We start from the raw sequence: 217993 nt of genomic DNA on the forward strand, positions 1-217993 counted from the left end.
TTTTTTCAAGATTAAAGATTCGTATTTATCCATTTCCACAGAAAATAATACAAGATAATTTCAATAGCATAACTAAAAAAATGAATAAAATTGTACAGAGCTTAAATTATTATTTCATTTGTCGACAAAACAATTAGATTGTTGTGGCAACCTTGTAAAGGTGCGTCTGCGCAGTTAAGTCGATCATTTTTGTGTCCAGTCTCGTGTGGGAAGAATACAGAGGGCTGTGTACCTTCAAAGTAAGACAGTGAAAGTCAGAACATGAAAATGACTGGAAAAATGAAGTAGTAAAGCTACATTATTAACTGATATAAAAACAAAAGAATATGTTAATCTATAAAGTTAATATTCATGCTATCACATGTACAAATGAAGGGACTGAAGTATGAAGGATGGTAATTAAGAAATGAAAATTGAATATTATCTAGAAATCTACGTTTCCTCCCAAAGTCATCCATCTAGAGATCATCGTAATATTCTAAACGCTCTTCTGTTGGGTTTAACCCATAAAGAAAGAAAATTATATAATCTTTTCACTGAAAATCAATTCTTATTATGCTGAAATGACAATCCTTTTACTTTTAAAACTGGTACTCACGTGTTTACTCTTTAAGAAATTGCATCGATACTAATTATCATTCAACTTATTAGATGGAGATAAATGTTTGTTTTCGAAAGATATAATTGATCGAGGAGGGGTAAATCTAAGTTTTTACACCGTCGATAATATTGAAAGGGGATTGGTGGTGTATACCATGTATACTGGTTGTTTTATGAGTTTCGACAAGGCTATATCATGTATATTATATTCTTTGGCTCGACCTAACCATGATAACTCTGACGTGAGGGGAGAAACGGAAATTAAAACCAAGTGTCGTCTCGATGTTATCCTCTCTGTTCATTTCTCCTCCTTCTTCTTCCTCTTGACATTAGTTTTACTTTTTTGACAAAATTTCTCAAAAGTCGCGAGCGAGTAACGCGAGCAAGCGTTTTTTTTTCGTTGTGAACAAAAATACAATCTTGTTTGACATAATATTCAGAAATGTTATGCTTTGAACCGGGCACTGATCATTAAAAAAAAAACTTGGTTTAAGATCCGTCGGAATCAAATATCATCGTCAATACGAAGTGACGAAACTTTGATTCTTGATATTTTTTATAAATCATGCATGGTATTACTAATATGGGTATTCATATTCCAGGATAATGTCATGTTCAGGGTCCATTGCCACTGAAGCAGTTAAACGAGCAGAAATGTTTTTCCAGTGAGAGCGGGCTCCATAATATAGTGTAGAAACTATACCTTAAGGTGATGAATAATGATTTGACTAAAGGTGACTCGATTGTGTCAAGGGGGTGATCAAAACACCGGCTTTCAAAAAATACGTGAAAATGGGGGTGATTTGGCAAAAATGATTCAGAATCATATTTTATGTAGTTATATTCATCCTATATGTCATAGATGCGGGTGTCCTGAATGTCATGAACAGGCCAGACTGCACGTTTCCAATATAATGTAAGAGGCACATTTGATAGTTTTAAGAATAAAGTTAGATTGCCATCAAAAAGCAAATGATAATATAAACAAAAATTTTCGACTATTACGTAATATGGATTCGAAACATTTTTGACTACATTAGAATATAGAATGAGAACATTTCTTTTTTTAACAGAAATTCGAAGCATATTTTATTTTCACATTGTCAGTGTGACAGCGGGTAATAACTAAGCTAGTTTCTGCTTCTTTCGAACTATTAATTCGCACAACGAAATTATTTAGTATTGAAATAAAATCTTAATACACCATAGGGTATAGACATATTTCTACTTTGCAACTTCTACGGCTTCTACTGTTCTACTGATGTGGTATTTCGCACTTAAACTACAAATTTTAGGATAACTGTATATGGATACATGGTCTATACTCTCTTCAAACTGTATGCTTTCTTGTATAAAAAAAAACGACTGTCGTAATGAGCCAGAATTTTGTAGGGACTATAAAATATGGCGCATCGTGAAAACTTTATTAACAGTTGCGAGCAAGCAAATATTTTGACATTTTTGGTTAATTTTGTCATAGGTTTTGACGTAATATTCAGATCTAATATTATATTTCACCCTTTTCGCTATTTTTCATGTTCGTGAATTTTTCTAATTTCGTTTATATTCTCTTTTTATTTATTTATTTTTTGGGGCGTGGGGCCCCGAACCCCCAATCTGTACGCCACTGATAAAAACTATTGGTCGCATTTCAAATCTCGGGTCATATAGGCCTATTTATTGGACTTGCTTTCCATTTTGCCCTCTCGCAATTTTCCAGTTGTCCTTGTCCCCTTTCCTCAATAATCGATGTTTTATTGGGTGATAGTTTAACGTCCACCTTGACGTTTCGGGTTTAATGTGACGTATGACACATAATCTGCGCAGTGACCTTGCGCATAACGACAGCCAAAGACCTTGCCAACTCATCAGGACGCAGGTTCACTACACGAGTTCACTTCCCTTTGACCTGCCCCTCCGATCATACTCTTATGAACTGAAACTTGAAGATTGTTTGATCTAAAATCGGACTTTCAAATGTCATTAGTGTCAAGTTTTATGACATGGTCACCTCCTATATCTTAACCTAACACAGTTGCCTCTCTATTATTGTTATATTTTTGTCACGGAGACTGTCTGACCTTCTTCAAACCTAGATTAATTAATCAAATTTTTTATTCATTAATTTATTTAGTCATTCATTAATTTATTCATTTATTTATTCATCTATTTATTTATTTATCTATTTTGGTATTCATTCATCTATTCAAAAATATGTTTATTAACTCATTCAGTCATTGATTCTTCTCATTATTTATTCATCCATTTTTTTTAATGATTAGATATTAAGCTAACCATATATTGATTTATATTTCAATTTATGACATTTACATATCTTTCTATTCAGCCTACAATAAAGCAAATGGTAAATACAGGATGGTTTCGGAAAGTAATCGAAATTTAGCAAGTTTGGTGATCAAATGTATACATGATATGGGCATACATCCGTATCGCGTATTTTGATCATGAAATAACATAAGTACCCCCGAAAAGGGGGCATTTCCTCGCTCGATCGCATTATTCAAAGCATGGTGATTTGGACTCAGACACCGGTATGCAATATGAAGCGAAATAGGGTAACATTCGGCAATAAATACCATTTTTATCCACCTGATAACCGATTGCTACTTGCTTTTTAAGTCCCCCCCCCCCCACCCTGCTCTCCACCACCTTAAATTTCTGCTCTATAACCGCGAAATATGAAACCTTATGGGTATATAAACAAAATGAAAATAATCCTGTATTTGGAAGAAAACTCCCCCCCCTATATACCCTCCTGGCTGTTTATGATACCTCTTCCATTATCAGTTAGGCATACTGCTTTCATACTAAAGCCTTCTCTCATAGACAGACAATAAAAGGGAAATTAGCCGAAACGAAGTTGTTTTGGGTGTTTTCACAAAATAAAAGGCAATTGTTATAAGGGGGGATTTTAGTATACCCTCCCTTAAAATCCAACCCCTTGAACGGTATAGAGTATAGTGGTACCAGCCCCTCTCGAGATTTCCGCCCGGATCACCGGGGAATCAAGAGCGCCGAGATGCGGCCAATTTCCGGACTCATCCCCGCGAGGGGGTTTTCGAAGGGATGGTAAACCTTATAGAGCATGTATAGAGAGGATGTTATAGAGGGGCCTTTGCACGGATTTTCCACACTCGATGGGCGCCAACAGTTCCTTGAGCTTTTACACTAATACCAGTGGAGGATGAAAGCAAAGAGGAGAGGAGGAGGATGGGGGAGGGATTAGATGCTTCTTCCGAGTTCAAGTTCGTCGTCAAATTAGCGGCGCTTCGAGGCCTGAGAGAGAGTGAGCATCTTCTCCTCGTCATGTATTTCCTCCATGAAATATCGAGGGAATCTCGCCACGATCGCGAGAAAACGAGCAAATGGAGTGAGCTTTAGAGGAGAGATATACTTGTTTTGTTTTTCTTGAGGGATTGTTTTCGAATATTTGATTTCTTTAAACTTGGTTCCGATTCTTGAGGCTCTCGGTCCCATATAGACGGAGGACCGACAGTTAGCCAGTGATCATGTCTGGTATTAATATCATCAAAATGAGTCACGCGTGATGCACAACAAAGGGAGTTTGTTGGAATCACGGGGATTATTATATTTTCATTTACAATCCCAACGAAATTATGTCTTTGAATCATCAGAGAGAGAGAGGGGGGGGGGGGCGGGTGGGTAAGAATGAATGGAATGGAAAGGTAAGGTATAATACAGAGAGGGGAAACAGTGGGATAAGATTTTTTTATCATTACTGACTGGGGACGGAGGAGGCCAAAACGAGACGAAAAATATAAACATGATAAACATAAAGATTATTTTTTTAACAGGATAAAAATGAATTCAAAAGACAAATTTTAATTTTGGTAGAGGGAATAATTGAAATGTGCTTCATTGTTTCCCTTCATAATGACTTTCCATGCATTCTCACTGTACTGGCTTTAAAATATTTGTCGTCCTGCACAATTTTCTTACTACCTGTTAAAACAATCAGAAAGAAAAAAGTCTCCCTTTTAATCAATAAACTCATGGATGGTTACGAATTTGCCCGTAGGTATTAGCCATTCCCGAAGTCCCACTTCGGGAGTTGTGAGAGGAAAAAGTTGTCCCGCGGGACAAGTCGAAGTGCATGGGTATATTCAACGACATTGCTTGGCCGTAAGCATGGTAAGTACGTCCATGGGGCGATTCGTTTGAAAATGGAAATGCTATTTTAGCATTGATTTTTTTTATAAGTTGATTAATTACTTTGGCGGCGTAGCTAGTGAATTGTGTGGAACAAAATGGATTACTTTCGGAATTGATTTGAAGGTATTTGAAGACGCAAGAAAAAATCTGAGAGTGAATGAAGTGACGTAGGCTACCCCCCAAAAAAAAAAAAAATAAATAATGATAATTGAAACTGCATTCGCTTTATAAATCGTTTGACTACACTGCTTATTCAAATACAATGTTTTATCGAAATCCTTTTGATTATTAGTTGTTTATTACCATGTAAAACTCATGATGACAGAATACTTCTGTCGATTTTTCTTTTCGCTCGCTCCGCAATATGTTTAGGAATATGACATCCTCTCCAAAGTCAGCCGCCTCAATTTTTGTCTGCTTGAAATTAGAATTAGCATATATTATATAGACAATAACCAGAGGGTTCGATTTTTTTCACAAGTTGCGCAGTTTTTAATCAGTTAAATGACATATATTTTGAAATATTATACTTTCTATAATATGTCATGAGAGTTAAAGGTATTGTTTAACTTTGTGAGCAGCCGATTTAAAAAATTCTCAAACCAAGATGAAACATGTGTAAAAGTGCATGTATTAGAACTAATAAACCCTGAAAACAACCATTATTGAGAATGAAAAGCTAAAACTACAAGGCAAACCCCGATTTTGTAAATAGGCGTCTTATAGACGCCTAAATAGTACACATAAGTGTATGGGATGAAATTAAGATGGTGTTTCCGGTCACTTTCTATTTCAATTTTTGATGCACTAAATAATTATTTTCGAACGCATTTTTTCTGGGCTACATTTTTGTAACATATCACAGACACAGGTGACAAGTGTGACCTTCTAGCCGGCTTCTAGCTCAGATTTTTTAAAAGTCAAACCAATGTTAATCGAAAAAATCAAACCACATATTAAAAAGCCCATTTTACGATATTCAACAAAGAAGGTAACGTTCGCACTTTATTAATATCGATTTATTTTCAAGAGGGTATGTTAAAATCAGTTAAACCGATTTCCGTTTATATCACGAGTCTAAATTTTAAAAGAAAGACTTCTTAATTTGTATAATGTGAGCTAAATCTAATCTGATTTGTATTTTGTACCCTAAGGTAGAAAAATATGAACCTTCAATTATTTTTTTTTTATTTTGAATTTTGCTATCCATTCAATATAAAACTGGATTTGTGGGGAACCGTCATTTCATGCGAAATCCGCATTTCACCTTTAATGAATAATTTTTTATGAAGAAGTTTAGCCATCAATAAATGACAATAGTGTTATTCAGATGTAATCTCGCACTTTCAAAACTTCACAGGAGTATCAAACAAAAACCTTGAACAAAGCAATGGAATTTAACAAGGTTTCAAGAATCGCCCGACCCAATGGGGGAGTTAAGATTTGGACACTTTCATTACATCGAAAGATGGCGTACTTTCTATATTCAGATCATGAGACTCCCAAGATTCGTGAAGAACACACACACAAATTTTTTTTTGTTCTAATACCACGATATTGTAGTACAAAGCAATAAAGATTCAATAATGAAGCAGCATTATATTTCTTCTTAACATCATTGAAAATGAATCGTTCGTATGTAAGTCATCCAGACGATCTTCATAAGATGTAAAACACCCAGAACATTTTAATTCAGGACATCTTTTAATCGGAATTGTTGTTCCAAGTTTTATGGCTCTGTAAAGTCTTGAACGCATATTTAATTTTTCTTTTATTTCCAAATGAAGAGCAATGTTAAACAGTATTCAATGAATAGGAAGCAAACAAATATTAAAAGCGCCGATCCTAACACATGGGGGCAGAAATCTAGAGAGAGATTTATGTTAACTTCACTTTGATTCGTATTCGTTTTCAATCGAACGCTCTTTCTGCGATCGTTACTGAGATAATTATTTCTAATTCACAGCACGGGGGCTCCATTTTACAACCCAAAGTGACGGTGGAAAAACAGGCCTGTGTGTTTAAGAAAAGCAAACTGTTTCACCTCTTTGGCAGCTGGCAAGCTTCCGCCATTTTCCATTTTACCATGCAGCACCCATTACGCGTCGCCGAACCGCCAAAATAATCTCCACCGTCACTCTCGAGCTTACTCAGTGCGATTGCCCAACAAGAAGGGCGAATAAACCCTGTTTGACAATTACCCCTCTCCCCCATCCCCACACATACTAACAGAATTTGATCGAACCCCCTACGGATTTCGTTAACATATCCCGTCGATGGCTGTTGACATCAAATTGATCCTAAATTCATTTCAGCGAGTGAATTAAAACTATAAGCTTTTACCCGTTTCTTTTCCCTTATCTTATGCGTGCGCGCAGGCCCGGTAGGAATTCTGCTTTTCTTTCCGTCACTAACAAAAAAGAAAAAAAAAGAGGGAAGAAAAGATAAATAGACGAGCTCCTCCCTCCGCGGTTTGGTCGAAGAATCCCCATAGTCCGCCTAATGGATTAAGTTTCCCCTCCTAAGAAAATACAAGACACAGACGAATAAATAAAGCGTAAGGCAGAATATTGGGTAGAAATAACGCCAAATTTTCGCTAATTTCTCCGCGATCGAATCCCTCGCGCCCTTCCATCACACTTTTCTCCCACCATCGATAATGATTTTAACCACGTAATCTTGTCAAAATCTTTTCTTTCTATTTTATCTAACAATTGATCCCCTCTCTCTCTCCCTCTCCCCCAAAACTCTCTCTTGACGTTGTCGACATTTCAATCTTGAATTGTCCTGCGCTTACCTTTTAGGTGTTATGTTTTCCTGTTGTTAGTACTTGTGTAATTTTGATGGGAGTGATATAGTGATGGTTATAGCATGATAGGTTGACGTGAATACACTTACAAATTGAGAGCTTCACTCAAGATTTAGAGGTGCTGGCTGGCTGCAGATGTGTTTAGGTCTCTTGGTATTAGGCAACAAACGTGTTTTTCTTTACAGCCCTTAGCTGTTAACATGCTCATATATAGATCTAGCTTCTCTTTTGGTTGTTACCCCCCCCCCACACACACACACACACATATTATTTTCATTTATTTATGTATATATATTTTTTCATTTCTAATTGAATATATTTCTAGTGATATTTAAATAAGGTGAAAAATACAGAGAGAAAAAGATAAGGACATAAGGCTGGATAAAAGATAAGGAAAAGAGTGACAGATCGAGAGAGACCGGCAAGAAGAATGAATATATAGATGAATTCTATTTTAACACGGTAACAAAAATCTAGACGGATTCATAGTCTTATTGTCATTGTAGCTGCAGTCATGAACAGAAGAAGTAAAAGGGCGCCTGGCATACATAAATCTCTAGTCTTCGGAATTATAATTGTACAAAGTAGCAAGTAACAGTGGATCGAATTTATGTAGAACAATCAAAACCATAAAATCTTATTCAAATTTTGAAATCATCCTTAGTAAATTATTTTTAAGAGGGATAAACATTTATTTTTTAAAATTTTGTTTATCTATGATTGTTGAGATGCATTGTCATATGCTTGAAGAAGTTCCTTTTATCGGAAAATGGTAAATCTCCCATTATCATGTGGAATGAATAAGTAAATAAAAACAAACTTCGATAGAAAAAAATGAATTACTGAATAGTTAGGATATTTTCATGAGTTGGTGAAACCTTATATTCATTTTGCTATCTACGGTAGACGAAAAAAAAGAAAGACATGCATATTTATAAGTATAAGATTTAGTAAAAATATGAATACATCTGGATTCTCATTTCAGTGGATTCAGCCATGACTTGTTTTAAATAATCAAATGAATATAACCAAGCAGGTCTTCCTAAATGGATTATAGTAAGAAGAACTGAAATACTTATTAAGAAATGATGTGGAAAGCACTCATGGTAAAAGGGAAAAATGATTACATTTCATTGGAACCCTTTATTTTATCATGGTTATCATTACAAGATTAATGGAGATTATATGGAATAACAAATAATGTTATACAATAGCCTGCGTTTACTGACTATATCCTAACGGGTTTAGTGGAAAGATTTTGGGGGCGTTTTCTGGGTCGCCTTTACGCCACCCGTGTCGTGTACAACACATACTTCAGTGGTGGGGAGGGATGAGGATGATGTGTAAGAAAAAGAAGAAAGAGAGAGAGGGAGAGAGAAAAGAGCATCGAAGCGGGTCCCTTAGCGACCCCACTTCACTCTCTCCGATGTGCATCGATATGAGAAGTGATGAGCAGATTGTCTTTCACGCTCGCTGCCATCTCGAGTAGTGAGCAGCCCTTTTACCCTGCAATGCCCAAAGGAGGCTGGTTACGCCCGCTAAAGCATCGCACTTCCTCGTGCAATATACTCCCTCTTCTCTTATCATATCCTTCGTTCTCTTCCCCTCTCTCCATCTCTCACTCCCTCTCCTCCATCCCCTTCTCTCCCCTACCTTCTTTCTCATAGAAAATCTCCAAGAGATCTCATCTATATTCTCCTAGTTTTACACAGTTTTACATGTATTCTGCCCCTCTCTACCCCTTTCTCTCTCCCTCTCTCTCTTTTCTCTCTCTCTGGCTATCTGTTTCTCCCACTACATCCAATCTTCTTATCCAAGTTTACACAAGCATCCATTCCTCTCCAATAACCCCTTCCAAGTACCTTTGTATTACCCTAAAACACTCCCTGGATTGCCCCCCTCACATTCTTACTGGCCTTGATCAATAAAGGACCTTCCTTTCCCTCGAGTACTTCACCCACTATCATCTCCATCATTTCCATCTCCACCACTATTCCATTCATCATCAGAAAAAAAAACTTCAAAATGACGTCATCATTATATTGCTGTTTTATTGTCTGAGGAGCGTTGTGGTCGTGTAGTCCCCGGACATGCCGGACATTAAACAACAGAGGGTCTAGGGTTCGAATCCCGTGCAGCCACGGCGTCATGTCCTTCAGCAAGAAACTGATCCCTTTTCCCTCTCGTTTCGTACTGTCAGGGATGCCCACTCGAATAAAGTCTCATCCTCAATGCATTACTTTAATCTCATTATAGGCCTATAATACTTGGTGTCCGGAGCTGCAATTTTTTTTCTTTTTCTTATCTTTATTACTATTTTTTCTTTACTTATAATGATATTGAATTAGTTATAGACATGAAATTGAAACAAAATAAGCAACTTCACCTAGTGCCGTAATCATAAGCAGCTATTTTGTGAGATTTTTCTCTCTTTTTTAATTTATTTGGTCTAGTTAGAGGGGGATGGGGGCTAGACGGAAGTTCTCCCATAGGCTTACGTACGGTATCTTAAATCAACTAACGTGTTCAGTGCATCTTTCATTTTAAGAAGGACGGATCAGTTTTATGTGTTAACGAGCTCCTTTGCTTTCTTTAAAGTACCCATTCTCATTTCAGATAGTTGCCCTACTATACTTTGCTCTCTTCATGCTTCATTTCGCTTTTCTTTATTTAGCATTCTGTTGCCTTCCGGGCCGCAGCCCATCTTTTATTTGAATAATCCCTTTCAAAAATGTGTTTATTGCCCCCATTTTAATACAGTTGTAGTAAAATTCCTTTTCTGCATTCTGCCCCCCCCCCCTCGCCTCCGATCAAGTTCCCCATTTGAATATACCTTTATTTACTTTTGATAGAATTTATATAATGATATTAACTTTAGATAAACTCTAAATACATTGTAAAAACTTCTGAAAATTGGATTTTTCTCCCAATAGGAAAACCCCTGCCAATAGCACACAGTAGGTTACTACATGTATGATTTATAATTATTACTTCTTGTTTGTTTATTTCCCCTATATCAGCCCATTGTTTCTTTTTCTCTCTTTTTTCAAAATTGTATTTCAATATTATTTGTTGTTCACTCTTTATGGATGTCTTATATTTATTTGTATTTAATTGTATCATGGTGGTGCCTCACCCACAAGTTATTTAAATGAAAACCCCCAGGGGCTCCCAATCCCATGTTTGCATCTAATTTGTATATACCTGTATTTTTATGATTGATTGATTGAAATCAATTTTGAATTGAATTGAATTGATAGATGTCCCTTTCCTTTTCCACAAACAGTTTTGTTCTCAAATTTTCAATTTGTTAATGTAAGGCAATTGCAGCAAGTGCCATTTCTTTTCTGCAGGGCCGTCGGAGCTGGGGGAAGGGGGCACCCCTCCCCCAATTTCCATTAGAAATATCTGCATTTTTCAAAATGAAATATGCCCTTTGTGGGTAACGTTTTTTTTTCATCTGCGCATTCTGAACTGCCGAAGTTGAATGGCTTTTATGTGTTATGTATTTCGTATTGTGAAACATTTCCATTCCTTTTTTTCCATTTATTTTAATCTTTTTTTGCTACTGAAGGGGCATTACACATATTGGGGGATTCTATTCAAGAGAAAAGCTCTTAAGCGTTTAATGGAAATTTTAAAACGTATGCGTTTTGTTTCTTATATAGTGTCGTGTATGACATGTGTGCTACTTTTTGTTATTTTCTGTTTTAAGAGAGTGCCCTTTCCCGGGCCCCTTTCAATAAAAGAAATGCCCCCTTTCCATTGCACCCCCACTTCTAACTTCGATCTTCCTTCCCTATATTTCATTTAGGTCTATTTAACACCAATGCCCTTTCTTTTAGGCCCATCACATACGCCGACGATGCAAAATTGCGAATCCTGAATTAATAAATGTTAATCACAAGTTCAGTGCAAATAAACCTTCAATATTTCATTGTTTCCATGGCCGTAGGGAGAAATTTTATCCTGGATGGGGGAGGGGACAAGATGCATGAAAATTTTGTAGAAACTCAAAAGCGAGGTATCAAGGCGACCAAGCATGTCTTAAGGGTACATTTGCATTTTCTAGAGTGAAATTGATTTTTTGGGGGTGTGTTTTCAAAATTGGGAGGAGGCAACTTCCCACTGTCCCCTATGGTGAGCATAGGCGGATCCAGAAGGGGGTCGAGGGGCCCGCCACCCCCCTATTGGTGGAGCAAAAAAAATAAAAATAAAGGAAAGAAAGAAAAAAGGAGGGAAAAGAGAGGAGAAAAAAGAAAAGGAGGAAGACGAGTGAATAAAATAAGATAAGGGGAATAAGACTTGGAAAATATAAAGAATCTTTCATGTCACTGCATAAAATTTTCGCTCGCGCTTCGCGCTCGCATTGACTGTTAGGTGATTTACATATCTTGTTCAATATGGAGCTTAATGTATCAATTTTGAAAGTCAATATACAAAGCATATTTCACCTCGGAAATCGAACTTTCATTATTTTGTTTGATTTACAAATTGATTTTTAAAAGTACTCTGTAAAAATGTCAGTTTCATGGTCTGAATATTAATTTTCTGCTCGGCGCGCTGTGCGCTTGCAAATTTATCAGGTACCTATTATTTTATTTTATTCCATAAATTTTTCTAAATATCCTTTTTCAGGTCTGATTGTCAAACTTATCGGCTATAGCGCTGTAAGCTCGCATTTTGATTGGCGATGTCTAAATGGTGATTATACAACAAAAAACTTAAAATCCCCATCGCATGACAGTTTATCAAAAATTTTGGCTCGCGATTTGCGCTCGCATTAATTGTTAAACACATGATAACTCATGCATCCTATTCATAATTACAAAAGGGATTGAAATATCCAAATTTCAGGCCATTATAATCAAATTTCGCGCCCTTATTAGGCATATTAGATTAATAAATAAGATATTATTTCAAAAATCAAACTGTCCCTTTTGTTTCATCTTGCGCTTACCAAGAGGAATATGAAGAAAGTCATCATTTTCATGTGATGACATGTCCTAAGGATGTGCCGGTCCTATATGTCAAAACTACGAAAAACATCAGCTCTTTATAAGTGCGATCCATATCCACCTCACAATTGTCCTACAAAGTGCATGAAATATAGAGCTGAAATTGACCCTTTTTTCCAGATCGGAATATAAAATATTTAAGCTCGCGCTTCGTGCTCGCTTTATTGATTTTCATGATAAAAGGTGTATTTAGAATGCTTAGATTCTAGATCTAAATCTGAAACACGCGCGCACATTTTTATTCAGATATGCAACTTGTTCTCTATTTATATCATTATCCAGTTTCAGATCACAATATCAAAAATTTTCTGCTCGTGCTTTGTGCTCGCATTATTAATGTAGGAAGATCCCCTATTGCTCATCCTCTTCATGATTTACAAAACATGAATAGAGTGTCCCGTTTTTAGATCTAAATCTCGATTTTTTTCCGGTCGCGCTTCGCACTTGCATCAATCCTGTTCATGATTAAAAAATTGATCAAAATTTTTCATTTTTTATGAAGAAAAGTATAAAAAAAAAAATCAACTCGCGCTTCGCTCGCATTATTTGATTGTTGAAATATGTAACTTTTTATGGCTAAGTGCAAGAAGTCCTCCTTCTGAAGTACCTTTTTGATCAGTTCAAAACGTGTATAAAAAAATTCGGCTCGCGCTTCGTGTTCGTAGTAATTATTTAGTTGCATATACACATCTTTTTCACGATAACAAATATCGCCGAGAATGTTCAAATTTTAGGACAAATTTCATAAAATAAAATAATTAGCTCGCGCTTCGCGCTCGCATTATATAAATAAGGATTATATTATATTTTTATGTTGATTTATAAGAATAAAGCTAAGAAGTGACTATTAGGACTACCCCTTCAATCTAACAAACAAAATTTATCTTCGAGCGGCCGATCGGGAAAAAATCCGGGTCCCCCTATTGGCGAAGGCAGGATCCGCCCCTGGGTTAGTACGTTCATGATTATTTCGTTTTATTAAAAATACAATATTTTGAAACTCCACAAAGCAGTGTTGATTTTTATCACGTAGAGGTTAAGATAAATAAGTTATTCCTAGATTTCAAACACAGGGTCTTTTTGTGTTAGACATTGACAGATTTGCATAGCCTAAACGAATTGGAGGAAAAGGAAATATTTTATGTTTTAACAGCCTTATTAGGTTTAATCGCAAATGCAAGATATTCTATTAAAATACCTTTTTTCTTAACATGGTGAAAGTCAATTGGATATAGGCCTACTGAGGCAAATGAAAAAAAGAAAGATAGACCTATGACATATATGGGTTGCTGCATTTCTGGGGGTAGCGTGTGTGTGTGGTTTTTTTTTTCTTCTTCTTCTTCTGAGGCATTGATAGGTGTTTTAGTAGAAAAAATATTCTCTGGGGGTTTGGGAAGATTATTTAAAGGAAAAGGGATTATAGAAAATCAGAGATGGTTTAAAGTAAGAAATGTGATGTCTAAGAGAAAAGAAAGGGGGAAAGTGAAAATCTCGGCCCTCTTCAAATCACGCTCACGAGAAATTGGTCCATTTCCTGCCCGGTTGTAAGAGCAGCACCGGTCTTCCGCTCCCTCGCTCCCCGCAGAGGTTGGGTATCGCATTGCAAACGCCGCCGCCTCGCCCAAGTGGTCCGAGTAAAGACCCCCGGTTGGGCCCCCATAGCTGGTGGGGAAAGCGATCGCCTCGGCTGCGGCGTCAATTTTCTCGCTTCTTATGAGCTTCCTCAATTTACGAGGGGACACTCTCTGGAATCCTACCCAAATAACGCTTCTCTCTTCCACCACCCCTCGAAATTGCTTGTCCACAAAAGTCTGAAAACAAAATGCGAGGACGGGAGATTATCTCAATGACATTCGACGTAATACTGTGGTAATCTTGGGTTTTCGGCGAAGTACTTGCTTCCGAGATTCCTTGCTTGCGAGCACTCATGTTTCGAGAAGTCGCCATCATGCTCGCTTGCGAATTCGTGTTGGGTGACATGATTAGATAGAGTCACACACAAAGCTATCAAATGCCCTCGTCTTGTATGTAAGCATTTAAAGATGTAGGTAAATGCGTTATTCGGAACATGTAAGGTTTTAATAAATAAATGGTCCGAGATTGAAAAAGTGGGGTTCAATGAACTTTGAAAAGTTTTCCAGACCACAGGCCCATAAAGTTCATAGGGTTTGTCTACATCTTAAGTAGATAGCTACCACCTTGGTAACAGAAAACTCTATTCCAGTCGGGATTCCAATGAGAGATGAAGGTGGTTAGATAGAAAGATTGGTTTTAGAAGTAATAGTGGTGGTGATGGTAGGCATTATAGTTGTGACGTATGGTATATAGCTTTGATGATGGTGGCGGCGATGATTGTGGGGTGACGACGATGGGGAGGAGGATCGTGATAATGACGATGAGTAAAATAGGGGGAGAAAGATTATGATGAGGAGGACGAGGATTTGATAATGATAGTGATGATGATGATACTGGTGATGGTGGTGGTGGTGATGATGAAGATGATGATGGTAATGATGAGGAGGGGAACAAGAGGATAATGATGATGATGACGATGGTGGTGATGATGATGACGATGGTGATGACGATGATGATGGTGGTGATGGTGCTGGTGATGATGAGGATGATGAAGATGATGATGATGATGATGGTGATGACGATGATGATGGTGGTAGTGATAGCGATGATGGTGGTGGTGATGATGATGATGATGGTGGTGATAACCTGGCGCGTATACTTTATTCTTTAAAAGCACTGAGCGAGCGAAGCCATGGAGAATTCTTTGGTGACGAATAAGTGGTAGTCCTTATTTTTTGTTATAGGGATGATGAATGGTGGCAGAAGTGTTAGTGGTGATGGTGACATATTGAGGAGAAGGGGATGAAGACGATGATAATGATGACAACGACGATGATGACGATGATGATGATGATGAAGTGGATGTCTCTTCAATATGGATGCTAATGATGGTGGTAGTGGTGATGGTACTGTAGATGAGGATAAAGATGATGATAACGATCATCATCTTCATCATGGTGATGATGGTGGCGGTGGTGATAGAAGTAGTGGTGATTGTGACATAGAACGAGGAAGATAAAGATTATAATGGACGTGGTAGTCGCTGTGATAAAGCTATTTGGTGGTGGTGATTGTAGGGATATTTTGATAGTTGTAGTGTTTTCTTTTCTTTTTGCTGGTCCTATAATGTTGATGGTGGTTGTGTTGTGGCATACAATTTCTGGTTGATTGTTACGAGTGATGCGATGAAAGCCTATATAATTATATTGACTATTAACGATTACTGTAGTATGAGGTATAGTAGAAGTGGTAGTGGTCATGATAGTGGTGGTGTGCTAGATATGTGTTTTGAGAAACGTTACTAGTCGCAAGATATTTAGCACTCTGCTTTACTTAAGAAGATGCCTATAAAGGAAAATATTTAGAAGTGTGCATGTTTTCATTACAACTAAGTTCAGTGTAAATGTTTTGTAAATAATAACTTTTTTTGTAAAAATTGTAAATATATTCGCCAACATAATCAATGATTCACTAGCAAAATGGATACAAGCAAAATTGATACTTAACATCAATGTTGATTAAGTGTGAGTCTACTAAATCTACATGATTTTACTAGGGACTAACCAGGGCCCTGGAAACGTATTTTTCAAGGGGGCGCTGGTTTCATTTTTTTTAAGATTTCACTACAAAATGAAGGTCATTTTGGTCACGGGAAGTTTAGAAGTTTGACAAACAAAAAAGAAAAGAAAAAAAAGGTTTTTAATACCTATTTATTTATTTTGTTTTATTCACCCAGGGTAGTCTCTTCAGTACAAAACTGCTTTACAAGAGAGCCCTGTTAAAATACAATCATATTACAATAATATACAATGTAAAAAAAGAATAAATCATTACATACAACATACAGAGAAAGCAACTATAAAACCAGAAAACAACAACAAACAACACCATCATAATAAACAGAAATACTTGAAAATAGAGTAATATAATAAAATCAGTGGCGGATGAAGACAAATACCAGCAGCTGCCAAGTAACGTCATTAAACAATACAAAAGTGAAAGTCATTTTGGCTAAATTTCCGCTATTTAGCATACCTACCAGTTTTCAAGGGGTGCTACATGTGGTGAATAAAACACGCAGCAACCCTTCCCCGGTAAATCTTGGGGATGCTTCAGCACCCGAGCTTCCCAAGACCATGGACCTATATAGGTCCATGCCAGGACCAAGGGCCAAAGTCGCTCAGCGTGTCACTATTTTCAATATTTTGTTGGTTGAAATAACCAAATACTAAACATAATGCTAAAATGATACCATGTCTCTGAAATTTCTAACAAAACTTATTTTCACTTCAATTCAATATTATCGTGGTAGACATGCTGGTATACACGTGGTATATCGGCGATGAGAATTTCTAGTTTGAGGGGCCGCCTGGCGGTTTGGGAAAAAAAATCGAGGGGGTGACTATAATGCAAAACAAATCACAAGCAGACGATCATGTTCGATAGCTTATTGTCTAGGATTCAATTTTGATTTATTCGTTAAGTAGAAAATTACATAATGCACATAAAAATATATCAAGTACTTTAATTACCAACATGATTCCTAAGTACAAGCAGAGTTTCTCAATGAAATATAGGAACCAAACAAAATTAGCAGGTACATTACTATATTTTCATTGCAATATATATATTTTAAAAATCCAAGCACACAAATCATTGTCAGATTGTGACATCGTATTATTTTCTTTTTTTCTATTTGTAATTGGGCTGGATAATAATCTGTTCTTTTTATTCCAGAGAAGAAAGATATCACAAAATGAATAATTTTTAGTCAGGTGATATTATAATTAACCTTCTAACCTTTATGGATGATTCGATTGTAGTCATAAAAATCTTGTCTATTTGTATCAATTGCATTTTAACTCTTGTTTATTGAATAATTATAATTATATACAGTTCTTGTATAACGCATTCCACAATTATGAATAATGTCTCTATGCGCTTCCAAAGGACTTAAAGGGGAAGTTCACCCTGAAGAAAACTTTGTTGTAAAAATAGCAGAAAAAATAGTAAAAAATATTGGTGAAGGTTTGAGGAAAATCCGTTAAAGAGTAAGAAAGTTATTAGAGTTCAAAATTTTGGATTTGTGACGTCATAAACGAGCAGCTGCCTCATGTGTTATGTAATATAAAATGTATGAATTTCAAATTTGGTATGGTTCCTGATGACTTAATTTTGTTTTCTTTTCATGATCGGGTGTGAAACGATTTGTCTATTGATATACAAAAGATACAGTGAAAACCATTTTCAATTTTCTGAGAAAATGACATTTCATTGATTTTTTACCATTCGCTATGTAGGGATGCTGCTCACATATGACGTCACAAATCAAATAATTGAAATAATAATAACTTTTTAATTATTTGATGATTTTTTCTCAAACCTTCGGCAATATTTTTTATTATTTTTTCTGCTATTTTTACAATAAATTTTTGTCAGGGTGAACTTCCCCTTTTTATATTATTACACCAGCTGTAGCTTGGCAGCCGTAATACTAAGATTACACTGCAAACAAATTTCAAGGCATAAGTTCCTGCCAGGTACATCACCTCGCCTGGGTTGAGTGCAGCACAATGTGGATAAATTTCTTGCCAAAGGAAATTACGCCATGGCTGGGGTTCGAACCAACGATCCTCTGTTTCAAAGTCCGGAGACTAATCCACTGGACGAGAACACCCCACTATCTACTTTGAGAAAATGTCCGATTGTTATATATGGCTTAGACATTTTTTCATTAATGTAGGCGCTGTGAATTGTGAAAACAGCTTGAATCATAATTGCAATGGCGCTTAAAAATGACTGCATGCTTACCGTCAGAAAGTGGAGGGCATACATTATTAGTGGGATATAATTGAGCACAAGGGACTACCAAGAACAAAGAAAATTTCAAAATTATGAAAAAGTTGAGGGGAAAGTATAATCATAAATACGCAATTGTGACGCACAGCTGCACGTGCATAAATCATGATGTTACTATAGCCAAAGCTCTCTATCGTCATAATCAGTTTTAAGAAGAAAAAAAAATATTCAGTAAATGATGTAAACGTTTGACAAAGACTCTGCACGCTTTATGATTATCATTTTTTATTCCTCAAAATGTTTAACTGGAATTCTGATCATTTTAGCAAAATGTAATTACCAGAGTACGGGGAGAATTCATTAACCAGTAAATTTACATAATATCTACAAAATGCACGCCTCGTCTAGTCTTTTTTTTTGACAAGCTTTATGTATTATGTAACATATGTTACCCAACCTCGCTTGACTCCGAGTGGCTCGAGGAAGTCAAGTCTGAACTTTTGGGGAGAACAGGAAAGCGAGAGAGCGTTATGAAATTTTCATCATCCGATAAACATGTTATCAATCCGCCCAAATCAAATAACGACGCACTCGACATTCATAAAGCGTGCCAATGCATCTCGAGGTGGAAGCGTTAAAAAGCTTTCCGGGGGTTTTGCAGATAGAGAAGCGAGTCTGTCTGATTTTTATATCACTCGTGTCTTCGCGCTTTTTTTTCATTTCTCCTCTTTCTTTCCGCTAAAACGCACGATGTCTAACGGTTTCCGAGCGGGATTGGCGCCCGGGCAGTCCCGCTTAATCCCTAGGTGCAAGGGTGAGGGCTGGGGAAATAGATAGAGGAATTAGAGAGGTAGGAAAACGGAAAAGAAGCCCGGGGCTAGGATTGACTTCTATTTGCATTCGTTTGCTCTCTTTTCTTTTAAAACACTTAATTAAGCCTATATAGTTTGAAATCAGCCACGAGTGTAAACTATATGCACAGACCGGTTTCAAACACTTATACATGTAGAACTATTTAAAAAAAATCTTTGGACATATACAGTGGCCACGGAAGCGGAGGAGGGGGGGGGGGTGAGGTGACGGGCTTTAGCCCCCCTTTTATAAATAAACGTAAGCCTATAAAACGAATTAAAATGACAATCATTTGTGTTTTTGAATGGTTAGCCCCCCACCCTTCAAAACCGCTCTGACACCCCTGAATTTAATACTTATCTGCCTTTTACTGCCACATGAACTGAAAGCGTAATAAAGGTGGTCGTATAGGGAGATGGGGGGGGGCATTGAATTTTCTCGACCCAACATCTTTTTCGCTATTTCATTGTAATTTATTCCTCTCCATTTCATAGAAAGGATAAAACCCAATAAGCCCATACACTGATTTTTTTTGTATATAAATATAGTATGTGTCAGTAGCCCCCCCCCCCCATAGCCCTCTAAAATTTCCCAGGGCTTTTTTTTCGTTTGAATTACAAAGATGACGGCGTTCGAAGTTCATATGTCAACATCTGACTGTATAGCGGATTAACATGTAATTGCACTTTTTGGCGATAGGCACACAGGCATGATAATATGGGGGGATCGGATTAAAGGCATTTTCACGTTGGCGAATAGAGATTAATTTCATTACTTCCTTGTCGAGCTATATAGGCTGTTTACTCTCGGCAGCTACAGCCCCCGGTTTCTGCTCAATACCATTCACCATCATTCTCATCTTCCACGAGAAACGGGGCAGTCTTTCAATCTAGCAAGCAGTATGCTTCAATCTCAAACATGTACTGTGCTAGAAATAAGGCACTGGAAAATTTTACACCCTAATTGTCAGAACAGAAGTATAGTTTCTGGACAGTGTCTTGTGCGATTCTAAGAGGAATAATCTAACAAACCAAAGCAACCATGAATTTTATTAAATTGGCATTTAATTTTTCATTCCTTTACTTCCAAATAATATAGAGGCAGGGAAATTCATCGGAAAATATTACTTTTCCCCTTTTTTGCTTTTCTCCCTTTTTTCTCTCTTGCTCGTCGGGCACCCCCCCCCCCCCACCTCTTTATATGTCACTGGAGATTCCTATATAAAAGCATGGGCCAATGAGGGAACTCGGAAAAGAAAAATGAAAGTCGCCAGTGGGTGTAGATTTGTAAAAAAATGTATATATGAAAGATCTGTCAACATTTTCCTCTTAGAATATCTGACAACTAAAAATCATCAGTTTTAGAGACATCTCCCTGGATGTGTAAGGTGCCCAGTAATATCCAATCGAGATACTGGATCGTTTTAACAAGCATGTAAAAAAATATATATACTTCTACAGGAAATCCACCATTCCAACTGCCTAAACGGATGGATTTTATGGAACAAGGTTCCAATTATTTCGTAGCCTGTAGTGATTGCTCGTCTATTATCATCAGTAGCGTAAGCAGAATTTAAAAAGGGGGGGTATAGGGTTCGAGTTAAATGAAAATCTGACAAGCCAAAAAGGGTGGGGGGGTAACACCAAGAGATAAAATCGATATTTACAATCGATTGCAACTTTTTATACAAGGTTTACCATAGGCCTACAGTTACAACATTGCATGGAATATGAATTGAATATAAAATTTCATGTAACTGGGGTCCGTTTCATAAAGGACTGGTGATCTTTTCTTGTGGGAAATTATATTCACCATTAAATCTTCATTGGTGATTATTTTGTGCGCAAGAAAGGTTCACCAATCGTTCTTACCTTACGAGCAGCATTATGAAACACCCACCAGGTTCCAGCAATTTCCCATCACACTGAATTCCTACAGAACAGTCACACATACTGAGTTTTCACAACACTCCCTTCATCTAATAAGGTGTTACAAGAAACTTGTGATTGATCTCAAGTCAACTTCAGCTTCCAAAGTCAATTGAAAGTCCTGCCTTTCATCACAAATTTGCAATTGATTGATGGCCTGCTTCTTGCATCAACAAATCTAAACTGATTTTGCTTTAGTTGAAATTGATCTTTCAATAATTTGCATCATTGACTGTACAATTGATTGCAAATATTTTCTTGCAACTCCCCTAAGACATACGACAAAACGAGGGGAAAAAAATGAAAGCTTAGATCACCAATGGAGGTTTACAGTGAAATTTACTACATCAACAAAAAAAGAAAACATACACACACACGTTGAACAATGAAAGAAAAAAAGAAAAGCAAAAGGAACATAAAATACAGTATTTACAATTTCACAATAACACTGTAAAACCATCAGACAAAATCATGACATATTTTTGTTTATTTACAGGGGTTTGGGGGTATTGAATCGTACTCCTTTTTTGTATTGTGGTGCACAGTCAAGTCAACAGACATGTACTGTGGTTCTTGCCGACAGTTATCCTTGTATACACGTAGAAAAAAGTGTCCCTCTTTGCACCTGGAAATGCAAGTTAGCACCCTAAAAGATGCAAAAACTTCTTTGGATGCAAAGTTGCACCAAAGAATGAGCTCCCATTGTTGCATTTAAAGGGTGCAAATTGATTTTCCCCCCTAAAATGTGTATACATTAAATAACAAAAAAGTAAGATATATGCAAACAAAACCTTAATAATTAATTAAACACTTTAAAATGCAACATCTTAAAAAGGGCATTGACTTTCACACAAAACTTGATAAGAAAATCCCATATTAACATCTAAAATTTGGTCCCCAAGTGAATCTTGCCGAGTTTAAGCATCTAAAATTTGGTCCTAAATTCCTCCATCACACAAAATGAGCTAGATACAGAATTTCAGTACAAAATGCATACATGTTAAAGAGTTCAGACTTTTTAACATGAAAGCATATATACAAACTATAAAATCCATTTACACACCACTACAACACATTTACCATGCCCTCACCACGCAGACTAAATCATTTTTATACAACAATCTACAGTCTGTACATACGTATGTATTTTCCCCTTCAATATCGGTACATTGCAAAAGCGCACAAACCCGAAACTCTGCATGTTCACCATACCTTTTAAGACCAAAACATCTGTCTTAATGCCACAACATTCAAATGTAGTAATGAAAACTCCAAGAGAGTAAATCAAGCTAGTGTATGGGGAGGTGTATAAGATACAAGAATGCATATTGTTCAGGTAATTCATTATGTACAAAATTGAACTCACAGTGATTTTCTACTTCATTAAAATATATCCAACACACTCCTTTCTGAGATATTCCAAAAAAACTTTGAGCTCTATCTAAATCCTGACATGTCTCCTAAAATCAGAAACAAAATGCTAAGAGCATTGTTTTTTTATCTTAAAATCCTAAACATTTCAAACTTGATTCCGTAAAATAAGAACATATTACAGAATACAGATCATTGCTTTTTTTCTTCAGAACAATATAGTTTGCAGGTTTTCCCTATTTTTTTTTTTAAAGTGAAAAAGTGCCTGAAAATTATGAAAAGGCCTGGAATGTTCATGGGGTGTTAATGTCTTCTTTCATCTATGTACATGTCACATATTGCCAGCACCCAATTGTCATAAAGACGAGGCACAATCATGGAATACAGAGAAAAGACTATATACATCACTCAGAATTCAAACAGCCATTGCATATATGTACAAAGATTATTTGCCTTTAGACGTAAAAAAGACGCCGTCAAATACCTTAAAATTCAACATCCGAGCTAGTCTGTAATAAATGCATTATGATGAATTCAATGAAATCATAAATTAAGCAAATATTTTTCGAAGGATAATCATGACTTTCAATTTTTATGCTTTTCAAAATTAAATCTTAAATTCTGATAAATGCTGAAATGGGAAAGTGCCATGAATGGAAGTCACTTTTTTAAGGATCAAATCCACTGTATTTATATTTTCTATGTAAATCATGGTTGCTTGTAGTTTATTATACTAAGAGCTAAACAATTAAATTGAACTGAAACTACATATAAATTGACACCAATATTCCATCAAATTCATTATTAACACCCTCTTCCACATTCTTGATTGTAAAGTAGATAAAAATATATCAGTCTTATGAAATAGACCGACAGTCAGCCAGGCTTCATCCATAATAATCATTAAATTTCGGCAAGTTGATTCACTGTTATGGTTCATTAAAAACACATCTGTACATGTATCAAAATATTAGTTACTTATGCCAGCAAACTATTCTATAAAAGCAGTTTTATGTACATTATATAATTTTGTTAAAATGCATGGTGAATGTCGTGCATATTATAACTCTCATGAGGTAGATATCGCACAAAGCCCACTTGTTATTGTTGGGGCATGAAGACCATTTTGTTGACTGCCATCCTGAATAAAGAACATTGTAACAAAAGTCCTTGTTTTGCAATGTGATTAATTCAATGTACATGGGGTTGACTCTTTATTACATGAGGCTGAGCAGTGTTTGAATAAAAATTAAAAATTCACTTTCACAGAAAGTTTTCAAAAATTCAAAACTTTTGTTTGTCTAAATTGTTACCATGAACTTGCTCATATACACTGATCCTTTGCCAACATTGGTTTCCAGATAAAATTCTACATATTATACAAGATATTTACAGATGAGAACAGATGAAAAATGGTACTGTCGTATTCTCTATTATATATTTCACTTCCTTCTTGAACGGGTGGATCGGGTTGGAGCTGGTGATGCTTTCGCTGCCTTTGCTGGGGCCTTTCCCCTTCCTCTTGTCACCTTTGGCGATGGCTTTACAGGCTCTGGAGTCTTTACCACATTCTTCTTTCCCCGTGTGGCCTTTGGAGTGGGTGCTGCAGCCTTTGTTGCTTTCTTGGTAACCTTGGGTGTTGCTGCTTTGGCAGCTACCTTGCCTCTCCGTGTTACTTTTGGGGATGGCTTTGGGGTTGTTGCTTTAGAAGGTTCTTTGGCTGCTTTCTTGGTAACCTTAGGTGTTGCAGCTTTGGTTGCTACCTTACCTCTCCGTGTTACCTTTGGTGATGGCTTAGGGGTTGCAGGTTTAGGCGAATCCTTAGGGGCTGCTTTGGAACGCCCTGCTTTGCTCCTCTTGGGAGCTGGAGATGCTACTGGTTCTGGGTCTGGAGCAGCCCTCTTTGCCCCCCGTTTGGGAGCTGCAGCAGGTGCTTCCTTCTTTGCAGATTTGATAGGGGATACTCCCTTCCTTCCTCTGGTTGCCCTCTTTGCTGGTGTTTTCACAGGAGTGGCTTCAACTGGTTCTGGTTCAACAGCTTTTGCTGCTTTCTTTCCTACTTTAGCAGGCTTCTTGACAGGTGATTTTTTTGCTGGTGATGCAGCCTTCCTTCCTCTAGTAGTTCTCTTGGCTGGGGTCTTTACAGGTGTAGGGACTGATGCCTCTGAGGCAACCTCAACAGACTTGGCCACTGCCTTTCCACCCCTGGTTGCCTTCTTTACTGGTGATTTCTTGGGTGTAGCCACCTTCTTTGCTGGGGATTTCTTTGGTGTAACTGCCTTTCGACCTCGAGTAGTCCTTTTTGCTGGAGTTTTTACAGGACTGGCTTCCACAACAACAGCTTTAGCTCCTCTCCTTCCCTTTTTGGCTGGTGCCTTTTCTGGGGTAGGTTTGGGGGATTCAACAACAGGTTTCACAGGAGAAACCGCTTTCCTACCTCTTGTTGTTTTCTTTACCGGTGATTTGATGGGGGATGCCGGTGCTGCCTTCTTTCCCCGTGTGGACTTCTTAACTGTTGCCTTTACAGGACTGGGCTCAACAGCTTCTGGTTGAGGTTCTGAAGTGGTCTTGGCTTTTCCCCTTCTTGTTGTCTTTTTCACTGGTGACTTGACAGGTGATGCTACGACCTTCTTCTTTCCTCTGGTTGTTTTCTTGACTGGAGTTTTCTCAGGACTTGCTTCAATTGCAGCTGGCTCAGGTTTAGCTGGAGAAGAGGCCTTTGTAAATCTGCCTCTCCTTGATTGCTTTGCTGGAGATTTGGCTGGAGTAGCTGCCTTAGTACTCTTTGCAGACCTCTTCGGTTTCACCTCCTTTACAGGAGTCTTCTTGGCTACAACGGCAGGTGATTTGATTTTAGTCTCACTTGCTGCAGCAGGAGCCTTAGCAGGAGTTGCCTTGGGGGTGGCAGGAGTCTTTGTGGGTGTCTTCTTTACAGCAGCAGGTGATTTTGCTGGGGTCTTCTTTGTGGCAGCAGGGGATTTAGCAGGTGTCTTCTTTACAGCAGCAGGTGATTTTGCTGGGGTCTTCTTTGCTGCTGCAGGGGATTTTGCAAGTGTCTTCTTAGCTGCAGCAGGAGATTTAGCAGGAGTGGTCTTCGGTGTAACTACTGAGGATTTTGCTGGAGTCTTTGCAGACTTAGCTGGTGTCTTGGCAGGTGTCTTCTGAACCCTCTGCCTCTTGGCTGGCTTGGCAGCTGGTGTCTCAGTCCTCTTCCTCTTCATAGACGGTTTAACTGGTGTCTTCTCTACTTTCATGGCAGCTGGAGATGCAAAGAGATCTGGAACACCTTCAAAATCTGTGTATGGATCATCTTGCTTCGGAGTTTTCATCAACTCTTTGATACCTGTGAACTTAGGTGATGGTTGGGACTTTGGCGTTTTCATCATCTTAGATAGACCAGCCATTCTGGGTGTTTTGGGAGATTTAGATGTCTTTTCCTTCTCATTGAAGAGCCTTGTCAATCCCATTACTTCAGGTGTCTTAGCTTCTGCTTTCTGCTTTGGTGACTTAAACAATGCAGACAGAACTCCAACATCAATTGATTGCCTGCCCTTTTGCTTGGGAGTTTTCATCAGGCGTGCTACACCTGTCAAACCCTCTGACTTCCTACCAGGCTTGGTGACCTTTCCTGTTGACGTTCTCTTGGTTGCTGATTTTTTTGGAGAAGTGGTAAGGGGTGATACAAACATCTCTCCTGGTCCTTCCGGAGTCTTGAGGTCAGGGGTGTTGACTGGGGTTGATTTGCTGCGTTTAGTTGGTGGCGGGGTTTGGAAAAGCTCCTGTACTCCTGAAAAGCTGAGGTCTGCAACAGAATCAGTCTTCTTCGTTTGAGGTTTCTTGTATGGTGTCTTTCTTCCCTTCTTTGTCTTCACTGGGGTCTTTGCCTTCAAAGTCTTCTTCAATACAATGGTGGCAGGAGAATCGACATGACCAGTGCTACCAACTCCAAGCCTGGCAACCTTCTGCAAGTATTCAAAGAGAAAAAGATGAGAAGAGAAACATCTAAATTATTACAACTGTGAAAGTTTACATGCATCAAGAAAACAGAATGCAGAATGTTTTTACCCTGCCTATTGTTCTCAAGGGCTGGCCAGACGTTTATTATTATGTTTTGTTTTTGAAGTTGGGTACCCATCCCAATTTCAGGTAGGAACTCAAGTTCACAAAAAATAAACAAGAGTTTATGTGCAAATGCATCAAGATTTTTTTTTAGCAGGAAAAGATTTGATTTTTGTTAAAGGATAAATTCTACAAACGTCTATGATGCAGACATTTTTCTAATACTTATTGCATACTTACAAACATTTCAGAATATTATTTAGCCATAATCATGCAAGATATTCATGTCCACTATCTATTTCCCATTCCACAATTCAGAATTTGCTGTAATCATTCCAAGTTAATGTCAGATATTATTCATTTCCATTAATTTGTAGCCAAAGATAATCTTCACGACTCGAATCTTGACACATACATGTATGAGCTTCATGCACACAGACTTTGTGCTTTTTGGTTGGATAGATTTCAATATAAAAAATGATGTAATGCAGGATCTATTCTGAAGTATGACGATTATAAGCCGCAGCATTTATATTGCGCCATATTTCTGTTCAAAAACATCCGGAGGTGCTGGCTCATCCAATTAATTTAATCACTACACACATCTCCTGAGATATGTGAGATTTGAGGGGACGATTGGAGTATTTTAACACTTCTTACATTCTTCCAATCATTGCACAACATTGGCTTGCAGCAATCATGCTAGGAAAGTCATGTTTGGCATCTTTTCCTATTAATTTCATTTCGATCCACATCCCTTTAATATCATATCAAATTCATTGAACATCTCAACCTGCTGGCATGAATACCTACTAGAGGAAATCCCTACCAAAACATGCTCATCTTTGGGGAGCAAGATGACTAAGTGCACAACAAAGTAAGCAAATAAAGCTCTATCAGATGCAACACGGGACAAATACCAGGCAGTTCCCTCATGACATTTTTGTCTAGGAATTAATACCCAGTTTTGCAATTCAAATTTCTTAAATTGTCTTTTTTTTTTTTACCTTTGGTGTCTTGGCCTTTAGCTTTCGCACCTTCTGCACCTTCTTGGTGATAGCCTTGGCCTTAGCCTTGCCAGCCCACTTGACAGTCCAGCTTGGCTTGGAAGACTTGACAGCAGCGCCCCTCTTAGCAATGTCAGCCCAGGTAGGTTTCCCTGCTGGCTTACGGGCAGACTTTGGCCTGGCAGGAGTCTTTTTGATGGCACTCCTGGCAGGCGTCTTCTTCAAGGCAGAGCGGGCTGGGGTCTTCTTTACAGCTGATCTCGCTGGTGTCTTCTTGGTAGCAGATTTGGCTGGGGTCTTCTTGGCCACTTTCTTTGCTGGGGTCTTCTTTGCCGATGCAGGTGCCTTCTTGGGGGTGGCAGCCTTAGCAGGTGTCTCCTTTGCAGGAGTTTTGGCTTTCGGAGTAGCTGCCTTAGGAGTGGCTGCCTTAGGTGTAGCTGCCTTAGGTGTAGCCATTTTAGCTGCTTTAGGTGTAGCAGCCTTAGGTGTAACCGCTTTAGGTGTAGTAGCCTTAGGTGTAGCAGCCTTCGGTGTAGCAGCCTTGGATGTAGTCGCCTTGGGTGTAGCCGCCTTAGGTGTAGCCGCCTTGGGTGTAGCCGCCTTAGGTGTAGCCGCCTTAGGTGTAGCTGCCTTAGGTGTAGCCACTTTAGGTGTAGCAGCCTTAGGTGTAACAACCTTAGGTGTCGCAGCCTTTGGTGTCACAGCTTTAGGAGTAGCAGCCTTTGGAGTAGCAGCCTTTGGAGTAGCTGCTTTAGGTGTAGCAGGCTTCACAGGTGTCTTCTCCTCAGATGGCTTTTTGGCTGATGCAGGAGTAATTGGCCTTGGACTTGCTCCTTTCTTCGGAGTTGGTGTCTTAGCAGGTGTTGTGGGCTTTGGAGACGATTTCTTCAGCTGCACACCCTGCAATATCAAAAAAAAAAATTATTATAAAAAATAGAATAAATTTTCTTCATACACAAACTTAACTCTTTTTCTTCAAAACTTTGACTCAATACCGTAAAAATATATTACAATTCAGTGTTTTATAATACGTTCTCAACCCAAAATTGATTGGAATAGAGAAACCAAACAAGCAAGATTTTGAAATAGACTGTGGAATGGACAAGGAAAATGTCTTCTAGTTTTTCATTTCCGTGGGGCGGCAAATACAACCACGGTTCTTGGACATGATAATATGTAAAATATTATGAGTGAATACATGCACAATGTTGCCATCGGTAAATTCTGCTCCTGACCTCAAAATTAAAATAATAATATGGAAAATCGTACCATTGATTCGACTGGAAATTCCGCCATTCACCCCGTGTGTTAAGGACTTCCGTGAACGCGCGCAAGCGTGCACAATGCATGTAACCTCGTTCGCGTTTTATTTTTTTTTATTCGCTGTACATGATATACGTTATAATACAGAATGTACGATGGCGGATAAGATGTCGTCGTCTTCGTCGTGTTTTGACAGCGAAAATGACGATTTATCACTAGCAAATATATGCTACATGCACGTCTTACCCAAGGAAAGAGGGCCAGTAAATTCCTTTCAAGTAAAGAGCTAGAACAAATTTAAGCCTATGCTGCATTTGTTGATGTAGACTACCTGGGACTTCAGAATAAAAATAGCTATTCGTGCAGCAGAGAAGTTTGCGATTGACTTGCATGCAACCCGGCCCATCCCAGGGAGCAGTGGCTTAACAGTGCAGGGGGGGAGCAAGCTATCCCCCCTGGAGGAGTTCACCGGGAACTTAAAGGGGAAAAAGAAAAGGAGGAGAATGAAAGGGGAAAAAAGAAAAAGGGGAGAATGAAAGGGAAAGGGGAAAAAGAGGAACTGGAAAAGGAAAGAAAGAAGAACAGATAGATTGTCATGAAAAGGTGATTTTATTTTTTTTTAAATAAGCATGCAAAATCATAAACAAAATCTTGTTTACCGTGGCGTACAGACCAAGAAAAAAAAAGGAAAAGGAAAGAGAGAAGGGTGAAAAATATGTTATCTTCTTTAACATTATGTCAAAATCTGAAATTGGATTTTTGTAATAAAAATGTATAATTTTTTGCTCACTCGCATTGTTTTTTTTTACCCGATACACCATATCGCCCCTCAAAATGTTGCCTCATGACGCCATTGCCTGCCCCCCCCCCCCTTTTGAGAAGCAAAATACTAAAATTTGTAATGTAAATATGCCATTAAAACAAAGGTGTGCCCCCTCTTTTGAAATTGAAGACCCTTTTTCGTGTACGAAATATACTTCATTTGTGGGTGAAAACCTTTATTTTTATTTTTTTTTGCTTGTCAATTGGTTGAAAAACTTTTTTTTTTTTTGGGGGGGGGGGCTGGTCGAAACTTTCCTCTGAAAAATTAGCCCCCTTTTGGAAAATTATGGATCTGCCCCTGATAAGACCGGAGATTTTTTTTGCTCTTGCCCCTCCTTGCCCCACCGACCCGTTACGCTCCTGCCCAGCCCGACCAGCATTGCAGCAAGATCCGAATGGATCAAACTAACGTTATAGATGTAACGCGTCACATCTTGCTCAGAGCTAGGTCAAACATCGTTCGTATCACCAGCATTCCAGCAATCAAGCTATCGAAGGTGAAAAAGATACAGCGGATGATTTTGAGATGGTGATCCTTGTTATAGCGATCTTTGTCCATGCCAAAATTGTTTCACTTTGTGCTTTTGCATTTCATTCTCTGCAAAAGTGAAGCAGTACAAGCTTTGATGATTTTTGTATAGGTCTAGATTTCTTAATTGAATCGATACATAATGTGACTCATGTCATGACTTACTTCACCGCCACATTTACAAGCCTATGAATAGAAGACGAAGTAATTCATGAGTCACATTATTCATCGACTCAATTAAGAAATCTAGATGTAGACCTATACAAAAATCATCAAAGTTTGCACCGCTTCACTTTTGCAGAGAGTGAAATGCAAGAGCACAAAGTGAAAACAAATTACCTTCGATCGCTTGATTGCTCAATGCTGGTGATATACGAACGATGTTTGACCTGGCTCTGGGCAAGATGTAAACGCTGTAGGCCTACATCGAACATCTATATTTATTTTGATCCATTCGGATCTTGCTGAAATGCTGGTCGGACGTCGGGCTGGTCTCCCGGGGCCGGGCTGCATGCAAGTCAATCGCAAACTTCTCTGCTGCACGAATAGCTATTTTTATTCTGAAGTCCCAGGTAGTCTACATCAACGAATGCAGCAAAGGCTTAAATTTGTTCTAGCTCTTTACTTGAAAGGAATTTACTGGCCCTCTTTCCTTGGGTAAGACGTGCATGTAGCATATTTGCTAGTGATAAATCGTCATTTTCGCTGTCAAAACACGACGAAGACGACGACATCTTATCCGCCATCGTACATTCTGTATTATGAAGTATATCATGTAAGCTAGCTAATAAAAAAAAATAAAACACGAACGAGGTTACATGCATTGTGCACGCTTGCGCGCGTTCACGGAATTCCTTAACCAAGGCTCGACATTAGCGGTGGCCCGGGGCCACCAAAAATTCATCTCGGGCAACCATTATTGAAAAAATGTTAAGTTTTGGTGGCCCGAATCGGGCAACCAATAATTTTCAAAGTAGCGCAATTTTTCTCCCGATTTTGCATGCATTTATCAACCTTCTACAGTTAAAATTGCAAGCCAATTCGTCATGCGCCTTTTTTGTTAATCTACACACAAATACACACAAAGAGTGCATAGTCATGACAGTATGTAGGCCTACCGCTAGCATACAGTACCTATTATTCAGCCGGCCGCGCCGGCTGTCTGGCTGAGCTTTGCATGCATGAAACCAATGCAGCTAGCTGTGCACGAGCAGACTATTCAGACCCAGGGAGCTGCGATACGAAATGTTACTGCTAAGAAATCTTCCCTAGAACTTTGGAAATCTACGTCAAAGTCACATTTTACACCAATGAAATGCCCTTCTACAGTCCATATTACTGAAACCTGATTAATTGCAAGCATTAAAAGGAGGAATTATGACCTCTCTTTTGACTCAAAAAGACCGATTTCCAAATGCATTAATACACATAGGTGAGTACATCACAGTCCCATATGTGCATTTGTATGTATGTTGATATTTGGTTTATTTCGAAGCTGTGTCTCTTTGAGCCAAAAATAAATAGGCCGCTCTTTCTTGTTTACAAATGACTTCTTAAACCACTCTTAAGGAAGTAAATACTTTGGGAAGGCATTTCATTGATATGACATGTGATTTTTTTTCCATCATTTTGTCAAATATAGGGAAGGAATTGTCTCACTGTTTTTTCCAGATAACTTTTGCCATTTTATTTTTTTCTTTCATTTTTTTCAGTGATTAAACCATTTATATTGAAAATACCTGATTAAAGAACATGTTTCTACTGAATAATAATAATTTTCCTCATTTTTTGATAATTTTGTTTTATTTATTTTTCTTAAATTTTCTTTTGTTTTTCTCAAATTTTTTTTATGACCTGTTCTTTGTTTTTTTCTTTCTTCATTTTTTTGTTTTATGCAAAGTAAAATAACAGCAAGCACAATTTATATACAAGATGTACAAAGAATAGTGGTACGTGTTAGTGATTGCAGAATATTTCAGTTTGTTTTATTCATTTTTAATTAATGTTTTTCTTTATATTTTTCGGGCCACCAAACTTTATTAGTGGGCCACCAAAAAAAATTATTTGAAGGTTTTGGTGGCCCGAACGGGCCACCACCAAAAAAAGTTAATGTGGAGCCTTGCCTTAACACACGGGGTGAATGGTGGAATTTCCAGTCGAATCAATGGTACGATTTTGCATATTATTATTTTAATTTTGAGGTCAGGAGCAAAATTTACTGATGGCAACATTGTGCATGTATTCACTCATAATATTTTACATATTATCATGTCCAAGAACCGTGGTTGTATTTGCCGCCCCACGGAAAGTCACAATTTCAGCGACCATCCCACAGTCTAAAAGCAATGTCTTTTGCAAGGTTTAGGAGAGGTGAGGATTATCAGATTCAGCAGGAGCTTATTCCTTGATAAGCAAAAGGTACTTATTTGCAGCTAATTCAAAGCTCGGGTAATAATTGTGGAGCTCCAGCATTGCCACGTCTGACAGTCCACATCTTCATCTTAACATTGACATTAATATTTCCAGTAGCTGCCTAAAAATATTGTGCATTTGGAATTTGGAAAGTATAAGTCAATACCGGTAACACTGCCTAGTTCGAATCCCTTGGGACCAGAAAAAACTGATTGACTTAAGCAAAATTCAACTTAGAACAATAGAAGAGGTACAATATATATGCTCTGAATCATCTGTGATTATTGTGGTGATTATCAAGGTGATTATTTGAAGTACTTTTTATTGTTCTTTGAATATTACTCTTCTACTTAGTTTGTTTCTAAAAAATAATGAAATGAAAATGACTCAGGCAAAGTTACCTGTATTAGAAACTCATATTTGTCTCCTACACAGCCAAGTTGAATCCCTTACAAAATGAGAATGAAATCATATTGTGGTGTTTAGTGAATGTTAAGGTATATTTTCTACAAAAGACAATGTATAATACCTTCTTGATGGCAGTTCTCAACGGGGTGCTCAAAGCCTTCTTAGGCGATGGTCGTCTTTTCTGTCTCAAGGCTGCTTCGGCAACAATCTCAGCCTTCATGTGTTGTGGAATAGCCTTGGGCAGGCTTCGTCTCTTAGACTCGGCAGCTTTCTTGATCTCCTCCTTCATAGGTGTAGCAATCTTCCTCACCACTGAGGCAGATTGCGGGGTAACCTTGGAGACTTTTCCCTGGCTGACGCGACTCACTTTCTGAGGGGATGGTGTCTTGAAGAGCTCCGGAATGCCAGTGAAACTTTCATCTGATAATGATGCTGGTCGCTTTGGTGAACGTTTAGGGGAGTCCCTTCCTTTGGGGGTAGCAGCTTTAGGTGTAGCTGCCTTTGGTGAAGCCTTAGGAGTAGCAGTCTTAGGAGTGGCTGCTTTGGGTGAAACCTTTGGTGTTGTCTTAGGGGTGGCTGCTTTAGGTGAAGCCTTGGGTGTAGCTGCCTTGGGAGACGCCTTTGGAGTTGCTGATTTTGGCAAGGCTTTGGGAGTAACAGCCTTGGGAGTAGCTGCCTTGGGTGAAGCCTTGGGAGTAGCTGCCTTGGGCGAAGCCTTGGGAGTAGCTGCCTTGGGCGAAGCCTTGGGAGTAGCTACCTTGGGCGAAGCCTTGGGAGTAGCTGCCTTGGGCGAAGCCTTGGGAGTAGCTGCCTTGGGTGAAGCCTTGGGAGTAGCTGCCTTAGGTGAAGCTTTTGGCTTTGTGGCAGGAGATTTCTTAGGAGTTGGTTCTTCCTCAATGGCTGGATGGGTGACAATTGCAGCTATAGAAGCACGTTTCTTGTAGGATCTTCCCTTAGGAGTGATAGATGCGCTACCGAGAGACCTCCTTGCAGGAGACTGTCCTCGTTTTACTGGAGTTAGTGGAGGAAGGTACTTATCAAACTGCTCTGGGCTCAGGGAAGGACCGAATGAGACACGCTTCCTCTTGGCACTGGGTGCTACATCGCTGTTGCTGCTCTTGCGTTTTTTACCGGACTCTGATGCTGGTGTTTTCTTGGCAGATTTGCCTGTGAAGATAAAAATAAAGATATTCAATTGGAATAATTCTTCTTTTGTGCTTGTGGTTAATATGTTTGTACATCAATATCTAAAATTTCATGAATATTACAGATCATATCACAAAGAAAAATAGATGTCTCAGACTGTGTCAGACCATTTAAAACACACCAGCTAGTCAATACTTTCAAATTTCCGAGTTCACGGGTCCAATCAACACTTTAACTTGGACTCGTCTCACAGCCAAAAAATTCTACACCTGGAATTGCTACAAAAAACAACAGAATTTGACAGAATTAACAAAATCCACTACATCCACAGAAATAGTTTTGATTTTGTGACAAATTTGACATAAAATGAAAGATTCTATTCTTACACATAAGTAGGAGTTTCAATATTTCAAAATATAATGAGCAAATTCTCAAGTCAGTCTAGGAAGAAAAAAATCATCTGCATTCTTTTATGACAGTTCCTTTCAATAATAGCATTATACTACTCTATAATGTTTGTTCAATTCATCTATATTAACAGAAATATCTGTGGTTCGGATTTCATATATGTAAAAGTTCGAAAATCAGGTAGGATACCATGATCAGGGTGGTATTCTGAGATCCATTTTATCTCAGATGAAATAAAACATTTCATCTCCATTAAAATCAGTGAAATAAAGAACCCTTATAATCTCTCCGCATTGGTATTTTCAGAAAAATTTTATCGTCATTTTATCTCTGTAAAACACCCTTTTTTTTCAAAGCAATATGTGGTTTTATAGCTCTCTCATCTCGTTCAACCAATGAAAAACAATTCCGTCAGGAGGTGTGGCAAAGGAATGATATTGCATCAATTTACAGACTTGCACTATACATTGTACGCTAGCACATCTTTACAGAGATTCCTTTTTTATAAAAACAACGATACTCTCATCTTTTTGTTTCTGTATAATTTCTGAAGTGTATGCATACTTTTGACTTCAACTGTTTAATGAGTAATCATTTTTTTTTATGTGTGCAATGAATGGGTTTTATCTTTAGACATGCGGATAACTCATGATTTTAACACAAGTCACATGTAGGAGAGACTTGTTTCCAACACTGTATACAATCTCTCACATCACCTTATTTCCGTCCTCATAATTGTTATCTTTCCACAGAAAAATCTGACAATAAAATGAATATAATTCAGCTTGAAAACTATGGTAGAAATTAGATTCACCTGACTGGATAAACCCCGCAAAAATATTGGTTGCTTGAACCTAATAATGTTCTGTACAGTAGTCTGTTGTCCAGGATGGCGTTTTATCAAGTTTTTCGGAAGTTTATTTTACATCAAACTTTAAGAATGAATAATATTGTATCAAGTCAACTCATCAATTACATATTCAAATCAGCAGAAATTTAAATTTAATCTCTGAACTTTGGAAGATTGAAATTCTCATTGGTAAGAAGCATTTGAATGAAACTTCTTTTAGTTTAAAAAGATTTGATGAGAATTACACAATGGCCCTTAGGTACATATCATTTAGCACATGAAAGGATCACCAATCCCGAAAGTCCTTCATAACTTAAACACAGCTTCCATAAAAGCGGACTTCAGGAATTTTAAGCGTATTAGAGTAAGTAAAAGAATACTAACTGCTGTTGAATAATTCTAGAAAGTCTTACCTGCAGATTTAGGAGTTGGAGCCTTGGGAGACTTCTTGGGCGTCGCTTTCTTGGGTGTGGCCTTCTTCGCCGGGGACACACCTTCTTCCTCTTCCTTGACGGGTGCAGATCGACGTCTAAGCTGACTGATGGAGTTCTTCAGAGGGGTGGTCTGGGGTACACGTGGACTACCGAACGGTGTCATCTGAATCAAAAGGAAGAGTAACAAGTGGAAGGTTGAACTGTGAGTTACGCCACGAGACAATTTCAAAAATATACTTTGTCACTTGTGCTTGGGCACTGTTATGTGCGAAAAATATATACTGTTCTTGCTGGCATTGAATCTTTAAAGAGATTCAAAAGATTGAACAAGATCATAATGAGCTAAAAAGTCTCCAACTTTGTATATATTCAAAATGTCTTTCTCTATTGAAAAATGAATAACCCCCATCCGGATGAACATAAGACTGCTCCTGAATTGCCTTCTATTTTCTGTATGCACCTTCCAGCTAAGAGCACTTAGAGACAAGTTAGTCTATATACACCAAATTTTGTATTCAATGAGTTTTCATATGTGGAATCTAGTTTGCAAAATTGTAGTGACACTATGACAGGCAAAACTTTACAAGTCTAACGTCAGACTTAGGTTCAAAAGACCTTCATCTGCACATATTCAAGACTGCATTAACAAACTGGCTTATTATCACATTGGAAAAAGACCAAGATATACAGAAAAGTAAATAAATAGTAATGTTACCTTTCCGCCACTCTTGCTGAGTGATCCACTGCGTCTCTTAGTTGCTGGTGTCTTGGGACTAGCCTTCTTTGCAGAAGCTGGAGAGGCCTTCTTAGCAGAAGCCGGAGAGGCCTTCTTAGCAGAGCCTGGAGAAGTCTTCGGTGTTTGTGATTTGGGAGAGGCCTTCACTGGAGTCTTCTTCACTGGCGTCTTGCCTTCAGAACAAAACAAACAAAAAATGGGAAAAAATAATAAATTTGCTCCAATTACCAATTCTGATGAAAGAATTGTTCTAGTGTTGAATGCAGACAAGACTAAAATGTCCTGCAAGCCTTGAGAATTAAACTTTATTTAATGTAATATTTTATCACCTGACTTCACAATTAAATATCTGAAACATCCAGAATTCTAAGTATTTTCTGGTGGGGTTTACTTACAAAATTTTGAGCACCACTGAATATAATACAATTATTTTAATAATCTGTGAGGAATTTTCTATCAAACCTGAGTACAACTGGCAACAAGAACAAGTTGTACATAGCTCCCACCAAGAGAACACTATTAATATTATTAATATAAATATAATATTCTGCTTTTACATACCGCTTAATACATCAGAACGTGTCTAAGCGCTTTACAGATATATTATTACCCCAGTCATCGGATTAAAACAGTCATTCCAGCACACAATGTATGTACATCCTACACTCCCTGGGGAGTATTCCAGTCAGTCGTTGGTGAGGCACACACAGTACTGGACAAGCTACAATGACTTTCACATCCTCATTCCTGCCAGATACCCATCTAGCAAGCAAGAGGTAATCCAATGACCACTTTATGGTAATTGTTTATTCAATTATGCTTTGAGTTTCATGTCTTTCACTGTGTTTCGATTTTGTTTTGGACTAGAAAAAAAAACATTCCAATAAATCCTGTGAATACTTTATTGAAAATTTAGTTTTTCAGGAAAGCTAATAATTCATATACAACATAACTCTCAAGAAGATATATGTTCATTAGTAATTGTATCCCTCTTTTTTCCCTGATTCAGACTTATGTGGCCCCAAGAGCTTCAACTTAGTCTTGTCAGAGTTAGCTTTATCTACAAATATATCATTAGCTTACTCTTAGTAGTCGATGCCTTTGGCGATTCCTTCTTGGCCGACTTGGGAGTCTTTGGGGCAGCAGGTTCTTCGGGCGTTGCAGGCTTGGGGGCTTCTCTCTTCACAGACTTTGGAGTTTTAGGTGTGGCAGGTGAGCTGGGCTTAGGAGTAACAGCCTTGGGAGACTCCTTCTTGGCAGACTTAGGTGTCTTCGGAGCAGCAGGTGACTTGGCCTTGGGTGTTGGTGCAGCAGCTGTAGCTTCTTTCTTAGCAGACTTGGGCGTCTTAGGAGCTGCGGGTGACTTTGCCTTGGGTGTTGGTGCAGAATCTTTTGGAGATTCCTTCTTGGCAGACTTGGGTGTCTTGGGGGTGGCTGCCTTGGGTGTGGCAGGTGCTTTGGGGGTGGCTTTAGCAGGAGTAGCAGCCTTCTTCTGGGCAGGTGTTGCAGCTTTCTCTGGCGCCTTCTTTGCAGATTTTGGTGTGTCACCACCAGCACTGGGCGTCTTCGCCGTGGTGGATGATATTACTGGGCTCTGGACCTCTGGTTTGATGGAAGTCCTTCGGGAAGAGCCTGGAGGGTATTCGAACCTGTCACACAATAACATCATACATTAACTTTGTACCACAAAGCCTGAGGAGAAAATACTTCCCTTGATGCCCTCTAAATAGAACTTTCCTTACTTGACCATGCAGTCCATTTTTCATGAAATCTATAAATCAATACAGTTTGTAAGACTACAAGAATTTTGATACTATACAAGAATACAGAACAAAAATGCATATAAGAAAATATCCCTGACAAATATTGTTAATAAAGCAGTACTTTGAAATTAATAATGAATCAAGTACATCGCAGAGAAAGTGGTGTGAAATCATAACCAAGGTCAATTGTTGAACAAAATAAACTAAAGTCAGGGTCAAATCATCTACTTTTAAGAGATCATCAAGCACTTGCAGTAAATTTCATGCCATATCTGAAAATCAGAGAAATTCTACAACTTTGACTTTGGACAACCACACAGGTACTGAGATTTCAATCATTTCATGCTGTAAAAAGTTGGGATTTTTTTTACAGCCATGCAAGCACTAAAAACGATTTAGTTATAACAATGCAATACACATACCTGAAAGACCTATCAACGATGGTGAAGACATCCTTGTGCTGTACGGTTTCCCTCTCCAAGACAGCCTTGCTATTCAAGAGAGTGGGATTCACCTGGCTTAAATTCACCAAGTGTATCTGAAGGAGAACACACAACAGATGTTAAACTTATCATTGTATAGAGCACGATTGACTGACGAGGAATAGTAAAATGGAAGTCACTACTGATACATATTTTTTTTTGGGGGGGAGGGGGTAAGGAGATACAGGACTGATTATCACATGGGTCATAAAACTGTATTCCTCATATCACAGCAAGGAGCCTTTTCTGATAGTTATCACAAGCAGCGTTCTCGCCAGAAAAAATTCACCCATGTCGGGGACTTGTGCTGCCACTCCTGGGGGGTGGGTGCGGGAGCGCGGAAGCGACTGCCTTTTCATCAAATAGAGATGCTAAGGAAGCCCCATTGTGGCGTATTTTTAAGCCCACACAAATGCACGTAAATGCACAGATACTTGTCGTTCAGTCCAAAGAAAGAGAAGTGCAGCTTTCCAGCTTATGAATTGTAAATATTTTCGAGAAAAGGGAAATCACGAAATGCATTCAACTTCGGAACAAAACAGCGTTCATGATTGATGGTCATGTGATATGTAATGGAGTTGGTCAATAGAGTCGAGACGCGTCATCCAACTTAATTCGCTGAGCTAGCTGAGCGCATGCGTGTGGCTTTCGTGCACATACACAAATGCAAAATATATCACGGACACTTCCTAGTGATTTACGACTGTGTGTTCCAACACCAAACAACGTAATGGCGTGTAGATCGACATGTAAATTTTGTGTGAGTCTGTGATCTGACGTTTCACCATGGAGCATAGCCGGTGCCGTCATATGCCCGCAATAGCAGCCGTGAGCTAGCTGGGCGTCTTGCCACTTTCCTAGCCGTAGTAGGCCTGTAACTCTGTAAGTGGTCTTAAGTTGGTGGGACTTCAGCGCAACCCGATAAATGAAGTTGATATCACTAAGATGAGTTCATGCAGTGTATTTTTTTTTTCTGAATATTTCCATTTAATTTTTCCACGCATGTTGCTGAAATTTTACGCATGGTTCCACTCGGTCTCCATTTCCGCACGCATGGTGTTTGAACCATGCGTATTATACACTGGCGAGAACGCTGATCACAAGACCATGGACCCATTTTAACAAGTTTCAACTTACAACTATGGTAACTTTGCTATTATGGCAACTACCATGGTAACAAGGGCTCAGCAGCCAATCACAATCAAGTTTTCCATGGTAGCTACATAATGACAAAGTTATGGTTGTAAAGACTTTATGAAACATGCCCCCAAATTGGTTCTCCATGTCAAGATCACCCACAAGCTTTATGGAAAATCTGTGTACATTAAACAATTGTCTTACAGAACAACAATGACTTTAGCTCAATAAGCAAAGTGAATCCCCAAATTTATCAATCTTTGTTGTTAAATTCATTTTGGAAATTTATAGTTTTTTTTAAATAAATAAGCCTTACCTCTCCATTTTTTTGTACATCAATCCTACAATGCTCGCGGGAAACATTGGGCAACTGAATGCGGATATCACACTCATTAGTTCTGTTAACAGAGAGAGGGAGAGAAAGAAAAAGGTTACTTCGCATTTCAATACAAAAGATTACAAACATGTGTTACCTCTGTGAAGTCTATTGCAGTCTCAACATGTCCTATCCAAGACAGCTCAAATCCTTCTGTTTGGAGGAGTTTTGAAACATTTGGTTTCTCCTCATACACAGACGGCTAGCCATATCACCCACACTGTGAGGGACCTAATATGCCCATATGCAGAACGAGGGGTTGATTTTGAATGATCCTTATATTCTTATAAATTCACAAAGGTGGTGTTGATTACTTGATTCTGTTTATTTTCAAAATCTTAATCATTCATAGACCAATATTTTGATGATTTTTGGAGGTATCAATCGTTAAAAATCTAAATTAATATTTTGGGTACAGGGTTCATGTAAAGAGTGTAAAAATGACTTCCGTCTATCGGATATGTGGTGAAACAAGACATAGTCTAGTCTTGCCAAACCAACAAAACAGAGACTGAAGAATTTGGTCTTGTATTATTTCTGAGTAAAGGATCATCTAGAATCATGTAAATGACATTCAAAGTTATTAAGTATGTTGGCAGTAACCAAGCATGTCATATACAAATAATAAAAAAAATTGATGACAAATTTCTGATTGTTAAATTCTTCAATTAGCCAAATATTCTCTTATTTCTTCACTATTTTCCATTAACTGTGATTCCCTGTTAAATTTGCATTCATATCCAACCATTTCTTCAACCGGCTCATGAAATACACCATACATTTTTACCTTCCAAACAAACACTGCTCTGCCGTCAAGGGGAAATGGGCACCATCAGCACCGTTTCTCTTGATCACTACAATTTTTCCGTGCAGCGTCATTTTGACCTATTACTTCATGTGGAGCGTGACTGAAAGAAAATCCTAACCTGTTGAGATGAAAGAAAATAATTATTACAAAAAATATTGCAAAACTAAAAACGAAAAATCATTACCTCCTGTACATGTAGCCATTAACTAGTTAAAGGTGAAAGGTATATTCCCAAATCATAACATAAACCACAAGAATGAAATAAAATGTAAATTCCCAGGTGCCTGGAAAAGCACCCCCCCCCCATGAGATTTTTTTTGTTTTAGTTGAGTTTCTTCTTGGTTATTATCTGTATGGATCTGTATGGACCCCCCCCCCTAGAGAGGCCAATAAAGTAGAACGTCAGGACTCTTTTCAACAATTTTGTAGTGAATACTTTTTAGTGAAACTGATTAACATGAAGACCCTTTTTTCTTTTTCTATGCTTATCAAATTTTTTTCCTTCACAAACGACCTAGATTTTTTAGTGAAGAATCTCGAAGACAAAGGCCCGAATTCACAAAGGTGGTTTTGAAAACCCACGGTTGAGTCCACGGTTTATACAGATTTCCTGTATGAATTACGCTTAATTTAGCGTGTATCGGGCACGTTTTTGAAAAATGTCCTATCCTGATGCGTGCTTTTGTCAGTGCGCCAAATTGACGCCTGTTGCCGTGGTTATCAACGCTATTTCATTCATGAGTCCATTGTTTTTATTCATGAGTCCACTCATGAACAAAATAGCGTATCTAACCATGGTAACAGGCGTCAATTTTGCACACTGTCACAAAAGCGCGCATCAGCATTGGACATGTTTTATACGCGCCCGATACGTGCTAAATTAAGCGTAATTTATACAGGAAATCTGCATAAACCATGGACTCAACCATGGGTTTTCAAAACCACCTTTGTGAATTCGGGCCAAAATGCCCCTCCCCGGAAAATCCTGGATCTGCCACTGGCTATAATGATTTTATTGCACTATTTACGCAAAATTCCAAATTTAGCCTTATTTAAAATTGTCCATCAAGTAAAACATTTGTAAACAAAATGTAACTTAAAATCTAACTAAAGTATTATTCAAGCATTTTCATTTAGATTTCGGTCCCCCATCTACAAAAAGTCAAAGCCAGCAGTGGCCCATTATCAATGACCTTAATTTCAAGACTAGGTCTACTGTGAGAAGAGTTCTTCAGTTAAAGTATTCTTTTATATAAATACCCAAATAAAATAGTGAGTAATTGTGTTTACACATTAGAAAATAATTCAAATCCCAATAACAAAACACTTTGCAACATCCCTCCAAAGCCAAGGGAATTTTGATAGAAAGATGACAAAGCCTTTTTCTCAAAAGCAACAAAATATTCTCAAAATAGCTTACCCAGCCCAGGACTCGTCCGTTCTGATACTACTAATTATTTCTAATCATGTATTAAATTTTAGTATTTGCGACATAATAATTTCTATCTATAAATTGTTCTTCAAAACGGCATTGCTAATCGGATGTACGTCATAACGAAACGGTTCAAGGGTCGGGTCTTTTGTATTTGCTTTGTTGACAAACGGATCGAGAGATCTACAGGAGATCGGTCTGGTATTAAGAAACATCTCATTTTTACCATTTATAGTGAAACAATTTTTATCCCTTTACACGCATTAGGCGCATGAAGGTTCATAGATAAATAAAATTCACGGCACCCCTACAAACCGATTTCACCCTCTAACTACATGTAGGGCCTATGGATTTCCTAGGGAAATCCATCCAGGTGTGTAGGTCTCGCTGCAGCTTCTATGGAAAGAGTGTCAAGCCAAGGCTCCATTTCTGAAGAAGTAGGATGGGGGTCGGGTGTCCAGACACTTCATATTATTGAAGCCTTCTTTTTGTCTTTGGATCACACTAAAAATATGAATTCAATAGTTGTTTTCATCTTCTACTTTGTTTTCTATAATATTTTCTAACATTTACTAAAAATTGCAAATTTTTCTAAATGACTTTCTGAATTTGATCGTTCGGACATACAACCTGTCCAAACACACACCAACTGGGTATATAGGATGGGGGGTCGCGTGTCCGGACACTATATTTTTGAAGCCTTCTTTTTTGTCTTTGGATTACACTAAAAATATGATTGAATTCAATAGTTGCAATCATCTCCTATTTTGTTCTCTATAATATTTCCTAACACTTTGTACTAAAATTTGATGAAACTTTGCTTGTAAAATTTTCCAAATGACTTTCTAAATTTGATCGTCCGGACACACAACCCATCCGGACACACAACAGGGTATGATGGTGGGCCCCAAGTATGATGGTGGGCCCCAACAATTTGAGTTAAGATTTAACATGAATTTCTTCTTTCACAAAATCTTTCAATCAATAATGTTCCCTAGTAAGTGTACCAAATTTCTCATTAAAAAATGAAAGAAAATATAGGATTTTCTTGAAAAAACCTCGGGCATTCATTTTCAGATTGAAAAAAAATGGTACCCCAGCCCAAGTCTGCGCACTCATTCACTTTGCATACGATTAGGCCTAGGGGATTTTGATGAGAAAGGCTGCATTTTGAGGCGTCACACGAAATGCCCTAAATTCATTATTTTTCCAACAAATTTGAGTCTGATTTTTTCATGAATACCTGCCTATGTATTGCATAATGTAAAGTTTGTGCTCATTGCGCATCTTCTTTTACTAGAATCGTGCAGATACGCGTGTGCGCAGACAAGGTCAAGGGGGACCGCGCAGTCTGGCCTTTGGGGGAACTTAAATACCGTACCGGTATGTCAAAATATTTAAAATATCAGACATGGAGTCCTCAAGGCTAGGAGGAGCAAACGCAGTACAGACAGCAGAACAACTAATATACCGAAGCCGAAGCTTTTTGGTCTACTCAATCCATAGCCAGCTTTCAATCAAGGCGTCGCCTGGCCGCCCGGCGTCGCGTCCCCTTCGACGGGAAGGCCCACTCATGCGTTCTTTCATTCATTCATTGTCATTGCTCTCGCTCCCACTCGCTTTCAGTTTCACTGGGGACACAAGTTCAACCCTAAATTTGACAGGTATGACTAACCCCTTAATTAAAGCATCCAGATTTTTCGAAAATATCACTCTAAATGACACATTTATCAATGGCATTTGCTAAAATATCACTCTTATATAAGGAAAAAATATGTATATTCACATACCTTTCAGTCTGTCGGGGGACGCTGTATATGTACGGACGTGAAATTACTAAACTGAAAATACGCATTATTCACCGCCCGTGTTTACATATTACTACATAAAAACAAAGTAAATCCCGTGGGAATCGAGAGCAAATTTAGCAGTCGTGAATAAATTTATCAAAATTAGTTATTAATTGCAACCTATATGTAACAACGTGCATCACTTGCACGTTAAAATTGATTTTATATGTAGAATATAACTTTATTAAATCCAGCTTCACTGGCGGAGTAATATCGTAAGTACTTGCACGTTTTGCTTAATGCACGTTTGAATTTCAGCGCGACGCTTTTCGATTGGTCCATTGTCCTAAATTCTCACACAGTATTGCGTAATGGATCCCTGAACAGCTGGACCGGGGGAGTTGGGGGACATTCTCTCCGTCATGTTCGTGTGTGAAGGCAAAACCAGCCTCATGATTTAGTTCAAAGCCACATCTGTCGTAAATTGCAAGAATTGAATAGACAAAACATACATTTTTCATTGTTAGGCTATTTTAATAGGCCCGGTCATGCATGGCAGACTTCAACCCTGGGTTATTGGCAGGCAGACCGGAGACCAAGGCCCCGTTAACATAGGCGGCGGAAGCGGGGGGGGGGGGGGGAATTTGAGGTGGGGGACGGTCCTCCCCCCCCCCCTGTTAATTTTTAGTTGATACCTTTTTTAACTTATCAATTTGTTTCCTGCGCCCTCCCCCCCCTAAGTTCTGGTGAACCCCCTTAAATGTCTGGTCCAGCAGATACCCGGCCCCTAAAATTTAAGTTGTCCATCAAAATTTCAGGTAGACCCCCCCCCCGAATTATTTGGCTTCCGCCGCCAATGCCCGTTAATTCCATAATGTACAAGTTACCAGTAACTTTGTCATCCAATGGTAATGGAATCCTTGATTCTAATTGGGTGATTATCGTTATACCAATCCGATGGTACATGGTAGTTAGATGGCAAAGTTACCATAATAGTAACTTATTATGCAACTGGACCGGGCCCTAATTGGTAAACCCATGCAGTATAGAGATGGGAGGTCCCTATCCATACTTGGCAATATTTTTTTAACAAAAAGGCCGTAGTGGGTTTGGGGGGGTTTCATAGGGTAGCATAGGCGGATCCAGGGGCCCGCCCCCCTCCTAATGGCGGAGCAAAACAAAAAGAAAAAAGGGGGAAAGAAATAAAAAGAAGGGGAACGTATAAGAGGAGGGAGACGAGTGAATAAAATAAGATGAGGGGAAGATCTGGGGAGTGTTTCATCAACATTTTCGTCCGACAAGTTGTCAGATCTGACATCTTTCCTTGATTTTGATTGGCTGATAAGCAATGTTACTATGGTAAATGTCGGATAAAATGGGACTTGTCGGATAAAACGTCTGACAAGTCCTTTCATGAAACGCTCCCCTGGTAAATTATTTTTAAAATATTTCATGTCACTATGCAGTAGGCCTATAAAAATTTTCTCTCGCGCTGTGCGTTTATATACCAAATTTTGAAATCAATATACAAAAAACATTTCAACTCGGAAATCGAACTTCTTTATTTTGTTTGACTTAAAAATTGATTTTTAAAAAGTGCTCTGTGAATGTTTTATCTTCTGAAAAATATTTGATTTGTCGGGTACCTATTATTTTCCTGTATTCCATAAAATTTTCCTACAAAGTGCTTGAAATACAGAGCTTAAATTGACCCTTTTTTTCAGATCGGAATTTCAAATATTTTAAAGGTCAGGTCCACCACAGAAAATGTCTATATGAATTAATGGAGAAAAATCAAACTATTATATAACGCTGAAAATTTCATCAAAATCGGATGTAAAATAAGAAAGTTGTGGCAATTTAAAGTTTCGCTTATGATATGCACACCTCAGTGACATGAGTCAGTCGATGATGTCCATCACTCACTTTTTTTTGGTTTTACTGTTTGAATTATATGATTTTTCCTTTTTTTTTACAGATTTGACAAAAAAGACCAACTTGACTGAACCATATGGTATTAAACAATTCTAATTCCACGTGTTTAAGAAGAATTAATCGTTGTTTTACTTGACAATGAGGAGAAAATTAAAATATCAATAAAATACAAAAGAAATAGTAAAGGGTTGACGATTGTCATCAGTCTCCTCATTTGCATACCCACCATGATGTGCATACTGTGAAATTAAGCGAAACTTTAAAACGTCATAACTTTCTTATTTTACATCCGATTTTGATGAAATTTTCAGTGTTATACTTGTTGGATTTTTCTATTTCTATTTAAATTAATTTTTTGTTGGGGTGGACTTGTCCTTTAAGCTTTCATGATGAAAAAATGTATTTTATGTACAGGTGTTTAAATTATCAAATTCCAGTAAATTTTCGTAATTTCTTTACGCATGTATTAAATATACATCATTTGGATACCCGAATAAATAACCAAATATATATTCCTAAACATATAAGTATATCTTTCAACACAAAATCCGTTATTCTGCATGGCCCGAAAATATGGAATGATCTTCCGGACTACATAAAAAAAGTCATTGTCAGCAACTAGCTTAAAATTTAAGATAAAAAATGATTTTATCATTGAATATCCTCATACCTTATATTCCCTTTGATCTTAAACATTTCATATTTTAAACAATTAAAAACAAAAGAAATAGTGAGTGAATGACATCATCGACTCTCTCGTTTGGATGTAGCTGGCTCGTTCATACAACTGTTTTTGTGAAATGAAGCGAAACTTTGAAATGTCATAACTTTCTTACTTTACATCCGATTTTGATGAAATTTTCAGTGTTATGCTTGTTGAATTTTTCTCTTCTTATTCAAATCAAGTTTTTGTTGGGGTGGACTTGTCCTTTAAGTTAACAGGATAAGATGTGGCATGAATACGTGCCACATCTCTCTTATAGTATTGAGGTGTATACATACAAGAGCAGCCTGAATTTCATATAATATATTCCCCCCAAAATGGCAGTGCGAGCAATTACCTTTAGTCACTGGCAAGCTCATTCTCACCCTTTATATAATGATTAAAAAATTCTTAATGTTTATGATTTGCATAATCTATCATGATATATACATTCATGTATGATCTGCGTAATAATAACCTACCTCACTCCTTAGCAGATTATTGTAACATAATTGAGCACAATTATCCTACTAGACATAAGAAAGGCCAACAAGTAAATCTTCCAAAACTAAAAACAACTCAAGGCCAATTTTCACTTCCTTTTCTAGGTAGCAATTTCTGGAGTAAATTACCAGTCGAAATCAAATTGAAGAAATCAAGAAAAAGTTTTAGAAATCTCTAAAAAGTTATTTGTCTTCATAAATTCACACCATCAACGTGTAAGTCTACAGTAGATAATCAATACAACTAAGATACTTTTAAAAATGTTGATGATAACCCTTTACAAGGAATATACTGTAGTTAAAACTTTTGTTTTGTTTTTCCTTCTTAAAAAGTGGGGCCAAGCTAGATTAGCACTTGTGCTATTTTCTAGTTCCATTTACCATCGTATTTTTATACATGTGTAACTGTTATGTAATTTGTTTTAAAACATGTAAAAATGTGAATATTGTTGGTAAATAGATTAAAATAAAAAAATAATAATAATAATAATGTGCAACTGTTGCTGCGACATTATTTTTTTTTTCATTTTTTCCTCTCTCTTCTCCATCATACATTGTTGTACGCTCTATTTGCTCGGTACTCGGTAACTCATGTCCGCCTTCCTGCTCACTTCTCCCTCTCTCGTTTTCTTCCCTAAGTTCTCTTCTCTTTTCCTAGCCTTTCTTATCTTTGTATTGTATTTTGTGTATTGTATATATTTATATGTCCACAGGCTTATCCCGCCACAAGCATGTGCTTCTTGGGACCTACGCCTTCTTCTGTACACATAAGTTGTATATATTTTATTCTTTATGGAAATTGATTTCATATGAATTCTTGTTAACAAAAATAAAGAAATTTTGTAAAATGGAGGAAAATAAATGTTTATTTGAAATGGAAATATAAAAAAATTAGAATGCCCAGATTCTAGGTCGAAATCTGAAGCACGCACACGCATGTTTATTCAGATGCACAGCTTGTTCTCTATCTAAATAATTATGAGCCTATATATATCCAGTTTCAGATCAGAATATCAAAAAAATTCTGCTCATTTTTTGCGCTCGGTACCAAATTGTACCAAAATTTTTTCATCATTTACAAAACATGATGAGTGTCCCGTTTTCATAGGTTTGAAATCTCAATTTTTTTCCGCTCATGATTCGCGCTCGCATCAATTGTTTGGTTCATGATTACAAAAAGTGCACAGAACGTTAATTTAAAAAAAAATTTCCGCTCGCGCTTCGCGCTCGCAGTAACTATCTAGTTACATACGCATCTTGTTCAGGCTCACAAACATTGCCCAGAATGTTCAATTTTCAGGACAAAATACATGACATTTTAAAAATGTTTAGCTCGCACTTCGCGCTCACACTATTTAAATAGGGCTTATGGAATCCATTTATGTTGTTTATAAGAATAAAGCTAAGAAATTACTGTTAGGACATGGGCGTTTTTCACCCCCCCCCAAAAAAAAGAATAATAAATCACGATCAAAAAAAAAGAGAAAAGGAAAGGGATAAGGGTGAAATATAACATCATTTTCCAAATACTATGTCAAAATCTATCACGAACTGTGGATTCTTGTAATAAAAATGTCAAAATTTTTGCTCGCCCACTTCGCTCGCTCGTAATTTTTAATTTTGATTTCACGCAATACGCCATATCGAGCCCCCTCAAAATTTTTGGCTCATTACGCCACTGGGACAACCCCTTCAAAGAAACAAACAAAAATCAACTTTGAGTGGCCGATCGGGGAAAATACGGGTAAAAAAATTCGCCCCCCCCCTATTGGCGGAGGCTGGATCCGCCCCTGGGGTAGGCTGGGAGTGCACTGCACGTGCACCCTCCCGCTGAGGCAAAATTCCGACACTGGCACGCAAAGTTGTGCTTTCAAAAGCTGAATTTCTAAACTTTAGTTCCACTTCCCCAAGATTTGCACCCCACCCATTCCACTCCGGAGTGGAATGGGTGTGGATCCACCTCCCAGGATGTATGTGCACCTGACCCCCGGGACCTGAACTCCCTACGTGCTCAAACCAGCCTATACGCCCTTGAGTGAGATGCGGCTCTAGGCGGAGCTTTGGGGACTGCAGTCACCCCCCCCCCCCCCGGTGATCTAAAATTCTAGAATTAAAGATTTTACTATTCAGATTCGAACATTTTACTCGCTCTGTATCTCGGCTATATATGGTCCCTTGCAAAATTTTGCGGGGGATTGTTTTATTTAGTTTTATTTTGTTTTTGTTATTTTATATCTGCTTTTATTCCTTGAATTGCATATTTGTTTTGTATTATTTTGTACTCTTGTTTTGAACAAAATATTGGCGAATGCCAGTGACGTTTAATTCATATAAATGCAAAATACAATACTGTATAGCAAATCAATGATCCCCGCAATCATACAATAGAGGCACGAAAACTAATTCCGTAAAAAAGTTGTCAAAATTATGGAGGAGCAAGTCGATGTTTGTCCCGGCCCCAAGTGGGGCCCAATTGTTCATGGGACGATCCCTCCTCCCTCCCAAGGATACAAGGCATCGATCCCAGGGTCATGTTCTTTTGCAGTCTATCTTCATGTTGAATATCACATTCAGGAATTTAAAGATATCCGTAGTTTTAGACTTAAAATAATAAAATATCGCTCTTGAAAGTGTAATTTTTCACTCGTTCTCTTGACTAACTTAATGAATGAAACTGGAAAAAGTATAAACGTTCGATCCTTCTTAATTCTTGTCCCCCTCATTTATATCGTGAAGTGAAATCACATCTACATTTTTTTCTTTTCAAATTGCTCGTGTAGTGAAAATCCTCTCTCTCTCTCTCTTTTTGGCGTTTCAAATTTATCTGGATCAATTTGTTCTCCGTTTTGTTGTGAAAACCTTTTTTTTCGCTTTGCTTTCAATTTACATCAGCACCCCCAGTCAAAAAAGTACCCATAACAGGAACCTGATGCATACACGACTCGGGGCCTGATATGCATACCTGCTGATGGGTATCGATTAATGGTGATTATGAAAAACATTCTCAAGCATTTTGATAATGTGATTTTTTTTTGTTAAAGGGCTATATGCTATACCCACGTAATACAATTTCCATTAACTGTAAAACCAACGTCTAAAGTTGGCAAGGCCCCAGAAGCCCCCTCATTTTTTTTTGTCTAGAACCGCGCCTGATGCGCTTCATTATGAACATCACATAAAAGAACATAAAAGAATATTTGCTTCTAATTCAACATAAAACTCGACCCGACTCGCTTTCAAAGTGTGGCATAATTGTGAGATTAAATAAGACATTTATTGATAGAATATAGACCTATATAAAAAAAATCATATAAGCACATTTAATGTTACGATGGAATGTCTTTACGGGGGGTGGCCTGCCTTATGCCAGACAATGCGAGGACGAGGCGCCAGCTGAAGCCAGCGGAGATTCCAGAAGCTCACCCTCCCGTAAAATTTGCTTTAATTAAAGCAGATTAAAAAAAAAGAAACTATAACTTCTATTGCTCATGTGACCTGAAACTCAAGCAGGGTGTTCACTAATACTTGATTAACCTTATGCCCAAGTTTTTTCATGAACTAGGTCCATATACTTTCTAAGTTATGATGTCATTTCAAAAACTTAACCTTAGGCTAAGTTTTGATGTTGACGCCGCGCGCCGCCGCTGTCGGAAAAGCGGCGCCTATAGTCTCGCTCTGCTATGCAAGCGAGACAAAAATTGTATGCATTAATAAAATATCGTAAAACACCACCTACTATGATTATTTTGAACTTATTTTCATTTATTTATTTATTCATTTTACAACATATGGAAATTTGATTCACAGATGAACCAAATGGAATAAGTGGCGTTAGAACAATTGGATATTAGACGGAATTGGTATAACACTCATTTAAAGACACGCTCATTTAAAGACACGCTCATCAGTTCGTTTACCCATTCATTCCTTTACTAAACCACTCACTAATTCACTCTGTACTCATCTATTAACTCATTTAAAGACTCGCTCATCAGTTTCTATATGCCCATTCACTGATTGACTAACTCGCTCATCAGTTCATTTGTCTATTCATTCCTTTACTAACCCACTCACTAATTCGCTCTGCACTCATCTATTCACTCATTTAAAGACTCGCTCATCAGTTTCTATGCCCATTGATTGATTGACTAACTCACTCATTCATCCAATCACTCATTTAAAGACTCGCTCATCAGATTCTATGCCCATTCATTGAATAACTAACTCACTCATTCATCCAATCACTCATTTGCTACTTTCTTCATTCACTCATTCATTCAATAATTTACTCACTCTTCCATTTAGTAACTCATTCACTATATGAATGGGAATGACTGATTGAATCCGATGACAGGGGTAATAACATATCTTTAAAGCGCTTAGAAACATTGTTCCGATGGATTAAGCGCTATATAAAAGCGGATTATTGTTATTATTATTATAATGTACCTGCTCACTCAATTATATACTCACTGACTCACACACTCAATCAATCATACACTGACTAACTACACAAATAAATAAATCAGTAATAAGCCTACATTTCTTTTTTTTATAAAACGATTTATATCACTCTATGCAAAAACATTACTCACGTCCATTACATTGAAAAATAAATAGTGCAATATTTGTTTTAAACTTCATATATTACACTGACAGTATAAATATTTATAAACATTTATCACATTAAAGTACAATATAATACAGATTCATTAAAGGACGGATAAAACTTTAATAGCTTTGTGACATTTAATTTTTTTTTAAAGGCATCTTCATAAATCAAACTTAAAACAATTAGGTACATGATAATCATTGTTGATAATTCAAAACAATTCAGATCTATTTACATCTTGCTTGCAAATCTGTTAAACCACATCAAACACTAACTAGGTTCATTATTGCGGATTGAAATAATCGCTAGAGGGTATTCATTTGTCTCGCAATCTACTATGGTCAACAAGGAAATTTGTGATCACTCTCGCAAAAAGTGTTCACTGGCTTTCTAGGAAATTCGTGATCACTCTCGCAAAAAGTGTTCACGAGCTTTCGAGTGCCGCTGCAACTCTTTATCAAGTGACGAAAATTATCTGATATCGTACTCTATTTATACTAATCACTTTTAGCGAGAGTGATCATGAATTTCCTTGTTGACCATAGTAGATTGCGAGACAAATCACATCAAACACGATACCACATTTTTTTCCTGAGCAATCAGGTAAGGCAACTTGTCAAATGTAGTGCTGGTCGATATTTGATTTCAATGTTAACCGATTATTGGCAGAAAAATATGGCCGATAATGTGATATATTCATTATTTGTGTTCACTATCGGCTGCAATGAGAGAAGGGATGGGGGAAATGATGAAAGGCATCCATTGGTGCTTGTTTAGGAAAAGCAGGCATTTATGGTACCAACTTTATAAGAAGTTCTGAGTTGGTCTAAAGCACTACAAAGCAAGAATTTGCTCAATAAATAACTTTTTATAATTGACAATATATCAATCATATTGTGTTACATGGTATATCATCGTAAAACAATTGTCTAACATTCAACTTTTAACAAAATATTATGGCATAATTTTGATAATATTGAAATATTGCTCATCACCAGTCAAATTATGTACTGTGTCTTTAAACAGGAACCTTGCTATTTGGTCCTCTGTGTTTTTTTTTTAGAGCAGCTCTCCTGCTTTACACGTTGTTTTGTCTAGTATCAAGAAAATTGGTTATGAAAAGCCACTTGAGAGATTCCTACAAGAAAGACACATCTTTAACTTTTGACAAGGTACTCAATTGCAACTATATTTGTCAACACTGTCAATATGAAGGGAATTACTGCAGGAACGGGACTTGAACCCACAACCCTCCATTTCAAAGTCTGAACCACTGGGCCGATATGCTCCATCCTGGGTTCTGTTGCACAAAACACAAAAGATACTGTAATGCTCACTTTGCCATCCAATGGTACCTACCAAGGTAATAACAATGCTCAACAGAATCAAGGGTTTCATGTAAGCTACCATTGGATGGCAAAGTTAACATAATGTTTGCATTTATACAACAAGATTCCAGGTCCTCAACTAATTTTCACTTAAATCCAGAGAAACCCATTTCAGAGCTATCTATTGACATCAAGTTCAGGCAATATTAGTGCTATTCCCACCATTTTCTCTTTCGTCCAAGTATTGTCATTAACAGGGGGGTATTTCAACAACATTTTTGTCAGTCAAGCCGTCAGACCTGCCAACTTTCCCTGATTTGATTGGTTGGGAAGCACTACTACTATGGTAACTGTCAGATAAAACAGGACCTGTCGGATAAATCGTCTGCCAAGTCCTTTCATGAAACACTCCCCAGGATAACAAAGTCCACAAAAAAGTAGCTTGCTTGCCAATTAAATCAAAGCTCATATCCTTTTTTGAGATGAAACAATTAACATCCTGTTCAGTCTTCCCTGACCAAGGGCGTGGGCATAGAGGATTATGAGTGTGTGTGTGGATGTTTGTGGGAGAGGGAGAAGTTACACAATACCCATTCTAAATTACCAACAATAGATGATCTTCTAGAATGATCAGTGATCAATACACTGAGAGGTCTTTCATTAAAGGAGAATGAAAACTTTGGAACAAGATAGCTTGTGTGAAAACAGAAAAATCAAAGAAACAGATCAACAAAAGTTTGAGAAAAATCAGACAAATAATGAGAAAGCTATGAGCATTTGAATATAGCGATCACTAATGCTATGGAGATCCTCACACTGGAAATGCAACAAAGATGAGTGATGTCACTTGTGAACAACTCTCCCAATAATTTTAGTGTATATTTCACTTAAACTGCCTCTTTTATCACATCTATCAGTAGATCAGGTGTTCTTTCTATAGGAGGGCATGTAATACAGATTTTTAAAGAATACATGGATAAAGAGTTTGTATCACCATAAGAAAAATAAAAAAGAGACGTTTGGGGAGTATTTTATAGTCCATCAAAGGGAAAATTGTTCACATGTGACATCACACATCCTTGTCTCACTACCAATGGGAGGATCTCCATAGCATTAGTGATTGCAATATTAAAATGCTCATAACTTTCTCATTATTTGTCTGATTTTTCTCAAACTTTCTTTGTTCTTATTCTTTGATTTTTCTGTTTTGACACAAGCCTGCTTGTTCCAAAAGTTTCATTTTCCTTTAAAATTTGAGCTAATTGACTAGGACAGATAAAATGAAAATAAAAAGCTTTGAATGTTTGCATGGTGGTTCAGACTGGACTGGGATCTACCAAGTAAGTAGTCCTTATTAAAAGGACTTTTAAGTGTTCTTTTTCTTTGTTCAAGTTCTGAGAAGAACTGTTGGATCTCGACCTATCGTGTAGTATTCCTCACTCTCTGTCAGGAATCTGCTTCTCAGATCCAAAAAGAATATGCAACAGTCCCTTATAAAAGGGGAAGTTCTCACAGATGATAAATTGGTTTCAATAAAAGCAGAAACGTTAGAGACACATATTGGTGAAGGTTTGATGAAAATCAATCACAGAATAAATAGAATAAAGAATTTTCAAAGTTTTATTTTGTGATGTCAAAGATGAGCAGTTCCTCCATACATGAATGCAGAGAAATAGAAATTCCCTGAAATTCCATTTTCTCAAGAAAGTTAAAGTGATTTTACTTCATACCCCCTTCTATAAGAAAAATAAGTTTATACATTATATAATTGCTCACACAAGGCATCACATATGAAAATCTTAAAAAAGTCATAAACTCTCTTATGATGAATTTTCATCAAAAGTTCACTAACACTTATTGTCTGGAAAACCTCTTCACCCAATGCAGGTCTGATGTTTTGTAATCTTTGTGAGCTTGAAAATAAGCATGCTCTACTTAGTTTGTGAGGATGGTGGAAAGAATAAAAACAATAAACTTCATATTGGGGTTTGGCCCTCCACTTATTGAAAAAAACTAATATCAACTGCAAAACTATCAGTGGTTGCCCAAATCAATCATATTTATAGCAATTAATTACGAACCTGTAATTGATTACTGATTTGGTTCTTGCAAAAAGGAGTGTAAGAAAACAGTTATATTGTAGGTGATTGTAAAATATTTCCTTGCAACATGCTTTCGGACTGGGCTCGGTAGAATTCAGAATTTGGGTTACAATCGGAATCGACAGAGGATTCTGTATTTGATGACAGCAAGCATCAAACAACCAACTGATATGCCATTTTAAATACCTTCCTCTAGTCCGGTCCAATCACCATTAGTCCGCTGTTACTAAACTCTGCCAATTCGTCTATGGCGTCACCACCACTGACCATATCATCAATGTCCATCCGAGGGTTAGCTTGGATTTGACGCGTGCCGCGGTTCTGAGTTCGTCTAAACAGAAACAAAGAGTAAAGCACTGTCACAGAGAGCACAAAGAATTAGAGGTCATGGCCCGTATTCTGAAGTCGGGTTTAACTTAAACTCAACTTTAAAGTTGTGGCTTAAGTATGGATAGCCAGTTGTTACATAAATCACAAACAGCAGAGATACATTTTACCTCATGTGGCTCTCAAATCACGCATTATTGTGTAGGAAGTATAAATAGATTATTGTCTGCACCATCGACGAATCAGGAAGGAGCACAGTAAACATCAGAAACATACAATTTAATAATAATTTTGACACTTTTTGCTTTCCATAGTTTTAGCACAGAGTTAGACCATGGTTTAAGTTAAACCCGACTTCAAAATAGGGGCCCATGAATATAGGTATATATTGGGACTTGAGTCAATTTGATATCATTCTTTGTTGTCAGAAGAGCAATCTGTCTGAGACAATGTTGGACTACAGAATGTTTGACACAGCCCCCAGTTACACTGCTGGCATGCCCATATTGCGGGACTCAATCCGGTCTCGTATCTGCATTTTTATGCATTTACATGCCACTCTGAGGCAGTCATACTCTAGTGTTGCTAATTTGAAGAGCAAAACCTGACAAACTAAGGCTTAATATATCTTTAGGTTTTCCTTCAGCAAGAAATTTACCCACATTGTGGTGCACTCGACCCAGGTGAGGTAAATGGGTACCCAGCAGGATTAATTCCTTGAATGCACCAAGCGGTGGAAGGCAGCTCTAGCTGAAACCGGGCATTGATGATAATAACAAAGCACCTCGGAATAGATTACTCAGAGATTGATGACGCAACATAAATGCATAATTTTATTATCATTATTGAATAATGCATTGTCCCAAAAGAGATAATTGTGCTTGGGGGACAACTAATAGCTTTTATTTCATACCTTTCAACATTTTTGGCCAGGTTCTTCAGCTGGGAGGCAGTGATGATCTTGGGCTCTTCATCTTTCTGCTGATTTCCACTCGCAGTTGCCATAGCAATTGGTCTCTCATTCCTATGCCCTGTATGTCATAAACATGCATGATCATGATCAGCAAGCAGTACAATTAACACAATGCATTTACATCTTGGAGTGTTGTTTTCGTTCATAACCATACGTGATCAGAAGGAGAAAATAGACATTTGTATATCTTTTTCACTATCATACTAAAAATCACATTTAATCTTAAATATTTGGAGGATGAGATTAATAAATATCTACATTAAATTAAACAGTTTGATATATGAGATATTTTTTTCATTGTAAAAGAATGAAATTAAAATCACTGCGCTACAAACCCAATTTCACTGATAAAACATCGGTATCGCTGCAGTAGGCCTACACCTTAATGATCAGGGCATTAGTAATGCCCTGATAAGTAATCAGGGCATTGTGTAGCACTCATACATTAAAGTCAGGACAGAATCTGAACTACAGACACATAGAATTGTTGAAATTCCCTGGTTTGTTGAATCTTCCTACAGAATTCTGATTCTGAAGACTAGATCTAGAAGAGAGGAATGAAAATTTTATCAAGCTGCCTCAACCTAGAGCTGACACGGCACTTTAGATCTTGAGTTATGCATCACTCAAGACCCACTTTTGAATTAAAGTGTCGCATAAGGTCTGTGCCCGCAGACCGACTTGACCTCACCTTAAACATACGCAACAATAGACTATCCTCACACATTGGCGGCGGAAGCCAAAAATTTTAGAGGGGGACGCAGGAAACAAAATTAACAAGCCCCCCCAAAAAAGAGTTTATCAACAAGAAATTTAGGGGGGATCGTCCCCCCACCTCAAATTTAGGGGGGAAGGTCCCCCCGTCCCTCCACTTCCGCCGCCTATGTCCTCACATAATTAATTACCTGTTCTAGATAGATTAGTTCCCCTGGACTGCATGCCTGCTCTGGACTGAGTCTCCGCTGAATTCAGCCTAAATTCTTGCATGGTCTCTGTGATCTTCTCCCTCAGGAGGGGAGCCATTCCGTACAGGAGTAAGTAGCTAACAATGTCTGAGTAAACAGGAACGGTCAAGGATAAAAACTCTACTTCACTATGAAAATATAACATTATGTTTACTTTCTGACTACAAACCCTTGGTGGTCAGGTAGCCAGGTAGCAATGTCTTGCCTACATGAAAGCCTTTATATGCACAAAACTAATGCTGAATACTGAAAAACAAAACTTTTAGGGAGAGTTTTTCAATTTTTTTATTTAATTTCAGCTTTCTCACAATATTGATAGTCAAATCTAAAGCTTACATCAATGATATTCTTATCATGATAGTGAGATTTGCATGTTGCATTACTTCTTTTCATTTTACATTTCTTCTTTTCATTTCACATTTCTTCTTTTCATGTTATATTTCTTCTTTATCAATTACAGGTTTGTCAGAGTCTCTGACATTTTTCACAAACAGAAGGAACCGTAATTTTTTTTAATGCCACAACAGTTGAACGTGCTATCAATGCAGCCAATTGTTATCTTGAAGCAACTGGCATGTTCGAGATTGCACAGCATCCTATATGGGGACAAATAATGCACGATATGATGGCCTCGTTTACTGAAGGAAACAAACACATTGCCAATTTTGGAAGGGAAATAGACAATGGAAACATTTGTTGGGGCTCTATAGTTCAGGGCCGCTATTCTATTAAATACTTCTGCCTAAATAAAATACTTTTTGTAAAATTGTAAAATAGCCACCTATGTGCAGTCATACATACGGCGTACAGGTGGATTAATAAGATGGCGCATCATTTGGCTTAGACTTCATATGACGTCACAATGGATATTAGTATTATGCATAAGTATTTTGCTAAATTTGGCTTGATAAAGTAAAATACTCTAAGAGATCTGAATAAAAGTGTCAGCATTTTGCTAAGCGAAGTATAATGCTTTGTCAAATAGTATCAATTGAATACCGGCCAAGAAGTATAATTTTGAGAGATAAGTGAAACAAAATCAAGGAAATTTGTCATGTCTGATATTTTGTCAGACGACAAATGCTAATGAAATGATCCCCTCAGCACTCTGCAAGGTGGATAAAGTTCATTGCTATCATTTAAGAAAGGATACGTGTCAGACGACTAATAGCCACACGGCCATCTTTACTAAAATGTTCCAGTGATTCGGTGAAAAGCCTGTGTCTCATTCCTTCGTTGGCGAGAGGAGCTAATGCGTCGGCGGCTTCGTTGAACTCTCTCTCGCTCATCACACCAAACTCACGGCCAGGTCTCTGGGCCATCTTCATCTCGACCTAAACAAGTACAAGAAATCATGGACATGCTTATGGATGTCAGATAAACATTTTTCAAAGCACTAGGACCTTGCACAAATACAGTGCCAGAGACTTTAAAAGATAAATAATAGTACTGTCTTCTACAGTTTTCATCCGTTATAAAGACGTATTGGATATTTGATACTCTATCACTCTACGCTTTGTTTGGATTTGACACTTTGATAATTATCTGAAGCTTTCAGAATTAAATAACGGCACATAATTGTCTTGATTTTCAAATGCAAAGAAGGTATTTCAAGAATAAAGCAAAATAACAATTAAAGAATAAAGGAAAGATATCAATAATACACCCTACTTTGACAAAAAAGGTATAATTCTTATAACACATGAATCCCATGGCATTTTTTTATTCAATCCAATGTACACTACAGATATAATTTATTTCAATGAGTGGACATCCAGTAAGGCAACATGATTATCATGATAAATTTACATCTTTACATTTATACATCCAGTAATACAACATTTTTAAGCACTGCCTACTATCCCCCCAACTGTAGTAGTGGTAAAGTTGGCTAGAGCATAATTAAGGAGTTCTTCCAACCACCCAGTTACCCATTTATTACACCTGGATGGAGAGTGGAAAATGTAAATAAATGCCTTGCGAAAAGACGCAAGTGCTGTGGTGGGATTCCAATCCCGGACCTCATAGTTCAAAGTCTGGAGAATTATCCACTGAATCACAACTCATCTATTTTTCTCTTTACTCTTCACATGTCCCATCTTAAATAGTGATGACTACACATATTTCAGTACAAATATGAAGAAAGCAGTAGTCCATTTTCTTTTCTCTTCTTCTTTTCCCATCTTTATTTTACTAAAGAAAATATTCAATCTTTATCTAATCTGTATGCATGAGTTAAATTTATTTATGATATACATGTACTTTGTTACATATATGTCTATATTTAAATTTGTTTGTAGTACTAAGTTATTTTTACCTCATTATTGACAATTTGTTTGAAATGTAAACTCTTGCAATTTGGCTTTTGCTGCAAAGAAAGTATTTTTAATAAACCACTTTGAATCGAATTGAAAAAAAAGAAATATAAAACAATAAACTCACATCTTGGAAGCGAGGCTCTCTATATTTCAGTATGATATACATGAAGTATTCAAAGATGAGCGTCTTCGTGACCTTGTTCTCACTGAAGGAAGTATAGCCAAGGTGAAGTTGATCTAATTCATCCTCCTGCAAAGAAAAAAAAAGATTATTACATCAATGGTATCACTAAAAATTGTGTATGTCTGAGCAACATCATGCTATGTAGTATGCGCATCTTTGATGAAAAACTCTGGCAATGGTAACAACACAAAATAAATCAATAATAATAATGTTCATTACTTTTATAGTGCATAACACATAGCTAGCATGTCACTATGCACTTGTTCAAAGATTGAACAAAGTTACAGTACCATAAAAAAAAATCATGAATGATATTTGCCATACAGCAAAAGGAAATCAGAAAAACTACTGAACTAGCACATCAATGATGTGGAGCTCATCTGGCATCTCGCAACAAATTTTAACACAATTTTAAATTAAGCCCAGTGATCTATGTGATCTATGAATAAATTTCATATAAATTAAGCATAAATAATTTTCTAGTAAAAATTTCTTAACTCTGTGTAGAACCTTGGTGAGCCTCATGTAGCTCTCAGATGGAACAAAAATAATCAAAATCAATCAACAAATAAATAAGTAATTTTTGTGAGTTTTGAAAATATATGAATAAATTAGCATATTTAATGAATATCAAAATTTTGTGTTGAAATTTTGTATCACCACCTTGAACTATCATGCAAACAATATTGAAATTGATCAACAAATGAAGAAAAACATTTTTTGTGATTTATGAACACATTTCGCATATATTAGCATACATAATTTTCTACTGAAAATTTCAAAATTCTGTGTAGAAGTAGGGTGAACCTCATGAAATTCTACCAGATGGAAGAAAAAAAATTAAAATCGGTCAACAATTAAAGAAGAAAAAGCATTTTATGTGAATTTCTAAAAATATGAATGAATTAATTTTGCATAAATTAGCATAAAAAATGTTCTAGGCAAAATTTCAAAATTCTGTGTAGAAGTTTGGTGAACCTCATAAAGCTCTACCAGATAGAAAAAAAATCAAAATCGGTCAACAAATAAAGAAAAAGAAGCATTTTATGTGAATTTTCAAAAATTTGCATAAATTAATTTTGCATAAATTAGCACAAAATTTGTTCTGGTCAAAATTTCAAATTCTGTGTAGAAGATTGGTGAACCTCACGAAGCTCTACCAGATGGAAGCAAAAAAAAATTCAAAATCGGTCAACAAATAAAGAAGAAGAAGCATATTTAATGAATATCAAAATTCTGTGTAGAAGTTTTGAATCCCCCACCTAGTGCTATCATATAAAGCAAACAGAATTGAACTAGGACTTGAAATGGTGAAGAAGTAGCATTTTGAAATTGTGGACGGATGACAGACGCCGGACGCCACGCCACGGCATAAGCTCATTTGGCCCTTTGGGCCGGATGAGCTAAAAATGTCTGTCCATTTATAGTGAATTTATTCCTACCGGGAGGCTCGCAAATAACTGGAATTCCAATTCCACTATTTGGGACTTCAATGATTAGCATTTTACAGGTTGGGATATTCATATCAAATGCTATTACGTTTTTTCGAATTGATTGAAAACAGTTCGGGCAAGTGTGCACCAGGCTTAAACTCACATTAAGGAAGGGATAGACAGCCATGATGAAGTACTTGAAGTCCTCAATGTGATGCCAGTTGACTCTGTCTACTAGATCGGTCAAGATGAGAAGATATCTGAAGACAGTCGCATCCAGGTTACCAACCATCACATGAGCAAAGATCTGGATGAACTATAGTATAAGAAGCGAAGAGAAAATAATGAATGGAGCGGTAACAAAAAATTAACCCTGACAGTCTTTGAATGTCACTGACTGCCACGCTGCCGATACTACCCCATCTAGAGCGAGTCAGCGATAGTCTGAAGAAGACTGCAGAAATGAGTAGGCGAGAGCTCACAAGGTAATGAATAAAATTGATTGTGAAAAGATGAAAATTTGTTTGATTTGAATTACAGGAGTCTGAATGTTCTAGCGCATTCAATTTATCCACCACAATATTATTAAAGATATGGATGAATTATATTAGGAGATATTAGATAACGAAAGGGAAGGGATTTTTAAGAGAAAAAAAGTTTTACTATTAAAGTCTGAGCCCTTTGTTTTTTGAATTTTCATTAGTTTTCATTAACAGATAAAAATACATAAAACATACAATCTATATCAAGGTACATCAAATAAATTGAAGAAAGTGAATAAGATAATGGTTAAAAAGGAAGAAAATCTTGTATGAAGCCAACTCATAACAAAAACAACACAAAAAATACTTAAACGTAATAAAAAATACAAATCAAAAATTACCCCCGAACCATGTATATTGAAATATTTTAAGGAATTGAAAAAACAAGTTTTTGCTGGGCTGAAAAGCAAGTATTTTCAACTTATCTGCTACAGGAAATGGAAAAAGAATCAAGGATGATTCTCATAGACAATATCCTCCATTTCAAAGTCTTTCAAAGACTTGCCTTGTGTTGAGGGGCGTACTCAATGACACCCTGGATGAAATCATGCATGCACAGATGGGCCACTTCTCTGATCAGGTAGCGCTCCTCAAGATGTGTGTATAGGGCTTCCTGGTAAGGGTCAAACAAAGGAATGCAATCAACAATGTGTTCATATAGATATTCAACAGTTAATCAAAGGAATCAATCAACAATGTCTTCATACAATGTATTCATACAGATAGTCAAAAGTTAATTAAAGGAATGCAATCAACAATGTGTTCATACAATGTATTCATACAGATACTCAAGTTAATCAAAAGAATCAATCAACAATGTGTTCATACAATGTATTCATACAGATACTCAAAAGTTAATCAAAGGAATGCAATCAACAATGTGTTCATACAATGTATTCATACAGATACTCAAGTTAATCAAAGAGATCAATCAACAATGTGTTCATACAATGTATTCATACAGATACTCAACAGTTTATCAAAGGAGTGCAATCAACAATGTGTTCCTACAGATATTCAAAAAATTTCCCTCTTCCTTTTTCTCCCTCCCTCTTTTTTTCTTTTTCACCTTTTTATTCTTCTTCTACATCTGGGGAAAACAATTCATTTTAAGACTAGGTTATCATTCATCAATTTGTCTCCACTTTCACAAAAAATCCCAAGCGACAAATTTTCGGATAGACGTGTTAAAGTTCTTCATAATTATTTTACTGCTCAATCTCTTTATAAGTTACTATTCTCAAGGATCTTATGACAAACAATTTGGGTTTCATCAAGCTCTTCATAAGTTGCTAATTCATATTCTCATTCTTAATAAGTACCTAAATGGAAAATTTAATAATTTGGTTATCTCAATAGGTTTATAGGTAATAAATTCTCATGATGTTAAGACAGAGGATAAATGGGAAATCTCACTTAGCACAAGATCCTTAGTCATACATTAATTTGTACACTTCATTTCTTTCTCAATGAAAATAATAATCATCATCTTATACCCCCTTCACGTGACCACAGATAATTCCAACCAATGTCACAAAATCAGGCAAAATGCAATGAATCCAGACATCTGGCATTGCAAGCCAAGAATTGTACCCTGAGCCGCAAATGGTACAAATACACACAGTGATAAACCTTTATGAAATTTCATAAATAATTGAGAATACTTTCATCTCAACCGAAGACAGGGATTCCTTAATATTAATCATTCAATCACATTTCCTATCTGTTGTATTTAATACTGATGACGGATATAAATCAAACATATATGCTACCGCCTTCAGAGGATTGGTGAAACTATAGTCCACTCAGTGACGCAATTGCAATCATTTTCCTTCAGGTTGCATTCCGGCATCACTCCGGGGAACAATGTTCTAACCACCTCCTCTGGCAGCCGAATATATTTCGTCAATATCCCAAATCATTTAACTTACAAGAATAGAAACTGCTGGGGTGCCTGCTGTTTCATCTTGAAGGAGAACGTAAGAATAGAACTGGGAGATCATCGACATCACTCGCCGCTATAACATGAAAGCAGGAAGATAAAACAAAGTACATGAAAGGATGAATTACTAAACTTCATAGGAAGTTGAAAACTTTGCATCTGACATAGTTAGACATATACTGTATCTTTTCCTGGTTTGCAATCAACAATTCCAGAATTTGTAGATGAAATAGAAGACATGAAAGTGATAATAATACCAACATGCTTTAATATATAGTGCATATCATTGCCAAATACGTCCCTATGTGCTTTATATGAATAAGTGACAAATAATTGAGGTTTGCAGTATATCAACCCTGAGAGAATCCAGCAGGCAGACTGCATACTGGCAAAGAATAGTGATATACAACAAATGAAGATCATACCACAAATTTTCTGTCATGATGTTGGTTCCGTATCGTGACAACATAGACATCTTGCCCAATAACTGACCACTGAATTAATAAAGCTTATTGATTCCTATCTGATCTACATTAAAAATGGAAAAACATGATAGTTGGAACTCACCAATTCCAGTGGTCGAGGAACATGTCTCGTCTGACCGGTTCTTTCTTTGTAGTCATCCCAAAGCACGGTGAATGGTTTCTCCTATTAAGACAGACCAGAAAATTATGTTTCCATGTTAATCACATTCTTTTTCATATAATCATATACAATCATATAATACAAATTATACTTTATGCTGGTTGATTGCCCTGGATTTAGCTGATTTAAATTGATTAAAATGGATTGATTGAAAACTTAAGCAATCAAGTAATACATCACATTACAAATAAGACCTAAATGTAAGATACTTCAATAAATGAATTCTTACTTTTAAGGAAAAACAAAGATAAAGGATAGATAATGAAAAAAGGTTTATCAAGAATATCATAATAATGAAGAAAAATATTTTCAAAGTCTAAAACTTGATTTCTTAAGGTAATGCCAGCTCAAAAGGCAATGCATATTAATTATTATTCATTCATTCAAACAAGACCCAATGTATGATACTTCAACAAATGAATTCTTACTTTAAAAGTGAAATAAAGATAAATAAATAAAAAAAAAAATTAGGTAATGCATATTATTTATTCATTTATTATCTCAAGCATATTTTGAGTTTCAGCATTCAATTCTATACTCCTTTCCTTTCTTAACAGTGAAGATTTTAAAAAAAATCATAGACTAATTCAATGTGAATTAATTTCAGTTATAATTTAAACCTGATGACGGTTCATAAAATCTCCACTGCAAACAGAATCTGCACAATATAAACAATATAAGGGCTCTCTTTTCACCGGGTTTGTGTCATTAACTAAAACAAGTGGAATGCCTCTGGCCGTCTCACCTGCATCACGCGGTTCAATATAGCAGCAGTGCTGACTTTGAATACTACTCTAACTCGCACAAGATGTTCAGTGATACATGGTTACTCTTATGTCCACTTTTTATGAACTAGACCAATAAACTTACAGAGATATGATGGTTATTCACCAAAAAACCCCAACATGGCCAAAGTTCATTGACCTTACATGACCTTTGACCATGATCATGTGACCTGAAACTCAAACAGGATATTCAGTGATACTTGATTACTCTTATGTACAAGTTTCATGAATCAGATCCATAAACTTTCAAAGTTATGATGGTAATTCAACAGATACACCCAATTCGGCCAAAGTTCATTGACCTTTGACCTTGGTCATGTGACCTGAAATGTGCACAGGATGTTCAGTGATACTTGATTACTCTAATGTCCAAGTTTAATGAACTAGCCCAATAAACTTCCAAAGTTATGATGGTAATTCAACAGATACCCCCGATTCGGCCAAAGTTCATTGACCCTAATGACCTTTGACCTTAATCATGAGACCTGAAACTTGCACATAATTTTCAGTGATGCTTGATTACTATTATGTCCAAGTTTCATGAATCAGATCCATAAATTTTCAAAGTTATGATGGGAATTCAACAGATATCTCCAATTCGGCCAAAGTTCATTGACCCTAAATGACCTTTGACCTTGGTCATGTGACGTGAAACTCATGCAGGATGTTCAGTGATACTTGATTAACCTTATGTCCAAGTTTCATGAACTAGGTCCATATATTTTCTAAGTTATGATGACATTTCAAAAACTTAACCACAGGTTAAGATTTCGATGTTGATTCCTCCAACATGGTCTAAGTTCATTGACCCTAAATGACCTTTGACCTTGGTCATGTGACATGAAACTCTAATAGGATGTTCAGTAATACTTGATTAACCTTATGGCCAAGTTTCATGAACTAGGTCCATATACTTTCTAAGTTATGATGTCATTTCAAAAACTTAACCTCAGGTTAAGATTTGATGTTGACGCCGCCGCCGCCGCCGCCGTCGCCGCCGCCGTCGGAAAAGCGGCGCCTATAGTCTCACTTTGCTTCGCAGGTGAGACAAAAAAGCCAATTAGGTATTGATGAAACATTGCTAAAAAGTGAGCTGTATTTCCAATTTTGTTTTTAATTGAAAATTTTCCTGGAGCTGCTTTGTGGCTGCCGGGCTCATGATCAATTGGGCAAAATTAATTTTTTGAGGGATTGAAAATCTTTAATTCTATTTCAAACAACAAAATATGGATTTTCATTTTCTAGTATAATATACCTGCTGTTCTTGTGCAGCGGCTTTCTCTTTCTCTTCTCCTTCCTCCTCTTCTTCCTCCTCCTCCTCTTCCTTCTCTCCATCCTCCTCCTTCTCCTTCTCTCCTCCATCTTCTTCTCCTGTTGCTCCTCCATTCGTCTGGTCATCGGCAGGAAGTCTTATCGTGACCTCTGGCCTCTCCATCTCTTGGGGCTCCTCCCCCTCCTGGGTACCCACCTCCTGGCTGGCCATACGTTTGCTCTTCCGCACCCCGCTGGCGTCGGTGGTGCCTGATGGGGGTGCGCCTTTCTTGCCCTTTGGTGGGTGGGGCTTGCGGTATCTGAAGACAACATTAGTAATATTGATTAATTATTAACTACATATCTGAGCAATATGTCAGATGGATATTGATCTGGGTCCCATAACACAAAGGTTAGCGATTAATCGTACGCTTGATTTTCATGATAGATTGTACATTGAAGTCAATGAAATCAATCGTAGAAATATGTTCTACGATCAGTGCTTAGCTTTGCGTTATGGGCGAAAGGACAATGAAGCATTCATGTATTACATGCGCTAGATGAATGTTCATTAATATTGATATCATCATAATCTTTAGCATTATATTGATGTCTTTATTATAATAAGGACAATAAACTATCAGGTTGGACAGGTAGAAAGACTTTATTTATAGGATTCAAGGCTGTCCATGGTTTAGCTCCAGGTTATGTAACTTTTCTAATAGAACGTAGTCTCCGTCTAGGCTTGCGCTTATCAGGTACTGTCGTTACTCTTCATGTATCCATCACACACCTAAAGGGATATGGAGACCATGCCTTTTCATTTATTGCTCCATGCCTCTAAAACCCTCTTTTTTCTTCACTCCATCACCATTACCATCATCATCACCATCATCATCATTATCATCATCGATATCATCATCATCATCAAAATCCTCCTCTTCCTCAACATAATCATCACCACCACCATCATCATATCTAGCTTCAGTCTCTCTTTGCATACTCACTCTTTGTCCTTGCGTTCAGCTTGTATCCTAACCTTTGGTCTCGATAGCTTGATGTGGGAGCAGTTATGAGGCAGTATAATTATCTTCTCATTGCTAACTTTATGGGGGCAGATCACAGTCTGAAAATGAAGCAACACAAAACAGAGATTTGATAATCCATGCATTTAGTCGCCCCATCATTATCCTGAGAGGCTTGTGGGTCAAGCATTGCCAGACTCGGACAAGGATAAGCTGAAGTTAAGAAGATGTTCTGTCAAGAAAATGGATTACCAACGGCTGCTCCCATTTTTTGTTACCATATCAAGATTCAACCCACGGTAACAGTCTTCTTGTTCCAAAAAGCAACATTTTTTAGCTGTCTGGGGGGCGTTTCATGAAAGGACTAGTCGGACGTTTTATCCGACAAGTCCCATTTTATCAGACAGTTACCATAGTAACAGTACCTCTCGGCCAATCAACATCAGAGAAAGATGTCAGATCTGACAACTTGTCGGATGAAAATGTTGATGAAACACTCCCCTGAGCAGCACTACCAAGTGTTTCCAATAGGTTGAGAGGGGGCGGGGGGAAGCTGATGGAGAAGTGTATGTAGCATCGTTACAGAGAGATAGAGGGACTCAAGATTTGGACAGGACATCACCTGAGCCCCGTCTTACAAAGAGCTGCAATTGATCCAATCAACCACAACTTTGGAAAGCCAGCAATGTCAACATCTAACAAGTGGAATGCCTCTGGCCGTCTCACCTGCATCACGCGATTCAACATAGCAGCAGTGCTGACATTGAATACTACTATAACTCGCACAAGATGTTCAGTAATACATGGTTACTCTTATGTCCACTTTTTATGAACTAGACCAATAAACTTACAGAGATATGTGGTTATTCAACAAAAAACCCCAACATGGCCAAAGTTCATTGACCTTACATGACCTTTGACCTTGATCATGTGACCTGAAACTCGCACAGGATGTTCAGTGATACTTGATTACTCTTATGTCCAAGTTTCATGAATCAGATCCATAAACTTTCAAAGTTATGATGGTAATTCAACAGATACACCCAATTCGGCCAAAGTTCATTGACCTTTGACCTTGGTCATGTGACTTGAAACGCGCACAGGATGTTCAGAGATACTTGATTACTCTAATGTCCAAGTTTAATGAACTAGACCAATAAACTTTCAAAGTTATGATGGTAATTCAACAGATACCCCCGATTCGGCCAAAGTTCATTGACCCTAAATGACATTTGACCTTAATCATGAGACCTGAAACTTGCACAAAATGTTCAGTGATGCTTGATTACTATTATGTCTAAGTTTCATGAATCAGATCCATAAACTTTCAAAGTTATGATGGGAATTCAACAGATATCCCCAATTCGGCCAAAGTTCATTGACCCTAAATGACCTTTGACCTTGGTCATGTGACGTGAAACTCGTGCAGGATGTTCAGTGATACTTGATTAACCTTATGTCCAAGTTTCATGAACTAGGTCCATATATTTTCTAAGTTATGATGACATTTACAAAACTTAACCTCAGGTTAAGATTTCGATGTTGATCCCTCCAACATGGTCTAAGTTCATTGACCCTAAATGACCTTTGACCTTGGTCATGTGACATGAAACTCTAATAGGATGTTCAGTAATACTTGATTAACCTTATGGCCAAGTTTTATTAACTAGGTCCATATACTTTCTAAGTTATGACGTCATTTCAAAAACTTAACCTCAGGTTAAGATTTGATGTTGACGCCGCCGCCGTCGGAAAAGCAGCGCCTATAGTCTCACTCTGCTTCGCAGGTGAGACAAAAATGCATGTTTGTTAAAATTATTTTCTAGATATGATGTCAATTCATGTATTCAATGTTTTCTTGAAATTTCAGTGTGCTTATCTTTATTCACAAAGTGCATTGAGCAAATTTTCTGTAGAAACAATTATGACATTGAAATAATAATAGGCATGTATATAGCGCCATCTATCTAGAAATATTCTATTCCGAGGCACATTGTTATTATTATTACCCCGGCTTTAGCTCGAGCTGCCTTTCAGCGCTCATGCATTCAAGGAATTAATCCTGGATGTCCATATAGTTGATTGGATCAATTGTGAATCTTTGTAAGAAGGGATTCTGATAAATTATCTGGTGGTTTAAACATGATAAACATTTTCCCCAAAAGTTTGAGCTAGAAAATCTTGTCATCACATCCCCCCAGTGATTACCTTTTCTCCGCAGCTCGCACAGAACTTGGCATCCTTGAGTTCATGGAATGTCTTCTTCTGGTTGGTGGAGGTATAGACCATAATGGAGTACTTGCTGAGGATGGCCTCCTGGGGGATGAACGGATCCATCTCGGCACCCATCAGGTCCATATTCTCAAAGCTGTCTCCGCCACCTACAACCGACATGGTGGATTCTGGAGATCGGAGAAGAAAGAGGGAAAGGAAAGAAAAATTATAATATCATAATCATACAAAAAACACTTACATGTAATTAAAAATCTTTCAAAGTGCTTCTTCTTCTCCTTCTCCACCTTCTTTTTCTTCTTCTTCTTTTCCGAAAAATTATTTTACCAAGTAGCAAAACAGGAACCTTTCCTCTCAAAATCATTTTAGTTTTCTATACACAAATGAAATTATAGGCTAATTTCTCCTCTGTGTTACTAATAGTTAAATCTTAAAAGTATATTTATAAGACTAGCCTTTTATAACACACAATCAATGAGAGAAAACACATTATATTGCTATGTTCACCCCCCCCCCTTTAATATCATTTAATATCATAAGCAGTTAAGGAGTTCCTTAGCATTGCATACCCATCCACTTCACTAGGTTAAATCCATGAGCTATTCTTTGCTAGATACTATCAGGTCCAACTTACCTTTTCCACTCAACCTTGACTGCTTGCCATACTGTCCTGCAGAGTGATTGCTTCTCGCCCCTGCGCTATTGAGGTTGGTGCCCGTCGACCGGAACATGACTCGACTGGGAGGTTTGGCTCGTATCTGTTTGTCAAGTTCATCCAGCTGGGTCTCTACGTAGTCCTTGTGGAGTCGGATCATCTCAAGTTCATTGTTGAGGGCTTCGATGGTCTGCTGGAATCGCTCCTGCATGCTACCGAGCTGGTATCATGAATGAAAGAGATACAGGTAACATTGCCCTAGTAAAATCTCTTGGAACCATAAAACTCTGTTAGACGTAGGAGATATTTAACTTAAAAGCGATACACATACAACACATGTTTTGCAAAACATGGTCTAGAAAATTGATTTGACTTGGGACATTGTTCAATTTATAAATTTAATAGTATGTAATCATCAATGAGTTCATTCTACTTACATAATGATTAACAAACTGGTCATCATTTGCAGAGAGATTTAAACATTTCTATGCAGGCTGATGTTTAAAAACATGGATGAATGAAGATTGAATTGCTTCATGGCACCACATAATTTAATCTACTGTTAAATATAATTGTAAAAAAATCAATAAACAAGGCAAAAGCGATTTTGTGTCTCGCCCACGTATGAAAATAACCAGAAATATAGTGATTCGCAAGGGCATGCAACAGAATTGTATCGAAACTCCACTGTAATATGACTGGGATGGAATAACACTGAGCCTTGCACGTAAATTTTAATGTTGACCTGAAAATGACCTTTGACCTTATCTTGTGACCTCCGACTGCAGCATAACATGCAGGTCCCCCAAGTCAATCTACCATCCAAGTTTGGTTGAAAAGCACCTTACGGTTGCGGAGTTAGGTAAGGTTGACCTGAAAATGACCTTTGACCTTATTGTGTGACCTCCGACTACAGCATAACATGCAGGTCCCCTAAGTCCATCTACCATCCAAGTTTGGTTGAAAAGCACCTTACAGTTGCGGAGTTAGGTAAGGTTGACCTGAAAATGACCTTTGACCTTACCATGTGACCTCCGACCACAGCATAACACGCAGGTCCCCCAAGTCCATCTACCATCCAAGTTTGGTTGATAAGTGACTTACGGTTGCAGAGTTAGGAGTCATAAGAGAGTCTTGCATGTAAACTTTAACGTTGACCTGAAAATGACCTTTGACCTTACCATGTGACCTCCGACTGCAGCATAACACGCAGGTCCCCCAAGTCCATCTACCATCCAAGTCTGGTTGAAAAGTGACTTACGGTTGTGGAGTTGTGTGTCATAAGAGAGTCTTGCATGTAAACTTTAACATTGACTTGAAAATGACCTTTGACCTTACCATGTGACCTTTGACTGCAGCATAACATGCAGGCCCCCCAAGTCCATCTACCATCCAAGTTTGGTTGAAAAGCGACTTACAGTTGCAGAGTTAGGAGTCATAAGAGTCTTGCATGTAAACTTTAACGTTGACTTGAAAATGACCTTTGACCTTACCATGTGACCTCCGACTGTAGCATAACACGCAGGTCCCCCAAGTCCATCTACCATCCAAGTCTGGTTGAAAAGTGACTTACGGTTGTGGAGTTGTGTGTCATAAGAGTCTTGCATGTAAACTTTAACGTTGACTTGAAAATGACCTTTGACCTTACCATGTGACCTTTGACTGCAGCATAACATGCAGGTCCCCCAAGTCCATCTACCATCCAAGTTTGGTTGAAAAGCGACTTACGGTTGCAGAGTTAGGAGTCATAAGAGAGTCTTGCATGTAAACTTCAACGTTGACTTGAAAATGACCTTTGACCTTACCATGTGACCTTTGACTGCAGCATAACATGCAGGTCCCCCAAGTCCATCTACCATCCAAGTTTGGTTGAAAAGCGACTTACGGTTGCAGAGTTAGGAGTCATAAGAGAGTCTTGCATGTAAACTTTAACGTTGACTTGAAAATGACCTTTGACCTTACCATGTGACCTCCGACTGTAGCATAACACGCAGGCCCCCCAAGTCCATCTACCATCCAAGTTTGGTTGAAAAGTGACTTACGGTTGCAGAGTTAGGAGTCATAAGAGAGTCTTGCATGTAAACTTTAACGTTGACCTGAAATGACCTTTGACCTCACCATGTGACCTCTGACTGCAGCATAACATGCAGGTCCCCCAGGTCCATCTACTAAGCAAGTTTGATTGAAAAGTGACTTACGGTTGCGGAGTTAGGAGTCATAAGAGAGTCTTGCATGTAAACTTTAACGTTGACTTGCATGTAAACTTTAACGTTGACCTGAAAATGACCTTTGACCTTACCATGTGACCTCCGACTATAGCATAACACGCAGATCCCCCAAGTCCATCTACCATCCAAGTTTGGTTGAAAAGTGACTTACGGTTGTGGAGTTATGTGTCATAAGGTTTGTGACGGACGGACGACATTTGGATCCCTAAGTCTCGCCTTCACCTCTGGTGGGCGAGACAATAAAAGTAGTTGGATTGATATAGCACTTTTTCTAGAGAATAATATGTGCAATTACAATTACCCAGGGTTTAGCTTGAGCTGATGCTTTATCAGCAGGGCTCAGTGCATTCAAAGAATTGATCCAACCAGCCCGATACCCATTCACTTTAGCTGGGTCATGCAGTACAATCTGGATACATTTCTTGCAGAAGGAAAACATGTCACGGCTGAGATTGGAACCCACATCCCTCTGTTTGAAAGACAACTGTCAGAACCAATGTACCACAATGTGCCCACCACCAACCTATGTTTTAAGCTAACCAATTCCTTAAATCTACCATACAAGTTTCTCAAAGATAACCAATTAAAAAAAATAAGCTAGAACCTACTTCCATATCCAGTTTCTCAATAATAAGCTCCTCCTGGTCATAGATGTGATCCGGTAAGATGGCATCCTCCGCTGGTTTCTCCTTAAAGACCCGATCCTTCAGTTCCATCACGTGACTCTCAAAGAACGCATCAAACTCCTCGATAGTTTGGTTCCTCACCAACAGTAACTGCTTCTCTATCTTCTTGGCGGCCTCGTAGTCGGTCAAGAGATGGTTCTGCAAAGGAGATCACAAAATTCTTCTTATAGACTTCCAAGCACTTTGGCCGAAATTCATAAAGGTGGTTTTGAACACTGTTTGTTGAACCCAAGGTTTAAGTAGATTTCATGTATAAATTACGCTTATTTAATGTGTATAGTGAGAAATGTCCAATGCTGATGCGTGCTTTTGTCAAAGTGCGCCAAACTAACGACTGCTGCCATGGTTCAGCATGCTATTTTTATTCATGAGTCCACTGTTTTGAATGAATGAATCCACTATGCAAAACAGTGGACTCATGAATAATAAAATAGTGTTCTTAACCACGGCAACGGCATCAATTTGGTGCACTGTGCAGGCATCAGCATTGGACATTTAAAAAAAAATTATCCACATTGTGCTGCACTCGACCCAGGTGAGGTGAATGGGTACCCGGAAGGATTTTTCCTTGAATGCTTTAGTGCCTATTAATATGGCGGCTCAGCTACAGCCGGGGTAATAATATGATACCAAGTATCAAAGCGCAGTTGAGTATATGCACATAGTAACTGCGTATATAAATGGACATATTATTATTATTATTATTTTCGGGACTTCAACTTTGGGACCAATCTGACCCATAAAATACCTTTTGCCAATCGGTATTCAATGGGACCTCCAATGGGGAGCAAATTGGATTTTCATCTTAGGTATGGAGTCCTCAAAAAGTTCTCACCTTTCTTGTTGCAATGGCAGACTTTCTGGACTTCTTTGGAGCATGGGTGAACTTGTCTTCGCCTGGTCTGAATATGAAAGCTATGAAAATTAAAAAAAAAACATGAGAGAAATCACAAACCAATTAGGTGTATATCTTTTCATGCAGTTCACTGCAATACTCTGACATGACTAGGTAATTACCCTAAGATTGTTCCTCTTAATATCCTGTCTAAAGCTTTTCTTAAGGATAAACAATCTAAACCATACTTAAGTTTCATCAATCATTCTAATTTCACAAATGTTATGATCTCACACGATTGTCTGCCCTCCCAAAATAACTTTGTTTCATGTCCACAATAAGATTTGACATTCTTATTTGTGATTCAAGTAAGGAATCTGCTTGAATGCAACCTAAGTCTAAAGAAGAAAGATGCAACCACATCTCTCCCTTTACCTCTCACCTTCTTCTAAAGCATCATAGCCATTCTTGTAATTACTCGGTTATTCCACCTCACTCTTTAGTTAATCTACCTCCTCCTCTAACAGATGCTTCTCCAAATCAAGTTGTGTCTTCTCTTTAAAAGCTTCCCCCTTTGGAGTTAATGTATGATCTCAGGAAATTGAACACTGTCCCAAAACACTTTGTTGCATGTCGACAATAAGAATTTGCATTCTCACTTGTGATTTTAACCTAAGAACTGTGACTGAACACAACCTAAGTCTATAAACAAAGAACATGTGACCACATCTCTCCCTTTCCCTCTCACCTTCTTCTAAAGCATCATAGCCATTCTTGTAATGACTCAGGTATTCCACCTCACTCTTCAGTTTGGCCACCTCTTCCTCTAACTGGTGCTTCTCCAGCTCAAGTTGTGTCTTCTCCTTAAAAGCATCCTCCTTCAGAGTTATGATTTCATCATCTTTGCTGTGTAAGGACACCAATCACAAGAGATTAATCCTTTTAAATACTGGAATCTGTATTTATGTATGCTTTCTGCTGGGACTATGTAGTTCCAGGAGGTCATGGGTAAAGTACGAGGGTGTTAAGAAAGAATAACCCATCCGCAGTGAGAATTTTTTCTTTTATTATGTTTAAAGGCTTTTCAGTCTATATCAGACTATTTAAGCCTAAATGAGAATGAGTTAGTTTGCGATTATAATAATTATACAATTTTATATAGCGCTTACTACATCGGAACGTCTCTAAGCGCTTTACAGATATATTAATATCCCGGTCATCGGATCCTGGCATGCCCGCATACAATGTATGCATCTTCTCAACTCCCTTGGGAGCATTCCAACAAGACTTACAAGACTCAATTTCTGGGCATATTATGCTATTCTATGTAGGCTTTTGCATCCCATTAGGTACCCATTGAACACCTGGATGGAGAGTGGCGAATTGCGGATTGACGCCTAGCCAAAGGACGCTAGGCTTCGAACACACGACCCTCTGATTACAAGCAGAGTGCCAGAACTGCTACACCACGACACTTCCACATAATCATTTGGGCAATTCCACAGGTTGGTGGACATGAGCTTAAAAATTCAAATTCAATATTTTCTTGAATTTTTTAATACTTTTAGTCCTTCATACATGATAGTTTCAGGAACAAGAAATAAAAAGTTTATTTTCATATGTATACTTTGGAAAAAAGGGTCAAAAGTTGTGTCTTCCATTTTGTACCAAAATACAAGAAAAATAGTGAAAAATGAAATATGCCTTATTACCATATTGTTATTGCAACAACATACCACTTTATATATTTCTGAAGTTTAGAAGATTCAAATTACTTAAAATACACAACAGCTTTTCAAGTAAATTGGAAGTACTCATTCAAAACTGAATATTGCACTCTGCTCAGGTGATGTAACGTGAGTAACCGAAAAAACTGACTTTGTTTTCTGAGAGAAAAATTCTTCACAGTTAATTGGTGGGATTTTAAATTCTCTTCCTTCAAACAATCTTTGACACAGTGATGACTATCAAAATCATTAAAAAGTACAATTTTTTATAAAAATGATGAAGAAAAACTGTAACGTGAGTAACTTTGTAACGTGAGTAACCATCATGTAATGTGAGTAACCAGTAAAAATTATTCAGTTAGGTAACATTTTCTGTGGGATGTCAAGTTTTAAGTCTCATGGTGAGTTGTGAAGTTATTTTTGATTAATTAAAAGCAAAATGAGGGTACACCTCTTTGATGTGACTCTTTGTTCATCAAAATATGAGTGGTCATATACAATCACACAAAAATTGAATATTAGTAGAAGTATTCACAATGCAAGAGTGCATTAGTAAGACTTGGTTTTGATTTACCAAACTTTAAAAAGTGTTCGAACAACACATTGAATGCCCTTTATACCTGTAACCCTATCTAGACCGGGGTATTTTGGGAGTTGATATGGCCCGGGGGGGGGGGGGTGGTAGGGGCCTCCCAGGCCCCCCTTGAGATCTCGGCCATTGGCCGCACGATCACGCCGAAAATTTGCGTGCAGGTTGTCTTGGACATAATCTACAATACTATACAGTAATTTATTTCATGCAAATTGGTATTAAGCGATTATGCTAATTTATGCATAATTAGTAAGCGAAATCAAACCTTTCCCTCCTACTCCCTAATAAAGCTCCAATTGTTCCAATTTTTGGTATAAAATCTCTTTTTGATGTTCCTAGCAATGAATTTTACACACATCATTGAATTTTTATTTTTTAATGACATGTGTGTTGTTAACCATACATGGACAAAATGTAACGTGAGTAACCGTAATGTGAGTAACCACATTATCTGCACCCCTAGTAAAAACCATGTGTTCTTTATTTTTTTAATTATATACAAAGTTCGTCTCCCTAATATACTTCTTTGAAATGGATATAATCAACTTTCATAAAAGCCTTGTATGAGGAGACTTTTCACTTATGTCGACTTTTCATTTTATGCATGTCCAAATCATGTAACGTGAGTAACCGACACATTCCAAAGATTTGCCAGGAGCATAATAAAATTTCCCAAGTTTTGTTTTTATACAAAGGATAGTCAGACTGTGTACTTTGTTGTGATAAGGAGATGTTTAGTTCCTATCAATAATAATGGAGTTACAGCTCCAAGTATGAGTCAAGGTGTCTCCAAATGTAACGTGAGTAACCGTGGAATAGCCCATTTATAATAATTTTTATCACCCATTCTACAGATTCTCTCTACTCTCATTCAAACATGGTCAAACAAGAATTGTGATACCACGTCAGAAGAATCATTTATTAGGGTTCTCAATTCATAATTCTTGAGGCAAAGCTAAGAATTTTACATTACGGTCATGACAAGATTGACCCACCTTGCAATTGTCTCATCTCTACTGATGATCATCTCTTCTTTCTCTTCGACAGTGGCTTGAAGTTCCGAGATCTCTTCCCGCAGGACACCGATGGTTGTCACTGCCTGGTTGAACTGCATGGTCTTGTCGGAGAGCCGCTTCTGAAGGACCTTGATCTCCTCCTTCAGTTCTTCGGCTTCTTCATGCCTACGTGAGCAAAAAGGAGACCAAACTGATCGGGTGAAACAACATTTGCTCCTGTGACGTTGCTCCGATCTTAATATCTCATAGGACATAGGTTTAGAGTTAGGATTTGGTTCAGGATAATGTAAAGATAAGGATTAGGGTTTATTTAGTTTGGAGGTTAGATTTCATGTTTGGTTTAACGTGCAGATTCTCCATTGGAGCAATTGTCGCCGTAGCAAATGTCATGGATCCACTGATAAATAATACAGTACCGTACTCTAAATTCCTGATAGGTCTACACCCACTTGGTCTACTTTCCATTTGGTCATATCCCACATGGTCTATAATCCTTGATCATAGAGGAGCTCGCAGTATATTAAAGGATGTACTTTTTGCACCAATAAAATAGTCAACACTCCGTGTTTAGAGTGCGATTTGCGTGAGATGGGGCTGTACTAAAGCCAATGAGGTAAAACCGACGACCAAAGTCTATGTAACAATTGAAATATCAAAATATTGTGTGAAATGTGACACACTATTTACCTCAATATCAGTTTCAACATCAAAACTGATACCCAGTCTGATGACAGGCAGATGATTCCCCCCCCGCCAACAAAGATTTATGGTTAACATTAATTACAGCAAAGGGGGGGTGAAGGTTAAAATCAATCTCATACCCCACACCCCCTCCCCTCACTGTAGAAAATAAAATTAATTACCTGGAATCATAGACTCTCTGCACAAGAGAAAAATATGGTATTCTCTCGATGTAGACCTTGTTTTCTACTCCTCTAGCCGTCACTATGTTGGTAGCAGGGTTGTAGTCCGTATGCTGAGACTGTGAACCAGTATACTGGTGACTGTATACAGCCTCTGTACATATGATAAAGGAAACATCTACATGAATAGGATTTTCCGTATATTCCATATACGGGCCAATCACGTAAAACATGGCAAATGTATTAAAGGGGAAGTTCACCCTGAAGAAAACTTCGTCATAAAAATAGTAAAAAATATTGGTGAAGGTTTGAGGAAAATCCGTTAAAAAGTAAAAAAGTTAAGTTCAGTTCAAAGTTTTGGATTTGTGACGTCATAAACGAGCAGCTGCCCCATGTGTTATGTAATATAAAATGCATGAATTTCAAATTTTGTATGGTTCCTGATGACTTAATTTGGTTTTCTATTCATGATCGGAAGTGAAATGATTTGTCTATTGATAAAGAAAAGGTACAGAGAAAACCATTTTCAATTTTCTGAGAAAATGAAATTTTATTGAATTTTTACCATTCGCTATGTAGGAATGCTGCTAGCATATGATGTCACAAATCAAATAATTTAAATTCTAATAACTTTTTAATTATTGATGAATTTTCTCAAACCTTCAGCAATATTGTTTATTATTTTTTCTGCTTTTTTACAATACACTTTTTGTAGTGTGAACTTCCTTTTTAATCAATTAAAAAATGAATACTTGTAAATTTTATGTTCAGAACAGAGAAAAGCAAATATTTGGCATACTATTTTCCAAAATAGTTGGAATCAGATTAAGATTAATCTTACTGGTCCTTGAGGAATGTTGCGAATAAAGTTTAAGCATAAAGAAACAAAACTGAAATGAAATTAAATAAAAAGTAACGTTATTTTCATAATATATTTCCTCCTATTCCTGTCCACAGAGAAAATTTGTACAACTTAAACTATGTTTGTTTTCAATAAAGTTACAGGACAGCTTTTCAGAGAACCGGTTTGTTAATATGCGTTTACATAGGCAGTGTTTACAAGCGTTGGGTTACAAAAACCGAATATCATTGCAATGAAAACAATTGGGTCATTGAAAAAAAATCTCTTTTTTTTTTGCTTTTATTGATAAATCATCAACATACAAATCATTTACATCAAATTCCACTATAAAAGTTACATAAAAAATATCAAAGATAAAACAAAATATATACAAAAGATTGGAGTAATCAGGAAAATAAAGGAAAGAGAAAGAAAAAAAGCAACAAGGAGAAAGCGGAGTACAAAATCTTACATTGCAGTAATGTGTGGAACTAATTTGAATGTCAACAGAATTTTTAAAAGCATTTCCTTTACCAAACATCTCATCTCGAACCATCTTCAGGACCTTCTGGAAGATACCCAGCTGGGGCAAGACCTCGTCGAACACCTCAAAGATAGACATTGCCCTCTCTGAAGACGGGCACTTTGTGCTTCTCTGTTGTACCTCATTCAGTCGCACTTCAAAGCTGGTGGCTGGATAACAATAGAAGAATGGATGGTAAAAAGTTTCAATTCAAAGTTATCAATCTGAACATGGTTCTGAAATTTACAGCAATACGAGTCAAATTCTTGACTTACAGAAAGTAAAACACAAACAGAACTCAACAATGAGTGTGCTATAGCTTTAGTTTGCTTGAATAGGCTTCTGCTTTGCTTTAAACCCCGTTTTGCTTTTGGCTCGTAATAAATTCTGTAGAGACTACAGGCTGCAATAAACCCAAGATCCTGATTCTGAACAAGGGTAGCACAGGAATTAAATGGGTGTAAATTTTAAGTTTGATATTGAGAAGCCATGCAAACGCAAGTTCAAACTAATTATCTTTACATAATTGTGTTTTAGTTGAAAGAGTTTAAGTTAAACCCGACTTCAGAATACGGGCCATAATGTAAGACCCTCTTACATGTATCTAGTCTCTACTCTACAAGCTGGCAAATTGCTACGATCATTTGTGATCTATTCAGTTTCAAAGTAATCCAGACTGCTAATTCGTCATCATGATCATGGCAATATCAATGCCAATTTAGTTTACAATCAATGTTGCAGCAGAAATGAAGTAACGTTAGAGTAACCTGCCCACTATTCCACATGTTAAGCTTTTCTGCAATATTTTTTTGTTCTAAAATGTCTTTTTACAAAATGAAAGTTTGCATCAATGTTTGTTTAATAGTTTTGTCTATTTTTAATTGCAAGCGTTCTAGCGCGATCTGTGTCAGGGGACTCAATGACAGTGACCATATGTTTTATTAAGTTCGGATAAAAAAGGGAAGTGAAGTTGCACGACAGCCGAAGTAAGTCACTGTTTTTTCCCCTTTTAAGTTAATTTTTCCCCATTTTGGTGCATTTCAGGCCCAAACAGAATAATCATATTTAATAAAAATTAATCTTTATTTTTGGTAGATCTTTCTATATTTTTATGAAATAAAGAAAAAAATTGATGAAACCCGTCGGAGGTATTTTGCATTGTAATGTAACTCCCCTAATGGCGGCGGCATGTTAGCGAGCCGTCTGTGTACGAGGAGAAATTAAAGAAATAATTTTTTTTAACTCCTCGAAACAGACGGCTGCCAGCTGTCTATGCCTGCGCCTACAGCTGGCCTGGCCCTGCCGCTGGGCCGCCGCAGCGCTGCGTTAGTTCAGGAACCCCAGCCGGCATGGCCGGCAGCCCCCAGTCGTCTTCTTACGAAGCGATTCTTACCAGGTGAATAACTCTCCAACACACCATCTTGCTTCTCTTTTCCATCCATGACACTGCTAAGATGATGACGAAGGAATGAAATTTAGGTGTATGACATTCGTTAAGTTGGACACTAACATGAAAAAGAATAAAACTTGGTCCATAACAACAAAGTTTAGCGTGTGGTTGTCGTTGCTAGTTAGCAGCGGCGTACGGTACAGTATCTTTGAAAAGGAAAATTTACAAAGAAATGGAAGATAGCCCGAGGTATCAGTGCAGCCATGCCCATTGGTATGTGCAAGGAAAATAAGAGAGAGAGAGGAGTAGAAGAAAGGAGAAGGTGAATGAGGAGGTGAAGGAAAATGGGGAATGTGAAGAATAGGGTGCATGGGTGTCTCTAGAAGGGGAGTGGTTTGTGAACCCGAGCCCATTGGGCGATTTCCCCTCAGGAAAGAAGGGTATATGAAAAGGTTAAGATCTGAGCAAGCTCCATATAAACCTATGATTCAATTGAAAAAAATATAGGTGCGACGGTCCGATTCCCCCCCCCCCCCCGAGAAAGAGAAAAAGATAGAGAGAGAGAATATAACGTAGGCCTATATATAAAAGAGGGAAACTTGAGGTCAAAAGCTATAGTGAAAGAGAAAATGAAAGATTAAGGAGGAAAGAAAAAATAAAAAAGTACATGAAGAAATTAAGAGGCAGAAATACAAAAGAAAGAAAGAAAGAAAGGGAAGAATGGAAGAAAATCATTGGATGAAAAAAAAAAATGATAGGAAAAATACAAGCTTGTGGATAAAGAGCATAACTTGGTTGCTTATACACACAAAAATAGATAGGTTTTAAAGGGAATAACATCTTTAGGCAGATCCAGAGGGCCAAAGTGGGCTCAATCCCCTATTGCTCCAACCAGGCGCGTAGCCAGGGGGGGGGGGCGGTGGGGCGGTCGCCCCCCCAAAAAAAACGTCCCCAAAAAGAAAAAAAAAGAAGGGAAAAAAGAGAGAAAAGGAAAAGGGAATGGAGGAAAGGGAAGAAAGGTAGCTATGTGTTTTTTCTTTTTATTCTTTTTTTTTCTCAAAAGAGAAACTCTTTCACTCTTCTTGCTCTAAATTCATATATGAATTTTGCTTCCGCGCTGCGCGCGGTTAAATGACAATATTGAAGTTCTCCATTGTTTCCCCCACCTTTTCTCTAACCCTGTTTTTCCACCTCAGCTATGTGCTTCTTGCCAGTTAAAGTTAAAATTTATACATTAGGGCATGAATTTGAGTAAGGTTAGGCCGAAGTAAATATATGAAGTTACCTTTTTTTTTCAATTGATCGCGCAACTTCTGGTCTGGTCGGCTCCGAGCGGGTAAAATCTTTATATCAGTTTCTGCCGTCACCTCCATAAAGTCAACTTCTCCCGCTTTTCAGCTCATTACTAAACAATCATAATTTGGGGGCAAACAGGTTCCTAATCTAAAAAGAGGAAGGTTATGGAATTCGTGTCTTATAAGATAAAAAAGTACAATATTTTTTATCAAATTGTATTAAACTTCATGTCATTTCCCTGTATACATTCATCTCCTGTCCTGTTTTGCGCCCTCAGTTTGAAATTTTTAATGACACTTAAGTTTCTTTATATTCAAAATGAAGCGCTTCAGGATAAGTCAAAAAAATTAGGCATCCTTTTTTATATAGATAAATAATTTCAATAAATCACAGAAGTTTCAACTTTTTGCGCACTATTTCCCTTGAAATGAAGTTCAATAGTCTTAGAAAATCAATTGAATTAGAGCCGATTGGGTATTAGAGATATCTACATTTGATGAAACGTCCGCCCTTTGAAATTTCAGAGTTTCATTGCTCTGCGCGGGGAGGAATATCTTTCTCTACCAATCTTCTCCTCTTGTTTGCGAGTTAAAAATATGCACTGATGCTAAATTGTTTGTAATCAAATCTAATCTTTCCAAAGAAAGTTTCAATATATCTTTGAGAATACCCTTTTCTCGGGACCCTTTTTATGGCAAGAAAAATTGATAAAACACTTTAGCTTCCGCGCTTCGCGCGGAGTTATTATCATTTTAATTTCCTCCATTATAACCTCTTTTGTGCGTTCACAATCACTTTTGAAAACAAGGTTCAAAATCGCAATATAGTCAACCGAATTGGAGGTACTAGAGACAAGAGAAACGGCTCCTTTTCATTTGAATTTATGAAACACTGAAAGCTGTTTCATAAATTCAAACTCCCCCTCCCTGCACCCACCCCCTAGGGAGCGCGCTTCGCGCGCTCTGTAAGTGTTGGCACGCTTCGCGTGCATTTACCGCCCCCTCCAAAATGAAATCCTGGCTACGCGGTTGGCTCCAACCCCCCCCCAAAAAAGAATCTCATGGGGAAGAAAGGAGAATAGGAAAAAGAAAAGAAACAAAGGGATACAGAAAATGAGAGGAAGAAAAGTTTTTTTAAAGACATGGGAGAATAGGGGAGTTCACAAATAGCATACTTTCAGGTAGGCCTATCTTGAATTGCCTGATTATTAGACATATTCCAAATTTCTCGCGCAGTCGATTGCCTGCATCATAAGAGCATGGTTATAATACTTCCATTAGTTACCAAATTTAAATGTGGTTAATTTTGCTCATAAACCAATAAAAACAATCTTCGAATAAACTGGCGTGATTGTGTCAGCCGACAATCTAGTGGGGGATAATAAATTTTGCACAAAAATATAGCCATACGATGAGTTAATGGTGACATTGACTAAATCAATGCCGTTCATGAAACGTCGAGGCATATAGACTTTTACGAAAATCGTAAATTTACAGGATAAACAGACGACACAATGAATTAACAAACCAAATGTATTTATGCAGCGATAATTACGAAATGCAGAATTACAAGCTAAATGTATAGAATAAAGTGAAATATAATAATCTGTCGTAAAAATACCAACAAACTATTTTGTTTCTACGTTGTTTCTACGTTGATTGCAGTGCATCTATAGTACGAATACTTTAGTGTTCATATTTGTGAATTAACAGCGATTTTCATGTCAAATGAATGTTGATTTTTTTCGGTAATCCATTTTTTACAGCCCATCCTAATTTACAAGTTCATACTGTTTGTGAGTCCCAGCTGACAGAAATAATTGAATCAATTACTGTAAAAAAAAACACCAGATGTGTTTTTTTTTACCGTTTTATTTTCAACAATTTTTGTAAGAGCAGCAATATTTTCATCCGCTTATCATAATATAGGAAACTTTAAATCACATTTATTCCATAACAATCTAATAAATATGTCATATAGGATTTTTTTTTTAAATTGTGAATGTTGCTTCATCCCCCCCCCCCCCCCCCCCCCCTCCCTCCTCCTCCCCCCCCTCCCTCCTCCTCAGGACTCCTCTCGATCCGCCGCTCTCGAAGGTGTATTCATGTTCGGATATCGGATCGGATGATAGTATTTGACCGGTCATGGATCAGTAGTCACGTGATCAACAAAAAAACGTAAATACACGTCAGGCTAATCAACACGGAAAGTTCCACATCATTCAACTTTTCAGATTGAAAGGTATTGTAGGAGTGGTGACTCATTGTTCTCGAATCTAATTTTGACCACTCCCGATTGAAGCAGCAAATGTTTGATGGATGCTGCTAACAATAGAGCAAATCTAACGAGGATTTGCTCTCTTTTGGCTTGCATCATCATCTTCACGAACATTTCGCAAGCCGAATCGGCCGAGCCCGAGGGGAACCCCGGGACTTCAGGCGAGAATAACAACAGTGAGCGTTTGAGTGGCAGCTCCAGGCTTCAGAATGCTGTTCATCGTTCGTCACCAGAAAGTTGTTCAGCCTCTCACTCACAGGGTGTTAATAGGTGATTACTGAATTTAAAATGGGTACTCGACTTGAAAAGAAGTTGGTTTAAATTAAAAAGAATAGAGAATTTAATTCTAAGTTCTCTTACTATTAGTATTGTAAGTTATTTCAAGTAGACTCTACCTTTGGTTAAACAGGTAAATGTGAAAAGTTTGTGGTAAAAATAGCAGGAAAAATATTAAAAGTTGTACAACGCCTACCTACTACCTAGCTTGTACGCGATCAAATGGGAGGCTGAATGTCACACATTCGTACCATAGCACACAAGACGTACCATCCAAAATGTACCATTTCACGGCTTTAGGAATAGGAGGTGACGTCACAATGCGATTTCATTGAATAAGGTGACAATGCACGTACAGCAGGCTGTCTAAATGTAATGCTGTCCAAGATCATGTGCGCCTGTTGGATTTTGCTTTTCGCTTTCAATATTTTTTGCTCCCTTTTCATAGATTACTGGAGGGAAAAAACTTTCTTTTTTTTTCTTCATACTTTCACTAGATTCTGAGGCGTTGTACAACACAAATAGCGAATATTCTTATTCGTGCAATGGTGCGAGATTTCGCATGAGGTGAAAGAAACGCTCTATTCAACGAGGCGTTTGCCTCGTTGAATAGAGCATCTTTCTTTCACCTCATGCGAAATCTCGCACTCATGCCTATTCGCTATTTGTATAATATTTATTGGTGAGGAAAATCCATTAAGTTAGATCTGACTTGTTAGAATTTAAAGTTTTGGACTTGTGATGTCATAATGATCTTGCACACCAGCATGCCTGAAAATCTGCAAGAATCTTCAATCCTGAAGGAGGCAGATTTAACCCGAAGAAGAAGAAGATGCCATACCTAGCGATTTCGCTTACAGTATGAATGATTTGAAAGCTGTGGTAGGTCCAGTATGTGGGGAGGGGCACTTGTTCACTGCAACCATCCTGCCTGTGGGGAATCTACAGGTAGGACTATGGTATGCCATTGCTGTACATATCACACACTTTAAAAAAATCATTAAAATATCCCTTTTACGACCAAAATTACTAATTTCCCCCGGAGGGGCCACTTACATTGACGAGTGGATACCATGCGCGACCAAAAAAACACGTAAAAAGGATGTCTTTTTCACGATGGAGCACGTTACGTACGTAACGTGATAAGGGTGTCAAACACACAAAAATAATGAAAAAAGGGTATCTATTTCGCTAGGAAAAATACGTGTTTAGGGTCGAATTTGCGGGGATGATAAAACAAAATTCAAATGTTTTATAAAGGATGTCCTTTTTGCCCCAACACTTCGTGTTTAGAGTCCGATTTGCGCGAGGTGTAGAAGAAGGGGTCGTACTAAACCAAATAAGGTAAAGCCGACGACCGAAGGACCCGTATAACAATAAAACATTCCTGTACTTGTTTAGGGGTTCGTTTCGGGGAATATTTGCCAAGAGTATAATGTTTTGTTTCCAATACTTGTTAAGGGTAGGGTTTCACATGCCAATACTTGTTATGGGGTGCATTTTCAGAATATGGAAATTACGTGTTTAGGGTGCTTTTCGAGACCCCATGGTCGCGCATGGTATCCCCTTCTGAATGGAAGTGGCCCCCCCGGGTAATTTCCATAGAGTTGTAATTTTGTTTTCATTAGTAACCTAGGAATAATTTTTGTATTCACCAGAGCGCTCAAAAACTTGAATTTTGGGCATACTTTTTTTGTACGCCCTCTAATGGTGGAAAGTAATATGGCAAGAAAATTTTCATTTTTCAATCTCTATTTTTGATTAAGGAAAAATTGAAATTGAAACTTTATTTACCACAATCTTCATAAAAAACATACAAATCAAGGAGTATAAATATTTCAATAAAATACATTATAACAAAAGTGAGTATATAATTTAAAGAATTAAATTTACTTAAGAGCCAAGTTATATGATGAATAGCTGTAATGAAAACTGACAGTGTAAGAAAATCAAGCATTTGTCCCATGGAAAAAGAGAAAATTAAGCCAAACATTGCCACCCTTATTTTGCCACACATGGATATGTAACTGAGAACAAGGTTATGATATAACCTTGTTCTCATGAGTGGGGAGGGGGGGGGGGCATTTTTTGTGCAGTTGCTCCTCAGGTGATGACCTTTTATTGATAAAAAAAACCCTAAAAGGTGGAAACTGGATCATATAAGCTGGAATCTGAATATTTCTCAGTAAAAATGATCATTTTTTACTTATGATTAGTTATGAAAAAAATGTATGTAACACTCACTAAAGCCAAAGGTGCTGTTTAAATTCATTTCTGGAGAATATGAAAATGAGAAAATAGATTGTATATTCAGTATTGAACAAGATTTTATTTGAGTATGATGCATATTTTCTATAGAACTTAGTCCAAGATATCTTGGGCATGTGGCTCATTAGCTCAAACATATGGTATGCTTTTGTTTATTTTGCTTTTATTACAGTTTAATCATATATATATATATATGTACCTTTGTTTTCTATGCCAGGCCTCTGATGATCCTGAGCACGGTGGATGGGAAGGTTCTTGCCTTGGACATCCAGAATGCTGGCCAAGAGCAGTGGAGTATGGATGCTGGAATTGGACCTCTACTCTCATCATCCATCAGTCAATTTGAGGTAGAGAAAATTCTCCTTTTTGTTACTAATGAAAAAGTTTCACTAACTGAAAATGAATTAATCGTACTCTTGCAATCAAATAAGGTGTTTTTTCAATGTGAAAATGTTGCTTTGAGAGGGATAAGCTGCATACATTTGTTTCAGCATATTTTTAAAAAGTGTTTTGGTCAATGAAAAAATGTTATTGTTATGATACAATAAAAAGAAGCTTTATTTTATTTTTTACAGTACAAATATTAATTTGATTAGTGTAATGAAACTTAAAATGATAAAGTACCTTGTAAAACTTGTGACATTGACGAAAACCACTTTTGATAAGTATACTTTCCAAACACAAATTTCAGTCATTAAGGCGGCAGAGGAGTTGCAGCATTGTTGAAGAAATTCTGGTGAAGACAGAAGAGGATGATTTCATTAGAAATAGAACACCACCAATCTCTTAATGTTATTTCCATCTGAATGATTGATTTCCATCAATTGTCAGTAACAAATATACCGCATAACAAAAGTGAAATTATGATTTAAAGATAGAGGAGATAGTAAGGAAAGCATAAGAGCTTTATTATGCTCCTTGATATTCTTTCAGATCATGGGCCCTGAAGGAGTATACAAGGTGATACCATCATTGAACGGGGGTCTGTTCAAATGGGATGGGGAGACTCTTGAAGCAGTTCCGTTCACAGCAGAATCCCTCCTCAGTACCTCCTTCAGGCTCAATGAAGAGACGATGATGGTCGGTGGCAAGGAGATCAATACGTTTGGCATCAATGCTAGAACTGGAAAGGTATGTTGGGTTGATAACAAGAATCTTTTCAAATCTTCTTTGTAATCAGATATAAGATTCTTTAAAAAAGAATTTATAGATATTTCTCTGGTTCAATTGTTTTTTAAATGAAATAAGGGTCATTAAATCGTTCCTCTTTTTTTTTCTTTTTTTTTTACATAATTTATGTTTTCATGATATTAGATCAGAAACAATTACAAGTAATCAAGTTGATTTTGAAAATAAAAGTAAATATTTTCAGAAGGTCAACTTTGCAATAGAAAACACAACTACATAGATCAAATCAAGGATGGTACCTGGTATTACATTATCATATTTGAATATGTTTAAAAAGTGCATTATTAATGGAAATATCTGCAGTATTTTGGGGATTAGTATAGAATGTAGCTCAAATTGTGAAATTTTTCATTAAGTTTTTGAGTGATTTTTTTGTTAATTTTTTTTTCAGACGATACATTTTGTGAAAAGTTTATTTGGAAGACAATAAAGATGGAGAAGTGCTAGTCCGTTATTAAAATTAGAATTTAATTGCTTTTTAACTTTTCTCTATCCTAATCCTCACAGTTGCACTATATTTGTGGTACTGGTGGATGCCAACTGTATGGAGACGAAGCTGCCGATGACCAAGACATCATTGTCATTCAGCACACCAGGCAAACAGTGAGGGCAGTAGACCAAAGGAATGGCTTAGAAAAGTAAGTTCAAAGATTCAATCAAATGAACACTTGTCAAAAAATGGTGTTGATATGCAAAGTGCGGTTGCATGTAACTTGCTGTTGGGAAAACAAAAAAACTTATATGAATGAAACAATTTATTTTTATTATTTATTGTATATCTCACAATATCAAATCTTTTTTTTTCATGATAAGCTTGAAACTTATGAAAATAATTACAATGATTGATGATGATACTATTAAACATTGAAAATCAATCATAAATCACTAATATAAAGAAAGTATTTACCGGTATGCACTTTTACAAAGAAGATGTAAATTAGTGAAGTAAATATAGATATCTTGTATACAAAAAAGTACAATTTCTATGGAACAAAATTCATCATCAATGTATTGAGTTTTCTGCCCAATATTGGACTGTTTTAGATTCATAGTGCAGATTTAATTAGCATAAGTGTTGTGATTTGTCTCACCATATCTGAACACTGCGAAATGTTGCCTAGTTAAGTTAGAAGAGACAAAATTTTTTTTATTAATCTCTTCTCTTTTATAACATTTAGGATGATTATTTTAATGCCCATGTAAAAAGATGGGTCTGCATGATTGATGATATTAATGTGGGTTCTTGTTATTTGATAAACTATCTGAATCTCAAACAACAACCGGTCAATAGTAATAACCATACGTACCAATCTAAGCAAATTTTCTGGTTAACTGAAATAAATGACTGGTCATGTGACATATTTCAGCCAATCATTAGATGAGGATCCCTATCAGCATTTTATAAATCTTTAAGTGTAACTATGATATCCTCAGATGGAATTTCAGTGTCGGTCAGCATGATGTTACCTTCCTGAAAGGAAAGCACCCTACTAACGATGATCTCGAGGACGATGATGATGAAGTGGTATGCGAGGTGGAGAATGATGACGTAGACATCCCATCGGTGAAGGTTGACATGGCAACCAAAACGGTCTTTGCTCTCGGTGGGCCTAGTGGGAGACAGCTTCTTTGGTCTCACAAGGTAGGGAATTTATTAAAGCAACTATGCAACATGCGCCATTAAACGGCGCCATCTCGAGATCTTAACTACCTTGCTTCCAAATCCAGGATGCAACAATTCCTTCTGATCTTGAAAACATCCATACTAGAATATTTGCTAAGAAATGGAATGTTTTTAGTAGGATTCCAGGCTTTACTATTGTCTAATAGAGATCAAATATACATGTTTCTTATTTATTTATTTTTTTACCAAAATTCACTTTGTTTCATATCATTTGATGAAAGCAGACCATATACATCGGTGTTATTCTAATGAATATAGCCCTATGACAGAAGTTCCATTGTGATCTGAGTACAATGACCCATGTAGATCTCTACAAGATTTAGTGTTTCCTTTGGATAGATTTTTCTGCCTTTGGGATTAACAAAACATATGCATCAGGTTCTCAGTCTTCTTCCTATCCAGAAATCTCACCCCGCGCATCTCTCTCTGTCCTAAAAATCCCTGTCTCATTTTGGCTAAGTCACCATGTCTCACTTCCATACAGTATCACTGATCTCGCCCAAGTCTCTACAAACCATTGTAGTTTTTACCTCATGTAATAATAGCAGGGCCTGCTGGGAGAACAGTTTTTAGAACTGAAGTGGCTTCCCTGGGTAAATATACCTATATTGTTATTGTTATTACATGTAGTATTATTATTATATCTCTTTGTCTTCTGTACTAGTTGGAGAGTTGCATAGCCAGTGCTTGGACAATCCAGGATGGAGTAGTGAGTGAGGTTGACCTCTTTCAGCCTGTGACCCTTGGCCTTGCTGGGGGTGCTGACCCCCAGATGACCCCTTTCTTCTCGGATTATTCACAGCCCATGCTGTTTGTAGGTGAGTAGGACATATGGGCCTAAATTCACTGGCACTACCAACCAGATGAATATCTCTGATTTTGATAAGCTTTTTTGATTCATTGGATTGCATAATAAATGCGAAAGACAGAGGAAAAAAAAAGGGTTTTGAAAACCATCAGTTGAACAAATGGTTTTTATGCAGATTTCCTGTATGAATTACGTTTTTTTATCGCGTTTATAAAAAAATGACCAATGCTGATGCGCAGCTTTTTTCACAGTGCGCCAAATTAAAGCCTGTTGCCATGGTTGAGTAAGCTATATTCATATTTATGAGACCACTGTTTTTAAATGAGACCACTCTCCACTTAGTGATTTTGGGTCATTCCTATCCTATCTTATCAGTTACAAGTATTACATTCACTTAAACTTGACTGATCTAAGCATTTTAATTGATTTGTTTTAAAGAAATCTTTTTTTTGTAAGGCTATACCCATTTTGTTTTATATCCACTTGTGCTAAAACCATCTACAGTTGGTTACATTCTTTGATGAACTGGTTATGAATCAAATTTTGGATTGACAATGTGCAAAATAATGAGTAAATGAGGCGCAAATTGGACCACGCTGATACCGGACTAAATGAAAATTAGACTCCGTGGGAATTAGACCAAGAGCAGTGTGGACAAGGTGGCAATAATGATAATAATAATTGGCTTTTATATAGCATGATATCAATCTACGACTGCTCAAGGTGCTTCACAATTATGATTACCCTGTCACTGGTTTCATAGCTTATTTTAGCAGCCTGTAAGGCACACACTTGCTAATCCAACCACAATGATGGTTGTTTCCTACTGGTTCCCAATTTGCACCTGGGTGAGAGTGGCAAAGTATGGATTGACGCCTTGTCAAAGGACACTAGGCCATGTTGGGATTCGAACACCTGACCCTCTGATTACAAGGTGAGAGTCGGAACTGCTAAAGCACGGCGCTTCCACCAAATTAGACCAAAGTGATAGTAGACCAAATGGGTTCGACCCATGTGGTATTAGACTGATAAGTAGACCACCTGCATAGACCAATAGAATAATTGACTCATTCATACTTTACATCCCTCCCCACAGGCAACCACATGAATCAGCTCTACGTCCAGCCGTCGTCCAACACCAACTCTGAAATATCCCAGGCTGCTTGGGCAGCCCATAGAGGGCGGGCTAACCCTGAGGATGGGAGTCTCGTAGCTCCGAGGGTACGCTGGAGACCTTACGCATACACCTCAGTGTCCAGGACACCCCTGATGGTGGCAGCTAAGAACGAGGAGAACCTGCAAGCCAGCAACAAGGAGAAGGGAGAGTCTAACAAGGATGTCACTGTCTGGAACCAGTACCCTTTCGGTAAGAATCCTTTTGAATATAAAAATCGTTGGTTAATTAAAAGGAGATATTGTAAAGGATTCAGTATTGTTTTAAATTGTATTTCATGTGTAATATGTAGGCAATTCCCATAGACTCCAGCTATATAGCAAGGGTTGTATAAGTGTATTGTATTTGTTAGCAGAAATCAAATATTTAGCATGATCTTGATAAATACAGATTTGCTTGATGTAATAGTATCATGTTTAATATCAGAAAGGGAAATTTTATTATCTTGATATGGATATTAGTAATAAACAAAGTTTACATTACATAGTGACTAATACATGTATCATGGTGACCATTTAAAGCTTGGTTGTAAAGAGGCAAATGTAGATAAATGTCTCACACTAGGACTCGGACTCAAACCTAGGTCCTGTAACATAAACGTTAGCGATTGATCGTATACTTGATTTTTACGATTGATTATACATTGTGGTCAATGCAATCAATTGTAATGGTATTCTTCTGCGATGATTGCTACGCTTTGTGTTACGGGCCCCCGGTCTACAATGTGTGAAGTGTTTACTAGACAACAGCAAGTTTCTGCCATTCATTTACATACAACTGTTGTAAAAGGAGAGACTGCAGTTTGTTATAGCCTACCCTTTTTTACTTCCGGTATTCCTTACTTTGAGTGTGTTTATACATGAACCTCTCGAATCAGCCAACATGAGTGTGAATTTGTGTTTGTGTTTATACAGAGAATTTAAAGGTAAATACCAGTTGTGGTAACGCTTCCAAAGTGAGTTTGAACAGAATCCAATGAAATTACCCCATATTGTTTGTATGTATGAATAAAATATATGGGCAATTCCATGGAAAATGATCACTTTAGAGAAAAAATGAAGTTTAAGATTTCACTTCAGCAGTCAAATTTTCTTAAAAAGTAATCTATAAAGTCTCAATTTCCAATAGAAAAATCGCAATATTGATAAAATTTTGTAGTTTTTTCCATCATAAAAAAAATAGAATAGTAAATTGCAAAATGTAAAAAATGTGGCTATTTTTAAAAAATTCATCTTTCCTGTCTTTACTAAAAGCAAACAAGGTCCCAGAGGTCTCTTTTAACTTTTGAATAGTTGATTAATGTTTAAATCAACAGAAAATAATCGTTAAATTTTATGCCATTCATCAATTTTAGAGAAATCTGTCTTCAGATTTGTGTGATTTCTTTACCATTATCAATGTCATGTCCGTTACGTTTTTCACTTAAAGTTTTCACAGCTTACAGGAAATTTGTCTAAAGGTACTGCAGATTCAGATTCTATGTTAGAATTAAACCCCCTACCATGTGTAGCAATCATTTTCCCTTACCACTTCTCATTTTCATAAAAATGGCGTAACGGACATGACAATTCGCGTAACGGACATGACGCCTTATATATGGCAAAAGGCAGCATTCACAAAAACAAAATATTAGGCTCAGTGTCACAGACTGAGGTCAGCCTCAATTGTTTGAGGATAGCTGAATGTAATATTTCCTAGAATCTGCATGTCTTTCAAGCTATTTTTAGAAGTTGGTGAATGATGAAAGTTCAGCTCTTGTTCTGGTAGATTTTTCTGAGAATTAACGGTATGCCACATAATATTAGGATAAGATGCAGCTATATCTGGCAACATACTCAGATCACAATCTGCATCATTTGTGTTTGAACAAACATTTGATTATCTTAGGTTTTTGCACTGACAGTTTGGAGCATTATAAAACTCCAACTTGTGAATTCATGATCATTGATGATATTACTTCAAAGTATCTGACTTTCACCAACCTCTACATACTTCTTCAGTGATGGCATGGGCTCACATTTAAAAGCAAGTTTGTATTCGGATATCTGTGTTACATGATGTAGCTCTATGAATCCATGAATCTACAGTGGCACTTCTTTGCAGTATCACAAAGCAAAGGGGCCGTGGAAAGAATGTGGCGCGATCAATAAATTATGTCATCATAGTAGTATTTTGGTCAGCCATAATCAAGATTTGAATGATGTATCTTCAATTGTACACAAGCAGCGCGGACAATACAACAAAATTAGATACAGCCACATTTGTCAGCAAGCAAGATCGTACGATTAAGAACATCCAAGATTTGATGAAAGGATGATTATACTCAGGATGATAGTTATTTTGAATGAAAAAAAAATCTCAGAAGCTATTTACAAACATTCTGATTACCTTTCAACTCATACATAATCGATAATGAAAAACCGGTTTCCAGGTACTGCTATTAAATTTTTTATTAAAATACCTTTTAATACCATTTTTTGTAATCTTAAAACTGACATTAACACTAGTACATGTTCTTTATCATACAATACATTCCATAATATCATCTTGGATTTATACAGGTCTGGTATATTTTGTTTTCTTCTCACAAAAAATGAGATTTGGTCTGCTCAGTGTGCAGTAGTGGTATGATAAACATTGTATTCAATATAAAATTATCACTTAGGCTATAGCTATTAAATTAATGATACCTGCTAATAATATCTACATATTTTTCTTTAGAGTGTTAGTAAAGGTACTTTGCTGTTACATAATTACTTTCATTATTCATATTTCTTTCATTTTCAAACTAAGAAGTGCTGATGAAGTTCACTTCATAAGGGTGTCATGTCCGTTACGCTAGTATACTATCAATTATTAAGGCATGAATAAAAAATAATCTTTTCTACCAACTTTTTCTCCTTTAATTAGGTGTGGTGGATGGTAGTAACTTGAAAATACTCATTAACTGTTGTTAACCGGTGTAAAATTAATTTTTCTAAATATTTTTTTGTTTTATAAATATTATACAAAAAGACCCCCTCTCAAATTGCAAAATAATAGGAGATATTACAGATTACCAGTTATGATATGTCTCTCTAACCTCTAGCCTTAACATGTAAACAATTAGACTTGTACCATATCTTGTAACAAAATAATTATATTCGCTTACAAAAAGTGGACGAAACTGTCATGTCCGTTACGCTTCGTGTGTCATGTCCGTTACGCTACATTTTGAGCTAGGAATACAGAATGCACTTAACAACAGTTGTTAAACACCATTTTATGGATAGAGCATGATCTTAAGATTAAATTAACACCAACGTCAGGTGCATGCAATCTAAGAATTCACAGGAATTTTGATAAGCAATAGGAGGTAAAAATGCTTCGTCCATTTCGTGTCATGTCCGTTACGCTCACGGAGAGTGCAATTTCTCCGCAACTGTTCAACGAAACGATTTGAAATTTTATGTGTATGTAACAGATACTTAAATGTGTCTGATAAGCTTAGTAACAATTATCAAAAGACTGCTAATTCTACTGTATAACTCTTTGAATTACAAAAATTTGTCTGAACGTCATGTCCGTTACGCTGGAATTGACCATAGTGGTAGCTGTACTAAAAAGCTCTTGCAGAAAAATGCGTAATTGCTGAGAAATAAGCAAAATAAGCAGGGAATTCCATCAATGTTGGGTATTTTTTGAAGCAATAGTAATGCACTGTCCCACGTATTCTTTTCTGTGTTAGTGATCATCAGAATTATTGATTTTGAGCTAAGATTTCATGATCTTAAAAAGAAAAGTTTACATTAATGTACCCGATCTAGATGTATGAAAATATTTGTACAATTAACCTTGAATTAAAGGACTTTCAAAAGAAACAATTGATTGCTGCAACTACTGTCTTAAAATTCAAGCTTGTGCTGGCTGATTTGCACACTCTACCACAAAAGATGGCGGAAGGAAACACCAGTGAATATGTGGCTAAATACTCTGTTTATACACAGGCAAAACGCTAGGGGCTCCATCGCATCTTCTCGAATCAGCTGGAATGATCTGAAATCTATATTCTCTGCATAAACACGAAGATTTATATTTTGTTCATACAGACAATGGCTACTACCTATTACATCAGCTGACCCCGGTACACATGATGCCTCAGAATAGACAGCTGGAGGGTAATGAAAGCCAAGATGGCGGTTTGGAGATACTCTTCAGTGTATCTGTGTGGACATGGTGGTAAGTTTTTACCTACTTACATTGGATATTGTGTCCAGCCACCCCTAAACCACCAATGAGTCCCCCAAAATGAATTATGAGATTTTTATTGAGATTGATAGAGTACTTCATGGGCCTGTTGCATAAAACATTGCCAGAGTCTTTCAATGTGTTATCGTCAATAATTTCATTTGCCAGAGTTTTTTTATGAAAAATGATATATAACTTATCAAACTTGGTTAACATAATAACCCACTGAAGTACTCGGTCAAAATACCCCAGCATGTGCTTCAAAAAATAAGGAGAAAACAGGGTTTGAATTTCAGGGTTCACTTCACAGAAGCATGAGATTTGCACACTGTGCCATCTCAGTGAAAATTCCAAGCAGTCCGGAAAGAAAACGCTGTCCATGAAACTCTTGTATCTTGTCTTTTATTCAGCTTTACAACATCAAATTTTGACAGAATGAAGAAGAATATTTCTCTTTCTGGGGCCCGTTGCAGAAAGAGTTACGTTTAAACGCAAGCCAAAAAATCAATCGCAAGTCCCAAATGCGCGCTTTTAATTGGTTGAAAATCAAGTTGCGTATGATTTTCAGAGTTGCGTTTGATTGCAACTCTTTCTGCAACGGGCCCCAGATTTTCTAATTTCTATTTTTTCGTTTTTTAATACCTAATAACAATTTTAGTTATTTATAGAGAACCTTCCCTCCCGATTTATTTCCGGGTTTGGATGGCTGGATGCAATTGTTATGTAGACTGGTTGATGGCATATGTGTACAGTCGTATTCACTACAATAATGATCTTCATTGACCTTTGCCATTTTGTGATTGATTGTTAAGCTTTGTGTCACTATACCCAGCTGTTGTGCAATCCTATGATTCTGTACAATAAATTGTATATTAATATTAGAAATTTGGATACTCATTAGCTGCGCAAATTTTTCAGACATCATAAACTATGAATGTATGAAGTGAATGATTGAAGGTATATCATGTCATTATTGATATATTCATCTGCTGTATCTTCTCATTTTATGTTATTTTCATATTATCCAGAATATGATAATGATAATAATAATAATAGCGGCATATTTACCCAGGGTAGCCACTTCAGTTCCGAAACTGTTATCCCAGTGGGCCCTGCTATTATTACCCCGGCTTTAGCACGGCTACCTTGATCGGGCGCTCGAGCATTCGAGGAATTTCTTCCTACCGGGAACCCATTCACCTCACCTGGGTCGAGTGCAGCACAATGTGGATAAGTTTCTTGCTGAAGGAAATTACGCCATGGCTGGGATTCGAACCCACGACCCTGTTTCAATGTCCGATGACTAATCCACTGGGCCACAATGCTCCACATATATAAACTTGATGGTCACAGTTCTCTGGATTAGAAGTTCCCTTTGGATAATTTCTATTTACATAAATGTTTTAAATGATTCTGGAATTGAGGCTTCTTTGTTTGACGGAGTTCATTGACTGCAAGCAAAAAAGGAGAAGAATTCAATATTCCCTGTTATAATTTGCAGGAGAGAAATCTTTGGAACCAGTATGTTGCTTGCTATTGGGATGCAATTGTTCTTCCATTATGTCTTGAAACCGAGAAGAAAGAGGAGAGCAGCGGAGAAAGAAGTCCAGGATGAAGGAGAAGGGACGGAGATGGAGGAGGAGAAACCGACCAGTCCTGAAATCAAAATCACAAGCGAGCCATCAGCTCAGGAGTTCAAGTCAAGGTAAAATACTGATAAAGTTTAGTTTCAATTGATTTCAATTTGTTTATTCATTCAGATATGTATGTTTAAAAAAAAATAGTATACATTGCAATAAATCAGGAATGCATAAAAAGATAAATCTCAATATGAAATTTTAAATAAAGAAAATGTTGGCTGCATTGAAGGCTCTGTCACATTGCTCCATGTTAATCCTTGCAGATGATTTGGGGGTGACTATTTATCAATGCTACCTACAGGTTTGCCTGCATTGACTGTATCTCACACTTATCTTGCACACCAATGCACATAATGATGTGACAGGGCCTGTAGTATCATATTATTATTGAGAGAACCTGTGTGCATATTCTTCACTCCCTGGGGAGTATTCCAGCAAGTTATGGGGGGGGGGGAGGTGGGCTATAGAATCAATCAGTAGGCAATCTTCATTTACTCTTTCTGTGATCTTAATGTACAGTTAACAAGTTTGAGCATATCAAGTATTTTGGTAAAGGAGGGTTTGGAATTGTCTTGTATGCATATTCTCCACTCCTGGGGAATATCCAGGCCAGTTGCCAAGCATGAGACAATCACCATTTTGTCTTCTTTGTGTTTGTATTATACAGGTACCTAACAGACTTTGAGCACACCGAGTGCCTCGGTAAAGGAGGGTTTGGAATCGTCTTCAGAGCAAAGAACAAGGTGGATGAAAACAGTTATGCTGTCAAAAGGATCACCCTCCCAAATAGGTACAAAATATACTTTTCACACTACAGAAATTTTCCTTAATCCCCGGAAATAGGTGGGGCTAAGGGGAGACCTTATCCCCACCAATTTCCTGGGTTAAGCTTAGCCCATTTTGGTTTCACACTACGTTCTACCAAAGTCTGCTAGCACGGTTTATAGTATGGTACAATCTGGCCCTGCTAAAAAGCAGGGTTAGCCAGCTTATTGCGGTGCAAAGAACTGCAGTGTGAAACCAGTGTGAAACTCCTACCTAACTACAGACTTACTGTATATTATGATCAGTCAATTTTCCTCCTATTAGGGGGAAAGCAAGAATAAATGTTGCAATATTTATTGAAATATGATTTGAAATTACTTGGCTGGCCGCATGTGACTACAACTCTGACACATATCATCACCAATGGATATATTCCCTGAAACTAATCTAAATTTTGTATTATGGAGGTTTGTGGAAATTTGTAACATGTTGATTTAATATTTGTCAAAGTCCGAGTGTTTTTGAAACTGTTATCATACAATATTTCGTCTAATTTCAGGAGATAATATGGCATTGAGATATATTTTTTCATTTGTTTAATGTCTACATTTTGTGATCAAATAAATTAGAAATATCTATTTTCAACACAAATCACTTTCCAGTTTTCCAATGACACTGGCGGCATCACAGGTTCCCACCAACGGCTACAGTGCATCTTTGTATTCTTGCGTACTTCTTTAGAAATCAGAAGCTACATAAATTAATTTGCATTTCTTGTCACTCCATCCTTATTACTTCCATGTTATCAGAGAGGAAGCGAGAGACAAAGTCCTGAGAGAAGCCCGAACCCTGGCTATCCTGGACCACTCGGGCATTGTAAGGTATTTCAACTCCTGGCTTGAAGAACCGCCTCTAGGCTGGCAGGACATTCAAGATAAGGACTTCGTTGGTGAAAGGTAAGTGGATCTTATCTGAAAAGATTGGTTTATATTTGGGGGTGGGGGAGGGGACAAAGATTTAAGTCTAGACTATAATCACTCATGAATTGAAATTAGAGAATGCGTTTAGTTAAAATTGAATCTAGCTGTTGAAGGAAATCAAAATGAATTTTAACAGAATCTAAAAAATGACCCGCTCGAGCGTTTGTACGTAGAAATTAACAAAATAATTGCAAACCACTCTGGTAGAAAATCCATAGTTGCTGGGAAATTATCAACATTAACATGGCTTTTTCATCAATTTAATGGTCTTTTCCAAAGCAATAGTAATTCATGTTCCGATATGTGCCTGTCTGGCAATCTCCAGTGTGGTCGCTTTTCAGCTTCAATTTCATGATTTGATGAAGTTAGGTTTTTGTGAAGGTACTAAATCTAGATCTATGATGAAACAGTGTCGCTTTCATATCATTTTCTTTGCCAATGGGGATTTTTTGCATTGAGTAGTGCAAAATTCTGACTAGCGATGACTTCCATTGTTACTATGGTATCAGAATTTGTTTTTGTTGATCCTTTTGCTCTAGTCTTGCTGGTAATGAGGGGCTCACTTCTATGGACACTCCTGCACTCTTCAACAAAAACAGTGAGCTGATCCGAAACCATGACCAGCTGATGCAGCAGACCGGAGGCAAATCAAGCATTGATGTCAGTTTTAGTCGACTAGGAAAAACAAGGGAGAGTCCTGTCCTTAGATTTGACTTGTCCAGTGAAAGCAGTATCAGCAGTGAGGGCAGGGTCAACCAAAAAGGTGACAACAAGATGATGGGAGTGGAGTCGGAAATCCTCTTTCCTGGAGCCGTTGAGGATTTAACGGGAGGATTCGAAGTTGGAAGTGAGTTCGAAGAGAGCGGGTCTTTTAGTATTGTATTTCAAGGCATTGAAGGGGATAAAAGCCAAAGCATGAGTGTTGGTTCAGACTCCGGAGAAGAGACTCCACAGAATCTAGGAAACTTGGATGGAAGCACTTCAAACAGAAGTACCGACACATCCCTCAATAATACAATGGACGTACCCTTCAAGCAGTATGCCAGTGAGGCGAATTGTGTGAAAGACCTTGATAGAAGCGAATCATTTCAGATATTCTTTGAGGATTCAGGATGCACAGATCAGCCTCAGTATTCAGACTCGGAGTCCACTCAATCGGAAACCTCCAAGTCCTCCAGGAACAGTTCCACATCGAGCAACGCTCCGTGCGTCAAAGGAGGGCATTGGAAAGAAATATCCACTCACCATGCGCGGACACTGAGCCACACCCCCACGACATCGTCAGCGGCGGTGAAAGTCCCGAAGATATACTTGTATATCCAGATGCAGCTGTGCCGCAAGGAAACCCTCAAGGATTGGCTAAGTACTAACACGCTGTCCAGGGATAGGAATAAAGTACTTCATATCTTCCATCAGATCCTGGAAGCAGTCAATTACATCCATGGCTGTGGGATGATCCATAGAGATCTCAAGGTGAGGTGTCTTAAAGGGGAAGTTCACCCTGACAAAAATTTGATGCAAAAAATAGCAGAAAAATTTATTTTAACATATTGATGAAGGTTTTAGTAAATATATTTTTATTTGAAATGTGACAGCTTCTCCATATACTGTGTAGCAAAAAATAAAATCAATGAAATGTCATTTTCTCAAGGAAATTGAAAATATTTTTTCTTGTACAGTACCATCAGTATATCAACAAATTATTTTTGTTTTTAAATCCTCTTAAAATATGAAATTATGCCAAAATGTAAAAAAAAAGTCATTACTTGAACGATTGGAGAGACTCCTTTGCCTTAAGGGTGCTTTAAACCAAATGCTTGCACATGGATTAACTGTCCAAAATGATCAACAGTTAATGAGTTATCTTCTTTGTTTTTTGGGCCATCTGTTAGCCCTCAAATATATTCTTCTCAGTGGATGGTAAGGTGAAGGTAGGAGACTTTGGTCTGGTGACGGCCATCGATACAGGCATGGAAGGGGATGAAGACGCTGTAGACGGCGCACCAGGACACCTCCATACCGGCAAAGTGGGAACACAGCTGTACATGTGCCCAGAACAGGTAAAGTACTGAGACAATAGCTTCTTTTTTTAGCTTATTTTATCCTAAATTTACTATATAATATCATGGGGTTTAGCGTTAATGTAGAAACAATTGCCTGTGTTCAGAAAGTAGGTTTTAATAGTACCATGGTACGTAACCATGGACTATGCAGGGTTTTTTGTAGAGAATAATGCTTCTTGCATCATGTGCATAAGAAAAGTCTAATTGAATGCATGGTTTTGGCTAAGTGCACTATTTTGTGCTTGAATTAAATGCGATAAAACAATAAATCTGCATACTCTATGGTTTTGTACCGATGTCAAGAACCCTCTGCACTGTTCGTTTGAGAGTAGGGGGTAACCCCGGTGTAGTGGTCCACCTGCATCCACCCTAATCTGCTAGAGAGACCCGCTTTTTGCCTCCTAGACACAGGTGACGCCAAAAAATGATAATAATGTACATTTGAAACTCATTTTTGGGCGAAGGGTGTGCTATTTGCATGTGTAGCTTATTCTTGCAACTTCCATGTGATATGGAATAAAATCAAAGTGTGGATATATTTTTGTACTTTTACTTTGTAAAATGATTGGTAATGATTCAGCGATATTATTTGATGGAATGTTCCCTTTATGAGTTGTCATTATCAGTGTGCAGTATATAAGTCATGTGATGCATTCTTTTCTTTCTCTTTTGTTTTGGTGTTAGGTTTCTGGTCAGAATTATGATCACAAAGTTGATATTTTCTCTCTCGGACTCATCTTCTTTGAGCTGTTCCATCCCTTCTCAACACAAATGGAACGCATCATGGTGAGATATACACTTTAAGTTAAAGAAATGATAAGTGTTACCCCTGCTAATTCCTGTCATTTTCCCCTTGCTTTATATACTTGAAATGGTTGTTGTCTCACCTGCGAAGCAAAGTGAGACTATAGGCGCCGCTTTTCCGGCGGCGGCGGCGTCAACATCAAATCTTAACCTGAGGTTAAGTTTTTGAAATGACGTCATAACTTAGAAAGTATATGGTCCTAGTTAATAAAACTTGGCCATAAGGTTAATCAAGTATTACTGAACATCCTAATAGAGTTTCATGTCACATGACCAAGGTCAAAGGTCATTTAGGGTCAATGAACTTAGACCATGTTGGAGGATTCAACATCGAAATCTTAACCTGAGGTTAAGTTTTTGAAATGTCATCATAACTTAGAAAATACATGGACCTAGTTCATGAAACTTGGACATAAGGTTAATCAAGTATCACTGAACATCCTGCATGAGTTTCACGTCACATGACCAAGGTCAAAGGTCATTTAGGGTCAATGAACTTTGGCCGAATTGGGGATATCTGTTGAATTCCCATCATAACTTTGAAAGTTTATGGATCTGATTCATGAAACTTGGACATAATAGTAATCAAGCATCACTGAAAATTTTGTGCAAGTTTCAGGTCTCATGATTAAGGTCAAAGGTCATTTAGGGTAAATGAACTTTGGCCGAATCGGGGGTATCTGTTGAATTACCATCATAACTTTGAAAGTTTATTGGTCTAGTTCATTAAACTTGGACATTAGAGTAATCAAGTATCACTGAACATCCTGTTTGAGTTTCAGGTCACATGACCAAGGTCAAAGGTCAATGAACTTTGGCCGAATTGGGTGTATCTGTTGAATTACCATCATAACTTTGAAAGTTTATGGATCTGATTCATGAAACTTGTACATAAGAGTAATCAAGTATCACTGAACATCCTGTTCGAGTTTCAGGTGACATGATTAAGGTCAAAGGTCATGTAAGGTCAATGAACTTTGGCCATGTTGGGGTTTTTTGTTGAATAACCATCATATCTCTGTAAGTTTATTGGTCTAGTTCATAAAAAGTGGACATAAGAGTAACCATGTATCACTGAACATCTTGTGCGAGTTAGAGTAGTATTCAAAGTCAGCACTGCTGCTATATTGAACCGCGTGATGCAGGTGAGACGGCCAGAGGCATTCCACTTGTTATCTTATTGAAGTGTAAATTGCCATGCATAAAAATATACAGGTAGGTCTGCGTAACACATTCTTCCAGTGAGTCCACAAACAAGACAATTTTACTGGAAGTTTGATACATAAAATTATTTGAAACATCTATATAGGTACATGTATATCGGTGAAGGGAGAGATCTCTTCATGCGTCCGTATTTTTAATATCCTTCTATTTGTTTTCAAGTAACCTTAAATAAGTTTCAAATGACTTGTATTTATATGTTTCTTCATACTTTTCAGGTCATGTGCCGAGCCAAGAGACAGGACTTCCCCAGGAGATTTACGAAAGAACTGCCTTTAGAGGTGAGTGAAACCATTTTAGATGTGAAAAGGTTATTCTCCTTTACAATGGATGAGTTCAGGTTTGGTAATGGTGTTAAGCATAATTCAGAAGGTCCTCTAGCTCCGATACACAATGTAAGTTTATAAAAACAATCAAAATCACATTGTTGATTGCTAAACACCAAGTAAGTAGAAAATACAGAAAGATCTTAAATTCTGCAGATGTCAACGGGTCATCAGCAGCACACCAGGGATCACAAGTGTTTCGGCCATTTGAGTGCTGTACACCTCCCCCTGGCTGGCCAGTGCTATGCTGGAATACCCTGGACAGCACCCCCATTGACACCTAAGTAATCTTGTCCAGAAAGCACTACACTGCCTTCTGAATAACCCAAGCCGAGCCCGTCTCGGCTGCCCCACACATTCTCCTCACCCACTTCTCCCCTTCCCTACCACTGAACCCCATTGCTCGGATCCACCTCCTTGCAGAGACACCCGCAAACCCCCTGCACCCAACCTCGACTGTATGTACCTCTGCTCCCCATCCATTCTGCTCACACTCCTGCTTCAGACTAGCATACTTATCCATTTTCCTCTCCCTCGCCTCTTCTATCCTCGTCTCCCACGGCACCGTCAACTCAACCATCACAACCTTACGTGCCGACCTAGCCACAAGAACCATATCTGGCCGCAGGGCTGTGACCACCACCTCTTCCGGCATAGTCCTATTCCCCTCGTCCACACGTACCTCCCAGTCGTCTGCAACGGCTAACAACCCACCCACACCTTGTCTTTGCCTAGTCTTCCTACACCTAGCCCCCTTCTTGACAAACTCGATGCCCCTCACCCTTGGGGGTCCATTCTTCTTCCTCGCCTCTATCGCTGCCCTTGCCAAAGCTCCCATCTCCTTCAAGACCTGGTTATGCCTCCATGTATAAGTTTGCAATAACCCTCCACAAGCTGACAGGACATGCTCCAATGACCCTCTTGCCTTCCTGCAAACCTTGCAGATGTCGTCCTCCGCACAACCCCACCTCTTTAAATTCACCGGCGTTGGCAGGACATCAAAGGTGGAACTGATCATGAAGCGCACGGCCCCAGACGCCATCGTCCTGAGTTGATCCCAGGAGACCTTCTTCTGCTCCACCTCTTCCCAACGGGTCCATGCACCCTGCACACCCTGCTGTGCAGCTTTTGCCATCCGACATTCCTCCTCCTTCTCCTTGACTGCCTCAACTACCAAATCCCTCCTACCCTTCCTGCCTTGCTTGCTATACCATCTCATGCCAGGACGATACCCTATCCCGCTCCTACCCACTTGGACAGCACCACGCATCTCCTTCCACTTGGCCATTGCCACAGCTTCATCCGTAGCCTCTTCTGCCTTCCACTTCCTCCCTGTACGGATCGGTGGCCGAGACTCCGCTATTGTCTGATCCTTTGACTCCCTCATCATCATGACCAACCTAACCTTCCCAGCCTTGTACTCTTCTACCACTGATGCCATAGGAAGCCTTAGCTTTCCAGTTCTACAATACAATGCTACATCTGTCAACATCCGTGGGACACCTAACCACTTCCGGTAGAACGAGTTCATCTTCTGCTGCATCTTCTCAACTCTGGAAACTGCCACCTCATACACCTGCAGTTGCCACATGATCCGTGGCAGCAGCCCATATTGGCAGCACCACACCTTTGCATTCCCTGGGATCAACGTCCTATCCACCTTCTTCAACCACTCTACAACTTTGTCATAGATCTGCATCCCTCGATGCCTGTCATTCAACTTGTCCTCATACCAACGTCCCAAACTCTTCACCCCTTTCTCAGAAACCTGAGGTATATCCTCGTTTCCAATACGAAACCTCTTCTCAACCACCTTGCCCTTCCTCAACGACACTGACCGACTCTTCTTAGCCTTGAACCTCATCTTAGTCCAACCTACCATCTCCTCAAGTCTATGGAGGCCTTTGTCAACCTGGGACTCATTACTCGACACAATCGTCAGGTCATCCATGAATGCCCTGACAGAGGGAACAACAACCTCTCCAGCCAGCGTCAATCCCTCAATCTCCGAGGACACGCGGCGAGTCAACACCTCCATGCCAAGGACGAACAGCAGCGGCGAGACTGGACATCCCATCGGGATACCAACTTCCAATGCCTGCCACTCCGTCGTGTAAGTCCGGGTCGTGAATCTCATCTTGAACTGACTGTAATAGCTCTGCACCAACTCCTGGATCACTTTCGGCACCCAGAAAATGTCCAGAGCAAAGCTAAGGTACCTGTGCGGTACTGACCCATAAGCATTTGCCAAATCCAACCATATGACATCCACATCCTTCTTTTCCCGTTTGCACCTCTGGATCGACTCCCATATCATCTGGACATGTTCCAAACACCCAGGGAAACCGGGAACCCCAGCTTTCTGGACAGATGTGTCCACAAACCTGTTCTTCATGACAAAGTCTGTCAAACGCCTGGCCAACACGCTAAAGAGTATTTTACCATCCACATTCAAGAGCGAGATGGGCCTGAATTGACCAATACCCTTGGCATCCTTCTCCTTTGGGATGTAAACCCCTTCTGCCAAACACCAGCTGCCTGGGACAATCCGCTTCCGCCAGAGTACCCTAAGGATTTGCCAGAGTACTCTCCGGACACGAGGGCAATACTTGAACAACTTGTAGGACAAGCCATTCTGCCCAGCAGCACTACCAGCTCTAGCCTTCTTCACCACTCCATCAACCTCCCAAAGCCTCAACTCACCCAAGTCGAAACAGATCTCAGGCTCTTGAGGCCTAACCAGTCCTGGCAGCTCGACAAACGGCTCCTCTCGTCTCTCATCACAATATGTCTCCCTCAAATGTCTCTCTAATTCCTCCTTGGGCACCTCCAAATTACCTGAGGCCCCTTCCCCAAACAATCTCTTGGCAAACTTGTATGGATTCCTATAGAAATCCTTCCTCTGCTTTTCCCTCCTCTTTCGCTTCTTGTTCAGGTATTCAGCTCTTCTCACATCCGTGTACCTCTTCTTCAAATCCTCATACAACTCCTTCAAGCTAGCTCTCTCCACCTCATCAGCCTGCCGCCATCTTCGTCGCAGACTCTTCTTCTCTGCCCTCAACTGAGCCATCAAACGCTGCCTCCTTGTCTCTGGTTTACTATTGGTGTCCTCCCCCCGCCTTTCACCACTGTCCCCACAGGTCTTATTCCAAACTCCTCAGCACACAACTCATAGCATAACCCCTCAAACATCCGCATCTTCTTCTCTACATCCCCCAACAACTCAACCTCTAAAACACGTCCGAGCTTACTATCTAACAGTTTCCACTTGTCACTGTTTGCTGGCGGCCACGCAATTGGCTCCTTCCGCTCCAACCCCGCATGCAAAGCACGCTGAGGGTCACTGGCACTGTGGTCTAAAACCTGACCAGGACCTCCCACTGTCTCACCCAGTTCAGCACTGGTGCAGTCGCGCTCTACTGCCATCACGCCACACCTCATTCTTCTCCTGTGAACCGCCACACCTCTTCTCCCTTTGAACAACTTCCCGCACCCTTCACACACACCTTCTTGGTTTCTGTTTGCAAGTCAAACTTTCCGCTCTTTCAAAACCCAATCTGGATTCCTATTCAGCGCGACTCAACGCGAAAAAGCGGATGCGGCGGGTGAGTAGCCTTTTAAATCAAGTGGGCACACACTCACCACTAGGGGTAAAAACCCCTCCCACTGACACCCCTCAGCCCTGGCGCACAACCCTACGCCGCAAATGGGTTACACTTAGAACCGGTAACTCTGAGGGGCCGGTTTTTTGCTCGCTTTTCGCCATCAGGGGAGCCTTCCCTGACGTCCCGTCTCTCCGGGGAGTCACCAGACTATCCTGGTCGTCACTACTCTATTCGCAGTCGTCACCTGGCCTTTCCCAGGCGTCATAAGGACAGTAGAAAATACAGAAAGATCTTAAATTCTGCAGATGTCAACGGGTCATCAGCAGCACACCAGGGATCACAAGTGTTTCGGCCATTTGAGTGCTGTACACCTCCCCCTGGCTGGCCAGTGCTATGCTGGAATACCCTGGACAGCACCCCCATTGACACCTAAGTAATCTTGTCCAGAAAGCACTACACTGCCTTCTGAATAACCCAAGCCGAGCCCGTCTCGGCTGCCCCACACATTCTCCTCACCCACTTCTCCCCTTCCCTACCACTGAACCCCATTGCTCGGATCCACCTCCTTGCAGAGACACCCGCAAACCCCCTGCACCCAACCTCGACTGTATGTACCTCTGCTCCCCATCCATTCTGCTCACACTCCTGCTTCAGACTAGCATACTTATCCATTTTCCTCTCCCTCGCCTCTTCTATCCTCGTCTCCCACGGCACCGTCAACTCAACCATCACAACCTTACGTGCCGACCTAGCCACAAGAACCATATCTGGCCGCAGGGCTGTGACCACCACCTCTTCCGGCATAGTCCTATTCCCCTCGTCCACACGTACCTCCCAGTCGTCTGCAACGGCTAACAACCCACCCACACCTTGTCTTTGCCTAGTCTTCCTACACCTAGCCCCCTTCTTGACAAACTCGATGCCCCTCACCCTTGGGGGTCCATTCTTCTTCCTCGCCTCTATCGCTGCCCTTGCCAAAGCTCCCATCTCCTTCAAGACCTGGTTATGCCTCCATGTATAAGTTTGCAATAACCCTCCACAAGCTGACAGGACATGCTCCAATGACCCTCTTGCCTTCCTGCAAACCTTGCAGATGTCGTCCTCCGCACAACCCCACCTCTTTAAATTCACCGGCGTTGGCAGGACATCAAAGGTGGAACTGATCATGAAGCGCACGGCCCCAGACGCCATCGTCCTGAATTGATCCCAGGAGACCTTCTTCTGCTCCACCTCTTCCCAACGGGTCCATGCACCCTGCACACCCTGCTGTGCAGCTTTTGCCATCCGACATTCCTCCTCCTTCTCCTTGACTGCCTCAACTACCAAATCCCTCCTACCCTTCCTGCCTTGCTTGCTATACCATCTCATGCCAGGACGATACCCTATCCCGCTCCTACCCACTTGGACAGCACCACGCATCTCCTTCCACTTGGCCATTGCCACAGCTTCATCCGTAGCCTCTTCTGCCTTCCACTTCCTCCCTGTACGGATCGGTGGCCGAGAATCCGCTATTGTCTGATCCTTTGACTCCCTCATCATCATGACCAACCTAACCTTCCCAGCCTTGTACTCTTCTACCACTGATGCCATAGGAAGCCTTAGCTTTCCAGTTCTACAATACAATTGATTTGTCCCGGGATCAACTTCATTTTGAGTACTGTACAAGCTCTCATTTTATGCGTAGAGAATGACAGGGGTTCTGCCGTTTTCGCATTTTTGATTTCACGAATCGGGACACACCAAGCTCTTCCTCGGCATTTCAGAGCAGTACCTTCGTTACAACTCTTTTGTTTGTTCAAAGCTAGTCAACACATAGTCTTGTTACGAGGATTCACATTCATGCCTTACTTTTACCCTAATTTAGACAAGGATATAGGGGGGGGGGTCAATTTGACCCCCTCTTCAGATCTCGGCCACTGACTGCAGTAAGGGTTAAGTTCTGGATGAAGAGGGAACTTTCCAGTGAAAGGGACTGTGTTGATCTTGACTCATAGTGATAATGACGATGATGATAATGGAATTAATACAAAATCATAATACATATTTAGTGAGCAGGTATGTTTCATATGATAACATAAATGAAGTAAATTAAAAATGAATAAGAGAAATCCAGAACACTTGATAATTTACTTGATAACTTAGGATAGAAAGAGATGGTTTTCGGGTGACAGTTGAAGGATTTAAGAGAGGTGGCCTGCCGTTTTATTTTTATTTCATTTATTCATTTTCCAACACATGGGCTGGATAGCCCTCTTCAGCCTAACGGCTGTTCTTGTGAGGGGTCCAGAGAAAATATTTTAGAAAATATTCCAGAGTGGGAAAAATATAAAGGGGAACCAGCTGAACAGAGTATAATATCTTGGCTCTTGTTCTACTTATCGGGATATATGTATTAACTATTGTGTATTATGTTATTGTTTTCCTGTTTTGTGTGGAGAGATCTGGGGAGCATTTCATCAACACTTTCATCCTTGATTTTGATTGGCTGAGAAGCACTGTTACTATGGTAACTATCGGATAAAACGTCCAACAAGTCCTTTCATGAAATGCCTCCCTGATTTAAATGAATGTATCACTGAATTGAAAAATTAGTTTACCCACCTAAGAAATAACTTCTCTTTGTTTTCTGTTTCTGCCATCTATCTCCAGGCAAAGTTTGCAACGTGGCTGCTCTCCCACGACCCCGACCTTCGACCCGATAGTGATGAAATCAGTGAAAGTGAAATATGTAGACAATTATACGAGGACTATGTTCCACCTTCGAACCACAACGTAAGAAACAGAGGATTTTCTAATTCGTCAAGATAATGGTAGTCTTCCAAATCAGACTTTATCAAGCAATATCGTGTTACTCCGGAAAACCAGCTATTGGGATGATTTCTTAAAATCAATGTGGACATAGAATCTGTGACTTGTCCACAGAATGGAGAAGATCCCACTGTTAATGATGGGCTCAATATTTTCCGGTTGAGTCTACTATGTGCTTTGATCCACGTCCATGAAGATCTAGGATGCACCCTTGTTCTTTTAGAAGTAACAGCCAATCAGCATGCTCTGAGCAGGTATGATGTCATATGTCCGACCACAATGGAGTTGGAAAAATGGTCTGTTAGCTGTAACGCATTAGCCTCTCCATCACCTCTGAGTTGCCAAATGCTCAATACATCGCTGAGCGAAAGCATGCTTTTAACATGTACCCCATTGCTTACTGGAACCAAGTGGTTCTTATGCAAAGACTTGGGAGGATTCCAGAATTCATTATCGGATGGGTTAAGAAGAAGCACATTTGCAATTAGGAAAGAACCCTCTGAAGTGTCTGTCTACTTTAGAAGTGGATTGTTGTTTATAAGTAATGGAGCTGGCAAGAGGTATTTTTCAACACTTGTCGATGTATATCATCAGAGAAATTAACAGATGTAAATTTGCCATTTCCAAAAATTATGTCCTTGCAAATTAGGTGGTCACAATTTTTAATTCTGTATTTCCGTCGTTTCCGCATCGTGAGGTATTATTTGATGAACTTTGATATGATTAGTTTCCATTGTAGGCCTTAAATCTTACTATTTTTAGAGCTATGGCACATTTCTGTATCACAGTGCAATTGGAACAAAAATATTAAAATGGCATAACAAATCTCCATGGCTAAGCAATGAGGGGTTTGGGGCCGATGAAAAGGGTATCCTTGGCCTTTGATGGGGGCTTTGATTAATTCACACCCTGCCATTTGGGCTCTGCAACTTTGTGATTGTTCGTAAGTCTAATTTTGTAATTGATTCCATTGATCATCATATGTAGTCAATTTAGAAAATCAATTTTATGTTCAATTACAAAGCCATGCATAGTTACTAGTGATCAACACCTGGTGATGAGTAGCGTAGTAGGTTTCACGGTGTACCATGTATCTTTCTTGTGCAAATGTTGGTCCTGAAAATGGCGATGAAGTTATAGGGCGATAGCGAGAAATGCCTTGAATAAATTCTGCAATAATATCTTACATGTAATGTCATATTGAGGACCAACATGGATGGTCTGGTCTCGTCAGAATGATGGATCAGTGGCGGATACAGGTAGGGGCTTATCCGGCCCATGTCCCCCCCCCCCTCTTCATTGAGAGGCACAATTTTTTTTGTTAGGGAAATATGTCATGTCATGTCTTTTTTGCTTGTCAAATTTTTCCTGGAACAAAATCATCAAAATGACCTCCATTTTGTAGTAAACACCTTTTTTCTTTTTGGCTTGTCAAATTTTATCTGTATAAAAAAGGCCCCCCCCCCTTGGAAAATCCTGGATCTGCCCCTGTGATGGATTGAACTCTTTTAACAAGGGCTTTGCTTTATTTTCTTAGAAAGGTTTGAAAGATATGATAGGGGGCTTTGGCCAAAGGCAGTGAAAGTTTGACCAAATTCTATATTACAATTTTGTATTTTTATAATTGATGTTGATAATATATTTCACTGGTAGGAAATTGACAGGTAGTGCCAGTGTAGCCAATGCCTTGATATGGATATCATCATACATTGTATGCCAAGTGTATTGATTAATTCATTAATAAATCATTTAGTATCCTTATAAAATATTTCAGATCGAAATGTATTCTGTTTAATATAATGATCACAATCATTGTTACTGGTCCTAATGAAATAAGTACCGGTAAATGTAATTCTTCTTTAATATCATGAATTAATGTACCGGAATGGCTCTGGTACATACATGAACTTGCATTGCATCAATGCACCATTTCTGCATTCCTGAGTGTCATAAATGGACCATAGGAGTCTTTCACAAAGCATCATATTGATTTTCGCCAACAATTTTGCTCTGAGCCAATCAGATGCAAGGATTTCTGAAAGCTTACATGAACTTTTTGTTTCGTGATATGCCCCCTCTGTCTATTTGTTTAAAATATTAACAGTGTTTCATAAGTTTTATGTGCAATTATTTTTTAGTTTTATATAAAGTATTATTGTTGGTGATTGTTCTTCAGATTCTTTCACTTACTCTTTTTTTAATGACACTCAGTTACATGTAGGTTTACACTTATTATATTCAATTGTTAATATAATATTTGCTTTACTGGTATTCATGTTGTTTTGTTTTTTCATAATAGTTAAGCTATACCATAGTAAATTTACAATGAAACACTTCATTTGTTTACTCCTTTTTAATCTCCTATTTCAATTTTGGTTTGAGCATGCCATGCAAATATGAAATATTTTCATTGGATCAGTTTGAATCATGAGATCAAAAGGTCACAGGATTATCGCTCAAACCCTCATATATGTAGGCAGAGGAATATATAATAATACCAATGATAATGATCTTCTAACTTTATAATGAAGGAGAGTGTGCTCACATGTTCTCTGTGGAGGGGCATGTAAAAGGCTAATTTATGTGCTGTTAACTAGTCTGAAATGAAATTTCACCATTTTGCTATACTTTGTGTAAATATCTTGTCATAATAGATTTCTGATACAACCAAGACACATTGAATTACTTCCCACTTACATGACTTTCGTCACAACATGAAAAGACATATGCTGTGACATTTTAATTTTGTCTTGTACTTTTCAGTTGTATTTCTTCTTGCTACTATAACATTCCATGGGATTGAAAAAAAAAACTGTTGTCCCTCTCATAGACATGATTTATTACACCGTACTGCAAATTTGGATAAGAAAATTTTACTCTTACTCTTAGTGACTATCCATTTATTCATTTGTAGAGGATATATACATGTATATATATATGCCTGTTATGATGTCTTCCATTCACTCTAAGCTTGAGTACCACATAATGTCTTCAGAAATGAATTGGTTTTAAAAATTGAGAGAATAAAGTATATTTTACTGTTGCAAGTGTTATTTGGAGTAATCGTCTGTTTCTTTTAAACTTTGTTTTTGAAATATGTGCTGTCTAAAATATCTATTTTCTTAAAATATATATTTGTTCTGATGCTGCAAACACAATGGTATCTGGAGTGTATATGCTTGTTTTAAGGGCAAGTCGACCCCAACCAAAAGTAGAGAAAAATAAAAGAAGTGCAATATTGAAAACTTAAAATTTCATGTAAAATGAGAAAGTTACGACCTTTTTTAACTTTTGCATATTTTCACACATACAAAATGGGAGGTATGCAGATGAGACAGTTGATGATGTCACACACTTCGGCATGTATTTGTTTTGTACTTTATCACATGAAATATTTCTTGCCGATTTGAAAATAAGGAGCACCTCGATTCACAATATATTGCAACAATGGAAATCTGACATACTGCATTCAGCAGATATCAAACATCGTTTTGCATTATTAGGCTCCCTCCAGCCCCCCCCCTCCCGGATATTTTATATAATAAGATAAAAAAAAGAAAAACTGAGTGAGTGACATCGTCATTTCCCTCGTCTGCACATATAGAAACATAACTGTTTCGTGAAATTATGTAAAAGTAAAGATGTCATAACTTTATCATCTAACATCCGATTTCGGTAATTTTCAGCACTATTTTACAGTGCAGTTTAATTTTCTTTATCATTCAAATAAACATTTTATCGGGGTGGAGTCACCCTTAAATGTATTTGTGATGCAGTATGTATGTCAGGAACATTTTATAAAAATGTAACGCTTATCTACATGTAGATCAACAATTGTAATATAAATGAATCTGTGACAAAATAATTTAATGTGTGCTGTGATTATTTTTTGGTCATCACATATTTGTATTGGATAACAGGCTGCAAGGGAGTCGCAAATGTGAAATACATTCTGATAAAAAAAATCCCTGTGAATTGTGAGTGGGCAATTAAACTTTTTTTTTTTGGGGGGGGGGAGGTGACAAACTGTTCTCTGAAACTAGGGAAGGCAATCTGCATAGCCAAACTTGTAATGAAGCTGTTCTTGGGACAAATTTTATTTGGTGTTGAAATAGCCATCGATGGTATGATTTTAAACATTTTTGTAAACTCAGAGTATTTCATCAAGATTTTGTCCGATAAGTTGCCGGATCTAACAACTTTTCTTGATTTTGAATAGCTGACAAGCACTGTTTCAGTACCTGGCAGGAAAAAAGAAATGCTCACCAGGGGCCTATGAATGAAAATTTAATAGCAATCATCGTATACGAATATCTTACGATTGATTGCATTGCCCGCAATGTACAATCAATCATGAAAATCTAGCTTAAAATCAATCCCTAACCTTTGTGTTATGTGACACAGGTGTAGGAGCTACATGTAGGGTAGGCACATTGCTTCAAATACCATGCACCATCACTGAACTTGAAATCACCCAGTGGAAGCTTCCATGTGATAGAGTTTTGAAAACAGAAAAAAAAACGCACATGAGCATTGTAAATACAATAAGAATGATTTAATTTTAAATGAAATGCAATCAAGGTGGTGAAATATACACCAATTTTGTCTGCTATAATTTCTATCTTCACTCCTGCTATAGACGATTTAAAAGTACATTGTATGTACAAATTTCATTTTAGTTAGAAAAGTAGAATAAATACACATATCTGTTTTAAAAGAACAAACATCACTAAATTGGCAATGTGCAGAAAACAACAAAATCCCTTTAAAATTCAAATTGGCAATTATTTTGTTATAGCCAAAAATTTTACTGTTACCTATATTCAATGAATAGGGAATTATCTGAGATTACTGCCAATTTGAGGAACAAGAGAACAGTACCGTAATCTCATTTGTACCAAAGCTGTATGCCTCTATGGGTCAAGATTCAAGGGCAAGGTCTTTTTTTATTCTTTCAGCAGGAAACAAAATCAGTGGCCTGTATTCTGAAGTCGAGTTTAATTTAAATTCAGATTTAAAGTTGTGGTTGAAGTATGGATAGCCAATTGTGTCATAAATCACTAATACATGTAGTAGAGATATAATATTTCAGCTCATTTGACGCTCAAATCTCAATTGTCTAGGAAGTACAAATAAGATAATTGTCTTCAACATTGAAGGATCAGGATAGAGCACAGTTAACATAAGAAACATTCAATAACGTAATCAAACTTTTGACACTTTTGGCTTCCCATAATTTTAGCATGGAGTTGAACCACGGTCCAAGTTAAACCAGACTTCAGAATAGGGGTCAGTATCTTTACTCTCCTAATCTTGCACATAATTACCAAATAAATTATACATGTACATGTGTACAAAACAAAGGGGGCATCATTAATACTTTAAATGCTTGAATAAAGACCCTGATCATGGTATTTTAGTTTCTGCTTATGTACAACATAAACACTTTTGTATTGGCAAAGGCAAATACATGAAAAGCATTATGAAAAGCATTCTGAAAGCATGCATAAAGGGGGGGGGGAAGGAAAAAATACAATTGTGTTGGAGGTACACAAAAAATCAAAGAAGACTAACACACTAAAATAACACGGTATTAGTCAATACTTTTTTTTTTTGCTGCATGAAAATTATAACCTGAACTCTGCTTCACACACCATAACTTGAATTGTATAAAAATGAATAATTTATGTAAATGTATATACATATATTAACAGAATATACTAAGGTACAATACATACACCTGTTTTTGAAGTACACTTGAATTATGTGACACAATTTTATCAACATTGATTGTAAGTTTGATATCGATCCTTTGGTGTTGGTGTTAAGGTCAATACTGAGATCCAGCACAGCACCCAAACTGAAATTGGAGCTGGCCATTCGACATATTTCACTATATGTGGAGCTAAAAACAATATGACTTGAATCGTTTTCATAAACTCACAGGACATATGGCAAATTGAATTCTGCTTCCAACATCAAGGCGAGCATCAACAACAAATTTGAAATCACCCACTTTGTAATCAACATTTTCCTTTCATTGATTTACGTCTGCTTCAAACGAGTCATCAAGGGTACTCTCGCATTTCTCACAGGAGAGTTTGGTGGATCTCAGCTGCTGGACTAGTCCTGGGTTGAACTGGGTAGCCAGGTCCACTTGCAAGAGTTGGCAACGCACTACAAGATGATTAAACATGGATGAAAGGTAAAGACACTACCGTATTGTAAGCAATTGAGCATGCAATTCTAAAAATTCAAGTTAAGATGATATACATGTATATGTGCATATTAAATACCGGTATCTACTCAAAGGCCCTGCAACCTACAGAGACCCCAATTTTGCATGTTTTCTTCTTATCAAAACTCTTTCCCACAACTTACTAAGTAATTCCTTTGACTTGTAACCCTAAATATAAACATGTTGATTCATTGCTAGACTTAATTTATGAAGAGCAAGAAATTAATCTAATGAAGATAACAACTACTGGAGGAAAATCAGGAATACTACCTATTTCATTAAATGATTTGAGGGAAAATACTTAAGTGGTTGATAAAAAACAGACAATTTTACACTCCAAAATTAAACATATTGTCTCAAGTCTACACTAACTTTCTCCATGAAATAATATATTATCAATATCAATCTAATGAAAATATGAACCACTAGAGGAAAGTTGGATAACAGGAATATTACCCATTTTCATTGATGAATTGGAGAGAATATACTTAGTGGTTGATATAAAAATGACAAATATTATTCAATCCCGCAAATTAAACATCTATTGATTCAAGTCTTGACTCCCTTTTCTTCATGAAACACAATAAATTATTAATCTAATGAAGATATGAGCCGCTTGAGTAAATTAGGATATCAGGAAAACTACCCATTTTCATTGATGGATTGGAGAGAAAATACTCGGTGGTGGATATGAATTTGACAATATTATTCAAACCCCAATATTAAACAACTATTGATCCAAGTCTAGACTCCCTTTTCTTCATTAAACACAATAAATTATCAATCTAATGAATATATGAACCACCAGAGTTAACTAGGATATCAGGAATACTACCCATTTTCATTGATGGATTGGAGAGAATATACTTAGTGGTTGATATAAAAATGACAAATATTATTCAATCCCGCAAATTAAACATCTATTGATTCAAGTCTTGACTCCCTTTTCTTCATGAAACAATAAATTATAAATCTCATGAAGATATGAACTGCTAGAGTAAACTAGGATATCAGGAATACTACCCATTTTCATTGATGGATTGGAGAGAAAATGCTCGGTGGTTGATATGAATTTGACAATATTATTTAAACCCAATATTAAACATCTATTAATTCAAGTCTAGACTCCCTTTTCTTCATGAAACACAATAAATTATCAATCTAATGAAGATATGAACCACCAGAGTAAACTAGGATATCAGGAATACTACCCATTTTCATCGATGGATTGGAGAGAATATACTTAGTGGTTGATATAAAAATGACAAATATTATTTAAACCCCAATATTAAACATCTATTGATTCAAGTCTAGACTCCCTTTTCTTCATGAAACACAATAAATTATCAATCTAATGAAGATATGAACCACCAGAGTAAACTAGGATATCAGGAATACTACCCATTTTCATCGATGGATTGGAGAGAATATACTTAGTGGTTGATATAAAAATGACAAATATTATTCAATCCCGCAAATTAAACATCTATTGATTCAAGTCTTGACTCCCTTTTCTTCATGAAACACAATAAATTATCAATCTAATGAAGATATGAACCACCAGAGTAAACTAGGATATCAGGAATACTACCCATTTTCATTGATGGATTAGAGAGAAAATACTCAGTGGTTGATATAAAACTGACAAATATCATTCAATCCCCTAAATTAAACATCTATTGATTCAAGTCTAGACTCCCTTTTCTTCATGAAACACAATAAATTATCAATCTAATGAAGATATATATGAACCGCTAGAGTAAACTATGATATCAGGAATACTACCCATTTTCATTGATGGATTGGAGAGAAAATACTCAGTGGTTGATATAAAACTGACAAATATCATTCAATCCCCTAAATCAAACATCTATTGATTCAAGTCTAGACTCCCTTTTCTTCATGAAACACAATAAATTATCAATCTAATGAAGATATATATGAACCGCTAGAGTAAACTATGATATCAGGAATACTACCCATTTTCATTGATGGATTGGAGAGAAAATACTCAGTGGTTGATATAAAACTGACAAATATCATTCAATCCCCTAAATCAAACATCTATTGATTCAAGTCTAGACTCCCTTTTCTTCATGAAACACAATAAATTATCAATCTAATGAAGATATATATGAACCGCTAGAGTAAACTATGATATCAGGAATACTACCCATTTTCATTGATGGATTGGAGAGAATGTACTTAGTGGTTGATATAAAAATGACAAATATTATTCAATCCCGCAAATTAAACATCTATTGATTCAAGTCTTGACTCCCTTTTCTTCATGAAACACAATAAATTATCAATCTAATGAAGATATGAACCACCAACATCTATTGATTCAAGTCTTGACTCCCTTTTCTTCATGAAACACAATAAATTATCAATCTAATGAAGATATGAACCACCAGAGTAAACTAGGATATCAGGAATACTACCCATTTTCATTGATGGATTGGAGAGAATGTACTTAGTGGTTGATATAAAAATGACAAATATTATTCAATCCCGCAAATTAAACATCTATTGATTCAAGTCTTGACTCCCTTTTCTTCATGAAACACAATAAATTATCAATCTAATGAAGATATGAACCACCAGAGTAAACTAGGATATCAGGAATACTACCCATTTTCATTGATGGATTAGAGAGAAAATACTCAGTGGTTGATATAAAACTGACAAATATCATTCAATCCCCTAAATCAAACATCTATTGATTCAAGTCTAGACTCCCTTTTCTTCATGAAACACAATAAATTATCAATCTAATGAAGATATATATGAACCGCTAGAGTAAACTATGATATCAGGAATACTACCCATTTTCATTGATGGATTGGAGAGAATGTACTTAGTGGTTGATATAAAAATGACAAATATCATTCAATCCCGCAAATTAAACATCTATTGATTCAAGTCTTGACTCCCTTTTCTTCATGAAACACAATAAATTATCAATCTAATGAAGATATGAACCACCAGAGTAAACTAGGATATCAGGAATACTACCCATTTTCATTGATGGATTAGAGAGAAAATACTCAGTGGTTGATATAAAACTGACAAATATCATTCAATCCCCTAAATCAAACATCTATTGATTCAAGTCTAGACTCCCTTTTCTTCATGAAACACAATAAATTATCAATCTAATGAAGATATATATGAACCGCTAGAGTAAACTATGATATCAGGAATACTACCCATTTTCATTGATGGATTGGAGAGAAAATACTCAGTGGTTGATATAAAACTGACAAATATCATTCAATCCCCTAAATCAAACATCTATTGATTCAAGTCTAGACTCCCTTTTCTTCATGAAACACAATAAATTATCAATCTAATGAAGATATATATGAACCGCTAGAGTAAACTATGATATCAGGAATACTACCCATTTTCATTGATGGATTGGAGAGAAAATACTCAGTGGTTGATATAAAACTGACAAATATCATTCAATCCCCTAAATCAAACATCTATTGATTCAAGTCTAGACTCCCTTTTCTTCATGAAACACAATAAATTATCAATCTAATGAAGATATATATGAACCGCTAGAGTAAACTATGATATCAGGAATACTACCCATTTTCATTGATGGATTGGAGAGAATGTACTTAGTGGTTGATATAAAAATGACAAATATTATTCAATCCCGCAAATTAAACATCTATTGATTCAAGTCTTGACTCCCTTTTCTTCATGAAACACAATAAATTGTCAATCTAATGAAGATATGAACCACCAGAGTAAACTAGGATATCAGGAATACTACCCATTTTCATTGATGGATTAGAGAGAAAATACTCAGTGGTTGATATAAAACTGACAAATATCATTCAATCCCCTAAATCAAACATCTATTGATTCAAGTCTAGACTCCCTTTTCTTCATGAAACACAATAAATTATCAATCTAATGAAGATATATATGAACCGCTAGAGTAAACTATGATATCAGGAATACTACCCATTTTCATTGATGGATTGGAGAGAAAATACTCAGTGGTTGATATAAAACTGACAAATATCATTCAATCCCCTAAATCAAACATCTATTGATTCAAGTCTAGACTCCCTTTTCTTCATGAAACACAATAAATTATCAATCTAATGAAGATATATATGAACCGCTAGAGTAAACTATGATATCAGGAATACTACCCATTTTCATTGATGGATTGGAGAGAATGTACTTAGTGGTTGATATAAAAATGACAAATATTATTCAATCCCGCAAATTAAACATCTATTGATTCAAGTCTTGACTCCCTTTTCTTCATGAAACACAATAAATTATCAATCTAATGAAGATATGAACCACCAACATCTATTGATTCAAGTCTTGACTCCCTTTTCTTCATGAAACACAATAAATTATCAATCTAATGAAGATATGAACCACCAGAGTAAACTAGGATATCAGGAATACTACCCATTTTCATTGATGGATTGGAGAGAATGTACTTAGTGGTTGATATAAAAATGACAAATATTATTCAATCCCGCAAATTAAACATCTATTGATTCAAGTCTTGACTCCCTTTTCTTCATGAAACACAATAAATTATCAATCTAATGAAGATATGAACCACCAGAGTAAACTAGGATATCAGGAATACTACCCATTTTCATTGATGGATTAGAGAGAAAATACTCAGTGGTTGATATAAAACTGACAAATATCATTCAATCCCCTAAATCAAACATCTATTGATTCAAGTCTAGACTCCCTTTTCTTCATGAAACACAATAAATTATCAATCTAATGAAGATATATATGAACCGCTAGAGTAAACTAGGATATCAGGAATACTACCCATTTTCATTGATGGATTGGAGAGAATGTACTTAGTGGTTGATATAAAAATGACAAATATCATTCAATCCCGCAAATTAAACATCTATTGATTCAAGTCTTGACTCCCTTTTCTTCATGAAACACAATAAATTATCAATCTAATGAAGATATGAACCACCAGAGTAAACTAGGATATCAGGAATACTACCCATTTTCATTGATGGATTAGAGAGAAAATACTCAGTGGTTGATATAAAACTGACAAATATCATTCAATCCCCTAAATCAAACATCTATTGATTCAAGTCTAGACTCCCTTTTCTTCATGAAACACAATAAATTATCAATCTAATGAAGATATATATGAACCGCTAGAGTAAACTATGATATCAGGAATACTACCCATTTTCATTGATGGATTGGAGAGAAAATACTCAGTGGTTGATATAAAACTGACAAATATCATTCAATCCCCTAAATCAAACATCTATTGATTCAAGTCTAGACTCCCTTTTCTTCATGAAACACAATAAATTATCAATCTAATGAAGATATATATGAACCGCTAGAGTAAACTATGATATCAGGAATACTACCCATTTTCATTGATGGATTGGAGAGAAAATACTCAGTGGTTGATATAAAACTGACAAATATCATTCAATCCCCTAAATCAAACATCTATTGATTCAAGTCTAGACTCCCTTTTCTTCATGAAACACAATAAATTATCAATCTAATGAAGATATATATGAACCGCTAGAGTAAACTATGATATCAGGAATACTACCCATTTTCATTGATGGATTGGAGAGAATGTACTTAGTGGTTGATATAAAAATGACAAATATTATTCAATCCCGCAAATTAAACATCTATTGATTCAAGTCTTGACTCCCTTTTCTTCATGAAACACAATAAATTGTCAATCTAATGAAGATATGAACCACCAGAGTAAACTAGGATATCAGGAATACTACCCATTTTCATTGATGGATTAGAGAGAAAATACTCAGTGGTTGATATAAAACTGACAAATATCATTCAATCCCCTAAATCAAACATCTATTGATTCAAGTCTAGACTCCCTTTTCTTCATGAAACACAATAAATTATCAATCTAATGAAGATATATATGAACCGCTAGAGTAAACTATGATATCAGGAATACTACCCATTTTCATTGATGGATTGGAGAGAAAATACTCAGTGGTTGATATAAAACTGACAAATATCATTCAATCCCCTAAATCAAACATCTATTGATTCAAGTCTAGACTCCCTTTTCTTCATGAAACACAATAAATTATCAATCTAATGAAGATATATATGAACCGCTAGAGTAAACTATGATATCAGGAATACTACCCATTTTCATTGATGGATTGGAGAGAATGTACTTAGTGGTTGATATAAAAATGACAAATATTATTCAATCCCGCAAATTAAACATCTATTGATTCAAGTCTTGACTCCCTTTTCTTCATGAAACACAATAAATTATCAATCTAATGAAGATATGAACCACCAACATCTATTGATTCAAGTCTTGACTCCCTTTTCTTCATGAAACACAATAAATTATCAATCTAATGAAGATATGAACCACCAGAGTAAACTAGGATATCAGGAATACTACCCATTTTCATTGATGGGTTGGAGAGAATGTACTTATTGGTTGATATAAAAATGACAAATATTATTCAATCCCGCAAATTAAACATCTATTGATTCAAGTCTTGACTCCCTTTTCTTCATGAAACACAATAAATTATCAATCTAATGAAGATATGAACCACCAGAGTAAACTAGGATATCAGGAATACTACCCATTTTCATTGATGGATTAGAGAGAAAATACTCAGTGGTTGATATAAAACTGACAAATATCATTCAATCCCCTAAATTAAACATCTATTGATTCAAGTCTAGACTCCCTTTTCTTCATGAAACACAATAAATTATCAATCTAATGAAGATATATATGAACCGCTAGAGTAAACTAGGATATCAGGAATACTACCCATTTTCATTGATGGATTGGAGAGAATGTACTTAGTGGTTGATATAAAAATGACAAATATCATTCAATCCCGCAAATTAAACATCTATTGATTCAAGTCTAGGCTCCCTTTTCTTCATTAGACAATAAATTATCAATCTAAGAAGATATAAAACTGCTACAGAGAACTTGGATATCTGGGAGATGTTTCACAAGAGTTCAGTATAACTTAGTGTCAAACTTTAAAAGCCATCACCGCATTGGTCAAATCATGAAAAACAGGCCCATGCTACTCTGTATTGATCAATCAAATTGTGCTTTACATATAGTGTGCATGTCAGAATACATGTTGTGAAACACCCACAGGAATAATGCCAATTTGACTGATCTTTGGAGAGAAAATTCAGAATGGCTATTAAACTAAAAACTGACAATCTGATCCCCCTTAATTAAACTTATTAATTCTTTACTACACTCACTTGTCCCCAAGGAAAGCAAAATATCATCAAACTAACGATTACACCAAAAGCTTCAGTCTCTGTATTTTGGTTGTTCCACTGAACTGCGTTGGCTCTATGGGGATGATAGTAAAATGTCAGAAATTGTTGAATTCCCAGAAACGACGGTTATTCCTGTCTAATGAACGATTAGACGACTATATCAGGAATTCTACCAAATGTGGTTGATTGATTAAAAAATATCCATATGAAATACCAAATTATCCCAATATAATTTCAAGTATAGTATTTTGGTAAGTTGCCATTGGTGAATGGGATGGATAGTCCTACTACCTGACCAGTTACTTTAAGAGCTGTTATTCTGAAACAGTGAAAGTATATTGAAATTAAAAGTGAACCGAGACACAAGGGAAAATATTATGAGTGGTTTGATGATGGTTGCATGACTTGCATGAAATGAAAATATTTTGTGGGACAGTATACAACATTGTGGATTATGATATTAAATTTACTCTCAAACGTTGCGCTCTTTTAGACTACTCTGCATGCGCGGTCTGCAAAGGACAATTATGGGAAAGCATAATGGATTTGTGTTGGAATATTCAAATTGTAAAATTTATTTCAGAAACTATTTCTTTAAATCAAACTTCCTTAAAAAAGGCAAATCACATAGATAGAAAAAAGTGGGACAACTTGTTGGTTAAATCATGTAGGTCTATATACTCACAGATGTCAGCCATAACTTGTTGTCTGACAGAGTCCAGCTCAGCTGAAAGCTTTTCTAAGCCCTGCATTTCTTTTTGGTAATCAAATTCACCTTCATTGCTCTTTCCCTCTCCCATCCCATAGCTTGTAGCTGGCATATCCTGAGGGAACCTGCATAAGAAAACATAAAGAGTTCTTTTTTTAGTCTGATTTATTTTTCCCTTCGAGGGGGGGGGGGGATAGGGGTGGTAAAGTTACATGGACAATGTACTTTGTAGAAATTGGTCTACAATTTTTAATAATAATCTTGAGCTAACAAATAAGAGTTTATAATGAGAAATGATTGAAATGGGCAGATGCATTTTCTAAATCAGAAGAACAGGTTTATCATTGAGTACATTTTATGTGTAAAAGCTCAACAATAATCAATAAAGTTTTTTTATTTAGATCTGTTCCATAAAAACTTATTCTATTTAAAAGATTAGTAAGAAAATTTTCAAAAAAAAATCAGACAGTAACTATGTTATTTTTACGAATGGTGATTTCATAGTGCCCATTTCTGTGTAGTGAAAGGGGACTATTCTTCATTGTTTCTTTTTGGGGGATGTTGATCAGGAAAAGTGCATAAACTGTCTGATTAAATATTTTTCAATATTTTTAAATTACTTACATTTCTTAAAAATGAATTTACATTCATCATAATGAAATTCATGATTGAGCCACTAATTGACTAAATATGGATTTTGTTTGCCAGTACTATGCAATCTAAATACTCTGGTCTAAGTGATACATAGCCATCTATTCTGTTAAATTTCCAGGGGGGGGCTAAGAACTAACCAATCCAATATGAGTCCACCTTGTGTGCAAAAGCACTGGTGGTCTGTCGCATATCAAAATGGTACGCATGGAGAGTAAGCATGGACACAGTATCCATGCACAGGAATGATAAGAATAAAGTTAGGTCTATATGAGACCGAGAAAAGAAAAAAAACTTTTTTAACCATTGGCATACATGTACATGTAGATAGACTGTATAGATCTATCTAGACAAGTTACTAGTAAATTCATCAAATTGTATTGAAGGACATTCCCCATTTATGTTTGTGCGCATCCCTATCTACGCATATTTCACGCCTCGCGCGTTGACTTCCCAAAAAGTTAAAAGCTAGACTAGTAGTACCGTAGTATGGTAGTGTGACCTTAATTCGCGCGTTACTCAGTTTTGCGCACGGACAAATATCTCAATATGTAATTAATATCTTGAAAAAACTGATATCACCAATAGAAAGAGCGACTTCAAATTACTATAAGTATGGTATTTTCTTGAGTGTAAGGTGTTTTTGTGAAATTTTGGCAAAACATTGGCAAATTCTGTTACACTTTACATCCAATCCGAGAAAACACGATCTTCTAGATAAGCATCAAGAAATCGCCAGTTTGCAAGCAGAGGTCTAAAATTAAGTAAAATGTGGTGCCAACCATATTTACAGTTTTAACCTCCATCTGATATACCGGTAATTATCTTACCTTTTTGCTTGATTTCTTCTCTAAAGCCTTGCAAAACGATCGTGCACAATTTAAGATCACACTTTTTTATGACACTTTTTCAGCCGAGCGCGCACTAGTCGATCGCCATGGAATCTTGAGATCGCGATACCAGCAAAACCCTTGACCTACTTTATAATTCCATCAAGTGAATTTGACTTTGGATCTTGCCTTCCGTTTGGTATTAATACTGGTTTTGATTAATTTTGTGTGAGCTGTGAGAAGTTTTTGATTGAAAATCAACTTCATGATTATTTTAAAAATGTGCGCAAATTATGGTCACATCAGTAGTAACGTTAGATCTACACTAACGTTAGGCCTAGTACAGTATCAGCTGATTTTCCAATTCCAAGCATCTGCACTATCTTTGATAAAACAATAGTCAAACATTAAAAAGTTAGGCCTATAATATAGACTTCGGTACGGTACTACTACCGTATGGGCACTATAGTAGTATTCAACCCGGCATAATTCAAAGATTTTGACATATTCCCCAAAATATTTAGAAATAGGGAATTTATCTTGATTTTATACTTTTGTTATTTCCAGGGTAATCTGTTGTCGGTATTTTCTTTATCAATCTGTCGACTGTATGCACGGAGGATCGAATTATGCGGCGATGGCCTTTTGCACTGAAAGGCACTAGTAATCCTAGTCAGGATAGCAAATCTCAAAAGGGTTCAGATTGCTAAATTAGATCTAGATCTAGGGCCTAGGCCTATGTAAGTCTGACTATGGCTTTGATTAATTCCTTGTTTGGTCTCATCTCAAATGGTCTAGTCCATAGTCGGATGGGACAAGGGCAGGTTGAGAGACAGGGCCATCTTTCATTGCTAGGTTGAATACTAGGCCCTAGTGCCAACGGATTGAATACGGTACTAGTGCCAAAAACCGTTGCCATATAATTCGATCACCCGCGCACAGTCGACTGATTGAAGAAAAAAATAATGGAAAAATAACCAGCATTGCTCTTGGAAATAAGACGGGTCTGAAATTCAGGTAAATTCTACATTTCTATATATTTGAGGAAACTCATCAAACGGGTTGAAAACTAGTGCCCTTACGCCTTTTTACGGAATACGGTACTAGTCACTACTAGTTTTTTCTAGGCTACTACTACTACGGCCTGGCCCTAGGCCTAGACTAGTACTACTAGGCCTACCGGATGAATTAATCTCACTCTCTCAGTCTCTGATCTAAGGTAGATGTGAAATTGTGATTGAAGTAACTTGCAAACAAGGACTTAGATATCTAAGTCTTAAGAGAAAGACAACCCTCATATCACTGCCGCAGGCGCTCTTCTGGACATGCAGCAGTGCCAGTGGGTGCCTAGTCTTGCGGGTGCCTCACAATCTCATCATCGCATTCGCAGCCCCGACCGGGTACGGTACGGCGCGCAAGCAGGGCAAACAAACGGAGCAAATCAAAAGTCAAGAAACTCACTTTTTCTTTTCAGCGGTATCATGCTTCTCGTGACCTAAATCTCCACATGGCCACACTGCTTCTGAAATACTGCCTCGTGAGCATGTATTTTGAAATGAATCCCTGGCACTGTTGCTTTTGTCCGTCATAATTTCGACAAGTTTCGAGTGCTTTGTGTGAAGTACGGTATTTGCATTGAAATTTTCTCGCATACGTATGGTGCGCGCGCATATATGCATACGCGCCGGGCCGGCGCCTGGCCGGCCGGTCATGTCGATATAAATTCCTAGCCTAGCTCTATGAGAAAAAAAAATCATAGAGAAATAATCTCTGCTGGGCTCTCCGTTGTACTTACTTCCTTATCGACTTTCAACTCTCTCCTTCCGCTCCCACTTTATCACGCATTAATTAATTAAGGGGGGAGAGGCATTGCTATTTCAAGATGGAAATTGTATTCATACACAATTATTCTTATTTGAGGCAATATATTTGGTGTGGGGAAATAACGCAAAAAAAAATACATATTTAGGGTACTCCAAGTTAAAAGGATTACTTGTTTCAGGTCTGTTTATTGACATCCAGACTACAAGCATGATGTCCACCTACTAAAGACAGTGGTGCCCCCCCCCCCTTTCTCTAGTATTTCTCTTTCTCTTCATATTCCCCTCTCTTTCTCTTTTCCTCATCAATTTGACACTGCTCCCCATTCCTCTTTCAATATCTTAGAAACTAATCATGTGTGTGTGTGTGTATTTGAGTTTTGTCAGACGTGTATCAATCAGATATGATTATTTACGTCTGGGACCGACCTTTAACGTCACCATCCGAAAGACGTGACCAGGGCTCGAACCTCGACCCTCTGCATCAATTTGTAACTTCCCCCACAGCTTGGATTACAGGCGCACGCCACAACGCCCAGTTGGAACATTATAATATTCTTATCACAAGCCACTGAATGATATTTATTATCACGGATTTTGCTAAATTCAATTTGAAAATATTTACAATGAAAAGTGATTCATTTACAAATATTCCATGGCTTTCAACCCTACATTCCAGTGTTTGATCGTTCAGATTCATTTGAACCAACTAGAGTCACATGCATGCATGCATTTCTAATATCCACAGAATTTTAGTAAGGTGCATAGTTACTTCCATTATAATTGCAATAATATCAATAAACATTTCTTGCATAGCACATACCACATTAAAACAATATATGTACTTCCAAAGGACAGCACACAAGCATTTCAAGGAATTAATTCCTGCCATGTACCCATTGAACTTGCATGGGTACAGTTCAAGTATTCAAGACAATATGGATCAATTTCTTGCTGAAGGAAACTACAACATGCCTGGGGTTTGAACAACCAATCTTCTGTTTCAAAGTCTGTAGGCAAATCCATGGGGCCACAATGAGAACTGTTGAGAATCCAGACAGCAGGAAATTAAACAGAGTCGAATAAGAACTTTTTCCTCGAGCATTTAAACTATGAAACATGATAATAAGACAGTCAAATATTAAAGGCCTATGCAAGTTGGATCAAGTGCACATTTGTACAATTAAACTCAACAGCAGTAATGATGAGTTTATTCCTTTATCTTTGTACCTGCATAGTGTTAAGCCCCCATCACACTTATTCGGAATCAGCAGGAATCAAGCAGAAGCTGGAACGAAAAAAATATTCAAAAAATCTTGTAGTTTTTGGGAGGAACTTATTTATTCACCAAACTGGAGTTGAAATTCCGTAAATTGACAAGGTGGATCATCATACAATAGTCAAAATGAACTGTTTTGGACATTCTAGGCGCATTCTCAATATTCTGACTGCATTCGAAATACTTTTGTCATTTCTTCTGGCCGTCCCGAAGGTTTTGGTCATGTTCAAAACATTCAAGGTGTATTTTCGAACGGTGTTCGAAGTAGATTTAAATGACCAACTGGTGGTCGAACAATAGTCCTTAGTCCTTTCATTCCGGCCAATTCTGTTTGATTCGGAATAAGTGTGATTGGGGCTTAAACGTCAAGTCTACCTCAGAAAAATGTTGATTTGAATCAATGGAGAAAAATCAGACAAGCATAATGCTGAAAATTTCATCAAAATCGGATGTAAAATAAGAAAGTTATGACATTTCAAAGTTTCGCTTATTTTCAAGAAAATAGTTATATGAACGAGCCAGTTACATCCAAATGAGAGAGTCGATGATGTCACTCACTATTTCTTTTGTTTTTTATTGTTTGAATTATACAATATTTCAATTTTTACGAATTTGACGATCAGGACCTCCTTGCCTGAAGCACAAAATGTTAAAATAATGGAATTCCATGTGTTCAGGGAGAAATGAAACTTCATTTCACATGACAATGAGAAAATAAAAATATTTCATATTTCATATTATACAGATATTGACTAATGGGGTGTGTAATATAAACATTCTTTGGACCGCCAGATTTGTATTTTCCCGAGGGGTTATATTTTCCCGAAGCGCGCAGCGCTGAGGGAAAATATGATCACGAGGGAAAATACTAATCCTTTAGGTGGTCCAAAGAACGTTTTTTTACACATCCCATCAGTCAATATTTGTTATATTAGATAGCCTCTAATGATGAAGATAAAGTTAGGCCTAACGATGCGTGCAGCATGTTTATGATATTCACAGTGATTGATTGAACTGGTATAGATCTAACGTTAGATCTTGATCTATAAATATCTAAGTAACGTTAGTCTAACGAAGTGAATGACCCTTTTTTATTCAAATCAGCCCAGACCAGGTCCAGGACCCAAGGCATGCCGATAATGCATAGTAACATCTAATTCACAAGAGGGCGCCATACACCTAGAAAAATATATTCATGGACAGGTTGGTCAATATATTCATCGAAGGTGGACCAGCTGGGAAAATACATTGATTTTGATCATATCACGTGACGCGTTATGGTCCAATCGCGCTCGGCTATCTGTCTTGGCTATCTAATATAATAAAATACAAAAGAAATAGTGAGTGAGTGATGTCATCAACTCTCTCATTTGGATGTAACTGGCTCGTTCATATAACTATTTTGTTGAAAATAAGCGAAACTTCAAAATGCCATAACTTTCTTATTTTACATCCGATTTTGATGAAATTTTCAGTGTTATGCTTGTTGAATTCTTCTCTTTTTATTCAAATCAAGTTTTTGTTGGGGTGGACTTGTCCTTGAAGTTACAATTCTTTAATACATTCTACAAAATAACTGTCCCTATCATTGGTGCAATGAGGAAAGCAAAATACAACAGAAATATTGGAACAAAAAAAAACATTAGTCAATATTTTCCCTTCTGAGTTGATCCAGCATGCAAAGAGTTTACTTGGCAAAATAGAATAGTGTGAGAATACACGATCATGAAACTGCAAGCATCGTAGGAAGCAGTTTATCAAACAGAGGGCAGTAATTAGAATAAATAATTGCATATTTCAAAAGGGCTGAAAATGGAAATAGCAAAAACTGATATTTTCTGCATCCATATTCAACCATTATGAAATGTGAAAAGTATACAGCCAAATATAATGTCCAAATAATGGTAAATTCATTAAATTAATCGCTAAAAAAATCATCTGAGAATCATTGTAGAAAGACTCTCATTTCAACGCAACTGACAAAAAAGTCCAGCTTTATTTTATGTGTCTCTGATTGGTTGCAAGACAAGTTGGGAGTGATTTCTTGAGTTGCATTCAATTGCACCTCTTTCTGCAACCAGCCCCTCGACTGAAAACTCATCACTTAGTGACAATTTATGCATCAGGGTCCTGTTTCACAAACTTGTTAAATAAAAATCCATTACAAATTTGTTCTTGGCTACTGAAGTTGCAGAATTTCAGTAGCTTATAACAGAAGCTTGTAACTTACCATTCATTAAAATAGATTTCAGAAACAGGGTAAAAGACATTGTCTTGTAAAGAATGTGACTGAATCTAATTCTTAACCATTGTTCAATTGCAGAAAATGGAGAGGGGCCTGAATCATAAAAATATTAAAAGTGGGTTCTTATTGTGTCTGTCAGATACAACACTTCTAACACTCCACAATTGCCAAATAATACATTTCACAATTCATTTCTATTTTTTTCTCAAAATCTTTCATACTTTTATGAGAAAACATTATTCTCTAGTAGGGACAGAGGAGCTAAGTTCAGACTAAAATTCATACAAAAAAAATCATTTCAAATCATTGCAACAGTTGACCTTAAACCTGATCAGATTATAATCACCATGTGAATATTAAAGTCAGCCATGTTGGAAGATGATTTGTTAAACAGTTCTTGAGATGAGACACAAAAAAGTTATTGCAAGAACGAAAACAACACAGACAAACAGATGATCCAATAACAACATTTCTGTAAACCACCTTCGGTGGATGGAGGAAACGGACATATGATTTTAAAGTCAACAACCATGTTTCTGCACCATATTCTCTGGTTAATGTCCTTAATTGAAAGCATAATGAATGATAACTCCCAATCCCTTTCTATAACATCATGTTGATGGCGGTTTATATCTCTCCCAGTGCCTGTGGTTAAGATGGCTGAAATCATCGAGGGGTGCAATATCACGGAGGTACTTGGCCAGTTTCATGAGTTCCTTGTCGTGGTACCGGTTTTTATGGGCCTCCCGGAAAGGACGGATCTGAAAACAAGATTTGTAGGCAAATGAAAAAAAATTAAGGTTAGATATGAGAGTTATTTGAATTAAGTTAATAACCACCTGTACATGTTGAAAAGAACTTATGCTTGACTCTATATTCAATATTTACTATATCTGAATTTGGGGGCAATATCATAATTTTTTAATGAGTAGGTCCCTTAAAAAAATACACATAACATAGATTGTCTGTTACTGCTTTAGGATGTTAGCAATGAGTCTAGGGAAATCATGTGTTACTAGTAATTAAAAGTAGTTGTTACATATACTATCTTAATATTTGTTTGTTTATATTTTTGTAAAATTCTATTCCTTGAGAAAACCAGCCCCCCCCAAAAAAAAAAAGAGACGAGGAAACAAAAGAATGTGGTGGTAAAATGGAGAATATGGTGAAAAGGGATGATGATGACTGTGAAGATGGTAAATATGTGATTTTATAATACAAATCATAGTGATGATGGTGATGATGAGGAGGATGATGATGGTGGTATTAATGATGTTGCTGCTGATGATGACCAGATTAATGATAATGATGAGGATGATAACAATGATATGATCGACGGTAATGATGAAGGTGAAGATGATGACAATGATGATTGGGTTGGTGTTGATGATGGTGTTGATGATATTTAATTATTTATCATTATGATGATGATGGAGAAGATTGGTAATGGTAATGCTGAATGAAGAAAAAACATGAAATCACAGATTACTAAAAACAAAATAATTTTGAAATATTAATATGGCTACCGATAAAGAGATGTTTCTTTCAAGTATTAATGTATTCAAATAAACTTGGGAACCAGTTTTCTACATCACTTGTTGCTGCATCAGGTAAGCCTCTGTAAAGCTTTAATTAAATATGTATGTTTATAGTGAGCACATACTTCTACTCTTACCTTTAATCCATTTTGAGGATTCATCAAGAAGTTTCTTCGCAGATCGTCAAACATGATGGTGTTCTTGGGGTTGTATTGCTCATATTTACCCCAAATCACACCCAGGGGTTTTGTCTGCAAATTAACAGTTGAAAATTAATTAATTAATAATAAAAAAATATTCAAGACAATACATAAAAAACGCACAAGCAGTGTAGAATATCAATAAAAAAATTCACTTGTAATTTTACCTCAAGTCATCTGTCTCAGTGAAAAAAAAATGCACTTATGATGATATACTGAGCATATGATCAAATATTGTACACTCAAATAGTGCATTACTGTACTTTCTATCATACATGAACATTAAACATGTACACTCAAACCCATATATTACAGGCTCCGAAGCGAGACAGAAAAAATACCATAGAGGGGTTTAGTCTGCAAATAAAAGTTTGAAAAAGAATTAAAAAAAAAAACTCAAGAAAACCTGGTAGAAACCTTTTTATTAATTGAATGATTGTTAAAGTTTTTAAGACATCACCAACACAAGTGTGCCATATAAGTGTTATATGATTGTTCTAAAACATAGGTAGAAATGGCAATATTGTTTGCTCATGAGGATGGTGGTGGAATTTTGAGGTGTTTTGCACGTCTGTGCCCCGTCTTACAAAGAGCTGCGATTGATCCAATCAACCAAAAATATGGAAAGCCAGCAACATCAACACCTAAAATACATGTTTGTTTAAAATATTTTCTAGATATGATTCATATATTCATATTTCTTTTTAAAATTCAGTGTGCTTCTCTTTGTTTACCGAGGACATTTTGCAAATTTCCTGAAGAAAAAAATTCTGACGTTAATGGATTTCCATATACTTGGATCAATCATTACCCTTTGTGAGACAGGGCCCAGCCTTTCTCTGAATGTGCTGATAAGCCATGTACAAAGAAAGAAACAGAGAGAGAGAGAGAGAGAGGGTGGGGAATATAATACAAATAAAGCGATTTCAGGAAAGTGTTTTATGAAGTATCTTGTTGGTGATTTTCACTGACTAATTCATTCTCAGCCAATCAGATACAAGGATTTCAGTAGCTTATAACAGTTGCAAGTGAAAATCACACAACATGCTTTATAAAATACTCTCATGATATGGGGCTTGTTTTCACCTGTCAACTCTTACAATGCCACCCCAACAAAAAATAATAATAAATAAATAAATATAAATAATAAATGAAACTTAACAAAAAAAAAGAAAATGAAAATAAATAAACTAAATAAAAGAGATATGTACAAAAAAACACCAAAATGAAAAAATGAAGAATAACAATAAATAGAACAAAGTAAATAAAAAAAATCTTAATATCTTAGAGAAATTTTACCTAAAGTAAAACTAAAAGATTTAGTAATAATATTGTAGATCTCATACCTCGATAATACCATATTTCTGGGTATGTACAGTGATGCAAGCTCGGCTGTCTACCATGAATGCTATCTTGTAGTTTGGATTCTCAGCAACTCCCAGTTCTCTCATCTTGACCTCAATCCATTTCATATTGGTGGCAGCTATTCCAATGGGGAAAGCAAATATTACAGTTTCATTATCATGTGTACCAGCAATTACATCAATGTTAAATCTAATCACTGAATAATAATATGATCTTGAAACTTAAATCTTAATCTCTGGTTGTAACAGCATAAACTCATGAGAAATTCTTCAAAATCAAACTCATATATTGTCATCGTATCATCGTAGATTTAGATTTAGTATGTTTACGAGAAATCATGAAAACCAAGTTGAACATCAAGGACAAATATTCACAAACAAGTTTTTAGTTTCCCACAATAGATTTTGATGGAAAGGGTTTTTTTTAATATTGTACTCTGAAATAATGCATGCATTTTTGTGCTAGGTTTCATAACCATTATTTAATATTCATGACAAAGATAACTTAAATATAAAAAAAGATATTGCACTATTTAAAAGAAGTCATTGAAATATCCTTCTCTTCACATTTCATTGCCAGAATCAAAACTTTGTAAAGCCTTTCACTGCATGATGAAAATAAAGTGTAATTGGTGAATGAGTTGACATCTGGCACTCCATTCATATACTGTGGTATATTTTAATCTAGAGTTAACTTAAGCTATGAGAATGCGAATAGCGACACAGCATCCGAAGAATCATTTTGAACTTAATTTAGAATGAAAAATAAATTTTCAATTGCACTATGACAAAGTGGCCTATTTAAGAAGTATTTTAGGTATTTCTTTTCTCTCAACTTACACCAGATAGCAATGTCGTAGTTTTCATAGGCAGAAGTAAGGAATTCATGGAGGTTAGGTCTCATCAGTTCCAAGGCATTCTCAGCAACGGACCTGTGATCTTCATTGAAAATAAGAAATCAATGATACATGCATGCAGGTAACATGAGTATAAAAAGGTGATCTGTATACAACAATTATATTGATAAAAAGTATTCAACTTTATTTGTAATGTGGTCTTAAATGAACATTGAATGGCAGTGTTACACCAAGATGATAAAAAAAAAATGTTGCAAAAACAAAATAATTTTATCTATAAATAAATAATTCAAAATCAAGTTATCCTATCATGTCTACTTGAGGAAATATTTGACTGCAGGTGTTATATCAATACAGGTATGATAAGTAAAAATGATTATTTTGTGGTGATAATTTAACTTCACCCATTTATACTTTTCTCAATCATTCATACAATTGCTTGTATACTAACTTGTAAAGCTATACATTGCAAAAAAAATAAATGGTTTTACATTACTATTAAATCTTGTTGAGATTCATAAAGGACAGAGTGTAATATTCATGACCATGCATTATGAATTTTTTTAAAATTAATATTGGTTTTCAGGTATACATCTCTAAGTCTTTAACAAATATTGTGTAAGGAAACTTACCAAAGAATGTGTAATCGACGTCTAGTACAAGGAGTTTCTTCCCCGGCCTGGACTCATTCACAACTTTAATCTCATATTCCCTGACCCGACGCTCCACTTTCTGCAAATATTCTTCCCTGATTAGAAAGAATCAATGCACACATGTAGGTTCATAAGACTTCAATAAAAGACTTCAATTTCAAAAGTATTTAAAATCCTTTCTGTTTTCTTCTTTTGTTAAATATGTTAAAGGGATGGTCCTGGCTGAAAATGTTTATATCTTAATACATAGAGTAGAATTCACTGAGCAAAATGCCGAAAATTGCATCAAAATCGGATAACAAATAATAAAGTAATTTGAAGTTTAAAGTTTAGCAATATTTTGTAAAAACAGTCATCATGAATATTCATTAGGTGGGCTGATTATGTCACATCCCCACTTTCCACTTTCCTATGTTATTATATAAAATCATGTTTTTTTTTCCAATTTTTCATACTTGTGTATATAATACGTCCCCCTTATAATAAAATAAGTTGCAGCAATAAATATCTAATGCACTAAATCAGTTTTCTATCCAATTTTTCTAGTGCTTGGAGAAAAAATTTGAATTAACCTAATTTCATATAATAAAAAACAAAAGAACAAGTGGGGATGTGACACCATCAGCCTACCTAATGAATATTTATGGTGACTGTTTTCACAAAATATTGCTAAATTTTAAGATTCAATAACTTTGTTATTTTTTATCCGATTTTGATGAAATTTTTGGCATTTTGCTCAGTGAATTCTACCCTATTTATTAAATTGTAAATACTTTCAGCCCGGACCATCCCTTTAATGTATTTTTTTTCCAGTAACCCCTTCATCCATCGGCACCTTGGAATGGTTTACTAGATAGATGGCGCATAATAAATGCTGTGTATTATTAATACCAGAATGCAAGTTTAGAAAATATGATAAGTGGATATAAGTAAAAATTCATAAGAACATCAGTATATACCTACAAATGTTATAATTATTATCATACATCATTTGCATAAAAGGTGTCACTGACCTATTTTCAGTAGCCACTTCTTCATCCTCAATGTCAAAGTCATCCACCACTTCACCAATATCAGTGGGCTTGGCATTGGCTGCGATGATAGTCTCCTCCCGAGTCCCCATCATCATTATCTTTGTGTTGGGCTTGATGTTGAGAGCACATAATTGGATATCGTCTCCTGGTGGTTTGCCTTCAAATTGAAAGAAAATTGTTTCACACTTTTAATAGGATTGACAGTCTATTAATAAATTACTACATTCTACATAAATGTAGGCTAAAGTGAAGGATCCCTGTGGGGCCTGTACTTGCTGTACTCCTGTAGTTATAAGTATGACTTTTGGATAAGAATTCAAATTTTCACTTTCTCCATGACTCCATCCATTACAAATTAAAACATAGTCTGGATCCAAAGATGAATCTGTGGATATGTAAAATATGTAAAATAGTCAATATATATAGTAACAGTAGGCTAGCGTACGCAGGATTTTTGAAAGGGGGAGGGTTTTCAAGCTGATTGTACGCGCTATGGCACTTTTTGTTTTTAACGCCTCTAAATACCCATTATTAATATTATTATTAGCTGAATGAAATGCTGACAATCCCCCATCACAAATTTTAGTTCGTTTTCTACCACCCCCCCCCCCAAAAAAAAGTCTTCATCACAAAGTTTTATTCGTCAAAGAGTAGGGTGTTCATCCAGTGTACTGCATCTGCCGGTCCCAGCAAAATTCAGGTCAAGTCAATCTTGATGTTCATATGACATAATAATCAATATAATGATTGTGGGCATTAACGGAAAGATAAGATAAGGAAATTGGTCTCCCAAACTGGAGAGCGTCTCTAAAACTGGATACCCGATTTCTTTACAAAAGTCTTTAGGGAGACAGTCTCCCATATCGGCTGTGCACCTCTACTGGTGTTTAATCCCACACCCAGTCATGCCTGTACAGGTCTGATCAACACATTGAGACCGACCGGGTGGGCCTCCAGGCCCGGGTAGGTGGCCAGGAGGCTCCTATCCTAGAGAGTAAAAATTATTCACTAACATCTGCTTGGTCTGTGCGTGTACCGCAAAAAAAAAAACCCTGAAATTTTCACCCTCGAGATTTCTACTTTCCTTCTACAAGATCTAACCCTAAATCATGTTATTGTTAATGGGATATAACTTCATTTCCGACATTTATATGATATTGATTTCATTTTTAACAAGAATTCATTAAAAAAACAAGAAAAATAGTATGAAAAGACGGAGAAAACTTGTTTACTCTTCGCCAAGCTACAAGAGTACAGAGCATTATTATCACTGGATATGCATCTTGACTGTAGCTTGGCAAAGAACAAAAAGAACAAGATGGTTACGTAAACATCGCGGCAAGTTTTAGGTTTATTTAGGGCTACATGTAGGTCTTTTAGAAGCAAAGGAATAGAAAAATAGAAATCTCGGGGGCAAAAATTTATTTTTTTTCGCGGTAGATCTACATGCACAAGAATGGGACGCAATCCCTGGCTCTGTGGAGAGTAAGCACACGTTAGTGAATGATCTCTAGCCAGGAGCCTCCTGGCTACGGGTCGGGCCAGGGGCTTGTGCTATGCCATGGCCGAGCCGCACATCATGCCACAGCCACCCGGTCTGCGCCCTGCTCTTGCCTGGCAGGGAGTGGCAGCAGACATTCAAGAGTGAGCCTCCAACTCTGAGAGAGAGTCAGAGTCCACTCATTCTATGAACAAAGTTATAATATGACCTTGTTCTCTGTTACTACTCCCTGTGTGGTGACATAAGGTTGGCAATGTTTGCCTTATTTTCTATTTTTCTTTGGGACGAATGCTTGTCTTTTTGACATTGTCAGTTTCCATTACAGCTATTCATCATATAACTTGGCTCTTAAGTAAATTTTTGATTCTTTGAATTATTTTTTTTTCTTAATTAAAAATACAGATTGAAAAATGACAATTGCCTTGCCATATTGTTGTTGTTTGATCGTTGGCAGTAGAGGCGCTGGTCCAAAAATTGGGATTGTCCCAGAAAACAAGGATATCCTCATAAACCAAGACAAATCAGGTCTTGATGAATTGAGACTGTCCTTGTTTAAGCGAACGTTTTTCTTTTACTTCCCCCTGCGGGACAAAGACAGCAATTACGGAAATTAGGAGCGCCAAAAATAGATTCAGTGACCTTAATTCCCCCCCCCCCGAACTTTCCTTGATTTCTTGTGTGGAGAAATCTTTGAAAATTGAGACAGTCCCTGTAAACTCGGACAATCCCAATTTTCTGACCAGCGCCTCTACTGGTTGTGGGTCGTTTCCACACCCAAATGATCTCCTTGGTATACTCTCAGTGTATATTGCCCCATTACTTTCCACCAGGCAATTAAATTAGAGGGAGTACCCAAAACTATGCCAAAAATTCAAGTTTTCAAGCGCTCTGGTGAATACAAAAATTACACCCAAGTTACTAATGAAAAATAAATTGCAACTTGATGGATATTAATATTTTTGGTCACAAAACTTATGACTTACTAAATTGTGTGCTGAGTACAGCATTGGCATATCATAGTCTCCTACCTGTAGATTCCCCACACTCACAGGCAGGATGGTAACTCAGGTCAGGGAGCTCCGGGCCGGAGCTCCCTGGGTAGGCAGGATGGTAGAGTCAGACTTAGACCAAAAGCTTCGGTCTCTGTTATGTTGGTTGAACTGAACTCCGTTGGCTTCACTCACCAAATACAGAGACCGAAGTTCTAGTGCAATCTGTACAGGGGACTCAATGGCCATATGTTTATGTACCGGGGGGGCCACTTCCATTCAAGAGTGCATACCATGCGCGACCATGGGGTCTCGAAAAGCACCCTAAACACGTAATTTCCATTTTCTGAAAATGCACCCCTTAACAAGTATTGGCGTTTGAAACCCTACCCTTTACAAGTATTGGAAACAAAACGATACTCTTGGCAAATGTTCCCTGAAATGAACCCCTAAACAAGTAAAGGAATGTTTTATTGTTACGGGTCCTTCGGTCGTCGGCTTGACCTTATTTGGTTTAGAACGACCCCACCTTCGATCTACACCTCGCGCAAATCGGACCCTAAACACGAAGTGTTGGGGCAAAAAAGACATCCTTTATAAAACATTCTATCTTTGTTTTATCATCCCCGCAAATTCGACCCTAAACACGTAATTTTCCTTGCGAAATAGATACCCTTTTTTCATTATTTTTGTGTTTTTGACACCCTTATCACGTTACGTACGTAACGTGCCCTATCGTGAAAAAGACATCCTTTTTACGTGTTTTTTTGGTCGCGCATGGTATCCACTCGTCAATGTAAGTGGCCCCCCCGGGGTTTATGTACTAAATTCGGATAAAACTGGGATGGGAAATGAAGTTGCGCGACAGGTAAGTCACTGTTTTTGTTCCTTTTAACTTCATTTTTTCCCTGTTTTTTTGGCAATTAATGCCAAGAGGGAATATTAATTTGCATTTCGGTCGCATTAATTTTCAAAAGTTTGATACATTAAGACAAAAAGTGAAGTGCCCCGACGGGGGGATTTTGCATTGTAAGTCCCCTAATGGTGGCTGCACGATAGCGAGCCGTCTGTGTACGAGGAGGAAAAAAAAAAAAACTCCTCGAAATAGACGGCTGCCAGCTAAGTCAGATTCAGTTAACCCAGGGAGCTCCTGCCCGCGTAACCCAGCCCCAGGGAGCCCAGGGGCTTACTGTGTATTTGGCCATAGACACAGGACTACTAGGGTAACTTATGGTCAAAATATTTATCAAACTGAATTGTGAAAACAGAAATTATGCACTTAACAAGATTATATGGATGAAGGTCTAACGTGTGGCAATATCCTGACATCGAGGCACAGACTGGAACCTCAAAAAACCCCGAAAAGTTCTCTCCTTCTACCCCAGTCTCAATCGGCCATTTTGTTATGAATTTTGAAAGAATAATAAGGAGCACTTGTTCACTGCAACCATCCTGCCCGTGGGAATCTACAGGTAGGACTATGGTATGCCAATGCTGTACAGATCTCACACTTTAAAAAATCATTAAAATATCACTTTTGTGACCAAAATTGCTAATTTCCATACAGTTGCAATTTATTTTTCATTAGTAACTTGGGAATATATTTTGTATTCACCAGAGCACTCAAAAACTTGAATTTTGGGAATATTTTTATGTATGCCCTCTATTGATAGATAGTTAATATGGCAAGAAAATTCTCATTTTTCAATCTCTATTTTTAATTAAGAAAAAATAATTTAAAGAATTAAATTACATAAGATTAAAAGCCAAATTATATGATAAATAGCTGTAATGAAAACTTACAGTGTAAGAAAATCAAGCATTTGTCCCACAGAAAAAGATAAAATAAGCCAGACATTGCCACCCTTATTTTGCCACACCAACCGCGTAGCCAGGATTTCAATTTGGAGGGGGGCGGTAAATGCACGCGTAGCATGCCAACACTTACAGAACGCGCGAAGCGCTCCCTAGGGGGTGGGTGCAGGGAGGGGGGTTTCCCCCTCCCGCGCGAAGCGCAAAGCTTTTAGTGTTTCATAAATTAAAATGAAAAGGAGCCGTTTTTCTTGTCTCTAGTACCTCAAATTCGGTTGACTATATTGCGATTTTGAACCTTGTTTTCAAAAGTGATTGTGAACGCACAAAAGAGGTATACAATGGAGGAAATTAAAATGATAGTAACTCTGTGCGAAGCGAGGAAGCTAAAGCATTTTATCAATTTTTCTTGCCATAAAAAGGGTCCCGAGAAAAGGGTATTCTCAAAGATATATTGAATACTTTCTTTGGAAAGATCAGATTTGATTACAAACAATTTAGCAACAGTGCATATTTTTAACTCGCAAAACAGAGGAGTAGAGGAAGATATTCCTCCCCGCGCAGAGCAATGAAACTCTGAAATTTCAATAGGCGGATGTTTCATCAAATGTAGATATCTCTAATACCCAATCGGCTCTAATTCAATTGATTTTCTAAGATTATTGAACTTCATTACAAGGAAAATAGTGCGCAAAAATTTGAAACTTCTGTGATTTATTGAAATTATCTATCTATATAAAAAAAGAATGCTTAATTTTTTTTACTTATCCTGAAGCGCTTCATTTTGAATATAAAGAAACTTAAGTGTCATTCTAAATTTCAAACTGAGGGCACAAAACAGGACTGGAGATGAATGTATACAGGGAAATGACTAGGCAGCTGGCAGCCGTGTGTTTCAAGGAGTTTTTTAACATTTTAGTTTTTTTTTCTCCTCGTACACAGACGGCTCACCATCGTGCAGCCACCATTAGGGGACTTGCAATGCAAAATCCCCCTGTCGGGGCTCTTCAATTTTTGTCTTTAATGAATAAAAATTTTGAAAGTTAACACAACCAAAATGCAAATTAATATTCCCTCTTGGCATTAATTGCTAAAAAACAGAGAAAAATCAAGTTAAAAGGAACAAAAACAGTGACTTACCTCGGCTGTCGCGCAAATTCACTTCCCCGTTTTATCCGATCTTAAGTACATAAAAATATGGCCATTGAGTCCCCTGTACAGATCGCGCTAGAACTTCGGTCTCTGTATTTGGTAAGTGAAGCCAACGGAGTTCAGCTGAACAACCAACATAACAGTGACCGAAGCTTTTGGTCAAGGAAATGACATGAAGTTTAATACAATTTGATAAAAAATATTGTACTTTTTTATTTAATACGACACGAATTTCATACCTCTTTTTAAATTAGGAACCTGTTTGCCCCAAAATTATGGTTGTTTAGTAAAGAGCTGAAAAGCGGGTAAAGTTGACTTTATGGAGGTGACGGCAGAAACTGATATAAAGATTTTACCCGCTGGGTGCCGACCAGACCAGAAGTTGCGCGATCAATTGAAAAAAAAGATAATTCATATATTTACTTCGGCCTAACCTTACTCAAAGTCTCAAATTCATGCCCTAATGTATACAATTTTAACTTTAACTGGCAAGAAGCATATAGCTGAGGTGGAAAAACAGGGTTAGAGAAAAGGTGGGGGAAACAATGGAGAACTTCAATATTATCATTTAACCGCGCACAGCGCGGAACCAAAATTCATATACAAATTTAGAGTGAAGAAGAGTGAAGGAGTTTCTCTTTTGTTTCTTCCCTTTCCTCCCTTCCCTTTTCTCCTCTCTTTTTTCCCTTCTTTTTTTTTCTTTTTGGGGACGTTTACGGGGGGGGGGGGCAACCGCCCCCACCGCCCCCCTGGCTACGCGCCTGTGCCACACATCTGCACATGGAGATGTAACTGAGAACAAGGTTATATCATAACCTTGTTCATTGAATGAGTGAATAAGGAGAGGTATTGCGACAGATCTTTTCGTTTTTTTTGAGGTTCCAGTCTGTGCCTCGATGTCAAGATACTGCCACAGCCCACATGTTAGACCGTCATCCAATTAAGTGAATAATCTGTTTTCACAATTCATTTTGAAACTTTGATAAATATTTTGACCATAAATTACCCTAGTCATGCTAGTCCCATGTCTATGGCCAAATACACGGTAAGCCCCTGGGAGGCTGGGCTCCCTGGCCTGAGTGAGAGGCTGAGTTACGGCCCGCAGAGCTCCCTGTCCCTGGGCGCTATGCTATGGGCCTGGGTTAAACAGAGTGACAGAGTCACAGAGAGACGAGTTGACCTGATCAAAAATAAGGTAATTCGTTTACCTTTAAACTTCAATCCAAGAATTTTCTGCCGCTGCGGTAATACCCCGGTTTTCTCATGAATTGCTTCTTTCAAATCTTTCACTGTATCATTACCAGAAACTTCGGTAAATTCATATTCTTGACCACTCCACTTAACAACAAGCTTCATGGGCGCTGCCATCTTGGAATATGAACAAGAAATCTATTTGAATAGTTTACTAAACAGTTCTATATTATAAATTTATTTCCTTTTTAAATTTGCATGTTATTTTTGATCTATTTTATTGATATTTTTGTTAAACCTAAGTTTCAAATATTGGAGAACACAACCTTGTTTGCCTCTTTAATGTAAATCAGTATTGCTGGGATCTAATCCTTCAACTCGGTCACATTAACTCCATCCAAGGGTGTGTACATTTTGTCGGCAGCAGCAAGCTCTAGCTGCGAAAAGAATAAAACCAATTTAGAACTACAGAGTACGGTAGCAAGTTAGAGCGAAAAACAATGGAAACTCCAATTCAGCAACAACAACCCACAAGTGGAAGGGGCCAAGGCGGCCAAGCAGTAATGTTAGATTCAAAAAAGGATGTGGTGAGTAGCAAACTATTCACTGCCACAGTACGGTACCCGGTACTGGAGAGCTGCAGAGTGCAGTGAGTGATGCAGATGCAGGCTGCATCTGCATCACTCACTAGTCACTGCACTCTGTAGCTCTGCCTCTGTGCAATGCAGAATTCAAATTCAGTTTCCAAGTTCAACTCAGTTTGACTTTGAGTTGGGCCTTTTGCTTAGTTTGGGGGAAAGTGGGGGGGGGGGGGGAGGAGTTGGGTGGTCAGTGTAAAGTTTGAAATGTCATAACTAAACTGAACCTAGACAGCTGGCAGCCGTCTGTTTCGAGGAGTTTTTTAACATTTAATTTTTTTTTAAATTTCTCCTCGTACACAGATGGCTCGCGATCGTGCAGCCACCATTAGGGGCTTAACAATGCAAAAGCCCCCCTGATATGCACCAAAAGGCAAAACAGGAAAAAATAATAAAAGGACAAACAGTGATTACTTCGGTTGTCATGCAACTTCATTCACTTCCCTGTTTTATCTGAACTTAATACAGAAACATATGGCCATTGAGTCACTGTACAGATCGAGTTGGAACTTCGGTCTCTGTAATTGGTGAGTGGAGCCAATGGAGTTCAGCGGAACATTAATATAACAGAGACCGAAGCTTTTGGTGTAAACTGAACCATAACTATCAAACAATACTATGTATGAGTAATAGTATTGTTTGATAGTTATGGTTCAGCTTAGTAATAGTATTACTAACGTTAGGCCTAATCCCACATCATCAAAGAGGAATTAATCGTTGTTTCACTTGAAAATGAGGAGAAAATTAGAATATTTCATATAGAGTAAATTATACAATACAAGAGAAGTACCGGTAGTGAGTGGATGACATCACTTGTTCACTGCTACCATCCTGCCTGTGGAGAATCTACAGGTAGGAATCTACAGGTATGCCAATGCTGTATTGAGCACACACTTTAAAAAAATCATTAAAATATCACTTTTGTGACCATAATTATCAATTTCTATACAGTTGCAATTCAATTTTCATTAGTAGCTTAGAATATTTTTTTATTGACCAGAGCGCTCAAAAACTTGAATTTTTGGCATATTTTTGTGTACGCCCTCTTTTGGTGAAAAGTAATATGGCAAGAAAATTTTCATTTTTCAAGCTCTGTTTTAAATACAGAAAAAATTGTTTGAAGAATCAAATTTACTTTAGAGCCAAGTTAATGAAAAGCTGTAATGGAAACTGACAGTGTACAAAAATCAAGCATTTGTCCAGAAGAAAAAATAATCCAAACATTGTCAACCTTATTTTGCCACACACAGAGATGCAACTAAGAACAAGGTATATCATAACCTTGTTCATTGAATGAGTGGATGACATCAGTCTCCTCATTTGCATACCATCCAGGATGTGCATATACAACTGTTTTGTGAAATTAAAAGTGAAACTGTCAATTATGTCAACTTATTTTACATCCAATTTGATGAAATTTTCAGTGTTATGCTTGTTGGATTTTTCTCTTTTTATTCAAATCCACTTGATGTCACTTGCTCACTGCAACCATCCTGCCTGTTGGGAATCTAGTACAGGTAGGACTATGGTATGTCAATGCTGTACATATAGCACACACTTTTAAAAAATCATTGAAATATCACTTTTGTGACCAAAATTACTAATTTCCATACAATCGCAATTTATTTTTCAAAAGTAAATTGGGAATAATTTTCACCAGAGTGCTCAAAAACTTTAATTTTGGGCATATTTTTGTGTACGCCCTCTATTGGTGGAAAGTAAATATGGCAAGAAAATTTTAATATTTCAATCTCTATATCTAATGAAGAAAAAAAATTTTGTGAAGGACAAGTCCACCCCAACAAACACTTGATTTGAATAAAAAGAGAAAAATTCAACAAGCATAACACTGAAAATTTCATCAAAATCGGATGTAAAATAGGCCCGTTTTGAAAGTCCATTTTTGATGCACGTGTACACGGCGTGTTTTTCGGTCGTGTACACGTTGTAAACACTGTGAGAGCGAGTTCTGTTTTCATGTCGACACGGACCCGCATCAATATGTCATAAAAAGGGGTCTATATAGCCTAAGTCACGGTTTTAAAGCTTACCTGAGAAGTTTGAAGTATCAATCCAAAAAAATTGGTGCAAATTAAAAGTTTACTCGGCTTAGCAGCGCATTAAATTAATAAAGAATGCAAAAGAAAATCAGTGCAGGGCCCTAGCTATCGCCGACGCTCGGTGGATGCGCATTTTGTATACTGTACCGTACATGCATGCACAGATCGCTGCAGAATAAGTGTAACTGAAGTTATCGATTAATTTTCATTATTATGTTGCCAATTTGAAGAGCGTTTGTTTGTAGGCTTGTGTGCGAGCGTATAACACGTAAGTTGTAGCGATGATCGCTATCGCAATTGGTGATTCTCAAATTGACTCTGAGTGTGATTGAGCAACGCTTTCGAGCTTTTGAGACCGGAGCAGACCCATTTCGTGGTACAAAAACGTGAGTCTCCAGAAAGAATGTGGATTAAATTGGCGATTTTGGAAGTGAACTCACTCTGGATTAATTGAAATATGTTGACATATTAGTAATTAAAACATGTGCAGTGTCTGAGAACTAAGATTTAATGTGAGGCTGTGAGCTTGTTTATGCAGATGCTTCCGTGTACACGGTGATGGAATTTAGTACACGTGCACTGACTTGACCGTGCGTGTACACGTGTACACGTGTACCCGAAACGGGCCTAATGTAAAATAAGAAAGTTATGGCATTTTAAAGTTTTGCTTATTTTCAACAAAATAGTTATTTGAACGAGCCAATTACATCCAAATGAGAGAGTTGATGACATCACTCACTCACTTTTTCTTTTGTATTTTATTCATTTATTATATGAAACATTTTTATTTTCTCGTCATTGTCATGTGAAATGAAGTTTCATTCCTCCCTGAACACATGGAATTCCATTATTTTAACATTTTGTGCCTCAGGCAAGGAGGTCCCAATCGTCAAATTCGTAAAAATTGAAATATTGTATAATTCAAACAATAAAAAAAAAGAAATAGTGAGTGAGTGACATCATCGACTCTCTCATTTGGATGTAACTGGCTCGTTCATAACTTTTTTGTTAAAAATAAGCGAAACTTTGAAATGTCAAAACTTTCTTATTTTACATCCGATTTTGATGAAATTTTCAGCATTGTGCTTGTCTGATTTTTCTCTATTGATTCAAATCAACATTTTTCCGAGGTGGACTTGACCTTTAAAGAATCAAATTTACATAAGAGTCAAGTTATATGATGAATAGCTGTATTGGAAACTGACAGTGTAAGAAAATCAAGCATTTGTCCCATAGATAAAGAGAAAATAAGCCAAAATTGCCACCCTTATTTTGCCACACATGGAGATGTAACTGAGAACAAGGTTATATCATAACCTTGTTCAATGAATGAGTGCTTAATGTTGGGATGGACTAATAATGACTACCAATGTACATTTGCCTCTGAGGTTATTGAGTTAGTTCACTAATAACTTACAAAAAAAAAATGGAACATGAATTATGATGAGGAGACATCGAAGCCCCAGTAGCATAAACAAATGGATAACTTATTTTTTTCTTATGTATACTTTAATATTGTTTATGTTGTCTGACTTATATCCTCACCATGGTGGAAATTCTATAGCTATGTCAAGTAGCTCCATGCAATTACTGTTCGAAGTTAAGTGATAGTCGACCAAAACAACACTCAGAAGAAAAAAATTCAGAAAAAGGCAGGCCTATTTTACCTTGCTTTCCTGCTCAACAAAAATTACGGTCCGAAGCCAGCTGCAGATCGGGATTTCGCCTAGAGCTGAAAAATTAAGCATAACAGCACTCCCAGAATTATATTTTTGATCGGTGTTCTGAAATGACATTTGAAATTGCTGATTTTGTCTCTGCAGTTGAAGCATAAACAAACCCTTACATATTTTAACCCAGATATGTTTTTCATAGATTCTGTAGACCTACATGTAGTATCCTTTCGTTGTAGTGTCAGACTGCGCTGCGTGGAAGCTGATATTGCCTTCTCTCCATTCATCCGACTGGAGAATCTTTTAGGGACTGCGCGATGGCATGATGGTGGACATCATATCAGGTGCATGTATAGATGATCATGCATCTAGCTTGCTGCATTACCGTGCACTTACCGCGCAAGCCCTGCATGCTTGCGGCCCACTAATTCTACATGGCAGGGACAGGGTATAACTCCTTGATAGCTTTGTTCTTTGATGGACATCATGGAGGAAAGATTGGCCAGCTGGCTACATGTAGCTTCCACCCCACTTACCTGGCAGTTTAATTTTTGCCCTCATTGCTTCCAATAGAAATTTATGTGCACTTACATGTACAAGGCCTGTTGTAACAAGCCCCAAAGCAACAGTGTCTCAACATTCAATGCTCATAACTTTATTATTGATGCATAATTGTATAGTTTGTGTGTTTTTGTACATTTCATTGTACATTTTGCATACATTGAAAATGGATAGGTATTTATGTTTATTGGGACCTGGAATTAAACCAGTTTCATTTGAAAGTAAAAAATAATTATGCATTAATTATTAGAACAGAGGTTCTTGAAACTCTGAAACCCTTCTAGTGGCTTGCTTGACATAGCAACAAGTGAAAAGTAGCCCCCAAAAATGAATATTAAATTTTGCCTTCTATTGTACATGTACATCGTTGATGAGTACATGTACATGTAATACAGAGAGGGGCTGGCCAGAAGATACAGCTCATTAATCTTACATGTAGGATTTTAAAGGGGAATGAAACCTTTGGAACAAGTAGGCCTTTGTCGAAACAGAAAAATCAAAGAATAAGAACAAAGAAAGTTTGAGAAAAATCTGACAAATAATGAGAAAATATGAACATTGCAATAACTAATGCTATGGAGATCCTCCCATTGGCAATGCGACAAGGTTGTGTGATGTCACATGTGAACAACTGTCCCTTTTATGGACTATAAAATACTCCCAAAATGTCTCTTTTTGCTTTTTCTTATGGTGATACAAACTCTCCATGATGTATTCTTTAAAATCTGTATTCCTCCTATAGAAAGAATATAGGCTCTACTGATAGATGTGAAAAAAGAGGCAGTTTATAAGGTGAATAAATACTGAAGTAATGGGGAGAGTTGTTCACAAGTGACCTCACAAATTTTTGTCGCATTGCCAATAGGAGGATGTCCATAGCATTAATGATCGCAATATTCAAACGCTCATAACTTTCTCATTATTTGTCCGATTTTTCTCAAACTTTTGTTGATCTGTTTCTTTGATTTTTCTGTTTTCACAAAAGCTTTCATGTTCCAAAGGTTTCATTCTCCTTTAAGTAATAAAGTTAAGGCCTGATACTTGAAATTGAAAAGTGAAAAAAGATAGGGAATGGGAATTTTGTACCTGAATAAAGGGAAAACAAGACAAAAATGGAGGCTACAGCGATACAATACCTGGGGAGTGTTTAATGAAGGACTTGTCGGACATTTGAAAAGTCTTGTTTTATCTGAGAGTTACCATAGTGACAGTGCCTCACAGCCAATCAGAATCAAGGAAATTTGTCAGCTCTGACAACTATTTGGACGTAAATGTTGATGAAATGCTCTCCAGATCAAATAAGGTTTTTGACTGGCTTATTAGCTCTAGGAAAAACACCCAGTGAAAACAAGAACCATAATTAGCCCATCAATACTTGACTTTCCACACTTCACTTTTAATATACATATATGGAAATGGGTCCTGCTGTCTGTCATGTATGTAGAAGGAACAGTTTCTTCATAAATATGCTTCAGTAACTTCTATTATGAAATATGTTTACACAGTAATCGTGTATTTTTGAAAGAGAAAATAATCATTGTTTTAATATTTCAGTTAGAATGTAATTTGATTGCATTGCAATTTACAAAGAGAGTGAAACAATAAAATGTATTGGTTCCTCCATGGAGCTATACATGTAGCTCCATGGTTCCTCTTTGTACACCCTGTGCATTGATAACCTATAAACTGAGATATGGTTGATTTATTTTTATTAACTTATTTTTACATGCAAGTTAACTTAAATTGAAAATTTGCGCCAGAATAATCCATTAGTACAGTCTACAGTTAAAACAGGTGGGATTCCCTTGCTCCATATACAGACAGCTACTCTCTGTAGTCTGCACCCTATGTATGTATTTCATTCAGGCAGGAAATTGTTAATAATTGTCATTATTTGCATCCTAAACTGCAAATTCCTCAGGTCTGTGTTTTTATCTTGGATGTCCCTTGTTAAATGTTCTTTCATATGAATTCTACATTGTATCAGATGTAGGCTGTGCTGTATATTATGATGGTTTATCGTGATACATATACTGTAGGCCTTACATCTCCATATTTGTCCTGTTGAATACATGTCTGCAAAAATCTTCACATTGAAAAGATGATACAGTTAAAAATTGTTGTATTGATTGATACCCGATGCAAAGACATACTTATTTATTGGGTATGTTATTAAGAGTACTTCCATAGTAAATTATAGTTCACAGACTTATCCAAGGAAGTGTGAAATGTACTCGTATATGAGGGTTCTATAAATAAATAAATAAATAAATAGTTAGATAGATAGATAGATAAATAAATAAATAAACCAGGGTAATTAGGTCCTTAAAATGCTCAAAAGAACCCTAGCCAGAAAATCGAAAAGGAGCCCTTGGAAATTCTCTTCACTTCAATGTTAAAGCTTACTTTTAAGCAGTCTGAGGTTGTGAAAAGAAAATGTAACCTGGAAAAAAATTAAAGAACATATATCTTTTTTCCTGGTTCTTTTATATAGAGTTTAATATTTCTTGGTATTTTAAGCTTTTGTGCCTTGCAATTTCAATTTCCTTGAGCTTATTCACATTATGAGTTCACCTATAATCTATGCACTGTAAATTTCCACCAATGTTATCAAGAATTGGAATCATATCTTCCATCCTGTATGGGCAGATCTGAAACTTGGATTTGTGTGCATGTAGCAGAGCTTTCGTTTTGGGACCTCGTACTGCTTTGTGAAGCATATCCTGCGAGGGATCCTGCAATGCAGTAGCTTGTCTTCTGTCAACCGTAAGGAAAGCCAGGCTGTTCATGATGATTAGTCATCCTAGCCCTCATTCAACCCAGGAGCTCTATAGTATAAAATATAACACGCTTTGTACAGTCAGCTTTTATTTAAGCTATGCTTTAAACCATACAATCACATTGTGAAGATGAGATGCATGTTTGTTTATATTTTGTGTTATATGTTCAAGACACATTCATAGGCATGTAATGTAGGTATTACATGTATGTGCATAATATTATTCATCTACAGCATAGTTTTACAGTGTGTTTCATCAAAATGAAATAAATAAGGTCAATTTGTATTTTCACAGGTCTCTATTTATCCCAAACATGTATTTTATCAAACACATTGAGTTATTTCTCATAATAAATCTTTCCCCTTTATAAGATATGGAATACCCCTTTATAACAAAAGTTTTGCTCTAATTTGAGACTTTAAGGAATAAGAATACTATAATACAATTTGTGTCATTTTAGCAGAAGAGTTGCAGAAAGATTAAAAGGTGTTTAGTTTTTAAAATGATGAAGTAGAAATAAAATGAAGTCCATATTTCACATATCTGATTGGTAGAAAGTCAAGTTGGGATTGATTTATTGGGTTGGGATTAATTGTAAGACTTCCTGTGATGGCTCCTTCAACACTCTCTTTAATAATGAGCTGTCATGAATGATACATGATAATGTGGACTTCCCTTACGAGTGCTTCTGAATATATCAATTACACAAAGTCAAGAATGCATATATACTAGTGATTAAACTTGTCTGTGTACAGTGCAATATTATTAACCTAATAGTGCAGTCATGCTTTTTAAAAGCCTACTGTTGATTGCCCAAGGGACGGTGAGTTGTAAACACGCTTTATATTTTCTTGTTTTATTTATTCATTCATTTATTTATTTATTTATTCATTCATTTTATTGTATTTGTTTATTTGTTTGTTCAATCGTTCATTCATTCATGTGTTTATCTATTCATTTATTTATCTATTTATTTATTTATTTATTATGTATTTGTTTATTCATTTACTTTCTATACAAATGCAAGTAGGTTTATGTAAATGATACTTATACCTCCAGTACATGTACCTCAGATTTTGGATTGCTACTACTGTACTAGTAGCACTCACATTTCCTTTTCTTAAGAGACTGTCTGAAGTTTGGGAAAGAGCAAATAGAAATTTTATTCAAATCTCATAGCTTTATTTCCTTTTCATCCATTGTGAAAATTTGAATTTGATATATTATGTAGTAGATGAATTATTAAGCCCCCTCTTTCAGTAAGTATCATTCAGACATTGTGTGAGAAAGCTCTGAAATATTTTTGTGTAAAAAAGTCAACAGGATATGATATGATTAATGAAAATTAAATAATGATCTGGTATTTTTACCGTTTATCTTTTGCCTATTCAAAGGCTCACTATAGGCTGCAGTGTAGTATCATGTTCCATAATTATGGAGATAAGCTTATTTGGTTAGTGTATGTGCCATTTCCAGATTTGTGTATGAACACATGTACCACTGACTATTCATGACTTTTCATAGATGTTAGAGTGCAAAATAATCATAACTTAAAGTAATTTATTTTATTTTTGATTTATATTCATATTCCACAAGTCCTCAAAGTTCATAAAAAATTCATTTCCATTGAAAAAAAATACATCAACTACATATATGCAGTTTTGAAACGTAACAATAAAATGAAAAAAGTGGAGGGGCTGACTGAAAAGCAAACCTTTATTATGTACACCCCCTATCAAAATTTTATATAAGGGTAATATAATATAAATTTATCAAAATTCTATAAATTCATATAGATATTTTATATGCAAAGTAGGAGTTATTTGTTCCACATTACATCATGTATTTTCTGATTTTTCTCGTGGGCATACATGTACATATATGCTGGTCATGCAAAGGCTTCGACAAGTGTGATCTCGTTGTCTTCAGGAGAATAATAGGATTCATGGTAGACTGTGAAACCTTCTTCTTCATCATGAAAACCTTCAGAAGTTGAAGATAAAGTGACAATTGGACCATCTGGGTATTTAGTAGACTATTATACAATAGAGTGGTGGTTGGACCAAATTGCGAGTCAACCCATTTTGGTTAGCCATGATGGTGAGAAGCTATTAGTACATGAACAGTACTGTAGTAGTCGTTGTCTAGATCTGCTAAGATTGTGCATTCTGACAGTCTACAAGTATGCTTTAGAACCATACATACATACCTGAATACATGGTACATTTACATGTAAAGTTTAGAAAATTATTGAGACCAAACTTTTTTAATGTACGTGCACATGTTTGTAGAGTTCTGTTTTAAATGTTTGAAGTTAATTTTTTTTTAAATTCTCTTCTTTTTCATCTTTCATGCATTATCTGATGTACATGTATTCTTTCATTTGATCTTACAATGAATTTTTAAACTCAACATGATGATAATTTGTATTTTCTAGAACCAAAGCTTTATGGACTTAAATTCAACTTGACTTTCTTGTACCTGTGTGCTAGCATGCAGGTATTTGAGGTAACACAGGCCTACATGTAACTACAACTGGCAGGCCAAAGATATTCATTTGAGCCAACCCATAGCTCAATTTTTAAATTTTATATTGCTGATTGACAAAAATGAATGAATATGACTGACAATCTAAGTTATCTAACACTGATTCTAGGGAGGGTACCTACTGAACTTCCTTTTTCCAAATTGGAAAGATATATCACCACTATGGAACTATATTTTTACTTGCGGAAGAATTAGGGCCGTTTTACTCTCTCAAGTGATGAATTTGATCCCATCAGGTGTAGTCTTCATAAATGCTGATTCATTTTCAAAATGAGCCGGTCAAGGTACCCTTTGCTGGTCAGATATGGAATGTCAGACATTTATCCTATCCTCTGGTAGTAAACATTCAACCCTTGAATTTCCTCCTTATTTTCTATGAATTCTTTTTAAGTGCCACTTTAACACACGAGTCTATGGGGAATGAATTAGGCCTGTGATACCTTGATCATTCACACTAAGGTATGTGGAATGCTGCCATCTTGTGATAATAAGTGGAAGCTTTTTGATGTACAGTGTTCCGGGGGGGGGGGGGGGGGGGGGTGGCGCACTTCCATTCACAAGTGGATACCATGCGCGACCATGGGGTCTCGAAAAACACCCTAAACAAGTATTTTCCATATACATGTACTGAAAATGCACCCCTTAACAAGTAGTGGCATGTAAAACCCTACCCTTAACAAGTATTGGAAACAAAACAATACTTTTGGCAAGTATTCCCTGAATTTAACCCCTAAACAAGTACAGCAATATTTCAGTTGTCACAGACGTCGGTTTTACCTTTACCTATTGGGTTAGTACAGCCCCACCTCCCACACCTCGTGCAAATTTGACACTAAACAGGTAGCTTTCCTAGCGAAAATAGATACCCTTTTTCATTATTTTAGTGTTTTTGACACCCTTATTACGTTACGTACGTAACATGCCCCATCTTTAAAAAGACATCCTTTCACATGTTTTTTGGTCGCGCATGGTATCCACTCGTCAATGTAAGTGCCCCCCCCTGGGCAGTGTTGCAGGGAGAAAGCCCCATTATAAAATTATGTTGCATCATGTTGATGTGAAAATCGAAGAAGCAACATTGAAAATTTATAATATATCTTGAATGTGTATAAGTGATTACCTGCTGGGTTTTGATGTGCATCCTATAATTTCTTTTATTTAATTTTCTTTTATTTTTTTGCAGCATACAAAGCCCCACCCCCTGAAAACCCAATGCAACGCACATGTTGATCATTTTTACCTCTAATGATGTCACAGGAAGGAGAAATACACTATTAAGCATAACAATAGTTTTGACAATATTTACTATGCAACTTGCCATAACTAACAATGGCATCGCAAGTCTTCATACAATACCACCTCAGTCACAACCTTTTTGTGATTAAATTTTTTTTTTAAAACATTTTTGACAATGCAGTAACTACAGTATGACAGTTTAAATGATATAAAATATATAATTCACATTTAAATTTTTTCCCCTTATTTCAAATTTGAGGAAGAAATTATGTTATTAACTTCAGATTAAAGGGTAGTAGTAATCTTAAGGGGGTTCATGGAGATTTTTAACATGTTCTTATCACCCATGAAACCATTACCACCACTGTTGCTGCCACTAAGTTTTCTTTTTCACTTTAATACTGTACATAGGGGTGCAGCCCCCTTCCAAGAAAATAAATTTAAAAACACTTAAAATAGGAGGATATTGGATGATCTAACAAATAAACAAGGCTTTAATTGTGATAATAATAATAATTCATCAATATTTGGATTAATTTTTTTCTGCCATTTTTACATTAATTGTTTTTGTCAGAGTGAAATATCCAATTAAACTCATGAGCCTAGAGTGTAAATAACTGTGTGGCGTGTGACCTGTGTACAGTGCATTTCATTATTTAGAAATAGATAATGCAATCCTGCCATCTATTGCTGAAACTATGCCAGGACAAATACTATCAATGGATTTCTTGTTCACTTGAAATATCAGTTATATGTATGCACTGTACGTCATTGGAATATTTTACACTGAAAATGGAAAAAAAAAGTACTTTGTTCACAGTTGCTATTAAAATGAATGTATAGTACAGTGTATACAATACATAATACATGTAGGTGGGCAAATAGCTACAAAAATAAATGTACAGATAAGTCTCTAGTAAAAAAATCACCCATTTAAAATTCAAAGCAATTTTTCAGACAAAAATATGAACTTATGCATTGACTTCTTCAAAGTTGAATGTTGCCTATAAAGTCAAACTCAATTCTCAAAAGTATCAAGTAAGGAGTGCTGTCTAGCAATGCTTAACTCAAAATGAGTGAATAGACATGTAGGGTATATAATTCTTTTTGGTCATTAATTTCTGCATTTAGTACTGATACAGACAGGGGAAGCATATTAGAATATCATAAAATATGTTATGGAGATAGAACTGCATGATTGTATCTATGTATAAGGTTAAAGAGAGATACCCTGTGCCTTCTGTTTTCATAGACCCATTCTCATTACACTTTCTTCAACTATACTGGAAACTGGTTCAGGAAGCCAGTTTGGAAGATTTTCTTGCTACATGTAGCATTCACATTTGATCACCCTAAAGTGTTTTTCAAAATCACTTCACGTAAAGCAATCTTGTTGCTATGGGAACGCTCTCAGTGGGATGACACGTTTCGCGCAAAATTTGAAACCGCAGTGTAGGCATTCTAAACACAGTGTGTAAAGTAGCACGCTCAAAATGTGCGAAGATCGCTTCCCGAAAAAACAGTTCTGTCCTCAGTCTAAAACCAGTTTAACGAGGCAAAGCGATTTTGAAAACTACATCGCGAGGTGGTTTTATGAACCGGTTCGGAAGATTGTTTTTAAGATCGCTTCGACCGTTCTCATTACACGTTAAACTAGTTTCCAGTAAACTAGTTTTTAATAGGAAGGTAGTGAGAACGGTGTCATAGAGTGATGCTTTTGAACATTTGAGTGTGTTCTTTCATACACTTTTATATATCTTCTGGTAGATATTGGTATGTTCATGCGCAAAATGCTAATGGCAAAAGTTCTTTTGATAGGTTTCAATACCAAATTGCACACTGAGAAACACATCGTCTAACACCTTTATGAAGGTAATAACAGTTTGTCCATTCAAGTCTGGAAATAACCCAAAGCATAGTGACAGGACCAGTGACAGGATCTATCAACTCTGTGTCACACTTAGCCACAACATATAGCTCTCCAAAGGAAGTGAAAAGACAACAGGGGGAAAATGAATATTGTTACTCACCTAACGACGGCACAGAGGCCAGCCCGTTGCCCGTTATTCTTGTTGTCACCCATGGTGAGAAAGTGTGTCATCCTTCAATAACTACTGCGGATAGAGACAACTGAGAGAGTAGCAATTCCTGAGAGTGAACAGAAATGCTGAGAGCTGAAGAGCGGCATGCGGCTGTGGTTCTCGAATTGTAGAGCTTGTCCGCAAGGCTACAATCCTTTTGTGGCATTGTGTCAAACACATCCGCAGCTATAGAACATGCCATGGACAAGGGAGTCAGGAAATCAAACTTGGCAATAAGCAGACGAGGTCGACTGAATCGATGGCTGAACACCAAGAAGCCAACCTGGCATGGTGTGTACATGTAGCTAATACAGCGCTTTAAAAAACCTTTGTTTCCTGAGCAAAGGATTTCCTCTGAAAGGATGTTCAACATTTTCCTGCCCTGCTCTGCAACCATTAAAAGTTTTATCGGAAAAGTGCTCTGAAGTGGGTGTGGGTGAAGGCTCTTGAAGTTTCCCTGTGTAGTTTTAATCAGCGCTTTTAACCAGCATTTGGCAACTTCCTGATGCAGATGTTTATCTTGTTGATGTCCCTCGGTCAGAGCGAGTGGTTACTTGTATAGGGTGTTCCTCTCTGCATGTGCGATGTAGTTGGAACAATTGCATGCTGTACACATGAGAACAGTCTGCAGAGCAGACAAACCAGAGACATAACTATATATCAGCTCTTCAAATCATCAGAGCATAGATGGACTTGAGTCGCGTTGCCATGCAGATCTGCGGATAGTATTCTCTGTCCTTTTGGATCAGACATTCGGAGAAACCGAGGCCTATGAAATGGATTATTGGATTAATTGATAGGATTATCCATGTTGATTGTTTTTGTTGATGAGGATTTCCAAGCAGGATCATGGCCATGCAAAAGCAGAGCTTGTTGTAATAACCATTTTGGATTGTCATGTTCTACACAATGTTCACAATACGGAGGAGACTGACCCACTAGTGTCTATTAATGATTGTCACTGGAAATGTGCTGGTGGGTGCTTCCCTAGACCAACATGCACTTCAAGTTAACGTGTAATTGATAAGGAATTATGAAAGAATGTCATGGACCATAGCCTCTACTTTACAAGCCAGTGTTTAATATGGATATCATTTAATGAATACCAGAGCTGTAGAGAGTGTCCGGTCACCACCATCCTTATTTGTCTTGAAGTTGCAAAACTTAAAGTTTGGAAATTTAAAGTGAATGTTGATAGCTTCATCATACCAATGATCAATAAGCATTGGTGTGGCAAAGTGAGGAATTATATTTGAGTGGCCCAGAGATTTGAATTGAAGATTGCCACCTGTTTCTTCGTAGAGATCAGAGTCAAGAGAAGTGTTCAGTCATCGTCTTTTTAGAACTACATGTACGTGTAATTACCAAGTGAATCAAAATGGAGGATTCTACCCCAAGCAGGACTAGTCAGAGTTTCAGAAACAAACAACTGAATCGCTTATCGGGTGTCTTCAAGCCCATGTCGAAGAACAGACCCATGAGCACGGGGAGCTCGAGTCTCTTTCGCAAGCCCAGCTTCACGGGACATTTCTCCCGCGGCAATAGCAGCAGTAGCAGCACAAGTAGCAGTAGCAGCAGCAGAGGGAGCAGCGGAGGGGGGAGTAGCGGCTTAGGGAGTGGCTTAGGGATCAGTGGAGGGTTCAGTAGATGGTCCTCAAGGGAGGGGTCCAAGAAGAGACAGGCCCCACCCCCTCCGGAAAGCCCAGGGGGATCCCCGAGGAGGACGGGAACTAGGTCTTCCGGGTATAAGCCGGTCTTGAGGATGGTTAAAACCAAACCAAGACTAAAAGGTTTGGTAAGATTATATAGAAATTATATTTCCAAACTATTCATGTTTGAATTGAATGATTCAAGAGGTGCCAAATCCTTTGCCTACATTGTCTGAATATTACTGTTTTTTACAACACTATATGTACAATGTAGATGGTAACGTTTTTCAGAGACGGACATATAGATCTACACACTTTTCATGACTCTCTTGCGATGTTTGCACCAAGTTGGATTTTTGCATGGCTCTTTTTTGCAGTATATCGAGAAATATCCATATAGGTGAAAATAACCACTTTACTATGTATTATGTATTAAAATGATAATGATACTGAGTTTACTATGACACACATGACTTAGGTCTTCATTTCAGTATCTTTTCTGATGTGTATTTTGATGCTTTTTTACTGCTTTCACTTCAATATTTAATATTTTAATCCATTTTACTCTAGTCTCATTCTTGAGATGCTATACATGTAAATTTTGTATGACTTTTACTTTAAATCAATCTGATTCATAATCTTCTCCTTTGTCTCATTTCAGTCTGGGACTGGTCTGTTGATGTCAGTCATTAGAACACTATCTGCAAGGTATGTACTACTGAAACTGAAAAGATTTTACAGTATACAAATAGCGAATAGGCCTGAGTGGGATGATGCAAGATTTCGCAGAGGTGAAAGAAAGATGCTTTATTCAACCAGGCGTTAGCCGAGTTGAATAGAGCATTTCTTTCATCGAATGCGAAATCTCGCACCATTGCACCAATAAGAATGTTCGCTATTTGAGTTGTACAATGCCTCGGAATCTAGCGAAAATATGAAAAACAAGAGTTTTTCCCTGCAGTAATCTATGAAAAGGGAGGATAAATATTGAAAGCGAAAAGCAAATTCCCACAAGTGCACATGATCTTGGACAGCATTGCGCATTTAGCCAGCAGGCTATACGCGCATTGTCACCTTTAATACTGAGCACAATGAATTAAATTGTATTGTGACGTCACCTCCTAAAGCTGTGCAATGGTACATTTTGAATGGTACGTCTTGTGTGCAACGGCACGAATGTGTGACATTCAGCCTCCCATTTGTTCGCGTACAACAAGCTAAAAGTAGGCGTTGTACAATAAATCATGTTTTTGCCCTTTGGGATTTGCTTCAATCATGCAACATCTTTAAGTTTCTTCTTTTTAAAGATAACATTCATGCTCTCAAGTTTCAATGCACATCGAGAATGGATAATGGAAAAGCACTATAAAATTGTCAACTAGTTTTATATGTTAATTTACTAGTGTATAAATTTCAAAATGCCAGAAAATGGAAATATTGAGAATTGAGATAGATGATTTACAGTAGAAATTGAAAGTTCTAAATAATGTTCAGAGTGGAACCTTTACAGTATGTTTACAAATATTATTTCAGATCTAGCATTTCCTATTCAAGATCATTCATGAACAAAATTGTATTGCCTTTGAAAATGAACTGAGCTACAATGATTATGTATATATTGTGTCGTACATGTATGTTTGGTTTGGGCTGGCATTTTTAGTGACTTCATGACTAATGACGGACATTCTAATGTATGTTCTATTGAAAAAGGTGCTATCCAAAGGTTCAGTTGTCACCTATTTATACAGTTGTCAATGTTAGAGGTCATGTATTCATATGCATGTACATCTCTTTCTGCTTGAAGTGTAAGAGTTGTGTAATAAAAGAAAGGTAAAAAAAATTCACTGAACATTTGCTGAAAAATATCCCCCCAAATAATGTACAAGATCTAAAATGTAAATGAATTTACACAATTGCTGTTTTTTATTCAATAGGAGGTACTGTAGGGGATGGGATGTGATGTGAGATAGTTTGACAAAGGGCAGAAGATTTTGAGCAAGAATTTATATTACATTGGATGGCTCAGTAAGGAATACCAGAAATATTTGCCCTAACAAGTGGAATATTTCTGGTATTCTGTGAAATAAGGCAATGCAATACACGTATGATGATTTATCCCAACATTACCCCCCCCCCAAAAAAAAAGGAGGACAATTTTGCTTGAACAAGTCTTGTCACTTACCCCCGGGGGGGGGGGGCACTTACATTGACGAGTGGATATCATGCGCGAACAAAAAAACACGTAAAAAGGATGTCTTTTTCAAGATAGGGCACGTTACGTACGTAACTTGATAAGGGTGTCCAAAACACAAAAATAATGAAAAAAGGGTATCTATTTCGCTAGGAAAGCTACGAGTTTAGGGTCACATTTGCGGGGATGATAAAACAAAATGCTTTATAAAGGATGTCCGATTTAATCATTTGCCCCAACACTGCGTGTTTAGAGTCCGATTTGCGCGAGGTGAAAGATGGGGCCGTACTATTGGTGTGGTAAAACCGATGACCGACGTCGACGGACATAACAATAAAATATCGCTGTACTTGTTTAGGGGTTCATTTCAGGGAATACTTGCCAAGAGTATTGTTTTGTTTCCAATACTTGTTAAGGGTAGGGTTTCACACGCCAATACTTGTTAAGGGGTGCATTTTCAGAATATGGAATATACGTGTTTAGGGTGCTTTTCGAGATCCCTTGGTTGCGCATGGTATCCACTCGTCAATGGAGGTGGCCCCCTGGGCACTTACTTCAATAATAGAAAAGCGACAAATTTCATTATGATGTCATTAAGTATCATTGTGCTCTATGCTGCGTATCCCATTGCATTCATTGTTGTACGTGTTGCGCTTTAGACTGTTGAATACTCTCATATTCGACAACAAGTTTTGTACATGAGCCTGTGGGATATTCGTTGGATTTTGGTCCTTTTATGAATACGCTCTCATATTCAATGTGCAATTGATGTAGACCAAAATATGCATTTTTATAGATGTATTATTTGAAGCATCGCGATTGGCCAATAAGCGTCACATGACATCCAACTTTTTTTGAGCATTGCACGGCAGTGCAGAAAGGTGTGCAACGAAAATTGACATTACACGCTCAAACAGAACAGTGCGGTAGAAGTCCCGGGAGAAGTCTAACAAAAGTGTACTGTAACTTTTCAAGAATTTGTTTCTGTGTTGCTATTTTATAAAACAAATAATGCACTTGCTCTGTCATGTGTAAAAGTAAATGCAGAGAAAGCTCAGTTTCTTCAGATGGTGCACACTGGGCACTCGCCACCAGCGGCTCGTGCACAGTGCGGCACCTATTTAAAGAAACCTTGCGTGCTCTGCATTTCCACTAACGCACTCAGCTGCATGCATTATTTGTATAGTAATGCATCTCTAAATGCTATTTTATTATAACAGGGTTTAAAGCAGTGTTTAAATATGTTTATCTAGTCATGCTGTGACTCAGGAACACTGATATATTTTTTAACACACAACATCATATAAAGATCTAGTTCATATGATAGATGTAGCTAATTATGTTTGCATGATGAATCATTTATTTTGTTTTCCCCCTTCTTGCCCTCCGTATGACAGCGAGGATGAGCAGCAGAGAGGTGTGGAGAAAGCAAGACTAGAGAAGGCATACAGGGAGTGTGACAGGAAACTTGATAAGCTTATTACAGGTGGGTCTATATGAAACCGTTTCCTCCAAATGTCTTGTCCATCATCGTAGTCTGTACCTTCCAAACATTAAACTTTAAAAGGTATTTTCCACTGAGAACCAGTGTACTGGTCTGGTAGGATGGGGGTTGAAGCCCCCCCCCCTTCCCACACACACACAGCAATAAGAACAACATGACACAAAACAAAATAAAATGAAATTATACAATTGCACAAAACATAAGTTTTTACAATGAATTGAATTATTATTTTCAACATCTTTTAACTAATTAAATATCTAATTGATGTTTCTTTTTATATTTATGACAAGGTATGGAATAATGTAAGTTTGGGGCCTTGTTTGTTTATTAGGTGGGTCTATCACAGCTAAACCGTTTCCTCCATGATATGTCTTGTCTGTCATCTTAGTCTCCCTTTCAAACATTCAAATGAGTGCTAAAGTAGAACCCCCCCCAAAAAAAAAGTTCAACAGTTTTCTTATTTTCGCAGTAAAATGTGCTATCTGAATGTATTATTCAACAAGATTTTCCTTGAATTATTTGAACATGTAGTCATTGGTGGTAAGTTTGAGGGAAATCCATCAAAAATCAAAACAAGTTATTAGTAAAGAATTATAAGTTTCCGATTTATGATGTCATATGGGACTAGCTTCCCCTGTATCGTGAATGTAAGAAATTTATGTCACTTTCTAAAAATATTCAAAAAATTGTTTTTATTGTACCTTCATTATATCAACAGACAAATGATTTTCACACCTGCTCCTGAGAGAAGCTCATTATTCAGTCATCAACCCTCAAAAATTGAAATTTTACATTTAATTTTACATAACATACAAGGCAGGTGCTTGGATATCACATCACAAATAAAAAATGACATTTCTAATATTTTTTTTTTTAAACAAACTTCATCAGGGTGAACTTCTTCCTTAATTCTTCTTAAAGCAATCATAATTGTGAGTGCTTTTAATATTAAAAGATGCATTCAAAATAAGAAAGAAGCCCAAAACCACCTTTAGGTTCAAACCTCTATCTTGGTTTGAAGGTGATGGCGATGAAACAACTATCTAGTCAAAGCTTATTAAAAAAAAAGATATATGGAGCGTTGTGGCCCAGTGGATTAGACTTTGAAACGGAGGGTCGTGGGTTCAAATCCCAGCCATGACGTAACTTCCTTCAGCAAGAAATTCATCCACTGTGTGCTGCACTCAACCCAGGTGATGTAAATGGGTACCGGCAGGAAGTAATTCCTCAAAAAGCTGTGTGCGCCTTAATCGGTTGCCTAGCTTAGCCGGGGTAATAATAATAGCAGTGCCTTTTTAAAGCGCCATGAGCACCGAAAGGTGGACCTGTGTGCTATATAAGTAGCCACCATTATTATTATTATTTTTATTATTATATAATGATGCATATCACAGAGGAAGTGGTAGTTAGGTTTATTATCTCAACTTTGATAATTGATAGCTCTATATTAAATTAAATGCGCTATATTAGAAGTTAGTAATCTGGTAATAGAAAAGTGCATACATTATCAATTGTTGCTAACTTGCCACATGTATTTTGAAAACATACCCAGGTTCACTTTGCCAAATTTACCAAAAATAATTAGGTAAACAGTGTTCGGTTCCCTGGAGACTTGCAAAAACACAACTAAATTATTGAAAAAAAGATAGAATCCATGTTTATGATTGGATGATAGTCAAGTTGTGTTTGATTCTTTTCAAGTTGCCATTGATTGCAACTATTCTTGCAACTGGTCTGCTTTCCAAGCTTTATCACAACAAGAGTTTCCTTCCTCATGTCGAAAATAGGAAATTTTTTCCCTAACATCTGTTTTCCCAAATCTGCTTTGCAAATATGGATGGAAATAATTTTGTTCTTGATAAGATTTAGTTTCCTTTTTAGAGATGTTTGAATTGTCAAGGCCAGAGCATGGCATGTGTTTCTATGTTCTGAATGGGTAGAACAGACAACCTGCCTTTTATGAACAGATGGAATAGTGGGGGACATCCCGATAGACCGCGGGTCCGATAGACCGCGGGTCCGATAGTCCGCGGGTTCGATAGACTGCGGGTCCGATAGTCCGCGGGTCCGATAGACCGCGGGTCCGTTAGACCGCGGGTCCGATAGACCGCGGGTCCGATATTCCGCAGTGCGTGTAAAATTATGATCAGATATATCATATGTCATCGAGAGGTCCAAAGGTCAAAGGATACGAGACCATGGGGTTCTATCAGGTGCGGATCCATGGGGGGGGCGAGGGGGAACGGCCTCACCCCCTCCCCTTCCCCCCGTTCAAAAAAAGAGGGGGAGAGGGGAAAAGGAGAGAATAAAAAGAGAGAGGAAGATTGGAAAAGAAGATAATAGAAAAGAGAGTAAGAGGGGGAAAGGATGACAAAGAAAAAGGGAGAAGAACATGGGAAAGAAGAGAAAAAAGAGAGGACGGAAAAGGAAGAGAAGAAAAGAAAGCTAGGAGAAAGGAAAAGGAGGAAAAAGAAGAAGTAAAAAGAGGAAGGAAGAGAATATTTAAATAAAGAGGAAGATGGGAAGAAAGATACGAAAAAGAGAGATAGAGGAAGAGGGGAAAAGAAGAGAATATAGAGAGAGAGAGAGTGGAAGGGGGAGGGAGAGAAGAAAAAAAAGACAAAAAAGGGGAAAGGAAAGAAAAGAAAAGAGTGATAAGTAATGGGGGAAAGAGAAAAAAAGAGGAAGAGGGAAAAGAAAAAAAAAAGAAAGGAAAAGAAGAAGAAAAAAAGGAAGAGAATAATATTAAAAAGAGAGAAAGATGGGAAGAAAGATAAAAAAAGGAGAGATGGAAATGAATGTCAAATGTCCCATTGGGGGATTTGAATCTCATCTTTTTAGGTTGGAATATCAAAAATTTTCAGTTTAATCGTTGAAATATGTATCGTATTGATGACTAACTTTTCGACCAGTCCATAATATTTAACATTTCTGCTCGCGCTTCGCGCTCATGGTAATTATCTAGTTACATACGCGTCCTGTTCAGGTTCTCAAACATTGCCCAGAATGTTAAATTTTCAGGACAATATACATGAAATTTAATTTTTAGCTTGCATATGGCTTATGAGATTAAAACACATTTATGTTGCTTATAAAGTAAATCTAGGAAATGACTGTGAGGACATGGGCGTTTGCCCCCCCCCCCCAACAAAAAAGAGAGAATCAAGGCTAAGAAAAAATAGAGAGAAAAGGAAAGGGATTAGGATGAAATATACTATTATTTTCCAAATATTATGTCAAAATCTATCACAACCTTGTATTTTTGTAATAAAAGTGTCAACATATTTGCTTGCTCGCTTCGCTCACTGCCAACTTCTTATTAATTTTATGCGATACGCCATATCGAGCCCCCTCGAAATTGTTGGCTCATTATGGCACTTGGACAAATCAACTTTGAGCGGCCGATCGGGGAAAATATGGGTGAAAAAATGGCCCCTCCCCCTATTGGCGGAAGCTGGGTCCGTCCCTGACTTAGGCTTTCAGGATTAAATACAGGAAAATTCTATTTAAAAAATCAGATCGCGCTTCGCGTTCTCATTATTTATTTAGGCCTTGCGAGATACCTCAATGTTTTTTTCAAGAATAAAATCTCAGATTTTCTTTAACGTCTACCCCCCCCCCATTTCATTTATTTTTTATCTTGGTGCCCTTGCCCCCCCCTGCACCCATGCTGAATAAATACGCTACTGATGGGGATAATAAGTCGAGATTGCATATTTCCTAGAGGTTATCATTGATAATATTGAAGGGTATACTAAAACAACAGTACAGAAACTACAGCTCCCGTTCACAATTCTAGTAGGGCCTACTCTGGTGAGAAGTTAAACCAAATTGAACCCCCCCCCCTTCGCGCTCCCATTGATATTACATCATGGGCGGAAATCCCAGGGGGGACGTGTCCCACCTACTCAAAATAGTAGGGGGACACAATATCAAATGTCCCCCTACTATTTTGGTCTTTGATAATCATAGAAATACATCATTCTAAATCGAAATAAAACATGCATTTTGGGACGAGATGACCTTACTTTGGAGTTGATAACCTTTTTTTCCCCACCCTTGTCCCCATAGGCGGATCCAGGGGGCCGAGCCCCCCCCCCCTTGGCGGAGCAAAAAAAGAAAAAAAAGGAAAGAAAGAAGGAAAAGGATGAAAAAAGAGAGGAGAAAAGGAAGACAAAGACGACGAAGGCATAAAATAAGATGAGGGGAAGACTTGGAAAATAAAAAGAATCTTTCGTGCAACTATATAAAACTTTCGCTCGCGCTTCGCGCTCACATTGCCTATTAGGTGATTTACATATCTTGTTCAATATGGAGTTCGAATATCAAGTTTGGAAGTCAATATACAACACATATTTCACCTCGGAAATCTAACTTTCATTATTTTGTGTAATTTACAATTGGTTTTTAAAAAGTGCTCTGTAAAAATGTCAATTTTATGGTTTGAATGTTAACATTTGCTGCTTGCGCTACGCGCTCGCAAATTTTGATTTATCAGGTACCTATATTTTTGTGTAATCCATAAAGTTTTCAAAATATCCCTTTTCTGGTCTGATTGTTAAGACGCATCAGCTAGCGCGCTGCACGCTCGCATTTTGATTGGCGAGTTATATAAATGTTTCAATTTTGTTTATACAACAAACTACTTAAAATCCCCTTTTCATGACAGTTTATCAAAAATTATAGCTCGCGACTTGCGCTCGCATTAATGGTTAAAAATATATAAACTGATGCATCCTATTCATAATCACAAAAGTGAAATGTCCAGTTTTATGCCATGATATCATCAGATTTTGCGCCCTCATTAGGCATTAATAAATATGATATCAATTTAATAATTGAATTGTCCCTTTGTTTCATCTCGCGCTTATTAAGATGAATAGGAAGATAGTCATCATTTTCATATGATGGCATGTCGTAAGGATGTCCCGGTCCTATATCAAAACTCAAAGTAATAATAATATCAGCTCTTTTTTAAGTGCGATCCATATCAACCTTACAATTTTTCTACTAAGTGCTAGAAATATTAAGCTGAAATTGACTCCTTTTTTCAGATCGGACTATCAAAGTTTCATGATTTTCATGATTAAAGTTGTATTCAGAATGCCTAGATTCTAGGTCTAAATATGAAACACACTCGCGCATGTTTATTCAGATACCCAACTTGTTCTCTAATTTAAATCATTATCTAGTTTCAGATCACAATATCAAAAATTTTCTGCTCGCGCTTTGTGCTCGCATTATTAATGTAGGTAGACGCCATATTAATCATCCTTTTGATGATTTACAAAACATGAACAGAGTGGCCCACTTTTAGGTCTAAATCTCGATTTTTTTTTTCTGCTCGCGCTTCGCGCTCGTATCAATCGTTAAATTACATAGCTATCCTGTTCACGATTACAAAAACTGATTGAAATTTTCCATTCTTTCTTTAAAAAAGTTCAAAAATGTTCAGCTCGCGCTTCGCGCTCGCATTTTTTGATTGTTGAAATATGTGACGCCTTCATGGCTAAGTGCAAGCAGTCCTTAATAGGTACCAGTTTAAAACGTATAATTTTTTTTTGCTCGCGCTTTGCGCTCGCATTATTAATACTCATATTTTTTAGGATTTTAAAATCATGAATAGAGTGTCTCGTTCAGTAAATAATAAAGGACTAAATTTAGAAATTTTCCGCTCGCGCTTCGCACTTGCTTTAATTGTTTACTCATATACCTATTCTGCTTGATTAAAAAAAGTGCTAAGAATTTCCTTTCTTTGGGTAAAAATTTCAAAAAGATTCAGCTTGCGCTTTGCGCTCGCATTATTGGATTGTTAAATGCTACTTTAACAGGTATCTTTTTCATCAGTTCATTTCCCCTTGCGCTTTGCGTTCGTAGTCATTATTAAGTTGCATACATGTCTTTTTCAGAATAACAAACATTGCCCAGAATCAGTTCAAATTTTAGGAAAAAATACATAAAATTCCCCCCAAAATTAGCTCGCGCTTCGCGCTCGCATGATATAAATGAGGATTATGAAATTATGTATTAATTTATAAGAATAAAGCCAAGAAGTAACTAATGAGGACTACGCCTTCAAAGAAACAAACAAAAATTATCTCCGAGTTGCCGATCGGGGAAAATATGGCTGAAACAAATTTCCGACCCAACCAGCCCCCCCCCCCCATTTGGCGAAGGCTGGAACCGCTCCTGTGTCCCCCTACCTTTTGGTATTTATGTATTCATGGATTTTTTTTTTCAAGAACACATTAAAAAGTGGTCTTTATTTTTTTAATGTGATTATAAGATAATTTAAGTTAGCCTGGCCGGGAGGGAGTGGGCGCCATTTTTCGAAAAGTACACATGGGCGCCAAACATCAGGTCAAATTTGCTCCCCTCCCCTTGAAATCCTGGATCCACGCCTGGGTTCTATAACAATAACCCAATTAGGGCAATCACCCCCTGACAACTACTTCAAGGAAAATATCCCCATATTTTTTACCGCCGGGGACTGTTAATTACCCCCCCCCCCCGGAAATTTACTCTCCAGATAATTATGAAAATAATAATTGTGAAAATGCCTTAACGTGACGACATGGCGTGGTACTTCATCTTACCATGTCTTAATTAATCATTGGCGGCCGAAGGCAAAACATTTAGGGGGATCCACCTGAAATTTTGGGATGGACACCGGTAAAAAATTGAAAAGCAAATCAACCAAAATTTTAGGAGGGACCACCAAAATATTTTGACAAGGAAATAAAAGAAGGTTTTATCAACCAAAATTAGGGGGAGCAAAAATATTCTAGGGTGGTATACCTATTTAAGGGGGGGGCGTAGAAAAGAAATTGACCAAAAAAGGTTCTCAACTAAAAATTTAGGGGGACCGTCCTCCCACCTCAAATTTAGGGGGGAAAGCCCCCCCCCCGCTTCCGCCGCCTATTAAAGTAATTAATAAGCTTATTATTTCGACATAGCGATATAATCTTGTCAAGTCGATATGTCCACATGGCGAGATATGAAGTGTACAATTCCCGGCAAGAATCCCGATATATCGCCATGTTTATAAGTGGACTGACTTGGCAAGATAATGTATCTCGCCATGCGGACATAATAAGCTTATATAGTCGACATGGCAAGATAAAGTATCTCGCCATGTCGTCACGTCGATGGCATATAGAGGCTCCGTATGGCGTCTAGAGGGCAAATTTCGGGGGGGGGGGGGTGTAACAGTCCCCGACGATAAAAATATGGAGATAATATTTTCCTTGAAGTAGATGTCAGGGGGCGATTTGTCCTGTGGGTCATCGTTATAGAACCCCCGGATGGACTCGTATCAATGACCTTTTGACCTCTTGATAACATGGATTTCACTATGTTGTCCTGATCATAATTTTACACACACCGCGGACTATCGGACCTGCGGTCTATCGGGCCCGCGGTCTATCGGACCCGCGGTCTAACGGACCCGCGGTCTAACGGACCCGCGGTCTAACGGACCCGCGGTCTATCGGACCCGCGGTCTATCGGGCTGTAACCGAATAGGGTTGTATATGATTATATTAATAAACAAACATTTATAATCATATAGCACGTAATGTTTTTATGCTCTATATACTGTACACCTCCTCAGAATCTTGCTCAAAATGAATTTTATGTACATTAAAATGAATAAAATGAAATCCTTCCTTGTAAATGCAATGCATTTATTATTTCTTTTTTTTCCAATTGTTTAAAGTGAAGTCTTGATTGAGGAACACCCTTGACTGCCTTCGATCAGGGCCCTGTTGAATAATTAAAAGTAAACATCCAACTTTCCAACCAATTTTAAATTTCTTTGGAATAGAATCCTTACTTTTGATTGGTTGTTGAGCATAGTTACCATAATAATAATCCGCTTTTATATAGCGCTTAATCCATCGGAACGACGTTTCTAAGCGCTTTACAGATATATTATTACCATAGTATATAGTAAAGTTACCATTAGGCAATTACACTTGTACAACAGGGCCCAGGTGCAGTAAGATGACTCTTCTTTCTCAGAGACTCTTTTATTTTCATTGCTCAAATTTATAGTGATCTGATATTCTCTTAGGACAATAACTCATCTTAAATTTTCTAGTAATACATATAATTTGATCATTCATATAATATTTTTGAAATGATCACGCATTGGGGGAAAAAAGGCCTGTCCGGGTAGGTGTTTCATAAAGCTGTTTTTAAGTTAAGAGCGACTTTGAGAACGACTGGTGATCCCATCTTGTGGTAAATGGCATATACATTGGCGATGGTTTAGCGCGTAAGAAAGGATCACCAGTCATTCTTAAAGTCGCTCTTAACTTACGAACAGCTTTATGAAACGGGCCCCAGGAAAGTAGTTTCCCACTGTGGTCAAATAGTATTGGACCGGCATACATATGTAGAATTGTTTTGTTTCAAATAATGATAATATAGGATTTGAATAGCGCACGTATCCATCTTGCTAGGTGCTCAAGGCACTGTTATATTACCCTGATTCTGATGCACACAGCTTTTTGAGGAATTACTTCCTGCCGGTACCCATTTACCTCACCTGGGTCGAATGCAGCACAGTGCGGATAAATTTCTTGCTGAAGGAAAACACTCCATGGCTAGGATTCGAACTCACAACCCTCTGTTTGAAAGGCAAGAGTCAGAACCACTAGACCACGACGCGCCCAAATAGAGTCATTTCATCATGATATCTCAAGAAAATGTGTTGCATACAAACATCTTAAAGATTTTGAAAATGAACCCAATTTTTTATATCAAAACAATGATTGAATTAAAAGAAATAATAGCTTCGCAAATAATGAGATATTTCATGGAGCGTGTTGAAAAGCTATTGTCCAAGATGTATTCCACAAGCCCTTGTTTAAATGAGGGTGTGTGTGACATGTTGCTATTGGTCCCTAATACACCATTAATGTTCCTGTCCTTGAATTTGTCAAAGTCTCTTTTAGGGCTGTATCAAACATCCATCATAATTATCCAGAGCTTGATCAGGGGAGCTTTTCATGGACCAAACAGTTGTTATAAGCTACTAAAATTCATTGCATCTGATTGGCTCAGATTATCATTTAATTCACTGACTAGAAGCATCATGAAACACCCCCATATAAAACACAGAAAAGTGATACTTTCACCTTCAGTTGGTGTTATTTTGGGGTTGTTACTAATTTGACATTTCCACCCCTGACTGTTGCCATGGTAACAGGATGAAGTAGGTTAGACACTAAACAATGTTGTCCAGCCAAGAGGATGTTTCAATGTTTGGATTCATGTTTGGTACGAGGAGTTATGATCCAGCTCAGCTTTACAGGTTACTGACGTAAAGCGATTCCTTTGGGGAGGGGATCTGTTCTATCGTGTAAATCGAGTGGAAAATGAATCGGTTTGGTGGGTGAGAACATGATTGAAATTCATTTTTAACTCATCCGGCCCGAAGGGCAAGATGAGCTTTATGCCGTGGCGTGGCGTCCGTCGTCTGTCCACAATTTCAAAATGCTACTTCTTCGCCATTTCAAGTCTGTTTGCTTTATATGATAGCACTAGGTGGGGCATTCAAAACTTCTACACAGAATTTTGAAATTCATTAAATATGCTAATTTATGCGCATTTTTCAAAATTCACAAAAAATGCTTCTTTATTTGTTGACCGATTTTGAATTTTTGGCTTCCATCTGGTAGAGCTTCATGAGGTTCACCAAACTTCTACACAGAATTTTAAAATTTTGACGAGAACAATTTTTATGCTAATTCATGCGAAATTAATTTATGCAAATTTTTAAAAATTCACATAACATGCTTCGTCTTCTGTATTTGTTGACCGATTTTGATTTTTTTTTTCTTCCATCTGGAAAAGCTTCACGAGGTTCACCAAAATTCTACACAGAATTTCGAAATTTTGACTAGAACAATTTTTATGCTAATTTATGTGAAATTAATTTATTCATATTTTTAAAAATTCACATAAAATGCTTTTTCTTCTTTAATTGTTGACCGATTTTGATTTTTTTTCTTCCATCTGGTAGAACTTCATGAGGTTCACCATACTTTTACACAGAATTTTGAAATGTTCAGTAGAAGATTATTTATGTTAATTTATACGAAATTTATCCAGAAATCACAGAAAATGCCTTTTCTTTATTTGTTGACCGGTTTTGTTTTGTTTTTCTTCCATCTGGTAGTGCTTCATGAGGTTCACCAAACTTCTACACAGAATTTTGAAATTTTCAGTAGAAAATTATTTATGCTAATTAATGCGAAATTTCAGAAATCACAGAAAATACCTCTTCTTTATTTGTTGACAGATTTTGATTTATTTTTACTTCCATCTGGTAGAGTTGCATGAGGTTCTCCAAACGTGTACACAAAAATTTGAAATTTTGTCTGGAAATTATTTATGCCAATTTATGCAAAATTTATTCATAAATCACAAAAAAAAAATTTTCTTCATTTGTTGATCAATTTCAATTTTGTTTGCTTAATATGATAGCTCGAGGTGGTGATACAAAATTTCAACACAGAATTTTTAAATTCATTAAATATGCTAATTATATATTTTCAAAACTCCCAAATAATTACTAATTTATTTTTAAATTGATTTTGATTATTTTTGTTCCATCTGAGAGCTACATGAGTTTCACCAAGGTTCTACACAGAGTTAAGAAATTTTGACTTGAAAGTTATTTATGCTTAATTTGTGTGAAATTTATTCATAGATCACAAAAAATGCCTCAATGTCATTTCTTCATCAATTTCAATTCTATATCCTCAATTTATGTCAGTACAGTGTCAACTGGGCTGAAATTAAAATTTTGTTAAATTTCGTTGCGAGATGCTGGATGATCTTCACATCATTGATGTGCTAGTATATACATGTATGCTCTGAGGGGGGCCAACAAGTGAAAATATAAAAAATTATCAAAAAGAGGGGGGAAATGGGTAAATTCATCAATCAATCACTGCACAGATTGGCAACCTCCCCACCCCGTCCCCAACATCAAGTAATTTAATATATCATTTCAGTCGGTCAAACACAAATCTAAGATTTCAATTTTTTTGTGCGATATTAATGCCAAGCATTTTCAAGTATATGTACGCCTTTGATCCATTTTTTCATGCAACTCAAAGATAAAAAATATCTTCTTCATCAAAAAATGGAAGGAAGTCAAAGTTGATCACATAACATGTAGGTCACTTTAGATATCAAAGTGCACTTCCCTCTCCACATCCCATTGTCTATTTTATCAGTTTCTATTTTCTCATTGAAAATGCATGTTTCACTCTTATTGTTAATACTCATAGATGTGTTATATAAGTAGTTTTGAAAGTATTAGAAGTAATAAAGTAATTGATATTTATGAAGCCCTTGAGTGAAGTCTCCAATAGACTGGTTTGAAGGAATTGTGATCAATCCGGGCACCGTACCATGAAGGTTTATTAGCGATTAATCGCTAATTTGACAGAACGATTTTTCTGATTGTTTCCCAGGCAGTCAGCCTACTGAACAAAATGCACATGCAACGATGATAATGATGACATATTTACCCAGGGTAGCCACTTCAGTTACGAAAACTGGTCTTCCAGCTAGCCCTGCTGTTATTACCCCCCCCCCCCCGGCTTTAGCTGGGCTGCTTAGGTGCTCAAGCATTCAAGGAATTTCTTCCTACAGGGTACCCAGTCACCTCACCTGGGTTGAGTGCAGCAAAAAGTGGGTAAATTTCTTGAAGGAAAACATGCCATCAGATCGAAAGACAAGAGTCATGAAGACTAGACGAAGACGCCCTCACAGGCTCTTTCATTTAGCGATTAATTGCGAACCTTTGTGTTTCGGGGCCCCAGGGGATGTTTTCACAAAGGGTGAAGTAGGCTTTGTCATGCTTACACACCAACATGTGCCAACATTACCTAATGCGTGTTCCCTCTGATGATTTCACAAGAACGCGCGTATACTGAGCATGAGCTGACCCTTGCGGTGACGTATACTCCACGCAATTTAATTTAATTGCAATTTTTTATAGTCAATCTTCAATCTTTGTGCAACACCACACCCTGAAAGAAGTTCTTTCGTAATAATGTCTGTAATAAAGCAAAGAGATCGCACCATTAGGCATTAATACTAAATTGAAATTAATGTGTGAAACCCAAGCCAGTGAACACTCCATTGACATCACAATGGACCAGGATCACAATTATAACACTTCATTTCCCCCATCACCGCAAGATTAAAATGACTCTCATCCTGTCGATTTATATTCCCTCTTCACATTACAAGGAAATTAGACTATTCATTTCATATTTATAGGGGCAACATTATTGAAGGGCATATACGCAGGGTAATTGAGAAAGTATACACTGTACAGAGGTCTGTAGTTTTGCTGCTCAAGTAAAAATCTTGAGAGACCCTTAAAGCCCAAAGTTCAAACCCAGGGGGCCACTTACATTGACGAGTGGATACCATGCGCGACCAAAAAAAATTGTAAAAAGAATGTGTTTTTCAAGATGGGCACGTTATGTATGTTACGTTTCTGAATATGGAAAATACATGTTTAGGGTGCTTTTCGAGACCCCATGGTCGCGCATGGTATCCACTCGTCAATGGAAGTGGCCCCTGGGGGGTTCAAATCATTTATTTGTACTCACTATTACCCCCTCCTCAGGTTTTCTGTACAACTCCCTAATCCTACACTCTAATTCATAATATGATACTTCAAATATCTCCAGATATCTTCAAATTTTCCACAATATACAAAGTGCTTTATATGGTGATGCGATAGGTACATGTATGTAACTCTGCAGCAGCAAAGAGCAAACAATCATTAGGAACTGTCAAAAAAAATAACATAAAACAATTTGGACTTGAACTTAAGAGATAGTAAGAACAATTTACTTGAACATAAAGCGATTGATATTTGATAATTTATTTGATTTTGAAGGATTAGAGGAGTAGACACAGTATCTTGGGCTGCTCATTGTGCTATCCCATCAATTCTATTCAATGAAAAAAATACTGAAGTTTTATTAAAATGAACTGTCAACCAGCATATGAAACAAATGCCAGTTTTTCAGAATTGATTGTAAATATTGGAACGGTCTTTCCAGCTTTACATATTATAAAGTGTGTGTACAGCAGAGTCAGAATTTCAGACTACTGAAATATATGTATTCCAGTTTTGACTTTGAATAGTTCATCAGTCAGCCGGTCAATTCCATTGTGACTTATGGGACATTTGATACTTTTTTCCACATAACTGAGGTGCATATCTGAAATAGTAGCTGCACAAACATGGATTTACTTTATTAAACTGAAAGAAGAATACTTAAACTTACTGTATACAAAAATGTATGCTTTCAGCTTGGTTGCATAGGGTGCTAGATATTCAGAAATGTCATTGTGACTTATGGGACATTGATGGACCACACAAATTGGGCTCTTTTGTTCAAAGTGCCATATCTATCTCAGTTTTATGACAATGTTTTTAGATTTGGGCTTGGAGATTAACTAGTGATAGGGCTCACTAACAGTACTTGAATTGGACTTGATTCATTTCATTTGTTTCAGTAGTTGTGTGCAATCGTGTGTGACTTATGGGACAAGTGAATGTGACTGATGGGACCCTATCTCATTTCATGGAATTAACATTTCCTCGCGATGACTTTTTAAGTCAAACTTAATTTCAGCATGAATAAATATTTCCTAATAAGATGACACCCTTAATAATTCATGCCATTGTGTCAGAAATAAATTCAACAAAGGGCAGAAACATCTTTTCACGCAGTTCATTTATATAAAGGGAACATTAACCAAAAAAAAGCTTCCTAACTTGTCATCAAGTTTTAAGAACTGTAATCAAATAAGTAGAAAATAATCAATAAACAATTACAATCATAAATATTTAGCAAACAGATGAAAAATGAACAATTAGAAAGAATGTACACACTTTCAATTGTGACTGATGGGACATAATGATATGACATATTTGTTACAGATAGGACAAATAAATGTTGCTTTTCTCTATCTGTCTCATACAGTATGGTAAGAAAATGACCTTTACACTACAGTGTATTACATGTGAGAAATTAAGACATTAATGCTGCCATGAAGTAAATCAATATTCTTGTTAATATACTCTCTTTTGTGTCAAATGCTCATATTTTTCATTAGCTGTTGATGTTTATGATAAAACAGATGGATATCAGTGCACAGGCAAATTTTTGACAAAAAATATTAAAATTTTGGCATAAATTCTTTTTAAAAAATTCATTAACTGGACTGTCTAGAAAACAGTTGCAATCGCTTTCTACTATCTAAACTGCATGTACATGTATACTTGTATAGTAAAAAGTGTATTCATTTACATGGAAGATTTACCATTGTCTGTGCAAAAAATATGAAAATAATTGATTTTCATGAAAAATCCAAGATGGCTGCCAAAATTGCCAATTTGGAACCCCATGGGACACGATTTGACAAAGGGAACATCAAGATTCATTAACTATACACTTCAGGCAATACAAAAAATGTTGGTTAAAAAATATACCATGGGGATGCACCCTATCACAACTTCTTTTTTTGCCAGCTGCTTGGGTTGATATGTCATCTCTTTCATAGAAATTCTGAATGCCTGTAAGGACATCATCATTTGTAGAGTACCAAAGTGATGTTAGTTGTCATGGTGTAATGGCGGCCTGGTTCTAAACAAAATAACCTGGGGCCATTTCATAAAGCTGTTGTAAGTTAGGAGCAACTTTTCAGAATGACTAGTGATCCTTTCTTATATGCTAAAACATTGCCAATTTATGATGACATTTACCACAAGGATCATCGGTCGTTCTTAAAGTCGCTCTTAAGTTACGAAAAGCTTTATGAACCAGTGCCCTTTTACGACTATCAGAATGATGGTAACAACCAAGGACAACACAAATCATTATTTTTGCAAATACAAATGTGTAAGACGATCATGCAGCTGCGACTAGGTTTAGAACAGGCGATTCGATGTTCATGACATTATGACACCACCCTTTGGTCCTCTTTAAATGCGCATGTTCCTTTCTATTGGCAGGCGGCAGGAATGATTCTGAGAAAACTTGATTGCAAGCTTCTGAACAATTTTTTGGCATTTACAGGGGCTTTAATAGCTCTGCTCATGGTAGCCTTAAATGCATCTGAGGACTGGTGCTCTTATTTTGACAGGATCCAGAGGGTCGCTCAACTACAAAATTCGTGACTGATGGGACATTGACATAGGTTTTAATAGTTTCCATGGAACTACGTGTATATACCAAGTTCACATCATATGTAAAACAGTTGATGCACACTCTAAGGGGACAAGAAAACCAAGAGAATGATCTGGACCTAAAAAATGACTAAAAGCTAGGGTGAAACAAACCCAATTCACCTGCACTCAGCTTTGCATTTTAGCGATCATATTCAGTTTTCTCCTTCTTTCTGGACTGGGCACACAATGCAAACTTATTTTTTGTTGTTCAGTGCACTGCCTTTGATATTCAGACTGTTTTTTCTGACAGTCAGCATACTGTTCTCCAGCTTTTAAGCATTCTTGTCTCTCTCTTTGCTGTCATGGACAGCTTTAAGGTGGCATGGTTTACGAACTGTATATGTGACTTATGGGACATGTGACTTATGGGACTGAAATGTATGTCCCCCCAGTATAGCTATTTCAAGTCCAATACAGATGCAGCTTGATTTGTTGAAGCAAGCATGTACTATGGTAGATAAAAAAGTCCAATACTTGTCTCCAGGAGTCTATGGCAGCATATGAGGGAAACTTAATGCTCAAAACTGTGACTTATGGGACATCAAACATACACACCTTGAAATGTATTTTGTGCCTCATAGTTTCACTGCAGCGTGTAAAACAATACAGCTAATGGTAAATTATTGCTTGGAGGTCACATGGACAGTGGGATTTTTCATCAGCACCCTTTGCTTGCCAGGAGCCAAGGATGGGTGAAAGTTGTACATTTTCTATGAAATCTTAGTACCACAATGCAACAGAGTGTACATTGCGTATTTTATGAATGAATGAGGGTATAGTAAATATAAGTGTGTTTTTGTAAACCTTAAACTGTATACTTATAAACAGTATAAACAAAATTGCTCCGAAAAGAAATTTTTGAAAATGGAAAAATGCAACATTTGGCTGGAATTGACCAGCCATGAGTTTTGTAGTGTGAATGGGGACTAATCATAACTTCATCCCAAAGATTAGGAAATTCATATCCTCTTAGCTATGATTCTAATCGGTATATCTCCCAGATAGCAACTTCACTTTAATACAGCACGTCTTCTCAATCAAGCAACCAATTAACAACAGTCGGAACAAGTTGCTTGATGAATCCATATGTACATGACACAACAGGAATAAATTGCAAGTTGTATTCTGGATTTAATACATGAGTTAGGAAGTATTGTATGCAGACTGATGAAAGATACTTGTGAAATTCACATAAAAAACTAAGATGATTTTGAGGAAAAGGGTTGCTTTTCATTCATTTGTTGACTGTGTTCGGTATTTCATGATTTACTGTAGGCCTACATATTTATTTAGTGAAAAATTAAGGTATACCTTCCTGATCATAGGCCTGTACTATTACAGAGAACAATTTCAAAATAGGCAAAACATTACAAAATTAGAACTTTACACAGCATTTCGGAGTTTCACTGTCATAAACAGTGAACAAGCCTATAAAACCCAGTGGGCAAACAATCATGTAGGCCTATGTACATGATATTGAAGCCCAGACACTCTTGATGAAGTGCCTCTTTTTGATACGAAGCATAAATCACTTTCCTGTGAAAACAAGAAAGAAAATCTGTCACATGACTTGACCATAGGGAAAGTTTAATCATCTGAGAACAATCACAAATTTTGAGCGCTTTTAATATGCATTCAATGAATGGAAGTACAGAGAATAGATAAATAGATAACCGTGTCAGATTATCAATACCTCTTGCAAATTTCAATGTACAATTACCATTAAAGTGATCAGTTAGCATTAAAAAGTGGACAGTTTTTCATGTGGGTGCTTTAGTTATCTGTGTGTGTAGAGCAATTTTTTCAATTGAAGCATTTGAAAATAAATACCATATTATTTATATTTGAAATAATATGGAATATGAACCTCAGAAATGTTTCAAATATTATAGCAGTCCTTCCATACCATTTTGTATTTGGAGGACAATCTAAACTAAGCTTGAGATTTTATTTGTAAATTTTGTTTAATTTTTTTGTTGGGGGAGGGGGTGAGATAATTTTACTATATACATACTTTATGGGAATTGCTGTTTTCCTATTTTTCTTTTACAAAACACACACACACAAAATAATCTGTATTTTTTTTCAAGTAGATAAAAATAGAAAATAATATTCCATGTAAACATTTATTTTTTTATTATTTCTATTAATTTCATTGAAATATATTAAAAAATTAAATTGTAATACTTCCGATCTGGTTCTAAAATCCAAGTCATGAATAGGAATCACTACATGCAGAGGGTTTAAGAATTTAAATAACAAATATGAGTGTCATTAAAAGGTCAGTATTTGATGAATTGACAAGATTCGTTATCAGACAGGAATTGTTTCTTTTCCTTACTGACTCAGGGTTGGTCATGTTCATGAATTTGATTTATGATGTTAACAGTGTACATGTAAACTTTCAATCACATTAAACATTGTACAGTAAAAGAATTACTATTATACATGTAGTACTAATATGTTTTACAAAGCTCTATAATCTGTAACAAGGGCAAGACATCAAAAGTAGACATAACCTACACCAACGGAGTGTGACAAGAAACCTGCAATCGATTACAAGTCCATTTCTAGTCCCCAAATCGATCATAATTCTTCTAATTAATTGCAAATTTTCAGTTGATCGCTGGTCTGCTTGATACATGTATATCAACAAATGTAAATTGAATTGCGTTAGTTAAAATTGATCTCTTGCTTGTAAATTTGTAACTGGAATTTGCAATTGATTGCAAATATTTTCTTGCAACACCCCCTATAAGAGTAATTACTATATACTTATAATTTGTTGATACAGACTGAAGCTTCGAACTGTAAGAAAAATAACAGGAGATCGTGCCCATGCATTCATGGTATTTTTTTTGGCAGCATAGAATAAAAGAAAATTATTATTCCCGCTTTCTTCATTTGAGTTGCTGGAAGTTTACTTTCAGAAGGGGTGGGGTGGTTGCTGAACAGTAGAGGGACACTAGAAAATACATGATTGGTCAATGTTGTAGAATGTTAGTGAAAGAGAGAAAGAAAGAGGAAAAGAGATGGATATGAAGACACAGGAGTTAGAAGACATTTTGAAATTGGGGGGGGGGTGTATATCAGAATCAAAGAACTGTGACCCCAATTTGGAAGCCAACCACTAGTTCTTAGGATGTGGTTTTATGGCCAAGAAGGGATACCACTCCCAGATAAAGTGTCAAACTCTTGCACCTCTCTCTTCAGACAGCAATGCCAATGAAAAGCTATGTTCTCACAGAAATAAAATGAAGAAATATTATAGTAACTAGTTATCTTCTATACGTGTATATATATATATATATATATATGCATGTTTAATACGACCATCAGGAATAAGCACTAGGATAGCACGCACCAATAATATTCAATAGATTTGACGGCAAAATACTCAAAGTTCAAATGAATATACTGTAGGTTATTTTTCTCTTTTGGTTGTTTTTTGGGGGGGTGGGGGCAGTTGATCCTGTCCCTCTTCAGTTTCAAGTTTCCAGCAAGTGAAACATAATTATTTGCTTTGCTTGTAGCTCATTTTAATGACTTGAATTTCTTGATTTTGTCTTGGTTTATTTCATAAAACCATATTAAGTATTACCAAACTTCTATGGAATGCTAGTTTAGGTTTCTTTTTCCCCATTAAACCGTTCATCGATGAAAATGATAACATACTGAAAAAAATTATTGGATTGTATTTTATGTCCATATTTAAATTTTTTCCTAACTCATTTCATTTCAAAATTGAATTTTGGACACTTTTAACAATAGGTTTATATTGATGGACGAGTCTGTATTAGGCACTGTGTGGGGCATGGGCTTAGCCAATCAAGTGTTAATTGCTAAACCAGTAATGGGTACAAGAACAACTAATGTGTTTTTGGTCATACTGAACCCTTCATTGATGTTTTAAACTTTTATATGTAATCAGATTTACATGTATAAAAGTTACATGTATAAAAGTTTCAAACATCAATGAAGGGTTCAGTATGACCAAAAACAGTTTAGTTGTTCTTGTACCTGTTGATCTGATTCTTAATAAAAACGTAAATAAAAAAACTTTATACATGTAACTTTAACATTTCTAATACAGTGATGTGGTGTGAACCAAGATGATAGACCAACACTGTCTCTGAACTACATGTACACGTAGCACAGACAGTCATGATGGGATGCTCGGATATTCAACTTAGAAATATGACTCAGATCTGATATCCTCTTAGAAACAAGAAATACTTCCAAATAGCATTTTCCTTCATATCGCCGTGGTAACGATGGTTTATCCCATCCATTATTTTTTTTTCTTGGATTACGCATTTGGCTATTAATGTACATACTTGTTTATTCTTTTGATAATTAAAAGTGCAACATGCTTTTTATCATAAGATAGATCACAGTTCAATGTACTTTTACTCAAGATAGTACACAGTACAATACACTTTCACCTTTCACTATCTGCATGGTCCAGATAATGGTACGACCCTCAATGTGATTCTTGATCGAAAGCTATTACGCCTGTATTGTGTTTGATGGTCCACTCAACATCTAATCTACCCCAACAAAAAGGTGATTTGAATTTTTGAATTAAAAAAGAGAAAAATCCAACAAGCATGACATTGAAAAAATAAGCAAAAGTTATAAAATGTTGTTAAATTTCCTTTTACTATTTTACATCCGATTTTGATAAGATTTTCAGCGTTGGATGTTCTCTTGTTATTCAAATCAAAATTTCACTTGGGTGGACTTGCCCTTTTAATCATAGGCCTATAGTAAGTACATGTAGAAGGAAAACTGTAATACTTGTTCATGTAGTTGATTTGGTTCATGATTCAGGGCCCTGGGACATTTTTTTTTACAGGAGGTGCTGATGTATGAATTTGACAAGCCAAAAAAAAAACAAAGACAAAGAAGGGTTTCACCACAAAACGTATGTTATTTTACTCAATATATGTCTCCGTTTTGCCACACCTACCAGAATTCCAGGGGGGGCTGCCTATGGAGAATAACACACGCAGCACCCCCCTCCCCCCCCCCCCCGGTAAATCTTGGGGGTGCTCCTGGGCCCAGCACCCCTGCTTCCCAGGGCCATGCATGAGTTTTCTTGAAATCTGCTTGGACATGATTGTCAGGCTCTCTGCATTTCACAAGATAAGAAGTCTGGACGATGAGCAATATTTTATTTGTGGTCAATAAAAACACTTCCCTTTAATGACCATTAAAGGTCAATTTCTGAGTGACAGTGTGTTGCACCATTGCCTTAAAATATCCACAAAATTTGCAGTCTTTAACAATTTACTAACAATATCTTGATCGTCCATCTAATTTTGTAGTACACATGTACCAAAACCATCGTGAATATCAGCAAAATTTTCAGTATTTAATGATTCTTAAACTTCTACTTGTAATATTGAAATCTTCTTTTTTTTGCAATTAACTATGTCACCCTTACATCCTAGCATACATTAACATTTACAAGATTGCAAAAATAGCAAATTTTCAGTTATCATCCATCTTGTTTTTTGCAGTAGATTTTATTACTACAAAATTTTCAGTACTCAGTGATTTTTAAACTAACAAAATTCTTTGTCTTCCATCTTTTTGTTTTTTAACTATGACACCCTTCCAAGACCATCCCAGAATATAGCATCATTAAAATATCAGCAAAATTTTCAGTCATTGCTTTTTAATTTAACAATATCTTCCATCTTCTTTTTTTTGTAGGAAAATATGACACCCTTACCAAGACCATCTTGAATATCAGCAAAATTTGTGGTATTTTAAAGATTAATGCCAGTTGTGGTAATTGAGTTTGTACAGAATCCAATAAAATGACCACCATAGCGTCTGTACCCACATAAAAAAAATATGTGCCAAAGTATTCAGGAAGATATTGTGTTATTTCTGAGAAATTAGCAAAATAAGCGTGACATTATCACAATCTACAACGTTCTTTTTCCCAAGCAATAATAATACACTGTCCCACATGTGCTTATTTTTTGTTGGTGATTGTTTTTCAGTATACATTTCATGATTTTACAAAGTTCAGTTATTGTGAATGTTTCAGATAGATCTGCGATGATTTAAATAGTGACAATTACATGTAACCTTGGTTTTACAGACTTCCTCATGAAATCAGTGTTTAGTGCAACTTCTTTCCTTTATCTTTAAACTAATAGTTTCTTTATCCTCCATCTTGTCTTTGCAGTAAACTATGACACCCTCACCAAAACCATCCAAGCATACAGCAGCATCTCAGGGCGGATCAAGAATGCCAGGGAGAGGACCAAGGTCGTCAAGGCGGACCTTCTATCCTGCAAGGAACTCCTCCACTGCAGAAGGGACGAGCTACGCAAGCTATGGCTGGAGGGGATCGAACAGAAGCAGGTCCTAGCACTCCTTGATCAGATGTAAGTTGGTTTGTGAAAATGGGGATTTTGTAATTCAATAGGAAGCCATAGTGCTAAGTAATTATGGATAATCCTATTTAATTTTTAAAATAATAATATGGACCGTTTACATTGTACAGTTAATAATAAATTAATATACTCTACTGCACTTAAAACTTGGTGGGTGTTTCATAAAGCAGTTCGTAAGATAAGAGTGACTTTAAGAACGACTGGTGATCCTTTTCTTGTGGTAAATGGTATTTTCATTGGCGAAGAATTAGCGCATAAGAAAGGATCACCGGTCGTTCTTAAAGTCACTCTTAACTTACAAACAGCTTTATGAAACGGCCCCCTGGTATCATATTATCACCCCGGCTGTAGCCAAGCTGCCACATACATTTGGGTGCTCAAGCATTCAAGAAATATCTTCCTACAAGATACCCATTCACCTCACCCGGGTTGAGTGCAGCACAATTTGGGTTAACTTCTTGCTGAAGGAAAGCATGTCATTGCTGTGGGAATTACTTGTCAAGTAACATTTGGGAATGAGCAATTGGTTACATATTAAAGACATATGATTGATTTTAAGACCTAAAATTTGATTGTTATGGTTGCAAGGTGCATGCATATCCTTGAACCAAGCATCCAAGTGAGAAAATGGGCATACATTTATTCTGACAAAGAACTATGTGAAACAAGCCAGTAGCAAGGGGGGGGGTCAGGGGATTCGATCAAACCCCTTAATTTTCCAAAGCAAGAAAAATAGAGGAGAGAAAGAGGTTCTTGTGAATGAAATACCAATGATGACCTTTTTTTCAGTTTTGCTTGTCAAATTTTTCAGTCAAGAAAGAGAAAGAATCAAAACCCCTTATTGAAACCCCTGGCTACAGGAGCGTCTCATGAAAAGACTTGATGTTTGATGTTTTTCCGACAAAATTATCTGACAGGTCTATCAAAGTAATAAATGGATGCCTGTGCTCTTTAGCCAATCCGAAACAAGTGACGATGTCAGATCTGATAAATGTCAGACCACAAATGTTGATGAAACTTTAATACATGTACTTGCAGTTCACTGTATCTAATTATTATGTCACATTAATTTTCAGACTCCTCCAAAACTAGATCTACAGAGTACAGAACCTTTAAAGAGCATTACTTGTACATTTTTAACAGGTGCAGTGCAGAGAAACTGATTTGGAATATCCCCCTTCTCATGCCAGTTGAGGGGGAAGGAAACATATCCAGATTGTATTGTGTCAGCGATCATAGACAAGTGCTGACAGCAGATTGACGTAATACATGACGTAATATATGTAGTGAAAACATATGGTACATAGAGTTCATAAGTACTATCTGGGCTCCCATAATAAAGTTTTATAGTGCTTTATAATTGCAAGGCTTATTTCTGTGATTAATTGCATTGATTATTGTTCATGGTTAGTCAAAGAATTCAGCCTGATCAGTGGCGGATCCAGGTGGGGGCCATCTGGCCTGTGGACCCCCCCCCCATTTAGTGGAATATGTCATGCATAGCCGAGGCATGTGAGGACCTTTGTCGTTGTTTTCTTGTCAAATCCTGGATCTGCCCTTGAGCCTACTGATCAATTGCAAAGCTGTGTGTTACAGATCCATTTTTGTGTATTATTTGCAATTCCTATTATCTTCTAGATCTCTTTCTTCATGTATCTTGCTTTCCTTCTCTAATTCATTCTCTTTTTTTTCTCCCAACTAAATAAATTAATTATTTTTTTGGAGCATGTCTCCTCTTTTAGTTTGGTTTGATTTTATTTTACTGTATAAAAATCTAAATAATATACAATGTACAAAATGAAGATTATCGTGAAATAAAAACTTTTAAGGATATGGATGGAGCACTCTCATCAGCACCATTGATATTTAATTGCCTTGTTCAGGTCCAATTATCTCAATCTCTATTTTGTCTTGTTTTTCTTTTTGTCCTCTCATTAGTAATCCTTCTGTCTGTCTTTCTGGTCTGCCCATCTCTCTATCTTCTATGTCCTCATTCTCTCCTCTACATATTGCGCCTCCTCCCCTTTTCCATCTGAAGTGCTCTTAAATACAATTTTTACCTCTCTTATTAACTTTCCCATTTCCTTTTCTTACCTAAAATCTAACTCTTATTTCGGCTCTTGTGCTCTTTTCTCCCAATCCCGTCCTATCAGCTCGTGCCATCACATCAGTTCACATTAGTTATTGCGTCTGGTCGGGCATTCTCATAACCTGACCATTCAAGAAAAGGACTCCCTACATTCCCAAAAGGTTGGGTCCAGTTAACCCAATAATTTGTGAAAATGAAAGCAAAATTGTTGTATGGTCAGTTAAACTGGACCCAACGTTTCGGGAATTTAGGGGGTCCCTTTCTTGAATGGTTGGGTAGGCCTATATACGCGATTGCCTGACCCGTCGTGATAAACTGATGTGAAGGCAGAAGCCATTCTATCCCACTTTTTCTTTCAACCTTGTGAAAACCCACAGTTTTCATCTTTCCACCCCACCCTACCTTATCATCCTCTTTCTTTATCCTAGATTTCAATATCTCCCCAAGACCCACCTTATTACAACCAGATGTACAATTGATTGTAATGACGTAATGATTGTAACTTTTTCAAGTCTACATGTACATGCAAACCATCCACAAAAAATAGGTTCAGATTTTGATTTTATCATTTAATGTATTTATGCATGTCCCTATTAAATCTTATCACTGTATTTTTACTTTTCTCTTCTGCTCTACCCTTCTTCCTCGTGGAGGAAGTGACACATTTTAATAGAAAATAACGTCAATGGCCTAAAAATTGTAGTCACCTGTGTAACTGGCTGATCCAGGGGGGGGGGGGCAAAGCCGGCCCGTTATTAACCATAAACATAAATCAATATTTGTAATGTAAAAAATGCAGTTTAACAGAAGTGTGCCCCCTTCCCTTTTGAAAGTGAAGACTTTTTTTCTTGCTTGTCAAAGTATTTTGTGGACGAAATGTCTTTATTTTTTTTGTTAAAATCTTTTTTTTTCTTTTTTCTTTTTTTTCTCTGGAAAATGTGCCCCCCCCCCCCTTTGGAAAATCCTGGATCCGCTTGGACCTTTGTGGTTAGGAAAGCAAAACATCAAAAACAATATTGCTTAAAATAACTTTAAGGCCTTTTATAGTAGATTATTTAAACCAAAATATTAATAAGTAAAAAACATTTATGATGTCAGGGATCATTAATATTCAGATTAAACCCACTATACATGTAGAAGTCCAGAATTAAGATACATATTCATTATTCATCATCCATGTAAATTCAAATTGGGTAATATGCAGTGCAAGGATACATAACACATACATACATACATCATATTAATCCCTCATTAAAAAAAAATAATTTAAAGCAAAAATCTTTAGATACAAACTCAAGGAATTATTGGAACATTACCAGATACTTTGACTAAATTAATGATTTCCTTTGGATTGTGGCTTGTAAACCCTCTTGCTAATTCTTATGATCTCTTGAAAGTACTGTGCCTTCTCAAGAGGTCTATAATTTATAGATACATGTACTTTTTGATAAAAGCATTGAGCATTGTGGTTTTGTAAACCTGACTAATGCCATTGAAAAATAAAGGGGGGGGGGGTGTTGCACCCACAAATGTAATAACGCCCACAAATGTAATAACGCCCACAAATGTAATAACACTTTACCCACAAATGTAATAACGCCCACAAATGTAATAACACTTTACCCACAAATGTAATAATTTTTGATCGCCCACAAATGTAATAATGACTTTACCCACAAATGTAATAAATTTGAAGGGATTTTTGGCGAATCCGTTCTAAACTAAAATCCTATAGTAATGCGTTCATATAGCACAAAAGTGCAAAGTCTTTTTTTCAGACCGGGTTAATAAAACATCAAAGTACAAATATAAATCCAAAGTCTTTTTTCCAGACCCGGTTGTTTAAAAAATATAATAAAGGTCCAAAGTCTTTTTTTCCAGACCCGGTTGTTTGAAAAATTGTGATATAAGTCCAAAGTCTTTTTTCCAGACCCGGTTGTTTCAAGAATTTTAATAAGTCCAGTCTTTTTCCTGACCCAGTTATTTCAAAATTTATAATATAAGTCCAAACTACGATACGATAATGATATTCCTGTGGAAAAAATGGGAATCGAGCTTAGTCTTTTCTCCAGACCCAGTTAATTAAAACTGGTGGAATTAATGTCTTTGTTGTTGTTTCAACTTATACGGTGTATATTGTGAATATATGCACTAAGAGTAAATTGAGAATCAAGCGTAGTCTTTTATCCAGACCCGGTTACCTGTTATTTAAACATTATGAATAACAGTTTAAAAACAGTATAAAGACCCCATAATCTTATTAATGCTGGATATAGCGTAGTCTTTCAGCCCGACCATTTTTTTCTTAAAAAAAACGCTAATAGTAAGAATTAAAAAAAATCAAAGTCTAAGACCAAACAAACCTTCAACCTAAGAACCTGTTTTAAAAGAGGTTTAGAGTGTTGTCTTTATTCCAGACCTAAAACAGTTACGAAGAAAATCTAACATAAGACCTTATATTCTTATTCTCGTTGATAACACGAGTTTTAAAACGTACTCTTTCCTCCAGACCCGGCTATTAAAAAAAAGTAACTGAAAAACTTCGAATCTAAGACCAAATTTCCAAAGTTTCACCCAGTAAAAATATGTCTTTTTTTTAAATAATACTACTACCCCTACAAAACATTGTAATAACGCGTGGGTAAAGCAGACATCCTTTCTCCAGACTTGGTTACTATTTGAAAAATGAAATAGTTTTTACAAATATTCTAAAACGAATACCCAATAATCTAATTACTGTGGAACAACATGAAGACCGATTGTCGAAGATCGACTTTCCTCCAGACACAATTATTTCAGGAATAAAAAATCAATAAAACTCAACCCCCAACAGCGAATCTAAGAACCAACAATCCTCCAAATTAAGACCATGCATGTAGAAAAGCACACGTTTAGAGCGTTGTCTTTATTCCAGACCCGGTGATTTAAAAATGATTTAAACAATCCTAAAAACAAAAGACTCATATTCTTATTCTTGTGGAATAACACGAGTATTATGCTTAGTCTTTCGTCTGGACCCGGTTATTTAAAAGATAAAGAAATATTGAAAAAAAATGACAGCTGAGACCAATCTTCAAAATTAAACCCACTTAAAATGCTTGGGCTTAGAGTGTTGTCTTTACCCCTCACCGACGTATATTATAACTTTTGAAACGACCGGGTCTGAAAAAAAGACTTTGGACTTGCATAATTTTTTAATTAACCGGGTCTGGAAAAAAACTTTGGACGTTTATTATAATTTTGAAACAACCGGGTCTGGTAAAAAGAATTTGGACGTATTTGAAAAACCGGGTCTGGAAAAAGACTTGGACTTGTACTGTAATATTTCATTAACCGGGTCTGGAAAAAAGACTTTGAACTTTTGTGCTATATGAACGCATTACTATAGGATATTAGTTTAGAACGAATTCACCAAAAATCACTTCAAATTTATTACATTTGTAGGTAAAGTCATTATTACATTTGTGGGTAAAGTGCATTATTACATTTGTGGGTAAAGTGTTATTACATTTGTGGGCGTTATTACATTTGTGGGTAAAGTGTTATTACATTTGTGGGCGATCAAAAATTATTACATTTGTGGGTAAAGTGTTATTACATTTGTGGGCGTTAATAGGGCCTGTTTCAAAATTGGTAACCATCATGCTTATTTTTGAAAGTTGTTTTTAAACGATGTTTTTTCATTTTTTATTGATGATTCATATCTCCTCTTTCATGAAATATAAGTATCCATTCAATTTTTACAACTTTTCTTGAATTTTTCGCAAATTTTATAACATGATGCAAATTTGAAAGCATGTCGGACGGAATTCTTTCTCTGAAATTAAATGGTCCTAGGTAACACTTAATATCTTTGTTTTGAAACTGCATGTTTATAAATATTAACATATATATCAATCATCCTTTTTATACATTAACTGGAATCATATATGTAGAAATGAATGATTCCTGCAATTTTAGAAAAGGTAACTCAAAATTTTCTGTCCGACATGCAAAAAATTTCCAAGAAGTTTTCCCTCAGAAAAACCATTGACAATTTTATAGATTTTTCCCAGCCAAGTATCAATGAATTGATTGTAGTCTTAGAATGAATGATGATTTTTAAAATTTACCTGCACCTAAGTAGGAAAAAATAAGGATAACTTTTTTTTCCATCCGACATGAAAGTGGCATGTCGGACGGAATCTATTGAGATAGCACACATTACACTTCTGTTCTGCAGCTTTCAGTGTACAATAACCTCATATATTACAGTTCAGATTCTGGACACACACAATACACAAACTTACACACAATTAAACAGTACTTAGGTATGGTATTTTCCTGCAATCTGATTGGTCAGAAGTGATGTACACTTTCAATATGTAAAGCACATGGCTTGGGACCTTCCTCTTGCTTTCACCTTTCCAGTATGGCAGTGTATCCTATTGCCGGACACCTTTATTTCAGTGCTTTAAAAATGACAACTAGAGGAAATACAATGAAGAAAAATTATACCTTGCTATTCCAAATATTCTGAAAATTATAAATATGATGAAATTATTTTATATTTTCCAATCGTTTTCTTTGCACCGCACTTGCCGCATACCCCTCCGCGAAAAACAATTATTTTCGTGCGTGACAAATTACATCATAATTCCGGACGCGCGACGGACGGGTAAAAATATTCTTGATTATAATGATGTAAGAAAGAGTTGGTGTGATTTTTTCATGATATATCATCTCATGAGTAAATTCTAAGTTTTTGTTTGCTTTCTTATATCGATTTTGAGCAGATCTTTGTAATAAATTGGTGTTTGCTAACTAATTTCATTAAAAATTTTTTTTTTTGATTGCGTGTTCGATATGGCACTTTCCAGTATTAATGCTCGTTCATATCGTGACCCTCAGTCAAGTTCTATCGATGCGCAGACGATCGTTGACGGCTTTCTATCTACCTCGCGCACGGACGGCCGGGGTACATACCTTGAGAACTAGCCGTCGACGATCTGATCGATGGAGCGGACGAGATTGAAATTCGGCGAATTAGGCCCGAAATTAGGTCCGTATTGCCATCAGAAAATAGATCAATTGGGATCAATTGTTAATGCAAAACTATGTTATATGATATTTTAAGCATTTTCTGTCATTTTAGAGAAAAATAAGGTAAAAGTTGGATTTTTTCGCCTTGTTTTTGCAAACTTGTTCTTTGAATTGATCTGTGAAACTGAACTGCGGAAGTCTTACCGTACGAAATTGATTTCGTACGCAGTAATATGCGCGTCCGGAAATATGATAGTGTCCGGTAATACAATACGTGACTATACTTGTGTTTTACTGGCCAAGGTAGTGTCCTGTTTTACTGTAGAAAACTAACATTATGTATTGCTTTAAGCATTTTCTAAATGAATAGTAAGAAGTTTAAAACTCAGAGATGCATGTGGGATACAAAATTTGCCCAAAATATAGCTGAAGAAAATGATAATCTACTTCATAAGATGCTCATGTTTTTGGATTGGGGAAGGGAGGACTCTGTGCACTTTAGCAACTCAGTGCATGGGCTATAGCCTATGCACAAATCTATCAAGTGTCTTGTGGAAAGTTAAAATAATACTTGACTGCAATATTGTCTGCTTGTTTTACAATTCAATATGAGAGTGCACTGTTTTACATCTGAATTTGTGAATGATAATAATAATAATAGGGTAAATAATAATGATAAAATGATAAAAATAATTTTTCATAATACCTGAAATCAATTTTTGTTTCTCAATTTTTATGAAACTGTATCCCACAATTTGTTATAACATCCTAAAAATAAACAGTGAAAAAAGAAAAAAAATTCTGGATGTGTGCAAAGAACTTAAAACTTATTTAATTTACCATCCTGATGAATTTATTTCGCGAAAAAGCTATCGTGTTTTGGTTGTGATTTTCAGTGTCCTTGAAGTTGCAAGAATGTGGGAGCGTTCAAAAAATGCAATTAGATGCAAAAATTGGCGTGACTCCCTTGATGCTCAAGATCGAAAAGAAAAAGACAGAAATAGAAAACTTAAACAAAACAAGGAAAAATATGAGTCTGCTCTTCTGAAAGACAAGTGTCGTAAGAGAATGAAAGCAAGAAATGCTTCCTTGTCTTCTATCTCAACTAGTCATCAGTCTGCAACTTCTGATCCCACTTCTAACTTGTCTGCTTCCACTGCCATCCATGCTCCTAATACAGCTAATACATCCTCTACATTCTCTGCTTCTACTCCTGAGCCAGCATGCACCACCAAACCATCTACCCCACCATCTAAATCCAGTCCATTCAGCACGAAGCACTCAGCACTAATTTCTGATATTAAAGCTGTCAAACTTGAGTGAAAGTTTGCACCACTTTCTGTGAGGTCTTATGCAATCATTTTCTTTTGAATTGCATTGTTATTCAACTTTGACGGGAAGACTGTTTATTGTTCATTGTTCACCAAAAATACTATTGCGATTTGAAAGTCTCATAATTCATGAAATTAGAAAAAAATTGGGGTGATACGATATGCTGTAATTCTGGTAATTTCATTACTGAGAAATAATGAATCGTACAAAAATTGTACTGAACAGCTAAGTGCATTTTGACTGTGTGCTATTAATCATGTCGGACGGAACCTAGCATGTCGGACGGAATTTCATCAATGTTCCTATGGTAACAAAGTTATAAATAGATGTCAGATCTTTTTAACTATGAAAAACATTAGTACCCATGATGACCTTTCTACAAAAGGCAAGGAATTAATGATTTGGGCAAATTGCTAAAAAAGTAACATTTTCATTCCGTCCGACATGATTGGTTCCGTCCGACATGATGTGTTTTTTAATAGTTCCTGTTGCCATGACAACAATCCTTGAATAAAGATTTTTTTGAGAATTTAATGTTTGGTTGTTCTTCTGTTTATTTGACTGTGAATTACTCACTTATCACTTAAACTTTTGATAGAATAATAACTTGAATAAGAAAAGTCAAGGGTCCTCATTTCTATCGATTCCGTCCGACATGGTCAGTTTTTGCCCTTTTACAGACAAATTTTGAAAAGATACTTGGGAAGTTACTTATACATGATGAAAGTCATGTAAGCTCTCCATGTCCCTGTACAGAAGTCTAAAGAAAACTACCTCTAACAAAAATGACAGCTTCTTTTGCTATCAAATTCCGTCCGACATGATTACGACAATTTTGAAACAGGCCCGTTATTACATTTGTGGGTAAAGTGTTATTACATTTGTGGGCGTTATTACATTTGTGGGCGATTATTACATTTGTGGGTGTAACAGGGGGGTCGTGAGTTTGTATCCCAACCATGGGGGATTTACCATTACCAAAACTAAAAATTAGCTTTGAGTTTACATGAATGTACCAGATCTACTGCTACTCCAGTCTTTTACCTTTTAATTGCCTTTGAACATTGGACAATTTCCTTCATACTTGTAACATTGCTCGTGAATGTCAAATATCTAATACCACAAAGTTGTGTCATCAATTTAGCAAGAGGATTTCTTCATTATATCTAAATTGGTTCACTCAAGTATTGTTAAGCAAAGAGGGTAACATTCTTGTTGTAATAGCAATTTTCAATGCTTATCTTACCGGGGAAGCGTCTCGTAATTTGGGAACTGGATACGAAAATGAGTCGTGTTGAAAACTAAAAGAATTAGTACTGGGCTGTTTTACATATCAAAGAAAAAGTATGTTTGATAATAAAATTATAATATATGTAAGTCAATGACATACATGTACAAGAAGTTAGAAGTACTTAAACTCTTCTTTTCATTTTTAGTGTCCTGGCTTTCTCAACACAAAGCGATTAATCACTAAATGAAATGGCCTATCAAGATCATCGTTTCATGCCCATTTTGCTCAGAAGGCTGACTAGGAACCAATCAGAAATGCTCTTTCAAATTAGCGATGAATAGTTAACCTTCATGATATGGGGTTCAGATGGATGTTTCATAAAGCTGGTTTCTTTTTAAACTATGACTTTATGCAATGCTAATAGTTAATACACAACAATACACATGACTGAACATATAATTAGGTGCCAAATCAGCTGTCGAGAATAATCTAGCAGAAAAAATGGTCACCAGTCATATGCAAAGGGTCATTAAACTTCTGAACAGCTTTATGAAAGGGTTTGATTAAAAGCTGTCCTGAGAAAAGTTTTTAAATGTTTTTTTTTGTTTGTTTAAATGTATGTCCCCATGGATGAAAAATGTGATAAGAACAAGCCAAAATGGTTGAAACTAGGACAAAAATTTCATGCCACATCTGTGTGTTCCCATATACCTATTTCTGTGTTCAGTGCCAGCTAAAATGCTAAGTACTGCATCTACACTCAGAGTGTACTTCAAGTAACCTTGTAAACTTGGACATGCCTTAAAAAACAAATTGCTTGGGAGGGGTATAACAGAGTTCCGTTCTTAATGCTTCACATTCCATATTTTTGTCTTTTTGCCAAATTTTCTGCTCTGAACTTGGCTCGGTCAGAGATCTAGTAATTGAACAGCAGGCATTCATGACGTTTAATGGCGTCAAATTATTGGATGATTCATTTGAGTGATTGATTTTAGAGATACATGTATTAATCCTTGTATTGGCTCACAGTGGTTCAAGAAAAAAACTTCTGTGTTTTTGTGCATGTTATGTTTAACAGAAATTTGAAGCGCTACCGAATGTCGTTAGGTCGTAGTCGTCATAGATCAGTTGAAAGCTTAACTCTTTGCCCGCCACGGACGACTCGCGGCACATACAGCGGACTGCCAATGACGACTCAAGTCACAGTTCGCACACAATGCATACAGCACCCCAAAATTAATGTGGCGCACGGGGGATAGTGTACGTGGCAGGCAAAGAGTTAAAGGGGACAATACCGGTATTATTATTAGAGTTCCGCCTATTAAACGTTCCATTCTTACAAAAGTGTGGGGTCATGTTCATTAAAATCATTCTGTAGACCGAATAGGTTTTGTACAGGCACCACCTACATGTAGTTCCAATTGCTAATGGCTAAATATTTCTCTTTATTGAGAATAAGAAGAAATTTCATCTCGATGCTTGTCATAATTCAGGGACACATCTATCAATGCTGAATGGAAGCCAACGCTATGCCGTATGTTGGAGATGGATCTGTCCAGAATTCATTTGGGGATAGCTCGCCGACTTATCTCAGACAATTTCTTGATGCATTTCTTTGATCAGACAGCCACATCCTGAGGATGTTGTATTTTCCTTTATGAATTCATATAGGAAACATGATACGTCACTGCCAGTAGCAGTGCTGTCTATCGTGAAGTTGAATCCAAGCCATTGATGAGCACTGCTGTCTTTGACAGTCTTTCAAGACACGTTGACAGTTAAATCAGAAGAAAAAAGAGAATGAAAATGCAGTTATTATCGCTTTAAGAATAGTTTTGACAAGTGTTATTGCCATTTTTGTGTATTAAAGGGGGCGATATTGATTTGCCTTTCTTCTTTGAAAGATATTCGTAGGTTTGGTGACCGTCATGTTTATCCAAACCATCAGAATATCAAACAACATATCTTTCCCTCTTCTTGTATTTAAAGTCAAAATGGAAAGAGTGTATCAACTCTTCTTGCCAGATTCCTAGCCAATAAGTAGTACCTTTGTGCAACTAAACTCTTGACCAAGAACATGGGTCAATTTAGGAGTGACCCTTAGGGCTATTTTTATCTCATTCTTTATATCTGTTCTTCCTCAACACAAGTTTCTTTTTTTCTTTTTTGATTTGTAGTGAAGACGTAAAGAGTGTATCCACCCGTCTTGCCACATTCCTAGCCAACAAGCACTACCTTCATGCCACCGAGCTCTTGACCAAGACCATGGGTCAGTTGGATGGGGACCTCAAGGGGGTCGAGGCCCTTAGTGAGACCAGGATAGAGATGTTTGCCAGGAAAGATGTAAGTGGATTATGTAGATTGTCATGCAGGGGCCTGTAACTTAATAGAGGTTAGCGATTAATCATACGCTAGATTTTTATGATTGGTCATATATTGTAGTCACTGCAAGTAATCATAGAACAATGTTCTACGATCATTGCTAAGCTTTATGTTACAGGCATCTGGGGAGCGTTTCATGAAAGGACTTGTCGGACGTTTTATCCGACAAGTCCTGTTTTATCCGACAGTCACTACAGTGCGTATCAAAAAAAAGTTTACACTTTGAAAAAGCCATGGGAATTAAAGAATATACAACACGTGGGTAATTTTTTCACATATAATCTTGGGTTTGGGTCTCATCTATCCAATGAAAGTAAAAGTTTTGTCAGAATGTTACACTTGAGTGAGCACTGTCCATTTCTGTAAAGCTCGCAGAAATCTGTTTGCGCAGAAATGCTCGTTTTCATGCTGTGTCAAGGGGAAAGGACGAAATCAAACTGACACTACGAAAGATTTATCATACATTTCCTTTGCACTTTTAGTCAATTGGAATAAAACGGATACATTCAAGCATTTTGTGACAATTTTGCCACCCAAATTGAAATTTCAACACTCAATAAGCACAACCTTTACCCTATTTGTGCCAGCTGGATCTGAGGACATAACTGAATCTGAACAAAAGTTTATATCAGACATCTCCAGCATTTTTTCACTAAGTTTTTATCAATGATAGTTGGTTTACATTTCATTTTTCATTTAATACTTGTTTCTCCACACTTTTCCCAAGCTTAGCAATGATTAACAAAATGAAAATCAAGCTTAAGCCAATCCATGTAAATCACAGCTCAGTGTAAAGCAAATATCGTCATGATGGCCTCGGTGTGTGGGGGAGTGGGGAGTGGCGAAATGCACTCTTCGAAGTGTTTTGGGCAAGGAAACAAGTCAAACAATGTAGAAGATATCTTCAAATCAATTTTACTAGCTAAATTCCATGTGTTCTTCATGATTAAGATCTAATTTTATTCGCATGACTATTTCAAATTTCTGCGCAAATCATTTTTCACTAACTTTTCAAAAGTAAGTGGTGCTCACTCAAGCGGAAATATTTTTTGACAGTTATATCGTCATTTGCTTTAATGGACCTGTACCAATGTTAAAATGTGGAACAATCTTCAGAATATTACAAATGTATAATTTTGCAGGATTTTTTCAAAGTGTAAACTTTTTTTTGATACGCACTGTATAGTAACAGTGCTTCTCAACCAATCAGAATCCAGGAAAGTTGTCAGATCTGACAACTTGTCGGACGAAAATATTGATGAAATGCCCCGCAGGTCGATGGTTGATTTCAATGTTAGTCGATTATAGCCAGCAAAACATCCCAGATAACACTAGCTATATGTCGCGGAGTATGAAAATTCATAACATTTATTATGATCTGCAATTTTGTGAGAGCAGGAAAAGGGGAAATGAAAGTAAAGCTTTTTACGGTGCTTGTCCATGAAAAGCGGGTATTTGGGTACTAATTTACAAATTCTATGTTGGTTTTACACAATACAGAGCAGCATTAATGGTCAATAAAATTGCGATCTTTTCATGATCGCCAATATTTTGGTCAATCGTGTTGCCGTGATATATCAACACAATCATTAAAACTATAAATACATAACTTTTTCAATATTGCATCATTTTGATAATATGGAAATATCGCCCTGCACTAGTGGATAGAAGTCCATTGATTTGAATTGAATTGAATTGAAAAGGTTTTATTCAAAATCATTGCATGGTGCAGCCAAAAGGCTGAATTGTGTACAATTTACAGGTATATACATGTATAAATAGCTGATTTAAAAACATCAAAACTTGAAATGATTAAGAAAATATAATGCAACTTTCACAAGTGAATTGATGTTTGTTTATTGCTTATCATTAAAAAAAAACAATGATGTATGAAGCTGAATTTTCAGATTGAAGTCCCTTATTAAGTTATTTGTTTCACATCAGAGTAGTCTCACATCAAAGTAGTCTAATGGTCAGAAGAATGGGTTACACTGCATGGTTACACTGCTTTTTTTTCTATTGTTATATGAGGTATACATTTCATATTTTACAATATTTATTTATGTTTATCTATGATAAACATAATATTATTGTTTGTATTGAGTTGTTGATTTTGTTGATAATGTGAAATGTTGATATGAATAAACCTTGAACTTTGAATGTCCTTCTGTACAATACTTTCTATATCATCTCCATTATTTTTCAATCCAGCAACTCAACACAACACTTCTCATGGAACTCAGGGATCACCTTTATGAGAAATCAGCCACCACATTCCAAACGAACTTCAACCGCGGCGGTTCCCTCCGAGGATCGGGCGGGATTGGAGGAGACGCATCGCCCAAGCTTTCAAGGAAACAAGCCCTCATTGAGATGGCAGGGTCAGCCAGGAAGGCAGCCTCAAAGACACCAAGAAGTATGCATTCCCCCCAATTTTGATATTCCTGTATGCAAAATGATTTCATCAAAATGTAAAACTGTCTTCTGCTAATGGAAGAAAGTCACCCCAGTGGCATATGAAAGCTCGTGCAGTGTTACTGCCACGTTATTTGAGAGAGGAAATGAATGCCGATACTGTTGATGTTTTTTCCATTTGATGTTATCATAGAAATAATGGATGATAAACTAATAATAATACTACATGTATATAGCACTTATAAGACGCCGATTACCTCGTTGCCTATTCAATGGCGCACTATATATTACCCTGACTTAAGCACCAACTGCTAAAGGTGCTTGATAAATTCAAGGAATTGATCCTGCCAGGCATCCCATTCACCTCACCTGGGTTGAGTGCAGCACAATGTGGGTAAATTTCTTGCTGAAGGAAAACATGCCATGGTTGGAATTTGAACCCACGTCCCTCTGGTTGAAAGACGAGTTGTCAGTGCTAGACCACGATGTCCCCACAAAACTGAAATTTTTGCAGTAAAAAGTAGCATTCTAACGTGAAGTGTGTCAAGACCTCCAAGGGCAACAGTTTATTGGAATAACCATACAAAAAAGAAGACGAATGTATGAATGAATAAGCAATTAAGTTATAACTTAATAATAAGTTAGGGATAGATGCTTTTACTCACAGTCCATTGTTACAAAACTAAACACAAACTACTTCGGTTGAACCAAAGGTCCTCTGATAAACTGATAAAGAATCCTCCTCATGTATTTCTTATCTCTTCCTATATTCCTTGTAGAATCGCCTATGTTGAGCGATAGCTCTGACGAGGAGAATCGACCAATCACAGAGGACCTGACAATGGATCCTGAGACCAATGTAGATCACTACATTGCCATCTTGGTGGAATCACTGTCACTACTGAAGAGAATACCAGAGGCTGTTGAGGTAAAATGCTATGACGGTAGTTTACCATTTAAGTCATCAGGAAAAGATATCCCAGTTCATTGGGCATATTGAGGATAATGATAATAATCATTATAGTTATATGCTTATATATCACTCAATACTTTCCTTTGCTAAGCACTTTACATATAATTATAATCAACTGGGTTATTGGGTCCATCATTGTTTAACTTGTAAAAAGCACCCTTTCCACTCCCTGGGGAGCATCCTGTCCAGGTAACTTTTTTTTATATACTGGTGCACACATGCCAGTCTTGTTACATTGACGTTCACATCCTACTGGGTACCTATTTAACACCTGTGTGGAGAGTGATAAACATGGATAAGTGTATTGCGAAAGGGCTTAATAGCACTGTGTGAGATTTGAACCTTCAAATCTTGGATTAAGTGTCAAGTGAGTGAACCACTACACCACAATACAGAGAATAGGACACTGACAAGTTAACATTATTCGTCTGAAGAGGTTTAGGCTTTTCAACTGTTTACAATCGGATAATGAGAATCAAACTAAACGTTCCATATTCATTAGCTGATAAGAAAATGAATACTTCTATTGTACAGGATGGTCCAATTTTGAGATGAAAAATTTGTATAAAGCAAGTAGAAAATAAAGATTTCATAAACACTGATTGCGCAATAATAATTGAGTGCTACTTACTATGTAAATAATATGAATAGTTTTATCTCTCTTTCACTCTCTGATAAGGATGGACAATGGATAAAAGTGATATGTTAGAATTTGCAAAATAATTCAATGGGCATCATGAAAGGAAGGATCAGTGTTAGGGTAAAGTCTTAGTCACATAGAGACACCCAACCAGCCTGGGGGCCGTTTCATAAAGCTGTTCGTAAGATAAGAGCGACTTTAAGAACGACTGGTGATCCTTTCTTACGCGCAAAACCATCGCTAATGAATATACTATTTGCCATAAGAAAGGGTCACCAGTCGTTCTTAAAGTCGCTCTAAACTTACGAACAGCTTTATGAAACACCCACCAAGATCAAATCAAGTGGAGAGATCTGTGTTTATACCTTGGGCATTCTTGGAGGAACCAAAGATTAATTTTGCCATTTTGATTTTTTCTTTTTTTACCTAGGCAATCAAGGGTGAAGTCCAGTCCGAGCTTGCAAAGATTGTTCATAAGTCAACAGCAGATGTCGCTGATAAGTAAGTCTGTATGCAATTTACATTTGACTTTGAGGAAATTGTATGCGATGTGGTACATCTATGTCATGTTGAATCTCTTGATACCTTAGCAAGTATGGGTAAATTTTTTGTTATATTTTTTTGTTGGATTTCAATTCTGGTAATCTGCAATCCAAGACATATTCAATAATTGATGCAATTTTCTTTTTTTAATTCTCGAAGTGCAAAGCAACGTGGAGAGAACATCATGCAGCAGAACCAACCCAAACTCCTGGAAGAACTCCTAGATCTAATCTTTGAGAGGTTCAAGTGCGTAGCATCAGCTCACATGTGTGTCCTAGGTGCTCTACAAAGGATAACGGTAAGTGGTAGAGAGAAGTAAATGCCTTACCTTGACAAAAGGAAGCAAGTGTAAGTCCAAAATTCAAGCATATTTGAGCCATCAACATCAATAGGTGGATATAGCTGCAATGCACTCTTTTTGAAAATAAAGAGAAAGTATCCCATAGGGTCAAAAAGTCAAGTGCGCACAAAGTTACACACTTCTTTCTATTGCGCGTGTGCATGTAAATGCATTGCACATGTTGTACTGAACGCATCGGTATGGCCCCATATACATAGTGAATTATTGTAGTTTTGAACATGTGCATCATACGCGTCAGAAAATAACTTCATACGCTCAAAACTTTGCAACATCCTTCCAATAGATAGATGATGAAAAATGGTAAAAAAAAAACATTTTAAAAGTCTTTAGATTCTCAAAATAATGTAAAGATAATTCATCAGTTATTTTGTTATTTTCTCAACTTTTCCCACAAAAACACATGTTAATACGTTACATTTTCAAGTGACCAAAATCGCTTGCGAAGAGAGGTATATCTGACCACTCCTGAAATCGGGGACTACTCTGGATTTAAAAGCTTAATTACTAGTAGTATTTGCTCATTATTTTTAATAATAATATTCCGCATTTATGTAGCTCTTTACACATCGGAACAACATCTCTAAGCGCTTTACAGATATATTATTACCTCGGTCATTGGATCCTTGCATGCCCGCATACAATGTATGCACCTTCTCCACTCCCTGGGGAGCATTCCACCATGAGTTCCAAGACTCAATTGCTAGGCATACTACATAGACTTTCGCATCCTGAAGGGTACCCATTTAGCACCTGAGTAGAGAGTGGCACATTGTGGATTGACGCCTTGCCAAAGGACACTAGGCCATGGTGGGATTTGAACACACGACCCTCTGATTACAAGGCGAGAGTCAGAACCGCTACACCATGGCGCTTTTTGTTCTTTGTCTTCATTTCCAAGTCCTACCCCTAAACTTTTTTTCCTTTTCTGTAATTGCTCTACAAGATATAATTAATAGTAAATATCCTCTTTTCTAATTCTACCTTCCCTGGTTTTCCTCTACAAGAATCTGTTTGATAATCTTTTGAATTTTATTGTATTGACCTTTTTTCTGTTCAGCATTCTAATGCATTGAAGTTGACCTCTACAAACCCCCTTCACCCCATCCACCCAAATCATGTGTTTTCATGGACAATTATGTTGGTAATATAATTCAGCCTAGCTTTCCACCTTAAACTGCAAGGGCAAAATGTGCTTGCATTGCAGTTATGGTATGATATGCGGGGATGTGAGAGTTCAGATTTTTGTCTGATTTCAGATTTTTTTTTTTTTGTTTTTTTCAGCTTAATTTCAGCTTATTTTTGGCTTTCCTCTGTACAAAAAGTATGGGAGCTCTTTATATTTCAGACTTTTTCAACACTCTTCAGCTTTTTTCAGATCTTTTTATTTGTGACTACTCACACCCCTGGATATGTCATTTTGGTTATAATTCAGTGTCTGAAGTTATGGACAATAACACCTTGTTATATGCTTGGATCATGTTAAAATCGTCAGTTCTCTCTTTCTCTCTCTTTCTCTTTAGACGAGTGGAGATGTTCAGCTCTACACCATGGGGGATATCTGGTCCAAGATACAGACACAGGTAAACTTTTTTTTCTTCATTTTTTAATGTCGCCCGTCATTGTCTTTAACGCTCTATACATAGTATGTTCTTGATAAAAAATTAACTTGAACATTGTTCAAGTCCCCAAAATATGAGCAAAGAATGTGTTAGTCTTTTCCAGCAAAGTGTTGAAGTTCATCTTAATTAATGATGCTAGGAAACTGTTTTTAACCTGAGAATGGTAACGTTCTTACAAAACAATAATAATAAACAGTTATTGTATAGCGCATATCACAATTATGAATGTCTCTATGCGCTTCCAAAGGACTTGGATATTATTACCCCAGCTGTAGCTTGGCTGCCGTAATTACTATGATTACAGCGCACACGCATTTCAAGGAATAAATTCCTGCCAGGTACCCATTCACCTCACCTGGGTTGAGTGCAGCACAATGTGGATAAATTTCTTGCTGAAGGAAATTACGCCATGGCTGGGATTCGAACCCACAACCCCCTGTTTCAAAGTCCGGAGACTAATCCACTGGGCCACAACGCTCCACTTAATGCAATACAGACTTTTGTTTACAAAGGACAGTAATAACATAAAAAGCATTAAAAAAGAAAAGAATCTAGGGAGCTTTTCATGAAAGGACTTGTCGGACATTTTCTCCGACAGTTACAATAGGAACATTGTTTCACAGCCAGTCAAAATCTAGGAACTCGTCAGATGAAAAATATTGATGCAGTGCTCCTCAGTCTACCTACATGTATACATGTAGATAAACCAGAGATTTATACCACTGTCTGAATTATTGAAGAGTTAAGTATATCACTGATGGCGATTTCTTTCCTTTTTTTTATTCATTCAGCTTCAAATGATCCTGAGTAGTTACCTTGATGTTAGGAATGTAACAGCTACAGCCCAGCAAGCCACTTCAGCATTCACTGAAGTCAGTGCTAGGTAAGAGAGCCTAGAATTGATAGTCTATTTCTATGATATTGTGAAATAATGAATTTATTTCATTTCTGTAATATTGTTAAATTGCGAAAATTCTGAATTCATTTCAATGTTAAAGAACATTTCTATTCATTCCCAAACTTAAGGCATTCAAGTGGAAGTTCACCCTGATAATTTTGTTTTTCTGTCTTGTCTTTTGTAATGATTTATGAGGGTCTTTTATGATCAAAGTATTTTTCATATTTATTTTTTAATCTGTTTTGTGATTTCCTATTGTAAGTTATGTCATTGATATCTTTTGCGTACAAATGTGGAAATAATCTTTACAAGCTTTATTTTTATGAACTCATATATCTTAATGCCTTCCCCCTCTTACAGTGATCTGAATACATATTTCAGCAGACGAAAGCAAGTTAGACAGAGGAAGGTTCCTCTGTTCCGCTTTGATATGTCATCCCATGCTATTAGTATGACAAACTATATGAGAGAGCAGAAACAAGAGTTTTATGGCTCGGTAAGTAAGTGTCAGACAGGAGTAAGTGTGCTTGAGAGTGGCAAATATCCATCCTTTCTGTAGTAGCTTATTTCATTGTTACTGGCATATTGTACAAAAATAAATGAAAACCAATATGTCCAGTAGACCAACACCCATTCCTCTCTTCTGTAAGCATGTTTATTACTTATAAATGTAATAATGATATAGGATTTGTATAGTACACATATCCACCTTGTTAGGTTCTCAAGGCACTCTCATATCACCCCAGCTAAGCTTGGCTACCGATTGCGGTGCTCACAGCTTTTTGAGGAATTACTTCCTGCCAGTACCTATGGACCTCACCTGGTTATAGTGCTGCACATTTTGGATGAATTTCTTGCTGAAGGAAAACATGCCATGGCTGGGATTTTGAACCCACAATCCTCAGTTTGAAAGTCTGGAAACTTAACTACTGAGCCACAACGCTCTTCCAAAAAAAATTTTTAATAGCGCTTTGGTGCCTTTTCTGCAACATAAAACAATAAAAAATTAAAAATTTGACATTAAGATTCAGTAGTATCCCCCAGTTGGAACCAAATCCAATTCATGATGGGGTTGAATTCCAGTTTAATTATACAAGTAATATGAAATGATAGCATGGAGTGTATGTCATGCTATAATGTAACATGGATTGTCTATTATCATAGGATGGTCAAGTGTTAGCGGAGGATGAGACGAGCGAGCAGACGCAGATGGTTTGTAAGCCTAGTATCAAGAACATCACCATCATCTTTAAGCCACTCAATAGATTCATCAAGGATATTGAGGCTTCGATGAATGTCACAAATGGGTGAGTTGAATACAAATTCACTTTGAAATAGGAATGCTGCCTGCCTGGTTAAATTTTGTTTTGTTGCTAATTCACAGTGCAACACGTTTGATGATTGATGGTGAAGGTGCTGGTGATGATGATAATGATGATGATGATGATGATGATGATGATGATGATGATGATGATGATGATGATGATGATGATGGAAGTGATGATGATGATGATGATGATGGTGATGATGATGATGATGATGACGATGATGATAATTTGATGTTTTAAAAATGGATGGATAGAAGAATAAATTTATGTTAAGTTCTTGGATATAAGTTTCTTACTGTACTTATTTATTTATTCTGTGCTTAATAATTCTAGCATTTTTATTATAGTTATTATTATGTAACCCATTTTTTTCTAGATTATTAAATTGGATATTTAAAAATGATAACACGATTTGATATTGATTTTGATATTTCAGAAACCATTGCACATTACATCATTTTGTAAGTGACTTTGTGAAGGAAATCTTCTTAGGATATCTGCAAGGTGACATTGAGGAAGATCTTCAAGCTGCTACCAAAGGTTTGTCAAAATAACTTCCATTGGAGTCTGGACTTTAGGAAGAAAAGTTTAGTGTGACCACTTGTGATTTCTGAGCACTTGTTGGTGTAAAATTAATCAAATTTGGAATTACATGTATTATGAACACAGTAAACATGTTTTTCTTTTATCTCAAGTCCATGTATCATAAGTTTTAAGTTTCATAAGTCAGAGTGCTTGTTGGGGGTGATAGGCTAATGATGTTGATTATCCTCATCATCATGTTGGTGACAGGGATGATGATGGTGGTAAAGATGATTATGATGATGACGATAAAGACTGCGACAATGATAATGATGGTGATGAAGATAATGATGATTATGATGAAGATGGTGGTGACGATGGTGATGAGGGCAACAACGATGATGACGATGATGGTGACGGTGATGATGATGATGATGAAGATGATGATGATGATGATGATGAAGATAATGGTGATGATGATGATGAAGATCATGATGATCATGATGGTGATGATAATGACGACGACGATGATGATGATGGTGATAATGTTGCTGACTATGATGATAGTGACGGATGATGAAAAGATCATTATCACGATGAGAGTGATGGTGATCAAGATGGTGCTGATTATCAGAGATTGGTGATGATTATTTTTTAATAATGATAGTGATAATAACTGTGTTTAAAAAGAAGATAATAAAGATGATGAAGGCTGTTAAAATGATTGATTCACTTTGTTCTGATTCAAAATGTTTCTCATTTCGATTCTTGGAAATGGGCTAAACATAAGCCTTATACTGTAAAAATACCAGTCCAAAAGTATTTACAGGATCTATTTAAAACTTTGGAGATGTAAACCAAAGTTTGAAAATGAATGAGGGTTGGTTTCAATGACTAAAAAGTGCATAGAATCTGTTCTACAAGTCTTTAAAACATGAACTCTGGATGAACCTAGCATGACCTATGTATGTACAGGGCATGCAATATACCATGTAAATGTCCCATGTAGCTAATAATAGTGTGTGCATAGGAGTTGCACAAAACAGAAGGCAGTCAACACAGCCAACCGACTGTTTGAATTTGAGAAAACTGGACAAAAGCTAAACGTGTCTCAGAGACTGTAATAAAAATCAGGATAATGGATTTCTAGTAAAATTGTGGTGCATTTCAGGGATTTTGAGGATAGATACTAGCATTCATACATATGTTCCATCTTAGTTCAAGAATTTTTTTAAATCAGCTGCTTACAAAGTGCAATGTTGCCTTTAAAAGCTTCAAATCTGATAACCTACCAATCTACCGAAACACTCTTGACCCTACAGGAAGTGAATCCCTGAAGTCGCTGGTCGACATGCAGACCCAGAAGACCTTGGGTGCCCCCTGTCCTTTACTTCAAGCAGTGGTTACCATGGACAAGGCCGTGTCCTCGCTCCGGCAGCTGACCACCGACTTGCCGTCCTATGCTGACCAGTTCCTTCAGATGTTGTGCACTATCCTACAGGATTACAAGGAGACCTGTTATGCAACTTACAGAGGTAAGAAAAAAATATCGTCAAGAGACCAATGAAATATTTCTCAAGAGACCAATGAAATATTTCTCCTTTCAAGGCAGCTCTTATTGATACAAATGGCAAACACAGATCCAGGGAGCGTTTCTTGGAAGGATGTGTGAAATGTTTTGTCCAGCTAGTCTTGTTTCATCCAACAGATATCATAGATAACAGACATCTGTGCCACTCAGCGAATCAAACTCAAGGAGAGTTGTCAGATTTTGACAACTGGTTGGATGACAAATGTTGATGAAATGCTTCTATAGGACAAATTTCATTAAGCAAATATGTTAACTTTTGCCATTATTGCAACTTCTTTGGTAAGAGGGCTATGCCTCCAATAGCAATCAAGGTTTCCATGTATGTAGTTACAATAATGCAAAAGTTGCCATAGTTGCAAGCCAATATGAAACAGGAAACAGGACCTTGGACTCCTCAGCAACATTATCATTTTTTCCCATAATTTTCAGGCCTGGTTCAACCGGAATCGGAAGACAAGAGAATCTTCAGTGCTTCCTGGGTGAAGGATACCGGTATCAACCAATGTCTACGCTACCTACCTAACTGGCTCAACCTCCAGGAAGAGAGAAAAGCCGACAAAGACTCCATCGATCAGGTTCCAGAAACTATTGAAGATATCCGGGAGAGAAACGAAAAGGTGAATTACTGAGATAGCATGTAATGGTGATAATGATCGGAGGCTTTAATATAGCGCCATCTTTCTAGATAAATTCTATTCTGAGGTGCGATTTTATAACTACCCCGGCTTAGATCCAGCGCACAGTGCATTTAAAGAATTATTCCTGCCGGGTACTCCTGGATAATTAGAGCATTTCGGGAACTGCGCTGTTGACAAATCATACAGTAAATGCATGTTTGGTGAAAAGGTCTGTGCTAATAGCACTCCCACTTTTTGAAATGCACTCTCTTCAATAATACGCAATGCCAAGTCTGTAGAGTCAGTCAAAGCCGCCCCCTTCATAAAATCATCCGTTCATGCACATTGTTTTTTAGCGACACTAGGCTTTCAGAATATGCTAAAAAAAAAGTGGGGGGAAATTAGACCCAAAATTAGGATTGAGCCTGTTCATAAAATCACTGACGATATTTGTGGGCTGTGTCTCCAACAGGGTAATTAAATGGAATGATATGATATTAAGACTTCAAACTATGAGAGAGATGGGTTTAAATGCTTCTCTGAAAATCTGTACTTATATTCAGGAGTCTGAATTACTGGTGACAAACTTAGGAGACAAGCTTCTCCAGACACATGAAGTGCTGACCGATCTAGGTTCTCTGCGATTACTTGCCAATCTTCATGAAAGTCTGGTAAGAGAAGAAAAAGTTATGTGCTTTTTGATATTTAAATTATGTATATATTACCATTTCCCTACTTATTTCAAATATAGCTTTTATTTCAGGTCAAATCAGCCATATACACAAGTGTGCAAGTACCATACTTGGCACCACAGAGCAGGTTTTTAGAAATTAGTTTTATCGCATTTAGTGTTGGTTTATTGGCTCACCTGGGGCCTGAAACACAAAGGTTAGTGATTGATCGTATGCATGATGTATATTGTAGTCAATCAATCAAAACGATTTGTTAAACTTTGTGTGACGATGCAACGATTGCTAAGCTTTGTGTGACGGGGCCCCTGACTGTAAGGACAAGAACATTGATTGAAAAATATGAATAGGGGACAATTCAGTTGTTACATCAAGGTTTGGTGTTATGACTATCAAATTCAATTTGCTGTTATGACTATCAAATTCAATTTGGATCTTGTGTGCAGGAATAAATGTATTTGTATGGGGTATAACTATTTTTAATGGTGTTTGTATGCTCTTCTTAGGAATGGTTTGCTTGTCGAGTGAGAAACTTTGCCGGCCTTTTACCTAGCCAGGGATTCAACACGCTCACAGTTCCAGGCTCGGTATCGTTGGTAAGTCTGAAGCCTTTGTTCTTGTTTGTTTGTGTTTTTTTTAACAAAGTTGATGAAAGATCAATGATAATTCATTGTAAAAAACATTGCATGATGCTTCAGGGATTCGATTTTAAGGTGCGCAAGAGCGATCGCGCGGTACATGCACGCCTTAATCCATTTTAGGTAGCGCGATTAATAGCGCGCCTCGCGATCGTTGACCTGCACGGAAATGCCTAAAGTCGCCCTTGAAATCACCCAAAATCATGCTTATTGCCGAGTGATAACAACTCAATATGCTCAAGCTCCGCTTACCATTTTAAAATCATCCAAAATCCAACACTCAAAGTCATGAATAATCCTTAAAAATAGCGAGTAGCGCAGTTTCAAATTCCGACGTTGCGTTATTTTTTCTGTACCACGTATTTCCATACACATGGTACCAAGTACGGAAAAAAAATCAATGCAACGGTCGGGAAACAGTTGCATGTATAGGGGTCCATTATGACTACCACAATGTGCAATTTCGAATGCACATGTTTCCCCTACAGATATCACAATTCTGTGATTAAATAATTCGAATTACACAGGAAATAAATCCCTGAGTCTTGTAACCTAGCATTGGTGAGTTGTCATTCGGCTTTGGTTTTCAAAACGGCTTATTAACTTCCAAAATAAGTTACCTTATTTATTAATTATAACTAAAAAAATCATTTATTTTCTTTTTGGCTAGGGGATGAGGTATTATATCAGACAATAAATCATCAAACAAAGCTCCATCTATTTTACAAGGCTGGCGGCAGGCTCACGCATTGGCGCTTTTACTAGCTAGCCAGTTAGAGCTCTGTCTCTCTGCCAGAGCTCTGGGGGACAATTCACTCAGTAAAGGCCTCAATGATGGTGATTTTCTGTTTCAGACAGAGTTTACATTTCATGGATATTATTCAAAACTGCCAATTAAGTTGATGATTTCTTCATTGTCATGTATATTGAAGTTCTTAATGAATACATTCTCACCGAATTTAGACTCCCCAATAGAGGAAAAGTTAGGGGATGTGGGCCGTTTAGGCTTTATTACATGTACATGGCTGAGTACAGGGTATTGTACTGGAATAGATGGAGTAGAAATTAGATATTGAATTCATTTATATCCAAGTCCAACTCACAGTCACACACACACACATGCACTCACCCACACACATCCACCCACACACACCCACATCCAAGATTCTAAGCATGAAAAATAACTTTAAAAATCATACAATATTGAACAAAAAGTAATAATTCATTAATAAGTGAACAGGTATTCCTCAAAATACAAAAAAGTAGCATTTAAAAAGAGCCCCTGAAATGCAAAAAGTAGCCCCCGAAATTTGCCAAAAAAAATAAAATGGAGCCCCTGAAAAAAAAATTGTCAGTGACTTAACTTTAAGCCAAAGTCAAAACCTAACTCAAACAGGTTTTGATAACACACAATCTAATTACAAAACATTGTAAAGCGATTACAAATACTTCCTTTGGTTGTTGATTGTAACTTTATAGTACATACATTTCCTCCATCTGTTTTGTTAATTGGACAAAAAGCTCCCCTTGTATGTTGAAGAAGAGCTTTTTGCAGTGCTCCTCTACAGCTCTCCTTAAAAGATCTAGGAGAGCTATTTATTGCTCCCCTCATAATTATAAAACTGAGTCCCTGATGCTTGTTCAAGGATGTTGAATAATATTTATTTTATGTATTATAAAAATTATATATGTTATTTTTTTTTTTGGGGGGGGGGGGTTCGAACAGAATATTGGCAGATGCTAATACATTCCAATAAATTTAATTCCAAGGGCGGGGAACTGGGTGGGATTCAGCCCCCTCCCCACGTTTTTTCCAAAACCATGCACAAAAATGTAAAAATCTGATTGTGATTTTTTGCATGGTCATCCCCCATTTTTGGCTCAGCCCCCCCCCCCCCATTTTTAAAACTGTTCTTCTTCGCCTGATTTCAGTTCAATTCATGTTTCAATAGGGAATACTTTTCTAAATACAATTTGTGGTTGCTTAAGCACGTTGTATTAATTGTTTCAATGGGGGAAACTGCTCAGGGAAAACCAAATTGAGGTCTCAATAGACAGATGGCCCTTTTATGCAGGTGGTCTTTAAATCATGCTGGCATTAAGAAATCCCTTTGGTGGGTATAATGTTTGCGACATTTATGCATTGGTCTGGCAAAAGAGCTCCAGGCCGGTGCTTAATAAATCTGTTCACAAGTTACAAACGACTCTACGAATGACTGGTGATCATTTCTTAGGCGCTCTTGAACATCAATGAAGATTAGGTGTTTATCATTTTACCACTAGAAAGGATCACCGGTTTTTCGTAAAGTCGCTGGTAAACAGCTTTATGAAACACCCGCCAGGACCAATTGGTATCAAAATCACAGAATGACTCTTTTGCAAACCCTGAAAAAACACTCGCAGTGAAATGGACAATAAACTCTCATACTGCTATATTTGACACAATGCATGAATAGAATCTTGGTAGGTCTGGTCACCTTAAATTGTCACAGAAACAAAAAAAATAGTCTAGCTAGAGATTAGGTCTTGGCCTGAATAGAGTATTTATGTTCTAATTTTCGACCTTATGGTATCTTCGCATTTCTAACATTAACCCTCCCAGGCCCCCCCCCTAAGATCTCGGCCGTCGACCGCGCGATCGCGCAGAAAATTGGCACGCGGGTCGCCTGGGACATAATTTACAAGATCGTATAGTAATTTATTTCATGCGAATTGTTATGAAGTGATTATGCTAATTTATGCGTAATTAGTATGCAAAATCATACTTTTTCCTCTAACTCCCTAAATAAAGCTCCAAATGTACTAATTTTTGGTATAGAAACTCTTTGTGGTGTCTTTAGCAAGTGTACATGAAAAAATTGTGATATCAAATCGTTTTCTTATGTATTATATTGTTTTTTGCAATTTCTTATGTATTTCTTTGTTTTTGACCTTTTGTTTTTCATTATTTTTTTCAATGAAATTTGTTGGGGACTCTTCTGTGATCATAAAAAGCATAAAATGAATACATTTAGACAAGCAAAACTAAAAATCATACATTTATGAATTTTGGTTGAAAACACAATTTGCATTGACTTTGTACACGAAATCATGTTTTTGAGCAATTTTCGGTCTGACATGCACTTACATAATGTTGCTTAATTTCGGATCACATATCCATACCCATACCCTGGTCTCAAAAGTTGCGCAAGACTTGAAAGTAAAAAGTCAGCGAGCGGCGCGGTCAAAAAATTTCGCATGGCGAAAATATCGCGCGATTTGTTGAGGGGGGGCCTCCGAGGCCCCTCCCCCCGGCCTAGATAGGGTTAAAGGAAATCTGAGTATAGTAAAATTACTGTACTGAATAAACACACATGATTGTTTGTGTGTTTTATTTTTTTTTTCACAGGAAATACCTCCAGTGGATATGAGTCTATTACATTCCCTGATCGGTCTAGCCAAAGAGTTCCAGGACCTAGCTGACACATGTCTGTTGGTTCTTCATCTTGAAGTCAGACTTCACTGTTTCTTCTTTCTCATGCCAGTAACTAAACAGGTAAGAACTGTTTAGTGTGATAACCTGACACATACAGATGAATGTTTTATGGTAACATGCTTTTATGGTACATGTATTAGTTTCCCCCCTATTTTAAAAGAATTTTAAAGTTTCTGGAGTTTGAGTCATTTTTGTATATTTGTGGAAGATGAATATCATTTAAAATATTTCATTCTCACGTACCTAGCAAAAGTAAGACATGCTGCTTTTCCGATGGCAGTTGTAACGGTAATGATCTGTATGAAAAGACAGTGGATGCTCATACTAATACAGTACAAAAAGAAAATTAGATAGACATCAATTGATAATATATTCCATTGTATCATATTTTTTTTACAGTCAAGTTTCTTTACAAGTGTCGATAGCGTGGATCCAGACCCTAATGTTATCAAACTGAGTAAGGATCTTACCAGTCTGGAAGAAGCGCTGCACACCAGTTTGCATCCAGCTAAGTTTAAGTGAGTACCCCCCCTGTGCAATGTTGACATATGAGTGTTGAGTGAGGATAGACTACTGGGAGCTATTTCATAAAGATTTCATTTTGACTTATTGCTGTTGAATTCACTTTAGATGTATTATATACACTGGAGATTCAAGCAGTATACCTTTTGTTTTAAGGGGTTTTATAGAATGGAAACCATGCATATGTAATTATCGACGCATGACCAGCCAGGCATCCAGTAAATTTGCCGTGTGTCGGTAATTACTTATTCATTGCAAATTTACCAGATGCATGGCTAAACATGCATTGGTAATTACTTATGCATGGTTGTAAAAAATTGATTTTGAGCCAAAAATGCCACCATTCTATAAAACAAATGATACACAGGTTTGTTTGTGCATCAGTAGGACTAGTGAACACGCGGAAACTATGGAAACTAGTCGAAACCCATTGGCTGTTCCTCGTGGGTTTAAAAGTTCCAGAGTTACCCTCTGCTCACAAAATATACTAATGCCCTCTCATCTGTGGATCACTTTGTGTAATGATCCACATCGTCGCAAGCACCACGAACCGTCCTCTCTGCGCACTTCGATGCGAAAGTTAAGCGCACTGTATCTATTCCACGAACCGTCCTCTCTGTCACGTTGCCCACTGTGGCGTGAATAATTATAAAGGTACGGGATGAAACTTTCGAGCGTGAACTTTTTAACGAAGACACTGGTAAATAATTTGCTCTCCTTGTGGGTGCACTTATTCCTGGTTTAAAAAAAACCTTTTCTTTAAAAAGGGTTTTCTGCAAAGTAACTTTCGCATCAAAGTGCGCAGAGAGGACGGTTTGTGGTCTTATCACTCTACCTCTGCCACTGGTTATACAGTATATATACATCACCATGTTGGTAATGCTTGCTGTATAGTCATCAATTACAAAAAAATTCATGTTCGTGTCAGTGTTGAAACATGACTTACAGTCGCATTTAAAGTTAAAAGACAATGGTAGTGATGATGATGACAAAGGTGATGACAAAAACAATGGTTAAGACGATGATAAAGTAGCGATGGTTAAAATGATCATGATGTTGAAGATGATGATGATTTGCATTGCTGATTGAATGATTAAGAAGATTAGTTTACACAGATAATAATCATGAAATTAATGAAAGAACTGTTCATTGTATTTAATCTTTAGCATTTAAGTGATTATACATTCACATTACTTTGTATGACCGCTTCCTTGTCTAGGTACGTGTTTGAAGGGTTGGGTCATCTGGTATCGTATCTCCTTATCAACAGCTCACAGTACATCAAGAGAATTAACGAGAATGGTATCAAGAAGATGTAAGTCGATATCCCAACAATTTTCATTGAACTTTCACTTCTTTTAGAGTAGAGTTGGATAAGTCTCCAGACTTTGAACCACAAGGTCCGAGGTTCAAATCCCATCGCAGCACTTGTGTCCTTTGGCAAGGCATTTATCTACATTTGCCACTCTCCAACCATATTAGTAGTAAATGGGTACCTGTTAGGAAGAAATTCCTTTGAGTGTTCGATAAGAGTAGCAGCGCAGTGCTCAGAAACGTATTTAGCGCTATATAAACACATTTTTCTGGTCATGCCCTGGTTTACCAATAGACCCGAGTGCCCCTCCCCCACCCCCAAGTTTTTTCTTGCTGTAAGATTATGTTGTTCTAGTTCGTAAGATAATGGGCCAATGCTTCTAAGCACTTGACAGAAATTTTAGGGAGCTTTCGGAAAACCACCAAAGGCAGAAATTACAATACTACTGTCCCATGACAAAAGGAAGCAACTCTGTTGAAAAAGATTTTTTAGAAAATGGGAAAATGTGTCATTGATTTATGTAGAAATATATAGCATTATTTGTATTTAAAACATCTATATTTCAGAAATTGGGGGCTATTTGACTCCTATTCTCTAATATACATACAGAAATATCCCAATTTAAGAAAAAAAAGTCCATTTTGAAAAAAACAAACATCAGAGTCGCTTCCTTTTGTCATGGGGCTGCAGAATATATTTGGAATGGGATTTAATTTGCAAGAAATTCAAATATCGAAGGACAAAAAAATAAAAATATGTTGTCTTTTTCTTGCAGGTGCCGGAATATCTTCATTCTACAGCAAAACCTGACAAATATCACCATGTCAAGAGAGACTGATTTGGACCATGCTAGGCAGTACTATGAACTCATGTATAAGACTACAGATGTAAGTTTTATCCTGAAATCGTTCTTCCTTCGAATTTATCATCACCATTATCTTCACCATGACCATCATCATCTCCATGGCCTTCATCTTCATCATTTTCACCATCATCCTCATCCGTATCATCTTTATCTTCATTATTTGAATTATGAAACAATACTTACCATCTGTTTTATAAATGTATTTTTTCATTTAATGAGTTTTAATCTGGGGTTGTCATGTTTTTTTTTCAAGCAATCTATCTGCTTTAATGTGATGACAATAGATAATACAAACAAGATGATGCAAGTAAAGATAAATTGAACATTTAAAAAAACTTTACAAACGCTAAACAGACGTGACATAACAAACACAAAAATGACTTGCTTTTGGTCTCTAGAGTTTTGTTTGGTTGCGACTCCATACAGTTTTTATTTTCCCCCATACCGGAGCAAGGATGTTGTGAGTTTTGATTGATCGCAACTCCAAATATCAAATGCAACTTGATTTTGGGTTGTTTGAGAAGCACTCATGTTTTGAGATACGATCTACTGGTGTTGCACCTCCATAATCAAGTGCAACTTCCAATCAGAAGCACTCACGTTTTAAGTTGCAATCAATTGCACTTTCAACAATCAAACATTACTTAGTTGGTTTTCTTGGAATAATGTTTTCCAGTGAAAACAGAAGCCAGGACCCCATTGCATGAAAGTTAATATTATGGTAACTGCCATTATTGGTATCTATCATGAAATCCTTGATTCTGATTGGCTAATGATCATTGTTACCATGGTAGTTACCACTGGATGCACTATAATGCATTAGAACCCTCTTCATAAAGACCACATTAATGTGTCTCTTGGACAGTATTTATGTACAGGTTTCACTGTATTTGGATGTCATTGATTGGCAATGGGTTGAACTTTGAAGTTTCTCTTTTGCTTTGATGCTACAGGACATTCTGAACAGCATTGTAGAGCAAGGAGCTGCATTCAAGGAACTGGAGTATCGTAACATCATTAACCTTCTACATCGCAGCAGCTCGGCTTATGATCAGAAGTCACTCGGACAGAGGCTGAAGAAACTGGAAGAGATCATGACCGAGGCAGTGTAAAGCGGTCCTGAGGCAGGAGACCCAAAGACTATAAAAGACATTGTAATGGATGTGAAACGGAAAAGCAGATTTAGATGCTGGGAATGCTGAAAGAAATCAGAGTTTATAATAGGTCATGATTGAATATTTCAAAGGGGCCATGTGATGCCTAAGATCCAAAGACTTAAAAGGAGTTTGAAGACATCACTATTGATGTGCTTCAGCAACGGATCAAGAGACCAAGGATCCTGCAAGAATGGAAACCAGCTCAAGAGGTCATTACTGAAGTAAGCTAGACATGTGTTGGCAGCAAAGCTGAAGACTCAAATACGTTTGAAGACATCATAGTGGACGTGCAACAGTGGCATATCCAGAGGCTTGGATGCTTAAATTGTCAAAATTGAAAGGGTTTGATTAAATTTTACCTACTATAGCAGCTGCAGATCCAGAGACTAGAAAAATAAGCTTGAAACCATTGTCATACATGTTCAACAGTGATATATCCAGATGCTGGTTAGGTTGAAGTAGTCTAGGTTGTAAGGCCTTGACGAAATCTGTGAAATGTGGACCTGCAATGGCAACAGACTCAGACATCACAGGGATTTAAGATATCATAACTGACTTGTAGAAATGACAGACCTAGGGGTTAAGGATTCTAAGGAAATCCATGAAAATTAGAATACAGCAGTGTCAAATACAGACACTTAAAGAAGAGCTTAAAGGAGAATGGAACCTTTGGAAGAAATGGGCTTGTGTGGAA

The 217993-nt window shown here is 37.0% G+C and overlaps 6 protein-coding genes across 12 annotated transcripts; 2 read left to right on the forward strand and 4 right to left on the reverse strand.

Annotated features, from left to right (window-relative positions):
* Positions 1-21597: 21597 nt before the first annotated feature.
* Positions 21598-44603, reverse strand: LOC121424886 (nascent polypeptide-associated complex subunit alpha, muscle-specific form-like). Of its 4 annotated transcripts, none has more exons than XM_041620743.1 (11): positions 44509-44603; positions 41266-41404; positions 40419-40500; positions 38906-39021; positions 37804-38369; positions 36700-36893; positions 35964-36147; positions 33958-34313; positions 33268-33807; positions 27713-28612; positions 21598-26608 (listed from the first exon to the last, which is right to left on the reverse strand). In XM_041620743.1, exons 2-11 carry the CDS (start codon positions 41355-41357, stop codon positions 24089-24091), a joined length of 5550 nt encoding a protein of 1849 aa, XP_041476677.1. In that variant the 5' UTR covers positions 41358-41404; positions 44509-44603; the 3' UTR covers positions 21598-24088. The 4 variants fall into 4 exon arrangements, with proteins under 4 accessions (XP_041476677.1, XP_041476676.1, XP_041476675.1 ...); XM_041620742.1 differs by having other exon boundaries at positions 33904-34313; XM_041620741.1 differs by having other exon boundaries at positions 33268-33849; positions 33904-34313.
* A 10209-nt stretch (positions 44604-54812) lies between these two features.
* Positions 54813-81869, reverse strand: LOC121425197 (neurofilament medium polypeptide-like). Its single transcript, XM_041621202.1, has 20 exons — positions 81673-81869; positions 80291-80449; positions 78916-79069; positions 78032-78217; positions 75466-75623; positions 74718-74797; positions 73805-74020; positions 70948-71188; positions 70290-70483; positions 68064-68182; positions 67061-67376; positions 64943-65023; positions 64365-64451; positions 62939-63046; positions 62055-62207; positions 60399-60524; positions 59110-59290; positions 57897-58043; positions 56932-57049; positions 54813-56022 (listed from the first exon to the last, which is right to left on the reverse strand). Exons 1-20 carry the CDS (start codon positions 81719-81721, stop codon positions 55884-55886), a joined length of 3012 nt encoding a protein of 1003 aa, XP_041477136.1. The 5' UTR covers positions 81722-81869; the 3' UTR covers positions 54813-55883.
* Positions 81870-85123: 3254 nt separating this feature from the next.
* Positions 85124-112408, forward strand: LOC121424924 (eukaryotic translation initiation factor 2-alpha kinase 3-like). The gene is made up of 16 exons (XM_041620815.1): positions 85124-85512; positions 88004-88133; positions 88720-88917; positions 89482-89612; positions 90409-90616; positions 91323-91476; positions 92563-92832; positions 96729-96858; positions 98369-98572; positions 99175-99297; positions 100082-100228; positions 100792-101725; positions 102145-102312; positions 103000-103101; positions 104559-104621; positions 110921-112408. The coding sequence occupies exons 1-16, from the start codon at positions 85280-85282 to the stop codon at positions 111077-111079; spliced, it is 3354 nt and encodes a 1117-aa protein (XP_041476749.1). The 5' UTR covers positions 85124-85279; the 3' UTR covers positions 111080-112408.
* Positions 112409-115619: 3211 nt separating this feature from the next.
* LOC121424670 lies at positions 115620-128453 on the reverse strand. Its single transcript, XM_041620408.1, has 3 exons — positions 128286-128453; positions 125320-125468; positions 115620-117256 (listed from the first exon to the last, which is right to left on the reverse strand). Exons 1-3 carry the CDS (start codon positions 128411-128413, stop codon positions 117117-117119), a joined length of 417 nt encoding a protein of 138 aa, XP_041476342.1. The 5' UTR covers positions 128414-128453; the 3' UTR covers positions 115620-117116.
* A 2935-nt stretch (positions 128454-131388) lies between these two features.
* LOC121425693 (ubiquitin-like domain-containing CTD phosphatase 1) lies at positions 131389-144671 on the reverse strand. Its single transcript, XM_041621858.1, has 7 exons — positions 144477-144671; positions 137794-137971; positions 136760-136875; positions 136111-136209; positions 135253-135389; positions 133844-133957; positions 131389-132929 (listed from the first exon to the last, which is right to left on the reverse strand). Exons 1-7 carry the CDS (start codon positions 144634-144636, stop codon positions 132780-132782), a joined length of 954 nt encoding a protein of 317 aa, XP_041477792.1. The 5' UTR covers positions 144637-144671; the 3' UTR covers positions 131389-132779.
* Positions 144672-144825: 154 nt separating this feature from the next.
* Positions 144826-217264, forward strand: LOC121425692 (exocyst complex component 4-like). Of its 4 annotated transcripts, none has more exons than XM_041621855.1 (23): positions 144826-145046; positions 160346-160392; positions 163273-163361; positions 184865-185066; positions 196927-197092; positions 199343-199547; positions 200326-200474; positions 201590-201660; positions 201862-202000; positions 203584-203643; positions 204474-204565; positions 204941-205076; positions 205745-205887; positions 206345-206448; positions 207753-207965; positions 208451-208638; positions 209202-209309; positions 209834-209923; positions 213354-213500; positions 213840-213958; positions 215182-215277; positions 216053-216164; positions 217096-217264. In XM_041621855.1, the coding sequence occupies exons 1-23, from the start codon at positions 144960-144962 to the stop codon at positions 217252-217254; spliced, it is 2922 nt and encodes a 973-aa protein (XP_041477789.1). In that variant the 5' UTR covers positions 144826-144959; the 3' UTR covers positions 217255-217264. The 4 variants fall into 4 exon arrangements, with proteins under 4 accessions (XP_041477789.1, XP_041477790.1, XP_041477788.1 ...); XM_041621856.1 differs by lacking the exon at positions 144826-145046 and adding an exon at positions 152909-152994; XM_041621854.1 differs by lacking the exon at positions 144826-145046 and adding an exon at positions 157990-159830.
* The last annotated feature ends 729 nt before the right edge of the window (positions 217265-217993 follow it).

Source organism: Lytechinus variegatus, chromosome 12, assembly GCF_018143015.1.
Source record: "Lytechinus variegatus isolate NC3 chromosome 12, Lvar_3.0, whole genome shotgun sequence".
In the NCBI taxonomy this organism is placed as follows: Eukaryota; Metazoa; Echinodermata; class Echinoidea; order Temnopleuroida; family Toxopneustidae; genus Lytechinus; species Lytechinus variegatus.

Excerpts from the sequence above, each read along its gene's own strand:
- LOC121424886 (XM_041620740.1), bottom strand. The coding sequence starts at position 41,357 with ATGACGCTGCACGGAAAAATTGTAGTGATCAAGAGAAACGGTGCTGAT. Across the intron at positions 39,022-40,418 it reads ATGTACAAAAAAATGGAGAG|ATACACTTGGTGAATTTAAG; the intron begins GTAAGGCTTATT and ends GTTCTCCTTCAG. Across the intron at positions 28,613-33,267 it reads TGAGAACTGCCATCAAGAAG|GGTGTGCAGCTGAAGAAATC; the intron begins GTATTATACATT and ends TTGATATTGCAG.
- LOC121425693 (XM_041621858.1), bottom strand. The coding sequence starts at position 144,636 with ATGGCAGCGCCCATGAAGCTTGTTGTTAAGTGGAGTGGTCAAGAATAT. Across the intron at positions 136,876-137,793 it reads GAAGTGGCTACTGAAAATAG|GGAAGAATATTTGCAGAAAG; the intron begins GTCAGTGACACC and ends CTTTCTAATCAG. Across the intron at positions 136,210-136,759 it reads CGTCGATTACACATTCTTTG|ATCACAGGTCCGTTGCTGAG; the intron begins GTAAGTTTCCTT and ends TTTTCAATGAAG.
- LOC121424670 (XM_041620408.1), bottom strand. The coding sequence starts at position 128,413 with ATGACGGACAAAAGCAACAGTGCCAGGGATTCATTTCAAAATACATGC. Across the intron at positions 125,469-128,285 it reads GATACCGCTGAAAAGAAAAA|GTTCCCTCAGGATATGCCAG; the intron begins GTGAGTTTCTTG and ends TTTCTTATGCAG. Across the intron at positions 117,257-125,319 it reads ACAAGTTATGGCTGACATCT|TGCGTTGCCAACTCTTGCAA; the intron begins GTGAGTATATAG and ends ATCATCTTGTAG.
- LOC121424924 (XM_041620815.1), top strand. The coding sequence starts at position 85,280 with ATGGATGCTGCTAACAATAGAGCAAATCTAACGAGGATTTGCTCTCTT. Across the intron at positions 92,833-96,728 it reads CTGGAACCAGTACCCTTTCG|ACAATGGCTACTACCTATTA; the intron begins GTAAGAATCCTT and ends TTGTTCATACAG. Across the intron at positions 104,622-110,920 it reads CGAAAGAACTGCCTTTAGAG|GCAAAGTTTGCAACGTGGCT; the intron begins GTGAGTGAAACC and ends ATCTATCTCCAG.
- LOC121425692 (XM_041621854.1), top strand. The coding sequence starts at position 159,414 with ATGGAGGATTCTACCCCAAGCAGGACTAGTCAGAGTTTCAGAAACAAA. Across the intron at positions 202,001-203,583 it reads GTGCTCTACAAAGGATAACG|ACGAGTGGAGATGTTCAGCT; the intron begins GTAAGTGGTAGA and ends CTTTCTCTTTAG. Across the intron at positions 206,449-207,752 it reads TCTTCAAGCTGCTACCAAAG|GAAGTGAATCCCTGAAGTCG; the intron begins GTTTGTCAAAAT and ends TTGACCCTACAG.
- LOC121425197 (XM_041621202.1), bottom strand. The coding sequence starts at position 81,721 with ATGGATGGAAAAGAGAAGCAAGATGGTGTGTTGGAGAGTTATTCACCT. Across the intron at positions 60,525-62,054 it reads CTGTCTATCCCTTCCTTAAT|GAGGATGAATTAGATCAACT; the intron begins GTGAGTTTAAGC and ends TTTTCTTTGCAG. Across the intron at positions 56,023-56,931 it reads CTGGCCAAAAATGTTGAAAG|ACGAACTCAGAACCGCGGCA; the intron begins GTATGAAATAAA and ends GTTTCTGTTTAG.